Source organism: Sminthopsis crassicaudata, chromosome 3 (genome assembly GCF_048593235.1).
Source record: "Sminthopsis crassicaudata isolate SCR6 chromosome 3, ASM4859323v1, whole genome shotgun sequence".
In the NCBI taxonomy this organism is placed as follows: Eukaryota; Metazoa; Chordata; class Mammalia; order Dasyuromorphia; family Dasyuridae; genus Sminthopsis; species Sminthopsis crassicaudata.
The window spans coordinates 210953725-211242082 of record NC_133619.1 but is presented as its reverse complement, the minus strand read 5'-3'; the positions used below and the strand labels follow the sequence as shown (position 1 = coordinate 211242082).

The following is a 288358-nucleotide window of genomic DNA, read 5'->3' as shown; positions in this document are numbered from 1 at the left end:
GTTAGAAAACCTGAGTTTTTTGGGTTCTAGAGTCTCTTTTAGTTCTAAATCTATGATCCTATGAGCTTTAGTACTTTTCAGTTCTAAATTTCAGGATCTTATATGAACCCATACAACTTTCTGTCTCAGCAATCAGCTAAGAGGTGCCATAATGCTACATCCAGAATCAGTAATTGTCATAAGTTCAAATATCAGACACTTACTAGTTGTGATCCTGGACAAGTCACTTAATGCCGCAATTTCCTCATTTGTCAAATGAACTTGGAAAAGGAAATGGTGATTCAGTTCAGTATCTTTGCCAAGAAAACCCCAAATGGGGTAATGGAGAGTTGGACACAGTTTTCTCACAGTAAAAATGGAAATATTAATACCATTTCTCATCTCATGATGGGTAGAGTGGGGTGAAAGGTGGTGCCTTAATTTATAAATTTTATATTATATTTGTAAGGATGAAGTAAGAGAACAGATGTGAAAATGAGATAAAAACAAAGAACAAAACTCAGAAGCTCAAATACACAGCTTGTCACTGTTCTTCTGGCCTTTCAAATATCTTACATAACAGATGACATTATAGTCACTCTGCTTGAGGCTCTGATGTAACTATTTTTTCCCATTTGGTCTGCACCACATTGTCCATTAGTCTTTGAAGCTTCACATGTGTCTAGCAATCTGTGATGCCTGACCGCTGCCATCCAGGAGATGTCTTCCTTCCTTCTGGTGGTTGGTGACTCATTGCATATCATTGGATTTTTTTTTTTAATATAAAAAGAAAAAGGTTGAAATGTGTCAAATCTCAAACTCCACTGCAACATATCTATTTAGAGACACATGAAAGCAGACTCTTAGCAACTTGCAAAAAAGTGAAACCCAGAACCTTTAGAGATTCACAAACACTCCTGCCTTCTTCAAATAACTCACCTTTATTCTTATAGGCACTCATAAAGCACTGAATGCTACTTCATACACTGCCACCCCCACCCCAGATGCCCCTTATTAACACCTCTTCCTTTTATCTCAATAAATCTCAGATCCAATTTTTTTCTATGGGCAAATTCCTTTAGAAAATGCAGTTCCAGCTAATTAGTTTGCAATACCTAAGTCCATGACTTAATATTAAACTTCCCTGACCTGTATGTGCAAGAATGTTTGTGGCAGCCCTCTTTGTGGTGGCCAGAAACTGGAAACTACATGGATGCCCATCAATTGGAGATTGGATGAATAAAGTGTGGTATATGAATATTATGAAATATTATTGTTCTGTAAGAAATGACCAGCAGGATGATTTCAGAAAGACCTGGAGAGACTTACATGAACTGATGCTGAGTGAAATGAGCAAGACCAGGAGATCATTATATACTTCAACCAGGACTTATTAAGGACTCACTATGAAAATAGAGAATTTAGATGAAATTTTCCATCTATTTTCTCTAAGTTCTCTTAAGATTGTACAATACAATTTTAGGTGAAGATCAGTTTGTACTGGTAAACAGAATTTATTCAAAGGACATTTCTTATGCCAACAAAATCATAAACCTGGCCCCAAATCAAAACTTAACTGAACAAGAGAAGAGCAAGAATGGAAAGGTGGGACCATAGAATTAATGTAACCTTAGAGATTATCTAGCCCAACCCTTTCACTTAAGAAAACCAGGTTTCAGAGAAATTTATGTGACTTGTCACATAACATGTCTGTCATACAGGTCACACAGGTAAGAGAATATATGGAGGAAAGTGATGTGAAATAAGGTTAAATAAAGTGGGGACACATGAAGAAAATGTTGTGAGTGAGCGACAGAGACAGAGAGAAAGGAAGGAAATAGAGACGACAAAGGGAGAGAGACAGACACAGATTCAGAGAGAGAGAGAGAGAGAGAGAGAGAGAGAGAGAGAGAGAGAGAGAGAGAGAGAGAGAGAGAGGGAGGGAAGGAGGAAGAAGTAAGGGAGGGAAAGGCAAGAAGGGAGAAAGAGGAAAAAGATATGAGGGACAGAAACAGAGAGATAGGCACACATAGAATAAGACACAGAGAGAAAAAGACAGACAGAGAAACAGACAAAGACAGAGAAGAGAAAGGATTGATCCTTGGTGACAGCTGGAAGACATTATTCACCCTTTCAAGGGTGAAGCCCATTTCATGGGCTACAGACTTGGAAGGAAAGATATGCTGATCGATTGTATCTTTTCTCAGAAGTGCTGTCACTCAGGGAGTCCAAAATAAGTTTAATAAATTTCAGCTGCTATCGTATGGAATAGCAAGAGAATCAAATGGGTTGTCTCTTAGATTCCCTTTCCATGTTTGACAGTTTCCTAATAATTCAAGAATACTCCAAGATGAAAGGTATCCAGTTTGATTATTACTGGGCAATATTGCCATTCAGATAATGCTTTATGAGGATTGTCTGAGGAGAGACTATTGAATTTCTCGCTCAGTGATGGGTGGTGTGTTTAGATTCTGAACTCTCATTGAAGATACAGGGTTGGGTAACCTCTAAGGATGTGTTACCCCAGGTTACCAAACAGAACATTGAGGTAATGTCATGAAGCATTTCTTCCTGCATATGGCTTCCACTCTAGGCCACTTCTTTAGGGTGACTAGTACCTCAAGATTCAAATGCTGGCTATTAAAACTATATAAGCCCTCACTAGTATGCTTATTAAGTCAGCCAGTAGACAAAAGCCTATATAAACTATATAAGCCCTCACTCACTCACTCACTCAGCCAGTAGACAAAATGCAAAAAGCATTTACTAAAACAGAATCATAAAAACAATAGCTACACTATTCACACTGTAATCTCTAATACAATGTAATCTCTAATATTTCTCATAGGAAGATTGACCATAATCTCAGAGTATGACTGTAGTGATACAGATTTTGAGAGCACAAGGCAACTTCTTCTTCCAGTACTGTGGCACGAAGTTCTTTCCTTCTGGGGAATCTTCTCTCCAGCTCATTCTCAGTTGCTAAGGCTAGCTCCTTAGCTAGTTGTGTTTGAAGCTTTCTGAAGAACTGGTTGCCTCTGCATCTGTGTTTTTCTAGAGTGTGTATTTCTAGAGTATACCTATCTGTGCTTTTAGCTCTTTTGAATTGATTCACCAATGCATAGTTGTGTCTCTTTCTGGGTTTTTACGGCCAGGCAACATGGTTGATGTGGCATACCACATCAATCCCTTTCTCCCCCTTCTCCTCCACAAGGAACACCTTGAACCCACCTGATTCACTGGATGTCTTTCTCCCTTCCCTTCTCCTCTTCTCCTGCACTTGAGGTTAAGTGACTTGCCCAGGGCCACCCAGGAAATATTAAGTCAAATCTGAGGCCAAATTTGAACTCAGGTCCTCATGAAAAGCAACTAAAAGCAATTAGGCCACTGTCCCAGGGTTCCCAAATAAGCACTGGTAACATATATATATATATATATATATATATATATATTTTTTTTTTTTTTTTTTTTTTTTTTTTTTTTTTGGTATACTGTGGAAAACCCTTCCATTCTTCCATGTTCCCCTTTTTAGTCCAGAGACCTTGCCACAATTTTCCCTCAATGGCCTAACCAAGTGTCTCTATCTCTCTGCCCCCCATTAAAATGAATTTGACTTTCAATGGACTTGCCTTTGATAGAATTACAAAGTAAACATTCCTTTCAGAGTTAATGTTGCTGAAATAAATCACTTAAAGATAAAATTTTGAACAGGGAATTTGGACGATCCTAAAAGTTGGGATATTTTTCCTATGTATACCACACTGAGGTGGGCATGCATTAGGCCACATGAATACTGACAATTCTTCAGTCCATGCAAGGTGAGATGTACCTTTTTTGACAACCTGAGATGGAGAGAATTTCATCAAATAAAACAATGGCACTTTTTTCTGTACTGAAATGTTTAAAAATAACTTAAGGGGCTTCCTGGGAATGAGTTGTAGGTAAATACTCAGAGAACAGATGGTGAGGACTTCAAAGCAAAGAGTCACCTTCAAAGAAAGTGCAGCAGGGGGTGGAGGATGTGGGGAGGCGTGATTTTTACATGTGTATGACAATAAGGAAGCAGAAGAGACAAAAGAAATTATCCAGGTTAGCTGGCAAGATAATAGAACTGAGAGACAGCTTTTGCTGTCATCAGAAGAGGCCAAGCTTGCCTTTCTATCTAGCAAGAAATGACAGTAATCAACAGCCTGGGATGACAAAAAGACCCTTTCTTGAGACTCTTGCTCTTCTTATTTTTTTATTTTGTGGAAGGAATACTATTTATGCATTAGGAAAAAATGGCTTGGTAATGAACAACTTTTATCTGGGTTGGCTGCAGAGAAAGCACTTCAGATATTCTCAATGTCTTCCTGTGGCTGCTGTTCTTTGGAGACGTTAGATTTGCTGTCAGGTTTTGTTACACAGGGAAATGGACGGTGGCAATTGAATAAATTGCTGCTAGGAGATGAACAAAGTAACCGGGGGAAATGCATGGTTTTCCTATGTATCAATAAGTGATTCCTATACCTTTGTTCAGCTGTTTGTCTAATTTTTGTGTCCTTTACTTAAGCACAATTCCCAGATTCCTGGCTTGAATTTCTTTGTTTTCTATCCTTTTATGAAATGTTGAATGTTCTGGAGTGAATTAAAAATGAATTAAAAAGTATATATTAAGTATACATTAATAAGTATATATTAAACATCCTATGTGTCAGGTACTGTGTTGGATGATAAGGATACAAGGACAAAAAAAAAAGTCTCTGTCCTCAAGAGGATTTCAAACCCTTTTTTTGGGGGGGCAATTTGTACCTGTATAAATTTACAAAGAATAGAAAATGCATCTGAGACAGCTAGAGCAGCAGGAATCAGAAAAATATTCTGTGTACAAGTTAGCATTTGAGTTGTATCATGATGGTAATAAGGGAATATTATGATTTGGAGGTGAGGAAAAAGTCATGGGGACAGACTAGGCAAAGAGAGAAAGGAGATGGAATATAGCCTGAATGAATTACAAATTACAGAGTGCCTGAATGAATTGCAAATTGCAGGAAGGGGATTCATGAGCAACTTGCTTGTCAAGGTATACTGGAACTCAAATGATAGAGAACTGACTCTGTAATTCATCACAGAGGCACCTCTTACTTGCTTCTCTTCTTATACTTCTTATACTTAAGTGATTCTGCATATCTGATTGCTCTTTCAAGGCAAATTGTGAAATTGCCTTGAAGATGAGCCACAAACTTTTGGGATCTTCCTGTGTCAGGGATAGTGGCTTGTGTCACATTAGAATTTTTCTTCAACAGTTACAGGTAACTGACAAACCCCAGTTTCTTCATTTGCAAAATGAAATGTTATATGGCACATTCATCATAAAACAAACAAACAAACAAACAAAAAACCCCAAACCTTTTGGAAACTTTAAAGCAATGCCCAAATAATAATAATAATAATATATATATTATATGATATATATGATAATGAGAAATAATAATTATTATTATTTTTATTATTTAGGATTTTGAAATTTTTTTCTCCTGATCTAAGTCTAATATTCTGTCTTAGGCCCAAATAGAGCAAACCTGTATTCAATTTAATTCACCAAGTACTTATTAAGCATTTACCATGTATCAGACACTAAGTGCTAGAATTCAGAAGCAAAAAAGAAAATCCCTTTCAACTTAAAGAACTTACATTTGAACTCAGATCCTCCTGATTCCAGGGCTGGGGCTCAATCTATCCATCTCCCCAAAGACTGACAATTCCTGTTGTAACCTGGGCTTGTAATAGAATAAAAAAATCTTTGTTCCCCACTATAGCTTCTGGAACAGAGTAGGCACTTCATAAATGCTTATTGATCGAGTAGAATTGCTAACAACCATTAAAATGGCTTAGGTATAAACAGAAGAGAACAGGATACTAGACCTGAATAATTTGCAAGTTATCATCATCAATTTGGTCAAAAGGAATCAGGAAAAAAAATCACAATGAAAAAAAAGACCTTTTGAATCAAGAAGCACAATTACTAGCTCCTTGGAGATATCACTGCAAAATAGAACATTATGCCAGTTCAACTCTATTTGTTTCAGTGCCATTTAGTCCAAAACTGACCTTTCTTTTTTCTTAAGTAGTCCATAAGCAAGAAGTCCATTCTTAAGCCTAATAAAATTATTCTAGCCCCAAAACTCTAGTTACCCCCTATAAGGCTCAATAGGTATCCTCTGTTTCATCCCAATGGAGAATCGGTGAACTACCAAAAAAGAAATGGGCCATTCTAACTGTGCCTATGCCTCATTCACAGATATATATTTTCCTTTGCTTCATAGGAGCTCTTCAAAAGGCTCTAAAAAAAGAAAGCCTAGAAGCTTGTATCCACAGTTTGAAGCCAGCAGCTGAATGCCTGTGGAAATGCAACACTATTTCAGGATTTCATTTTAAAGACCTTTTGAAAAAGTGAATCAAACACTTAAGATTGAATTTCTTATTAGGGCTGATCTCCCTAGCTGGCACTGTAAGGGGCAGCACAAAATAAGACTGTCTGCTTCTTTCCACATCATCTCTGGGCAGGAGATTGTTTTAAATTAGAACCAGGCTTGTTCCTGAGAATTGTATTCTTTTGTACTCCAAAGTTGAAATGAGGACTTGCCTCACAGTGACTGTGTATATAGAATGTTCCAACAAGGCAAACAACAAATGAATTAATTATCTTTCCCTATAAGCTGTCTATGAAATGGAAATGTTTTGGAAACAGAGACAATTGTAGGCAATTTGGTTCAGCAGCTTAAATTTGAAACTTCTATTTGAGAGCAAGGTCAATAAGTCAATCTTACACAGATGATATTTGCCTTCTTCCCCTACTCAGCTTCAACCCTGTTCAGGTACTAAACTGATTAGCAGAATTGTGCTAGGTGCTTTGTAGGACCTAAGACTGTTTTTGACCTCTGAAAGCTACATACAAGAGGGTACATTTTTACTTTCTCAGATTCTGTACCTGCCACACCCTCAATTCTAAGGACAGGGATAGAGTTGTGATAAGAGTTAAGAAGCAACCCAATTAGCTGCTGATCAGTAGAAAAAGGGATATAATTGGTTCTTGGGGGGGGGGGGGCAAAATTTACTTGCCTTGTACCCACAAGGCAAGGCAGTAATGGGACAGTCTTGAGTTGGGTCTGTCTATATTCTATTATTCCTCTGCTGAGAAATGAGCCAGGATGGTAACTGGTCACTCCAATTAAATAGGAAGTTGTCAGGGGGAGAGCTGATAGAAGTGTGGATAACACTGATGCTTCCCCATCATGATCTTTGATCCACCTGAAAGACCATGAGTTGAATGACATTTTGGAACTGTATGGTACTCTATTCTTTTGCCCCATCCATGATTGTTGCCATGGTGGGGAAATAGCCTAACTATTCCTTTATTGGAACTTCTGGCTTTAGTGTATCTATACTGGTTGGAGTCTGGTTTAAATAAAACTCTGTACATGTAGCCAAGTTATACTAGTATATTAAGAGTTCCTTTTACCGAGTCTATTATAAAATGCCATGTTAAATATAGCGCATATATATATGTATATATATATTTAAATATATAGAATTCATGGGGTGATTTGGCTCCATCATATAAGATCATGTGACTAGGATTCAGTGAAACCCAGAAGATATTCAGGGAGGATGCAGGGTCTCCAGTAGACAGGGACTGACAAATCACAGCTCTGAGAACTGAATTCTGTTTTAGTTCTTTTATGTATGAGGAAAATAAGATCCAATATAGTTAAAGCAATTTGCCCAAAGTTATGTTCAGTGATAACCAGTGATCTTTCCTTTATATCATCCTAAATCTATACTCTTAGATTAACAGGATGACTCAGATAGTCACCCAGGAAGATGATGTGCATTTTCCTCCCTGTGGTGGGGTTCTTATCCCTTTTTGCTTTATGGCCTCTTTTGATAGTCTGCTGAAGCCTACAGATGGGAATATGGTGGCAAATGATCTCTGGGGGAAAAAAAAAGTATGCACAAAAACACTTCTGAACTTAATAATCTGCATTAACGTCTTCTCCATCAATTTCTTACATCTTACAACAAAACAATGAATCAACGCCTTTTTTGTAGCATATGGTTTTTCCCCAAGGTATAAGGGCAGGGAATTTAACAATAAAATCAGAAAGTGGATTTAAATTAGCTCTGGCACACCTAGAAAAAAGTTTTAAAAATTTATAAAATACATAGGATTACAGAGGAAATCAATACTACTGAAATGTAATTATCAACATATATAAGTTTCATGGATGCCAAGTTAAGAATTGGTTTTAGAACTTGGATGAAGCATATGATTGCTGAAGTCAGCAGAGAATCATCTGACTAGAATCAAGTTAATAACTGGCAACTGCCACTAAAGGTTGTTAAACATTTTTCATATAGATTAGGTAGGTGGACAGATAGATGATAGAAAGGCAATAGACAATATCATACAGACAATAGGTGGGTAAAGATGTCCATTACACTTACTATGTGCCAAACGCTTTGCTGTGTTGGGATATAAATACAAGTGATTAAGATAATTTCCACCAAATGGAGGAAGGCAAAAATACATAAAGGGAAGAATGATGGAGGATAACCTGAAGAAGCAGAGTGAAGGCCCACCTAGAAAGCAGGTCACATCTAAGATTGAAGTGGGAATGAGATGAGGATGACAGTGGGAGTATGGGCAACAAGCTGCGATATTTTCCATGTCATATCATAGTTCTAGAGTTAGCCATGTGCACCAACTCTGTTAGAAAGTTCTGGGTGATGGCACTATTCTTTCTCCCATGGCCGAGTACAATATACAATACACCACAAGCCCCACATCTGCATAGTTGAGTTGGGGAGATTGGGCCCAACTCTACCATGGGTACCTTGGAACTTAAGGCCCTCAGTGTCAGGAGAAAATTTCTCTTAGAAACTTACATTCTCAGTTGAAGGATGCACTTTCCTGCAAAATCAAGGAAAGATGGGTGAAATGTTAGGTGTGTCCATTTTCTGATCATGAGGAAATGAATGCCAGATCTGGAGGAAGACAAATTAAAATCCAGCTTCAGACACTTTTTAGTTATGTAACTTTAGGCAAGTTACATCACTGGTTTGCCTTGGTTTCCTCATCTGCAAAATGATAATAATGACATTTACCTCCCAGGGTTGTTGTGAAGATTAAATTAGATATTTATAAAGTGCTTAGCACAGTGTCCTGCATTGAGTAAGCATTATATAAATATTAGCTATTGTTAAGACTTAAGACTTTACCTTAAACTATTCTTGGTCTCTGCCAAGATCCAAGTCAAACCTGACTTTTTCCAAAGAAGGGAAAAGTATATATCAGAATCAGCAAAAATTCTGGAGAACCTTTCTCTATGAAGCTAATTTCAGCATTGAAACTTGAGGCTTCAGTTAAAAAATATCAAGGTTCTGAAAAAATGAAAAAGGCAATGAGAAAGATTTATTTCTGTAAATAGTATCCATGAACCACCAACTAAAAATAAGTGTATATATAACATGGATTTTTCTTCTTTTGGTGAACTAAAAATGCAATAGATAATTAGAAACTAAGGAGGCTTTAAGTAAACTATCATTAACACATTGGATAGTAGATTTTTTTCATTTATAACCACAGGGAATTATTATAGAATCTTTTAGAACATGAAAGGATCTTAGAAATCACCTGTATTACCTACTTTACAGAAGAAAAAAAGAAACCCTGCCAAAAGTTCATAGAATTGACTGATGGTAGAAATAGGCCTCAAATTCAGCTCTTCTGATTTTGTTGGTGCACTTCTGAGCACTATTTTTGGTTCTCACAAAATAAGGGCCAATAGTGCATCCCCACAAGGCTGGCAACTCTCCCTATTCCCTAGAAGCAGCAGTACTCAAACCACTCCAAGTGCTCTTCCACTCCAGAAGCAGAAAGTTTTCCTAAAACTCTTTCTTTCTCCAGATTTCAATAAAATAAGCACTTCCTGAGTGGCAACTCCCTCCACCTAGACAGATTTGACAATTGCTCTTGGAAAATTACTTAAGGGACACTGAAAGTTTAAGGGATTCAGATTATTACAGCCCTCCTTCCCTCTCTCTTCAAAACTATCTTTCACTTGCTGGATGAGACTTGGAGAATGTTAGGTTTAAAGAGGTCCTTAGAAATTGTAGTGTTGTTCCACAATCATTTTATTGCTTATTCTCTGACAGTATTTGATGGTTCCTATTTCAAATTGCCTCTGTTTCTCTAAATCATTATTTATGACAAGGTTTTTATCTAATTAACATTAGGATGAAAGCAAATCCTTGAGAAGTTTTCAAGTTTCTTGCCCAGTACTATTTATAAGGTGAGGTATTGTTTTTCCTTGGGAACACACCACTAATTTTCATGTGCATCCAATGAGTCATACTCAATTATACCCCAGGCTCCCTCAAAAGGGCAAGGAAGAAATCCACTGCTTTGCCAGAATGTTCTAACATGGTTGCAAAGAGAAGGCCAGGATATTCCACTTTTGTCTCTGAGCAGACAAGGTGGAAGAAAGTATTTTGAGAAAGATAGCTGCATATATGATTCCTAGGGTGAGTGGGTGTTTCCAAAAAGCTTTTTATCCAGTCTTTTTAAGTGAATTATGCATGTTCACCTTTTCTCCAAAGATTTGATCTTTATTTAACCTTCCTGTTTTCCCCAAGGGTAAGAAAATGAAGCATTTTTGAGAAAATGAAAGACTAACAAGATGAGAATTACACCACTCTCCCAATTACAGGAACCAAATTTCTTAATTTTTGGCAATAGACAAATTATACTGAACTCTGAAAATATGACAGTTGGATTACATGAAGGTCCCTATAATAAAATAACCAGAGGCTAAGGAAGAAGCCAAACCACACACAAAACCCAAATTTCATAACAAGATAGGCTTGCATAGATAATACTGAACCTTGAATGTTCAATTTTTTTTCCCTCACCTGGCCATAGGCCCCATAGATATAGCTTGGATATAGGTCTTTTCCATCTTTTGAATGAAGTTACAGAATCCATTTCTGTGCCTATTCTAGAGAAGCTGTTTAGGCTAGATTCTCATTTACTTTTTAAGACATTTCGAATTCCCTCTCTAAATTGGTGAGGACAGATATTCTGAGATGTACACTAGAAAAATTAACTTTAAAAATGACACTATAGAGTGACTCAGGGAACACATAGTTCTCACAATTTTTTATGGGACTCTTACACACATGGGGTTATGTATGTTACAAGGTCAGATTCCGATGTCTTTTGGGCTAATGTTTTCTGATGGATTATTATCTGAAAGCAGCACAGAGAGATCCAAAGAACCAACAAAAGAAGTGTCTTTCAAAGGTGAGGCCAAGGCATATCTGGAAGCATGTTAACTTTGTGGGAGATGTCTCATTGCATTTGGCATCCTGTATTGGGAAGTGATTCCTGCAAGTAAGTAGCAACTGCTTTGGTCAGGTAAGTCATGGTTCCATAGGCTCCACTTGGGGCACTATCATAGAAAAAATGGCAAATTCCTGTTGCTGGGTCTTGTTCCAGGGTGTCCATGACTCCCAGGGATGTCTGTGAGAGAGAGAGAAAAAAAAGGTGATGAGATGGAAAAAAGATGAATGATATAAGCAAACATTAACGTTTAATTTTCTACTTAATTCCATAGGTTTGAAAAGGCCAGAAGCTAGAAGGAAGATCACACTGCTATTTATGTTATTTTCTTTTTAAATAGGGGAAATAATTCCAATACAGATATTAGGAATACCAAAACTGCCTTGAATTCAGAAACATTCAGAAAACTTCAATAGGTTTTTACATATTTTTACAATACTTACCTTATGGATTAAAAAAATCTCCCCATAAACAAGTATATTTTTTTCTTCTTTTCCACTGTTATCTTGTCTCTTAATATTCAATATTTTATTATTTTTAAACTTGCTATGTATATTTGCTTGTACATTTAAGCAATTTATTTCATAAAATGGCAGAAATGCAATTTTCTAAGTCACACAATCAATTTTCTACCTTAGGAAAATCATCTTTATTATAATGAGCATGTTCTCCTCTTAGAAGAGGCAGGATTCTCTCTTGGGAGAGAACTAACTTTCAAATTCTACATTACATTAGTTTCCTTTAGGGCACCAATCCACAAACCTGTTCCTTTAGGAAGAATTCATTGGCCATCTGCACTATTTGGTCTATGTGGATGATGCCTCCGATGCTATTTAACTCTGTGTCTGACAGGAGAGTAAGGACAAGGATAGCTTCAACCAGCAGTTGTCTGTACTCTGGCTGAGGTACGCGGTTCAACACAGATTCCACATGGACAGCAAACTTGATCTCCTGAGGGGTCATCTGCCAGAGATGAGGGAGAGCCGAGGGACAAAAGGAGAAAACACCTTGTCAGGCTCATGTGGACAAAATATCACGTTCTAAGATGCACATTCTCAAGCTCTACTATCTAGGAAATAACATGTTGGCTTGCTGTGGTGGTTCACTGTACAGTAGCTGACCTGTTTAGAACAATTAGAAAAAGCATACTTAAATTACGTGAAATCTCATATAGAAATAAGCCATCCTGGATGGTATAAATATTCATCAGCCTGAGGACACTGGGATAAAACCACAGGATTTAAACCCCTTCCAGAACTTTTCTGATTCTATGAGTAAATGACAAAATCAGGAAAAGAATTGATTACATTTTCCCCTCAAGTATATTTGGATATATTATGATACTTAAAAACTTTTAAGATATGTTCTCCAGGCAATGGAATGACTTGTCTTTTTATAATTCTGTTAGTCTTACTTCTATTTCCCCACTTCCACAGCATGTTCTAGCTCTTAACTGGATTAAACTAGCTGAGATGGCATTAAAAAAAAGTGATTCTGACTGACGTCTGCTAAATACCAACGTGCAGATTGGAAGGAGGAACAAGGTTTCTCTTTTCTCAATTTAATGTTTTAATTTATGCAAACCAATCTAGGGAACACTAATATATATTAGAAAACAGGGAATACACATCCAGAAAGAGCAGGTCTGGTCTCAAAAATGCAAAGCCAAAATAGGTGATGGTAGTCAGTTAAGAAGGAAATATCAGGAGAGGATTTTCTTCTGGTTCTGGCTAGTGTATTGACAAGAGAAACAAGAGAAAGACTAAGGATACAATTCTGGCTTTTCTTCTACATTAGCTTTCACTTGAATATGTTTAGGGGAGCATAATCTTCTCTATATTGTTAGAGATGTTTAAGTCTTCTTGAGTTGAGGTTATGGAGGGTTGGGAGGAAAAAAAAAGAGCTGGGAATGATTAAAGAAAAGGTGAGGATGATAAATGTGAAAGAAAGACTATACAAAATTACTTGCAAGGGTGTTTGAAAAAAACAAAGCCAACTTTTAAAAAGTGAAAGGAAGTACTAATCACATAAAAAACAAACTATGATAAAATATTGCAGGAAAATTATCACTTTTGTGACTTTACCTCTCTTGTGGTTGAAGATGGGAGAACATAGCCATCGATAGATAGACCATGGCACTAGAGGAAAAAAAAAAACAAAAAACACCTAATTTTGGTATAAAGTTTACAGCATGTTAGCACACAAACACACACACATTGCACCATACTCACTTTTTTTTTTTTAATTACCTATAAAACTTGCAAGATGTGTGAAGTACAGAAGAGGATTTTTAAGGGAGGAATGTTCTCACTATCTACAGCTATCATCTTGATGGAACAGTTCTCAGTGGACCAACAGGCATCTTTCATTTCTCACAAGAACATATGTCCTCCAAGGAGCAGGTGATTGTTTTTTTTATGGAAGCTCACAATCTAACTTAACAACAGATGACTGACAGGCCTGAATGGCTCCCCTTGGTGCCATTCAAAGGGAGATTTTCATCACTCTGGTCTGTGATGTGATGGTGATGCATTTGTAATCATCTATTTTCAAGATTTTAGAAATGAGCACGAATCTCACAAAGAACTGGTAGGTGCACAGATGCTGTGTATATAAATATCAAGCCTTGAATTAACAAAAAGTTGCTTCTTAAGGATAGAAAGAATCTTTTACCAAGCCAGTGAAAATCCAGATGGAAATGTTCATTATTTAAGGAAACATAGACAGGTTGCTCTAAGGGTACAATGATCCTACTCTTTCTTAGGCTTCAATCTTAAATTCCTGAAATCAGTTATAATGGCTATCATACTTTGTTGGGAGCTGGGACTGTAGGAACACTTTGCTGATCATATGTCCACCTCTGAGTCCCCCAGAACATACACAAAAAAGTGAGGGATATCTTTCCCCATCTGGGAGTTCTCTACAGCCAGAGAATCAAAGTTCCAATCTCTATTCTCTATCTTCAAGAGCAGAGGGTTTTTTTTTTTTTTTTTAAAAGCAGGGCTACTCTCTTATATGGGTGGCAAGAGTCTAATTTTGGGAAGTGGGCAGAGATCTTGGACTTCACTATAAAAAAAATTAGCCCTCATAGGCTGTGAAAATCCTGGCATGCTATTGCTGTTTTTTTTTTTTTAACTTCTATTGTGAAATGGAAAAAAAATAGGGGAAAAATAAGTGTTATACAGTTAGTTCCTGGTAGATTTAAGAATTTTACACTACGAAAGCTAAAGAAGACACATGTCTTCCTTTTAGCAGTAAAAAACACCAAACTTTTATAGCAATCTGAAGTACAGTGAGAAGAGCTATGGAATGAGATCCTTCTATTCACTTTCTCTTATTGTTCTATAGAGAAACTATTTTAAGCCCATAGCAGAGCTAAGGGTGATCAGACAATTTGGCTGCTCAGATTTAAAGGAACATCAGAAATGGCTCACAATAAACTTCCTAACACACCATTTAGAAATGTTCTAAAAACAATTTACTAAAAAGAAAAACAAAACTTTCTTTTCTTCTCATATGCCTTCTTTATCATCTATGTCCAGAATGAATGATTAAAAATTATTTGGTAAAACTTGTACTTAAAGGTAGGATAGTATACTTATCAAGTTTATACTTGTACTAAGTTTCTGGGACAAGTTTATATTTATGAAGTGCTTAAAGTTTAACATAGTACTTTATATACATTAAGCCATTTTGGTCCCAAACCTTGTGAAAGAGGTATTCTACATATTATGACCTCATTTTAAAAATAAGACCACTGAGGCCCAAAGAGGTTGAGAGTCTGAAGATACAAACAAAAATTCCAAAGCTGAAAAAAAGAGGAAAGCTATTGAAAAAGACAAATCAGATTAAATCATATCACAATCACATATATGATAGAAGTAAAGAGCAGAAAATAGAGAATATAAAATGTCAGGAAAAGACTAAAAGCTTCTGAGACTAAAGCTCAAATCAGTCAACATTGTCAATGAATGCTAAAGGCAAAGAATGAAAAGAAAATGCTAACACAATCAGGGAACTAACAGATCAGGGAAAGGAAAAGATGACTACTCAGGCTTTTAATAATATAATAATAATACTTAAAATAATGCTTTCAGATTCACAAAGCTGAGATCACTACTGATCTCATTTGAGGGTAGATAGGATCACAATACATAATGGAAAAGGAACAAAACTATTTAACTTATTTTGCTTATGTTTACTCCACCAAAGTCAAAATAAAAATTGTTCAGAAGAAGTGAAAACACAAGAAAAGTTAAAGAGATGCTAAAAGATCTCCTGTCTTAATACATTCCAAGACATCTGGCTCAGATAAACATCAAAGGGCACCCAAAGAACTGGTTGATGTATTTGCAGAGCTTTCAGTTATCTGTCATAAAGAATGGGAAAGATAATGTAGACCTGGAGGAGGACAAATGTTAACTTGATTTTAAAAAGCAGGGCAGAGATTAATATAAATACATTTATACTTGTTTTCACCCCTAATAAAATATAAGCTCCCTTGGAATGAGCATTGTCTTATTCTTTATATATGCAGCTCCATTGTGCCTGGTTCATTGTTGATTTATGAAATGTTGATTTATGCCTATTATTCATGCTTATGGCATGTTTATCAAATTTTCAGGGGATACAGAGGTTATACTATTTTAGTTATTTCTTATTCATCTCATATGTAGCTTTTTATGCATTCTTTGTTTCCTTATTGTCTCTCCTCTTAAGCTGTAAGCTCCTTGAAAATAGGAACTATCTTTTGCTGTATTTTTTATATTTCAAGCTTAGCACAGTGACTAAGTGCTAGTTTGTTTGCTTGCTTCTGAGGCAAATAGGGTTAAAATGATTTGCCCAGGTTCAAGTATCTATTAAGGTCAAGTGTCTGAAGTCAGATTTTGAACTCAGGTCTTCTTGATGCTTTATTCACTGAGAAACCAAGATGCCCCTCGGGTGTTATTTTAATAAATGTTTACTGATTAAGCACAAATTAACTGAGTATATATGTAACGTGGCAGTTGCAGGATCGTCAAATACTCCAAGGTGGAATAGACAGAATACTCAGTCAAGGACAGGTAGAACTTGAGGGCCTTTAAGGTCCTGTGATTCTGATTTTTCCACAGTCACAGAAGCTGGTATTTCTCTCTCTCTTTCTTTCTTTTTTTTCTTTTTTTGCTGAGGCAATTGGGATTAAATGACTTGCTTAGGGTCAAACAGCCAGGAAGTGTTAATTATCTGAGACCATATTTGAACTCAGGTCCTCCTGACTTCTGGGCTGGTGCTCTAACCACTGAGCCACCTAGCTGACCCGAAAGTTGGTATTTTTAAAGCATAATTCTTTCCAAATTCCAAGGTCACCCCTCTTTGCCACACAATATCTGAGGGCATGTTCTGGGAGCTTTCAGCTCAGGACTCACCTCATTCCCTAATCCTATCAGAATACAACCTAGTCTGTCCTTCATGAAGGTCAACTTATTTTTCCTTTATGTTCTGCTCACCTTCTGAAGAATCTTCCATACTTTTTGGTAGAACCCCACTGGAACTCTGTTAATGGCACCATCCAACCTTCTCCTACGTAGCCATTGCCCTTGGCGCTCTCCCCAGCTGAGATGATGACCACCAGAGTCAGAAGATGACACTGTCCCAGTGGGTGAAGAAGGAGTACTGCATCTCTGCAGGAAAGATAAGTAGTCTTCAGACAGTCTAAGAATCATGGCACATTGCAAATTAAGTCAATTCCTGTATTAAAAATGGCAGCATTTAATAATTATTACAACACTGACTTAATTAAGTGTGCTTTCTTGACTGAGTATCTGACGAAGGTCATTGTGTTTGGATTTTCCCCCCCATCTTAAAGGCTGTTTCTATTAATGATTCAAAGTAGCAGGATGAAGATTCTTCCCAGAATTTAAAATATTATTAATATTTTACTAGCCAATTCATTTCTTTTTTTTTCCTAAATGTTCTGTCATATTTTCTTTTCTTTTTTTAAAAAAATTTTCTTTTTATATTTTAATAGTTTTTATTTACCAGATATATGCATGGGTAATTTTATAACATTGACAATTGCCAAACCTTTTATTCTAATTTTCCCCCTCCTTCCCCTCCCCCCGCAGATGGCAGGTTGACCAATACATGTTAAATATGTTAGAGTATAAATTAAACAGAATATATGTATATATGTCCAAACAGTTGTTTTGCTGTACAAAAAGAATCGGACTCTGAAATAGTATACAATTAGCCTGTGAAGGAAATCCAAAATGCAGGCGGATAAAATTAGAGGGACTGGGAATTCTATGTAGTGGTTCATAATCATCTCCTAGAGTTCTTTTGCTTAGCCAAGCCATTTCTACTCAAAAAACCTTCAGCTCTCCAACAGCACTCAAATAAATCCATTTTTTTTTTTTTTTGGCTTGTTTTCCACAATCTGTCTCCAACTTACCTTCTTAATCCTTACTATTCTCCTTTACAGAAGAATGCTTCATTTTTGTAAAACAGAGTTTTTCACATGCACTCCATATTTTACAAAAACGAAGTACTCTTTTCTCCCCATTCTTGTCTAGCCCTTTCTTATTTCCATGTCTTTGTTCAAATCAAGTTCCCATTCCTAGAATAGATTTCCTTTAATTCCTCCCTCCAGTCCTTTATTTTTAAAGCTCAATTAAGATTCCACTCTCCTGATCTCTCCCCTTCGAAAAGGACAGTGATTTCTTTTCCCTCAGTTCTAACAACCCTATTCTCGGATCTCTTTGTGTAACAAATACTTGTGCACATGCCTTTTGCATTATTAGCTCTTGGAGAAGAGGATCTTTGTATCACTAGTATTTAGAACTGCATTTTACTTATAACAGGCACTTAAGTATTTCTTCAATTGAACTTCCTGGTTGTACTTAGGTTATATTTGGAAGCTGCATTTAATTCTATTGAATTAGGTACTGTTTAATAAGCTACTCTTAAAGGTATGAATATCTGACATTTATATAACACACGACTGCATCTGAGACACATAACAGTCCTTGGAAGCAGACACTTACATTTTAGCCTCAAGAGTAGGTGAGTGGTTGGCCCAGGGTCACCATAGTTAATGATATTCACATTCAGTATCTTATCCATATCTTCCTGACTCCACGTTTAAAAGTTCAGCCATTTATTATTTTGTAACCTTTTCCTGATATGAATAATTGCTATAGTTTCCAAATGGTTCCAAACTTAGAAGGAATATATTACTTCAGATCAAGACTACTTTTAAGAGAATTATATTTTCAGACATCATGATGGTTGCAAGAATGATATCTGTAGACCATATTATTGCCTGAAAAATATTCCTTTTAGGTGATTTTAAGCCTATACAACCTTTTATTTTCAGGTTTGTAGATTAAATATATTAACCAGAAAGTTGAGAATAACACTGGATATTTATTTACAAGAAGCAAAAATACCATACTTTACCAGTTCTACAAAATCAATTACTACACTGAAAAGTCACTTATTTGCCCCCTAAGTCAGATGGTCCCATCAAGAGTTCAACAGGTAATAAAAGGGAAAATGATTCTTCTAAGAAGGAAAGATGGACACATGAAACCTACACTGCTTTTAAATCTTTCTAACCTCATAGTCATCCTAATATAGTCCTCCTCCCATTTTTTGTCCTTTGTACCAGAAGATGTTTATCCTCATATTTGTTCTTGATTCCATTTAATTTCCCCCTGTCTCTGTACCAGGAATACATGTTCCTATGATGCAGGGAGGAGGAGAACTGTTTTTGCCCTCTTTCTTTTTCCTAAAAGTAAGTTTATTTCTTTCAGAGAAAATAATTTTCCTATGATTAAAGGTTTGGTTATTGTTAAGTTCCTATCCCCATATTAACAGCACTTCTTTAAAATTAATATAGAAAAATCTCTTAGTAAGTGTTCAAGGGCATTCCATCCTATCTTCCAATAGATTAAAAACTCCTTGAGGGATGTGACTCTTTTCATTTTTGTCTTTATATTTCCAGCAACTAGCCCCACGTTTAGCACTGAGGTGGTGCTTAATTAATGCTAGTTGAATTGACTTGCCCTCGGTGGGCTATTCAATTACAGAATGAGGAAGCAAATTGGGCATTGGTTATACCTCTGAACTTGTATGGGTGGTTTGGAGAAAAAGAAAAGAATTGAATATGAAGATATCCTCCTTAGGAGAAGGCTCATAAAAGGCTCCTCTTCAGAGGATTATATATAAATCTCTGACCTCCAAACTGCAGAAGGGGACTTATATTTAAAGATTTTTACAGCTTTTCTAACTCTAGTATTTTCTTCCACTTTCAGTTCTAAAACATATTTCATTTTATAAATTTCTAACATACTTTAACTTTTTGATGCACTATCAGAAATTAAGGTAGAATTTTCTCTGCATATCTGTTTTTACTTCATGGGGTCTTATTTTTAAGTAATAAGTTTTGTTTGTTTGGTTTGTCTTATTAAGACTCTTTAAATGAGGCAACAATTAGGCATGAGTAAAAGAAATTACTGCTGTGGTCATCAATGCCTCAGCTGATGGTTCTATATCTAGTTTAAATCCAGAAAAGCAAAGCCAAAAGCACTATTTCTCTTTCCTTTTTCTAATCTCAGACCTCATGTCAAAGTGAGAAAATAAGAACAAATTTTAATCAGACTGGTGGAAATAACCTATGATTACACCATAACAAAGTACTCTAAAATTAATCCTATTCAGTTCAACCAAAACTTATTGGACAAAGGGCTAGACTCAAGAATTTAGCTGTGTGAACAGGGTAAAGTCAATTAATCTTAATGCTTAGATTACTATGACCTTACAAAACAGTTGCTAACTTGCTTTGGTGGAGGAAATTTCTAAGGCTGGGAATTTCATTTGTTAATGGAATGAAAGGTCTGGATCAAATGTGCTAATCACTAGGGATACAAAGACAAAAGAAAAATTGGCTCTGCCTTCAAGAAGATTATGCTCTATTCAGACATGGAGATAATAGGGATGTGATGGAGAGAGGAATCTGTCCAATGAGGAATAGAATTACATTTCAGGAAATGCCAGAAGTTAAATGTTTTTTCTTTTTTAAAAATTGGAAATAAGTTTCCATTCTAGAACTTTTAAAGATTTCATGTCTGCCTCCACAAAGTCACAGGCTGTATGTGGGATTCTGTCAGCTTCTACACTACTTACCTGTCACAGTACTTCTCCAAAGCCCCTAAAAGTCTTTTTCAAGTATCAGAAAGTTTAGGATAAGGTGGGAGGTGAAAGTAGGTGAAAAATTAAAAGAAGTTTCCAAGACTACAAATTAAAAAGTGACAAAGAATATAATGTAATATACTCATAATGGATGATTTACCATGGATTTGGAAGAGTGAATGCTGCTGGACATGGAATGGCCCACAGAAAATAACTATAAAACAAAAAAACAATTACCTTAATAACATACAATAACTGAATAATTGCAGAAAGGAGTTAGATGAAAATAAAAAAAAGTAACAGAAAGACATGGAATTATAGAAGCCCACCCTCATTAAAACAGAAAAAAAATTCATTTTCCCACAGACCCACCCTAACTAAAGCTGGGTTATATGATATTAAGATTCATTTTAAGGACCAGTACATTCCTACCAATCATGGAGATGACCAAGTTAACAAGCAATTTGTTTCCTGAGTGATATCCAGGCTAACATCTATAAAGTATGTTAGAATTGTGAAAGTTATGCCCAGATTATCAAAGTAACCATTACTATATTAGTCAAATTATCTCATTAAACAAATGTGTCTATATTGTTTGAGAAATCAGAAGCATTCTCTTATTTGTATTATTCTTCCTAGTTAAAAAATAATATAATAATGTGGCCTTTATAAATGGGGTAGAAATTAGGGCTGGAAGTATTATTTAAAACCATAGATTTAGCTGCTTAGTTTAAAAATCTGTTAAATGTCTCTTGTGAAATGTCTCTGTTAGAATTTTTCGACTGGTCATGAAAAGTTAATTTAACCCCACTACCAACCAAGCAAAACAAGGCATTTTTAGGGTAGAATTACACTGATTTTTAACTTTATATGAACATGAAAGGATACAGACTTGGTGCCATCAAGTGGTAAGTCAAGGAAAAGCTAAAGAAAAAACCTTTTCTAAGTTATTTCTCTTTGAGCACCATTAGTATAAACTAGAAGCTAGGGACTAACATCTATGTTCTGCTCTGGACTCACAAGAGTAAAGTTTATATAACTATAAAGACTTGATTATACCTGGAAAGAAATATAACTATTAACTAGATAGCACATTTCTGGTAGGGTATTGGGCATATAAGTCTCTTTTTTGACTCTGTGTTGGTAACTGAACTCAGCAGTATAGGAGAGAGCCAAATGTTCTCTCTCTTCTTACTATGTAAACTTGAATTTATATAGCACTTTTTCAAAGTATTTTATATTGTTTGATTCTTGTGACAAACCTCAGTTAAGACAAGGAGATTAGTCCAGTTATACAGAGGAGAAAACGAGGTTCAATGACTATAAGAGCCTGACCCCAATAATCTTCTGCCCCCTTTTCTTGTGCTCTTTCCATTGTTATAAGCTGCTGTGTTTTCAGTGTCACAAAAAAGGATGAGAGATTATACTTCACCTCCCATTTTACACAGATTTTCTAACTCTAGTATTTTCTTCTACTTAATCTTTCTCTTCTTTCCTCCCTCCTTCCTTCCTATTTCTGAAGTATAGAACATGACTTTGTTTCATATATAGTTCCAGAGGACAGAGTGAGAAATGGTGACTAACTGGACAATGTTGACCCAAAGGCAAAAACTATTTCACTTTTTTTCATATTTCCCTTCACAAAGACTTATTATATTTCCTTAATATAAGCTCCTGTGAGGGAAGAAAATTTATTTCATTTTGCTTTCTGCCTGTATCCCTTATGCTTAGCATAGGGCCCAGCAGAGTAAGCAGTGCTTAATAAATTTTTGCTACTTTCCTTCTTTCCAAGAGAAATAATATAATAGGCAGAATTGGTCCCGGTACATTTAAATTTGTTAGTATAGACAGCTTTTCTTTAAGATTTGAACCAGAAAAGAAGAAAACTATGCACCATAGGTCCTCTTTCTTTCACCTGCTCATCAGCACTAGTAATTAAGAATTAGGCAGTAAACATTAAGCAGTTTTCAAGTAAATTATTCTTACATATTCCTATAACAGTGATCTTCTCAATAAATACTCAACCAATGGATTAAGAAACACATTCTTATACACTGATAGGCAAGTATTAGACCATAGAAGCACTAAGACTGAGCTGTCAGTCTGTTTACTAATGAAAAGAAAAAAAGTCATATACTATCTTTCTTCAAATCTTTGCCAAAAATGGAAAAAAAATGTGTTCACTGGGAGAATTTCATGTTACATAGGAGTAAGATGAAGAATTAAACAGAAACACAAGCAAGAAATAAACACAGCTGTAGGTGTGTGAGTAAAAAAACCAAAATAGTCTATTTGAATCATTATACTCTTTTCTTCCCCTAATTACCTGAAGGTCACAATAGAGTTAATTACAAACCTGCTTTTTCAAGACAAATAAAATGTATTTTGTTATAAGCTCTGTTTTACCAAAGCTTTTTGCAGGGCGGTAGAGAGAAGAGGGCTTTATGCAGGGAAACCATTCCCTTCTTGCTACATCCGAAATCTACCTTAAATATCCATAAGGAAAAGGATCTGAAGCCATTAAAATTAAAGAACATTGGATTTCAATCACTTTGAGGGAAAAGAAAAAACAAAAGGACCCATTTCCCCCTTGCAGAAGATTTCCTTACCTGTTTCATCTCACTTCTTAATCTATTAATGCCACTCCTTTCTGTTTTGGTGACTCCAGTATGGCCCACCTCATGAATTGAGATAGCTGGGCTAGATGTAGAGGAGTGAATAGGCCGCACTGAAAGGGAAAAAAACTCCATCATATTAAAAGTGCTAGCAAATTAAGCATATACTTGGATTGGACAGTCTTCTTCCCTTTCTTCTGTACCAGAACCTTACTTATAGCTCTTAGGAAACAGAGCAATCCCCTTATGTCATCTACTCCTAAAGACTTTTCTATTTGTCATTGAGATTATTATAATCTGATTTTTCTAACAGAGCTAAATTGTTTGTGGATCATTTGTGAATTTACATAATCAAGTCAAAAAATAGGTTGTTTGTTGTTTTTTGGCTGATTTGTTATAATGAATTGGTTGAAATGTATTAAACAATATTAAAACATTAAACTACCTTCTTTTGAAACAAAACCACCAGTATTTCATTGTGTAATAGAAACAAGAAGCACATACTGAAGAGAAAATATTCATGACCACAGGTCAATTCTGGAATGTGTTTATAAAGTTTGGGCCTACATGTCCTGATTTTATCACTTCTAGATTCTAGTCCCAGAGTTGCCATTTGCCTACTCTATAACATAGACTTTCTGGCAAATAATTTGAGAAAATTCCAACTACTGTATTATACTTCTTTTTTGTTTGTTTCACTCAGTACTTATTATTTATTTTTTTTGGCATTTGAAATTCAGGATTCTCCTCCTGTCTGAGCCACTGGAATCCAAGGTATAAAAGGATTAAAAAAGCAAAACAAAGCTGCTCTGTGTGCCTAAGCATTATCCCCTACAACATCTGAGGGAGGGAGTAATATTTGAATACTTTTCTACATACAGTATTTTCTCTATATTGTCCTTTAATGGAGAAAACTAATTTTTAGGTGATACTGATAAGCTACACAGAGACATATTTTATATACAATAAGAATTTTAAAATTAACTGTCTATATAGCCTGCATACTATCATGTTGAGAAACACAAATATTTAATTTATAAATTTATTCTTTAAAGTACTGTCATTTTGAAATAATCAAAATTAATTTTGGGGAAAGGCTTCTAGTACTCAATTCAGGAAGAGTGAAAGAAAACAAAATATGTCTGATTATGTATTACAGTTTTTATTTGTTGGTTGGATATAAATTTTAAGAAAAAAAAAACTACCACAATGTACCTAAACTATTCTCTATTATGGCAAATCAAAACCATTAATTCTTTGACTTGATTACAATTGGAAACTCTTTAGGAAAAGAAGACATAAGTATTTGGAGTTGCCAGGTTTCCCAGGATCCATGAGCGGGATTCTGGTACTATCTTAAGCACTTGTCTAGATTAGTTTGCAATCATTCTGTTCAAGCAAGTTAATCACTACAATTTATGGGAAAAGGTTTTTGGTTTTAAAGGTTTCTTACATAATAAAGATATACAAAATCCAATATCAGAACATTTTAGAGTATTGAAAAGACATCTGTGTATATGTGATATAACATTTTATGGTTCTTTATGAATTTTGGACATTTATTCTTAAAGCATAAACATGTATGTTTCCTTAGATAACAGTAGGTTTGATATAGACATTAAATTTAAAAATTCTTGTTAGATATACAATACAGGTGCTTGTGTAACTGTGACTATCACTTAAAATACTTTGTCTGGTATAAAAAGGAATGGCTTGATGAAGGAGAATGAATCCCCAATTGTTAGGAGGAGCTTCTCATACAGTTATAAGATGGACCAGCTAACTGGTGATTTTTCTTCTAACTCCGAGTTATCACTCCCTTTCACTTTTCCTTCTCTCCCTGGGTCTTATTTGTGCAGAGAATTCTAAGAACTATATATCTAATCCTATTGTTTCTCTTGAGCCTATTCTCTATCACCAAGTGCCTACTGTACATATTTCCCACAGGTATTTAAAACCCTGGCATGTTCAAATCAGAACTGATCTTTACCTCCATTTTGTTTTTTGTTTTTTTTTTCTATGGAGAACACCATTATCTTTCCAGTCACTCATATTAGTAATTTTGAAATCTTCCTCTATTCTTCCCTTCCCCTCAATCCTCCTATCCAATTAGATTTTTATGTTTTATCTCTACATTCTCTCTATTCACAAGGTCATCATTCTAGTTTAGGTCATCATTAAGTTATGTTTATAACTGGAATAGCCTCTAATGGGCTCCCTAGACTCAAATCTCTTCCCTTTCAAATCCACCCTCCATAGTTGTTCAAGAAGTATTCTTAAAGTACAAGTCTGACCATTCACTTTCCAGTTCAAGAAGCTCTGGCAACTTTTTCTTCTCTCAAGAACAGGGGTTCTTGCCCTATTTTTTGTACATGAACACTTCTGGCAATCTAGTGAAGCCTATGGACTCTTTTTTTATGTCTTGTTTTGTCTAGATTTTTTTGGTGAGGGACTTGCCCAGGGTCACACAGCTAGTGAATGTCTGAGGCCAGGTTTGAATTCAGGTCCTCCTGACTTTAGAAGTACAATGATCAATTCAGCTGTACCATGAATTTTTTTTTTCTGAATTAGGTTTTTAAATGCATAAAGCAAAATAATGGGTTTTCAAAAGAGAGCTAATTCAATTTTCAAAAAAGTTCATAGACCTCACATTAAGAATCCCTTTACTAGGATAAAACATAAACTCTTCTAGCATTTCCAGTTCTTCACAACCATGCTCTAACCTTGTCAGCTTTATTATTATTCTTTACAATTTCCTGATAAACTGGCTTCTTCTTTTTTTTTTTTTTTTTAATGTTCTTCATGTAGAACATTCCCTTTTTCATCTCTGTGCCTTTAATTAGGCTCATGCTTGCAATGCTATCTCTCTCTCTCTCTCTCCCTCCCCACTTCTGACTTGAAGAATCTCAAGCTAAAATGTAAGCTCCTTTAGGGCAGGGAATTTTCTGCTTTTGAATATTTATTGCTAATGCTTAGCTCAGTTTTTGGCAGACAGTGCATTTTAATAAATGCTTATTCAGTGAATAAAACAATGTGAAAAGTGATTTGATCCCTCCTTGTGACTTTCAGACTTCTGTATATCTTATGTATTTCTACACCCAAATTATATTATCTATGCTATTAATGGTTAGCATTTCTTAGGATATACATTTTATTCATCTCCGAAGCTTCTTTACCACCTGGTACAGTATTTACTCAAATTGAACTGAATTAAACTGGAAATAATGTGACGGGGAATACAAATGGATATAATATTAAATGGAAGACAAAGGGGGAAAACACTCTGGACAATTTATAAGGGTATAACTGAAAAGATCACTCAAAATTAGTTAATCTTTTTAATAGAGAGTTTACTGCCACTATTCACACTATGTTTATATTACTTAGTTTAACTTGCATAAATGAGACATGATGATAGGGATTTTTTTCTTCATTGTGTATATATTATATTGTATCTATACTGTATCATAAATTGAATTTTTGTCACATAAGTATTCAAGTCATTGTTTACTTACTGCTTCTTTCAACACCAAACTCTTTTCCACTTAGTATATGGTGTAAGAGATTTTTCATATCAAAAGGACTAAGGTTCATCAAACTTTCAGAAGCTTCTTCTCCTACAAAGAAACACATCTTATATGTAAATACACTAGACTGGGTATAGATTTGACGATCCCCAAAAGAAAGCCCCTTGTGGCCAAGTTTTTTTCTGTTGAGAGTGTCTTTGTGACTGAAATCTCATTAACCATTTCTTTGGGTTAATGTGATGAAAGCTGGACTTGAAAATGATTCAGTATTTTTCTTTTTTGTTGTGTAGGGCAGAACCACTTGTTTATCAATGAAACAAAGTATCATTGAGACATGACAGAAAGGGGAGTAAGCTTGCCGCGGTGTCAAGACCCACTTCAAATACATATTGGTTAAATGATCTTGAATTTAACTTCTTTTTTTTAAGGATAGAGACCAACTGCCAATATGCACTTGTATGGGGAGTTTCTTCAGCCAGAATTCCTTATGCTAAGGAAGTTACAGCTCAAAACCCCACCCTGGCCCCCAGATAAATATATAATTACATGACTATAGTATTAAAGAAACTCTTTATTGTAAAGTGAAACACTTTACAATAACTTCCTGAGTAGGATATATGAAATTATTATATTATGATATAATTATATTATTATGTTATAATATAATTATATTATATGAATTATTATATTATGAATTGTGACTACTTATACACTTGATACAATTGCCATATCTCAGAAACCTCAGGGAGTTTCATTACAATATGATACTTTGTGGGTAGGGTAAAAGTAATACTTACTGTATGCTTTTTTTACTTAAAGATTAAACAACGCACTCAAAGCAATATGAACATGTAAAACCTAGAGACAACTTTCCTTGTTTGCTTATTCCAATGATACTACCTGAGCAATTCAAACTCCGGGCCAGCTCAGTAGCCATCACCTGAATGATAAGACCAATTCGGAGCCTGAGCATCTCCACAAAGAGACTGGGTTGGGACCTGACATACATCGCCAAGTAAACCACAATTTCCTGACATTAACAAAGAAGCACAGTTAGTAAATGTGAAATTGATGATTTCAGTAGAAATCCTACTATCCATTTAAAAGAAATACAAAATAAATATGACTCTTCTTCAGAATCTTAACCTGTGTAAGGACTGCAATGCTGATATCCTGCCCACTGGCTTCATAGATAAGTTGGGTCAATTCTTCAGGGGGAAGTGGGCTAGGGAAGAAAATCAGATGGAATGACATAATCAGTATTAACACTCATTTCTATGTGTCTTTTTAGAATTCATATTTCGATTTAGATAACAGCTGTCTTATAAGCCCCAAATCACCATTTATATACTATAGATGTAAATTTGGCAAAATACTTTCTTATTTTAACTTCAGTGTAGGTATTATTATTATTACCATTTTACCACTGAGGAGACTGAAGCTCAGGAAGGTTAAGTGAATAACTGATGGTTAATAAATGTCGAAAGCAGATTTGGAACCTTGGTCCTCCTAACTCTAAGTCAGTATTCTATCCTCTAGTTCATGCTGCTCCCTCAAAACAGGGACACTCTTTAGCCCTAGGTGATGAGCAGGGGGCCATTTTTGCTTCATCACTGTCTGGCTCCCTTAGGGTCTAGGCCCCCAGCAGATGGCAGACTTACGCAGAGATGGTCCTCTCTCGGGGCTCTGGAGGTAGACCCACTGTGAGCTGCTTCTGGTGGGACAGCAGGTCTGTACATGCCTGGGCACATATCAAAAAGAAAGGGAAGTTAAGGGCACAATGCACAAAGGGCCCTACTTCGTTACTAAATGATCATGATATAGCAAAAATGCCAAATTTTCAGGACAAAACTACTGTGACTCTTTGGAGAGTTTTACACTGCTGTTCTAGTGCCCACTTAGTTACTAACTACTAAGAAGGAGGGCAGGAGACTGGGAATATAATGTCCTGGTTTGTCAGAGATCCTAGTTCTGGGACAATTACAACGAATACCACACAGAAGGACAAAACATTTCTGTATCCTAACCAAGGTCTGAAAAATGCCATTATCTTTTCCTGGAGCCTTTGAAATTTCAATTTAGCCTATATGACCAGATATCACACTATAAATACCACCATGCTATTTCACTATTTCACTGCTTGACTAGAATTGCACGTGGTGGCATGTTGATTAATTGCATAACAAGGAGAGTGTATGGGACTTTGAGGATTTTTAAAAAAAATTAATATTAAAAAAAAGTTTCTTGTTGATCCCTTCATCTGTCTTTGCCATACCTATCCCTAACTCTGATATTACTTAAAGAACTGTCAATTTTTAAAACAATAAAACATTTAACATTTCAAAACAACAAAACATTAAGAACTATTAACAATGTTGGCTGCAACAAAATTGCTCTTTAGAATGATTCAGAGAACAGTCCAGAAACCTTGTGGTTTAAATTATGATTATAGTTGTGTCAAAATACCAGCTATTAAAGGTCTCTCATTAGTAGAATGACAGATTGAGAATTAACTATGATACATTTTAATCTCATTCTTTCTTTAGCAAATCTGGTTCCAGAGCTACTAAAAGGGAACAAAATGAATTAGTTTTGTTCCATTTTCCTAGCTCATCTTCTGATGGAAGCAAGGAAAAGAAAAAGTCCCTAATAATCTATAAATTACAATAGTCTACAAAAAACCGGCTATTTCTACCAAGTTGATAATATGAAGAATTCTCCCAAGAACAAAAATGGAAGAAACACAGAGGTGCTAAACTTTACATCCATATACCTTTGATGAAGCCATTTTTCAGTTTCAGAAAACTGAAAAAATGAAGATTCTATGGTTTCACTAATTGTGAATACTTCTTTCACAAAGGTAGAACATAACCCCTTTTTGCCCTGGTAGAGAAGTCTGTGAAAGTTATTGTGTCTGAAAAATTCATTACCTTATAGCCATCTTGGTGATGTATCTTTCTTAAATCTAGCTAAACCGATCCTCAGAAAAAAAGAGACAGATAATTCACTGCCAGGTTCATACTCAAAGCCTTTCCAGTTTAGTGGGACCTGTTGGAGATTATGTGGCACATCCTGTGGCTACCTAAGATAATCTCTAGGTTATCTTAGTTGAAATTAGGGCAGAATTTTAATGTATTTAAGAAATTCAAATGTATGTTATATGCATATGTATACTTAAATGTAACATCAAACCATATTATATACATATGTATATATATGCATATATATATATATATATATATATATATATATATATATATATATATACCTATATATATCCATATTTATGTATGTGTGTATGTGTGTGAGAAAAGGGAAAGAACAGAAAGAGAAAGAGATCAAATAAAAGAGAAAAAGAGAGAGAATGAGGATGAATCTATTTCTACTGAGTCCCGGGTAATATATATTCTCATTCCTTCTTCCTCACTTCAGGGCTTAATCTTAGTTTCAAAAACAGTGTTGCTATATGAAAGCCAGAATAATAATGACAAACAAGCATACTTCTCTCACACCTCTGCAAGGACTTCTACTTTCTTCTTCAGCAGACCTGAAATGTAACGAATCAGACCCCATTCTTTGTTCAAGCCTGCTTTTCGGTAGAGTTCACTAAGAAGGTTGTGGACTGTGACACCATGCTGACCAGAGAGATTGGTATCCCAATCAGGGCCCCTGAAAAAGAAGAGGTAGAAACACTAATATTGGGGATTTGTCCAGAAAGGAAGAAGATCAGGTTTAGAAACTACATATTTTTTTATAGCACAGGATAAGCAATCATGGACAGCTATTATTGTATGTCTTATTTAGCAAAGAGGAATCTACCAAAGAATTCTTAAAAAAAATACAAATTATTCTTCATGGCATGTTGTCTTACAGAGCCAATCTCAAGAAATTGTGAAAAACTATATTTAAAATTTTTTTACAAGTAGTGATAGTGCACCAGTGTAGGGATGGTATTGCTTTTGTATGAATGAGTGTATTTTGCACTAAGGATCTCTTGAACTGGTCTAGTGGGGATTAATACCAAGGCTAAAGAAAATCTCTTGTTCCCTTGACCCTGCAAAGTTTTCACTTGGCTAATATATTTTTTTTATTATTATTATAGCTTTTTATTTACAAGATATATGCATAGGTAATTTTTCAGCATTGACCCTTGCAAAACCTTCTGTTCCAATTTTCTCCCTCTTTCCCCCTCCCCCCTCCCCTAGATGTCAGGTAGACATATACATGTTAAATATGTTAAAGTATATGTTAAATACAATATATGTTTACATATCCATAGTCATTTTACTGCACAAAAAAAAAATCAGACTTAGACATAAGATAAAAATAACTTGAGAAAGAAATAAAAAATGCAAGCAGACAAAAACAGAGGGAGTGGAAATGCTATTTTGTGGTTCATACTCATTTCTCATATTTTTTGGTGGGTGGTCAACAATAAAAGGCTAAAAAGTTTTATTGTAAGGCAGGAAAAACACCATGCATCTTAGAAAGCCATCCAAATGATTAAAATATAAAAAATTTTGAAATATAAAAGGAAGTTTCAGCTGTTTGGATATTTTATTGATTACTTCTTTTTTATTATTAATTTTATAATTATAATTTTTTTTACATTATCCCTTGTATTCATTTTTCCAAATTTTCCCCTCCCCTAAATGACAGGCAATCCCATACATATTAAATGTGTTAACAGTATAACCTAGATACAATATATGTGTGTAAAACCAAATTTCTTGTAAGAATTGGATTCTGAAGGTATAAGTAACTTGGGTAGAAAGACAATAGTGCAAATATTTTACACTCAATTCCCAGTGTTCCTTCTCTGGGTGTAGCTGTTTCTGTCCATCATTGATCAGCTGGAACTGAATTAGTTCTTCTTTATGTTAAAGATATCCACATCAATCAGAATATATCATTGATTACTTCTAAAGGCATCTTTTAAAAGTATTCAACTTGTATACTCTCCTGTTAAAATTGACAGTGTCTTGACAGTATTTTTGGCACCATAAAGAACAGGGGTTCTCAAACTACGGCCCACAAGCCAGGTGCGGCCTACTGAGGATGTTTATGCAGCCGGCCAGGTTATGGCAAATGGGCTGAGGGGCAGAGAAAGAGTGTGAGCTTTTGTTTTTACTATAGTCCAGCCCTCCAACAGTCTGAGGGACAGTGAACTGGCCCCCTATTTAAAAGGTCTGAGGACCACTGATAAAGAATCATCATCATCATAATAAATGACATTTATACAGAATCATACATCTAGAGCTACAAAGCGATTTAGCATGTGTTTTAGTCTAATGCCCTCATTTTACAGATGATGAAACAATCCCAGTTAGATAAAGAGTAAGTTCAATGACTGGTCTAAGATAGTATAGATGGTAGACAACAGAAATGAGTGGGATATAAATCCAGGTTTTCTCCCTCTCTCCTTCCCAAGACAGCAAACAAACTGATATAGGTTAAACATGGCTAATTCTTCTAAAGATATATCCATATTTGTCATGTTGTGCAAGAAGAATCAAATCAAAAGGGGAAAAAAACCATAAGGAAAAAACACAGGCAAACATCATCAATAAAAAAAAGTAATGAAGAGAGTATTCCTTGATCCATATTCAGCCTTCATAGTTCTCTCTGGATGATAATGGTACTTTCTATCACAATTGGAATTGCCCTAAATCACCAAACTGTTGAAAAGAGAATCGAGAAAGAGCTATCAATCTGTCATCCTTTCCGTGTCCGGGCCGGGTGAGGTTTCCCGTGTTTATCACAGTTTGATCATCACATAATCTTGTTATTACCATATACAATGTTCTCTTGGTTCTGCTTACTTCACTAAGCTTTTCTGCAATCAGACTACCCTATGTTCTAAATCAAAAGAAAGGGGGAGATGTTAAGATTACCAGGTAAGAACTCAGGTTGTCTGGACAATTTCAAGGTGAGAACTCAGGTTGACTTGACAGTTCTCTGGCTCAGACCTTTGGTTGGGGCCTTTGAAGGGAGTTTATACCTTAGGAATTCTAAGAGGAGCAAGTTCATTGGTGGAAGTATTCTCACATGCCTATTCTCTGGGAGGATAAAAGAAGGGCAGCATTGGGTCTGAGAGAATCGACTCTGGGATAGAATTTTGATGCTAGGCAGGCTGAAAGGAGACCAGTCTGATTTGAGGAAGGACAAGAGCTGGAGGAGATTCAGAGCTCCCAAGAAACCTGTGCACAGAGGAAAGGATTTTACAAATCTCCTCCCAGAGAAGGATTATAATTGAGCAGACAGACCCTCACAATTCAAGAACTTTACATATTGGCGTCCACAACGTGGGGCAAGGACTTATGCTTATCCTGACAAGGACTTATTCTGAGCCTTTCAGAGGAGCTAGACCGGACTATCGCAAGTAGCGATTTCTGCTTTGGCCAGAAACTCTGAGGGTCTTTCCCCTTCAAGATTCATTCACTCACTCAATTCATTTAGATTTTTTGGGGGGACTAGGTAAAAAAGGAGGTTTTCTGTCTCAATTGCTATCTAGCATAAATCACTGAATGGGTACAACCTCAGTCAAACTGAGACCTTGAAGACCTTAGCTTAAAAGGCAGATATCTCCCATTTTATCTAGGACTCTCTCCAGTCATCTTGATTTTTATCTTGCCATTGGACCCAGATGGCTCTGGAGGGGAAAGTGAGACAGGTGATCTTGCAAGCCCTCCCTCACTTAAACTCAGTTCATTTGTGTGTCATGGCATCACCTCCCTGATGTCTTGGTCTTTTTTGAAAATGAAGGACAAACAACAAAACAATATTCTTAGCATTTTTCATGGACCTCCTTCTTGAACAAGAGTTATGTACTTGTTTTTCTCTCCATTAGATTTTAAGATCCTTGAGAGCAGGGCCTGAGTCTTATCTATTAGTTTAGTAATACTGTAGCAAAGTATAGATGTTTAAGGATATTAAATTGAAAACAAAGCAATAAAAACCCAATCCACTTATATCACTTACTTTAAAACATACAGAATGTATAATATATCTGCCTGGTCCTGCAGATTAGAGCATTCCTTTAGCTGCTCCACCAGCTTCTCACAGTCTAGATTGCCATGGGCATCTTTGGGCCAATGGATATCAGTTTCTGAAGACTATTAAACCGAAGTAAAGAAGTTTATTAATTAAAACAGAAAACATTGATGTCAAACAAAACAAAAAATCCCATTAACTTGCTAATTCTGTCCACCATTTTTTGCAGAGCTAGTTAGCATATAGAATGCTCAGAGACTTAGAATAGGGACTTATTTTTCATAGTTATTTGCAAAATTCAAACAACTTCCTAGGACTTCTAAATCAAGCAGAAAGGCTAAAGGCTATTTTAATGGAAGGATTTTCCCCACTAGGAGTACTCCCTCATTAACAAAAAAAAATCATAGATCCTTTGTGCATTGCTTATAATTTATATGCTTAAACTTCCCTTTTCAGGCACTGTTTCATATGCTATTTTATAAAACAGAATAGCTGAGATTAGAGAATGTGCTAGCTTCTATGCCTCATAACATGTGAGACTAGCCTGAAATATCCCATGTGACAAAAGTTTTTTATTTATTAGGCACTATTATGTTTGAATTATCTTAATCATGGTGTATGTTATAATAAAGACTAGGTCATGGATACAAGTTCTGGTGAGGTAAAAGATTTTCCAAGCTTCTAACAATTTAGGAGAAGCTAAACATTTTGAAGGCTAGTGAATCATTATTCACATTTCTATAGTGGGCCTGGAATCAGGAAGACCTAGATTCAAATGTGGTTTCAGACATTTATCAGTTGTGTAACCCTGAGCAATTTAACCTCTATATCCAACTTTATCTATCCCAGTTTTCTCAAATGTAAGATGAGGAAAATAATAGCACTTCCCTAACAAGGTTGCTATGAAGATCAAATGGCATTATATTTGTAAAGTGCTTAATAATTTCTGGCACACAGTAGATGCACCAAAGTGCTTGTCCTCAAACATGGGTATCGGAGTTCACCTACCTGTTCTTTAGTTCAAAAGGCAAAAGAGCTAGTGCTTTGGGAATTATTGGTGAATATCTTAATTTATTTTTTTTTTCACTGAAGTTCTCATTTATCATTTTATTACTTAAAAAAATAAGAGAGGAACACGAATACTTATTTAGGTTGTTACACAACATGAATGTCCCTAGCTAGTTTCCTATCTAATGTGGAGAAGCTTAAATTATTTTATTAAATGAGTATGCTGAAGCAAATCATATATTTCCCATACAGAGAAAAGGGGAATTGTTAAGGGAGACCAAAATCTCAAGGATCAAGAAAATGAATATTTCTTTTTGCATTAGCTTTTGTTTGACTAAAGACAGAAAATTTTTAAAAGAAAGGACAGAAATGTAAGAGATATTTGTTTATGAGTTATTCCAAACATGTTACCTTTACTAGGAAAGGCTGTGGAGAATCCACAAGGTTCAATGATTTCCGATGAGCACTTAGGCCCTTAGTTGGTAAAGACATAGAAACACCTGCAAAGTATAAGAAATAAAATAAAACTTCTTGAGGAAGGTAATAAAATAATAAAATATTTTCCCTATAATCCTATAGGAACCAGGTAATAAAAATTACTGTGTCTAGGATAAGCTGAGTCCAGAAATGTCTATGACTTCAGATCCTACCAAGTCTAGTTTCCTTTGCTCTATGGGATATTTCTTATATTTGGATTTTTAAGTTTGGTGCCATTCAAGGGGAACAAAGGAGTTTCATTTTCTATAGCAAATGAGAAAATCAGGGGAAGAGTTGTCCTATTTATGTTTCCATACTTCAGAGATTTGCAATTCCATCTACAGAGCAAGGGGACCGTGCTCCTTCCATAACTCAGGAGACCCTTTAACAAGTTACTAAAAAGACAAATACCACTTTACCACTACTTAGGTCAATCCACTGGGAATGACTCTCTCAGGAGGACCTGACTGAGTTGCTCTGATGCTCTAGACTTGGGAAACTCAAAGCCAATTTCACATTATTTTAAAACTTCAGAGCAGAACTTTTCTGGAAGACCAGCCATTATACAAAATGAAAATAGAGTGAAGATTAGCTAATGACATGAGAAGGATTACATACCTACACACACACACATACATACACACAGATGTTTTATCAACCAGGCCATAAGTAAGGCATGTACAGGATCCTGTCTCATGTGTTGATTCTCAAGGTGTGAATTTCTCTGCTATTGGTAAAAAAAAAAAAAAAAAAAGGGGTGGGGTGGGGGTGTGGGGGCTTCTGATATTAGCACTGTGGATTCTTCCATGATTAAAATCTATATTTCAGGAACATCTAACCCCTGATTTTTGATCCTGAAGCTCTAGCAATCTCAGACCTTGGGTTCAGAGACTGGCAATACTGAATCCTTCATTGGTTTATCATCTGTTTTCCTTCTGCTCTTGTATCCCAGTGCCTGTTTTTATTCTGTATTCTCTTTTTCTTTCCTCTAGAACATTTTGGGGGGCTAAAGGTTTTCTGGGGGACTCATTCATATAGAAAGAACAATATGAAGAAGAGTATGAAAGAAAAATTCTGGGCTGAGGGCAAAGGATCTCTGCATGAATTGTAAGCTAGAGAGCTCTGGGAAAGACTGACAACTGAGGGTATCATTATTTGCTAGGCAAGCTATACAACTAAATAATACTGGTTTCTTAAATGATGTACAGGTTTAAATAAAACAATATTGGCTTGATAAGGTTTTTTATGTGTATAATCATTACCCCCTTTTCTCACCCTCTCTGCCAAATATTTATCCATTATGTCTGCCAGAATACTTTTTACCATTTCTGGGAGGCATATTTGTGGTCTCTTCTTTGGGTAATTTTTGGACACAAAGAAAATGAGAAGTTCTAGGTTCTGATCTGGATTTTGGTAACTTTAATCTGGATGTGGTTAAATAATTGTTTTCTTCTGTAAAATTTTCTCTATAACTTTTATATTGAGAAGGCATTAAAAAAAATCCATCTGTGAGGGAAGGAGGGAGGGAGGGAGGAAGGAAGAGAAGGAAGATAATCTAAAAAATTCTGAGCATTCTTAAGTGGGGTAGGTTAAGAATAAGGGAAATTTGTCTTATAAGGGAAGGATACACTCCAAGAAAAAAAATTTGAAAACAAAAACTATTTTTTGATAGTACTAAAAGGAAGCACAGTGAGAAGAAACATTATGTGGTATTGTGCAGTGAGCACTAAATATGGAGCCAGTAGCAAATCTGAATTCTACATTGTTTGTGTGTCTTTGGCCAAGGCACATTTCTAGGTGTTGGGTTTCCTCAACTGTAAAAACAAAAACAACAACAAAAATGGAGGATGTGTTGGATTAGATGATCTCTCAAGTCCTTTAAGTCCAAATCTATCATTTTACAAGGAAAAAAAATGAGGACTAAAAGATAAACTTATAAAGAACTCATCAACCAACTTAAGATTTGTAAAAAGATATATACAGAAGGTGAAAGCAAAAAATGATAACTGAGGAAGGATACAGAAGAGAGAACACTGGGTATGCTGAAAAATGGAAAAGAGATGAAGCCTATGATGAGGTGATTGCTAACCAAAAGGGTCCTTTTTTAATTGGAAGAGGAAGATCAAATGAAAGTGGAGAATCATTCAACTTTTGTTTGTTCTTCTCTATTAGGAAAACTGATCCTCAGATAGGGCCATAGAGAGCAAAAAGCTAAGCTGGAAACTGAAGCCTAGGATCAACAGGGTTTTAAGACAATATCTGGAACTTTCAATAACTTGAAATTACCCAAGTCAACATGAACTATATCACAAGTTACTGAGAAGATGTGATTAGTAAATGATTTGTCCATAATTTTTGAAGAATTTTAGCACATGGAAGAAGGATTGAAGAACAAACAAGTAATGGAAGCCAATGGTGGAGGGGAAGAAGGCAATTCAACTGAATTTGCTTTTTTTTCTGGCAAACTTCTAGGCTGGATTACCAAAGGATAGGTTTTTAAAAATTATTATTATAGCTTTTTATTTACAAGATATATGCATGAGTAATTTTTCAGCACTGACAGTTGCAAAACCTTTTGTTTCAATTTTCCCCCTTCTTCCCCCCACCCCTTTCCCCAGATGGCAGGTAGACATGTTAAATATGTTAAAGTATATGTTAAATATGCATACATGTCCATATAGTTATTTTGCTGCACAAAAAGAATCAGATTTTGAAATAGTGTACAATTAACTTGTGAAGGAAATAAAAAATGCAGGCAGACAAAAATAGAGGGATCAGGGATTCTATGTGGTGGTTCACACTCATTTCCCTGAGTTCTTTCACTGGGTGTAGCTGGTTCAATTCAATACTGTTCTATTGGAGCTTATTTGTTTCATCTCATTGTTGAAGAGAGGCACATCCATCAGAATTGATCATCATATAGTATTGTTGTTGAAGTATATAATGATCTCCTAGTCCTGTTCATTTCACTCAACATCAGTTCATGTAAGTCTCTCCAAGCCTTTCTGAAATCATCCTGCTGGTCATTTCTTACACAATTTATTCAGTCATTCTCCAATTAAGGGGCATCCACTCAGTTTCCAGTTTCTGGCCACTAAAAAGAGGGCTGCCACAAATACTTTTGCACATACATGTCTCTTTCTCTTCTTTAAGATCTCTTTGGGATATAAGCTTCGTAGTAACGCTGATGGAACAAAGGATATGCACAGTTTGATAACTTTTTGAGCATAGTTCCAAATTGCTCTCCAGAATGGTTGGATGTGTTCACAATTCTACCAACAATGTCCCAATTTTCCCATATCCCCTCCAACATTCTGCATTATCTTTCCCTGTCATTCATTCTAGCCAATCTAACAGGTGTGTAGTGGTCTCTCAGAGTTGTCTTAATCTGCATTTCTCTGATTAAAAATGACTTGGAATATCTTTTCATAAGGCTAGAAATAGTTTCAATTTCTTCATCTGAAAATTGTTCATATCCTTTGACCATTTGTCAATTGGAAAATGGCTTGATTTCTTATAAATTTGAATCAAATGAGGGAGGCCTTTATCAGAACTTTTGACTGTAAAAATATTTTCCCAGTTTATTGCTTCCTTTCTAATCTTGTCTGCATTAATTTTGTTTGTACAAAAACTTTTCAATTTGATAGAATCAAAATTTTCTATTTTGTGATCAATAATGATCTCTAGTTCTTCTTTGGTCATAAATTCCTTCCTCCTCCACAGGTCTGAGAGGTAAACTATCCTATGTTCTTCTAATTTATTTATCATCTCATTCTTTATGCCTAGGTCATGAACCCATTTTGACCTTTTCTTGGTGTATGGTGTTAAGTGTGGGTCAATGCCTAGTTTCTGCCATACTAATTTCCAATTTTCCCAGCAGTTTTTGTCAAACAGTGAATTCTTATCCCAAAAGCTGGGGTCTTTGGGTTTGTCAAACATTAGACTATTAAAGTTATTGACTATTTTGTCCTTTGAACCTAAGCTATTCCACTGATCAACAAGTCTATTTCTTAGCCTATATCAAATGGTTTTGATAACCACTGCTTTATAATATAATTTTAAATGATAGTTTTTAAATATTTAGAAAGAGAAGAGATTACCACTATATTTGAGCACAAGTTAATGAAAAGTTATTCCAGAATGATTTCATTTTCCTTTCTTAATAAGATCAACATATTGACAGGTCAAATTGACATGGATATAGTTTACTTGAATTCTAGCTATTTTGACAAAAATTTCTTATGTTATTCTCATCTTTTTTTTTTTTTAATCAATGATCTAGTTTATATATCAGGGTGGGGAACCATTTTTTTTTCTTTCAAGGGCCATTTGAATATTTATAATATCATTCACAGGTCATAAAAAAACTATCATTTTAAAGAACTCAAGTAATGGGAGACTGTTGTCACCTGTCAGTTGCCTTGCAAGACCAGACTGAATCATTTTGTGGGCCTTATAAGCTCGTGGGCTGGACATTCCCCACCCCTGGCCTAGAGAGTAGGCTTCCAAAATTTGTGGAAGATACAAAGCTAAGAAGAATATTTAGTACTGGATCATTGAACTGTGATCCCTAAATATCACAAAGGCCTTCTTGTCCTAAAGAGGTAAAGAAAAATGGGCCAAATCTAGTTAAGAAAAACTTTGCACATATGCACATGTAATAATTTTTTTAAAAATAAAATTTAAAAATCAACTACAAAAAAGAGGAACTTTAGGCTGGGTTATGTCTTGGGCCAGGGGGATTTGTTGAAAGAAACACTGAGTATGTAAGTGGGCTACTTGTTTAGTGTGCAATGTAATCAGAAAAGCTAATGTGATCTTAATATGCACTGTCTTAGATTTTAAGCCACAGAACAAGGAAAAGTCGTTGGCCCATATGTACTCTATTGGATTTTAACATTTGGAGTACTGAAGTTAGTTTTGGCCCTCATGTTTTAGGAATTCTACTAACAACGTAGAATACATCCTGAGGAAGACATCAAGGATGATAAGAAGACTGGATACTATGATACCTGATGATGGGATACGATGATACCGGATGATAGGATAAAAGAATTGGAGTTTAACATATAAAAGATAATATTCGAGAAGGGACCTTAATAGTTGTCTTTAAGCATATGTATGACTAAAATGCAGAAAAGGAATGAGTATAGAACTATGAACAAGTCAAAATTGAAGAGGGGCAAATTTTGGTATGTTATGAAATGAGCTACCTCAGAAAGCAATGGGTTTCCTCCCATTCCTTTCCCTAGAAATCTCCCCACAGAGATCAGAAGAGATTACAGGTCACAATCTATTGGACTAAATTATTTCTAAGGTCTTTTCCAACTTTAGAAATTCTGGGACTTTATAATTTTCTAAATAATGTAGCTTGTATGTATATGTGCTTCTCTTCAAAAGGGGCTGATTCATTCCATTCTAGACACATCTATCTAGAGTTAATAATTAGCTCTGTTGTGAGGCTAATTACAATAGCATTTAATGCTGTTCTAAAACTGCCTATGCTTGGAGCTTCAGAAGACACAAATATTTTTAGTACTCTCCCTCTCCTGCTATATATTTGAATAGTTTTAGAACAGCATAGTTTAGAATTATTGAATAATAATTCAATACTACTTCATAGTGGTATTGGAAGTGGTATGTTGCTTCCATATTAAAGATACCTTCTTGCTTTAATAAATGGTCTTTATGGATTGCTATGGCAAAAAAAAAAAAAAAAATCATCACCTAGTGGCTAATCCTCTGATCATGAGCCTCTGAATTTTGGTAGGCTGGGCTTCAAACGTTTACTTAATAAAATAAACTATAAAGTGATTTAATTATAATTAAAAATACTTTTAAAAAATAAGGCAGTTTAGTAGAACTTTCAATTTGAAAGGGATAGTAAGAGATAGCTAAATCCAATTCCTTCATTTTATAGACAAGAAAACTATGATAAACAATAGTGAAATGGTTTGCTCTCAGCCAGATGGGAAAAAAATATAAACATAGGTCTTTTGATTCCAGTTTGATGAGCTTTCTGTTAAAAATTATTAGTTAAGAGTTCTATCTTATTATCAACTCTGATGGACGTGGCTCTGTTCAACAATGAGGTGATTCAAACCAATTCCAATAGACTGGTGATGAAGAATACCTCTGTATCCAGAGAGAAGACTATGAAAACTGAATGTGGATCAAAACAGAGTATCTTCACCTTTTTAATTGTTGTTTGCTTTTTTTTCTCATTTTTTTTCCTTTTTGATCTGATTTTTCTTGTGCAGCATGATAAATGTGGAAAGAATATAGGAGAACTGTACATATTTAACAAATATTGTATTACTTGCTATCTAGGGGAGAGGGGAGGGAGAAAAATTTGGAACACAAGGTTTTGCAAATTATCTTTGCATATATTTTTTAAAAAAGAGTTCTATAAAATCATAATAAATATGTACAATATTTATTAGCAATCTAAAGAACAAAATATCTTATGAGGGCATGATTTATTCAGGACTGAAAAAATGAATACAACATAGTATGATAAGTTAAATGGATAAGATAATGAGTAAATAGCGTACAAGGAATTTCCAAACCCTTTTTCTTGGCCATCATAGAAAGTATATCTCGTGTAGAATGAATGGCACTGAAAACATGGCAGTCTTCAACAGTCTTAGAAAGTGTAGGAAGATAACATTTAAGAGCTGTGCTTTGTAAAAGATGATTGATATACTGGTCAAACTCATCTTGGCTTTCTGTAATCAGATAATCATAAAAAAAATTCAATCAAAATAAGTTTCAGAAAACTTAGTTCCTTCATATGCCATACAACATGTAGCAAACAAAGTCAAAGTAGAAAAACTACTTAAAACAGATTAATAAGGTAGGAAATGTTGATACATATCTATTCTTTTGTCTCTATTCTAGAAAAATAATTCTATTCTAGAGGAGGAAAAAAAAAGGTTAAAATGTCACAATATTTCTAAGAACAGAATAGCTACAAATGAATTCAACAAAACAGAAGTGGTTTAAAAAATTTATCTTTACTGTCAATAAGTAAACTTAGTAACAGGAAAAACTAAGAATTAACATACAATTTTAGATGGGGACTTGGAGGGAAAAAAGAATGTACATTTTGTGTTCCATTCTACCCATTACTATTAAATATCATTCCTGAATTTTCACTCTATACAGTCACATTTAAACTGGCACCAGGACCTTTTCCATCATAATCCTACACAATCTGAGGAATACACTTGTAGAACTTTATTACCCAAATCTAATCAAAATGACAGGTTTGTAAAAAAAAAAAAAATCAAAGCTATTATTCATTTCAGCTAAAATAAGGGGTGTGGTTTATGAAGGATTCTTATATCTGGGAACTGAGTTTAAAACTGTATTTTTATAAATTGTTCTTATACATTTTAATACTTGAAATGACAAATATTCTTTGAGTTTGTGTCTTCTTGTAAATTTCACCACAAAACCACAATTTTATAACCTTCACAAAATATATAAAATTATTTCATAAAGTACCTTGATTATAGATGCCTTCTGAATATCCATCTAGATCATATTCACTATCGGGGCTATAGCTTCCATCACTTGGGTCATCAAATAACTTCTCATCACCATCTGGATCCAGAAAGGTCAAATCCGTATAGAATGATGTAGTAAGGAATTCTGAAAGATTCCCTAATTTCACTCTGTAAAAAAGAAACAATAACAAAAACAAAAGGCAGGCTCCATTTATTTTCAACATGTAAGGAGAAGATGTCCAAGAGCACTTTTACCAGCATCATCATATTATATAAGTTGCACTTTTGTTGGCCCAAATGGTAATAATAATAGTAGGTAATAATTAAGAGAAAACAAAAACCTATACAAAGCAGTAAGTCAAAGAGTTCAAAGCAGAATGGATCCTGAACCAATTTATTGAATGAACCATGACCAGAACCAAAGATTTATTATCTTCAAAGCTATCCTATTAGAAATGCAAAATTTCATTAGCCAAAAAAAAAAAAAAAATCTCTTTTGAGAAAAAAGCCTATTGGAATTAGAATCTCATTTTGTGCAGCAATAGAAAATTTCATTAAATGCTAATATCAGACTTTCCACTTGATACAGGCTTACTATCTGATGATGACAAAAATTAGATTTCTAATAAACTCATTTTGTCATATTTGGAGGCAAAGGTGAGGTAAGAATAGATATCCTTTTAAAAAAAATCTGTCTCTTTCAAAACTCTACTTCAAAAATCTACTGATTCTTATAGCTACCGCAAAATGTTTTTCTTGAGAAAATTTAAATATTCAATTGGAAAAGAGATCCATAAGTTAGATCCATAATTTCAAAGGATAGAGAGGCAAAGAAAAAAATTTCTGTCAAATTCCAGGACAGTATTCCTCCCAGATCCTGAAATATCATATAACACAATTGTAGTGTTCTTGTTTGGTTTTCTTGAGGTCTCTGGAACAGCCTTCCTTTCAGTTGAGTAATCACTACAAGTATAGCCAGGTTTTAAAGTCCAAATTCTTAATTTCCTCCTTGCCTGGGGCCCGGCTGGCTTTCTTGAGGCCCTTCAGACAGGCCTTGGTCTCAGTGAGTAGAGGAGGATAGGCCAGCCACCACGAGGCTGATGAAGATGGAATGAATCTGTGTCCCAGGGCTTGTGCTTCAGCCTCCAACCACCATAAAGGTGGATGATGAAATGAATCTGGCTTGAATTTGTCCCAGATTATATGCTCTCTTATAATTACATTATCATAGGTGTGAATCTTATAGAACTATATTAAGTAATAAGTATATGTATTGATCTAGAGAACTATTAATCACCATACCAAACTAGATAACCATTGTATTTATCAATTCCACTGAGTTAGAACCTTGTAAGAATCCTTGTTTTAAGTACAGGGTTCTGGACCATAACACACAATTATTTCAGTTTTGCCCATAAAGTAAAGAAAATCAAGAAGCTAGAGTAAATGCTCAGTTACTTGGTAGTATTAAGAAAAGAGATTAATACCTACTAAACTGTAAATATATATATATATATATTTTTTTTTTTTTCCTCCAGAAAATTAAAAGATTGAAGAAATTATAATTATTACTTGTCTCTTCCTGGGAAGAAATGTATATTTTTCTGTATATATTCTTAAATAATATTAAAGGAAAAATAGAATTCCTTATACTCAAGATTAAATAGAAAATACTATATTATCTTTTAACTGTTAATCAATATTTAAGTGAAATATACTCTCTGGAAAAGAAGGCCTAATATAGACCAATCACTAAGTAGTGTTTAATATTTAAAGAAAGTACCCAAGTTTTAAAGTTCTTCAAATCTTGTGCTAAATTGTACATTATACTTTTAAATATGAAGTTTTGCTTATTAGTAAAAGTTATCTTTTTCTATTTTAATATATGATTGTTTATATATATATATATGTGCATGTATATAAGCACATATGCAATATATTCTTATACAAATATTAATATTCACTGTTACCCACATCTAATATAACTGTTTGGGCTTCAGAATCTTATTTATTTTTTGTTGAGGCAATTAGGGTTAAATGACTTGCCCAGGGTCACACAGCTAGGACGTGTTAAGTGTCTGAGATCAGATTTGAACTCAGGTATTTCTGACTTCAGGGCTGGTGCTCTATCCACTGTGCCACCTAGCTGCCCCTGCTTCAGTCTTATTAACCAACTAACTAATTAACCAATTAACTCTCTCATTTTCTAAGTGATTATGCATACTCAATACCTCTTTAGAAGTAAGGACATAAATCTTAAATAATAAATAAATAGGTAAAGAACCTAGGAAGAAATGGATTGCTTCTCTAGTACTGACCTTGAAATTCAAGCTTATAAAATGTTACACACATTCCCTATGCCTCCAACTAAAAGGTACACAAATAAATTACAACCTCTTAGTACAGGCAGAAACCAGTTGTCTGGTAAGAAAAAAAAATCCAGGGGGCAGCTAGTGGTGCAGTGGATAGAGCACCAGCACCTAAGTTAGGAGGACCTGAGGTTCAAATCTAGCCTCAGACACTTAATACTAACTAGCTGTGTGACCCTGGACAAATCACTTAACTACAACTGCCTCAGGGGGAAAAAAATCTTTTCAGGCATTATAAGGAGAGTAGAAGACCAGAGAGTTGAGAGTTTCAGCAGTTTCTTTAATAGTGGCAGAGTTAAAAGCTGATTTGAAAAAGGGAGGATAAGCTAATATTTTTACCTCTTTCATTGAAGATGACAATAGATCTGGACTAACTTCTACCAGGGTAACCCCCAAACCCCAAAGACCTTAGATACTATGGCCACTTTTTAATTTATTTTTATCTATTTTTAAAATCTATTCCCTATGCTACATAATATGTCCATAACTTTTAGAAGCTTCATTATTAACTGTTCAGAATATATGTCCTTGAACAAATAAATAAGGAAAGATAAGAAGACAAAAAGGTAAGAAAATATTTTTTATTTTTACTTTGATTACTTACTGCTATTATTATTAATATATCATATAAACAGATGAAGGAAAGAAAAGCAGAAGAAAAAAACCAAACCCAACAGTCACTTGGTAAATCATGAGTTACCTTGCTCCTCCAAAGTATCCATCCTCCAGTTTCCTAATTGTGGAAAGCACTGCTGAATCAATGTCTGAGCCATCATTTGCTAAAGGGAAAAAAAATAGTGTTACCTTCCTGCCATAGGAACAAATTCTTGTAAGTCTTTAAAAATAACTTTTTAATTAATTTTCTGGAACACAGTCTGATTTATATACCATTACTAAAAAGTATTCTTGGGCCAAAAAACTAGATGTGGCCAATAAACAGGGCTCTTATGGTGACATTTATTTTGAAGGGGATCAAAATGAGTAGCTCGTTTTCTAATGAATCAGACAAAAGTAACATGAATTACTGAGCATTGTGTGAGTAATAGGGAAAGTGAGAGTAGGTCTTCCTGTCATTCTCCATCGGGAACAGAGATAAGCCAATTCAATCCGAAGCATCTCCACAATCATCTCATTGTCTAGAGCCAAGTAGAAGTGGTGCTGATCAGTAAACTGTGGATCAGAAAACACAATATGTACAAAGCCAAGTTTCATTTTTTTTTTTGACAAAATTAAAACATGAATCAATAATTTTTTTTTTAAATGAAGAGGGCTTCTCACAATTTTCTTCCTCTTTACTGTTTTAAGACAAATTTCACTGTCAAGAGATTACTATTTTGATGTGGGCTATAGATTTACTATCAGCATTTTAGGAAAGTGTTTGCCTCTCCAAACAAGTCTCTAAAAGGAAATCAATACCTAATTTCTATTTCTTCCAAGGCTGCAGGGTTGAGAGATTATATCAAAATGAGAAGTAGCAACAAGAGGGTGAGGAATTGGAAATTTTGTTGTTTGATTTGAAGACTTTTATCTTTTACAGAATATTAAAGCTATAGTTCTTATAATTCAAGATATATGTATGCATATGTGTGTGTGTGTGTGTGTGTGTGTGTGTGTGTGTATATATATATATATATATATATACAGAGAGAGAGAGAGAGAGAGAGAGAGAGAGAGAGAGAGAGAGAGAGAGACACAGACAGACAGACAGACAAAAAGAGGAAGGAAAGAAGAAAAGAGGAAGAGAAAGAATATGAATTAAAATAAGTACTAAGATATCTTTCTTTAGTTTTTTATATTTTAAACAAATCTACTACACTGAAAGTAGACACATTACTACACAAAAGAGAGTTTAGCAATCAAGCAAGCAAGTATTTTCTGAACAAAAGGGAATAAGATTTGCTGCTGGATTATTGTCCTCACCTGAGGGGTAAAAGTAAATATCTGATTCCTAATCACATAGAGTTTGGAGGTTCCAAGAACACCAATATGTCTATATGGTCTCCCACTTAGTTTCATGTTCTTATTCCGACCTATTCACAAAACAAAGGCAAGAACCAAGATAAGTGAAATGTGATAATGATCAATCTAAGGAACTTCTGGAGGTGAGGAGAATAGGTAACAGAGTAAAGAAACCAAAACTCTGCCTTGATTTCAGTAACTTCCAAAAATAAAACCTTATTTGGATATATATAGCACTTTCTTTTTAAATTCATATATTTGAAAAAAAAATAAAGGTTTGTATTAACTTTTACTTCTATTAAATTTTAGACTGAACACTGTGATTATAATCCAATGCTAATTTCTTTTAAAACTATATGAACAGTGGAAAAGTCCCTTTCCTTTTTTTCACTTGAGAAATAAATCTTTTCTGATAATACTGAAAAAAAATTAGAATCACTATCCACATCATATTAGGTTGACTCTAATCAAGATATTAACTTCCAAGTACTTCCAGATAATTTCCTGAGTTTGGAAATTAAGAGCGATGCTTAGCTATACTGGTAGTTTTTTAAAGCAGGAGTTCTTCAAACCAATAAAATGATAGGTCTGCCCTGCTCCATCCCTATCTCTCCAGGTAATTAGTTGTAATTTTCAATATGGATCTTATTGAATTGCTTAGAAGCTGATAGAGGCAGTGATAAATATCTATCTGGAAACTATGTGAATACTAGCCTCAGTGAAAAAATCATGGATATCTTTACAAACTTAGCAGTAAGAGTCTGTTAAGTAATGATGTCTCTGTTTCTCTGTATTTATAAACAAAGACAACCTTGGAAATGAAATAGATAAAAGTTTTTTATCAAAACAATGGGCAGCAGTCTTACAAACCTACCAAGCTTGGCATATATGTGGCTAAGAATTCGGGCTGGCTGTACTCGGATTGGATGAATGTCAGCAATGCTCTGCACACTGAATCCATGCTTGCTTAGCAACTCTTTAATTTTATTTGATTCTGCCAAAATGGTGACTAGGAGAAGAAAAAAAAAGAGGAGAGAGTATGGATTTAGATGATCAGTTTTTCATTTACGTCAGTCACTGATTTTTCCCTATTTTTTGTCAAAAATTATCATCACATTTCTTCTCCTGTATACAGTAGCATACTTGGGACTCAAATGAAGCCATTTTCATTCAATCAATATGCATTTTATTCAACACTGATCATATGAATCACTATGTAAGACAAAACAAAAAAAAAAACAAAACAAAACAAACAAAAAAAAGCATGATCTTTAACTTCAAGGAACTTACATTCTACTTAAGAAGATAAAACAAACACAGAATTATCTGCAATCCAAGTTTGCATATACATTTTGTGATTGGTCCAAAAAGCTAAAATAGTAAAGATAAGGGAGAGATTTCTACTGCCTGGGAGCATTAGGCTTTACAGAGAAGTTAGCATATGAATTGAAATCTGGAAGGTTTTTCAAGGGATAGAAATAGGAGAAAGTGGAGGGAATGATAAAGAGATAGTAAAGTGGAGTAAAAGCACAGTTAGTAAAGCACAAGGCATTTCTGGAGTATAGCAAACAATCCAATTAGGCCAGAACTAATGATATAGAGAGAGAATAATAGTGAGGGATAAAGCCAGGATGGTGGAATAAAGACAGGGAATTGCTTGAACTCTCCCAAATTCTCATCCAAACAACAATAAAATAATGAATCAAAATAAATTTTGGAGAGGCAGAACCAACAAAAGAATGGAGTGAAAAAACCTTTTAGCCTAAGAAAACTTACAAAGTTGACAAGAGAGGTCTATCTCATTTGGGTACAAGTAGGCCTTGGGAGTAACTGTAATTGAATCACTTCTAGAGCTGCCAGTTCAGATATTGTAAGGAGATCAGATAAGTAGTTGGAAGGAGATTACAGAGGATTCTTTGCTGACAGGAGGAGTAGGACCCTGTTGCATTGGTTCATACATAATTACAGATCCCAGAATCAGGAGGAAGAGAACTAGCAGGAGAGAAGGAACCCTGGACATAGGTCCAGGGTAGAAAAGAGTGCTTGTGGTTGCTCACAGACCAAAGCACAGTCCAGAATAGTAATCTCACCTTTCCTTAGATGGTACTACCTTGAAAAATTGAAAATTTATAAACTGCCAGAATTAGCTCTGAAGACAGCAGTACAAAAAACCTGAACCTGAGCAGAGTTCAACTTTAACATGAAATTGAAAGTCAAGAAATAGGCTAAAAAAATGAACAAAAAATAAAATCTGACCATAGAAAGTTACTGTAGAGACAGGAAATGAGCAAGATAAAATTCAGAAGACAATGAAGTTAAAACAACTACATGCAAAGCTTCAAAGAAAAATGTGAATTGGACCCAAGCCCAAAAAAGAATCCTAGAAAAAACCAAAAAACAGAAATCAAAATAGAGGGAAAATTTGGAAAAGAAAAGAGAGTGATGTAAGAAAATTATGAAAAATGACTCAACAGCTTGATACAGGTAGCACATAAAAGTTCTGAAGGAAATAACACCTTAAAAAAGAGAACTGACCAAATGGTAAAAGGCACAAAAATCCATTAAGGAAAAGAACTCCTTAAAAAGGAGAATTGATCAAATGTAAAAGAAGGAACAAAAATCCAATGAGGAAAATAAATTCTTAAAAATCAGAACTGGGCAAGTGGAAGCTAATAATTCCATGAAATATCAAGAAAAAAAAATCAAACAAAGCCAAAAGATTAAAAACAAAAAACTAAGAAAATGTGAGGTATCTTCCTGGAAAAACTGATCAAAAAATAGATCAAGGTGAGATAATTTAAAATTACTGGACTACCTGAAAGCCATAATTAAAAAAAAAAAAAAAAAAAAAAAAAAAAGCCTAGACATCATATTTCAAGAAACCATCAAGGAAAATTGTCCTGACATCCTAGAATCAGAGGGTAAAAGAGAAACTGAAAGAATCCCCTAATAACCTCCCCAAAAGATACCCAAATGAAAAAGTCCAGGAATATTACAGCCCCAAATTCCAGAGCTCCCAGGTCAAAGAGAAAATACGACAACTAATCAGAAAGAAATAATTCAAATACTGTAAAGCCACACTCAGAATCACACAAGATTTAGCAGCTTCCACATTAAAGGATAAGAGGACTTTGAATATGATATTTCTGAGGGCAAAAGAGCTAGAATTATAATCAAAAATCACCTACCCCGCAAAAATGAATATTCTTCAGAGGAAAAATGAATTTTTAATGAAACAGAAGTCTTTCAAGCATTTCTGAATACCAGAGCTGAATAGAAAAATTGACTTTCATATACAAAACTTAAAAGAAAATATTTAATAAGGTAAAACTGTTTACATTCCTACATGGGAATATTATATTTGTAACACCTAAAAACTATTAAGGCAGTTAGTTAGGAGGTGTATTCATAGATAAAAGGCATGGGTTTACATTGACTATGATGGAATGATAAAAAAAAAAAAAAGTTGTGAGAAAAAGGGATATACTAAGTGAAGAGGAAGAATAGATAGAATAGGCTAAATTATCTCACATAAAAGAGGCGAAGAAAAGCTTTTATAGTAGAAGGGAAGATAGGGGTGGGGTCAGAGAGTCTGACAGACAACACTTGAACCATACTCTTTGGAACTGGGTCAAAGAGGGAATAACATACAGTTATTGGGTTTTGAATTCTATTTTACCTTACTTAGAAATAGGAGGGAAAGGAGATAATAAATGGGAGGTCAAGGGAACTGATAGAGATGGGGAGGTGAACTGGAGTAGGCAAGTGGTCAGAAGCAAAATACTTTTGAGGAGAGTCAGAGTGAAAGGAAAGAAGGATAAATGGAAAAAAGCAGAATGGAAAAAAATACATAGTAATTATAATTGTGAATGTAAATGGGATGAACATTCATAAAACAGTAGAGAGCAGAGTGGATTACAAAAGTTAGACATAAAATGTGATACCATAAGCAAATTAGGGGAGTTTACTTATCAGATGATCTATGGATAAAAGAAGAATGGGGAGGATGAGATATTAAGTGTTTTAGACATGACTATAAATTGCTGGTAAACAAAAGATAGAGAGCATTACAAGATATAAAATGGTTAATTCTGATTACAGTAAATTAATATATCTTTGCACAGAGTCAATGCAGTCAAGAATAGAAGGAAAGCAAAAATCTGAAAAATTTTGCAGCAACTTTCTCTGGAAATAAAGGTCTCATTTTTCAAATATAGAGAGAATTGAATAAAATAAATGTTAAATATTTTAAAATATATGTTAAATACAATATATGTATACATATTTATACAGTAATCTTGCTGCTCAAGAAAGATCAGACCTAGAAAGAAGGTAAAAAAATCTGAGAAGAAAAACAAAAATGCAAGTAAACAATAACAGAAAGAGTGGAAATGCTATGTTGTGGTCCACACTCATTTCCCATAGTTTTCCCTCTGGTTGTAGCTGATTCTCTTCTTTACTATAACAACGTGCAATAAGAAAATTGGATTTACACAAATATATTGTATCTAGGTTATACTGTAACACATTTACTATGTATGGGATTGCCTGTCATCTAGGGGAAGGAGTAGAGGGAGGGAGGGGAAAATTTGGAAAAATGAATACAAGGGATAATGTTATAAAAAAAAATTACTCATGCATATATACTGTCAAAATTTTTTTATAATTATAAAATTAAAAAAAAAAAGAATTGATTATCATATAGTACTGTTGTTGAAGTACATAATGATCTCTTGGTTCTGCTCATTTTGCTTAGCATCAGTTTATGTAAGTCTCTCCAGGCCTCTTTGAAATCATCTTGCTGGTCATTTCTTACAGAACAACAATATTCTATAACATTCATATACCACAATTTATTTAGCCATTCTCCAATTGATGAGCAACTATTCATTTTCCAGTTTCTAGCTTCTACAAAAAGGGCTGCCACAAACATTTTTGCACATATGGGTCCCTTTCACTTCTTTAAAATCTCTTTGCGATATAAGCCCAATAGTAACACTACTGGATCAAAGGGTATGCACAGTTTGATAACTTTTTGAGCATAGTTCTAAATTGCTCTACAGAATGGTTGGATCTGTTCACAATTCCACTAACAATGTATCAGTGTCCCAGTTTTCCCACATCCTCTCCAATCTATATCATTTTAAAGAATATCCACATCAATGACATCACAGATTCACTGAAGTACTTAAATATTAATTATTTGCTACAAAGATCAAGTATATATACTATTTCATTAAATGAGAAGCAAAGAAACAGAAATTGAATTAACAGTGATTTTAGATAGCACAATTACATACCTTGTACTACAACATCAGGTTTAACTGCTGTTGAAAATCTTCTATTTAAGGGATCAATTTCCCCAGTGGCTAGAAATCCCTACAGAAAAGAAATGAAAAATATAGTTAATCTTTTTATAACTACTATAAACATGTTGTCTAACCAAAACCCAATCCTAAATCTCTGGCTTAGGAGAAAAAAAAAATGTTTGCAACGTCAAAATATGTAGTATGACATATTTAGAATACATCTTCATTGCAATAATCTACCAAAAAAAAAATGAGACCACTTTGATTATAATTTGAAATGTTGTTATTATTATTTCTATTTATGGACAAAATCATACAAGATGGGCAGAACATCTATTATCACAAAAGAAAAATCCAAGGAGCAGCGTTCCTTCCATTCCAGCCTACAGCTCTCCCCATTTCCTTGATTTTCTTGATTTCCAAAACTATGAGGGCTGGTTAATTTCCCATTTGAGTTCCAAATTACTCCAAATTCGTCAGCAGCCTTTCAGTAGGTATTTATAGAAGTATTGGCTATATGACGGTGTCAATGTTGAGACAGTCATAATTTCTTACAGAACTGTAATTAATCCATTACATTCAAATACCACAATGTGTCTGGACAAAGTTTTTACTTTTCAGTTCTTTGCCACTTCAAAAAAACCTGCTATATATTTTTTTAAATTCTGGGTCATTTTCTTTGTTTTTTTTTTTTGGATGTCTTTGTGATACAGGCTTAGTAGTATGACTTTTTGAGTATAGATTCAAATTGCTTTCCAAAATGCCGGGACCAATACACAGCTCCACCAGCTGTATATTAACATGTTGTTTTTCTCAGTCTTTCCAATGCTTTCATTTTTCTATTTTTTTTTAAGCAACTATGCCAATTTTGTGAATTTGAGAAGAAACTTCAAAAGTTTACTTTAATTTGCATTTCTCTACTTAGTGATTTTTTTCATATGGCTCCTGATAATTCAACTTTCTTGCTTAAACCCAGAAAGCCAAAATGTAGCAAGTACCAAGAAGTTAATATTTTTTGTCTAATTCATATTGATTCTCTAAAGCACTAGTTTTTTTTTTTGTTGTTGTTGTTGTTGTTTTTTTTTTTTTTTTAATGAAGCTGGTTGCATTGTCTACCTGGCATTCTCTATACTGAGTTACCCACCACCTCTCAGCTTTCTCTCTAGTTATTAGGAGCTACTGAGGTTGCTTTGCTGGTGGGCCTTTTCTGAATTCTAGTTCATATGTATACTGTGCAATGCCTTTCCTGACCTCCCCTGAGTTCCATTATAATGCCAAAGTACTTAATCTTACTTCAGTGAGTCATGGATATCTTGACTATTCTTTTTAATTTACACACAATAGTGGTAGGCAGAGAGTATGGAATTTAGGGTCAAGGAGAGTTCCATGTAATAAAACCATGGAACATGTGGTTAATATGAATTGAAGTGGTTTCATATGATGGGGAAGAAGCCTACTGACTTTTACGTCAGATTCCAAGAAAGTTTGCTGATTCAGATGTTTCAAGAGGACAGCCAGATTTGATCTTTTATGCTCAAGGAGCATTTGCTCTTGTAATAAAAGCAGTTGTTTCCCTGCATGTATAATGGGCCTTAATGTAGTTGTTTTCTCCCTGATGCTGGCAGACTATTCCCAGTAACTGCCTAAAGTTTATTTATTAATTGCAAAGGTTAATCAAACCTCCCAACTCCTAAGTCTCTTTAAATCTCTTCACAGTTTCAGCTACAGAGATCAATTTACTCATATGCTGAATCTTACATCATTCTATTATTCCATTTTTCAAAAACTCTAACATACATCAATTTGAACATAACTTCCTATCCTCTTTATGCCTCACCTCTTCTAAACTTTTCTTCACCTTCACTATTATGTGCAATACTTCTACCCTTCAGTACAATCTAAAGCTACTAGTTCATCTTTATTAATATACTTTTCTTTCTTTTAAAATTCTATCATATGATTAGTCAACTTAACTCATCATCTTTGACCCTCAAATCTTTCACCCCTTTTTTGGTCTATGGAAATTTCTTTGGCCAAACATTAGTTTCATAACACTTTCTGCCACCCTATCCTTCTGCTCCTATTTACATGCTATTGAACAAGACTGGAGGAAACCACACAGACATGCTAATTAAATTATAAATTCATGTTATCCAACTTCAGAGAGGTCCTCATTGCAATAAGGCAGTCCTTTATTCCCCCCCAATTGATTCTCTTTTTCCCCCCAGAAGCTTTGCCTCTCTGCATTACTGAGAAAATTGAAATCATTGCCATGAAATACCTCTCTTAATAAAATCTTTTGATATCATTGCCCTTTCTCTTTTTCCCCTTGTCTTTTAACAACAAAATGGCCTTTCTTAATCTTGGTCACCTGTTCTGCAAGGTACCTTCCAGTATTCTCTAGTAGATTGCAACCACAGTAATCCCTGCTATCTTTTTAATCTTCAATCACTACCTACCTAACCTTATCACTCCTTTTCATTCCATTTTGCAGTCAAAGGCATTTTCTGATTAGGTCTTAAAGAACAGGGATTGTCTTATTACTTGTCTTTGTCTCCCTATGCCAATCACAGTGCCTGAGACATAGGAAGCTTAATAAATGCTTATTGTTTGACTGACTGAAATGTTTGGCAGATTGAATGATTCTCAAATGTTGGTTTTTATAATAATAAATAATAATAGCAACTACAACGTCTTCAGTGCTTTAAAAGTTTTCAAATCTAGCTTTTTAACAACCCTATCAAATAGGGACTATTATTGTTCCTATTTTACAGATAGGGAAACTGAGGCTAAGGCAAAGTTCTTTTTTGTCCAGGATCACAAGGATAGTGTCTGAGGCAAGATCTGAATTTGAGTCTTTCTGATTCCAAGTCTTACTTTTTCTCCAAGGTACCACCTAACTTCCTAGAATGTCATGTGCATTTGCCTAAAAAATTCAATAGTCAAGGAATGTAGGCAATAAAAAAGGAGAAACCCATTAAAAATACTACCCAATTTATGTGGCATTAATTTAGCTACTGGGAATGATCAAGACATTTTATATATCTATGGCCAAAATACAATGAGGTATCATCCCTACTTCTATGCTTCAAATGGAGCTTTGGCTATGTGGTCATCCTTCCTTCTTTCAGACTAATTATATTTGTCAACTTTTGGGAGAATTACATGTAGGGCCAGAGTTTGGAAGAAGGTGCTATAACTTATAAAACAGTGGCCCTAGTGATAGAGGCCTAAATCTTCCTGCAGATTGAAACACAGAAATGAAGATAAAAGTAAGAGAACCCGGAAAAGGGATAATGGCAACCCATGAGGCCACAGAATTCCCATCAGTCTTTCACAGAGATTAGAATTCTTTACTACAGCATACATTGACCCTCTGCTTATAGGGATTTCAATTCAATGAAATATTAGTCCCTGTTTCAGCAGAATCTGAAGCAGTAGTTTCATCAACTTTTGGGGAAAAAAAAATGGAGAGGTACTGGAAAATCCAAAGAGCATAACCAAGCATGAATGTAGGTTATTCACATTCTATAAAGTTACCCTCACAGATAGGATATGTTGCATTTATTTTATTTTTGACAATTTGGCTAATATTAGTCTGCTGCATATGGAGTCATCAGACTGCATGTCAGAGATGACTTGTGAGGGCCTCTGCCAGGGAGCAAAAAGTATGGTGAACTCCATGAGATATTTAGGGCTGACTATATGGTCTGTCTCAGCAAGACAGCTGCATCCTTCTAACACCATTCTTCAGGCTGCCACCAGGAAGCCTGTAGTTTAGCCAGCAGCTGGAATCAGACAAACTTGTTACTTCCTGGCATAGGAAAGGTCAGTTGCAGTGATCAGGAAAGCCAACTGGAGGTGATACAGACATTCTTACCCTTACAGGTGAGTCATCAAAGTAACAAACAAAGAAACAAACAAAAAAACCCCTCTTACAAAGGCTAAGTAGAATCTGAGTTAGGAAGGGAACAAACGTATCAAAGAATAGAATCAAAAATCTGCTGGTCTGTGTAGCAAAGAGATCAAAAGATAAGCAGAAAAGACTGATTGCTGAAGTGGGAGAGTCAGGCTCCAAATCATTTATTTATCTCAACCTGATTCCTCTAAGCTTTAGGCACAGTGTGTGTGTGTGTGTGTGTGTGTGTGTGTGTGTGTGTGTGTGTGTGTGTGTGTGTGTGTGTGTGTGTGTGTGTGTGTGTGTGTGTATCTTAAAAGTAGCTATATTCCATTTTGTTAAAAAAGAAAAATTCTTACCTCTGCCAATAGGGAACTGAGAATATACAAAGACTGACCCCATAAATGAGGAATCTTCCCAAGTGGAACTCTATCTACGGTGTGAGGACTCTTGTATTCTTCATCTACCTGGAGAAGGAGATTCACAATAGTCATAAAAAGTCCAACTTAAACAGATGTGTAACCTGGCATAGAAAGAAGGTAATTTGGGTGCTGTTATTTCTGACTTTGCCACTAACGATTATGTGAATATATTACTTAATTTCACTTGGCCTCAGTTTTCTCATCTTAAAAAATGGAGGAACTGAATTCAATTATCTTTAAGAGATGATTCTATTCCAAGTGGGTAGTACAGACATGCATATGTACATATGCATAAACAGAAAGACAAGGAACAGAAATGTTTCTTTTCTTTTGTATCTCCTATCTCTCAGTAATAAGGAATTAGAATTAATGTATCTTAAGAGAACACATAATTCAACTCCCTCATTTTATATATATATAGAAACTGAAATATGGGGTAGAGATTGGAGGGATGAAATGACATATTCAAGGTCACAGATTTAATGAAAAATCTAGGAATGGAACTCAAGTATTCTGATTCTAAATTAAATGTTCTTTATGTCACCATGGACTTCAATTCAGTAATTAAGGACTTGCCATATGACTTCCTAATATTATACAGTAAAACATTATTTTAACACATCACATTCTAAGACAGATTTGGAATTAAACCATGATCCTTAAAATCTAAACTCTGTAGATTAAGCATGATAAGCTTATAATACTGGCATTAATCAAAGTATATCCCCAAATAGTCATTATAGTATATTCTATATACAATATATGTGTGCAAAACCGAACAGTTCTCTTGTTGCACAAGAAGAAATGGATTCAAAAGGTAAAAATAACCTGAAAAGAAAAGCAAAAATGCAAACAGTTTACACTAATTTCCCAGTGTTTCTTCTCTGGGTGTAGCTGATTCTGTCCATCATTGATCAATTCGAACTGAATTACATTTTCTCTTTGTTGAAGATATCCACTTCCATCAGAATACATCCTCATACAGTATTGTTGTTGAAGTGTATAATGATCTCCTGGTTCTGCTCATTTCACTTAGCATTAGTTCATATAAGTCTCTCCAAGCCTCTCTATATTAATCCTGGTGGTCATTTCTTACAGAACATTAATATTACACAACATTCATTTACCACAATTTACCCAACCATTCTCCAATTGATGGGCATCCATTCATTTTCCAATTTCTAGCTACTACAAAAAGGGCTGCCACAAACATTTTGGCACATACAGGTCCCTTTCCCTTCTTTAGTATTTCTTTGGGATATAAGCCCAATAGCAGCACTGCTGGATAAAAGGGTATGCACAGTTTGATAATTTTTTGGGCATAATTGCAGATTGCTCTCCAGAACAGTTGGATTCTTTCACAACTCCACCAACAATGTATCAGTTTCCCAGTTTTCCCACATCCCCTCCAACATTCATCGTTATTTTTTCCTGTCATCTTAGCCAATCTGACAGGTGTGTAGTGGTATTTCAGAGTTGTCTTAATTTGCATTTCTCTGATCAGTAGTGATTTGGAACACTTTCATATGAGTTGCAATAGTTTCAATGTCATCATCTGAAATTTGTCTGTTCATATCCTTTGACAATTTATCAATTGGAGAATGGCTTGATTCCTTATAAATTAGAGTCAGTTCTCTACATATTTTGGAAATGAGGCCTTTATCAGAACCTTTAACTGTAAAAATGTTTTCCCAGTTTGTTACTTCCCTTCTAATTTTGTTTGTATTAGTTTCGTTTGTACAAAAGCTTTTGTGATCAATAATGATCTCTAGTTCTTCTTTGGTCACAAATTCCTTCCTCTTCCACAAGTCTGAGAAGAAACTATCCTATGTTCCTCTAATTTATTTATTATTTCGTTCTTTATCTCTAAATCATTTTGATCTTATCTTATCTATGTGGTGTTAAGTGTGGGTCCATGCCTAATTTCTGCCATTCTAATTTCCAGTTTTCCCAGCAGTTTTTATCAAATAGTGAATTCTTATCCCAAAAGTTGGGATCTTTGGGTTTGTCAAACACTAGATTGCTATTTTATTCACTATCTTGTCCTGTGAACCTAACCTATTCCACTGATCAACTAGTCTATTTTTTAGCCATTATCAAATGGTTTTGGTGACTGCTGCTTTATAATATAATTTTAGATCAAGTACAGCTAGACCACCTTCATTTGATTTTTTTTTTTCATTAATTCTCTTGAAATTCTCGACCTTTTGTTCTTCCATATGAATTTTGTTGTTACTTTTTCTAGGTCATTAAAATAGTTTCTTGGGAGTCTGATTGGTATAGTAGTACATAAATAGATTAGTTTAGGGAATATTGTCATCTATATTATATTCGCTTGGCCTATCCAAGAGCACTTAATGTTTTTCCAATTATTTAAATCTGACTTTATTTTTATGGCAAGTGTTTTTAAATTTTGCTCATATATAATTCCTGACTTTCCTTTGCTAGATAGATTCCAAAATATTTTATATTATTGAGAGTTATTTTGAATTGAATTTCTCTTTGTGTCTCTTGCTATTGGATTTTGTTGGTGAGGTGTAGAAATACTGAGGATTTATGTGGTTTTATTTTATATCCTGCAACTTTGCTAAAGTTGTGAATTATTTCTAATAGCTTTTTAGTAGAATCTCTGGGGTTCTCTATGTATACCATCATATCATCTGCAAAAAGTGATAGTTTCATTTCCTCATTACCTAAATCTAATTCTTTTAATCTCTTTCTCAACTCTTATTGCTGAGGCTAGTGTTTCTAATATGATATTGAATAGTAATGGTGATAGTGGGCAACCTTATTTCACTCCTGATCTTACAGGGAAAGGTTCCAGTTTATCCCCATTACATATGATGCTTACTGATGGTTTTAAATATATACTACTGACTATTTTAAGGAATAGTCCATTTATTTCTATACTCTCACAATTATTTTTATTAGGAATGGATGTTGGATTTTGTCAAATGCTTTTTCTGCATCTATTGAGATGATCATATGGTTTTTGTTAATTTGGCTATTGATATAGTTGATTATGCTAATAGTTTTCCTAATATTGAACCAGCCCTGCATTCCTGGTATAAATCCTACTTGGTCATTATCCTGGGGATGACTTTCTATAATCTTTTTGCTAATATTTTGTTTAAGATTTTAGCATCAATATTCATTAGTGAGATTGGTCTATAATTTTCTTTCTCTGTTTTCAACCTACCTGGTTTAGGTGTCAGCATGTCTGTGTCATAAAAGGAATTTGATAGGACTCCTTTAATTCCTATTTTTTCAAATAGTTTATATAACATTGGAGTTAATTGTTCTTTAAATGTTTGGCAGAGTTTACATGTAAATCTATCTGGTCCTGGGAATTTTTTCTTAGGGAGTTGGTTAATAGCTTGTTCTATTTCTTTTTCTAAGATGGGACTGTTTAACCAATTTACTTCTTCCTCAATCTGGGCAAGCTATATTTTTAAAGGTATTCTTCCATTTCATTTAAGTTATCGAATTTATTGGCATAAAGTTGGGCAAAGTACTTCTAATTATTGCTCTAATTTCCTCTTCATTAGCGGTGAATTCATTTGGCTTTTCATTTTTAAGACAATTTGATTTTCCTCTTTCCTTTTTTAAATCAGATTTACTAAGGGTTTGTCTATTTTGTTGTTTTTTCATAAAACCAACTCTTAGTTTTATTAATTCAATAGTTTTTTTACTTTCAATTTTCTTAATCTCTCCTTTTATTTTTAGAATTTCAAGTTTATTATTTGTCTGGGGTTTTTAATTTCTTCCTTTTCTAGCATTTTTAGTTGCAAGCCCAATTCATTGCCCTTCTCTTTCTCTATTTTATGAAAGTATGCCTCTAGAGATATAAAATTTCCCCTTATTACTGCTTTGGCTGCATCCCATACATTTTGGTATAATGTCTCATTAATGTCATTTTCTTGGGTGAAGTTATTAATTATGTCTATGATTTGCTGTTTCACCCAATCATTCTTTAGTAGGAGATTATATAGTTTCCAATTATTTTTTGGTTCATTTTCCCCTGCCTTTTTACTGAATGTAATTTTTATTGCATCGTGGTCTGAAAAGGATGCATTTATGCCTTACTGCATCTGAGTTTGAGGTTTTTATGTCCTAATATATGGTCAATTTTTGTATAGTTTCCATGAACTGCTGAAAAGAAAGTATACTCCTTTCTGTCTCCATTTAGTTTTCTCCAAAGATCTATCATAGCTAACTTTTCTAGTATTCTATTTACCTCTTTGACTTCTTATTTATTTTGTGGTTTGATTTATCTAATTCTGAGAATACAAGGTTGAGATCTCCCACTACTATAATTTCGCTGTCCATTTCTTCTTGCAGCTCTCTTAATTTGTCTTTTAAGAATTTAGATGCTCCACCACTTGGTGCATATATGCTTAATATTGATATTGCTTCATTATCTATGCTACCCTTTAGCAAGATATGGTGCCCTTCCTTATCGCTCTTAATTAGATCAATTTTTGCTTTTACTTGATCTGAGATGAGGATGGCTACCCCTGCTTTTTTGGCTTCATCTGAAACATAATACATTCCGCTCCAACCTTTTACCTTTATTCTGAATGTATCACCCTGTTTCAGGTGTGTTTCCTGTAAACAACATATTGTAGGATTCTGGCTTTTAATCCAGTCTGCTAACTGCTTCATCTTTACGTGGGAGTTTACTCCATTCACATTTATGGTTAAAATTACTAATTCTGTATTACTTGCCATCTGGTTAACCTTTGCTTATGCTTTTCTTCTTTCCTTTCCCCTTAACCCCCTGCCCAGTATTAAACTTGTGAGCAACACTTGCTTTTCACAGCCCTCCCTTTTTAGTATTTTTCTTTTACCTTAGAGTTCCTCCCCCTATTTTACCCCTTTTCCTCACAATTTCTGTATTCCCTTCCGGTTTAGCTTACTCCTTCCCTTTTCACTTTTCCCCTCCCACTTTTCAATGAAGTGGAAGGAGTTTCACCATAAATTGAATATGTCTATATTTTTCTCTTTAAGCCAATTCTAATGAGAATATGATACATACTATGTTCATCCCTCTCCATTCTTTTCTCAGATATAACAGGTTACCTTTGCCTCTTCATGAGATGTAGTGCTACCACTTTACCCTTTTTCTGGTACAATATCCTTTCCACCTCTAGTTTCTAGAACAAATTATACATGTGTTCTTTACATATCTTTATGGCAGAAAAATAGTTCTCAAGATTTATTTTTACCTTTTTAGGAATCTCTCGAGTTCTTTATTTGGAGATCAAACTTTTTGTTTAGATCTGGTTTTTTCATCAATAATAGATGAAATTCACTTATTTTGTTGAATGTCCATCTTATTCCCTGGGAAAAGATGCTCATTTTTGCTGGGTAAGTTATTTTTGGCTGCATACCACGTTCCTTAGCCTTTTGGAATATCATATTCCAGGCCCTTTGATCCTTTAATGTGGACACTGCTAGATCCTGGGTAATCCTTATTGTGGCTCCTACATATTTGAATTGATTTTTTTCTACCAGCTTGCAGAATTTTTTCCTTCATCTGATGGTTCTGGAATTTGGTCACTATATTTCTTGATGTTTTGATTTTAGGGTCCCTTTCAGTAGGTGATTGATGAATTTTTGCAATGTCTATTTTACTCTCTGTTTTTCTCTTTGATAATATCCTGGAAAATAGTGTCCAGGCTCTTTTTTTCATCATATTTTTCAGGGAGTCCAATAATCCTCAAATTGTCTCTCTTGGATCTATTGTCCAGGTCTGTTGTTTTCCCAAGAAGGTATTTGACATTTTTCCCCATTGTTTCATTTTTCTGGTTTTGCTTGACTTTCTTGGTGTGTCCTCGAGTCATTCAATTATATTTGTTCGATTCTGATTTTCAATGAAGTATTTTCTCCATTCACTTTGTTTATATCTTTTTCTAATTGTCCAATTGAGTTTTTAAGTGAGTTGTTTTGTTCTATGGAATTTTTTTTCTATTTTGCCAATTTTATTATTTAGAGAGCTATTTTCTTTTTCCAACTCACTAATTCTGTTTTTTAGGGATTTGATTTCTTCATCCACTCTATCTTTAAATGAGTGGGATGATTTATCCAGACTCTCTTGCCAAGCTTCCCTTTCCTTTTTCCCATTTTTCTTCTAGATCTCTTGTGAGAGCCTTTTTAATTTCTTCTATGAGAGTCTTGTACACTGAGGACCAGATGATTTCCTCCTTTGGAGATTCACCTGGAGACAGTCTGTTTTTAGTCTCCTCAGGGTTTAAAGTCTGCTCTCTATCCATATAGAAGCTATCAATAGTTAAGTTTTTAATTTTTCGCTCATTTTGTCAAAGAAGAGTCAAAGAAAACAAACTAACAAAAAAAAAGAAATGGTCTGCTTTTTTTGGGGGGGGGGGGCTGGATGGTATTACCAAGCTTCCTCTACACACTGCAGGGGGCAGCAGCGAGGCACTAGCAGGACAGCAATGGCTATGCTGCGTCATCAATGGCTATGCTGAGTCTGCCTTCTGAGACTGAGAGCCTGATGAGTCACTGTGGGTAGGTGTGGCCAGGTCCCAAGAGACCCTAGTTTTTCGGGGTTATAGTCTTCCCGTCCTATGTTTTTAGCTTCTCTGCTTGTCTACTGGTTTGCTGCCTGAGCAAAGTAGCCAACACTGTGTTATAGCTCTCTCCATAGAAACGGCACTTCCCTCACTGAGACCAAGGCCTGTCTGAGAGGCTCTCAAGAAAGCTAGCTGAGCCCCAGGCAAGGAAACTAGATTGTGAAGGAGATAATAAAGGATTTAGACTTTTAACACCTGTCTATTCTTGTGATGATTAATCTACTGAAACAAAGGCTGGTCCAGAGACCTCCAGAAAACCAAACAGGAAGACTACATTAATCCTTCTAAAATTTAAGAGAGGACCATAATACTCCCTCATCTCTATCTGTAAGTCTTCTTTTCTGCAAATTAAACATCTTTAGTATCTTTAACTGATATGTGTCACTATTCTGGTTGCTTTCTGATATTACTATCGTTTCCTTAAACATAGTGTCCACAATCTCCTCTGTTCTGGATGCAATTCCTCTCTCAATGGAAACAAAAGACTAATGGTAGCTTTTTTGCTTGTCAGAATGCTGTATAGACTAATTGTGAGCTTCCAGGACACTAACACTAAACCAGGTTCTCCTTACCCCTTTCCTACCTTCCTTTTTCTGTTAATGGATATTTTTCAGGCTCTATCACTTGAATCCTTCTTACGTCTACCTTTTCCTGTCTTTACCCCCCTCCTAGATCTTTAACCAGTGTTTGGTTAAACCACTTGTCAAATATGTCAGGTGGTGATTCCTTTCGCTTACAGGCATTAAGAAGTCTTCCAACTCTCAGATTTTGTGATTCTGTGGTCACAGAAATATCAGCAGTGCCTACTAAAATTCTGTTTATGAGTATATAAAAGGAGACACAATCTGATCTATAGAATAACCAAATTCATTGCATATTAGCTGCAGAGGAGGCAATGACCTAGATTGAGAAGGAGTTTCCAAATCTGGGAATTTCTTAACTTGATGAAATCATTTCTAACTCCTTATTCCTATCTTAAAATCAAACTTGGTTTCTCCGGTTAGCCACAGCTTTTGAAGTATTGCAGTTTTACAAACGAAGCACTTTTTTTTCACTCTTATTTATATGGTTTACACATCATACATTTCTGCCAACAGAAATATTAATTTAATCAAATTTATGTGGGAAAATTATTTAAGGTATTTTACATGTATCTTAATTATCATGATATAAAGTATTTCTACCTTTTGAAATTAAAAAACTAAAAATTACCTTAAATGTTAATTTTTTTAGTGGGTATTCTCCTCTTTTATGCATTCTATTCACACTTTTTCCCCCATCATCAAATTTGCAAATCTTAGCCATATCCAAATTTGCGACAATGGAAAAAGTGAAATTTTCTTAAGGAATGTTCTTAGAATTGGATAATTTATTCTCACCCTACAAGTGACTTTTAATTGCTCCTTTAAATTCAAGTTTCAAAAATAGCTTAGAGAAAATGTTCAGGTCAAAGAAAAATTCTAAGTAAGTCATAGGCATATTTAGGAATAATTTTTCTATATTTTAGGTGAAAGTTACTAGGAAGCAGAAGTAAAATTTAGGTGATTATTGGAGGCTCTTCAACTTTAACCTGAATATAAAATTTTTTTCAAGAAATGCTAAACATACTATGAAAGTTCTTCCCAAGGTCCCTGTCCTTGTAAATAAAAGTTATAGAGATCTTAATGATCTGGAGAAGCCATCAAAAAGTCTTAGAAATAATTTCCTCTGTTAAAAAAAAAAGATAGCTTAAGTCAAGAAAGGAAGAAAGATATTACCAATAGATGATTCAACAATTGACAAACATCAGAGATGACAAGAAAAATCCAGATTCTGCATAAGATCAATTGTACCTTGCCAGGAGGAATGGCATAGAGTTCTGGCATTAGATGTATTCCATTCTTGCCTCTAATTAATATTCCCTCCAAGGCCTCTTGATACTCTTGGACCTAAAGTTGACATCATTCCATAGAAGAAAAAAAAAAGCATTACTATGAATATTGTGCTTTTAAAATGGAAATATAATGCAACTGAGTCACCATCACATGAATTACACACTATTAATTTTACAAAGTCCTGATTTGGAGTCAGATACCCTGGATTATGATCCTAATTTTCTTATTCTTAGTCATATCAGTGTAGGCAATTGATTACTATTTGGGTTTCCCCATCTACAAAATGTGGACAACAATACTTTGTACTATATACCATTGGATTGCTGTGAGACTCAAGAAAATATGTAAATGGATTTATAAATAATGTCAACTATTATTTATTATTATTATTATTTTAAGATCTAACAATAAGTTACAACTAAAATATGTGACCAAGAACTCTACACCAATGTTCTCATCTCAAAGGACAGGAGAGTGGGAGGCTGGGAATGTACTAAGTATATAAGGTCATAGTATTGGAGAAGAGATTAATACTCTTCCCCCCTTGGGAAAGAAAAGCAACTCATATCCAACTACTGAGATCACAGAATTCAGTGACCCAACCAATTCAATTCCCTTGCTTGAATGCCAACAATGGTTTAAGGGATATATGTTTGGAGGGTGACTGATCAATGTGGTTGGTTCATATGATGTGAGCCTATGGGCTTAGGTAAGTGCTATCACGTGGAGAGCATAGGCATGGCCATCTATACCTTGAAGGGAACCCAGACTACATTTGGTTTTTGTCAGTATAGAGCACAGATTCGAATTGGAGGAATCATCTGCCTATGTCTTGAACCCTTAAGATCACACCTAATTTTAAGAGTGCACCCCTAATTTTAAGAGTAGAAATTTAGCTTCAGGGAAGTCAATTGTGTGGCCAGGGTCACCTAAGTAGAATCAAAAGCAGGATTTGAACCTAGGTGCTCTGTTTCCAGTGCCACATTTCATCAGTTAGTCAAATACACAGTTCCTGCAAAAGCACAATACAAAAGCATAGCTATCTGCTGAATAAAGCCACAGTCTCTGAAAACCCATCTTGAAGTATTCATGTTCTTTTGGTAAGGCAAGGCAACATTTTCCATAGGGAATATTTTTTTCTAACCAAGGGTCAAATCTGGTCAGCAATATGATGATCAATTCTTTTTTGTAATTAATAATAAGTGAGACACTGCAGAATTGTCTTTAATTATTGTTATTTAATGTCTCACATAGCTACTTTTTTTCTTCCCAACTTGATAGTAAGTTCCTTTAGCTCAGGGACCATGTCTTATAATTCTCTTCTTAATGGTACCTACTATGCATTACTATATACCTTGAATAAAGCAAGAACTCAAAAATATACTTATTGATTTGATATGAAAAAATCAATACAATATCACCCAGCTTAAGTAATTACCATGCTGAGATATCAAATAAAATGTGACAAATAATTAAAAGCTGAAAAACTTAAAGAGGTAAATTTTTTTTTTTTCAGAAGCCAATGTTCTCTCAAACAAAGTTCCTTCTATGGAGAAACCAACTCTGTTTGTCAGCCAAGCTTTTCATTTCATTGTTCTTTCTGGGAGTGGGGTGGGAATAGTCAAGATTTTATTTGCTTAAAAAATTCTAACTATCAAAGGGTCACTTGTGGAAAGGTCCTGGCAACCTAATCTACTGAGATGGGGAGGAAGGGAAATACACAGAGTGTCAAGTATATTGGCGTATTATTGGTAGACTTATGAATTATCCCCAAGATTCTGGAAAGCAATTTGGATTTAAGCTCAGAGATTAAAATTTCCAGCATTTTTGACTCAAGAGGTTTCATTGTTAGGCATACATCCTCGAGAAAGATCAAGGACAAAAAGAAAGGTCCCATAAAAACCCCAAAATTTCTAGTGACATTTTTTTCTTTAGAAGCAAAAAAATTGCAAACATAGTAGATACCTATGGATTGAGGAATGGAATACAATAAGAATTGTAAATGATATAAAAGCAAAAATCATTATTAAACATCTACTTGAAAAATACAGAATGTTTTATGGCTCTATCACAATTGTTTGGTGAGCCCAAAACTGGAATTCAAAATCAAACCCCTTTAGGACCTTCAAGTTTTGGGATAAACAAAGAACTAATACAGGTCAAAATGGTCCTGAAACTTAAGAACAAGAATTAAAATTCAAAAGAGGTAAAATTGGAATGGTAACTTTCTTGGAAGTTAAAATTTTAAAATTTCAGACACTCTAGCAACAGAGGAATTATTTATCCCATCTAAGAACATACACTTCAGTAGAAACATGGAAGAGAAAGGAGGGGAGCAGAAATAGCAAAGGCATGAGAGGCAGCAACATTACCTGATGTTCTTTTATAAGCTACTAACATTTATCATGTACAGAGGAAAATTATTTTAATGGTTAACTGGTCAAGACAATTTACTTTAATAGAAAGTACAAAAATTATGTAGAAATATTTCAGAGCACTTTTTGTTATGTTACTGTGATAGATTGTGCTGATGGAAATATGTTGACATGAAAGCAAACAAACATGGAGAATGAATTTAAAAATAGCATGAGTAAAGAGAGGATTATAGCAAAGTTCTGAGTGACTTTCAACATCAAGCATCTAGATTCAATACCTAGAGGAAGGAGATAATATGGTACTGGTATGACGTAAAAACAAAACAAAACAAAACAAAAAACAACTAATCTTAGAACTGAACAGTAAATAATTAATTCATCAATGAAGGGGAATGACTATTAGTAAGGCACCATTATTCAACAAAATAGTAGCGTTAAAGGCAACATGGCCTTGCAGGTCAAAATTTCTGGTTCTGATTTTCTCCTCCCTAAGAAGTTTCTGGGAAAACTCTCTTACCTTCTTTTGTGTTTGAAGCCATTTGGCTCTTAATATGTACCTAATGTTTGATGAATAAATTATACATATAACCATGAAGCACTATATGAATGTTAGTTATTATTACCTGTACTGCATCCCCACTGAATACGCCATCTATTATGAAATATGTCCAGAACACTGGCCACTCACATTCTATATTTTCAAAGAGTTTGAGTTCAGCAGGATCATAATGCAATCGATTTGGGTCCTAGAAATTAAATATAGAGATATTTTATCGGTTACACGTGGCCATATATTTTATGACTATATTCATTTTACTAGGGGTATTCAAACAAAGACCTCCCAGCCACTTGCTGGGAATACTATTCAAGTATAGGTTGAACAGGATAGACTCTAAGATCCTTTCCAGATCTTAGGATAGAGGTGTATATGTGGTTGTTTTGTTTGTTTATTTGTCTGTTTTTTTGAGTAGGGAGTGTAGAGGAAAAAAGGAAGTAGTATAATGGAAAGAATAGTGCACTTGGGATTTGATTTTGAATTCTAGCCCTACTTCTATTATTTAGGAGTTTGGACAAGTCACATCCTCTTTAAACCCAAGTTTCTTCACCAATAAAATGAGGGGGTTGAACCTAATGATCTAGAAGGAGCTTTCTCACTCTTTTGAGAATTATACTAGAAAAGGGAAAGAGGCTCCAGAACTGTGGTTTCATGAGTATGAGAAGCTCCTAGGGTAAAACTTCTTTCCATTACTGTAGAATGACAACTTGTCTATGTTATATTCTTAACCTTAGGTCTATGGACTTGGTTTAAAAAAAAAAAAAAAAAGATTATAACCATTTCAATGTAATTGGCTTCATTTGCAAGCTTAAGCATTTTATTTTATGCTTTTAAAAATATGATTCTGAGAATACCATAGACTTCAGTCTATCAATGATCAGTCTATCAATGTAGCCCATGGCAAACATGGTTTAAGAACCTAATCTTGGAGTTTCCTGAGGCAGTGAGAAACTAAATGATTTGCCCATGGTCACAATGTGTCAAAGAGAAGGTTGGTTAGAAGACATATATGGATCACCAATAACCATATGGATTACATAGTAGTAGGACACATATACATATGTTTATATAAACATGTAAAATGACTAGCATTTTAGACAGTTATCATATTGAATTTTTAAGAAAATAGCCTGCTACCATCACATTTTACATGCTTATACAATGAAGATTCTACTCAGAAACTCGGGGTTTTTTTTTTTTTTTTTTTTAATAGTACTTAATAGAAAGTAGGTAAGAACTTAATTTGCCTTCTTTGTTATGTGTCCTTACAAATATCTAGCTGTATCTAACAGTGCTAGAATAAAAATGTTCAATTATGCTGACTGAATTGGTAAAATAGCTGAGCCTTAAATTTATGACTAAGATAATTCTATCTCTCTTCACCTCCAAGCCCAGAAAAAGAAAAGGGGAAAAATTCTTTCCTGGTGTATTGTCTATATTTCTCTACAAGAGAAACCTCATTGCAAGCTTGCTATCTACTAGTTTTCATATTCCAATAAATAACCCCACACTAGTACACTTCACAATTGACATAACTCAACAAATGTGTCTGTTTTGAGAGTTAAATAAAGTGAGCACAAAATTGTGATGAAGTGGAACTGAATCCTTAAATGTGTATTGTCAAATGCTTTTGAAATATAACCTCTCTTGGGGTTTTATAGCCGTCTCGCAGAAATCGGCAGCATCCATAACGTCCCTGGTGGAGAAAAGAAAACATATAAATAAATGATATTAAAAAAGAAAAGCCCAACTTGGAATCATTATAATGCCTGATTTTTGTTCATGAGAGATGATGCACACCTCTTACTGTGCATCTCAGGTGTGTATGCTTCAACATGTGTCTTCTGAAATTGCTAGTTTGAAATTTTGATGGGAATTATGAAGTCCTTCAAAGATGTTTTTCTTTTTCTTTTTTTGCACAGTGGACTGTTTATGGATATAGTGATTGTTAAGTTTACAATTAAAAGTGTAATTTAAAAATAATAATAAATTTTCTTTTAGTAGAGAAGTTAGTATAAATATTGTGTTACTCAATGTGTTGTTAGGGTTTAATAACTATCTTTATTATATAATGTTTTATAGATTTTAACTTACATTGTAAGTCCCTTTTCCACCAAGCCCAAGGAACCATTATTGGAGAAAATAAATTGACAATTGTTTCCTAAACATGACACTTTTTCCTCTTTTATGTGTTCAAGTAGACTTCTAACCTGTCTGGAATATAAACACCTTTCCTCATCTCTTCCTCTTAGAATTTTATCTTCACAGACCAGATCCCTTCCCTGATCATCTAATGATTAGTACTCTCTCTTGCCCCAATATCCTGATATGTCCTCTTCTCAGGAGGACATAAACTCCTTAAGGGTAGAAGTTATTATTTTTGTCTTTACATTTCCAGATTCTAGCCCGAAACCTTAGCATACAGTAGGCAACAAATGTTTGTTGAATTGAAGCTGTCTGGGGAAACTCTGTATTTCAGTAAGCAAATGAAAAACAAAGGACTTCTGAAGCACATGGAACAATAGTACCCACAAAATGCATGGAAGAAGGAAAACAGAAGGCATGTATCAAAATAAAAAGTAATTCACAGTTTGTTAGAGAAGAGAATGAGGAAATTGAATCTGGCAAGCAAGGGGGTTGGAGGGTAGAGAAAAACTTGAACAGAGAAATGAAATGATTAGTATCATGTATTTTTTTAAATTGGTTCTATGACCTCATTATTATAGGTTACTTCTGGTAAGGAAACTCCCTCTATCAAATTTGGACTGGCACCAATTCTGTATAGTATTATTATGTGTGGTCTTATTTTGAGAGTTGCCTAAGATATTGAGAAATAAAGCAACATATTATAGCCAATATGTTAGAGGAAGAATATGGACCCATGTTTTCTTGACAAAAAGGATGTTTATATACTATGCCTCGTTATATCTCAATGCTGGGCATAAATAAAATTACAATATTAAAATGAAAAATGGATAATAAGAGGGAGAGAATAGAGGTTGGAAGAACCATTGGTAAGATATTTTCAAAGCAGCTGATGGTAAAAGAAGTTGAGAAAAAAGATGAGATGGCAGATTGTAGAGGTGGAAATGATAGGCTCAATATAGTAGAGGTGAGGGACAAGAGAAAAATAAAAGGTATGACTGGGTAAACAGGAATTCTACTGTCACAAAAAGTCAGAAGGAACTGTTTTATTTTAAAAGATACATTTCATTCCAAAAAAGCTGAGTTTGAGATGGTAAATATCCAAATGGAAATATTTTAAAAGCAAATGGTGATATAGCTTTTTGCTTAATGGGAAGTTATATATACAATATATATACACAAACATATATATATGTGTGTGTGTATACACACACACACACACACATACACACAACTTATATATACATCTTATATATACAACTGAAACTTTGAATGAAATTGTCAGAAAGTGACTGTATATAGAGTGTATATACAGCTAAGGACAGATCTTTGAGGAATATACCCCTTATGGAGTCCTGAAGATAATGAGGAGATAAGCAAGGAACCTTTAAAGAGAAAATGATATGTGGCACATCTGAAGCCAAGGAACAAGAGTGCAATATTGCAAGTGGATCAAGAAGCATAAGGAATAAAAGATAATCTTTACATTTGATGACTGGGTTATGACTTTTGAGAAAGCAGTTTCAAAAGAAAGATGAGGTTGAGAAGAAAATGAAGAGAGTTAAAACTATAGTAGAGGTAGGAAAAAAGGTCAGGGAAAGGCTTTTTTAAATTTGAGGAAAATTGATAATGTTTATAGACAGATGGGAATAGAGTAAGAAAAAGAAGATATACAATAGAGAAAGGATGACTGTAAGGACAGGATTTGAAGAAAGGAGAAAATAATGGGTATAGAGGCATAGAAAGTAGAGGCATAGGTAGATGAATTAACCTTAATTATGTGGATAATTCTTCTGTGAACACTGGGATGATACAAAGTTATTTTTGAGAATGGAGATGGGGGAGGGAGGATTAAAGGAGCTTTAAGTTGGATAGCCTATTAAACATGAGGATGGGTGAACTTGAAGTTAGGGGTTTGAATAGAGAAAAAAAAAGGTTAGGAAGAATTGCTGCTGATTAAAATATCAATAGGAGCAGAGTAAAAAGTTTAACAAAAGCAAGTGACAATCCAATTAGAGATTATTTATCATAAATCTGTAGTAGATTAAAAAAAAAGTATAATTTTTGTGAGCCTACACTTGGTATTTCTAATTGGCTATAACTTTTGGTAGTATCCTCAGATCAGTATATCATGCTGTACAATAACTGCTCACTACTATACTTCATCTCAGAGGTAACTGTGTTCCAGAGGTGAGGAGACTGATCTATTTTCCACATAGCAAAAACAAATAAAAATGCACACTCAAAACTGAAAGGCAGCAGTGTAAAGAGACATAATAGTTTCAATTCACTATGGAGTAGAAAGGCATAAGTTGAACAAAATCTTACCTGGAGTTTGGCAATGATTTCATTTTTGGTCTCATTCACAATGTTCACATCTTCCACCGCAAATGCAGGATAAGAGATAATGGAAAGAAGTCCAGCATCAATCTCTTTAGATGTGGATGCCCTTGGCAGCATTGATAACAGAATTGACTATATGAAAAGTAACCCCAAAAACCAGTTTTACCCAAAGGAATACTAATTAAAAATTATGACACCCATAAACAAGTAACAAACCAAAAAAACTCATATAGTATGCTAAAGGAGAAAATAAACTAAACTGGAAGTCAAGAGACCTAGACTTGACACAGGTTTCTGTTGTATAACCTTAACAAATCATCCAACTTCTTTTAACTCAGTTTCCTCATTAGTCAAATAGAAAGATTAGACTAAATAACTCCTAAAATCATTTCAGTTATAAATATTCTGGCAGTCAATTCCTAGGTCTACTTACCAATTTGACAAAGTTAGTTCTCTCTGGGCCTCAGTTTCCACTGAGGGAGTAAGATTTCTGAAATCTGTTCTAGATCTAAATCTGTGATCTTATAACCAGACACTTCATCAAACAGTTCACCAACTTTTCCTTAATAGTTAGGATAGGTGTGGCAGGAGAGAAGTTGGGAGAAGCTAAAATAGTTTAAAGGCTCCACAGACCCTGATGAGAAGTATGGGGAAAGGACCACAGGGCTTCCTATGTATATTTGTTTGTTGTATATAACTGCCTGGGTTGCTTCTTGGTGAGCAAAATAGGCAACAGGGATCAGAAAAGAACATATCTATGGTGTTAATGTGTTAGAAACTAGAGATTCTGTGGAACATGTCCAAATGGACTACTTGAAGCTTGAAGTAGTTTCTTCTACTGAATGAATACATTCAATACTAGAAATAACAGGTCACTCACATTACTAGGAGCCTTGTAAAATAAACCTGAACCATAGAAATAGTTTGATTGTTCAGCTCAAAATCGAAAGAAAGGTTAGGGCTGCAAAATGAAGTTTGGGAAGCAGGATTATAACCAATAGAGTTTGATAATTCTAAACTACAGGCTCCAAAATATCAACTATCATGTGAAGATTGCTTGAAGGAAATGAGGGCAACCAGTCCAGAGAAGACTTAGATAGCAGGAATTCATTCCCTCCCCATGTGACCTAAGAAACTCCCCTTCTAAAAAAAAAAAGAAGGAAAGAAACTCCCCTTCTTCCCTCCAGAAACATCTTTGACATAAAACCTTTCTTGATACTCTTCTCCCTGCACTTTGCTCAACTTGAGTCTCCAAGCTCTAGGACACTCTTCCTAATTACCTTGTATTTAACTAAGATTTATTATCTTTCAATGTATTCTGTACATCCTTATATATGCAACTGTTTATTCTGTTAGAATGTATGCTCCTTGAAAATAGGTATTATCTAATTCTTCCTATTTATATGCCTAGTATCTGGCACAAAGTAGAAAACTCCTTAAGTCATCAATATACTCTTCTGTAGAATAAGGGATGCACACTAAACAAAAATAACAAACACTTACACAGAGTGTTAAGGCTTGCACAGTGCTTTGTAAGTATCTCATTTTATCTTTACACACAACCTTGGGAGGTAAGTAGTTATTATTCCCTCAAGAAACTAAGACAAAAAGAGATCAGTCAACCTACTCACAGTTACACAGATTTTTTTTGCCATAGGTAGGATCTAAGCTGAAGTTTCCTTATTCCAAGTCAATTGAGGATATGGACAGGAGGATTTGGGGAGAGGGAGCTCCTTTTAAAAACCTTAATCTGGTCCTCTCACATACTCCTTTTATTATCAGCACAAAACCCAAGAGCTGGTAAGTATGGGTACACACTTCACAAAAGTGTGTAGGTGCCATACTACAATGGTCAGAGTGCTGGACCCAGAATCAGGAAAACCTGGCTTTAAATCCTGCTGCTGATAATATTTAGATGAGCACAGACCAAGTTATTGGATACTGTTTCTTCAACTATAAAAATGGGGATGATACCTGTATTAGATCAAAGACATTATAATAGTATATAAATGTCTGTTGTTATTATTAGAAACAATACAGTCTAATATGGCTTCCCACAAATGCTTGGCTCATCTGGTTCTAACCTGTTTCATCCCTGAGTTACATATGAAATGCAGAGAAAGTCAAATATCATGGATTCTAATCCTTTTTGTTATTCATTAATGGGATAACCTTGAGCTTGCCAATTTAATTTCACAAACCTCATTTTCTCTTTCAGTGTTGAGGGGGGGTGGATCAAGAGAGGAGATAAGAGATGAGGGACCTTGGCCGAATCAGATGGCTCCTGCCTGGCCTGGACCTCTTTCTTCCCCCCAGACCCTCAAAAGGCATGATCACTATTATCCTTCTGATTAGACTCAGGGAACTCTTGATGAATGGTTGTAAGACTCGGGAGAGCAGATAATTTCCACAGAAACTATCTCTTTATCTTTAATAACCAAAAAGACAACCTGCATTTATATGTGCTCTCCTTTTTTCTTTCATTCTCCCAACATTCCCTCATCCATTCCTTTATACATGAAAAAACAAGATAATACTTATTCATCATGCCTTATACAGTTATGATAAACAGAATGAAAGAATGTGGTATTCTTTTGAAAATTGTAAAATGCTATACGGATTAAATATTATTAGGTTGTTTCTTTTACTCAATCCTAGCTCTTGGGGCTATTCAATTATTTCTTACTGGGAATCACTTGTAAGTTCTCAGTTTCATCTTAAAAACAAAAAACAAACAAACAAAAAAACCAGCTACCAAGTTAATTAAAACCAATTAATGTTCTTTCTCCCATAATTCATCCCAGCAGTTATTGAGTAAGCTCTCTTCTAGCTTGGAAAAATTTCCTCCAATGCAAATCTTTTGTTTAATTTCCTCTCTTTAGATAGAAGTCTTCTTTTGTCTTCTAAATAGCTCTTCAACCTGGATTAAATCAGAACTTTCTTTGACCCTCCTCATATGCTACTTTTCTATCCTTTATTTGTCTTACTGTAGATTAAATAGTTTTACGGCCAAATCTTCCTCTTGACTTCATATACTGATAAGATGTTAATAGGAAGAAGTATGAATACTGAAGATGTGTGATGACTATCTTGAGTATTAAAAAAAAAAAGTCACTCAGAGGCTTTGGGACTGCTTAAATCTGTATGTAAGAGGGCTAAGGGTAAATATGAATAGGTGTAGGAGACAAATAAAGCTTTATGCCTTGATAATTTGTTCTGTGTTTTTTCTCCATCCAAGATTCTATTTAGGAGAATAGAAGAGATTTAGTTTTTGGAAATGGATAAACCTAAAATCCCAGAGCATTTTCGTGGCTATTAGTAAATAATAATGAGTTGATTATTAATCTAGCTTTCAAAAATAAGCTAGGTCCATGGACTAAGAAGAGTACAAAGCATAGACAAGTTATTAAAATATTTACTATCAGGAAGGACCTTGCTCTGAAATTTAACACTTATTTTTCAGTCAGATGATCTAGGTTCATTTCCTAGCTCTACCACTTATTATTACCCAGGAACTGAGTTTCTGAAGGAATAAGACAAGAAAATCTGGAAAAGAATTTTTTGTTTTGCTCTTTCCTTTGCAAGGATTTCTTGACTTTTCTGAATGAACCTGAAAAAAAGTCAACCAACTAACCCATCAAGCTTCTATTATGTGGCAAGCAACCTGTCTTAAGTATTAGAAATAAAAGAAAAATTAAAATCTTGCCCTGCAAGAACTTAGGGACTAGGGATGGGTGGGGGAACTTAGGGACTAGGGATGGGTGGGGGGAAAGTGACAATACATACATATAAAAATATATAGAAAACACACAAAATAATGTAATTTCAGAGGAGAAGGTACTAACAGACTAGAGGATCAGGTAGAAGGCAGTACTTGAGCTGAGTCTAGAAAATAATCAGGGATTCTAACATGCAAAAGGAAGGTCTTCCAGTAAGGTCCTCTAGGCATGAGGGATATCCAGTTCAAAGGCAGGGAGATGGGAGATGGGAGATGGAATGTTGTATGTGTGAAAAATAGCAAGAAAATCTGTGTATCTGAACTATGTGAGAAGGGAAATAATGTAAAATTAATTTAAAGCCAAATTGAAAAAGTCTAAAAATTGTTAAAGGAGTTTAAAGGCTAGAGAGTTTTAAGTTAAAAACAGGGAAATCCTGGTTTACTCAAAGAAGATTTCAGCTGTGTTAGAATCTTCCGGCACTGGAGATTGTAGCCAGTATATAGCAGAAATTAAATATCAGCAGAAAAGTGTCTAGTAGCTAAAAATAAGAAACCAGAGAAGCAAGAAAAGGGGAATCAGTGTAAGAATATCATAAGAAGACAGCAGCTCTGCCATCGCGAAAATTGGTTTCTATACTCTTGCCCACTATATTCTGACTACTCTTGATTGTATTTGTGGGGGACAGGTTTGTGGAGAATTTCTTTTTCTTACTCAGACATTCTATTAAATGCTTCCACTTTGTCCTCTACTTATTAAAAAGTGAACACATTAATGGAGGCTCTGATTTTAGGGAATATGGATAGAGAATACTTTGATCCTGGTTTAGCTGTCACAGGAACATGACATTCTACTCTCAGGTACCACACAAAGAAAGAAATGCTTCATCACAATATATTCCAAATGCTATTACAATTTAGCCTTACCTGGCAATGCTCTACCTCATCAGGAAGAACGTGAATCACTGATTTCCGTCCTCCGTGGGCTCCAAATAGGTCTAATTCATCAATTGCTTCCAGTGCTGCCTATAAGCACAAGTTTAAGGAAAAATTCTCTAGGAAAAACTGAGCAATATTTCTAAATCCTACTTGATTCTACATATATGCTATCTCTATTTTTACAAAGTAGTTTATACTCTAAGAGAAATAGAAATATATTTTTAAAGAGGACTAGCTGCATGATAAATGGATTATCTAAATGTCTACATACAATGGCATTCATATACCTAGTCTCTTTCATTTCTCATACTTTGAAGAAAAACTCCTATAAGCTTTCTTGAATTTATTATTTTGGATGAAGCAAGCATTTAGGTTAATTTTTCTCAACTAATTTTTTTTAAATGAGGGTTTCCAAGTCTACATTTTATATATCTAAGAAAAAGTCCTGCCATCTAAGATAGAAAATAGAATTAAGAAAGTCAGAGGAGAAAATCAATCTTGAGATCTACAAACTAAGAGAGCATTTAATCTTTTTTCATAGCTAAGACAAAAAGAACCTGCAACGAACATCATCTCTTATTTCTTGGGAGACAGAATACAAGGCAGTGGCAAGAACTCTATCCTAAAAAGTTCTAGTCCCACTTTGACACTTATTTGGCCTATGACCTTAGGCAAGTCATATGATTTATCTAATCTTTAGAAATAGCATAAAATAGGCCAAGGGGCACTAGTCATAAAATAAGAAGACGAGTTTAAATGTGATTTTAGTATTTATCAATAATATGACATACTGGAAAGAACTCAAATCAGATGACCTGTGTTTATATTATAGCTCTACCATTTACTAGTTGATGGATCTGGACTAGATGACCTTGGAGTCTCTGACATATTAGCCTAACTGGGACAATAAACAAGGTCACTTCTCTGAGTCTTAGTCAACTGAGTCAACTGAATCAACTGTAAAACTGTAATGTAAAACTTGTACATGCTTCCTAGCAGGTTTGCTGTGGGAGCCAGTCCTTTGCAAATCTAAAAGTGCAATCATAATTTTATCTACAAGATGGGGAAAATAATGCTGCCTCACTTCAAGGATGAATAAGGGGATGCACATGAAACTTGTCTCTAAGTCAAAGGATTTAGAGCTAGAAGAGGCCATAGTGATAGTCACCTATACTCTCCAAAATATCACCTAACAGAGTAATAAAAAGAGATCCATATAGGATAACAACAGACTTATAGAAAGAAGAGAATTTAAGAAATCACTGAGTACAATGCCCTTATTTTGCAGATAAGGAAATTGAGACATAGAAAGGTTAGATGATCTATTCATGATTATATAGCTACAAAGGAAAACGAATGTAATTTGAACTCAGATGTTCCAATTCCAAAAGCAGGAGTCTTTCCATTATATTCCCCTCCTCTTTGAAAATTACTAAGAGAGATACAAATGTAAAACATTATTTTTATCAGACAGTTTCAAGAATTGATATACATGAGTAAATAAACATTGCAAAGGATAAGGGTCAATGTTGTATACTGTACTCACTTCTTACTCAAAGCAAATCCTTCATGATTCAATCCTGACTACTTGCCATGTAGATAGAGTATTTTAAAATATATTATCAGAAGGCCTATGCCTAAAGGAAACTGAGCCAAAACAAAGGGATATAAGCAAAACAAAGAATAAACAGAAACATCTCACTTTGGCCATTCCTACAGAGCTTGCATTCAGTTCAGGTATGCCCTGGTTCGTCTTATCTCCCCGTTCCCACATTCCATAATCCTATAGAGTGGGGAAAGAAAGGCAGCAATTAAAAGCACACAGGAGGAACAAGCAAATAAAAAATAAAACATAATTTGTTCACATTATTTTAACTATGGCAAAATATTAATATCTGCTTTGGTGAACTTAAAATATTCACACGTTCTTCAAATAGGACATTTCATTCAAGTTCTATATAATACTTAATAAGCAAATCTTTTCCCAAAGATAAATGAATAAAGAAATAAACCTCTCAAGTCATTGCTCTTAAAAGTGATCATGTTGTATAAAAAGAGGAAAAAAATTACATGTATATATGTGTATGAATACACTCTCTCTCTTTCACACACACACACACACACACACACACACAAAGGCAAATAAGCAGTATTTTGCTGAATGACCTCAAATCTAATTTATTTTAATTCATCATAGTCATTTAAATTATTACATCCAAATGTGTAAGAAAAAAGAAAGGAAAGGAAACTTCAATATATGAATTATAACCAAATAAAGTTAAAGCCAGCAAGATCATTTCCTGTCTATTTTTAGTTCCATTTCTTGGAGAAATATTCAGCAAATTAAAACTACAGATTAAATTCTAAAGCCAAAATCAGTATATACATGCTGCATTGCAAATGTGGATCAGCTAAGTATTTTTCAATCACAGAAGTTTACATATTTGGGGAGAGACAGCTGAGTTACAAATTTTGCTTCTTATATATACTTCATGATATATCTAATTTTTCTAATTACTTGAATTTCTTTAAAGAAACATTAGTATTTAGTATGAATATTAAGGTGTACAGAAGTGACAGCCCAGATATAATTAAAGGACCATTAGACTGAATAAAAACTAGTTTAAGTTCTGCCTCTGACATTTACTAGCTCTGTGTCACCCTGAACAATTAACTTAATTTCTCATCTTTTAGTCTACTCATCTTTAAAAAGCTAATACCCATTTCATGACTGCTCTGAAGAGAGTACTTAGTAATTGAGGGAAATGTTATATAAACCTATAAACTGTTATTATTTTTCTTTTAAACAGTGAAAATCACTAATAAAGCTATGGAATGAAGACAGTCTAATAAAAATGGGATCAGGCACCTTCAGTTTTAAAACATTAGCATCTTTTTAAAAATAAAGACAGTAAATGTCAAAAATTGGAAAAGATTACAAAGAAATTCTTTTTAAGAGACATCAAGTTTGTATTTGTAACAAAAATCTTGGTTTGGTGTGCATTTGTTTAAAAAGTTACAAATCTTGGAGTCATGTTCTATTTTAACCTGTTCTATATTTCTTATATATCTAAGCAGTCATCAAGCCTTGTTTATTCCTTCAAATCTCTTCTATTGCCCTAATTCAAGCCCTCAGTACCTGAACAGATTCCTACAAAATCTCTTTGGTCTCTTGAATCTATAATTCATCCTGAATATTCTTGCCGGAATCCCCTGCATTGTAACTTACAGTAACTCCCAAGTTCCATATAAATATTAGCTGTTGTGTATCTTATTTTCTCAAGTTCAAGTTCTTCTTTTTGATTTTCAAAGCCTTTCACAACCTGTCATGATGCTACTACTCTAACCACTAAACCTTAAATAGAATCTTCCTTCATTCATACAAAAATTATATAAACATTGCTTCAAAATATGATTACAGAAATAATGACAGATCTAAATAGTTGAAGAGATTGGTCCTATGCCAATGTGACAATACTATCTAAATTAATTTAAAGACTCAGTAATATAAAAATGAAATTACTTAAGGGTTGTTTTATATAACTAGAAAAAATAAAATTCATCTAAAGAAACAAAAGGTCAAATGTCTTAAGGAAACTGATTAAATTGTAGGAAGAAAAAGGATTTAGCAATACCCAATCTCAAAATATACTGCACAAAGCAGTAATTATCAAACCTATATAATACTGGTTAAAAAAACCAAGATAGTTGATTATTATGGGCCAGAACTTGAAACAAGGTACTAAGTGGAATTGAGGAGACAATGGTTATCTAGTTTAGCATGGTTCAGTATGATTGATTTAATCTTATAACAAATAATGGTTTCCTAGTGATATAATGATTGGTTTATACTCAGTGTAGAGCATATAAGCTAGGAGTCTCAACCAGGATTCATTTGGAGAGATTCAGAGGACAGAGAAGATAGGCGGGAGGAAGCTCAAGTTCTTGGAACCAAGGAGAAAGACAGGCCTCTAAGAAAGCTAACTGGGCCCCAGGAAAGGAGACAAGACTTTGAAAGAGATAAAAAAGGATTTGGACCCCTAGCTACTAGCTGCTCCCAGAGCCCTCAGGAAAATCAAAACAGAGAACATTACATTTTGGCATCTGAACGCCAACTGTGACCCAGAAATTAGGGTGACTACAAGAAGGAAACTTTGTAAAGGGCTAAAGTAGTATTCCAGGTAAAATGAGACAAATTTTAAATATTTTAAATGAAAGGAAATTTCTTCATCACAAGGAAAATTTGTTGAAAGCTTGGTTAAACTTATAAAAAAAACCAAGGTTTGATTGTAAATTGTTTCATTGAACTTTTAGGAACAGTACAATACACATCTCCTTGGTTCTCTAAGAAAAAAGAATTAAATCCAGATGACTGGAAATTAGTAGGAGAGCAACTGTGTGAATACTATAATGATAATGGGCCTGACTCAATTTCCGAAGAAACACTTTATACATATAATTTAATACAACTGGTTTTAGGAAATTATATAAGTTATAGAATAAGGAAAAAGAAGAAAAGTACAGGAGAGGAAGGATCCAGATAAACTAGGTGAAAAGGATGAAGAATCAAATAAGAATGGAATTAAGTACAATTATGAGAATGATGCTTCACAGCAGGAGCCATTAGGGCATTCCCCATCCCCTGACCTACCTCCTTCAATTAACCCTTTGGAGGGACAAGGAGGAGGGGAAGGGGCAGTGATACAATCAGTACCACCTATGAAGCAACTTATAACATATAATATAAGTTATAATGTCTTACAAAAGGCATTAATTAAAGCAAAAAAAAAAAGGACAGGATATAGCTAATTTAATAAATGCATATCCTGTTATTGAAGAGTTTGACTTTTCAGGTCAAGGGAAAAAATTAAAGATTTGAAAAAGGGTTGCATTTTTTATGGGGCTACATCTTATGTTAAGATGATATTAGAGAATTTGGCTTATGAAATCTTAACCCCCCTAGTGATTGAAAATCTATAGCAAAGACATGTTTAGAATTTGGACAAACTTGTTGTGGCTTTCAGAGTATAGTGAACTCTATAGGATGCAAGCCCAATGAAATAGGCAAATTGGAGTTAATATACAAATCACCCTTGACCAACTAGAAGGTAAAGGTCAGTATGCAGACAATTTAGCACAGATTATTTACCACATAGCAGCATATGATCAAATTGCTGGTGCTGCTATGAAAGCTTGGGGCATCCTCCCAGGGAAAGATCGAGAGGAAGCCTTCACAAAAATAGAGCAAGGTTCCAATGAACCCTTTGCGGATTTTGTGGGACGTCTGCAAACAGCTGTCACAAGAACCATTGGAGAAAATGCAGCTACAAGAATTATAAGATAACTGGGTAAGGAAAATGCTAATGAAGTTTGTAGAAGAATTATATGGGGACTACACAAAGATGCTCCTTTAGAGGAGATCATAAGACACTGTGCCACAGTGGGCACAAGTGCTTATTATACCCAGACTGTGATGAACATGGGAAGACAGGGTCCCTCTTGGCAAGGGACTTCTAGAGAGACTCGCCAATGCTTTTAATGTGGAAAAATTGGGCATCTGAAAGCCCAATGTAAGTACAGAGATAGAGTGAGAGGACAGAATGAGAGAATAAGACACAAAACCCTATGTCCAAAATGCAACCAAAGTTTCCACTGGGCCTCAGAATATAGATTAACCCAGGGAAATGAGAGGCAGGGCCTAGCTTCAAGAACTCAAACAAAAAACAGGTGGGGCATTATGGCAGCCGAGTTTATACCCAGAGAGTTTTTAGAAGTTCAGGACTCTGATGTTATCAATCATCCAACAAGCAATCAGATGGCAGAAAGGGATTACAACTGGGGAGAATACAGGCTTTTTAACCCAACAAAGCAGTATCCAATGCAAGCAGCTCCAATGTAATTGACAGGTGATGTGGAGAGACCCAGAAAGTGGTGAAAGGAAGGGACCAGATAGGTTCACTGCTTGGGGAAGAGGGTTTGCTTGTATCTCTACAGATGGAGAAGGAATCAGATGGATACCAACGAGCCATATTCGCCTTGCCCATCAGAGAGAGACAGAAAAAAAGAAAAAACCTCAAAACAAAGGAAAAGACCTAAGAAACATCTGACACTGGACATGGCTAATAATGAGATGGTTAGAGAACTTCAAAATCCACAGGAATCACTGGATTTCCTGAGATAAAAAATTGTTGATGAAACTGTTGCAGGACTTCAAAACTTGCAGGAATCATTGGATTTCCTGACATGTAAAGTAATGGATAATAGATTGGGTTTGGACTATTTCTAGGACTTATGGGCATGTATAATTCCTCATGTTGATTCATGTTATTTGTTACATTACTATTAGCCTGTGTTACTATGTGCTTATGTAATTTATGTAATTATGTGTAATACTTCCCATGTTGATATTATGTATACCTGTTTCAAAAACCCACTGGTTTGATTCCCTATTTTCCTGAGACCATCTTATGTTCTAAAACAAAAGAAAGCATGAGATGTTATGGGCCAGAACTTGAAATAAGGTACTAAATGGAATCGAGGAGACAATGGTTATCTCATTTAGCATGGTTCAGTATGATTGATTTAATGTTCTCTGTTTTGGTTTTCCTGGGGGCTCTGGGAGAAGCCTTTGTTTCAGTTCAGTAATCACCACACGAGTAGCTAGGGGTTAAAGTCCAAATCCTTTATTATCTCTTTCAAAGTCTTGTCTCCTTTCCTGGGGCCCAGTTAGTTTTCTTAGAGGCCTATCTCTCTCCTTGGTTCTGAGAACCTGAGCTCCCACCTGTCTTCTCTGTCCTCTGAATCTCTCCGAATAAATCCTGGCTGAGGCTCCTAGCTTATATGCTCTACACTGAGTATAAACCAATCATTATAGCACTAGGAAACCATTATTTGTTGTAAGATTAAATCAATCATACTGAACTGTGCTAAACTAGATAACTATTGTCTTCTTAATTCCACTTAGTATTTTGTTGTTGAAACAATGTTCTGGCCCATAATAGTTGATCAAGAAAGTAGATTAGGTTTATAGAACCCTTAAGCAAACAAACTGGTGCAATGCTCAATAAACCTGAGGAAGCCAACTACAGAGAAAGGACTCAAATATGATAAATGTTATTAAGAAAGCTGGAAAGTAATGTGGCCACAATTAGGTTTAGAAATGCCACAATATATCCTGAATAGATACATGATATATAGATAGGACCACAGATATAAAGATAAAAAGACAATTCTGATTAAGCAAAATCAATGCAGTCAGAATTGGAAGGTTTCCTCTGCAGAAAGTAAAGGAGTGGGAAGAAATTAAACAAATAAACAAATAGGCATACTTTCAGACAATTTGTTCATTTGTTTTTCTTGACTTTATTTATTTTGTTTACAAATAGGAATTTAATTTTTGTTGCAAGGGAGGAAAAAATTAGTGATGGATATATAAAGAAAAATAAAATTAATTAAAACATTTAAAAATATGGAGAAAACAAAAAAGGAATACAGAAGATAATACAAACAGGACAATTTTATTATCTTGTTAAATTTAATGTAATTTTTTAAATGGTGTAATACAAGTTCAAAACTTCAAGAAGAATCCTTTTGGCTTCTCTTTTTCATTGTTACATTGTGTTTGTTGGTGACTGACTACATAATAAAGCGGGAAACTATAAAATGAGATATGACTTTTGAGCTCTATGACTTTTAAAGTACTTTTCAGCTCCAAATTTTATTAGTCTTTAAACTTTTTAGACATAGCAGAAACCATTTTTCTTCTTAATTCTTCTTTAAGCATATAAAAAAATAGGATGGAAATTTTCTGCCCTGAGGCAGAACACAGTTATACAACTCATGATTTATTAAGAAATTAAATTTATTCCTGCTACTGGGTTAAATGAAAAGATCATCAGAATTTATACTTACAGCGACTTTATATGCAGCCTCAATGTAGAAAACAAGATTCTGTATGAAGGCCACCTCATCAAGGGTAAAAATAATACGTAAGCCTAGAGAAAGAAAATAAATACCAGTGGCATTATTAAAAAGAAAGATATTTGATGGGTACAATTCAACTGAGCCCACATTTACCAAATGCCTGCCATGTAGAAGATACTATTCTGTCAGGAATGCAAAAAGAAAAATGACAAAATGGTCCGCTATCTCAAGGACCCTAAAGGAGCAGGTATGATGCAAGAAAATCTGAGTAGAAATATAACATTAACAAGTGACAGAATGAGAAAAAGTTTAGTTGAAGAAGCAGCACCTAAAACTTTAAAAGATGATCAAGATTCTGAAAGAATGAAATGATAAAAGGTGCCAAGTATAGGTTACACCTAAAAGAAATGCAAGAGAGGAGACTGTTGAGTTTAGGAAATGGCTAGTAACTCAAGTTTATCTGGAAAACAGAGTAGAAAGAAGGGAAAATTGTTAACAAGAAAAAGGGCTGGGAAAGGTAGTTTCTGTTTTCTTGATAAATACAAGGAGAGATCTATAAAGGAAGGGGGAGCAAAGAGACAAAGTAGTACAGGAGGCCTGTGGAGAAAAAAAAAAGCTTTAGAATTTCTACATGAAGACAATCTGAGTAAAACAGCAGAACTACCACTTAAGCAGAACGGTCTGACTGAAATCAGATAATGTGACTTTAAAGATAAAGTTTTACAACTCCCTCAGATATGTTCATAAATTCTAGAGTAGGAACAGAGAACACAGATGGTAGTGATGATCTAGGGTTCTCCACCCTAGGTAGGTTTGAATTAAAAAAAAAAAAAAAGATTATGGGGTAAGGAATCAAGGTTAGAAGACAACATACAGTTAACTGATTACCTAATAAGATGAAGACTACAAAATAGGAATATGGGCTCAGAACAGAGGTGACAGAGTGGAGGAACAGAGAGGAATCTAATGACTGGAAATCACAGAAAGGATGAAGAATAAACTTAGGAAGAGTAGAACCATTTATGTCACTTAGATCTGGAAGGCTACTTTAGTGCCTGGCATGTAGCAGGTGGTTAACAAGTGCATTTGGGGGTGATTTTATCCTTATTTTCATTTCTCTCAAAACTATCTAAAATGCACTGGAGTTTCTTAAAACTTATCTGAATCATTTAGTTTATTATAAACATCCAATGCCTTCTGATTTAAAATCTCTTTCAGGCAATCTGGCCTAAGTAGAGCAAATCCTTCTAAAGTAGTCACTTAGCTACTCTGACCATCAGTTTTCTTATCTCTAGGGGTTTGGACTTAAGGACCATGAAGGTTACTTCTAGTTTTAAATTTATGAAGCTTTGAAATAAAACTACATCCTTTTGCAAAAAAAAAAAAAAAAAAAAAGTTCATAAAATGTTACAATGACTTCAATTGTCTATTCAAGTCTCTATTGGTGATTGGCAAGTTCAATCACAAAAGGTAGCCCTAGTTCTAGAATGAGTTTCATGGTCTATGGATATCAAACACAAGATTTGTCCAATAAGCAGCCTAAAAGATTTCAAAATTTAAAGTAGCAATGAGATTACAGGCTAAGTCAAGAAGTTTAATCAGGTAGCTTTATTAAATAATACTTTATAAAAATGGAAAAATAATCTTACCAGACTTGTTCTATTTAAAAATAAGGGATACATTCATTCAGCTTAAATTACTTTTAGAGTGTTCTAACTTTAGAAGGCTCTAATTTTTTAATACAATCATATCTTTTTATCTAGGGCAGTTTATTTACTAAACTTCTTCAAAATGTATTAAAAAAAACTATATAAACTAACATAAATTAATGTTAAATTGACATTTGTATAATGTCCAGGCTAGTTCCCTGGAGGGCCTCAGGATCAGTCAGAGTCTGGATCAATCAAAGTTCTTGGTCTTTAGGGGGAGAAGTGAAGGAGGCAGGCAAGCTGCCACTCGGCTTGCCAAAGATGTATCCTGGATTCTAGAGTCTGGAGTCTCCAGTCTCTCTCCTCCTCGTCCTACAGCCAGTGACTCCTGACTTCTCTCCCTCAGCCCTCCAATCCTTGCCTACAATTACCTCACCACCAAACATTCAACAAGCACCAATGGTGAGGAGAGCTATCACATCACCATCTCATCAAAATATATGTATATAGAGCCATTATCTTACATCCAATAGGTAATTAGCCTTAAGTGCTCTGCTATCTGATTCAAGCACATCTTTTCAGAGTTTCAGCCCTCTACACATTTGTCTGAATGCATCTGCAATGAAATTAGGAAATATACTATTCAGTGTTAAGGCCCAAAACTGATATATATATATTAAAATTCCACTAATTAAGGTATATGGCTCCTCTTTTATTGTCAAAGATAAGCATATAGAAGATATGGGTTTTTTTATTGAAACCAGTGATGCAAGTACTAAGTAATAATATATTTAATATTATCTTTTGTTTTTTTAATAAATCTTTTTATTTTTAAAACATACATGAATAATTTGACAACACTGACCCTTGCATAGCCTTGTGTTTCAGATTTTCTACTCCTTTCCCCCATCCCCTCCCATAGATGACATAACATTACCTTGTTTACCATGGCTGTGAACATGGCCAATACATTTATGCTGATACCTATTTTTAAAGCACAGCATCTTATTTCAGTTAACAAATGATCAGTCTTGTTGGAGGGAAAGAATAAATTTGGAATTGAAAACTTTTTTAAAAAGAGAATATTTGTAGAAAAGAAAAAACAAACAAAAAACAAAACAAAAAAATTACTCTTTGCAATGGAAATAAAAGATTGGTCTTAATCTCTGCAATATATCTACATGGATGAAAATATGGCTTGCTTATTAAATATTCAGATGACGGGGACTGAAAATGGATAAGGCAATATGATGGATGACAGATACAAGATTCAAAATGATTATGGAATGATTGGACTGACAGGCCAAAAGGCAGGTGAGATTTAATACAAAATAGCATAAAATCCTGAATCTAAGTAATGAAAAATCAATTACTCAAATATAAATTGTGAGGTTCTGGCTTGAATTTAGCTCATGTAAAATTAATCTAGTATCTTAAAATAGCCATAAGCTAGATCTGTCAATAGTTTGACACCAGGGTTGGAATTTTGGTCTATATAACAAGTAATGTTCAAAACAACTGAGCTTCAACTTTGATAATTTTACATTATAAAGCTATGTTAGACCAAAAAAAAAAAAATGCCCCCACCCAAATAAACCCAAATCCCAAACCAAACCATGCAATCTGAGATTGTATACAAGAACTGTTTTCAGAACAAAGGAGTGAATGTCATCTTACAGTCTATTCTGGAAAGATCACATTGCACTACTGTGCACAACTATGGGAACTGTATTTTTTTTAAAAGAGTAACATAGATAAGATGAAATACATCTGGAGACAGGCAAATGGAATACTGAGGAGATTAAGAAACATTTCACAGAATGATTAAAGGAACTGGGGATGTTTACCCTGTCTAAAACAGACAGTTTAGGAAGGTAATGTCTTCAAGTATTTGAAGGATTGGCATCAGGAAGGAAGATATTTCATTTGCTATTTTCAGGGCCAAAACTAGGTAGAAATGGCAAAGAGGCAGATTGGAGTTCTATATAAAAAAACATTTCCCAATCAACCAGGCTGTCCAAAAAGGAAATATACTATCTGAGAGCTAATCTTCTTCTCTCTTGAGATCTTAAAGGGACAAGAGATCATAGGATGATTGATTTGGAGCTGGCAGGTCTCTATCCCATCTCATCATTTTACACATAAGATGGGGCAGATAGGTTAAAAGACTTTTACTGAGATCATACTAGACCAGACTGAACTGAAAGTAAGGTCCTCTGATTCCAAATCCAGAATTCTTTCACTCTACTTCAAGTGAATTAAGGATATAAAAAGGAACCCTACTCAATTTATATCTTATATAGCTCATAATATCTTAGATTAGCTAAAGAATCTTTAGATTAGATTTTATCAGTTTGAGACTTAAGTCATATGCAGCAAGGATAGGATTCTAGGAACTATATCAAATTAAAAATAGTTGAAGGATTTGAAAAACTTCAGTCTGAAAGCGGTGACAAAGTATGGAATTGATTTATTCTGTGCTTTTCTATTAAGGGCAGAAGCTACAAAGGGACAGACTTCAGTTTAACATGAGGAATGTTTAGAAATAGAATACATTGCAAATTAGTGAATACTTAGGTCACCAGAGGGCAGATAGGTAGCAAAGTAAATAAAAAAAGAGACAATCAGGAAGACCTATCTTCCTGAATTCAAGTCTGGCCTCATATACTTATTAGCTGAGTGACTCTGAGTAAGTAACTTAACCCTGTTTGCCTCAGTTTTCTGATTTTTATAATTAGCTAGAGAAGGAAATGGCAAACCAAAAAAACCCCTCAAAAAGAGTTGCATATGACTAAAAATGACAGAACAACAACAAAGGTCATTAGAAATTTTCACAAGTTACAAGATGTCAAAGACACTGTGGAAGGGATTTTTGAATTGGATAGGGAGTTTCCTTCTGACTCGTGAAATTTTGTGATTTTACAATTTTGTTACAGGCCAGAACTCTTGTACTTAAACAAGGATTCTTACAAGGTGCTAACTCAGTGGAATTGATAAAGATAATTGTTATCTACTTTAACATGGTGATTAATAGTTCTCTAGTTCAGTACATGTACTTAGTATTCAATATAGTTCTACAAGATTCACACATATGGTAATGTAATTATAAGAGAGCATATAAGCTGGGACAAACTCAGCCAGAGTCAGAGCCAGAGAAGACAATCGGACTGGAGGAGGAAGCTCAAGCTCTTGGAGCCAAGGAGAGATAGATTCAATTAATCATCCACTTTTGTGGTGGCTGGAAGCTGAAGCACAAGCTTGGGGACTCAGAGCCAGATTCATTCACTTCATCTCACACTGATGTGGTGCCACCTTAGCTTCTCCACTGAAACCAAGACTCCAGAAGGCCTCTAAGAAAGCTAGCCCAAGGAAACTAGATTGTGAAGGAGATAATAAAGGATTTGAACTTCAACACCTGGCTACTCTTGTGGTGATTACTGAAAGACCTCAGAAAACTAAACAAGAACATTACATAGTTCAACAAGTCCCAATTCAGTTAATTTATCATTTGTGTTTCTGCTGCATGTATAATTCTATAAGCTTTACTTACCTGAAGCAGTCATCTGTGCTAGAAATAATAAAAATAAGGAAGTAGCATCAACTTGTAAATGTCCCCACTGATCATCACCAACCACAGTGCCACAGGTAGCAGTATTATATTTGGCATGCAAGCTGTCCTTGGTGCTCTGAGTATTCTTAAACTTCTCAACTTTATCCACCTAAGAAAGATAAAATGTAGCTCAAAGTTATTCACTCTCACCTCACCTACAACAAAGTATCAGAAGCAGGGATGGAAGCCTGTAGTTATTGATTCTACCCTTAGCAGTCTATCTATTAGAATGTAGTTGTATCTGACTGAATATTATATTTTCTATGAACAAAGTTTAAAGCATTTTAGCTTCTTACGCTAAATTCATAAGTGAAAATAATACAATCAACTTTTTTTTATACCTAAATATTAAGTTCTTTGAGGGCAGGAATGGTCTTATATATTGACTTCTGGGAGTTGAACTGCGGTAGAGTCCAGATTTATGATTTCACAGAACTTCTTGACATGAAAACACTTTTCATTGGTTCTGAATGGGAATTTTTCTAAGGCATGGAGAAGTTAAGGAACTTGGCCATGGTTACACATCTAGCATGTGTCAAAAGTAGAATTTGAACTCAAGTCTTCCTGATTGTAAAGTCAGTCCTCCACCCAGTATGCCAGGTTTTCTTATGCTGAATAAAATGTTTGTTGAATGAAAGAAAATTATATTTGCTGGTATACAGAAAATACATTTTAACAGATGAGCAGGAATCACTTCCCTTATGTGAATCAGCACTTACTCAGAAGTGTTGTCTATCAAATATTAAAGTTTCTTGTTTGAGACTCTACCTTAAAACATTAGTACAGGGTAAAAGATATACCAAAGGCTTGAGTTAAAACAACAACAAAAATTTGACTTCAAATTAAAAGAAATTACTTCCATATAATCATAGCACTTAGCAAGCAGCTACTGTATTTTCTTAGTTGTTTTGGAAATGATGTTTTTAAACAAAAAATAAACTATAACATGGTTTTTAAAAATCCACTTTTTTACTTTACTATAACAAATTGTTTTAAAAAAAATAAGATACTGTGAAGAGCCAAAGAAAAATTCAGTTTCAGAAAATTTCAGCTTCTACTAATAACAATATGAAATTCAAACTAAAATGACTTATAAAAACAAATATATATGAGTTTTCCAATTACCTGTCTCATCATACATTGAAGGAGACCCCTCATCAGTTTCACAACATTCTGGAAAAAAACAAACAAATCAAAAATAGGATCATATCAATCAATTACTTAAGCAATCAGCACTTATTAACTACCTACTATGTATCAGGTCATATCCTCTACTTGTTTCATTTATTTATGGTGAAATGCTATCCTTTCAAACTTTTCTTCAATCTTAATCAAGATTACCAGGCTAGTTATTCCTGTTCATTTTTCCTCTTACATTTTCAGAAGTCAATTCATCAATTCACAAATATTTATTAAATGCTCACTCTGTATCAAGTGTTAGGGATACAGTGATAAAAATAAAAGTTCTGCCCTCACCTATACAAAGTAAAATACAATAAATACAGGTAATTTTGGAGGGAGAGTATTAAGAAGAGGGTAAGAATCATAAAAGTTAATTTTCTGGTCCTGATTTTTTAGAATTGCATTATTTCATAAAAATATTTTCAGATTATTTTTATCTTAATGGAATCATAATATTTCATTACATCAGTGTACTTGAATTTATTTAACAAATTGCATTATTTGATGATTGGGCTACTTCCAGTGTTTTATAATTACAAATAATAGTATGAAAAAATTTGAATCAACATTAATCTTCCCCCCAAAGTCAGTATTTTCAAGGTACAGACAATTTTTTTATATAAATTTGCTTTATGCAAGCTCTGCTTTACATAAAAAATTCTTAAAGAAATCAACATTTCAAAAAAAAAAATCCCCCCTCTAAACAAATATGCTAATCTTAATGTATAGTACTCTGCTTTTATCTCTTGGCCTCTTGGCTCAGCACTTCAAAGTCTCTCCTCTACTCACTTAAAAAACCCTCTTTGTGAAATTAGAAGAATGGATGCAAACACCATGTAATTGGAGGCTTTGCTTAAGATCTCTGGCACTGGATGGTTGTGGCAGCCCTTTTTATGGTGGCTAGAAACTGGAAATTACTTGGATGTCCATCAATTGGAAAATGGTTGGGTAAATTGTGGTATATGAATATTATGGAATATTATTGTTCTGTAAGAAATTACCAGCAATATGAATACAGACAAGCTTAGAGAGACTTAGATGAACTTATGCTGAGTGAAATGAGCAGAACCAGGAGATCATTATACACTTCAACAACAATACTGTATGAGGATGTATTCTGATGGAAGTGGATATCTTCAACAAAGAGAAGATCTAATTCAGTTCCAATTGATCAATGATGGAGAGAATCAGCTACACCCAGAGAAGGAACACTGGGAAATGAGTGTGAACTGTTTGCATTTTTGCTTTTCTTTTCAGGTTATTTTTACCTTCTGAATCCATTTCTTCTTGTGCAACAAGAGAACTGTTTGGTTTTGCACACTATATTGTATCTAGAATATACTATAATATATTTAACATGTATAAGACTGCCTGCCATCTCTAGGGGAGAGGGTGGAGGGATGGAAAGAAAAAGTTGGAATAAAAGTGAGTGCAGGGGATAATGTAAAAAATTAGCCATACATATGTACTGTCAATAAAAAGTCATAATAAAAAAGAGAAAACAGGTAGATATTTCTTGAATTTCACATATGCTGGGTCTAAGTTATTATTAGTCTTAAAATGATTTCCTGAGTGTTTATAACTAAGCTGTTACTGTATTTTCTAAGCAAGTATAGGCACAATCTATTGTTTTGTAAATGTGAGAATTCTGGTTTTTGTTTTTGTTTTTGAACTTTCTTTTGGTTAAAAGTGAGTAAAAAGTGAAAACCTGGGGGAAAAAAAAAAAAAAAAGATCTCTGGCACCAAGAGAGGAGACCTTTGCCCCATCCACCTACCTGCCCATGTGTTTAGTCCTACTGTACCTTTCTTTCATGAGTTTGCAGTACTCAGTGTCTGTCCCTGGCCCTGTGTGCTACATATCCTCTCCTATTTGTGTCCATGTTTGGCCCAGCATGTTCTTCCTTCCAGTTCCAGCCAGGCTCTTACACAGTCGATCCTGTTCCTGCTCTTGCCTTTCTATCCCTGTCCTGACAGTTTCTCTTTGTGTGCCTGCCTTCAAAGCCCTTCCCCACATCCAGCAGCAAATTCAGGTTATGTAAAAATCACTTTACACAGAGGTCTATGGAAAATATAAAGTAAACACTGTCTATATATTAGATTATCTGGACAACTAAGTAATACAGTGAATAGAGCAATAAGCTTGGAATCATACTCATCTTGATGAGTTGAAATCCAGCCTCAGACACTCACTAGCTATGTGATCTTGGGCCAGTCACTCAACTCTGTTTGCCTCAGTTTCCTCATCTATAAAAGGAGCTGGAGAAAAAATGATAAACTTCTACAGTATCTTTTCCAAGAAAACCCCAAAATGGGGTCATAAAGAGTCAGAAAAGACTGGAACGATTAAGTAGCAATAATTAGATCATTCACTTCTTACAAATATTGTTATATATGCATGATACCAATGGGCAATTATATACAAGTGTCCAAAAAAAGAAACCAGTATACTTCTAGAGCCTACGATGTTCCTAAAATGTTTTATTAATAAGCTTGCATGTAATAGCTAGTAGTAATAGTTTGAATATGGTCCAGGCACAGATTATGTCTGTTGACCACTGACCAGACTGGTTAAATTTGAAAAAGTTCATTAAAAGAAAAATCACCTACCAGGTGATGAATGTTCTATGTCACAAAACCTCAGGAAGACAGCCTAAGGCATAGAGTTTTCTGACCTTTGTTGGTAAAAAGGCCAAATCACACTTTATAAAATTATTGAACTTCTAAATATCCATTTAGTGACCTACTCCTTTTTCTGTATGATATAAAGTTCATCTTGGGGTGAACTGAAAGTGATAAAAGAGGAATTAATGATTTTCCTCTTAACATGAATAGAAAAAAACAAAACAAAACACCGATGATCCTATTAAAACTATTTCCTATATTTAGCTGTAATTGCATTCTAAATGTTTTGTGATAAGCTTTCTATAAATGAAAAACAGACTATATGCATAGAACCTATATATCCTAATATGGTTACTAAATAGTATAGAAGTGGGGAAAAAAGGTATTGTGTTATTTGTCCTTTTTTTGATGATATTGGGAAGGTGATGTCATAATTTGCAAGTGAGTTGGATTTAAATGAGGGAGGCCTACTCAAAATCATCAGCCTCATTTTCTCCTTCAAAACCCTTTGGGCCCAGTAACAAGATATAGATCAATCAGGATGAAAGAAGATGGCCCTGCATACAGTGAGAGACCTTGGCCTTTTTAAGCTAAGATCTTTAATACGCTTCGTTGAGGCAACTCCCATTCAATGATTAAAGCTAGGTAAGAAAAGAGACAGAGAATAGAGAATTTTACCTAGTAAAAAATAAATAAATAGATAGATAGATAAATGAAAAAAATCCATCTAGGAAGGGAAGATCCTCAGGGTTTCTGGACAAAAAAGAAACAATTGCTATTTAACTCTCACCCAGAGCCAAAAGAGCCCAAACAATAATCAAATGAGTCTTGAGCTGGGACTTGGGTCAATCAATGACAGGCAAAATAATTTAGGTCTAAAAGAGAGGAAGGAAGAAGCAGTCCTTTAAATGGCTTGTGACAGCTCCCAAGAGTCTCAGGAGAGATGTGACCCCAGAGGTACTTTTCCATTAGTTAGCTAAGCAGCACAAGGCTTGAGGTCTCAGATCAGTCAGAAAGATCAGGAAAAATGGAGGATGAGGAAGATGTCAACCCCAGGTAACAGTATCAGTGTGTGTGTGTGTGTGTGTGTGTGTGTGTGTGTGTGTGTGTGTGTGTGTGTGAGAATACATGTGTATATGTCTCTGTGTGCTAGAAGTACACACATGCAAACATATATATGTTTATATTAACACTAATGTATGTACAAGTATACTTGGAGATATTAATTAGCAGGTTCAGTTCCAGACCACTGCAATAAAATAGATAGTGCACTAAAGCAAGTCACACAATTTTTTTTTTGGTTTCCCAGTGTACCTGAAAATCATATTTAGACTATAGTTTATTCAACATGTGCAACAGTATTATGTCCAAAAATAATAATTTAAGAAATACTTTACTGCTAAAAAAAATATTCCAACCATCATCTAAGCCCTCATCAATTTGTATTATCTTTTTTGCTGGTAGAGGGGCTTGCCTAAATGCTGATGGCTACGACTGAACAGAATAGTGATTGCTAAAGGTCAGGGTGGCTAAGCAATTTCTTAAAATAAGATACCAGTTACTTTGCTGCATCAATTGACTTTTCCTTTCACTTGAACACTTAGGGGCTTTTGTGGCGTTATTAAATGACCTAATTTCTTTTTTTCTTTTTTTTTTTTTTTAATTTTAGGCTGGGGTTAAGTGACTTGCCCAGGGTCACACAGCTAGGAAATGTTAAGTGTCCAGGACCCAGATTTGAACTCGAGTCCTTCTGAATTCAAGGCTGGTGCTCTATCCACTACGCCACCTAGCTGCCCCAAATGACCTAATTTCAATATCGTTGCAACTCAGGGAATAAGGAGACCTAGGGATAAGAAGACAGATGGAAATAGTTGGTCAATCGAAGCAGTTAGAAATCATATATTTAATGATTAAGTTCACCCAGTTAAATGGGCATGGTTCATGCTATCCCAAAACAATTACAAGAGTAACTTACAAGATCACTGATCACAGATAATTACAATAGATATCGTATTAATGAAAAAGTTTGAAATATTTTGGGAATTACCAAAATGTAGTGGCAGCTAGGTGGTGTAGTAGATAGAGCAACAGTTCTGAAGTCAGCAGGACCTGAGTTCAAATCTAGTCTCAGACACTTAACACTTCCTAGCTGTGTGACTCTGGCAAATCACTTTACCCCAATTGTCTCAGCAAAAAGAGAGAGAAAGAGAGAGAGAGAGAGAGAGAGAGAGAGGGAATATTACTAAAATGTGACACAACGACAACACGAGCATGTTGTTAGAAAAACGGTACTGACAGATTTTTTCAATACTGTGTAAAACTGTAAAAGCTATCTACCAAGTACAATAACACAAATATATATATCTGGATTAGACAATACAGATGGGTAATGCACAGGAAGAAAGCTGGTTGGATTACCTTCAGGAATGGCAATTTTAATGATTCCTTTAATGACTCCAAGCTTCTCATGAAAACAAAGGTCCAGATTTTTTTGATAATTCATTTTAATTATTTGGGGATTGTTATATTCTACATCTAATCCCCAAATAATTAAAATGAATTACCATGAACAATGAAGAGGTGCACAGTAGTTGTGAAAAACTGTAATATGTAACTAATGTAACAAGAACAAAAGAGGTCATAAAGGCAATTGTACATATGACAGAAAAAGGAAGTTTATTCATCACATGAGGGATGAATATAGATGGCCAGAGTGCTCTATTGGTATTTTTGTGATATGAAAAGATATCATGGAAGGCTTCAAAAACTTTAGCTGAATTCCTATTAAGTGACCTTGTGGAAGGACATGAAGAAGAATGTCACAGGATAAGTATGTAAGAATAATAAATAATAACCACCAACATTTATATAGCACTTATTTACTCTGTGTCAAGCACTATGCTAAGCACTATCCAATTATTTTCTCATTTGATCCTAACAACTCTGTGGGATAGGTGCTTTTTTTCCCTTCATTTTACAGTTAAGAAAATCGAGGCATATAGAATTTTACCTAGGGCAAGTTACCGAGTGTCACATAGTAAGTATCAGAAGCCAGGTTTGAACTCAGGTTCCAAGAGGAAGAGGTGAATGATGGGGCAAGCTATAGGAAAAGACAAAAAGGGGTAGAATCAAGGACTGAAGGAGAGGAGCTGTGTTGAAAAGGCAACTCCTTCATAGGCTACAATAAAGAAGGGATGGTTAAGTAAAGATAAGATTTCAAGAACAAGAGATTTCACAATTGGTTCATTTTCTCTGTGAGATAGGTGAGGGGGCCAGGGGATGTGGTATAATAAACAGAGGGGAAAAAATATTTGGAACTATAAATGACAGAGATCTGATCAGAGAAGAATAAAAGCAATGAGTCTTTTGAAAGTAGAAAACACTGTTATTGACCGTGATATGATTGTGTGATTTCCTTTAGTAGTGTTAAAAAGTTTGGAAAGAAAATAAAAAATGGAAAATAGGGGGCAAAGTGGCAAATAGAAAGGAAATGTAGATATAGAAAAAGATAATTACCAAAAAGAATTAGAACTTTTGAAAAGGAGAAAGAATTCTCTCACAAAGCTGTAGGTTCCCTTCTAATGGATGGAAACCTTCAAATGAAAGCTGGATATTAGGGAAGGAATTCTGTTCAGGTACAAACTGTAGCAAATGACTTTTGAGGTGAAACTTACATGAAATTACTCTCATGCTTCCATTATGCTCAGGGGTTTATTTTTACCATATATCTTTGCATAGTTGTTGTATCTTGCTGTAAGTAAATTCTGGCACTCTTTTTTTTTTTTTTTTAAATAAAGCTTTATTGGGCATAAAATAAAAAATGGGGAGTAGACAGAAGGAGAAGAAATTTGGGGGAATCACACCAAACCATTAATTATTTAAAATGATCAATATGTTGAAAATTTTTGGTATGGAAATCAATTACTACATTAATAGCCTTAGCTCAAATCTAATTACAGGTTTACAACCAATTATTACCTGTTCTAATTCATATGCTTTAGCCTTATCTTCATCCCGATCTGCATTTTTTCGATATGCCATTCCAAGACCCCACACTGCCAGGATGCTATAGATGTTGTCTCTAACCCAGGCATCTTTTTGTTCATGGCTGGCTGATAGCAGTCCTGTTACTGGACTCTAGAAAAAGAGAGAAGCAGAACAACAGTTTATTAAACTCCAATTTAATTTATTCTCAAATATGGGGCGTCAGCATGTCATAAATACAGATAAGATACAATACTTGCTTGTGAAACAAAATAAAGCCAAAACAAGATGCCATTAGAAACTACCTGGTAGCTTCTACCACATTAGATACAAGATATTAATTATAAGCTTGGGACTAATTGAGAAATTTTCCTCATATTAAGCCTAAATTAACATTTTTAGGCTAGTTCTGATCTAGGACCAAAAAAAATGTTTAATCCCTCTTTCTAATATGATATTTTTTAAATATTTGAAGACAAAATTCATGCTCTTAAATCTTCCTTTCTCCAAGCTAAACAATTCTTAAGAATCTTCAATTGATCCTTTTATATTGTCAAGAGACTCCCATATCATCTTGGTTATCATTCTCTAGATCGAGTTTCTAAAACTGTGGGATCGTGTAACTTATCATGAAAAATTTGGCATCAGTAAAACACAGTGAATGCACAGTGATCAAAAATTTATTCAAAATCAAATTCATAATGAATTAGAGGTATTTCTGGCAGCACTTGCCCATGTTAGATTGTGTGACTTCACTTCAAGCCTTGGTTCTGGACACACAACATATGTACTTTACATGGTGCATGCTATGCATGCTATCATACCATGCAATGTCAATGAACACTGCCAGACTCTTACAGAAATATGATAGTTTAATTATGGAAAATAGATTTACTTTCCTACGGTTATTCTTAACCATGTATCAAATTGCAATGTTAGAATATTTGATTTTTTAAATTGCTGTTATTTCCTTCTTTTACAGAAGCAAAAATATTTAACTGTAGCTTACAAAAATCCTTTAATAATATTTCTCCCACCATCACTTCTGTATGTATAGGTAAGTATGAATATCAATTTTTAAAATCAAGTACAAATATAATTTCATAAACTAAAGCTGGAATTTATTTGGAAAATTATTAGCAACATTTATTTATATATTAGGACAAAAGTTATTTTTGGTTATGGATAAGTAGCTAAATTTAGATAGAAGAGGTGATGACAATGTGGTAGAGTTGCTATTAGGTTGTAGTACACCTAAGTTGACAAGAAAAGCAAAATATGTCAAACCATTTTTGCAATACGGAATTAGTTGTAACAATGATTTTGGTGTGGAAAAAATTCTTTGCTTAATATGTAATGAAGTTTTGGCTACACTGAGAATGAAACCAACCAAACCAAAATAGTATCTTAATATCAAGCATGTGCTGTATTATAATAAATCAAAGAAATGTTTTGACTTTTTAAATCTTCCAATAGAGGAAAAAATGTTTTGAGAAATGTGTTACTATCAACAAAAATGTATTTACTTTCATCTTACAAAACTTGAACTGCAAAAAATAAAAAAAGCCCTATAAGATAGGAACTCTTGTGTTTCCTGTTGCTATTAAAATGTGAGAACTAGTCCATGGGAAAAAGTATGGGGATGAAATTTTATCAAATAATTTATCAAATGTATTAAATAATTTATCAAATTTCCAAAAGAATTTTTGAAATTAGTAATGATCAAGTCCAGCAGCTTATTATCAGCCAGAGAAAAGGAGGCTCTTAAGAGGGTGAAGTTTAAACAGATTATTGAAATTCAAAGATGAGGGGTAAAGTTTAAACAGATTATTGAAATTCAAAGATGAAGTAGCTATATTTTCGGCTGAGCAGAAATACGATTTGGTTAATTTTTTTTCATAATGACTTAGGGCTTTCAAAACTAGTATTTGTGAGATATTTTTTAAAAACTCAATTATTTAAACATGTCAATTGAAGGAAAAAATTGTATTACTGTTTCTACACCTTGCCCTCCACTACCACCAATTACATCCTCCTTGTTCTTCTATTTCCTTCCTTTCACCGCCCCCAATCAGGTCTCTTTTTACACTCTTGCTATCTCACAATTAACAGATCTTGCCTCTACTTGAAGATTCGAGATCCATCATTACCCTCTCTAGGGCTCAAATACCTTTTCCCTTATGCCTCTTATAAAACAAAATAAGAAGGAATTGGAATAGTCTTAGCTCTCATCACTCAATGCTTTTCTACCTTTAAATGTAAATCCTGTCAGTTATACTGTATTTTCTCAAAGCTTGCTGCTGTCCAATACCTGCCTAGCTTGCTGCTAAGTGAGAAATGACCATAACTTGTAGTTGAGTGAGGAGTAAAGTAGTTGACATGGCTCTAACATAAAAGAGGATACTACCTTGGAACTATTATTTGGGAGAGACAAACTGCCAATTGCTACATTAATGCAGAACTCTCCTTGGAAAATTTTATGACCTTATTCCATGCAGCTCTTTCCAACCTTCTCTTCTACCTTCCCTCAGTTTCCCCAACATCACTTTTGAATCTTTAGCTCACAGATGACATTTTTCATGTCTGGCCTTATGGATTTATTGCCTCTGTGGTCTTGTAGCTCTGCCTTCAGAACATTCTCCCAGTAACTGTCTAGTATCTTACTGCACTTGTCCCCCTGTGCTTATTTACTCCATCTGGAGAACATGTTCTCCCTCGAGGAAATTCTTTAGTCCCCCACAATTTAACAATTTCCAACACTTTCTCCTATTTTCTTCAATGTCTCTCCGTCTGGTATCCTGTCACCATTCAACAAACTTATTCAGAACAACAGTCTTTCTGATAGCCTGGGTCTTTTAGTTCTTTACCTCTTCAACTTCTGTGATCTATTCTATGTCAGCTCTACTTCAGCTAACTACTTTGGATCAAACTGTTCTACTTTTAAAATCATAAATTCTGAAATTACTTACATTGGGCACAATCCTTTTTATCAACAACCTTCTTCACATGCTTATTTAACCTTTTTGAGTTCTTTTGACTTTTGCTTTTCTCTTGATTCCAAGTCTTAGATCCTTCGTTATTTACTGATCATATTGCCCCTGTTTCTGGCTTCATTTCCTTCTCATCACATAGCTTTTACTCACAGTTAGATATTTAAATCATGCATGCTCTTCTACTTTTAAAGACCTTTCTTCTTCTCCATATCCTATGATCCTCAACCCAGGATAAGTGCCATTATTTACCTTTTCCAATTTTGAAGACATCAGAAAGGACAGAATGGCTGTGTATAAAAATTGATGTTCTACGTAATGAATAAGTAATCTTAACTCATTCCCAACCAGAAGATTCCCAAATCTATACTTCTAGGCCTAATGATTTCTCCACTTAGTTCCTGGCCAAGTGAGTAATGTTAACAAATATAAAACTTAAGTCATCTTCTCTCCAAAAATCTATCCTTCCTAAATTCTCAAATTCTGCTGAAGACATCATTTTCTGTTCTAGCCACTCATTCTCAAAACTTTAGTCACATAAGATTCAAAAAACAAATATTTATCAAGGACTTACTACACTAGGGTATGGGACCCTGCTGAGAGGGAGTACAGAGGTCAGCTCGACCTTTGGTGCACAGTAAGTTTTCTCTCACATTACAGAATACCCTTGTTGAGCAAGGAGCAGTGATACATGACATGGGAAAGGGATCACTTGAGTGTCACAGCATAGTTGCCTGTAAGCAGGGATGCCTTAACAAGGCCTCTCACCTATGAGTAGGTTGCTGGAATGGGTGGATTGTCTCTCCCTCCCACTGGCAGATACCATGCATATGCTAAGCCCCCAAGCTGCTTCTCTGAATGGTGATTGGGGATTGCCTACTGTTCTCATGCTGATCACACTTGTAAAATGTCTATCAACAAGACTGTTGCATAATAAACTGGAGCCCTTTTCACACTCTATGAGTCTCCTGCTTCATTCATCTCGCCTTTGGGAGCAAAGGGCTCATACTTTAAGCTCTCGATCAAGATTGTAGAGGGCTGGAACTCTGAAAAAGTGTACTTGAATCAAGGACAGCAGAGTGCTTATAGTTAAGCTATAGTTAAGTTATCTCAGCGTGAGATAATGGTTTTCTAAACATATACTTAATGTGATATGGTGATGTAATGGTTGCACATGTTCAGTTGCTGTAGTGATGTAAATCTGAAGTATTTAAGGGCTGGGAAGACTGGGAACTAACTAGTCTCTCAGCCATGACACAGAAGATCTCAGACACAGACACAGAGAAGACTTGACCAACCTTGTGGGGACTCTTCTGCATTCATCACTTCTCCGCCTAAAGACCAAGGCCCGTCCTAAGACCCTCCAGAGAGCTAGCCCGGACATTACATTTTGGCACCTAAAAGCGGGGCTCCAGAAACAGAAGGCCTTGTGCAGGGCACAAATCAGTTCAACTGACAGGATTGTAAGCTCAGTGGAGAAGTCCCTGTGACCTGGAAATAGGGTGAGTATAAAAATAGACAAGCAGGAAACTTTGATAAGAATTAAACTTTAGTTTTTCAGCTGAAATGGGGCAAATACCAAGAAAAGAGCCTCCCCCACCCAAAGAGAAGTATGTAGAATACATAGTTAGGTTAATAAAGAAATACGGTTTGTTGGTAACTTGGAAGCAGATCACTGGACTCTTTATTTAAGAGTCTAATAAATTTTATTAGAGAGCACATCTCCTTAGCTATCTAAGGAAGAAAAATTAGAACCAGATATGTGGGAAATAGTGGGAGAGCAATTAATTTTATGAAGATATGGGTCCTGATTCAATTCCTGAGGAAACATTCCTTATATACAATATAATACAATTGGCGTTAAAGAATTCTACAAGTTCTAAAATGAGGAAAAGTTTTAAGATGGACAACCAAACAAGGAAGTGTGAAGAGAAAGAGCAGGAGGAAGGGGATGGTACTGACAAAGCAGCTAAAAAGCATGGAGAATTGAACAAGAAAGGAGTTAAGTACAGCACTAATGAATTTAAGGGGTGTGGTGCTTCTTACTTTCACAGCTTAGTTATACCGGAGCATGCACCATTAAGGCATTCCCCATCTCCTGACCATCCTCCCTCAATTTCACCTTTGTGGGTAGAGGGAGGAGGAGAAGTGGGAAGGGCAGTGACACCATCAGACCACCCATGCAGCAGCTCTGCCCACAAAAAAAAAGGCACTAGTTGAAGCTAAAGAGAAAGGACAGGATACATCCAATTCGAGAACAGAAGCATACCCTGTGATTGAAGAATTTAACTCTTCAGGTCAAGAATAAAGAAATTTCTTGATTCCAAGTCCTAGATCCTTCCTTACTTACTGATCATATTGCCCCTGTTTCTGGCTTCATTTCCTTCTCCTCACAAAGCTTTTACCCACAGTTAAATACTTAAATCTTGCAATCATCCTTTTAATCTGGAAATTATCAAAGATCTGAAAAGGGCTTGCACTCTTTATGGGGTACATCATCTTATGTTAAGATTTATTAGAGAATTTGGGATTTTAAAATTTTAACCCCTAATGATTAGAAATCTATAGCAAGAACATGTTTAGAACCTGGACAAAACTTGTTGTGGCTTTCGGAGTATAATGAACTCTGTAGAATACAAGCCCAATGGGAAGCCTTCAAGAAAATAGTACAAAGTCCAAATGAACCCTTTGCTTATTTTGTGGGACGTTTGCAGACAGCTATCATACGAACTATTGGTGAAAATGCAACAACAGAAATTATGATAAGACAACTTGCTAAGGGAAATGCTAATGAGGATTGTAGAAAAAATACACTAGACTGCACAAGGATGCTCCTTTAGAGGGATCATAAGTCACTGTGCCACTGTGGGCACAAATACCTTTTATACCCAGACTACAATGCAGACTTTTAAAGATCTGAACATGGGAAGACAAAGTCTCTTTTGGCAAGGGACTTCCAGACTTCCATCAATGCTTTCAATGTGGTAAAGTAGGGCATTTGAAAGCTCAATATTGGCATAAAGATAGAGTGAAAAAACAAAACCCAATACCCCATGTCCAAGATGCAACACAGGCTTCCACTGGGCATCATAATGATTGATTCAGGGAAATGGGAAGCAGGGCTCAGCTGCAGGGCCCCAGGCAAAAAAAATACTTGGGGCATTATGGCAGCCAATGTTACACCCAGAGAGTTTTTAGAAATTCAGTACTCCAATACAATCAATCAGCCAAGAAGCAACCTGATGGGGGAAAAAGCATTACAATTGGGTAGAATGGAGTTGTATGCAGCTGGGACTACTGAGATATCCCCTCTGGAGGGGTGAAATTTGTCCCTGTCCAGCCTACAGTTCCTTTGCCTTCAGGCATAGTAGACTTCACGATTTCACCTCCTGAGAGTGCTTACAAAACAGTGTCAACCCATACACTGATTTGGGAAACTGGGAAATGTGTAGCTAATGTCCCAGTCACTAATACAGGTAGACAATGTATGACTTATCACCCAGGAGAAGTAGCAGCATCAGGTTTACTGATACATACTCCTAATAGACAATTTGGTGATATTTATCTAGATTTTGACTCCCAACAACAGAATCCAGGATTATTCTGGACTGCAGCCATTACAGCTGGCCATCCTATGCTCATTATCTATGTAAATGGCATGCTATTGAAAAGGTTGGTAGACATGGGTATAGATTGTACAATCAGTAGAGGTGTCAATTGGCCCAGCCATTGACCAAAGATTAAGACAGACACCTACCTATATGCCTGGCATAGGAGGATTAATAGCAGCTGAAATTAGTGCTACACCTTTGAGATGGATATTTGAAGGTGAAACTGGAATAAGAACTTGTGTAGTTGAAAAAATCCCCATCAATCTATGGGAAAGAGACATCTTACAATAGTTAGGATTACAAATGAGTACTTCAGCTTTTTAGGCAGGATTGTTGTTGAAGGCCTGCTTGCACTTTTACCTGTTCCTATTCAATGAAAAACTGTTATCCACCAGTGTGCATAAAACAATGGCCCTTAACAAGTAATAAGATTCAGGCCTTATTAGATATAGTACAAGAGCAACTTGATCAAGAACACTGGCCAAAGATTAAGGCAGACACCTACATGTCTGGTGTAGGAGGATCAATAGCAGCTCAAGTTAGTGAGATGGACTTTTGAAGGCAAAACAGCAAAACAGGAGTTTTTACTCCTTTTATAGATGAAAAAATCCCCATTAATCTGTGGGGAAGAGACATTTCACATCAATTAGCATTACAAATGAGTACTTTGGTTTTTAGGCAGGGCTGCTGTTGGAAGGCCTGCCAACACTTTCACCTATCTATCACTGTTCCTATCCAATGGAAAACTGATACACCAGTGTGGATAGAACAATGGCCCTTAGCCAAAGATAAAAATTCAGGCCTTATTAGATATTGAACAGGAATAACTTGACCAAGAAACCCTGTATTTTTTGTAAGAAAGAAATCTAGAAAAAGGAGGATGTTGACTGAATTGAGGTATAATGGTATACTTACAGAACCCTAGAGATCGAACTAAAAAGCTGTTAGAAATAATTCACAACTTTAGTAAAGTTGCAGGATACAAAAGAAATCCATATAAATCATCAGGTTTTTTTATACATCACTAACAAAATCCAATAGCAAGAGATACAAAGAGAAATTTCATTTAAAATAACCGTCACTCTATTTTTGTCCACCTGCATTTTTGATTTCCTTCACAGGCTAATTGCACATTATTTCTAAGTTCGATTTTTCTTGTGCAGCAAAATAACTATGAATATGTATACATATAGTGTATTTAACATATATTTTAACATATGTAACATGTATTGGTCTACCTGCCATCTGGGGGAAGGGTAGGGGAAAGGAGGGGAAAAATTGGAACAAAAGGTTTTGCAATTGTCAGTGCTGAAAAATTACCCATGCATATATCTGGCAAATAAAAATTATTAATAAAAAATATATTAAAAAAAAAAAACAAAAAACATGTGGTACTGGCTAAGAAATACACTAGTTGATCAGTGGAATAGGTTTTGTCACAGGACAAAATAATTAATAACTACAGCAATCTAGTGTTTGACAAACCCAAAGTCCCCAGCTTCGGAGATAAGAATTTTCTATTTGATGAAAATTGGAAACTATTATGGCAGAAACAAGGCATTGACCCACACTTAACACCGGATACCAAGATAAGGTCAAAATGGGTTCATGATCTAGACATAAAGAATGATATTATAAACAAATTAGAAGAGCATAGGACAGTTTACCTCTCAGACCTGTGGAGGAGGAATTTGTGACCAAAGAAAAAGTAGAAATCATTACTGATCACAAAATAGATAATTTTTATTATATTAATTAAACATTTTTTGTACAAACAAAACTAATACAGACAAGATTAGAAGGGAAGCAATAAACTGGGAAAACATTTTTACATTCAAAGGTTCTGATAAAGGCCTCATTTCCAAAATATATAGAGAATTGACTCAAATTTATAAGAAATCAAGCCATTCTCCAGTTGATAAGTGGTCAAAGGATATGAACAGACCATTTTCAGATGATGAAATAGAAACTATTTCTAGTCATATGAAAAGGTGCTCCAAATCACTATTTATCAGAGGAATCCAAATTAAGATAACTCTGAGATACCACTACACATCTGTCAGATTAGCTAAGATGACAGGAAAAGATAATGACAAATATTGAAAGGGATGTGGGAAAACTGAGACATCAATAAATTGTTGGTAGAACTGTGTGAGGAAAAAAAGATAGAAGATAAGCAATCTCAAAACCTTCCCAGAGGACAAGGGGATTTGAATGAGGAATTAGGGTGTGTTGACTCTGATTGTCCTGAAGAGACTTCAACCCCGCCTAGAGAGCAGATTATTGATCAGCCCACATCAACTCCACCTTCAGGGACAGAGGGAGGAGGAGTAGTGGGAGGAGCAGTGACATCATCAGCACCTCCCCCCCCAGCAATCACCAACCCCTATAACTAGATTACAAAAAGGGATTTTTGAAGTGATTAAAGATGGAAAAGAAATAGATAATGATTTCAAACTTCAAATTTTTCCCGTGATTCAACAGCATAATTCTGCAGGTTAAGAAAGTAGAAGATATGCTCCTTTTAATATGGATGTCCTTAAAGATCTGAAAAAAGCTTGCATTCTCTTTGGAGCTACATCAGATTATGTTAAGATGTTACTACCAATTTGGCTTATGAAACCTTAGCCTCTAGTGACTGGAAAGTCATTGCAAAGGTGTGCTTAGAACCTGGACAAAACTTCTTGTGGTTTTCTGAATATAGTGAGCTCTGAAGGATTCAAGACAAACAAAATAGTCAAAGTGGAGTTAATACTTCAATCACCTGTGACCTACTAACAGGTGTAGGTTCTTATACAGACACTTCAGTACAGATTAATTACTCCTTAACAGCATTTGAGCAAATTGCTACTGCTGCTATCAAAGCATGGGCTTCTCTCCCCAATAAAAACGACAAGGGTGAGAACCTGACAAAAATTGCACAAGGACCAAATGTACCCTTTGCTGATCTTGTGGCACGTTTGCAGACAGGTGTCACACGGACTAATGGTGAAAATGAAGTAACAGACACTTTGGTAAGGCAACTTGCTAGAGAAAATGCCAATGAGGTTTGTAGAAGGATTATACTAGGACTACATAGGGATGCTCCTTTAGAGGAGATCATAAGACGCTGTGCCACAGTGGGCACAAATACCTTTTATAGCCAGGCTATGCTGCAGACTTCCCAAGATCCCAACATAGGAAGACAGGGTTCCTTTTGGCAAGGGACTTCCAGAGAGACTCCTCAATGCTTTCAATGCGGTAAAGAAGGCCATCTGAAAGCTCAATGTTGGCATTGAGACAGAGTGAGAAAACAGGCTGGGAGAACAAGACTCAAAATCCCATGTCCAAAATGCAACAGAGGACTTCATTGGGCATCAGAGTATAGACTGATTCAGGGAAACGGGATGAGGGGCCCAGCTCCAAGGCCCCAGGCAAAAAACACTTGGGGCATGATGGCAGCCAATGCCACACCCTGAGAGTGCCTCCAAGTCCAATACCCAGACATGACCAATCAGCCAGGAAGCCATCTGAAGGGAGAAAGGGATTACACAGTCAGTCAGCCAGGAAGCAACATGATGGGAGAAAAGGACTACAATTAGGGAGGATAGAGTTGTATGCAGCTGGGACAACTGAGATATCCCCTAGAGAGGTGAAATCTGTTCCTCTCCAGCCTATGGATCCCTTGCCTCCAGGGACAGTAGGCTTGACCATTTCACCTCCTGAGAGTACTTACAAAACAGTTTTCATTCATACACTGATGTGGGAAACTGGGGAATGTGTAGATAATATCCCAGTCACTAACACAGGGAGACAATGTGTGACTTATCAACCAGGGGAAGTAGTAGCATTGGGTTTATTGATACAGACTCCTAAAAAACAACCTGGTGACAGTCACCCACATTCTGACTCCAAGCAGAAAAACCCAGGAACATACTGGACAGCAGCTGTGACAGTTGACCGACCTATGCTCACCAGATATATAAATGGCATACCATTAGAAGGACTGGTGGACACAGGTGCAGATCGCACAGTCATTAGAGGTGCCAACTGGCCCAGTCACTGGCCAAAGACTAAGGCAGACACCTACATGTCTGGGGTAGGAGGATCAATAGCAGCTGAAGTTAGTGCTACCCCTTTAAGATGGATATCTGAAGGTGAAACAGGAGTTTTACTCCTTTTATAGTTGAAAAAATCCCCATCAATCTGTGGGAAGAGACATTTTACAATTAGGGTTAAAAATGAGTACTTCAGTTTTTTAGGCAGGGCTGCTGTTGAAGGCCTGCCAACACTTTCCCCTGTTCCTATCCAATGGAAAACTGATACACCAGTGTGGATAGAAGTGGCCCTTAGGTAGGGATAAAATTCAGGCTTTATTAGATATAGTACAGGAGCAACTTGACCAAGGACACTTCCAACCTTCTCTAAGTCCTTGAAATTCCCCATATTTGTTGTAAAAAAAGAAATCTGGAAAATGGAGGATGTTGATTGATTTAAGAAAGATAAATGAACAGATGGAAACTATGGGAACTCTTCAACCTGGACTTCCATTTCCTACTCAATTGCCTAGAGAATGGCCTCTTTGGGTTATAGAAAATAAGGATTGTTTTGATTCTATCCTTCTAGATAAGGAGGATATGAAGATTTGTGTTTTCAGTGCCGAGAGTTAACTTAGCTGAGCTTTATATGAATGGACAGTTTTGCCACGGGGAATAAAAAACAGCCCTACTATGTGTCAAATGTATGTTGCTGCTGCTCTTACTCCAGTAAGAAAAGCATTTCCAAAAGTAATGTTATTACATTACATGGATGATATAATGGGATGTGCACCTGAGGAACAAATGTTAGAAGCATGTCTACAAAAAACCATGGAAACACTAAGGAAGTACAAATTGCACATAGCTCCAGAAAAAATTCAAAGACATGCTCCTTTTCAATATTTAGGATATGAAGTATATCCTACGGTGCTTACAGTACAAAAACTCTCCTTAAGAACAGAGAAGCTAAACACCTTAAATGACTTCCAGAAATTGATAGGAGATATCCAATGGATGTATCCCGTGCTAGGCTTGACTACCTGTCAATTGCAACCATTATATGGCATTTTAAGGGGAGACAGTGCTTTAAATTCACCACACCAGCTTACAAAAAAGCTCAAGAGGCTTTGAGACAAGTTGAACTGGCTTTATCCAATGTGGTTGAAAGAGTCACTCAAAAACCCTTGGAAATATCAGTTTTTGCTACACAAGAGGCACCCACAGCAATACTTCATCAAGGAGACAGTGTGATAGAGTGGGTGAACCTCCCAGCACAACCAGAACAAAGCCTTACTCCTTACCCAGTGTTTGTGGCTAGAATTTTATTAAAGGCCATTAAACGAGCAGTACAATTATCTGGGATAAGACCTGACAAGATATACACCTTTTATACTAATGCACAAGTGAATGTGTGCTGTGAAACCATCCCAGAGTGGCAAATTTTATTAGCCATGGCTCCAAATTTTACACACGGGTCTCCATTAAAGATAACCAGACTGTTACATAATTGGCGATGGATTCTTGAAGAAAAGATTTCTAAAGTTCCTCTCAAAGGACCAACTATCTTTACAGATACATCCGAACATAATATTTGCACTGTATAGTATCATGATTTAACTATAAAGAGATTAGTCAGAACTCCTTTTCAGTCCACTCAGCAGAATGAATTGTATGCAATCATTCTAGCTCTTGCTTATTATCCGGGAGACATAATATAATATTTGATTCGGCCTATTCAGTAGGTGTGGTACAAAGAATTGCCACAACTCAAATAAAATTTGTAGCCTCCAATACATATCAGCTCTTTAAGGAACTTCAAGAGCGAGTGAGAAAGCATCCAAGTAAGATTTATATTTTGCATGTCCACTTCCATAGTGGACTTCCAGGTCCTATTTTTGATGGTAATTCAAAGGCAGATAGCCTTTTAACCATGTTGGCCAATACTCCTTTATTTCAAGAAGCACAACAATCTCATTCTAAACATCATCAGGTTGTTCAAGCTTTACGTTTACAATCTGGAATAACAAGAGAAGCATACTAAAAGCCTGTACAGCTTGCCTTCCTTTCCATGCTCCTATACTCCCTCCAGGGAAGAACCCTCGTGGTTTGAGACCTAATGAAATTTGGCAAATGGATATGACCCATTATAAATATTTTGGTCGTCTATCTTTTATCCACATTGTGGTAGACACCTTTTCAGGATTCACATTTGCAATACCAGCAGCAAAAGAGACAGCCCAAGTTGTCACTGAATTCCTTATACAAGCATTTGCAATCATGGGTGTGCCACAAGCAATAAAAACAGACAATGGCCCTGCATATACGTCTAAACATTTTACACACTTTTGTGCACAGTATAAGATTTTACATACCACGGGCATACCCTTTAATCCTCAAGGGCAGGCAATAGTAGAGAGAAGAAACAGAGATATTAAGACACTCCTCCAAAAACAAAAGAAAGGGGGAGCCACAGGTAAACCTAGAGAACTTCTAAATTTAGTTCTCTATACCATTAATTTTTAAATTTTTGACAAAGATGCACTGGCTCCAGCAGACAGGTTTTATAACCCACCAGAAGGGCAGTGTCCAGTATAAGCAGCTCCACTGTCTTTAGATAATCGCCAGGTCATGAGGAGAGACCCAGAAAGTGGTGAATGGAAGGGACGAGATAGGTTAACTGCCTCGGGGAGAGGGTTTGCTTGTATCTCCACGGATGGAGAAGGAATCAGATGGGTGCCAATGAGCCGTATTCGCCCTGTCCATCGGAGAGAGATGGAGCAGACCCTTGAAACGAAGGAGAAGACCCAAGAAACATCAGGTGGTTCTCTTGCTGTCTGTGTCCACCACTGAAAGAACCTGGCAGTTATGGCGTTTTGACTCATGGACATCAAAAATTGTTGGACTTGAAAATCTTCAGGAATCATTGGATTCTCTGAGACATGATAAGACTGTTGCAGGACTTCAAAACCTATAAGGATCATTGGATTCCCTAACATATAAAAAGACTGATGTGGGACTTCAAAAACTTTTGGGGATCATTGGATTTCCTAACACGTGAAGCAATAGACAATAGATTGGTTTTGGATTATCTCTTGGTTGCTGAAGAAGGCGTATGTGTGACTGATGTTTACATACCTTCCTTCTAGGAGTTCTGGAAATCTCTTACAATATCATGTTGATTTATATTGTTTGTTATATCACTACTTGCATGTACAATTCCTGTTTGTTACACCACATTGAGTCTGCATTGACTGTGGGGAGAGTCACCACTAATAGCCTCTGCGTTATTGCTATGTGCTTGTGTAGTAACTCCCATGCTGATGGGTTTGTGCATACTTGTCTCTAATAAGACCCTTCAACCCAGAAACCTGCTAGCAAATCCCCACTTCTCTTTGGTGCTTTTCATCTCCCTTCCTGAGATGTCAGGGAGGGCGTGATTATCTCCTTTTTAGTGCTTTCATCTCCCTCCTGAGAAGTCAGGGGGGGCGTGATCACCTCCTTTTTGGGGTTCTCATCTCCCTGAAAAGTCAGGGATGGCGAGACCACCTGTGTTCTAAAACAAAAGAAAGCGGGAGATGTAAAGGGCTAGAACTGAGCAATGCACTTGGATAATGAAGCACGTGAGACTAATTGCCAATTGGAAGGTTCCCTATAAACTTGTTTGAAGGTTGACCCTCCCCAGCTGTTCTGTGCTGACTTGAGTGGTGGGACAAAGAGGGGGAAGTGACGTGTGTGGGAGGAGTAGAGGAGGAAGAGGAAATTGAGATGCTCACTCTCAGTCTCTCCTGGCGTTTGAGGGAGGAAGGTGTGTGAGAGATTGCTAGGCCTAAGCCCCTGACCTTGACCGTAAAAGATCAAGAATAAAGACGTTTAGTGATCCTGACTCCAGCTGATTTCTGGGAAGACAGAGTTCCAGCATATATACATACATACATATATATATATATATATATATATATATATATATACATATATATATAGAGAGAGATATATATGTCCTTTCTTAACTACAGTCTATATGGGGTTGAGGGGGGATGAAAGGGGGAAAAAGAATAAAGTAAATAAGGTGTGCAGCAGAGAATCAAAGAAAAATTTATAAGGAAGTAAATAAAAAATGGTCATCTATGAATATAATTTTTTCTATTTATATATAAATAATAACAATCTTGCCCATAATCAACAATTGGGCTGATTTCTTCCCAATTGGAGACCAAAAATTAGTATTTCTGAAGAAGCAACTAAAAGAACCAATGAGTAATGAACAATGCATTTAAGAGAAGAGGAAGTTAGGGAATGAAAAGAGCATAAAGAACAGAAAGTGAACTTATATCTAGACAGAATCTTCTGGTTCATGTTTTTGGAGCCTGGAGCTAATTTTAGCATAACCCCACTCCCTAGCATCCCAAGCTGCTCAAGAATGAAAACTGAAGCTTAGAAAGTTTTAAAAAACAAAACACTCTGCAATGGCAAGATCCTGACACAACAGCAGAATGATGGTTAAATAAATTTCTTTTTTTCAAGCCAGTCCTCTAAACATCCACTTACATATCAACTCCCACAATCACCTTTATGATCATAAAAAGCACGGGGTCCTAGACCCATCTACTTTCCCCCTGGAAGATAAACATTTCAACGGAAAGAATATGCAGGTACTGACATACTCAGTTGTTTTCAAGGTCTCTCTTGGAAATGTTAAGATCCTTGTGGGTGGCAAATCTTTTGCTCTCTGATTGTACCCTTAGTGCTTAGCATCAATGTTTGGTGAAAGACTAGTGGGGTGGCTCCTATAATCACAAACCTATCAATCAATAAGTATTGATCAGGCTCTGATCACTGATTCAATAGGTAGTCAACAAGCATCCTTGACTGTGTCAGGGGCTGTGCTAGGTAGGGGAGTGCAAGTATAAAGAATGAAACAATACTTGCTCCCAAGGAGCTGATGTTCTAATGGGGAACTAAAGTGTGTGTGTGTGTAGTCCTGTATATACAGTATAAATGTAAAGTTAACATGTGTACGTGTAATATGCACACAAAGGATGAAAGATGTTTGGAGTGAAGAGGGGAGCAGAGAGAAGGACGGACAGAGACAAAGGGGGAAAGGCAGAAAGTGAGAGGGAATTGCATTAGGAAAGGGGAGAGTATTTTGGAAAGAGGGAAAAGGAGGGAAAAGAGAAGGCGGGATAGGGAGAGAGGGAGGGAATCAGAAGGGGAGGGGCAGGGGAGAGGGGGAGGGAGAGTTAGTTGTTATTTCCCAAAGTTCTGGGGGGAGGGGAGACAACAGCGGCCCTAGAAGGTCGCGGAGGTGCTGCGCCACGGGGACTGGAGCAGGCCAGAGCAGGCGCTCGGGGGCCTATCCCGGTCCCGGCCCAGGCCCGTGCGATACTAGGCTCCCCCCATCTCCTTCCCCATCTCTGAGGTGCGGCCATCTGCGCCCAAGCCTAGGTAGCCGGGCCGGGAAGTTGCCGGCAGCGTTGCAGGGCATGAGGGTGGGGGTGAAGCACGGCTCTGCACCCACCTGGTAACACAGAATGGTCTGCTGGACCAGCCGGGCGTACCCGTCCAAACGGACTCCCGAATTACTCCGGCTCCTCATCTCTAGAATTGTCCCCTCACCCCCAGCCCTCCGGCTAGGAGTACACTGAAGCACACGCGCGCACGCGCGAGAGGAGGAAGGGAGGAAGGGCTCGCGCTGTCGCGCGTGCTCCAGAAGCCAGTGCTATGCACGGGTCCTCGCGGGAGCCCTCTCCCTCTCCTCCCTCCTTCCTTCCCCCTCCCCTCCTTCCATCCTCTCCTCCTCTCCCTCCTCCCCTCCCTCTTCCCCTCCCCTTATATCCTATACTCGTGGATCCGCTTAGGGCTGTCTAGGTGTTACCTCTTATTTGGTTCCAAAACAATGAGTTCCCGCAGCTATGCGCCATGGGTAATTTTTTTTTTTTTTTAAATCCCTTATAGCTAGGCAGATGCTGGTAGTGGATAATAATAACTTGCGCGCTTATGTTCTACAAAACTCTTTCCTTGTGCGAGCTCTTTCACACTTCAGCACAACTCTGTAAGGTAAACTTGTCATCAACCCCATTTTACAGCTGGGGAAACAGACCGAGAGAATCAGACCTTCATTTTATGTCTGAACAGAGATTTGAATTGGGAGCTATAAGTGACTCCAAAATCTGGAGCTCTACCTCCTGCGCCACCCACTATAAAGGAAGGGTCTGTTTGTTTTTTGTTTTTGTTTCTGCTTTCGTTTGTTTTGTAATGTCCAACAGTTTGGGGCGCGGCCTATGTGGAAACTGGTTTTGTTTCAGTATTATGTAAAGGTTTTTTTTTCCTTCGTAGGAAAGAAAATAAATGATGGTTAATTAAACATAAATTGTTTATTTTTTTAAATGAGGAAAAATTGTGAATACAAAAACTTGACACGGGAGGCTCAATTCACGGGGTTCAGAGTGGATAAATTGCAGAACATTGAGATCGGTCGCAAGACCACAGTGGCGGTCTCCCTGCTCTCAGTGTTCTCAGTGCTGCGAACCGCGCCCATCCACCTAAACAGGAAGGAAAGAAGCCTCTTTATCCTAGTTCGGAACTGATTGTTAACAAGTCTGTTTCCCAAGTAGCCCCAAAACTTTTCAGCCTCTCCCAAGAGAACTCTTGTCCCCTCCTCCCTCTCCCACCGCCCCGCCCCAGGCCAGAAAGGGGAAGAAGCCACAGAGGCTTGGCTGGGCAGGGAAACCAAAAATACAAAAAGTTCAAAATAAAATACCAGGCCTCTCACCAAAATCTGCCCTCCCAAAGGGTGTAGCTAACGGCTAGAGAAAACCTATGACAACTTCGGAGTCGGGGTAAATGAGAAGAAAAAGCCCTAGGCATTGGCTGCCAGGGTAGCCAAGGCGCCATGTATAGTACCGGTGGTATCTATTCACTGCATTCCCCTCCTCCGCCCTCATGTTGTAAGCTTTGCAACAGAGCAGATCTCCTTTTAAGAGTGGGAAGGAGCAGAGAGTAACCACCCTCCCGGGCCTTCCGCCTGCTCTTGTAACCTGTTAGGGAAAGGAGAGGGTTCCATATCATAGGAGAATTGGGGTATTAGAAACGAGGGAGATACTATCTTTTACAGTAGGTTAGTAGTACCGCAAGCCCATAAAACCTAGCAAATGAGGAAGGTAAGGGCGGGGACCACTCTGCTCAAAATTAGGGTTTCTCCTCTTGCAGAACCACAAAATAAGGCACTAATAGATAACTTGATTCTTGAAATTCTAATTTCTATTAATGATATGATCATTATCCTAGCCACTCAAAGTCTGAACATGGAAATCACCTTTGAATCTCTTTTTTTCCTGAGGCTGGGTTAAGTGACTTGCCCAGGGTCACACAGCTAGGAAGTGTTAAGTGTATGAGACCACATTTGAACTCGGGTCCTCCTGAATTCAGGGCTGGTGCTCTATCCACTGCGCCACCTAGCTGCTTCAAACTACAACAATTATATAAACAAGTGCAGGAAAAAAGCTGTAAAAAAAAAAAAAAAGCCGTAACATTCATTTATGCTACAATCTATTAAACAGAAACATGGAGCATCTTCGACTTCAAGGGATTCATGAACTTAGATGAGAAAAGAAGTACTCATTTATTTTCAATATAATTGGTTTTCTATGCTATCTTACTATTTTATTTGATGCATTTAAAACCATTCTGAGAGACCATAAACTTCATCAGACTGCCAAAGGGATCCATGACACCAAAAAGAACTCTCTTCTTCCTGCCCCATAGAAGGAAATTTATTATTTTTTTAAATAATAATAAATGTAAAAGGTGAGCTAGAGAACAAAAACCTTGTTTTTGCCTGGTACATAATAAGCACTCAATGTATGATTATTAACTAGAACTGAAAATTATTCAATGAAATAACCCTCAAAACTTTCTCAATAAACACTGGAATGTCCGGTGGTCTGAAGAATCCAGAAGACACCTCTTACTCATGTGCCATTAGTTTTGTTTGACTAGGTACAAAATTGTCTTTATTTTTTTGATTGGGGGTGGGGAGAACAAAGGAACTGCTACAATATTGCCCCCCCCAAAAAAAAATGGAAGAAAAGAGGGTTATTGGAACAAGTAGTGCTCTATAGGAAAACTTGAATTGGAATCCTGCCTCAGACACTTAGTTGTATCACTTTGGGTAAGTATTCAACTACTTTTTGCCTCATTTTCCTGATTTGCAAAAGCTGGAGTTGGATCCTTAAGGCTCTCCCTGCTCTAAATCTGTGATGCTCAAGTTCAAAAGGAAACAAAGGAGAGTTTTGAAAATAATATGTTGAATCTTCTTTAAAAAAAAAACAAACTACCTATATATAATAAAGATTCATTATTTCACATATTTATATATTTGTGTATTGGATTTTGTATATCAAAATGTTATCCTTTTTAATGTTTGCTAACTTATGTATTTTTTAAAAAACTAAATAAAAATAAATACATGAATAAGCTAAGATACCCTCATTCTCTGCATATAGTTTAAAAATGCCAGTTGTAGCAATAAGACAATGAAAAGAAGTTAAAAGCATAAATGTTTAAAAAAAAAAAAAAAAGAGAGATAAACTCACCTGCCTAGGATGTTATGTTTTATTAAGAAAACCTTTCAGAGTCAACAAAGAAAATTATTGAGAAAGTAATTTTGATGGGAGTTGAGGTCCCTTTAAGATTCCTTTCTGATTCTCCAACCCCCATGGCTGAACTTTGATTCACAAATCCTGGTCAAAAAGCACCCTTTTGAATATCTGGGCCCAGCCCCCACCAGATCTGAGCTGGCTTGGGTTTTCTCAGCCCCCACATCTGCTCAGGTTTCCCCAACCCCCTACAAACAGTTTCTTCCTTATCTGAAAAGCCCGCCAGGAACTTGGGGCACTACCCACAAGCCCCTTTTAGATATAAAAGAGCCAAGCTGGAGCTCTCTCTTTGTGGGAGCCCTTCCCCCCAAAACATGGTATCCTTCCGGTCATATAAAGGTTCCTGCCCGCCCAGTCTTTCTAACTGAACTTTACTTCCAAATTCCTACAATAAACCTTTTTTTTTTTTTTTTTTTAATCAATCTAGGTTTTCGGGTCTGTAAATTAATTTACAGGGGATACTGTGCCATAATGGGACTATCTTTGTGCCGACTAAAACGGGATTCCCCCTTTCCTATCTCTCATCAATTTCAGTAAGGTAGAACTTACAAATACATGCATAAAAATTAATAGCATTTTTAAAAAAAATAACCAAACAAAATCCAGAAGGAAACAGTGGAAAGGGAAGTCCTAATAAAAATGACTACAAAGTGAAAGTTAATTGATAAAATCTTTGCAACAAATTTCTCTGATGGAGATCTGATTTCCAAAATAAATAAGGACATAGGGAATGCCCCTCTTAATTATTTCCTATTTACCCTGTGTATTGCTTATTTATACATGTTTGTTTGCTTCTCTACTCTATGAGACTATTATCTTCGATTGAGAGATGCTTGAGGGAGTCTTTTGCCTTTTTTTGCCTCAAGTATCTTGCCAAGAAAACTCAAAATGAAGAGTTAGACACAATTGAACAACAAGAAGAATTAGAGGTGCATTTTCAGATATGGGGATTTATTTTGTTTAACTATGTACAATGGTTACAAGAGTTTTATTTTTCTATTTTCAATTTGTGAATTGTGATTTTGAGAGGCAAAATAGTATTGACAATACAGTTGCTAATAAGAAAGAAAGGAGGTTATTGAAACTTTTTTTAAAAAAATGCATGGGAAAAAAAATACAGAATAAAGGCCAAAAGGAAACAAGACAAAACAGAAGAGCTTTGAAAGTTATATATTGAATTTTTTATATATTTAAAAGGAAAGCAAGAGGTTGATGATTTTATGTAAAGATCTTCTTTTTCTGAAAATACTCATTGTATTTAGTGTTTGTTTAATTTAAAACAAAATAAATAGATAAGAAAATGGGGGAAAATAAATGATAAAAGGAACATTCAGAAAGACCTGACAAGTATGAACTGATAGAAAATAAAATTAACAGATGTAAGAAGTGATTTATTCAATGACCACAACTTTATAAAGAAAATAATTGTGAAGGCAGTAAGTGATTACTATTGAGAAGAATGATGAAGTTACACTTTTGGGAGAGAAGCTATGGACTAAAAGGAAGAATATAACTATTTTCAGAAACAACCAGGGACATGCTAAAGTCAGCTAGAATCAGCTCACATGAAAGTTATTAAATTTTCAGTATAAACATTTATATTTTAGAAATCAGCAAATATTAAATATCGGGGCCTCAGGGAAAATAGTTAATAGTGAAAATTGAGCGTAAAAGTCTGTTACTCCTATATTTAATTTTCAGATCAATTGTTAAACATTTACAAGCATAATTCTGGATATATCCAGTATGTGAATTTGTTTTTTGACATTATATTTATTTGTTACAAAGTTGGACTTTTGATGGGAAGAAAATGATGGCATTGATATTTAAAAAAAAAAAGGGGGGGGGAAATATCAATAAATCATTAACCTGTATACAGAAAAGAAGAATTGCAGACAAGCAAAGCAGTGTTGAAACAATAATTGTTAAATTTAAAATACATAAAATTATCTGTAGATAATGGAAATTCAATTTCATATTTTCTGATCTTTGTACATGTAAATATTCATTTGTTGATTATTTTCTTTTTAAAAAATTTTTAATTTTATAATTATAACTTTTTTGTTGACTATTTTCAAGTTCATAGTAATAAAAAGGAAAAAAAAATTCTTAACAAAACTTTTGACTTTGGTTTAAAAAAAGCCAACAAAGAGTCAATTTGCTGAGGTATTCTCAAGATAAACTCAGCTGCCTAGAATATTATGGTTTATTCAGAAAACCTTCCAGAACCAACAAAGAAAATTATTGATACAATAATTTCAGTAAAGTAGAACTTACATAAATGCATAAAAATTAATAGCATTTCTTTATAACCATTACTAAATTCAGACAGAAATAGTGGAAAGGGAAGACATAATCAAAATGACTACAAAATGAAAGTTAACTGATAAAATCTTTGTGATGAGATAGATTCAGGGAACCAAATGAGGAGATTAAGGTTCCTGGTGGTCAGGGAGTTAAAAAATGAGGTTAGTGGCAGGTTCAGGGTACAGGGAACCAAATGAAGAGTTTTGGCTCCCCTAAATCCCTTTGGGATTGAGCACATGGATAGGAAGTTTTGGGAACTCCCTTTCTGGCGGTGCAAAGATCCTTCATAAAGGAATTTATGAACCCAAAAAGCTAGACTGATAAAAAGAAGTTTATTATGGGCATTGGGAAATCAGCCTTTGCTATGCATGAATAAAAAGGCTTGAATTCCTTAGTGGCAAAGTCCTGATGGAGAGATATAAAGTAAAGTTCCAACAGGAGAGTAAAGTAGTGGAAGAGTCCTGGCAGAAAAGTAAAGTTTCTAGTAGAGAAATCCAGACAGAGAGGTATAAAGTTTCATTAGGGAAATAGATGAGGATAAAGAGAGGATAATGCTGGAAGAGAATATCATTCTAGTGGGTAGAGGCGTGTTATGCCAGGAAGAGAGAGAGTTTAAGATTGGCTTTTTTATAATAGAAGCTTTTGGCTACAAGCTGAGGGCAGCTCTTGATAGGACTGGGTACATCTTGAGCTGAATTTGAATAAAATTGAATAAGTCTTCTTTAATTCAATAGGAAGCTTAAACAATAGTGAGTGTTATCAATGTGGTACTTGTGTCTCAGGATCCTTTACAGAGGCCAGGATTCAAGAAGAATCTGTCCTTCAAGGAGTTTTAGGGAGTTTTAGAGAATTTCAGGGCTCCCTTCATTTGCAACAAATTTCCCTGATAGAGATCTGATTTCCAAAATGTATGAGCATATAGGGAATCCCTCTCTTAATTATAAATAAGTTGCACACGGTTGTTCAAGACCCAAAATCTTATAGACTTGGGTGGATCTCCCCTAGAAATCAAAGAGGCTGGGGAAGACCTCTTTCCAAGGATGGCAAAATCATGGGACTAAATTGTTTATTGATATCAGAGAGGTCAGTTTTAGAGTCCCAGTATCCTTGAAGTAAAGACTTCTAGCAAACAACAATCAGGGTAGGCAGCTACCTGAAAGTAACAAGTAAATGAATTGCCAGCCTAGAGAATGAGAAGGCAAAGAGGTAAATGGTGGCACAAATGAACCAGGACTAAGAAAACATGATTTAATTGGCAATATGGCAGTAGGTGAAAATGAAGTATTTCTTCCTTTTTTTTTTTTTTCCTCCCTAGAAAGCAGTGCTGGAGAAATTTCCCAACACAATTTAAATCTCAATTGCTTTCTTTAGAAATCTCCATTGCATACTTTCATGTATGGAAGGGAAGAAAAGAGGTGACTGGATGGAAGCAAAATCATAATCTTTAAAATTTTAATTGAATGTTTTTCTGCATTTTTATGTTAGTTTTGCTAATATATCACATGGCCATTAACAGTGATTTTGTCCATTTCAATTCAAAATTGAGAGAGGGGAAGAGATTTTTCCTGTTTATTCTAGGATCAAAGCTGAGCTAATTAGAGAGTTTCTGCAATTTGAGGATTTTACTCAAAGTATTTAAGAGCATAACTACTCAACTACTTTTTTTTCCCCCTGAGGCTGGGGTTAAGTGACTTGCCCAGGGTCACACAGCTAGGAAGTGTTAAGTGTCTGAGACCAGATTTGAACTCGGGTCCTCCTGAATTCAAGGCTGGTGCTCTATCCACTGAGCCACCTAGCTGTCCCACTCAACTCTTTTTGAAGGAAAGAATAAGGAGAGTTAATGAAGAAGAATAGAGGATGTAATGGTCATCTCTGATATGTCTTAAAGGCTTATATATCATATCACACACACACACACACACACATCAGAGGGCTATACAATTATACAATACTCTAAGAATATAAAGAAGGATTTTTATGAATGGAGGAATATTCAATGCTGTTGAGTAGAAAGACCAAAATAATAAAAATGATAGTGCATATATGTAGTGCTATGCCAAGAAAAATAACAAACATTGTTTATAGAACTAAACAAAATTAATAGGAGAATTCATTTTAGGGAATGAAAGTAATTCATTTTAGGGTCTTAAGGTTAAAAAAAAGATGAAAAACCAAAAGAAATGTAACTTCTAGAACTTTTAATCATCAAATCTAGTTTCAGCTAAAATAAATAAAAGTAGATCCAACTAAATTGTGTATAAAACTGTGGAACCTGAGGGTTAGTGATAGTAGAATGAATTTTTTAATAAAATAAAGAAATTTCTAGCATTCTTTTTGCTATGAATTTGTCCAACCATTCTTGAATTTGTAATAATAGAAGGAAAATCATTAAATTTTATGTATCTCTATTTGAATATACCCCCAACGTCTAGTATATACAAAAATATTTATAATAGCACTTTTTGGTTAGTGAAAAACTTGAGGAAAGAGTGTTTATCAACTAGGATATAGCTGAACAAATTATTGTATCTGAATGTAAAATGATTGTATTATACTCTAAAAATGATGATATATTAATGATATATTAACTGATGCAAAGTCAAATAAGTAAAACCAAAAAAAATTTCTAAATGGCCACAATAATCTAATAGTTAAGCATTGAATATGATCAGAACTCTGATAATATAAGAATATTCTTATATTATATGAAAGCACATTGTCATAGATGTTGTCAGCTATGACCCAACGTATTGGCTTGTTTTGCTTCAATTTTTTTTTTTTTGTTATAAGGGAGTATTCTTTTGAAATTGGGTCACTAGGAAATGACCCAATAGTAATATTAAAAGTAAATAATACTACCAACAAAACATTTTAAAAAGTATATTACATATGTATTATATAGATGATAACATGTAGGTGGTAGGATAGATTATTGAAGTATTTGATAGCTATGAAAGGCACTTCGAGTGAACATTGAACAGGGCCAAGTGTTAATTAGGAAGAGGAGATTGGACTACCTTTAGGAAATTGTGTGATGGTTTCCATGTTCTTAAAATGTTTATTACTTCAAAAGTTACCCTTTTTAACACCATTATTCTCCCAGTGATACTATAGATCTATACCTGCATAAACTTATTTCAAAAGAATTAAAATTATCGATGAACCAAAAGGTAATAAACTGAACTATGTTCTACAGAAAGCCTTTTCTCATTCTCATATTTGCTAGTGTTTTCCCTTCTGAGGTTATCTTCTGTCTGGTTTCTATGTAGTGATTAAGTACCAATTTATGTTTATGTTGTCTCCCATATTAGAAATATAATTTCCTATAGAATAGAAACTTTTTGATGTTTTCTTTATATCCCTTAATACTTAGTACTGTGCTTGGTACATAATAAAGGCTCATAAATGCTTGTTGACTGATTGATTAATATAAGCATACTGTGACATGTTACCAGGGATTACTTGCACCAAAGGAATGGCATGACAGAGGCCTTCAAGAATGTATATAACTGGTTAGGAGATAGAATAGCTATGTACAAAATGAAAAACATAGCTGATGTTAGCACCTGGGTTTTATGATTTATGGAAGGAAATGTGGGTTGTGATTTGTACCAGTACATAATGTACATATTAATAAGATTAAAATTTCATTTAAGATATAGGTTGTGAGCATATCATATCTCTTTGACTCAACTATAAGATCCATGGAGACCTATATTAATCTTTATGTCTTCCACATTGCCTAGTACAGTGCTTTTTATGTAGCAAGTATGCAATAAATATTTAGATGAATAAATCTTGTTCTACAGCCTCCAGATTTGGCATATTATACATGATTTCACTGAGGTTAGAATATTTCTGAATAGCTCCATTATGTTGCACTCACTGTGAATTCCTAATGCAGTGGATCTGCCTTATTTGGCATATATCCTTTTTGTTGCCCTATTGTCACTTCTCAAGTCCATATTATTAACTCTTAGTATTCCCATTGTAGATTTGGAATTTTTTTAGTTCATGGTCTTCTTTTTGGTTGATTCTATTTTCTCATCCCTTTCCTAGAATATATAAATATTCTACAATTGCTGGCCCTTCATGTTCCACTTTCTATGTTCAGGATTATTATTATAATGGTTTCATATTTCAATAAGCCCAAATTCTAAAATAGCATAAAGAATGAGAAAAGAAATTGTCCCTTCTGACCTTAATTAAGGTCCCTTAAGACATATTTATAAGTTTATTTCAATAGACATTCCAGATATGAAAGAGTGATGCAAAAATATGTCTCCTTTCTAGTTTTGCATGGTCTGGCAAGCATGACAGAATACTTAGCTCTAATACTTACAAGTTTAAAAGCTAGGACCAGTCAATCACTAGAGCACAGTGTTTTTTGTACATAGTAGGTGGTCCATAAATATTTATTGAATGCATGACTAAGGAGAGGGGTTTGTTGAGTTAATCAAATATTTTTGACCCAATTAAAATAAATGACAATTTGTTTTATCTTAGTACCTTGTTAAGACAATAGGAGAATGCACCAATTGAATCAATTCATCATTATAAGACTAAGTAAGGAAACAAATATATTCAGTTTAGATGTCCTTAAAAGTCATTGGATACATTATAGTGACATTGCAAATATTTGGATTTGCTAAGGAAATTTGGTCATACCTTCTGAGTTATTCATAAAATTGATGACTAGTTAAAAATCCAAGCATCCAATATCTTAGAGTGAAAGCCGTCCAAACAAATCCCTGAGATGGAATAGCATAGGGGAGAATAGAAGAAACCTAGCCCCAGGTTTAGGGTCAATCTTATTCTTCCCTCTTAATTTGGCCAAAAGAAATCCTCAGTAATTCTGGAGGACTAAAGGCTTTGGGCTTCTTTATTAACATCCTATCAGTGGCTCTGGGACAGCAACAACTGAATAACAGTGACAGTGTTGGGAACTGAGTTCAGACTAGCTGAGTTGAAAAAAGTTAGATTTAAGTCTCTGATTCCCAAGAAGCCCAGCAGAAAAGCTACAATATACATATAAGGAACATTTTGAGAACTGGACAAAGGAGTTTTAGGAGCTTTGAGTTAACCCCTTTAAGCTTAATCTCACATTTCTCTGGACTTTTTATTTACGGGTGGAAGAATATATCCCAGATAATAGAGGGAATGTTTTACACTAAATGTTTGTATTCTTATTGTACAATCTTAATACCCCCTTCTAAAAGCTGGTTAGGTCTGGTTGACTTAATTGTTATCAACTGATAATAATGAGGAAAGTATACTGGTAGGGGCTCATAAATTATAGCATTAAAAAACTATCCTCACCCCCTCAGAGCTATTCTTCCAATCTCAAGGGGAAATGTAGTTGTGTTTAACTCTCATTAACTATTTGATCTTCACAACAATCTATTTATTAACTGTTCTGTTATGTACATTCATTATGCTATTCCATCTAAATGGCATATACAAAGATGAAAGTATATGAAAAGGTCTTATAGGTATTCTTTTGTCCCTGATTTACAGATTAAGCAAATGAATTTAGTGTATTGGAGAGAAATGATACTAGAACAGGAGCACAAAGCCTGTTCTTAGATTTTATCTCAGCTATGTTATAGTTGTTTTACTTTAAAGAAATTAGCCTTTATGAGCCTTGCCTTATTTTTCTTATCTAATTTGTAAAGTAATTTGCAAGGATGAAGTTAGATATGCAAGAGCACCTTTAAATGCAACATATCAACTAATTCTTAGCAATAAAGGCAAGTGAAATCTTTATTTACTAAGCAATTTGGGTTCTGTTTTCTCAAGGCTTTTCCAAAAGAACACAAAAGTTCTAAGTCAAGAATTAAATCCCACATTGTAAATAATTTTACTAGAGAATAACTATTCTGATCAGTTCCATAGTCTTTGAATCTTATCAAGATGTTCCTAGAACTCTTTATTAGCATTCAAGTGGGGATATAATACTGCATTCATCTTTTAGGTGCCAGATTTAAAAAAAAGAAATAAAAACATGTTTGTATAGGGGTTTTTATATATATATATATATATATATATATATATATATATATATTTAAAAGAGAAGGTCTCCCTATCTCAGCCAGGCTGGAAATACAGTGGCTACTCATGAACTTAATGCTTCTTTTTCAGAATCTTTGACCTGCTCTATTTAAGTTTCTACTCTATAGGCAGTAATACATCTCCCCACCCTGACCCACATTTATGGTAATTTACTGTATTAATGTTGAACTTGGTTTGGACACCCAATCCACTTAGACCATTATCACTCAGAACTCATAAATTGAAGAGATCTAGCAGCCTAAGGCTCTCCCAATAGCAGGGATTATAGGTATGTGTTGCCCTTTAAATATTTTTCAAAGTGCTTTTGTCATAGCAGTATCATGAGATTGAGGCTCTTAGTAGATAAGAAATTTACCATGATCACAAAACCAATAAGTGCTGAGGGTACTCTTTTTGAACCCAGATGTCCTGATTCCAACTATAGCATTTTACACTATATTGTCACTCAACAAGATTAAGATTTCTTGATCTGAAAAGCAGTGATTCCTTAGTTAATTTTATTAATAAAATTAAGATTCTTCTTATAAAAAAAATTCACCAGTGAAAAAATTAATACTTTTTATTTTTCTCAATCACATGTAAAAGCAATTTTAACATTTTTTTTTTCAAATTTTAAGTTCCAGATTCTTTCCTTTCTGCTTCCTCCACCTTGAGAAGGCAGGTGATTTGACATAGGTTATACATGTGTAGTCATGTAAGATATATTTCCACGTAAGTCATAGAATAAAAGCAAATAGCAGAAACCCCAAGAAAAATAAAGAAAAAGCATGCTTCTGACTCCAGATCTTTTTTTGTAGATGGATAGTATTTTTCACCATAAGGCTTTCAAAATTGTTTTGGTGCAAATAGTTAAAATATTCATCAGATGATGATGTATAATAAAAGCAGCTTCTTCTTTCTCTTCCTCTCTGTCTCTGTTTCCTTATCTCCCTATGATTTTTATTTTTTTGCTTCTTTTTGGAAAAGTTGATTTAATGACATTTAAAATTTTCTTTATTTGGACTTGGAACTAAAAGAATACTTCTCCAACTTCTAGAAACTTTCCTATATTCTTTCTGAATACTATAAAACTCAGAAACTTATGATTTACATGAACTGATGTTGAGTAAAGCATGTAGAACCAGGAAAACATTGTACACAGCAACAGAAAGATTGTGTGAGGATCAACTATGATAAATTTGGCTCTTCTCAGTAATTCAGTGATCCAAGGAAATTCCAATAATTTTGTATAGAAAATGCCATTTGCATCCAGAGAGAGAACTATGGAAATTGATTGTAGATCAAAGGATACTATTTTCATTTTTTTCCCTTGTTTTTTTTTCTCATGTTTTTTTCCCTTTTGTTCTGATTTTTCTCTCCGAACATGACTTATATGGAAATATATAAACAAAAAAATGAATGTACATGTATAAGCTAAAAAAAATTAAAAATAAAAATAAGAAGATATTTAAAAAAACTCATTTGCTTTTTTTTTTAATTTTTTTTTTGCTTTCCCAAGAATTTTGGTCTTTGAAAAAAATGGTCTAATATCACCTGAGAAAAGGTTTATTTATTGCTTTGATCTATCTTCCCTTTGAGTTATTTTCAGAGAAACTTGCAATCTCTATACTTGCTCCAATATCCTGTCTGCATTTGTGTGTCCTTTTTTCTATCTGCTAATTTTCTACTTGTATATGTGTTTTCTCTACTTTTGTGCATATGAGTTATTTTTAGAAGTTGTTTAAAATAAATTTCAAGCACAAAACATCCACCTGTTCTAGTTCATATCCATTTTTATGTATAACAATTTGATAAAACACTTTTTTAAACTGATAAAAATGTGCATTTTTTGAAGAGAGATTTCTCCCATACAATCAAAGCATTTATTTTGTCTGGGCCTATGGTTTCCTTGGTGTAGGGAACTCCTGGCTAGGAAATTCCCTTTTCTAATGTAGATTAGTAGCTGTTTTGAAATTTAAGAGTTTGATCCCTGGGACACTGAAAGGTTTGTTTACTCTCTAAGATCTTACAACCTCTATTGTCAAAAAGTTATTCCTGACTCCTAAGTTCAAATCTGAACTTAGATATTTACTTAGCAGTTTGAACCTGTGATGGGGTTTTAAGATTCCTTTCTGATTGCCCAACCCCCATGGCTGACCTTGATTCACAAATCCTGGTCAAAAAGCACCCTTTTGAATATCTGGGCCCAGCCCCACTATCAGCTCAGCTTCCCCCAGCCCCCACAGGATCTGAGCTATCTGAAAAGCCTTCCAAGAACTTGGAACCTCCCCCAATCTCCTTCTAGGTATAAAAGAGCCAAGCCGGAGCTCTCTCTTTGCAGGAACCCTTCCCCCCAACACATGGCATCCTTCCAGCCATGTAAGGGTTCCTGCCCGCCCAGCGGCCACCTCTGGCCCTGGCATCTTTCTAACTGAACTTTACTTCCAAATTCCTACAATAAACCTTTTGTTTATCAATCTAGGTTTTTGGGCTTGTAAATTCATTTACAGGGGACACTGAGCCTCATGGGATCTTTGCACCGACAAACGGGGTCCCCCCTTTCCTTTCTCTCATCACCTGGATAAGTCATTCTTTGCCCCAGTTCCTCATCTGTAAAATGAACTGGAGAAGGAAATGGCAAACCATGCCAGTATCTTTGACAAAAAAAACTAATAAGGTCACAAAGAATCCGATATGACTGAAAAATGACTCAACAATAGAACTCCTAAATTCAGTCAGATCTCTGTTCAAGATGCTGATCTGATAGCCTCTTGTGATATGTACATATATAAGTGAACTATATATATAATATACATATTTATGTATGTATATGCATGTATATTTATGTGAATCCATATAGACAGATAGATATCTATGTGTAAATACTATTTTGTTTTTTCTAATTGCATGTAAAAATTTTCAACCTTGTGTTTTTTTGAGATTTTGAGTTTCAAATTTTTTCTGCCTCCTTCCCTCCCATCCCCTATCTCCAAGATAGTAAATAATCTGATGTAGGTTATACATATTCAATCATGTAAACACATTTTCACATTAGTCATGTTGTAAAAGAAAAGGAGCAGGAAAAAAGAGGAAAAGCCAGCAACAAAACAAAACAAAAAAAAAAGTAAAACTAGTTTGCTTTGATCTGCATTCATATACCATACATCTTTCTCTGGATGTGGATAGCATTTTCCAACATTAGTCTTTTTGGAATTGTCATAGATCATTATATTGTTGCTAAGAGATAAGTCAATCATAGTTGATTATCACACCATGTTGCTTTTAATATATATAACATTCTTCTACTTAATAGTATAGTTTTGCTTTCTACTTCTCACTGTAACTTACTTAACTTCTCTAAGAATTTGGGTATTATACAACTAGGTGCATATATGTTTAATATTGATATTCCTTCATTTTCTCTGATACCTTTTAGCAAGATGTTGTTTCCTTCCTAGTTTTTAAAATTAGATCTATTTTTCCTTTTTCTTTGTTTGTGATCAAGATTACTACCCCTGCTTTTTTGTTTGTTTGCTCAACTTAGATTAAAACATAATATATTCTATTTCAACCTTTTACCTTTACTCTTTCTCTCTTTGTGATTTTCTGTTTCACATGTTTCTTGTAAACAACATATTGTAGTGATGAGGAAACCCCAAAACTCTTAAAACCTCCTTGGACTCTGCCTGGGGGAGGGGGGACTCTACCTTAAACACAGTTTTCATCTTTGTTATCTGGCTCAGTCCAGAAACCCATTGAATTCTATTCAAATTCTAACCCTGGCTGAAACTCAAGCAGGAAGCCACCCACGAGCCCCTTCAGCTTGTCCAAAGCCCCCTATTATAAAAGAGCCAAACTGGAGTCCTCTCTTGGCAGAGGTCCCAAACACGGCAGCCTTATGCCTGCCATGTGAAAGGATTTCTGCCCATTGGAACCACCCTGGCTCTGGTGTCCTTCTCTCTTTATCTAACACTTTTTAACCTTACTTCCAAACCCCATAATAAACCTCTGTTATCAATCTAGGTTTTCAGGTCTGTAAATTCCTTTACAGAGGACTCTTGCACTGCTACTAGACCTCATTTAACTCTGTATCCTTGCACCGAATCCAAAAGGGTTGCAGGGAAGCTCCATTCCTGTACCCTGAACCTGCCACTAGACTTCAATTAAACCTAAATTTCATTTAGATACTCCTTATCTAGTTCTCATCATTTGGTTCCCTGATGAAAATCCTCAAAAACCAGACATAATTTGGCTACCAAACAGAACCTTAACCTTTTCAGGGCATGCAGAATCAATCTGGATTTTGAGCTGTTCGTGCAGTATTCTTCCGGGAAGAATATCTGTGGTCCTTCTTTCATCTCACCCTATCTATAAAGATAGTGGGCACTCAGACCAAGTCTGGGCTGTAAGCAGTATTCTCCCGTGGAGACTATTTGCATTTCAGGCAAAAAGTACTCTTTTTGTCATACTCTATTTTTAGGGATAGCAGGACAGAACTCTGAACAAGGTAAAAGACTTTTTTTCTTTAAAATTAAAACCTTTTTCTTGTCCATGACCTAGACACACCTCTGGCTCTAAAAATCCTTCCTCAAGCAGAGGCTTGCCTTGAGGAAAATCCCTCTATCCAAATGCTTCCAGAGACAAAGGACCTTTTTTTTTGCATCTCAAAGCATTTGTAATCCTTTTTTCTCTCACCAGAAAACTCCTCTCCTGTAGGAACCCTAAGACATGAGAAAGTGTCTCTTTAAAACTGCCCCCCAGATCAAAGAGACATGTGGCTGTTTTGGGGACCCCACCCTTCTCGGGGTCCCAGGCCAGCACTCTCTTTGATCTGTTCTGGGGAGATAACCAGAGAAACTTAAGAGGAGCCGAGTTTAATATGTCTCTACCCGGCTGCTACTCCCTGGACAAGGGTAAGTGATCTCTCCTTCAGGTCTTGCTCTCCCAGCAAGATTTGGGGGGCTTGGACGAGCTACCCCACCCTCAAGTTCCTGCGTGAGCCCTTGCCATTCGGGACACACTGGTTAAGATAACATCTCTTTCTCCCCCATCCTCTCTCCTCTCAGACCCATGTGGCTTGGCAACCTGCCATTTAAATGCTCTTATCTTGTCCCCTTCTTGGGGTACTGTACAGTGGGGAGATTGGGGACTCAATTTTAATCTTCTCAGATCTCCAGAAAAGTTTCCCATCAACCTTTTAAAACAGTATTTTTCCTGCAATCTGGACAAGGGGGCACCTCCCCTCCCACATCTTTTATCTGGCTCTTAAACGAGCTGCAACTTCCAGCACTCTCAGAGGGCTTGTCTTATACATTTAAAAGCTTGTCCCATACATTTTAAAAGGACTCGGTTTCCCTGATTTGGTCATCCTACATTAGAACAGTGCCTCTTGTCATAGCCTTTTACATGCTGCCTATGAAGACAGGGAATTTCAAACTGCTCGACTGCCCATCAGGGCACTTACTCAAACTTTTCTTTAACTGCTCCTGGAGAGATAAAAAGCTTAGATATCTCCTGAAACCCCTGTCTATGTCTCTCTTGCTTTCTCATTTTCCTATCTAATCTTACAGATGGGAACTTTTTCACTCCTAATTTTCTCAGTCCTAATTTTCTCAGGTTTTTAGCACATTCTCTATTTTTCTGGATTGGCATTCAATGTCCCCTGCCAACAATTAAAGCTTTCTTTTCTAAGCTCCAACCCTGGACAGGTTGCAGCTTCAAGAAAGACCTTTAGAAGGATGGCTGGGGAATAAAATTCTGAATCAGGACAGATTACATTGTTAAGAGTGTAAAACTTTCTTTTTTTCTTCTCAATTACTGATTTGCAGCAGGAAATGAGTTAGAATGAAAGATTGAACTTGTATGAAAACTCCTTAAGCATTTTTTTTTTTTTTGGACTGACATGGTGGGGGTAAGAAAGTGGTTGAATCACTGCATCTAAATAATTTTTTTTGCAGGCTAGATTTGGTTACCTTTGAATGAAAGACCTTAAGAAATTGTTGGGGTGAATTTCTGTTAACTTTACTTGAAAGGGGTCATGTATCTCCAATTAAGGTCTGACTTTTCTAAAAGCTTCAACACCCTCACACCTAACCCACTAAAGGTTGGGTGGGGTTTATCTTTAACTCAGCCACTGCATTCTGCTAGCACCTAGTTAGCCTGGGGTGAAGGTTAGCTGCCTTCCCTCCCCCTGCCCCTTGGGAAATGGAGTGGGGAGAAAGGGGCCACGTGGAATTCCCCCACACCCACCTTCAGCAGAGGCTTGGCTTTGGCAAAAGACTTCAAGAGATAGGTCTGCCTTTAAGTTAATTGATCTATTTTTAAGACTTGTTAAAACTGGGATTTGTTAAAACTGTTTAACTATTGGTATATGTTTGAGGAATTTTAGGAAATTTACTAGTCTGTTATGTATGTGAATTTTGATTCACTCTTGGGATTTATATGATAATTTCTTTTCTGTAAAAAAAATGGAGGAAGGAAACTGATTGAAACTGGTCAGGAAAATGGGAAACTGATGTATTTTTCTTAGGCACTTCTGCCCTTCCTCCTATTCCATTAGTTCAGATTGAATTGGAAATTATTTTATTCTTTGCTTAAAATTTACAGGACTATGATTTGCTGGGTTATGTTTTAACTTTGAAATCCCTTATTCAGTTTTTGGGATTATTCTTTAGAAACAACCAGAAATCAGACACCTGTCCTAGGACTGGCAGTCTCTCTGATCTGTTTCTTCACTCCTGTTACTCCAGTTCCTTAATTACTATTTCAGCATTTTGATATCAGGACTCTAATAGTTTGGGATTGCTTGTCTTGGTCTAACTGCATAATTTGCTCAGAAATCTATCTCCTACTATCAGCTCCTGTTCCAGAGGGAGGGGACAGATGGAGCTACTCCAGGCCCTATTTTTTCCTCTTTTGGAGCACCTGACAGACATGGGGTGCCCTTCTTAGGACAGCAGGATTTCCTTGAGCACTGCTATTTAGCAGAGGCTGAGTTTAATACAAAAATGACCACACACTTCAGACTATCCCCAACTGCAGAGGACCTGAACAGGGAGGCCTGTGTGTCTCCCTAAATGAGGAATGATGTTTGATGCTAATAATTCTGGGGTTATCAGGGAGAAATTGGTCCTTGCCACAAGTCCTTTCATTTTTCTAGTTTTAGTCTGGGTTTATTTGGCTGATTGTCCTGACTCAGTTTCCCTGCTTTTCAGCTCTGCAAAACCTCCCTGGCCTCCTTATCAGAATACTTGATAAGCGTAAAAGATCTTATATTTTAGAATATCAGAATGCCTCTCCCATGTCTGAGGCGCCTCCCCTGATTATGTCATCTCTCTCTGGAGGTTCACTCCAGCTCTCAGTAGTCTGACTGCTCCTGCCTCAGTCTATTTCAGTCTATCTGAGGTTTTGTTTTTATTAAAAAAAAAAAAAAAAAAAAAAAAAAAAAAACCACCCTTTCTATATCGAGGTAAAGAGCTCAATTTCCCGGGACCTGATTTGACGGAGATTGGCGGTCAAAGCTTGAGCTGGGTAATTTTTTTCCATTGAGACGTCATGGGAACAAAAAAAAACTCCTGTGAACTTGACAAAAATTAAAGTTTTTGTCGTATCTCTCTCTTGGGGACACCCAAAGAGAACAAAAAGCTATAGAATTGAGGTGCTTGGGGCCTGTTACTGTCTCTTAATGCAGAGACACACTTGGCTTGAAAAAATGCCTCTACCTCACAATTTGAATACTGAATAAATTAGCTGAAAGGTATCCCATCTTCCTCCACCCACCTTGAAAGGAGCTTTCTTTGCATTTTAACACTTTTGCCCTCAGAAAAAAGGCAACTAGTGAAACACACCCAACACACTTGTCTTTTTCAAAGCAAAGAGAGGACTCAATGTTTCTTCCATTCAGCTGTGCTTTTCTTTTTAATACAAATCTCTCCCAGACTTAGGCCTGTAGGAAACTGTCTGAGGAGACCCCAGTCTCTGTCCTGAATTCGAGCAGGAGGAACTGCCTTCTTACCACCACAACGAACACCACAGGGGTTAACCTGGCCCCCCTGGCATTTTGCTCCTTGGTAGGGATTTGGGGTCCGGCCCTGCTTCCCTTTTATCCCAGGACAGGGGTTGGTAAGCTGGTTGGGCATCGCTGATACTGTGCACTCACTCTGACCTCTTCCACCCCTCCCCATAAAGAGTGGGGAAACTAGGAGGGAAGGTTCAGGATCTTTGCTTATTTTTCTGGTAAGGTTGAAGAACCAACCCCCTATTATTTTAAAGAAAAACAGTACAGTTAAAAGATTTCCAAGAGCTTAAATTGCATTCTTATCTAGATCTGCAGCCCTGACAAGCAGGGATATGCCCATCCCCAGACCCTTCCTCACAAAAAGAGCAGTGGCTTATTAAATCCACTAGATATCAAGGCCTGCTGCCTCCCCTGACTTCTGAGTCTACATCCTTTAATCCTGACCTCAGGAGAAATTAGCTTCCCTGGACTATGGACTATAATCTTTTGCTCTCAGCATTTTCTCCTACTTCCCTTTAATACTTAGATGGGCCATCAGCATTCTACAAGCAGCCCACAGAGGGGACCTGATGTATTTCCCCATTCCCGTATGTCACCATCTCCACCCAAGATGATACCCCCCTTTTAATCTGCTCCCAAGATTTATTTTCTCTAGGCTTCAAACTTTGGATTCTCAGCTGCTCTTCAGCCTGGACAACATGGGACAACTGACTGGGGACGACTGACAAATAGCTTTCAGATGCCCTGCTGCCATTCCCCACACCTCACACCTCACCTCCCAGCATGAAACCCCAAATCTCTACAGCTGAAAGCCCCTTTTCCCACATGGACCTGGAGGTGACTGCTTGAGGGGGGAATAAAGAGGTGACCCCGCTACTCTGAAGATCCTTGGAGAAAATCTTCAATCCTGCCTCAATAAGGGACACTGCCCCAAGTCTTCTTTTCCTTTAAATGAATTTAAGTTTTAACTGCTTAAGGGGGGAATAATGAGGAAACCCCAAAACTTTTAAAACCTCCTTGGACTCTGCCTGGGTGTGGGGGGGGAAATTCCACTTTAAACACAAACAGTTTTCATCTTTGTTATCTGTCTCAGTCCAGAAACCCATTGAATTCTATTCAAATTCTAACCCTGGCTGAAACTCAAGCAGGAAACCACCCACAAGCCCCTTCAGCTTGTCCAAAGCCCCCTATTATAAAAGAGCCAAACTGGAGTCCTCTCTTGGCAGAGGTCCCAAACACGGCAGCCTTATGCCTGCCATGTGAAAGGATTTCTGCCCACTGGAGTCCTGGCTCTGGTGTCCTCTCTTTATCTAACACTTTTTAACCTTACTTCCAAACCCCATAATAAACCTCTGTTATCAATCTAGGTTTTCAGGTCTGTAAATTCCTTTACAGAGGACTTTTGCACTGCTACTAGACCTCATTTAACTCTGTATCCTTGCGCCGAATCCAAAGGGGTTTCAGGGAAGCTCCATTTAACTTCCTGTACCCTGAACCTGCCACTAGACCTCAATTAAACCTGAATTTCATTTAGGTAACCCTTATCTAGTTCTCATCAATAGGATTCTGGTTTTTAACCCATTTTAATATTCCCTTTCATTTTATGGGAGAGTTTATCCCATTCATATTAACAATTATAATTACTAACTAATGGAGGATTCCCTCCATTCTATTTCATCCTATTTTATACTTTTCTCTTTCTTTTCACCCATTCCTTGCTCACAAATATTTTGTTTCTGACCACAACTTTCTTATCTGCTCTCCTTTTAATTTATCTCCCTCCCCTTTCTTTTCCATTTCCCATTCCACTTCCCTATGGGGTAAGATAGTTTTCCGTACGCAATTGACTGTGCATGTTATTTCTTCTTTGAGCCAAATATAATGAGAATGAAGGTCAAATAGTATTCATTTCCTCTATTTTCTCCCTCTACTATAATAGGTCTTTCATGCCTCTTCGTTTGTTATAATTTACCCATTCTCCCTCCCTCTTTCCTCTTCTCCTAGGATAAAATTTTTTCACCTCTTAATTTTTTAAATCATCACATCAAAATAAAAGGACTTTTGAAATCACAAAAGAGAGGGTGAGGGAAAAATTCAGGGAAAAATGAGTGATGAAAGAAAATCAAGAAAATTATAAAAAAATATATCAATTAGAAAAAGAAATCCAAAAACTTAACAAAATACATACTTTAATATTAGAATAGGGCAAGAGGAAGCTAATACCTCTATAAGACATGAAGAAATAATAAAACAAAATTAAAAGAGTGGAAAATAGAAGAGAATATGAAATATCTCGTTACAAAAACCACCAACTTGGAAAACAGATCAAGGAAAGACAATATATAAAAATTCTTAGACTACCCAAACGTTATGATCAAAAAAGAATATAGACATTATAGTTCAAATTTCTTTTAAAGGAAAATTGCCCTTAAGTTCTAGAATGAAAGGGTTAAAAAGAAATGGGAAAAAAAAAACCCACGGATTCATCTCAAAGAGATTTCAAAATGAACGCTCATCCGAACATTATGACTAATTTTCAAAGCTCCCAGGTCAAGGAGAAAATACTATAAGCAACTAGAAAAAAAATACAAAAAAACAGCCACAATTTAAATATTGTGTCAGGATAATGCAAAATTTAGCAGCTTCTACATTAAAAGACTGAAGGGCAAAAGAGCTGAATGGCAAAAATTCAGCTGCCACTGAATAATTCACCAAGCAAAGCTGAGTGTAATCTATAAGAAAAAATGGATACTTAATTAAAAGACTTTCAGGTATTTTTGAGGAAAAGACTGGAACTGAACAGAAAATGTCTTACAAGAATCAGGAGAAATATAACAAGATAAACATGAAACATCAATTAAAAGGAATTTAATAAGTAAAACTTTTGGTAATTTAATTGGGAAATTATTGAATAAGTAGGTTAATTTAGATAAAATTGTAATTTGTATTATATTAATGTGAACAATTAACATTTCTCCAATTATTTAAATTTTTCTTTATTTGTATAAAAACTTTTATAATTATATTTATGTAGTTCCTAGGTTTGTCTTAGCAGGTATACTCCCAGCTATTTGATATTCTATAGTTACCTTAAATAGAATATTTCTTATGAAATTTTCTTGTAGGGTTTTGTTGGTGCTATGTAGAAATGCTTATATGAGTTTATTTTATATTTTGCTACTTTGCTAAATTTTTTTAATTGTTTCAACTAGTTTATTATTTAATTTCTAGAATTTTTCAAGTTTATCATCATATCTTCTGCAAAAAGTTTTATTACTTTATTGTCCATTCTGATTCATTCAATTTCTTTTTTTCTTATCTATTGCTAGAATTTTAATATAATATCAAATAATATTGGTGATAATGGGCATTCTTTTTTTACTACTGATCTTATTGGAAAGGGCTTCTAGCTTATCTCCATTACAAATAATGTTTGCTGCTGGTTTTAAGTGGATGCTTCTTATTTTAAGGGAAAATCCATTTATAACCATGATTTCAAGTGAGAAATACATATAAGAATACATGCTGTATTTTATTCAAAGCTTTTTAAAAAAATCTATTGATATCATCACATGATTTTTGTTTACTTTTGTTATGAATATACTCAATTGTTCTAATAGTTTTCCTTTTTTTAAACTGTCCATGCATTGCTAGCATAAATCCCATTTGGTTACAATATTAATTTTTGTGATGTATTTGTTGTAGAGTTCTAGCAAATATTTTATTTAGAATTTTTGCATCCTTCTTTGTTAGTGAAATTGGTCTATACTTTTCTTTCTCTGTTTTTACTTCTCCTGGTTTAGATATCGATACCATATTTGTTTCATAAAAGGAGTTTGATAGGACTTATTTACCTATTACTCCAAGTAATTTATTTAACATTGGAATTAGTTGATCTTTAAATGTTTGGTAGAATTCACTTGTAAATCCATCTGGCCCTGATTTTTTTCTCCTAGGAAGTTCATTTATGGTTTATTTAATTTCTTTTTCTAAAACAGGTTCATTTAAGTATTCTATTTCCTCTTCTGTTAATGCAAGCAGTTTACATTTTTGTATTCTTCCATTTTACTCAGATTATTAAATTTATTGGCATATAATTGGGTCAAACATTTTTCATTTTTAATACTAGTGATAGGTTTTACCAGACTGACTGACAAAAGATCCATGACACACACACATAAAAGTTAAGAACTCCTGTGACCTAATATGATCCATAATTCTCTGGAAATGTAATTAATTAATGTTTTCTATATTTAGGACTTTACAGCTAATTTTTTTGTGCTTACATAGTGGTTTCATTTTAAACAAATGAACTGCAAATATTATATTTGTATGAATGTTATTAAAACAATGAAATGAACTTGAAATTTATTTTTCCAGTTTCAACATTTTAAAATATAAATACAAAAGAATTAAATAAATCATATAAAGAAACAGTGCAAAGGCAATTAGCCAAAGTAGAGCATTCACAGAAATATATCAGACATCATTATTGTTTATCCTGTGGCCCCACATTCACTTTTACAAGTATTGTGAATCTATACAATAGATCCGATAGGATTAAGAGGGTAGGGCTGACTAAAGAACATACTCAGGAAAATAACCAAGATACTATAAGTGGGAAGCAAAGGCAAACCCATCTAATATGTAAAAATCAGGATTTGATATTTATGGGAATAATAATATTATGGGATATTCTCCCATTCTCAAATCATGTTTACCTTTGTCACTGTACAACTGTCTTTGAGACATGACATGCCCTCTAATATTTATATATATTACATATGTATTTATCAGTTCTAGCTCAGAATAAAACAGAGCTCAATAGTCTTAAAAGTCAACCATGTACCTTGCAGTTACTTTGCTTCTAGGGAATAGTAACTTGGAATTTTTTCCTTATATACATTTCCATGAAAAAGTAATATTACTCTGTTCCTTTCTTTTGAAAGGCTCTTACAGGGTGGACAAGAGGCAGTGAAATGAGGCTGCTCAATGGTTTAGAATTGTTCTGCTAAATGATCTGCATTGGACTTCTTTTCCTTCCTCTGACCAAACTTTCAAATTGGATAAAAGAGACAAGAATCAGGTCTCAGATTCAGAACCAAGAACTAGTTCAAGGTCTTTTTATACTTTTCATTTTAGCCAGCATCTTTACCTGTTGGCTGGCCTATGTAAACGGCTGTATTTGATACTGTATGATCTCTTGGCTAATGAAGAGCAGAAATTGGAGTCCACTTCATCAGCTAGCATTTCCTGCATTACACTTTGAAACAAAATAACACAGTCATTGTTCTATACAAAAGGGAAAAAATACATTATAGGAAATAAATATGTGGTTTTAAAGTAGGAAGAACATGTTAATGGTCTGTGGTATTTAACTTATATACAATAGGAAGTACTAAACTCACAAAAATTGTGATTAATTATTGTTATATGTTATGATAACAAAAGAAATAAACTATCTAACTTACAATCAGTTATGGGTTTTCTACTTAGAATATTTATTTAGTATTATTGAATTTAAAAAAAAAATGTTTTAATCCCTGCCCCCTTCCCCTTCCCCCCCCTCTCCCAAACAAACAAAACAACCCTCTCTTTGAAAAGGAAGAATGATGACCCAAACTGAAAACATATATGAGCTCCAATGTAACTTCTGATGGATCTTCTCTAATAGAATTTTAAAGCTTTTTTTTTTTTTTTTTTTTTTTTTTTTTTTTTTTTTTTTACAATCCCCAGACATTGCAAGTCCCTGGATCTATTCTCCCCAAGGATATGAAGCACTAAATAAGTCAGTTTTAAGACCTTCTCACACTGTGTAAAAGTTAAGACTTTTATATCTTGTACTACCCAGTGTCACGCTGGGATTTTTTTTTTTTTTAAATCACATTTGCTCAACAAAATGTAGGCTATCCCTCTTTGAAGTCCTTCTGAGAGATATTCTGTTCTTGTTGGTACAAGGATCTTCCTTCTCATTAAACCCATGTTGTTTTCCTGAGAAGTCATGCAGGCAAACATTGCCATTCTGGACACTGAAGGAGACACCATTCCTTTCTGTAGAGGCATTTCCTAGAGGAAGAATAACAGCTTCATTTCGTGAATTAGCAAGAGGAAGCATTTATTAAGAGATGGGAACATCCTACTCCTTCCTATTATATGTAGTTCAAAAAGAAGCTTCCTCCTTATAGGGCATAGTTATACTTTATTTTGAGATCAAAGAATTTTTAAGAATTGTTTTAGAACTGGAAGGATGGATTAGACATGGATTAGATTGGAAAGTCCAATTCATTTAGTCTTATCCTCTATTAATTCAACCTACTCAGAACTATTGGTCAACAATCTTAGGGATTACTCTGTTTTTTTTGTTTGTTTGTTGTTTTTTTTTTGAGACTGGATTTCCCTGTCTCTTCTTGACTGGAAGTATAGTCATCACTCATGGGCATTATCCAAATACTGATCAGCATGGAAATTCTTGTTCTTTGCTGACATGAACTGGTTTATCCATCCTTAGATAGTCTTTTACTTCCAAGGTGTCACCATATTGTTAATGGACTTGTGTGTATATCTGATTAGCTTTAGCTTTGTTGTAGCTCAGAACTCCTGAATTCAAGCAGGCCATCAGCTTCAGCATCTTAGTAGAAGGGACTACAAGTTGAATGCCACTGTGTCCAGCATTAATATATTTCTTAATATGCCCTGTTGCTTTTCTTGATTTATTGTACACCTATTATTCCCTTTTTAGCTGATCTCAATTTTTTAAAAATTCTGTTCAGTACTTGGAATCTAATTAATCTTGTCACTACTATTTATAGGAAATGATGGGAGTTTTCACTCAAAGATAATATAAAGCTATAAAATAACTGGCACTAATTCCATCTCTCAAAGAAATTGAACCTTTTAAATTTTTTTCAGAATCTGTACGTGATGGCAATACCAAGAGAATATGTTGACTTTGGGAGACCTGAAGGTTTTTAGGCAGACATATTAGTCACTCACAAACTATATTCAATATCATGAAAGATGAACATGGGAAGAAAAGTCATTCTAATAATTACTAGCCAAGGATAATTGTAATTATTTAAAAAATAATAACAAAAATATTAGGAAACAAAATACATAAAGGTATAAAAGGTATATAAAAGCATATATAAATAAAGAACAGCTCAATTATGTAAAAGAAAAACAGGTGGATACTTCTGATACAACTGTCAGAATTCCTAGGCTTATGAAACATTACAACTAAAATGTATCCACCTGTTGATAATATATAGAAGGCCATGTTTTATATTTTAGTATTGTGCAACTGAACATTGATTAAAAGAATCAATATCAGAAGGAAAGTTTAGTAAATAGGATAGGTAATAGAATAGCAAGTTTTAAGCATGGAGGAAGTGTCTAGTTATGATGTCACAGGAATTTGGTTATTTGAGCTTTTCAGTATGGCTCTTAAGGAGCACAGTCAATGGAATTTAAAGATAGCACTCTGTTCAGACTTTTCAACATCCAGACTTAAAGCTCTATTCAGTAACAATTCAAAAGAGAAGTGAATATTCTTTTGAAAATTAGTTCCACTGTGTACTACCATGAATCAAATTGAATAACTATTTCTTTTTTGTGATTCACAACCATTTTAATGAACAAATTATATGTAATTATGCTCTGGACTTAGAAATATCACAAGAGGATAGATCTGCTTGTAAAAATACATTTAAAATAGCTCAAGAAATACTTTGTGGAGATATACATACCATTCCCATTTGCGTGTACTGAGCAATCATTATTCACTAGCAGGGTGGTAGAATTAGTGGAGTTACTGTTTGATTGTAAGGAATTTGAAGAACTGGACACTCCTTGGTTTACAATCTGCTTCTTTAAACCATTAGTAGCAGTTCTACTCCAGTCTATAGCAGAATAAGCATTACAGAAAATAGTGCAGTTTGTTGAAGCAAAAATGCAAGGGACAGGTATATGGGAGATAATGAAATCTAGAAATTACTATCACACTCCAAAAGCTTAGAAAGGAATTACATGTTTTAAGATTTTACTGTTAAATGAGTTAACCAAAAGTTTCTGATTCTATCTTTAGCCTTGACTGATGAACCTAGTCATGATGTCTTTGACCTTTGTGATCAGTTTGGCTACCATGATGATGGATATAAGAAATCATAGCTGAAATGACCATGTGCTGATTAGCTATGACTACTTTGATACTGAGCTTGATTGGATTCTTTGTGCTTTCCTGGCCACAGATTCTTGGATCTCAGTGGAAATCACAAACCACAGTATTTATGGAAAATGCCTCAAAATAAGATTTTTCTAATCATTTCCTAATTCTCAATTTTATCATTAAAAACAAACTAAGCCAGGTGTTGGATATACTAAGTCAAAGGATTATAGGATTGTAGAATTGGAAGGGACTTTAGAGATGATTTAACCCCTTATTTTACAGATTATTATTAATTTATACTTTCATTGCACATTAAAGTTTATGAAGCACTTTTCTCACAATAATTTATTACTTGTGTATTATTATCTCCATTTTACTAAGATAGAGAGGCCTCAGAAGTTGACCCAACTCACAATGAAAGTATGAGGGGGAACTGGGGTTGGAACTCAGTCTTCTAATTCTTAGTTGTTATATGTCCAAAAAAAAAAAAAGATAAATAAAAATATTCAAAATGTGCTAAAAATTGTATACAGAGATTAGTTTGCTATCTGCAAATTGATTAATGGAACCTGCCCAATCTAGAATATAAAAAGGGAGTATACATTAAGAATAATTAAGTTAATTTTTAAGAATTTTTTTTAACTTTAAGAAGTCTTAGAAAATAAGTTAAAATAGTCTTCTATGAAGAATCTCATTAATTTAATAAGATACAAAATAATAATTGATTTTGAATTCTATTTCACAGGCTCAAAAACTTTCAAAGTTCATTGGCCATCAGTTCTAACCCATACCTGTACTCTATAATATTCTCAACTAATGGTCATCTGGAATTTGCTTAAAGACATTAAAAACGAGGGAAAACTCTTTTGAGTCAAACCATTTCACTTTTGGACAGCTTTAACTGTTAAAAAGTGTCTCCTAAATTTGCCTCTTTGCAAGTTCTACTTTTTGTTCCCAGTTCTGCACTTTCACCAGATAGGATGATTCTAGCCCATCCCTTTCCCATACATCAACCCTTTAAATTATTGAAGACAGTTATTTCTCTTAAGTCTTTTCTAGGCAAAATGATTTCAGTTCAAACTGATCTTCATATTGTTGTGTTACCATGAGGCCCTCCACCCTATACTAGTTCCTCTTTAATTTATTAATGTTTGTTTTAAAATGTATTCAAAAATGAACATGATACTTTAGCCATGGTCTGTAGCACAGTAGAATTATCTTCTTATTATTGGACCTGTTACCTTTCTTTTTTCTTTTCTTTCTTTCTTATTTATTTATTTATTTAGCTTGTTCAGGCAATTGGGGCTAAATGACTTGCCTAGGATCACACAGCCAGGAACTGTTAAATGTCTGAAGTCACATTTGAACTCAAGTCTTCCAGACTTCAGGGCTCCTTTCTTAATAGAGACTAATTGTATTTGCTTTTTTTTTTTTTTTTTTGCTTTTGCATTTGCTTTTATGGCTGCTTTATCATTTTTGACTCACTTTGAGTCTGGGTCCACTAAAATCCTCAAATCTGAAGTTGAGTTTTTGAACCCATGTCTAAGGATCTAAATTTATTTCATTTTTTTGCTTGTGAAATGAGAGGTCTGGATTGTATGACCTTCAAGGTCCTTTTCAGCTCTAAATATGTGATTATGCTAAAAGATCTCTATTAGATTCCATATTTTTAATTTTATCTGGTATTTTTGCCGGGCAAGATCTATTTTGAAGTGCTTCATTAACTACTGTCACCTCCAATCTAATTAGCATACCACTTATGTCTTTATTTAGTTCATTAATAAAAATGTTAAATAGCACAAATTTCTGGAGCATTCCACCAAATATTTCCAAGTTGACATTGGACTTTTAATGAACATAATAGACTTCTAGACTGACCACAGAACTATAAATAAAGATATCTGAAATTTTATTTTTTAAAAAATATGAACACTAAAATATTTTGGAGTAAAGACTTTTTTTTTTTTTTTAATTTGAGCAGGTTTCATTTATCATTTTGTAAATACACTAGCCTTTTTGGAAATGTTGTTTTCTATATTCAAGCTTTAATATATATATATAAAATCTCTATATAGTCCACTTTTAGATATTCAATAAACTTAAATGAATAATGTAGTATTAATAAGAATATATTGTGCATTTTTACCAGAATTTTCAGCCAGCCTGTATCTGCCACAACAAAGGTATCGTCTCCACTGTTTCCGGACATTTTCTTTTGCTACGCAGTAAAAGATGAATATGAAGAATCCTAAAAGAAAATAAAATAAAAAAACAAAACGAAAAACATACACAAAAAAGAAAAAGTAATTTAATGGTTTTACAATTTTTGTAGGGTTAGATATTGATGAAAAGTAACAATATCTTTATAGTTAATTCCTAGATAATGATAAATTCTATTTAATATTATTGATATCTGAATATTATCTGAATATTTTCTATTAGAATTCTATTTAAAAGACGTAACATATTACTTAATAGATGGATTCTGGAAAAATAATATTAAAAATTAAATATTTTCAAGTTACTATGAAAACTTTCTAGTTAAGGAATTTCATGATGAATCTCTTTCTAAAATGAGTATTACTTTTTTTTTTTCAAGTGAATACTCTCCCAGTGCCAATACTTCACCCCACTTCTCCTGTCAATTTACTTGTTTTCTAAATCTTGATTTTAAGACAGCATTTTTATTCCTACTGATATTTATATTTGTTCTTATTTGTCAAGAAGATGGCCATCTTGAATGTTGCAGAGATCACAGCATCAAATAAAGGTGGGAAAACTCTTAGAGGATATCTAATTGAAACCCTTTATATTATGGATGAGAAAAGTTTGAGCCAGAGAGATTTGATGACTTGCCCAAGATTATAATGTAATGAGGGGCAAATCTTGAATTCAGTTCTTCTGATTCACCCTTAGTACTCTTTCCATGCATTACAATGTCTTTCTTCATTTCAATCAATATGAACATTGTACTTCATTTTTCCTAATTTTGCTTTATTCTGTATTTTTTGAGCCCCAGTCCTACATTTATAACTATATTTTGGATATTTCCCATTTATAGCCATCTCAAACTCAACAGGATTAAAATAGAACTTTATCCTTTTCTATAAACTCACTCTTTGTCTGAGCTTGTGCAATTTGTTGAGGGCACCATCATCCTTCCAATTACCCAGGTTCACAACCTGGAATATTCCTCAACCTACACATTCAATCAGTTCTCATATCTGTCCCCATTTTTTCAGTTCACATAGCTTCCACACTAATTCAGGCTGTCATCACTTTTTCCTGGACTATTATTGTAATTAGCCTCTTAATACCATACCTTGCTTCCTTTCTCTAACCTATCCATTATATTACCAATGTATCATTCTAATATGTCATTCTCCTGCTTAATAAACTTTAGTAGCTGCCTATTTCCTCTAGGAAGCTGTTCTATTTGACATTTTAAAACTATTTACAACTTTGCTTCAAATATGTGTTCCAGTTTATCATGCATTAATTCTTCATATACTCTTCACTTCAGCCAATCTGGCACAATATGCATCTGTCTTCCATCTCTGTACCTTGCCCATAATGTCCATAATGCACTAACTACACACCTTCCTCATCTCCACTTCTTAGAATCCCAAGTTTCCTTAAAAGATCCTTTCAGGGACCACCTTCTACCCAAGGATTTTCCTGATTCTTCCTAGCTTCCATGCCTCTCCCTGAAGACTACCATGTCTTAACCAAGTAAAATATTAACAGAATATTTTATTTTTGTTTTTGTATTTCCAGAATTAGCACAGTGCCTGTTATGCAGCAGGTACTTAATAAATGCTTATTGATTGATCATTTACTTCTATTAGGTTACAATGCAAGAACTTGTCATTCAAACTAGAAGCTAATCTATCATAATAAAAATAGTAGATGTTTGGATATAATTTGTGGATGATGGTGATTTATGGAAATAATTTGCCAGATATTCCATTTACCTCATTCTAAATATCATAAGCTAAAACAGAGACTTCATGTAACTCACAGACATACTTGATACTTTCCAAGCTGAACGAAATAAGGAGAAAGAGCTATAACGAACAATCTCAGGTTGGATTTCTTGGAAACAGTAAAATGATTTGTTGTTTTGAAATAAGTGGAGCCACAAAATGACAATTTTTGAGCCAAAAGTAATAAAAGAATGAGATGTGGAAAGTAGGTGGGAACAAAGACAAAGTTTAAAAAGTGATGCTTAAAAGAAAAGCTACAAGCAAAGTGAATACAGAGACACAGTGTTACTTTTGATACATTTCTAAAATGCTAGCCTCCATGCCAAAGTATGGCATACTCAGTATAAAACTAATGAGGTCACTAATGATGAATAGATTTTTAAACAAGTGACCTTTACAACTCTGAAATTTTCTTTCTTAAAAAAAGCAATTATTATTCTTTTGGCATACTTGGTTATGGCTATGCCTAATTTTGAAATGCAGAGCTAGCTTTTAAAGGACAATCCATATCTTTCCATTTCATTATCTCATTATTCCACTGGTTTGCTTTTCTGGGATTAAACATAAGGGAACCATGCTCCTTATGTTGTGCCATAATTCCCTTTTATTGTCCTGACTCAGTTTCCCTGAATTGTTCTTCCTCAGTTTCTTGAATTGTTCTGCCTTAATCCCCCTGGTTGCAATCCCCCTCCTGATCATTAAGACTGATATAACTTAGGGCTAATTATTCTAAGGTTATAAATTATAAATGTGTAAACTCAAGATAAGAGGGAATTCAGAATTTTTGGTTCCTAACTCCTCTTAAGTCATCAAGAATTTATGGTCCTTAGCCCCCACCCTGTCAGAACTGTACAGTCCCTTCCAATCTCAGTCCTGGGACTCTTCCCCTGCTTCAGTCTACCCTGGTTGCTCACTTGGAGCCAAGTACCAAGTACGTCATGGGAAACACACATTAGCTGTTGGATGCTTTGAGACATCAGCACTGGGGGCAACATGCTCCCAGCCCAATTTCTTTCTCTAAAATAAAATATTAAAAACTCTCTAATCTCTATTTTACCTCAGTTTCTCCAGCATTACACTTAGACACATTTGCTTATTTTAAAAATATTTCCCAATCAGTGGCCACAACCTCAAATTTTACTTTAATTTCTTTTCCTATTCACACACACATGCAATGTAGAATTCATAGAGAGGATAAATAGGACTAAATATAAAAATAACTTCTAGGTTATCAAGCAATATGATTAGATAGTACATATGACACAAAACTACAGAAACAGCGTGGCTCTGAAATTATTTTAGGTTTTTATTTTACTCTTTTGCTATCCTTCATGCATTTCAAAAGATGGGCAAAGTAGTAGTCTTAGTAGGAATGCCATTTCTCATTATCTCTCGGTAGGCACTATTAAAACTTCTAGATTGGCTTCCCTTGGACTTTTTAACCTTTGGTAGTCCAAGTGTCACAGGAACTGCTTAATACAGTACCTTATACAAACTAGGTACTCACCAGGTGTTTGTGCTTGAATACAACCTGTGTCTATGTTTCAATGCTGACATAAATTGGTTCTGTGCAGCTGTGAAATAGCATTACATAGTTATATTCTGAATCTCCCATAACCTGTTGTAGACTTTTTTCATTTGATCTTAAAATGCTTTTGAAATTAGAGAGGCAATACCAAATTGTTAGCTTCATTTTAACAAATGAGGAAATCAGAGATGAGCTTGAAGGGTATTATGTAAAAGCTAAAACAGTGAGTCAGCAGTATTGTCAAGCATATATTTCTGCTTTGCTCTTCAGGGTGAAATCCTACAGAGTTATATCATCCAAAAATAATTTCATAATCTAGAAATCAAGTTTCCTCTAATAAAGAGGTTCACAAAGCACTCTTCTCAAAGACAAAATTTTCTTAACTAAAATGTTTTTATCTACTGAATAACACTTTACATAGCACTTCTTATTTTAAAATTTAAAATTGTTTCTCTATATTAGCTTATATAGTCAACTCTAAAATTAGAAAAAAACCTTACCTTGCAGAGTATTAAAGATGGCAAAAAGGTACATGAATAAGAGATTAACTGGTCCCCAGGCGAAAAAGGCAAATCCCCAAGTAATCCCCAGTAGAAAAGTCAGGCCAGCAACACTTCGAAGATCCTGAATGCTTGTTTTCCTTTGGGCACCAAGTTGTTTCTTTTTCTTAATACGACAAAGTTGAACCAGTACTACAATAAACATGCTGACATTCAACAGGAAGATCACGCAGAAGTATCCTACCACAGTAATGTAAAATACAACACTATTGTTGATCCAACAACTAAAATGGAAAAAGAAAAAAAAAAATAAAACAAAGAACAAACCTTGGCATCATATGTTATAAAATAGCATAATTATGCCATAAAATTTATATATGAAATCATGAAAGAAGAAAAGCAATACAAATCATTACTCACTATTCCTTCCTTTGAAATCTCAAGCAGAATTTGCATCTTCATAGAAAATTAAAGGAAATTATGAAGATGGTTGGTTGGAGTTATTTGAAGTGACTTGCAACCTTCAAAATTTACCTCATACAAATATTGTAATGAATACTATATTTTACCTGCTATCATCAACTTAATGTAATTTTTCTTTTTAAAGGCTTATATGAAGATCTTCAAAATTCTTCCTTTCATTTTCCTATACTTCAGTAGCCAAGTGGAATTTCCAACTAGCTTGCCGTATTATAGTTCTGGCCACAAGAGCCATTATAAATTTAACCAGTTTTTTTAGGGAGTCTGTGTTAACATAAAATTCCATCATGCATTTTTTTTCTGAGAAGTCAGTTTCCTAACAAACAACAGCAATCTTTCTGGAAGATCTGTGCTTACAATTCATCAGGCGAGCCATTGGGGAATTTTCCATAGGAACCAAGTCCATAGTTATCAGGTGATACAGCCAGTATGATGGCTATAATTACAGCTGGGACACCTGGAAGATTGAGGAAAAATGTTACACAGGGTTCTAACATGCCAAAATAAAGAGAAAAATCAGGTATCATTACACAACATTTATTTCTGAGGACTAATAGCAAGAGGGATCAAGGTTCATGCAAATTGATTAACTCCAAAAAGTAAATATACAACAGAGAATGTTGACCACCACAAAGAAGTGTTGATCACAACTGAAAAGAAAATTTATAATGATCCAACCAAGGCTTCCTAATGAACTAGGTTAGACTGGTTGATTGTAAAGCCTGACCTGACTAGCAATAAGTCATTTATATTTTGTATGACAAATATATCTCTTTGTTTGAGTGAGACAGATTTTAGAAAAAAAGAATATGGTGATATATTTTTCCCTTGACTGAGATATTTGACTTTACATGCTTTTGTAAAGAAGATTAGTACTAAATATGAGGATAACAATGACTTCTTCAGGCCTCCTAAAGATGAATTTTGAAAAGAAAGGAAAAAAAAAGATTATCTTTCACATTAAAAACTATAACACAACTAATTGGAATGACCAAAATAGTGAAGGGTCTTGAAATAATGCCATGGAAAAAATAAGAATATAAACAATAATGGATATTTTAAGTCAGAGAAAAGACTTGATAGGAAGAGGACATCTTAACTACAGTTAAGTTAAGTTAAGAAGAGAGATCTGAATTCTAGTTCTGGCTTTGATTATTTCAGTTTTAATTAGTGAACTATGAGGCACTGGACAAATCATTTAAACCCCTCTGAATCTCATGTTACTTGTAATTTATTTGCAAAATGGGGGTGATAATTCTTGCCCTTTCTAACTCATAGGAATCTTGTGAAGGACAAAACTCAGATCATGTTAATCATAATTCCCATAATACAGTGCTTTAGGGTTTCCAAAAGCACCTCCCTGACAGCAATTCTGGAAAACAAGTGACATAAGTATATTATTGTCTTTATGTTGTTGTTCAGTTATTGTGAAGTTTGATTCTTCATGACCCTATGGCCCTTCTTTCTTCTACTATCTCTTGAAGTCTATCCAAGTTCATCGTGTTCATTGTTTCCATGACACTAATCTATCCATCTTATCCTTTGCCATCCTTTTTTTTTTTTTTTTTTTTTGCAGCATCAGGGCCTTTTCCAATGTTTCCTATCTTCTCATTATGTGGCCAAAATATTTAAGTTTCAGCTTCAGTATTTGACCATTCAATGAGTAGTCTGAATGAATTTAAGTATTGACTGTTTAAGTATTGAACCTTGCTGTTCAAAGGACGCTCAAAAATCTTTTCCAGCACCACAATTGGAAAGTATTGATTTTATGGAGCTTAATCTCACAGCTATATATTGCAGCTGGAAAAACTATGGCTTTGATTATATGGACTATATGGACAATATGGAATATTGATGATATGTTGGCAAGGTGATGTCGCTGCTTTTTAGTATGCCATCCAGATTCGCTATTGCTTTCCTTCCAAAGAGCAAGCATCTTTCAATTTCATAGCTGCAGTCACTGTCTGCAGTGATCTTTGAGCCCAATACTATAAAATCTGACACTGTTCCCATATCTTCTTCATTTTGTGTTTTCAGGAAGTGAGCAATCTTACGATTTGGGCCGCTTGTGTGCATGGTTATGAGTACAGTTCCCAGTGTATCCACACCTCCTGTTGCATTTTTTGCTTGCTATCATATGACTTTGAGGTAGATAAAAATGGTAAAATTGTATTGGTGATGTCTTTTGATTCACATATAAATTGGATTTAAGGGAGGCAGAGCTGTATGAAGTCATTGGCTTTACTCTCTCTTCCAGTCAGCTGTGTCCAATGGAAAGACAAAAGTCAAGATGATTGGTGATGGCTTGGAATGATCCTGACATCTTCAATGGATAACCATATTCTAAGTTTTTGCATTTGCAACCTGGCCAGTGGAATAAATTATTTCATCCACCCATTCTGCAGGAGGAAATTTTCATATGTTTGGAGTAGACACTACTAATTCATCAAAAGGTCTGAGACTCCTTGGTTACTTTCAACCTGGTTTAGCCCATTTAGCTGAAACTGTTTACTGAGACATGGCCGCTTTAGCAGGCTAAAGATTCTTGGAACCACAGGTGAGGGTTGGATGAATCAGGAGGACACCAAGGTGGAAAATGCCCTAAAAAGAGCTTGGCAACCTTCACATCTGAGGTGCTAGTCTTCCTTGAACTCACCTTATAATCCAGTGAATAGTAACAGTAATAATAGCTAGCAGTTATGATTTGAAAAGTGCTTTACACATTATATGGACATAAATATATGCATATATGTTTTAACTTATGAATTTATGTATGATTTGGGACTGAGAGAACCCAATTCAAAGTAAAGGCTGCCAGATCTTACAGGATTTGCATTTGAGCCTGGTTTCAGAAGCACCATTCTTCAAATAACAAACATATGGTTATGTTTACAGCCAATCCTGAAATAATATGCAGCTGATCTTGAAAGAGGTAGAAAGTGGCTGCTTTTTGGAAGATTAAGCCTATACTAAGAATTAAGGGGTTTGGTATAAATGAGCAAAGCACACAGCCATTTTTTACTTTCGCATTATTGATCAAATATAATGATTATCAACTGATTAGTGCTTTTTAAGATTTGCAAAGCACTTTATAAATATTATTTTCCTATTCTCTCCTGAAAATTGAGAGGCAGGTGCTAGTATCTTCAATTTACAGATAAGGAAACTGAGATAGTTCAGTGACTTGCCCAGGTTCATACAACTAGTAAATGTCTAAGGAAGGATTTGAACTTTGGTCTTCCCAACTTCAGATATCTACTATACCATCCCTGGGGGATCTTGCAATGAACATCATACGTACCCCAACCTACAATGCAGAACTTGAGGATATACTTCTGGATATAGGTATTAAACACTTTGACAAGAGCCAGGTACATATGGAAAGCTTCTAGGCCCATCCAAGTGAATGAAACCAACAAGAAATAATGAAGAAATATTGCCACAGAGATACAGAGGCCTCGGATGTTATACAATGCAATCCATGAGTCTAAGAGAAATACCAGATTCAGGAAGAGTAAGGCAGCACACAGCTGAATGAGAATTTTGGAAGGGTAGTCCCTCCGGATTTTCCTGAAACAGAAATAGGAGAAAAATGTCATGATATCTGCCTGCAAATCCTGATGTGAACATTCAAATCATGCATCAGGTTCTCTTCGAAAGCTCAGTATTACTCTGCTCCAATGCAGGGAAGGAATCATCTCAATAGTTCCAAATCAAAAGAATGTTGGTAGCTAAGAGACAATGAGAAGGCTTCTTCTGGAAGTAGGAATTCAGTCTTTGGCATGTGTTAGTCTATCAGTTAAATTAGTCAGTGAAAGCAGAGGAAGGAATAGTCTTATTATTCTTCAGTCACTAGTACTCTGAGGTTCTTAATCTTTTTGTGTGTGTTATGGACCTCTTTCACACTCTGGGAAAGCCTAATAGAATAATGCTTGTAGAGGTATTAACATATAGAAGAATCCAAAGGAAAAAGAACAGACATTAAAATACTTTAAAAAATATGCATAGACTTCAGATCAAGAACCTTAGGTCCAGACCAATCTCCTGCTCTCACTTCACAAAGGAGGAAACCATTCCAGAGAGAAGAAGTATCTTGCCCAGAGTCTTGCCATAGTAAAGTAACCAGGCCAGGATTCAAACTCAGATCTTCTGACTCCTAAATTTAATGTTTTCTCTACCATATTAGACATATTTAATCATAACAATATGTTATATGTATATATATGTATATAAAATACAATATATGTAATACACACATATGTATATAATTATGATGAGGTCCTGGGTCACTAGGTGAGGTCGGCAGAGAAAACCTAAGATGTTGATAAGATTACTTCTTGAGGCAAGCAGGGAAGGGCACCGATGGGGATCAGTTCAGATGTATAGGACCTCCCCTTATGGAGGTCTTGGATAACTCCACCATACTATACCAATCAGAAAGCCAAGTTATTATGTCAACCTCCCTTACATTTCCCCATAAATCTGAGCATGGCCTACACTCTCCTTGTGGTGTCTCTCCTCTCACCCCTTCCACCTCTCCTCATCCCATGCCTTATGTCTTTTTCTTCTTAGTATAATTATTTTGGGGTACTAAACTCCAAACCTTTGGATATAGCCTGCTAAATTCATTATATCATTGACTTTGATATATTTCCACCTCATGGCCAAATTTCTTTTCTCCTGGGTAATTGTGAGTTCCACTGAGAAACTTGCCTTTTTCCATTGTTAATTGTTAAAACTCTTTTCCTTACTAACTATATGCTCTCCCAAGTCTATTCATATTTACAATTTCTGCTGTCCATAGTATATCTTTTTTTTTTTTTTTTTTTTTTTTTGTATGGAATCTCTTGTAAATAAGCCTACCTTTTGCCACAGAGAAAGAACACATTGTGAATCATAACCCAACATTTGGTGTTGAATCTCAGTTTCAAAATTTGGTGTAAATTGCTCACATCAATCTGATCAATTATATAGAAACTATGTATGTATATGTATGTATGTGTATATATACACACATATAAATATATATTCATACACACATATAGAATATTTTCTATGTAACATACATTCTACACATATTTGTAATATCTAATTACATATTGTTATGGGACAGAACTCTGAACTTGAAACAAGGATTCTTACAAGGTGCTAATTCAGTGGAATTGATGAGACAATGGTTATCTAGTTTAGCATGGTGCTTAATAATTCTCTAAATTCATTATGATTGGTTTAATCTTAACACAAATAATGGTTTCCTAGTGATATAATGATGGGTTTATACTCAGTGTAGAGCATATAAGCTGGGAGCTCAAGCTCTCGAGGTAGGAGGAGAGAGAGATTCAATTTCATCTTGCATCAGGCTCTTGGTGGCTGGCCTGGCCTTCTACATTTTCTCCACTGAAACCAAGTCCCATCTGAAAGCCAGGAGAAAGTTAGCTGAGCACCAGGAGAAGGAGACAATAAAGGATTTGGATTTTAACACCTGGCTATTCTTGTGGTGATTACTCTATTGAAAGGAAAGCTGTTCCAGAGGCCTCCAGGAAAGCCAAACCAAGAACATTACAATATATAACACATGACTTTATATATTATATTTACTTATATAATATATACTTATACATTATATATCCATATATAATTTATAAAGCATGTAATTAGGTACTGCATAGACTGCCTCTTTATGATATTTTCTTGTGTGTGTGTGTGTATGTGTGTCACATGTTTCCCATGTTTCATTCAACAGACTTCCATCATCATAGAATCATAGGATTTAAAACTCTTTTATTCAAACTCTATTAAATAATTCCTGATTTTACAGATGATGAAACTGACATCCAGAAAAAGGTTGTGATTTGCCCAAAGTCATGTAAGTGATTGATCTGAGACATGACAATTGAACATATGTGTTCTGATCATAAATCCAGTGCTTTTCCAACTTTGCTGTATGATACTTGCTACAGAATGATAGAATCTCATAATAGTCACTTAACAATTAGAGCTATCAAAAACTAGTATCATGAGATGATGGGTTACCCCAAAACTGGAAGTTGGAGGAATGTACAGAAGATTTTATTGATCAAATTATTGGACTAGTTAGTTTCTGAGGTTCCTTCCTAGTCTGAGATTCTGCTCAATATAGAAATATTAAAAAATAATTTTAGAATATAATTAAATAAAAACAAAAAATGAACACAACTTAAAGCTGTAGGTATAGTAAAACAATTTCCTTTAAATCATAGCAATATAATCTAATTTATTACCTAAAAAAAATTTGGGCTTGAAAAAATAGCTCTGATTAAATCATTCCAGGTAATGAAAAGCTTTTTGGCAAATTAGTCTGAAAATTTTTCAAGGATCTACTGGCAGGTCTATATTCCTATTCTGAGATCCAGATTTTCCAATCTAAGAATAGAAATGGAAATTAGTTTTTATTAATTTCCTAGTAAGTTTCCAGAATCCAAATGCCAGGATTTATATTTAGTTAATATTACAACTAAAGGAAGTTTGGCATGATGACTAGAGAACTGGCCTTGAAGCCAGGAAAACCTAGGTCAAAGTCCTGCTCCTCTCACACATGGACTGTTTGACTGGGGGCTTAACCTCTCCATGTTCAGGGAAGTTTTCTAAGTAAAAGAGAAAAAGTCAGTTTGCACTGGTAGAAAGGGTTATCTCACTTAGAATTTACCTAATGAATTTAATTAGTGATCTACTTTCTAATATTCCAGCATTGCCTACTTTGCTCTTTTCTAACAGATCTCTAAGCAGGGAGACTTCTATAAAGTTTTCCAAGTAGAATTATGATTAAGATAAAGATGGTAAAGGTCAGCTACATGTCACAGTGGATAATTGCCCAGCCTCAAATCAGGAAGTCTTATCTTCCTGAGTTCAAATATGGCTTCAGACATTTACTATGTCACATAATGTTATTTGCCTCAGTTTCCTCATCTGCAAAACGAGAAGGGAAGGGCAAACCATTTCAGTATCTTTGCCAAGAAAATTCCAAATGGGGGTCAAGAAGAGTTGTATATGACTAAAAAATGAGTGAAATAGCAAAGAAAAGTAATGTAACATTTTCCTAAAATCTGCTAAAGATTCTATCTGTTTTATGAAATTTGCTATTCCTGCTGCCCTGGCATATATATCTCTAATGAATTTCATCTGAATCTTCTTACCATGTTATCCTGTCAAGAAAATTTTGCATCCTGATTCTATTATCCAATAAGAATTATCCCTTTTAGCTTTGTGTTATGTACAAATTGGCTAAGTCATCTTTCTATGCCTTTATCTAAAGCATTCTTATGAAAACTCTCCATTTAGGTCAGCATTGCTCTATTAATAAATATTCTTTGGAATGGGTTATTCAAACACTTCTGAATTCATTTGTCTTGTACTATCATACAACTCACATCTTTCCATTTTTTCCCCATGTGATCCAAATTTTTAACTTAATTCAATTTGTATTTTTAACAACTCTCCACAATATTGCTACTCAGATTTTAAGTCTGAAGGAGGAGAAAGTAAGGAAAACCTCCTATTCATTGGTCAGAGTCATTCATTGAACAAACTCATAGGAAGACATAGATAAGGGTCACAGTGGATGAATAGGTGTGGGAAGATTGAAATGTGCATCAATGGAAAAAAAATTCAAATTGATGAACTGACAGATTCATCGGAGCATTTAAGTATTCAGTAAACTGTTTTTGCATTGTGCCTAGTATGGCATTATACCAGAATTGTAATTAACACATTTTAGGAATGTTATTAATATCCTGATCAAACAACAATGACCAAACTTTTACTTTAAAAGTTTTTGGAGAATACTCACTCAAAAGCTATGTAGGTTACTAGAGTAACTGAAAGAAAAATTGCAGACAAACCACAGCCAATATAGGTGATGAATGTAAGAATCAGCATCTGGACAGGTGGTAAGGGTGTTCTGGACAAGTCCTAAAAAAGTGGAGATTATCTTTATTATATGATCTTTAAAAATGACACATATATTATTTTCAAGTTTTGAAGGGCTACAGATCTCATATAATTTTGATCTTCAGAATAACTCTGTAAGGTAGTTGGTAATATTATTCTTATTACTGCTGATGAAACTGAGGCTGAGAAAAGGAGTGATTTACCTAAAGTCACATAGCTATTAAATGTCTGAATCAGATCTTCTTGATTCTAAGTCCAGCACTCTATTCATTATACCACCTAGTTGCCTATACCAGATGTTCATAATGAAATGAAAGATGATTCTATATTTCATAATGATTATTATATCTAAATTTATTAATATTTTAATGCTGTTCTTATCTATTTTCAGAAACTCATTTGTGAGTACAGTGGATAGAAATAGAGCCAAGAAGATATGAATTAAAAATTGAACTTCAGACAATTACTGTGTGAGCTTAAGCAAATAACTTAACTTCTGTAAAACAAGGAATATGAGTGCAACCTATTTCACAAGGTTATTGTGAGGATCAAATAAAATAATATTTGTAGAAGTTCTTTGCAAACCTTAAAACACAAGGTAAATACTAGTCGTTCTATATGTATATTTAACCTCTTCAAACATATATAGGCAAAAACTTGCAATAATAAAAATATATTTGTATTCCATGCTCTTCCATTAGCTCAGAAGAATTACCCATTTGAACATATTCACCTGTGTTAGTTCATTAAGACATTTATTTGATAGATGTCATAACATGGTGTCAATACATTTAATAGTGGCTAGCCTTTAAATCTGAGATCCCTTTAAATTGGCACATTACCAGCAGAACTCCAAAGCTTGTAAGGTGGTTGCAAGAGCAAACTGTTTCATTCATTCTCTTGTCTTTCACTATGCAACCCTCAGATGACCAGCCTCCTCTGCCACCTGTTAGCATGGGGAAGAATAGTACTATCAATGAGACTAATGGATGTATATAGGCTAAGGGGAAGGGATAACAGAAAAACCTACCATTTTTGCTCAGGTCCCAAAATGCACATTTTACAGTTAAGTTGTCCTATAAAGGAGAAATAAGATGTTTTTATAAACATTATATAAGAAAAATTGGGAAGCAAGTGATTTATGGAAAAAACATGAGATTATATTTTTTTCATTCTTTTTATGCTTGATCTTTATTACAAAAGTTATAATCTAAGGTTTGTTCATAGAGGTAAACTCTCTTGTTCTCCTGTTCACCCAAATTAGTAGTGATTTCACATTTATCTAGTCTCCTAGTATTTTGTACAATATTGCTGTAAGGCACTTGTTGTATTTAAATTTGTGAATTTGTGTACATTGTATATTAACTCATCTAGACAGTAAATGCCTTAAGGGGAAAGACTTATATCCTTTAAAAAGCCCAAATTTTGAGTTTAATGTTGGGGAGAGAGAAAGGGAGAGAGAGAGAGAGAGAGAGAGAGAGAGAGAGAGAGAGAGAGAGAGAGAGAGAGAGAGAGAGAGACATCGAGAGATGAAAAGAACAAAAAGGAGGAGGAGGAGGAGGAGGAGGAGGGGAGGAGGAAAGAAAATAGGAAGGGAGAGGGGAGGAGGGAGATGATAGATACAACATTATTTAATCACTTACTATGAGCAGACATAGTGCTGAGATCCTTTAGGAAGTTTATATTTAAATAGGGGAGAAGACAACACACAACAGGAAAGACAACTAACAGCTGGCATTATAAGCATGGGTTTGAAAATGTAGTCCACGAAGTTATGGGGAGCCCTGATTCTAGGAAAGATAAGGCAAAAAACTCATCTCCTATAGTGGTCCCAGGAACAAAGTCCAGAAACTTGATAAATATTTCTTGAATGAATTAATGAATGAAAAAATAATGAAGGAGAGAATATTTTTCACACTGTCCCAACTAGCACTCTGGATGATTTCAAGTTTTATCCCTAGAGCTGGTTCATCTTCCCAAGTTAAGTCTACTAAAAAGAATGGTCAGCATAAAACCCTCATGAGTGGCTTACCTGGTTAGGCCTTGTGTTCTGTAGCATGACAGTCACATTTGCTGTCAAATCCTTGATTGTTAAATTAGTGACGCTTGAAGATATAACATAGCTTATCAGAGAACTATTCTTCAGTGAGGAATCCTAAAACACCAAAAAAAAAAAAAAAAAAATCATAAAGTGATCAAAAGGAAAAAAAAATCTTTACATTTACAGAATATTAGAACTGCAAGAGTCCTCAGATATCATTGGGCAGATAGCAGCAACACACTAGAATGAATCTAAAACAAATTAAAATGTAATTGAGAAATACTTAACAAAAGAAATAAAAATGCAATAGATCAAAGATAATGTTAATATGTGATTTTCTAAGTCAATAAGTGACCTGCAGTGATACTTACCTAGAATTTAGGGTTCCCTGTTTCTATCTGAGTTTGACACTACTGGTTTAGTTCATTTTTTAGGGTAGGAAACCAATGCTCCAAGACAAGGCAAAGTTGGAAGCAAATCCCAGGTTTTCTAATTTACAGTAAAGCTCCTTTAATTACAAGAAATTATCCCCCCTATATTAGAAACTGCAATAAGCAATTTCCTCCCCCCAAAAATTTCATTTACTGAGAAACTTTAAAAGGAAATCAATTAAGAAATGTACATAAATTATGTGCATAGTATCTTTTTTAAATGGACTAATTTATTCACAATGAGTTTACGGATATTTAAAAGAAACAGAGAAAACTAATAGAAATCTTACCAGAAATAAGGTAGGTGTCTCAAAAAAATTGAACTGGATTCTTGATGCCATCTCTGTCTCTTTAGATGATAAATTATCCAACAACTGGGTGGGGAGGGTAATAATACCAATACTATTTTCAGGAGCTTGAGTGTCCAAAGTAACCTGAAAATAAAATCAGAGACATATGATCATTTTCGGGGCATAATTTAAGAAGGTTAAAGGTCTGATTTAGGGATCCTGGGTGCAGAACTCAGTACAAATTCAAAAGGATGAATTAAAAACTTGATTAGACGATAGGATTGAAGTTAAAATTACTGATTGGTATTATTTAGGCAGTTTGTCTTCTGCTTATTAAACTAATGTCAGAATCCAAGACCTCTCTTTCCATTCCTCTCTTTTTTTTTACTATTAAAGAGTCATTTTGTTTTTCAGGAAGCAAGATGTGCCCTGAGGTTGACATAACAATTCTTTGTACTCATCCTGTTTCAACTAAATCATAAAACTGACAGTATCTAAGTTCCAATAAGCATCAGAAAGTTCAGACAGGAAGTCCTGTCATGAAGGGAATTTTTGTCACTAGAAAACCTTGCCTTACTGTTGCTGTTAAGTGCCTTACTACTGTTGCAACACTACTCTATTTGATTCTTTATCTAACCAGAAATATATCAATCAAAGTTTAGTCCCATTGTTTGGGAGCTCCCACCAAAGGAGGCTCTTACACATGTGTCTAATTTCTCTCCCTCAATGTAGTTTAAAAAAAAAGCTTTTTGCTTTTAATCTGAGTGAGCTCTTTGATAATATTTGGAGTTAATACTGGTTGCCAAATCTTTTTGACTTTTATTGTTGGAGTTGACACTATATTGAGAACTGATATAAAGAATGAGGCAAATTTTTATTAGTTTTTGGCTACTTTTAGATAAAAAATTACCTTTCCATTTTCCCACAGTTGTCTATGCCTTAGCTAAATTGAAAAGTAGTGCATGATGTATTGGAAAGAGCACAATCTTTGGAACAGAAGAACCTTAATTTAAATTCTCTTCTGGTTCTTATTGTGGGAGTTGGACATGACTGACTGAACTATACACTAGCCATTGAAAAGGAAAGACAGACAGAAAGAAAAAAGATAGAAGTAAAGAATCAAATAAATAAACAAAAAAGAAAGAAAAGAGGAAAGAAAGAAGGAAAGAAAAAGAAAGAAACAAACAAACAAACATTCTCTAACCTCAAGGAGGTCATTCTTTTGCTTTGGATACTCAATTAAGTCCTATAAAAAAATTGGAGTGTAGGGAGAATACAACAATAGATGGTATGTTAGATTTAACTTCAGGAATAATTGATTTCAAATCTGACCTCTAAATGTCCTATCTATGTGAGTTTGGGTAAGTAACTGAATGATTGGATGAAGGAATCAATGAAAAAAATATTCATCCATTGTGCTAAGTGCTAGGAATATCAAATATATTTATTTAAAGACTCTTTCCCTCAAGAAATATGAGTGTTTTATTTGGAAAGGTGAAAGACTGGGAGTGGGGGGGTTACCTGACAGGTATTTAGATATCTTGATTGGATGATTGGTTAAGATATGAAGCAGAAAGATTTGTCTGGTGTCTGGTGGGCCACCTAAATAGCTTAATTACCATACATCCCAGAAGTAATTAATGAGGTAGGTCTCTAGAACTTCCCAAGGTAAATAGGTTTACTTTACTGGGGACTTCACTATGCCTAAGTTAATGCCAAGGATTTCTCAACTAAATGACCTGGTTGGTTGTGATCTGTGATACTAGAGGGAATTCCCACATTAGAAGTTCCCCAAAGTTATGTGAGAAATACTTAAAAGTTTGGTTTCCACAGAGTATTGCAAGCTTTGAGGTAGTGTAGGATAAGAGGTACCACTGATCAAGAGGTTTTCAGAATATGAGAGGTTAAAGAAGGTTAAGATTCCATAGAACAATTAATTTTCAATCTTTCAGAAGCCTTGAGTAAACAAGGAATTGGGGCGCTGGAAAGGTTCAAGTGGATTCAAACTTGAAAGAGTCTTGTGGTTTTGAGAAAACCACAAACTTAAGTTAATAGCCCATCTAGCCCAAACTAGTTGGGGTCAATGGCCTGACTTGGACAAATCACTACTGTACCTGCTTAATAATAGGTTAATTGAATCTTAAACAACATACTCAGTAGGAGGAGTTTTGTGCCATTTTTGAACATGAGATGTATGATGAGGAAGAGAGAAATATGTAGTGACTATATCAGAAAGATTATAACCTGGAAGGAACATAGAAATCAATATTCTGAAAGGAGTCACTGCACCAAACTAACAAGTATAAAGCTTTTCCCACTTCTTGCTCCATGCCTCCCTCTTACCAAAGAGGAGTGGAGCCCACTTCTGGCCAGAAATTTTAAGACATTCCTTAAGGTTCTTTAATAAATTTTTCTCAATATCTGATTTTCAATGTCAAGAGTGTATTTCTAACAATTAGAAAACTCCTAATATTTTCAACTATCTGCATATGGGATACGAAGCAAAACAATCACAAAAGAAAAGAAAAATATTTTCACATTTACTGGGAACCCAAGATAGCTGTGGGAAGCTGGTAAATAAAGTGTAGACAAATAATTTTTGTGGACAGTAATAGTGGAGTCTTTTTTTCTCTCTGTTCTCTCCCTCCTTCCTTTCCCCCTTCCTCTTTCTCTCTTTCTTTTTCTTTCTTAGTTTTCTTTTTTAGTAAGAGTTTCAAATGGTGATGAATCTAAGGGGTGAAATGTTGAGTAACAGTTTCTGCAAATAAGGTCCATTAGATCAATAAACAAACTTTGTATGTGCTCTAGGTGGGAATGGCTGTCTCTTTCACTTTCTAAACTTAATGTACCTTCTCCCCACATACCATAATCACATAAGCATATAATAGCTCAAATTACATTGAAAAAAATCATTCTGAAAAAAATGAGATAAGCTAAAAAGTTTCCACATTAAATAAAAATCAAGGTAGTGTTTACCTGAAGATCTGAAGGGTTTTGGGCAGCAAAAGTGGTTTTGGTGAAAGTGCTGGCATTGGCTTTGACCACAGCCAAAGCCAGAGAAGATGAGGTAAAACTTATGGTCTTGTTTGAAAAATTCAGTTTCAAGCCGATATCATGCACTACTTTTAGCAACCTATAATAGAAGAGAAGACAGTTCAAAATCCAAATTCTCTTTGTTTCTATCTAATAATTAATCTCAGCAAAATTCACTTTGTAGGATAAGAGTGTTTCAAATCTAGAAAGTGCCTCAAAGGTCACATAGATTAGTCCTTTACTAAAGTATGAATTACCCCTAACAAACAAGGCTAGATTTCTAGTCAGATGTCCTATACCTATGTTAAGTCTTAGCCCTGCTATCTGCAAGACTTTGAAAAGTCCCTTAATTTATCTGGACCTCAATTTCTGCATTTGTAAAACCAGGAGTTTGGATTGGATGATTTATAGGATCTTTTCCAGATCTAATTTTTTGATCTACAATCTTTCATTCAGAGACTTTTCAAATATTTGAAGATGTTGATCATATCTCTTTCCTACCCTACCACACTCCAACATAAACATATTGGAACAAGTCTTTTCTTGCCAAGAGTTAATACAGGGGAAAATTGGAACCACAGTCATTTTGCAACATTTTGATGGACTAATAGTGTAGAAAATTTTCTGACCACTTGATGGCCTCATACAGGAAAGTAAGGAAAATTAAAATTAAACAAGCTATGTAAAGAGGAAAGTTTTATCCACTGTTGTAATCACTATTTGTTGTCCTTGGATAAGAGATATAAATCTTGAGTCTTATCTAAATGGTTGCCTCAACCCTTCAGTTTTGTCCAAAAGGATTTCTTTCATAATTGTAAAAGTATTTGGTCATCTCCCTTGTTTTCTATACTTATATAATAAACATCTCAGTTCAATAACAATCCCTGTTATCTGCATAGCAAATATTTCCCTAGAACTCCTGCTTTTCTTCTTTGGATGATTCCTCTCTTTTCTATCTATCTCCTATGAAAGATCTTATTTATCTATCCTAAGTTGTCACAGATTGTTTGTCACAGAATATTGTTGATGGCCAAGTAGACCTAAAAAACTATAAAAATCAAATAGGTATCCTAGAAAGTTAAAGCTACTATTTGACTTCTTCCTTACCATGCTAATACATTTCTTTATTTTCATTTTGGCTTTTTATCTCTGACCCAAATTTGCTAGTTCCTCATTGATGGCTATGCCTTTTTCCAAGAGGTCTCAGTCCTCTTGTTAAAATATTTCTTTGCTTCTAAATATCCGCAGTTCTTATAACTACTTCTCAAGCTATCTTTAGATTCCTTTAAGATCCTTTAAATAGACTTTAGTATTTTAGAATTAGAAGGGATGAAATTTAATTGCTTTAGGCAGAGGAAGGGACCAGTTTTCTAATGACCTTTCAGAGACAAAAACTCAGTGCCATCCTCCAGATTGAGTCAGGGGATAGATCATTTCTCATGCTCTGGAGACTATGCTTCTATAGGTGTCCAGTGTTATAGATTTGGTATTGAAATACAAGATCATTCTGAGTTTTTTATCTCCTGAAGAAGTAACCTCTGATTCTGTTAATTTGGAAGCAAATACATACCTTTGAGACAAAGGGGTGAGCAAGGCTGATGGGGCATGGAGGAGTCTGCTCACTTCATGGATCATTTCCTCTGCAAGGCTAGGCTCCAAACTATCTGAGGACAGAGACTTCTCCATTTGAGATACTTTGTTCTCAATTTCAGATGCACTTATGCTGCTGGTGGTAAAATTTTCTATAGCAAAGAAAAATCTTTACTTAATGCAATAATCATGTAGGGTAGTAGTGAAAATTTATTATAAAAATTTGGCCAGGCACAGGTGGGATGGATGTGACCCAAGGGAAAAGTGAGGTTTTGGAAAGAATCAGAGAAATAGTTCCCCTATACCTTAAGTGATTCCTGAACCTCCCGTTCTTCCTGGTCTTTGTTCCTAAGAAATCAACCACTAGAAAAGAGGGTAGTGGTTTGCTTCCTCACTCACTATCCAGAGGCTAGATAGACCCTTCCCAGCTTTCTCCAAGCCTTTCATTGACACTTTTACCCACTATTTACTATTCCTGTATGTTTAAAAAATGAGTCTTTGTATACTCTATGTGAATTGGAGGAAAGTAGATTATAGTCTGTATTCAATAGAACAATATTCTCTCCACCAAGAGCTAGGGAATTGACTCAACTATGGTTTAGGATATGGTGAAGAGACAGAAAAAGGAAATGGTCCAACTATAGTGAGAGAGAAGTTTTTTGGAATATAAATCTCTTGGGAAAATGAATAAATATTGGAAAGATTCTATAAGTGAATATATTGTATGCAAGTCAGTGATTCTCAAAGTTTTCTTTGCCTATAATACATAGTATTTTTTGTCAGGAGGAATGTTGAACAGTTAAGCTGACAGCAAATGAAAGTTCTTGAAAGTTGTGCCTCTAGAGTATTATCAAGGTCTTGAGATTTCTCTATCTTTCTCTCTCTTCTCTTAGTTCTCCACTCTCTCCTTTCACTACATTTTAAAAATATGTATTAAAAAAAAATTAAAAAAAAAATATGTATTGCAGGAAATAGCATATATAGCAGTTACTGTGATCTTCCCAATGTGAAGCCAGGAAGAACAAGCAGCAAAATTGGCTTGGGGGTGGGGTGGGGTGAATGAATCTAGGGTTTGGGATTGTGGAAATCTTAGGGGAAGGGAAGTAAGATGACATTTGTAAATAGATAAAGATTTGCAATTGTTAACATTCAAAAGGACATTTTTATTTTCTTTGGGTTCTGGTTGTTCATGACATTGACAGCAAGCTTAAAAGGAGCTGAGTTTTTGGTGAAGAAAAAAAGCTAAATGTACTTATTTACACTGATTGAATCATGACAGAGATAAAAGATCTCATTTGTTAAAAGAGAAAGAGGTAGATTAGAAGGAGTTGTAAGTTATAAATTGAAGCACAATATATGATGCAGGATTTTAACAAATACCACAGAGAAACCCTATAGTCTTTTCTATCTTTGTCATGACTCAATTGGTATAAGTACATTTGGATCAGAATGATTGGATAATTGACTCTTAATTTCCATGCTTCAGCTCTCTGTGCTGACAGAGGACTTGGCTTTGTTTTCCATCCACCAAATGGAACAAATTCCCCAAGGAAAGTCCAACTGTCACTCACTAAATTTAAAATCTGGAAAATATTCACAATGGTTTTGGTTTACTTCCCTGTTCTGTTGCCTACTTTTTCTCCTTTCTGCAAATTAATAAATATCTGAGGAGACAAAGTTTTAAATTTGTTTTTCATTCTAGTAACTTTCATAGATTTAGAGTATTCACAAATAAAATGAATCCTTTTAAATAAGAGTTCTCTTGTCAATTGATGTGTCTCTTCATCTCTATTCTCTATTATCTTATCAAATTCAGGCAATTTAAAATTGTGGTGGGACAAACATTTGGTGTGGCATTAAGATATAATAGTTTTTATTTCTAAAGTACTTCGAGATTTGCAAAGATATGCAAAGATAAATACTTGCAAGGTTTGCAAGGTTTATGTATATATTTCATTATTTTCACAACAATCTTGTGAAGTAGGCACTGTTATTATCTCTAAGGAGATTAAGTTATACAGCAAGCATTTGAAGCATGAATTAGACTCAAATTTTGCTAAGTCCAGTTCCAATATTCTATAAGTTGTGGCATTTAAAAAGGTTTGAGAAATATAGTTTGGGGGTTAATTTAATTATTTTATTAATAATTCCAGCATGAATAAAATGAGGTGGGGTCTCAGTGTATATGCCTTTGAAAGAGCAAGTATTCATGAGGGTGGCAACCAACTCTGGTTAACAATTAATGAGAAAATTAATATTACAGTGAAAGGCCAGGCTATGTTACAATGAGGGTGTTGGGGTACATGACTTGGATCACCCAAATCTTGGTCAAAGAGACTTATCAACTTCCATATCACCTGTCTGATAAAAAAAAGGAAGAATCAAAGCTTTTGGAGACCTGTTGGAGTAAACACAGCATTCTTATGCATCCATTAGCTCAAACTTACAATTTTTTTTTTTTTTTTTTTTTTTTTTTTTTGCTGTCTTTGATTTGTTATTTTGGCTGGGTTAGTGCTTTAGAAAGATTTCCTACACTGGTTGGTTTCTAGATGAGAAAGTAGAAAAGGCAAAAAGTCTTGATCCCAACACAATAATTAGTTATCAAATACAAGAGAAATAATCACGATTGTGGAATCTAGTTTCCTCAAGAAAGAAGCCAATAAGCTTGCAAAAGTTGCTATCCTAAGCAGGCTTTTTTAAATCCCCAGCATTTTTTGTTATTATCTTATCTTGGTTTTTCATACTTACCAATAATTTCATGAGACAGGCTAGTTGAGGGGTCAGTAACAGAAGCAGAAATGGTGGTAGATGAGACTGAAGAGTGAATAGAAGAAATCATAGTGGAAGGTGTTTCTAGGGTGGTTGATGTGGAAGAATCTAGTTGAGGCAACCCCATAATAGTTTGATTGGAGGATTGAGTGGGAGAAATATGAATATCCCAGGTTGCAGACTGAATGAGAGGTGTACTAAGTCCATTCCCAGATGATATATTCGGAGGAATAAAAGTTGAACTGATTTTAGAGGAAAAAGTGGCAAGAGGAGAAGCTGGAATAGATTTGCCAAGGGAAGGAAAAACTGGACTGGAGAGATTACTGGAATCATCCTGACAGTGTACTGGTTTTTGTAGATCGCTACAAAAAAAAAAAAGTAAGAAAACAGCATGAGCTGTGGTTAAAGGTTTTAGAGAACCATATCTAGCATACCAAATGGGGGTCTCTTAAAATTTACTTCGGTTGGAAGGGCTAATGTCAGAATTCTGCTACTTCCAGCCTCTAGCCCAATATTCAAAGGAATGAAACAAAGCTAGAAGCATGAGATAGAGGATGGATTACTGTACTTAGTGTAAGAAAGTCTCCAAAGTTTAAATTTTGCTTAAGTATTTGATCTGAATAACCCTGAACAAATCTCTTAATCTCTTAGTCTCAGTTTCCTCATCTGTAAAATAATATTAGCACCTACTTCTTAGGGGTGTAGTGAGGATGGAATAAGGTAATAATTATAAAGCACTTTACAAATGTTAATGTGCAATACAAATTCTTAGCTATTATTATGTCTCAAATATCAGGTGAAAGTAACAACAAAGCCTCCTTATGTTTTGCTTCTCCCCCACCCCAATTCCTTATTCTTGGCATATTCTTAATTACCCGAACAGCAACCACATATTTTCTCTTTCTAGAATAGCTAGAATAGCTACACATTATATTTATTGGTTGTGAAACTGACACTGTTGACCAGGTTGCTTAAAGAATGGTGCTTGTGAAACCTTCAAGCTCTGATGGCTTTCACTTTGAGCTATAACATCCCAATATCCCGAATTGTGTAAATTAATGATATGTACATGAATATATACATGTTTTTATGCATATAGAAAGTGCTTTGCAAACTTTATATTAATGTTAGCTATTGTTATTATTATTGCTTTTCCCAATTTATGATCCAAAATATCTGATGTAAATATAATGCCTTTACTAGTAAAGCACTTCTTGCCTACATGACTCTAGGTAAGTCATTTAAACTCTCAGTCTTGGTTTCTTCATCTTTAAGATGAGATAATATTAGTACCTACCTAACAGATTTGTTGTGAGGATCAAACAAGAACACATATATAAGTGTGTGTATATGCATACACATCTATGTACATACATGTTTATATACATACATGTATGTATATAAACATATACATGTTATCTCTTAATATTAATCTTAATCACCCCTCACTTAGATTGCTGCAACAGTACTTAACATAGTATCGGACACCCAGTAGATGCTTAATAAATGTATATTAAATTGAATGGAAAAGATTCCTAAATGAGCCTTTCCTCCACACTGAAAAGTGCTTCTCCATGCTTCCAAAGTGATTTCCCTTAAATGTGTCACTCCCCTGCTCCACAAATTCTAGTAGTTACTTCTAGGATAAACTATAAATTATACTTGGATTTTAAAATCTCTCACAATTCATCTTTCCAAGCACACTGTACATCATTCCTTCTCCCACACTCAAACACACTGCTGTTTTTGTCTTATCCCTGATCTTTCACCACTTCTCACGTTTGTCCAATAGAATTGCACTTTTCCTGCAAGATGTAGTTCAGACACCTTGATCTATATGAAACTGATAGCTCCAACTGTGAAGGTCCTACCCCTCAAACTACCTTGCATTGAAGTATTCTCTTTATATATTTTCTGTATATAGTTATAGGTAGTTGTTTCCCTCATTAGAATGAAAATTCTTGGAGAGTAAGGATTGTTTCATTCTTTGAATTAATATTTTCAGCTCCTGTCACAGTGCCTGGTATATAATAGGTGATTAATTAATGCTGATGATTGATTAATATGGCCATTTAGCTTTGGTGCCTGATGCCATTAAAATTGACTGAAAGCTAGATCCAGGGCGTTGTATGGCATATTCTTTTTCTTGAAGGCTATTGAAATACCATAGCATATGTCTGGCCATCCTACAGTGAGAAAACTGTTGAATAGTGAGTTGAGTAATGACAGACTTCTCAAGGTCTGTCAAATGAGCTTCTAGCTAACAGTAGAAATTAATCCTTAAGATCTCCAAGGCTACCTGTGCACCCATGGATAATGGCAGCATTAGGAGTAGATGGATTTAGGGAATTATGAGGATTCTCCTTGCTTCCAAATTGTTTTGTACCCCTGACTACAGAATTTCTTACACTGACTTGATGGAGTGTGGCCCCTTATGAACTGAGGTAGACTTAGGGGCCCTAGCTCAGACATAGAGCCAAAACCCTCTGACCATTCCTGATAATTTTTGAGGCTGCTGTAATCTCTAGTACAACTACTTTATCTTTAGAGTGATTATAATGCTTTTAAACACTTTTATCTTAATTAATCTTATTAATCAAAAGGCAACATTACACAGAGTCCAATCTCAGAGTCTGAAAGATATGGATTCAAGTCTTGTCTCTGATATTAGCTCCCAAAGATCTAGGCAGCTCTATAACACCCTAAGTTTCCAAAGAATTATCAGTATTGAAAGAAGGAGAATATTAACCAGAAGTTCCCCTACTCTGTAAAATCCAAAGCATATGACAAAATTTCATTTGATCACAATTATATGATATTCATCATTATTCCCTTTTGACATATGAAGAAATGGAACTTCTAGGCACTCTGCCTCCCCCACTACCATATAGGTACTGCTAAAACCTAAATTGGCTTGCAAATTTCTGAACCCTAGTTCAGTATTTTTCCCTCTATATAATATCATTGCTAGCTTCCCAAAGCACTTCTGGAATAAGATCTACCTGGCATCACAGCGAATGCTTCTCAGAATGGCTATAATTCCTCTAATCAATCCTAGAGAAGTATAGAGAAGTGGAGTCCTCCAGTACATTATTGACAAAGCTCAAATGTCATTTGCACTTCAGCAATTGCTAGTAGCTGAAGGTAGATGAGGACCTTTGGGGACCCAAGGCTTTCACATACTGTTGAAATTTGTCACACATGAAGTAAATTGGTCTTTTCATTCCCTCATCATGCTACATTCCAACTGTAAATACGATGACTTTTGGATTATGTGTCCTATGTATTGTCTGTACAGATAATTGACAATCTTAGTACTCATGCAACATTAACAATCAACTAGGTAATATCATCTTAGCTTAAAATCACTTCAATGTGTAATTCCAGAAACTTAGAGAATAAGAGAATAACAAAATCAGGTGTCCTTTTTTCATTATGGAAAGTGATAGAGCTCCTGTTTACATACCATTGTAATTCTTTTAATTCTTTGGGAGTCGAAGGACAAGAAGACTTGAAGGAGCAATAGCACTGTTCTAAATTTTTCAAGAAAGAAAAAAAAATTAATTATCTTCCTAATTCAATACATTTGATTACACAAAATATCAATCAGAATTATAAATATAGAGATGTAGGGGACCCTAGAGGCCATTGAAACCAACTCTTCAGTTTACAGATAAGGAAACTGAAGTACAGAGAGGCAGAATATGACTTGCCTAGGGTCATCCTGCTAGCAAGCATCTCAGGCAGGGTTTAAATCCATGTTTTCCTGAAACTATATCTTGTGACCCATCCATTATGCCATGTCACTTCTCCATTAGGTCTCATGAGTATATCTGCATTGTAGTAGTATAAAATAGATTATTTTGATAGAGTGTAGGCTTGGTTTTTGTATTCCTAGAGCCTAGCACAGTACCCAGCATATTGTGGTGCTTAATGAATGCTTAATGATTGATTAATCATATAAGATGACTTCTAGTAGCCTGTTTTTTTCTCTTGGAATTATTTGGATTTTAAAAATAATAATAAATTTGCTATCTAGCAATGTTATATGGACATATGAAAAATTCTTTTACACAGAGGGATAAAATTTATTCTACCTACCATTTGAAATATACATTATGTTTTCACAGTTAAAATAAGTATATAGGAAGTGAAACTGGACCCACGATTTTGGTATAGGGAGTTCCTAGGTGAAGAAATTCTTTCTAACAATGCAGGTCAGTACCTGTTCTGTAATTCATTGTCTTAAAAAGCTGTCTGATGTAGTGGGATGCTAAGAGACTTCCCAAAGGTTATACAGTTAATATATGTTAGTGGTCAGTCTTCAAAGATTCCTGGCTTGGAGGCCAACTTTCTAATAAAAATGCTATGATGCTTCCCATAACACAGGTTTTCTTAGAGGAATAAATAATCTGAAAATGAATAGCACAATAAGATAAAGATAACATACCTATTGGACGCACCTCTATTTTCTTTAAGGCAAACAGCAAGGGGCAGATGTTCACTGTCATATTCACTTTTATTATGAATGTACAATTTGATATGCTGCAGTGTGGAAAGAAATTTGAGAGAATTGCATAACTAATTGCATAACTATGTTTGAAATATAACTATATATGTACATATTTTATATATGTATAGATCTATTTAAATGTTTTTAAGCATAGTTTATTACTTTTTTCAGTTCCAAATTCTCTTTCTTCCCTATCCAATGAGAAATTAAGAAAAACAAAACTTATTACAGTAATATGTAGTTATATAAAACAAAATTCTACATTAGACATATTAAACATATTTTTGATCTTTTCTCTAACTCCCCTCCCCAATCTAATGGTTGTGAGAAGAACCTTTCACAATATTTTTCTGTCTCCTTTTTCACATACTTACATGGATGTATACATGTATATAGTTAACAAAGTACATTTCTCTTGTGGTAATGAAAAAATATTGCTTGACATAGATTTTAGTAGATTTTCTGTAGTGATTGAAAACAATGAATGGATCCTTCAGATGCCTCTGGTGTTCTACTCTGAAATATCTCTGTTGGTCACTGAAGGGACTTTGATTTTTTTTTCTTTTTTTGTTTGTTTTATTTTAACTAAGATGAAAAGGCTTGATGATGATGATGATGATGATGATGATGATGATGATGATGATAATACTACTGCTGCTATTTATTACTACTACTATCAGAATGAATAAATCAATTCCCCCCCAAAAAAAACCCTTCTTGTTACATAGTGCTTTAAGTTTTAAGAGCATATACACATATTATCTCATTGATATTCACTATAGCTCTATGAGATAAGAATGCAAAATGCAATCTTTCCATTTAAGATGAGGTAAGATTCAGTAGTTAATGCAAAGCCACAAAACTAGTAAATAATAGACTGAACTTCTGTTGAGTTCTCGCCTCCCCCTACTACATTTCACTACCTCCTGCCCCTTCTCTCTCTGTCTCTCTCTCTTTCCCTTTTCCCCCATCCCTATGTGTATATTTGTCTGTCTATCTATCTCTGCTTTCTGCATGTGTATATGTATGGAAATAGAGAGAGAGGGAGAGAAAAGAGAAAGAGATATATACTTAGAATCAGAGACAGATAGACAAAGAAGAGAAAGAGGGACAGAAAAAAGAATAGAGAGAGATAGAGGGAGACAGGAGAGCCAGGCAGAAAGGAGAGAAATCAAAGCAGTAAGAGAGACAGAGAAAGAACCAGAGAGCCAGACTCAGAGAGAAACAGTCACAAACAGAAAAGAGAGAGAAGAGAAAGAAATATAGAGACAGAGACAGAAGGAAAGAGAGACAGAAATAGAAAAAGACAGAGAAAAAGAGGCAGAGAGAGAAAGCGACAGACAGAGACACAGAGAGAAATAGGAAAGAAGTACAGAGATTGAGACAGAGGCAGAAACACAGATGGAAAGAGAATGGAGACAGAGAATGGAGAGATAGAAAAGAGAGACTGAGATAAACAGAAGAGACAGAATGAAAGAGGCAGAGCCAGCCATATAGAAGACAGACAGGGAGACATGGAGGTAAAGATAAAGATAGAGATAGACATAGATTGAAGGAGAGAGGGAAAATAAATCTCCAATAATATTCCATTAATGTGGTGAGTTTCCAGGAAAGAACTCTGTATCTGCAACTGTTTTTCTGCATTTCAGAGTTTTACAGTTTCCCATGTCAGAGTGATTGCAGCTTGTTAACTCATTCAGCTAATTTGTGTAACAGGCTGGACTTGAATCCAGGTCTTTGTTTACTTGGAATCTGGTTCTCTATCTTTCACCTGCCTTTCATATATTTTATATAGTATTATAGTATATCATATAATATGATATTATATATCATAATTATGTTATTAAACATGGTGCTGAGGTGTCAACATGCTATTCCATTTCATGTAGAGCATTGTGCATGTCTACTTACAGGCATGATATAATACTGTAGGTTTATAATATAATACAGTTTCTTTTGCTAGTGAAATATAATACTGTTTCTTTTGCTAGCACAAACATTCCAGACACATTGAGACTGCTATCCTTAAACATTGCTCTGACCATTAGCTGGATACATATTTTCTTTTTTTCTTCTTTATCTCTTTTATTCCTCCCTGTCCGGGTACTTTTAAAACTATTCCTCGCCCCCCCCCCCCCCCTTTCCTCTTTACCATCTCTTTTGTTTAAGCCTTGGTTGCCAGTGGTACCCAGACACTTATTTTTGCTACTATTGTTTACACTCAAGGCTAAAGTGGGACTAGATCTAGATGGAAATCAAAATACCTGAACTCAGATCTCTTAGCTCATCGAGAATACCTACAAGATCTTAGGTGGTCTGTTAATTTCTGTGCTTCATTTTGTAAAAAGGACATTACATAATCTATCTCTCTTTACTTCTGAGATTAGATAAGTGGAGTGAGTTAATAATTGTGAAAAAACTGTGTACATTTAGAAGAATAACAATACATTAATCTAAAGTATTATCTCTACATACTGCCTTGAAATACTAGATGTCTCTAAATTAGAGATGAGGCAAATAAGCGCAGCCAGGAATGGTAATATTTCTCATAAGTTAAAGAATATAACTTAAGAATTAAAAAAAATGACTGACCTTTGGTTCTGTACTCCACATACTATAAAATAAGACTGAAAAAAAAAATGAAATCTGTCAAGTACCTGAACTCAGGGATTCACACAGAATCAGAGAATCTAAGAAATGCAAAAGATTTGAAAGGTCATCTACTCTAGCTATCTAAAGCAACCCTAACATATAGTCATCTAAACTTCACATAAGGGTGGGCAAACATTTTCTGCCAAGGACTATTTGAATATTTATAGCATCATTCACAGGCCATACAAAATTATTAATTCATATAACTCAAGCAGTAGAGGTTGTTGTATTTAGCTTTTAGCTCATCATTGCTTGTGGTTGATTATGCAAATGATTTCACAGCCTTCTACAGCCCACCATCCAAACATTCCCAAACCCTGCTTTACATGAATGCCTCCATAATACAGAATTTGATGATAATAACAATAATTCATATTTATATATATGCATGTATCTGTATATGCAGTAAGTTACCTATATTTGTAGGTAACATTATTATTTATGAGTAAGTTACCTATAAATATAATAAAGATACACACACACTTATCTACTGCATAAATCAGTCTATTCTGCTGATGAACAACTTAAATGATGAGAGCTCTTTCTCATGTTGAACTCAAATCTGTCTCCTTAGAAGTTCCACCTAATGATCCTAGTCCTGTTATTTGGAGCAACACATATCATATCTTCTTTCTACATAATAATTCTTTGAAAATTTGAAGTGATATCTATCTTCCCAGAAATATGGTACAACAATATCCCTTAACTATTCTCTCCACCCCACCCCAAGTACCCATACTAATGAATGAACAAAGGAATAATCATGATTACCTCACTTAGGCTTTTCAGTGTTTTGTCCAGTTCTAAAAAACTGTAAAATAATGGGATTTGAAATTAAATCAGTTTAAGAAAGTTATTAAATACTTTTTCATTGATAATCAAAAATAGGCTTAAGTTTTTTGTGTATGACAACATTTATAATGTCAATATTAAGGGAATGTTTGGGAAGGGTATAATAAGAGATATCTTTGAAAAATGAATCTCTCACACAATGAAAAACCATATACATTGGGAATTCAAGTACCTTTACCTATTCTGTACTTGTAATGAATGACTAGATTTTACAGATGGGCCTGTATTTCAGTTCATCTGTAGAATTGTATTATTTATCACAAGTATGTAATCAAAGAGTCAGTTTTAGAATCACAAAGGGAAAGGGCAATACCGAGCAAAATTTCAAGGAGGAAATTTGTCCTTGGTGTCCTCCCACTTCCCATTCTATAATCCTATTCCACTTGTTAATATTTTTTCCCTTATCCTACTGGCATCATGTAACCCTAAAATCCTGCCAGGTCAGCTTTCTTTCCTTTTTCTTTCAGCCCCAATCCATAGATTACATACATTCCCAATGTTTGTCTCCAGGAGAGTTCCCAAGAACATCCTTCTTAATTCTTCCCATAAAATTTTTTAATTCCCTCACTGTAGCTGGCAGCTTGGAATAGAAAAACAATCCTATAAAATCAATTTATAATAGAGTATGCATAATTGACAAGTTAAACAGATGGGGCTAAGAAAAAGAGAAAATTCAGGGATGGTTATTCATCAAGATAATCAAAGTTAACACTATCCTAGTAGAGCTAGTGAGTTACAGAAACACTAAATTATGTACTATTTCCACAAGTCTGTGAGTAAAATGGGAGTAAAACCATTCATCATCAACTCCAATAAAAACATTTTTTTCCTTTAAAAAATTTTTTTTTTTTTGGGGGGGAGGCAAATTGGGATTAAGTGACTTGCTCAGAGTCACACAGCTAAGTGAGTATCTGAAGCTGAATTTGAAATAATATCCTCCTGACTCCAGGATTGGTGCTCTATCTACTACAGCATCTAGTTGCCCCCTCCCCATTTTTTTCTTTTTTGGCCTATTTTCCCTTCAGTGATATTTTACATCAATTCAAAAAAACATAAAAGAGCCTACTACTATGTGCCAAGTATTGTGCATACAAAAAGAGGTAAATGACAGTCCCTTCCCTCAAATATTTTACAATCAAATGGTTGACAATATGCAAAACAATCTAAAAATAGAATAAAAAGGAAATAATTAAAAAGAAAAAAATAAAAGAATTAAGAGAAGTTAGGAAAGAGTTCTTGTAGAAAATAAAAATTATTAGCTACACACAGAGATTTCTATCTGGAAAAATGGATATATCACAAAGAAAATTAAAATTCAGAAATGAATTTTCTGAATAAGACTGAGATCTAAATGGTTGAAATCTATTAGTTTTATGGGCTCCAAATCCATCTTTGCAATATTCAATCTGTTCTAAATGAAATCATAGTATATTTTACTGGGAGGATTGAAGATAATCTTTTGATCTCTTTGAATATAGATCAAAATTTCATGGAGATTTGGAATGTGAAATTATTGGAAGGTTGGGAGATTTCCTTTAAGCTTGGAGTTCACAGTATCCAGGGTTGACTATTCAATTTAGCTACAGTGTTGCTTTTATATTTAAAATGAAAAAAAAAAAAAAAAGTATAGGCTCTCCCTTTTGGCTGATTAAGAAAAAAGACGATATCCCCCTGGTAAGCCAACCAAATGAAGGACATTTTAGAAGCATTTGTAAAGTATTTGACACTGCTTTTTATGTATGCTTCTTTGAATTTTTCTTTGTGTTTTTTTCAAACTAAATGGCTAGGAAAGGTATGTACTAATCAATCAATCAGTAAATATTTTTTTAAGCATCAATTATGTGCCAAGCACCATGCAGAGCTCCAGTGATACAAATTCAAAATTGATCTCTTGGAAAGCAATTTATTATGGAGCAACACTTTTAACAACATCATCTTTTAGGATTTTTAATAGTTCAACTGGAATTTGATCATCTCTACTTGTCTTACTGTTATTAATGCTTTTTAAGGCCCATTTGACTTCATTCTCCAGGATGTCTGGCTGTAGATCAATTGCCACATCATTGTGGTTATCAGGAATGCTAAGATCTTTCTTGTATAGTTCTTCTGTATACTCTTTCCATCACATGTTAATATCTTATACTTTTATTAAGTTCCTCCCATTTTTGTCTTTTATCATGACTATTTTTGCATGAAACATTCCCTTGATATTTCAAATTTTCTTGAAGAGATTTCTTGTCTTTCTTATTCTATTGTTTTCTTTTATTTCTTTGCATTGCTCATTTAAGGAAACCTTATCTCTATTCTCTTCTGGAAGTCTGCACTCAATTGAATGCAGTATTTTTTCCCCTGAGGCAATTGGGGTTAAGTGACTTGCCCAGGGTCACACAGTTAGGAAATGTTAAGTGTCTGAGGTCACATTTGAACTTTTTCTTCTTTCTCTTTCCCTATCCTTCTTCCCTTAGCTATTTGTAAAATCTCATTGGATAGCCATTTTGCTTTTTTTGCCCTTGTTTTTCTTTGGAATATTTTTGTTGTTCTTGTTGCTGCCTTCAGTACAATATTCTTTATTCTTTAGGCATTCTGACAACCAGATCTAATCCCCTATGTCTATTCACATCCCATTCATATGGAATATTATTTAGATCATACCTGTAAGGTCTGATGGTTTTCTCTACTTTTTTTCGATTTAAATCTGAATTTTGCAATAAGAAACTCATTATCTGAACAACAGTCAGTTCTAGGTCTTATTTTAACCGTCAGTATAGAGAGCTTCCCTACCTTTGGTTGAAAATTATATAATCAATATGATTTTGATAATAACCATCTGGTGATGTCCACGTGTAGAGTTGTTTTTGGGTGGTGGCAGAAGAATGTTTGCCATGATCAGCAAATTATCTTGACAAAAAGTTACCTTGCTTTACTTCATTTTATACTTCAGAGTTGGTCTAATTATCTTTTGACTTCTTACTTTAGCATTCCAATCCCCCATAATGAATATGACTTTTCTTTTTGATGTAATTTCTAGAAGATGTAGGTTTTCATAAACCTGAGCAACTTTGGACAATTTGGCATCACTGGTTTGAGCATAGGCTTATACTACTGCGATGTTGAATGATTAGCCTTGGATTTGAACAGAATAAATTCTATAGAGTCCTAACAGTAATTCTTCTCATTAAGCTTAATAAATCTTGCTGAATCTCAAATGCCAATGGTATCATTCAACTTACCATCAATAAGAATAAGATGGTTCCATATAATTTGGTGCTCAGTTACTAAAGCAGATTGACAATATCTCTTTTTCTTTATGGCCAATCCCAAAAAAGAATTTGGTATTACTTCAACAGAATTAATCAAACAACAAATTACTTACTTTGATTTGTTTTGTGCTGGGTCTTCAATTAAAGTGTCATTGACTGCATCCTGGTTCTATCAGAAGCATTAAAAGTCCAAGAAGATTAGTACCTTACATTCTCAAACTTTAACAAGAAGCTATATTATCACTGTGCAGCTGTGGAAGCTACCTTCCACAAAAGAATGGAAATTTTGATGCCTATCTGAGAACGGAATGTTGTTATTCAATTTATCATCTGTTGTGACTGTAACTGGATTTCTTAGATCTAGACAAGATTTGGTTAAAAAGAGTAGGTCTGAGTTAACTATTATGACATACCCCCTTCTGAACAGATCCCAGGGAAGCCAGGTTCATGATTCCTTCTTCCTTTAAGGTATTTTGACCACTTTATTGTAATGGGTATTAGATAATCCCCAAATTCCCTCTATGGTAAAACAATGCCCAAATCCTGGAAGAGGAATCTAAGAATCAAACCAAGATTTGATGAACCAGAGGACAGCCTGGGATAATCTTAGAGTTTGCAGTAGTTGGCAAAACGATCACTACTTTGTGCCAGTCACTATTATCTCATGGGAGTTGGCTAGATTGGGAGCAATTTTAGAGAAGTAAAAGGTCAAATAATGTTAGATTTAATTTAATTCTATTCCTTTTTGTAACATACTCAGTGTTTTATAGTAGGAACAGAATAGGATTGTATTAAGATTTTCCCCCTATAAATACACCCCAGGGAAAATTAATAAATAATTATTAAGAAAATGCTTTGATTGTTAGGAACTCACATTCAATTGTGGAACCAGCAGTTTTGCAGAGGTCATTGTTTAAACTTTAAAAAAAAATTTATACATTAAATTTGTAAGTATATGAGGTAACATAGAGCAAGTCCTATGCCACCTGTTCTCTTTCACACACTGGTGAGATAAGAAGCCACCTCTGACTCCTTTTGCCTATGTCACCCAGGTCAAATCACCAACCTCCCAGTGTGCCAGGCACCATTTGAAATCTTAAAACAATCAAGAGTTTTTCGATGATAGGGGGACTTTCTTAACTAGGAGTTCCTTATTCTGATAAAAAAATAAACCAACCAACCAAACAAAAAAACCCCCTATCATTATTGTGTTTCCTTTCTCCCCCTTAAGTTATTTATATAAACAAAAATTAATTTAATCAATCATAACTAAAGTTTTTTTTCTCCCATAAGATTTCAAAAGGAATAAAGCCTACCACACTCACATCCTGGGTGATATTGCTTTCTTCATGCTCTTCAGATATCACTTCACCCCTATAGAACACTAAAAAATTAAAACATCTTGAAATCTGTGTTTTCAATGTTTGAAGACTGAGACTGTATCTAAATTTTTTTGAATATAAAAACACTCACATTTTATGTTTTGGTCTTTGTCATAGTCTTTTTTTAAAAAAAGGAATTCCTACTTAGTGTGTCAATAAAAGTTTATTAATAAATGTTTGCCAGGCACTCTGCTAAATGCTGGGGATATAAAGGAGGACAAACAAACAAACAAAAAACCCAGTTCCAGCTTTCAAAAAATTCATAATTTAATGGAAAAATGCTATTTAGCATATTATTCTATCAACAGGATATTTAATCAATTAAATAATTAACAAGTGTTTATTAAGGATTTAGTATTTGCCAAATACTGTGTGAGGTACAAATGTAAGAAAATCCCTATTCTTATGGAACCTAGATTCTATTGGTCCATTTCCAATTCATGTTTCTATATTATTGTTTTGGAAGAGTAATAATCTCTTATTACATGCAGAATATGTAGTCATTGTCAAAGAATACCATGTTGCTTCTCTTTTCCTAAATTGTGACATAGAAGAGGGCCACAGTACTTCTTGAGAATCTATATTTGCATGCTATGAGTTCAGCCATTGTCCTCCCTTGCTTCCCACTTTCCTCCATTCAGGTGCCAAATAATTTCCAGTTTCCTCTCTGTTCAATTCACTTTCATTCCATTCCATTCAGTCAACTCTAAGAGACCATCTTCTACATTCCCACAGTGGCTTTGGAAATGCTACCAATGCCCATAACTTAACCCCCAACATGTGAGTAAATTCCATTCGTCTCACATTGCATTTTCCCCCATTAGTGTCTTCAAAGTGATTAATTTGCTTGTTTAAACAGACAGTAGGAGCTTAGCAAGCATGCATTTACTAGAGAAAATTATTATGGTTGGCTGCTTTAAAACAACTGTGCACAATTTTTCTTAAATCCTTATTGAAGAGATTAGACTTTAAACAGGGCTACTTAACTGGGGTCCAGGAATTTTATGGGGGAAAATATCTTTCTTTTAATTAGCTTCTAAGTGAAATTCAGTATTTCCTTCAATTATGAATAAAAAACTCTACACCAATAATTTTGAAAAGGTGTACAATAGCTTCCTTGGATTGTCTAAAGGGTCCTAGACACAAAAATGGGTAAGAATTAAGGGGATTGAAACTGTGACCTCTTTAATCTGTAAAATAATCAGTTTGAAACTGTCTCCCCTTTGATCTGTAAAAGAAGGGAGATGAGGGATTTCCCAGTCTGGGAGAGGGGCATATTTTCCAGAAGGGCCTTTTTCTAAGATAAGTGACATCATTCAATTGGAAATCTCTGACAAATCGCACCGCCCCTCCCATTGATCTTTTGGGTAGCCAGATCCCCATTCAGGAAACTCCAAATTCTGGAAAAAATCTTCAAAGTAATTTCATTCAATTGGGAGATCTTGGTCTGATAATCAGTTCAAACTGCCCCTTCGCCCATAGGTTTCTGTTAACACATTATTTGCAAATTTCCTCATTAAGAAATTTGTCCTGAGAACTTCTTAGTGAAAAATAAAACTTCCTTTTTTGCCATTAAGATTTTAGGTTCATGAACTCTTTCAAGTTGAACCAGATGAGAGGGGATTCTCACATCAATTCTCATACCTCAATTCTCTACCACTAGAACAGCATCAAGAATTCTTGGCTTACAATTAACATGATACTTCATGCAAAGCCCAGACTGAGGCTTATGGAGGACTGAGGCCTTTATTCATTTCATTAGGGTAGATAATTTCATTGGCATGCCAGGAACTGTGACTTTCTCACATTTGTAGCTCATATGGTATTTGCCAAATATTATCCCTTAATAAATACTTGACTAATTGGTTGGACATGTGCTAGTGCACAGCTAAGTGGCACCATAATACACAGAATGCTGGGTTTGGAGTTCAAAGTTGTCCTCAGACTCTTACTAGGTGTGATACTAAACCCTGTTTACCTCAGTTTTGTCATCTGTAAAATGAGCTGGAGAAGAAAATGGCAAAGAACTCCAGGTATTTCTGCCAAGAAAATTCCATGGACAAAGTCCATGGGGTCATGTAGGTTGAATCCAATTAAATGACTAAACAAACATGTGGAAGGCACTGTGCTAAGGGCTAGAAATACAAAGAAAAGTAAAAGTTCCTGCTGTCAAGGAGCTCAATGTTTAATGGGGAAAACAACATGCAAACAACTAGACATAGATAAGCTAAACACAGGATAAACACACAGATAGAAATAAGAGATTTCTGGAAAGGTTTTCCACAGAAAGTGGTACTCCATGGAATACACACACTCTTTTTTTTTCTCCTTAATATATTTTTCCAACTCTTTAATATTAGGTATTGTTCATACCTCTATACTTCTCTGTAAAAGCAAATAACTATAATCCCTTCTTGTTGTGTCCTGCTTTCTAGAGCCCCTAAGTTGGGGTAATAAAAAGTACCATTGCTTTCTAGAATCCCCATGCCAGGGTGATTAAAATAAACCTTCTTAATGGAGAAGTGATGAGGTGGGACTCCTGGAGTCCTAGAAAGCAGGACATAACATTTGGTGCCCAAACATGAGGCTCTAGGTGAGGTCCTATACACATCAGCGCAACTGACAGGATTAGCCGAGTTCACTGGAGAAGTCTCCGTGACTCAATATAGAGTAAGTATAAAAACAGGCAAGCAGAAAAAATTGGTAAGGGCTAATCTAGTTACTTTGGTTTTTAAATTGAAATGAGACAAATACTAAGAAATGGACCTCCCTCCCCAGGGAAGTATGAAGCATGCTTAGTTAGGTTAACAGAGAAGCAAGGTTTGTTGGGTAACTTAGAAGCCGATCACTGAGTTATCAGATGTTCTGGAGTGCATGTCTCTATGGCTCTGTGTAAGAAGTAAAGTTTGGAGGCAGAGATGTGGAAGTTAGTGGGAGAACAATTGGCTGAATACAATGGATTAAGGAATCCCACAATTTGTAAAAAGAGGAAAGATTTTAACTTGGGCAGCCAGACAAGGAAGTATGAGGAGAAAAACAAGCAGAGAGTTGGTGCCCATGGCCCCAGAGAATAGAGCACATGAGGCAGAGCTAAGGAAGTTTTTTTTTTTTTTTTTTTTTTTAAGCATTTTATTGATTTATAATGCTTGTTACTGCTCTAGGAAATTTTCAGAGCCCAGCCAGTTGGGCAAGAAAATAGTTAAGTATCTTAAGTACCATTGCCAGTTGGGCTGAAAAGGAATTAAGTACCTTAAGTATCTTGCTGATGAGCTTGCTTTTCACCTTGAAAGCTCATTTTCAATTCTGCCTACATATGAACATGCACCCTTAGAGTATTTCCTATCTCCTGACCCTCCTCCCTCAACTCCCTCTTCACAGGGGGGGAAGGGAGGGTAGAGGAGGAGGAGTGGGAAGGACAATGACATGTGTACTGCCCATGAAATAGTTTTGCCCACACTCTATGTCCTCATTACAAGAGGCTGGGCTTGGCTCTAGGACCCCAGGCAAAAACACTTGGGGCTTGATGGCAACTGCTATTACACCCAGAGAGTCTTTAAGCAAGCTGGTGGGGGAAGGGGATTGGAATTAGGGAGAATAGAGCTGTATGTTTCTGGGACCTCTGGAGAGCTGAAACCTGTGCCAATCCAGCCTTGCCTCCATACACAGTCAACTTCACCATTTGACCTCATGAGAATGCTTACAAAACAGTGTCTATCCATAAACTGATTTGAGAATCTGGAGAATATGTGGCTAATATCCCAGTCACTGGCCAAAGATTACAGCAAACACCCATATATCTGGCATAGGAGGATCAATAGCAGCTAAATTTAGTGCTATGCCTTTGAGATGGAAATTTAAAGACATCAAGATGCTCCTCCAAAAATAAAAGAGAGGGGGAGCCACAGGTGACTCTAGAGAACTTCTAGATTTAACTTTATATATTAAAAGTTTTTTTGATTTTTGATGAGAGATGCACTTATTCCAGCAGACAGGTTTCATAACCTGCCAGAAGGGCAGGGTCCAGTGTGAGTAGCTCCAATATATTTAGATAATTTCTAGGTGATGTGGAAAGATGCAGAAAGTGGTGAATGGAAGGGACCAGATAAGTTAACTGCTTGGGGAAGAGGGTTTGCTTGTATTTCAACAGATGGAGAAGGAACCCGATGGGTGCTAACATGCCATATCTGCCTTGTCCATCCAAGAGAGATGGAAAAAGAGAAGACCCTCAAAACAAAGGAGAAGATCCAAGAAACTTGGGATGGTTACATTGCTGACTGTGCCCACCACTGAAAGAGCCTGGCAGTTAACCCTCTGTGTATGGCAATTGACTCATTAACATCAAAAATAATTCTCAATGAGACTAATGCAGGATTTCAAAACCTGTAGGAATCATTGGATTCCTTGAGACATGATAAGACTGATGAAGGACTTCAAAATCTGCAGGAATCATTGGATTTCCTGAGACATGATGTAATGGACAATAGATTGGTTTTGGACTATCTCTTGGCTGTTAAAGGAAGTATATATGTGGTTGTGAATTGATAGTTATTTTTTACACCTTCCTTCTGGGACTCATGAAAATCTTTTATAGTATTTTGTTTATTCATATTGTTTATTATATTACTACTTGCCTGTATGATATTACAACTTGCCTTTGTGAATCCTCCCATGCTGATGGATTTAATCACTGGAATATACCTGTTTCAATTAAAACAAAAGAAACTGCAAGATGTAGAGGGTCACAGACAGTGGGTGAGTTATACGACCCTTCAGCCCAGAGGGAACTTGCTAACAATGTCTGGTTTGGCTCCCCATCTCCCCTAAAGGTTCTCAGCCTTCCTGAGAAGTCGGGGGTAGTGACAACTTGTGTTGTGATTGAAGCAGAGTGATACCAGGGGGCAAAGAGTGGTACCAAGTGGCAAACTACATACAATAGCAAGTTGTTTATGTGGTCTCATGTGTGCAGTATATACTTAGGGTATGCCCAGTAATTTGTTATATTTGGGTATGAGGGTATAAAAGGGGAACAGACCATGTAATAAACGGATTCCATTTTTCCACCATCCTCAGGAGACCTACCTCATCACTTCTCCACTAAGATGGTATATTTTAATTGCCCTGGCATGGGGGCTCTAGAAAGCAATGGTAAGTTTTGTCACCCCAACTTGGGGGCTCTAGAAAGCAGGACTCAATATTTTAATCACCCTGGTGTGGGGGCTCTAGAAAGCAGGATACAACACCTTCTCTCCCCACCCTTCAACTTATTTCAGTGCCTCTGCTTGTCATATAAATGTATGTAGTAGCTACACAATATTTTCCAAGTACTGAAATTCATTCAAATAATAGTTCATTTAGAATAAAAGAGGCAAATAGTAGAAAGAAGCCATGACATAATTATTGGGAGCAAGATTCAGCTGTGATACTTACTACTAACCCAGTGATCTTATGAACAAGTCTTTTAAACTCTCTGGGATTTAGTTTCCTCACCATAAAAGCGGAATAATAATTACTTTTAGCTATTTTAAGAGTGTATTGTGAGACAAGTACTCTTAGGCATTATGCAAATTAATCATATAAATAATGCTACAAAGTTAGTTGGAACAACTTAAGCCTTTTCTATTCCCCACTATAAATTGGCCACTTGTCTTAATTTCAGGGGAAAAACAAAAACTAAAACAAAAACAAACAATTTTTATTAAGAGAACAGAGAAAGATTAGGATTTCTGAGGTTTTATCCTTGGTGCCTCTTCTTATGCCCTGTGGCAATTTCTACTTTCAATCAGTCAACGATTATTTATTAAAAACCTACTTTGTAACAGGCATTCTGCTTAGTGCTTGGTGTAGTTTACAATTCCTCTTGACCTCAGGAACCAATACTGTCCCTGTATGCCTGTATGGAGTTTTCTTGGCAAAGATATTAGAGGGGTTTGCTATTTCCTTCTATGTGATTAAAGCAGAGGTTACATGATTTGCCCAGGTCATATAGCTACTAAGTGTATGAGACTGTATTTGAACTCAGATTTTTCTGATTCCTGCTCCAATGTTTTATCCCTTGTAACATGTAGATGGCATATAGCAACATTTAAGACATTTAATAAACATTTATCAAAGGGTGGCTAGATGGTACAGTAGTAGGGTACCAGTTCTGGAATCAGGAGGAACTGAATTCAAATCCAGCTCCAAACACTTGACAACTCACTAGTAATGTGATCCTGAGCAAATCATTTAATCCCAATTGACTTGCCAAAAAAAAAAAAAAGTTTAATAACTGACTACTAACAAACAGCAAGTTTAGACATGGTGTCAAGAAAACCTGAGTTCAAATCTTACCTTATCTTGACCAAAGGCAAATAATTTAGAATATGTTTGACTGAATATAAATTTTGTGAGGGCAAGGACTATTTTATTTTTGCTTTTGTATTCTCAGCACCCAGAACATTGCCTGGGACATAGCTTTGCTTTTAATAAATGTTTGTTAATTGACGACTTCTCAGTGGCCCAGGCAACTTCTTAGGATAATGAATTATAGACCAACTGCCAATTTGTATCAGTGCAAGTAATTTCCACACCAATAAAATCATAGATCTGTTTTGGACCCAAAAAAAAAAAGGCAGAAAAGTTACTTTATTTTGTTTTGGAAGAAAAAACTGCCAATATTTTCTTGCCAGGCTCTACCAGGAACATGGTGCCCAGAACACAGCTTAAACTAGTAAATTTTTCATTTGTTTACTGTAATATTTGTATCTGAAAATAAATTGTTTACATGAAACTGCCTTCTTCCTTAACCAAAGCTGATCTCAAATTACTTAAAAGCTTCTTGCCTCAGCTTTTCAAATAAATTGTTAAAAAGTTAAATATGACCACAGTTAAGATAATGGACCCCCAAAATACTTCCAGACTGCTCCCATTTCTATTACTGAATTCCTAACTCCTTAATATTATAAAATACTTCTATATCTACCTTTCTCTTTCCCTTTCCTGGGATCTCTACCTCCCATTTATTGTTGGGGGCTTCTTTTTGTGCCTGCCTTCATAGGTTTTAATGAAGAAATACAGCCCTGGTGCCAAGATGCTGTGAGGGAGGTGGTTGTTTCCCAGAAGAAAAAGAAAATATTTAGGTTTCAAGAATAGCATGCTCTCATGAAATTTCTACCTCAATTTTAAAAATAGTGGATAATTTTAGCTGGGGAAGGGAAAATACATCACTGGCATTAGTGATCATATGAGTCTGGTGAGTTCAGACTTCAAACTTGTAGCATGATGAATTGATTTATGCTTAGCAGAAGATAATAGCAGAAGATAAGCAGAAGATATTACCACATAATATATTATTTATGCCTTTATTTTGCACAATGGCTTGAAAGGAACTTTCTATAGGAGGCAGAATTGGCAGAAAATGTGCTTATGAGATAATGGAAGAAATTGGTGATACGTTTAAGTAACAGTTGGATATCATAACATATTCAGAGAGGGAAAGGATCTTTGAAGTCATCTACTCTGGTTGTTCTCAAAGGGGTGTAGTCTAAAAACTCCTAGAGGGTCCTAGCGATCTCTTTAGGAGGCCTAGGAAATTGAAACTCTTTTTATAATATTATGAAGCCATTTTAATTTCTATTAAGGTAAATATTGATAGATACAATCCTATAAACAAAGCTCTTTGGAAGAGACCTTGATAATTTTTAAGGGTACCAGTCTGACATCCTCATTTTAAATAGTCAACAGAGGCCAAGAAAGGATAAACCATTGGCCTAATGTCATGTAGGCCTTAAGTGGCTGATACAAGTTTTGAGCCTGAATTGTTGGAACTCAGATCCAGCTCTTTTTTCAGTGTATAAAATCAGGTTTCCGAACACATTTAAATATGTAGTAAATATATTTTACTTTATTAATAAAATAGGCATATATTAAATATTCACTAATAAACCTAAAATTTACTTAATGTTTTTATTAAATTAGCATAACTCATGAGTCTGTGTAAGTTCTTGAATTAAAAACCCCAAAGAATTAGCAATAGAAAAAAATAAAGGAAATCTATCTGAATTAAATCATTATTCACAATAAAGAGAAATTTCTTACAGAGAAAAGCTAGACAAGGTAATATACTCACCTGATTCACTGCAGACAGATGACAAATTGCAGATGTTATTCTGAGATTTTATTCCTGCAAAGAAACAGTAGGGCTTCTGATTCATGGAATCAAAAGTTATGGCATGTATAGCTAATCCTGTCTTTGCAAATTCAGTTATCTGCTGGTTTCATACTGAAGCAGAGGCAAAGTGGGTTTGAGAAGCTCCACAAAAGGCAAGTCGTTTAATGCCCAGGTTTGTAACCAGAGAAATTTGTCTCTTTAGTACTTCTCAATTTTCATCTTAAGCTTTCATTAAACTTAAGGCTTTAACAAACAAGTGATAATAACAAAAACCAAGAAAAAAAACACAAAAAAACCCTTAAAGTCTCTTCTCTGTTAAATATTCTTGTTTTGTGGGTAGAGCACCAGCCCTGAAGTCAGGAGGACCTGAGTTCAAATTTGATCTCAGACACTTAACACTTCATAGCTGTGTGATCCTGGGCAAGTCACTTAACACAATTACCTCAGCAATAAGTAAATAAATAAATATTCTTGTTTATATATATATAATTCCATGAATCTATAATGATAAATATTACTGAACATAAAATGTATAAATTATAATAGTGTATAAATAAACAACAAATTATGTACATATAGATTAGACATACAGTAGTATAATTTTTCTGGATTGGTTGCATCTATATATAAATATAGGTATCAAAAAATTCTTAAAAACTATGACAATTTTAGCTTAAAATTGAAATTAGAATTTTGGGATACCATATACAAATCTCTCTCTCTTTCTGCATGTATATATATATATATGTATATATATGTATATATATATATATATATATATATACATATATATATATATATCTAGATAGACATATCTATCTATCTAACTATCTATTTATCTATCTATATGTAAAATCTATCTATCTATCTGTCTATCTATCTATCCACTTATACCTAACACTGTGCTAGGTGCTCTGAAGTAAATCCCTTGTTTAATTTAAAACAAAATTCAAAATAGAATTCTCCAAAAAAATTCTTCTTAAATACCATCTGCCTCCAGATGAAGAACTGATAGTCTTTCATTTTTTTGTTCAAGTTTTCTTTACAAAATGATTAATATGAAGGTAAATTTTACATGATTGCATGTATTTATAGGAAATGATGTGGGGACAGAGGGGATGATAGAATTTGGAGCTCAAAAATAAAAAAAAATCTGATTGTTAAAATTTGTTTTTATATGTAATTGGGGGAAATATATATCTTTAGAAATAGTCATTCTAAATTAAGAATATCTTCATTGTCTAAATCACCAGTATGATAGCCCTGGGAAAACACAAATACTTATGATATTTATCTTTCCCCAAGTATATTCAGAGTATATTTTTCAGTAGTTTTCTCTCATTACTAGATTGCAAGTTTCTTGCAGGAAATTAATGTAGTTGATCTTTACCATTATCTACAAGAATCCAGTAGGTATATCTGTTCACTGACCACAGATTTCATAATAAAAATATTGTAATAAATATAAAAAAATTTAAGCATTGATTATGTTTCATTTTACTTTTTAAAAGAACAAAGTCTTTACATTGTTATTAAATCATACCTGATTTACTGAAGGTTTTTAATACAGTGATTTTAGCTTTTTCTGCAAAGAAGCAATTTTTAAAATTAGAGAACTGCTGACTTTTTAAAAATCTGTTATGAGCATCCTTTTTTAGTGCACTTTTAAAAAAGCCCCACAAACATTATTGACAATTTAAACCGTGGCAGCAGCACAAAAGGAATGAGTTAATTTGGGGACCCCATATATGTTATATCATTTTCAAATGGGTTGCTGAAAGGATTTTTGGTGTTGCATTTCTGCATATAGCAACCTTGAACTTATCTAATTAAATTTCAATGTTTTCATTTCTTAAAGTTTCATGAGATTAAAAAAATATTTCTGCTTTTTACCTGGCTCATTATAGTTATTTAGCCTTATTTTTATAAGTTTTGGAAATGAAGTAATGAATTACCTATAGACCTGCAGGTGGTGAAGGGAAGACCAACAGATGAGGTACTGGGTAGAGAATGAAACTTTAAAGTAACAGCCTTGGTTAATGGGGAGTCATGTAAGTGTCATTAACATACCAGAGCATTTTGCAATCAATTTTTTTTTGAGGAAAACTATCCTGTTAAATTCCCTTATGAGGTAGGTCAGCATAATCTCCATTTTATGAGTTGTAGAGGAGCTAGAAACAGCCAACAAAGAATCCCAAAATAAAGCAACAAGAGAACCATACTTGTTTAAGTCTCAGAAGGAAGCAGAATCTTTCTCCCACTCCATCCTACCTCCTACTTGACTCCTAAAGAAAACTCAGAATAGTTTTGGCTGCTCTTTTGTATTACCAGTACCTTTCACTCAGGTTTAGCATTTGGCTTAAGAGGATAGAATAAAGTAAATAGTTATCTACAAGAAAATGGATTATAATTCTGGTGGCTACTGGAATATCAGCTATAGTATGGCTGAGGAAAATTTCTCATTAGTTGTTACTTGGTGGTAAAGGCTCCATAGACTTGTAATATCAGTCCTTCAGAGGCAGCAAAGTGCCTGAGAATAGCTAATCGTATTTGCATTCCATTCTTCCTTCTCATTTCTAAAAAGAGACCCACCTGTTATCAAACATAATCTGTCTAGTTCTCTAGGGACAGATAGAATTCTTGGTTGAAGATACAGAAAAAGTAATAAGTGTGATCCAGATGCATTCAGTGTAGGGGTATCTAAATGGAACGTCCTGCTAATGTGTAGAGGGCATGAATTTTCTGAAGTCTAGAAAGATCATTTGACTCATTCAAGTGGCTCAAGGGCTGATCCTGGAAAAAATTTTAAGAATAGCAAGGATAGGATTAAGTAGCTATACTCTCCCTGCCCTGCTCCAATTTTAGCAATTTCATTCTTTCATATTATCTTGTTTCATTTTATTTTTTAAAAATTTATTTATCTGAGGCTGGGGTTAAGTGACTTGCCCAGGGTCACACAGCTAGGAAGTGTTAAGTGTCTGAGACCAGATTTGAACTCAGGTCCTCCTGAATTCAAGGCTGGTGCTCTATCCACTGCGCCACCTGGCTGCCCCTCTTTTATGTTATCTATAATGTTTTCTCTAGATTTTGATCTTGTGGGCTTGAATTTAGTAGAGTGGTACATAGCAATTGTAGTTGCCTAAGTTAAATAATTTTGTTTGTGGTAATACTCAACACATTCTTCTGTGCCTAGTTCTATTAAAGCTAAATCAGCTACATGAGGTTGATATGATATTAAAAATCACAATAATAGCATTATTTTAATAAGAAGGAGCAGGAGGGGATAATTAAAGGCAGAGAGGAGACAGGGTGTTTAGAAAAAAATTTAAAATTAAATACAGCATATTGACTAAGGAAAGAAACATGCTATTAAAATTTTTTAAAAAATTGACATTACCTGCTCTGCTTAGAGTAGATAATATACTTGAAGTACCATCTAAAATAAAATGATATAAATTTACATAAATATATAATGTAAAAATTTTTAAAATCCATTAATTCTTAAGCACTTTGATTCTAGACCAGTTGCTACAGTAGTGTCCTATGAAATGACTAATTGTGTGTTCCTGATTGAGACCCTTAATCCTTCTGTACTACTGCCTATTCACTTGTAAAATGAGATGATTGAAACAGGTGGGGAGATTATTGGCCGCTGGTGAGATAATGCAGCTGTTGGGGTTTATCCTCTCTGTGTTTTCACTTTGGTAACTGGGAATGTGCATTCCAACTATCCACCTAATTATGGTTATTTTTGTTTGTCTTGATTATGGTGAAAGTTCCTTGAATAGATCATTATATTTCGACCTGTACTTTGGAAGATCATGTCACCTCTGAATTGTAGGAGACAGACCTCATCAATTTCAATGGACTATAGTCCATTATATATGTCACTTGGCGACTGAATGTCTGCAATGAGCCTTTCCAAACTGTTAACTGAGAAAGTCCATATCTAGGACTCTACTTGAAATGCCTAGAGCATAGTTAGCATTTAATGAATGTTGTTTGTTGTAGGTAGGAAGGGCATTGGCGCCTGGGCAACTGTTGGGGTTTGTCTCTTTATGCTTTCACTTTGATGACTGGGAATGTTCAAGACTCTCTAAATTGATTTAAGGTCATAGTCTGTTTGCTCCTGAATCTATACACAGATTATATGAATTGGAGGAATAAGCTCCAGCTTCAGCTTAGAGCTAGCTGTCTGTTTAATAATAATAGTTTGCATTGATATATTGCTTACTATGTGTCAAGCACTATTATTTTACAAATATTTTCTCAATCAATTCTCACAATAATCCTAGGAGGGGTGTGTTATTATTACTTCCATTTTACAGTTGAGAAAAATGAGAAAGACAGAGCCTAGCCAAGAATTACAGAGTCAGGAAATATCTGAGCTCAAATCTGAATTGAGGCTTTCCTGATTCCAGACCTGGTATTCTATATATAGTGTCATGAATATCATGGGTATGTCTGAGACAGTAATGTCCCATTCCTGGATAGAGGATGCCTAGAGGATGTAAAGTGGTGTACACCCTGTGGATGCTCGGTAGTGCAGATAATTTAGAGCTTGAAGGCATCTTAGTGTAAGGAAGGGAAATTTTGTGATATGGTCACAAAAAAGAATAGAATAGATATCAAAGCTAATGAGGTATTAAATATGTTTAAAAAGGTATTGATAATAGGATGGGGAAGGAATTTGGTTCTCCTCTTGTTCTTCCTCTAGTTCAGTCCCTTTCATTTTTTATAGATGAGGGAACTGAGGCCAGGAGAAAGTAACTAAGTGCCCACAAGGTTCTTATAGTAGAAATTGCTGAGTGACTATTTCTAATTTTAGAATCTTTCTCTTTTCCTGTGGTCATTGCTGTGATTTATCCTTGCTGTTGCTATTTTATCTTTTAGTCCTTTGTAAAATGTGGAGGCTATTTTAGGCAGAAGGCCACGGTGGATTTAAAAACAAAACAAAACAAAACAAAACAAAACAAAACAAAACAAAACAAGATCTCTGTTAAATAGCAGTACCCTCCTACGTGTCCCCTGTGTCTCTATATAAGGACTGTAAAACTCATCAACTAATACATTCATTGTTTTGTAGAGTATTGTAGATATCTGCTTTAGCAAATGGAGGATCTCTCTATACAGGGAAAGCTCTCCATCTATGGCATGAACTGAGTACTTGTTAAATTCCTCCATTGCAGTTAATTTAGACAAAATGCATTCTCTCCTCTAATTTCCTACCTATTTTTCAGCCTATCTGCTCATTTACTTTAATAGTGAGTCATATTCCTTTCTAAATTCTTTCTAATATTTTTTAGTTGTTTTAAGTTCCCCAACTTGTGCATGTCTGAAAAAGAGAAAGATATGAGGAAATCTCTTACATTTACTGATTTCCCTCTTAATTTTGTTTGCTATACCAATGAAATCATAGGTCTGGATTTTTTTGTTAAAGCTTTTAGTGGACTTGATATTTGATGTTATAAAGATGCATTACAAAAATGCTCTGTCAGAAAGTGTGGTTTTAAATATTATATTAAGATGATATTTAGGAAAAAATTTATTCAGGTTTTGCCTAACTCAGGCATCAACCCACATCTTACTCTATTGGAAATTTCTTAATAGAGCTCTGGGATGTGCAATGTGGTAATGACATTTTTCTCCTAAAAATGAAAGTCACCAGAGAGTTTATCATTCTGGCTGCAGTTTGTGAAAGAGGAATGCATGTATGAGGATGTGTCTCTAAAGAAAAGATAATGGAGACCAAGAATTTATTTTATGTGTAGTGGCTGAGCCATGAAAGGCCTAATAACTGTACAATAATCACATATTTAAAATTAAAATATTCTGGGCTGCTGTTTCTTGTTGAGGACAAACATAAGTTAGTTCTGATGTCATAAACTGGAGTTGCTTATAAAGGATAGAAAATAAAATTGTTTAACTTATTATACCACCAACTACAGAGGAAATTGTAATTATGTGATGTAATTACATAATTAATGTCTTTAATTAAATTAAATTAATTACATAATTAAAATGTAATTATACACAGGAATTATGATTTTTATTTCTTAAAAACATTATTATCTTTTGTTTTCCTGTCGTCTTGAAATTTATTCCTCCTCTCTTCCCTCCTAGGGAAGCCAATTTTTAAAATAAAGAATAAAGAGAGAAAAAGGGAGATAGAAAGAGGGAAATGAAAGAGAGGAAAGAAGATATAGGGAGGGAAATGAGTAAGAGAGAGTGAAAGAGAAAAAAAGAGAGAGAGACAGAGACAAACACATAGAGACACAGAGCATAGAGACAGAAAAAGCAAGAAAGGGAGACAGAGGAAGAAAAAGAGATAGACAGACAGAGATAGAAGCAGAGAGTAGGGGGAGAGAGGGAGAGAGAGATAAAGGGAGAGAGAGAGAGGGAAGAGAAAAGGAGAAAGAGAGAGGGGGGAGAGAGAGAGAGAGAGAGAGAGAGAGAGAGAGAGAGAGAGAGAGAGAGAGAGAGAGAGAGAGAGAGAGAGAAAGAGAAAGAGAGGAGACATGCATTTTTCTCATCTACTCTTAAGAGTCAAAGTTGATCATTATATTTTATGGAAAGTGAACACATCCATTTAAAGGAGCAGCACATGGTGTGTCAACTTGCCTACCCCCCTTGAGAGCTAACCAGTTCCATGCTTTTTTTCTCTGACAAGACAAAGGAGCCAATTTCCATTTCATACTTTTAAAATATATACTAAAAATCTTCCACATAAAAGACAAATTTGCAGAGTTGATTTTGAACTCTTTGTGCCTACAAATCCAGATTAAGTTAAAAGTCACTGGATGTGATTTGACCCATTTCAAAATATTTTTCTCCTACCTAAAACCTGTTGGCATTTTCTTGGCAAGTAAGCTAAAAGGTGTGATCAAAATGGCTGGATATTGTGAATATTTTACAGAAAGAAAAGTTTGGGTTTGGGGATGACTTTACATAATAACCCCAAATAGCCTTCTCACTCCATGAAACTAGGAAAACTCAAGAAAGTTTAAAAAAACCCTAACAGTCTTAAAATTTTGCCCTTTACCTGATTCTCCTTGACTCAGATAATAACTCTATTCCATGATTTCCACCAGATTTTACTGCTTTGGAAAGGGTGCCTTATTTTCTCCAGTGCTCTAGTGAAGTGTGCCCAATTCTATCTGGTGCCTAAAGGATGTTTCTAACATGCTTCCTGACTGACTTTCTTATTACATATAAGTATGTGCCTCAGTGGGCAGCTAGGTGGCATAGAGATTAAAGTGCTGGTCTAGAAATCAGGAAGACTCCTTTCCTGAGTTCAAATCTAGCCACAGACACTAGCTGGGCAAGCCATTTAGCCCTGTTTGTCTCAGTTTCTCCATCTGTAAAATAAGTTGGAGAAAGAAATGGCAAACCATTCTAGTGCTTTTGCCAAGAAAACCCCAGATGAGACACAGAGAGTCAAACATGACTGAGCAACATGTTGCCTCAATAAACCTATCTTGCTTTACTATTTTGTGTTCTATGTTTCCTTGTATTGTATAGAGTCCCAAACTTCCTATAGTCTCTATCGACATTATAATAATCAAATATTTATATAGCATCCTGATGTTTGAGGTATATCTCCAAGATCAACATTTTATTATGTTTAACATATTTTAATTGAAATTAAAATGATGTTTATTAATTTTCTACAATGTCCAAGGCATTGCTAGGTGACCAGAAAAACAAAGATGAAAAATAACACAGTTCTTGCCCTCATAAAGTTTATAATCTAGTGGATAGAAAGGGGCATGAATGTGAGTTACTATAATAGGATTTAAGATATGATTCCATGTAAAGGACATGCCAAATAGAATAATCCCAGCCATTCAAGAAAAGAGGGATCATGTCTAGTTGGGGTGATTGTGGAAAAGTCTAATGGAGAAGCTAGTACCTGAGTTTAGTCATAAAGGAAGAGAAGTTTTTTAACCAGCAGAAATATCAGGGAATTAGAGTCAAGTCTATTCCATGCATGGGGACAAATGTAATACCTTGGATCCTACTGTACCACACTCTCTCCTAGTGCTGTGACAGGACCTAGGAAGATTATTGTGGCAACTGTGTTGAGGACAAATTAGAGGACAATGACTAGGGGCAAAGGGAGTGATAATGGGGGCTTGAATTAGGATAGTGGCAGTAGGGGCAGAAAAATGGGGGTCAAAGAGACAGGAGAAAAAACAGGACAGAAACTAAAAGAGGAGAGGATATCAATGGAGAAGGCAGGGACAAAAACTGGCCTCAAATAGTACAGAACAATGAATAAGGATTAAAACTGAGAGATTAATTAGGGGTTACTGGTCACCTTGAGGTACTAAAATAGTATGGTGGATGATGGAAACTAGATTACAAATTTAAGAAATGAGGGGGTGAAAACACATAGAATTTTGATTTTTGGCAGTGAATCAGAATCAAAACTTTAGAACTAGACAGAGAGACAGAAACAGAGATAGAAAGGGGAAGAGAGAGAGAGAGAGAAAAAGAAAGAGAGAGAGAGAGAGAGAGAGAGAGAGAGAGAGAGAGAGAGAGAGAGAGAGAGAGAGAGAGAGACAGAGAGAGAGAGAGACAGAGAGAGACAGAGAGACAGAGACAGAGACAGAGACAGAGACAGAGACAGAGACAGAGACACACATTGAAAGAAACACTCAAAGACAAACAGAGGAACAGAGAGAAAAAGAGACCGAGAGATACAGAGACAGAGATACAGACAAAGGCAGACAGAGAGACAGGGAGAGAGAGCTAGATACAGAGTAAGACAGAGAGACACAGAGGCAGAAACAGAGAGAGACAGGAATAGAAAAAGACAGTCAGAAACAGACATATAGAGAAACAAATTGGACAGAAATGAGAAAAGAGTGAAGAAGAGAAGAAAAGGAATGAACAGAAAGGAAGAGGCGAGAAGAGAAGGAAGGGGAGAGGAGAGAAGAAATAAGAAAGAAGAGAAGGTAGCACAGCAGAGCTTAGAAGAGGAGAGGAGAGGAGAAAAAAGGAGAAGTGAGGAAAGGAGAGAAGAGGAGAGGAAGTGAGAAGAGGGGAAAAGAAAGAAAAGGTAAAGAAATGAGAGAAGAGAAAGGAGAAGGGGAAGGAAGGTAGAGGAGAGACAAGTGAAGTGAACCAGTTGTGTTTCCGTTGCCTGGCAATGCCTAAGTCCAGCATCAATAAACTGAAGATCCAAGGAAAGCAAGACCTTAGGACTGCTGCTTAGACCCAAATCCAGGCCAGGACCTTGCGTAGTTCAGATTAGGAAGACAGAAATCAGACTTTGTCATGGATTAGAACACTTGAAAGCTTTCAGGTCCCCAGCTTGAAAAGTCTTTGAGACTCAGGAATAATAAACAGTTAATACCCCCCCAAAATAGCAGCAATAAGACTGTGAAAAGCCTGGACCTAAAAATGTCTAAAACTAGATAATAATCTGGAAGAATGAACAAACAGCAACAAAAAAGAATCCCACTGTAGAAAACTATTAGGTTGACAGGAAAGTTCAAGGCATAAATCCAGAAAAGAATGACTCCAAAACATCTATAAGCAAAGCCTCAAAATAAAACTCATAAGGTCGACTAGAATTTCTGGAAGATATAAAACAGGAGTTTAAAAATATTCTTTTACAAATGAAAGGAGAACAGCAGAGGAAAAAAAAGTAAAAACATAAAACTATGGAAGAAAGATATGGAAAGAGAATTAAGAGTTTGGCATAAATAGTACAAAACCTTATTCAAATAACAACCTGTCTGAAAACTGGAATTGCCCTAATAGAAGATAATAGAAGAACATTTAAAACAAACTCCCCAAAACTGAAAAAAAAAGTTGAAGAAAATGTAATGTGTCTCATTGCAAAAACAATAGAAAATAGGTCTAAGGAAAGACAATTTAAGAATCACCTGAAAGCTATCATCAAACAACAGAAAAAGAACCTAGACTTTATATTGCAAGTAATCTTAAGACAGCCTACATATCTTAGATCTAGAGGGCAAAGTAGAAATTGAAACAATTCATGGATTACCTGATAAAAGAAATCTCAGAATGAAAATAACCAGGAATATTAAACAAAGAACAGAAAAACTTTTCTCTATTTGCAAGTTAAAGTCTGGTTGCAAGTAGCCAGACAAAAAGAAGTCAGGTACTGAGTAGCCACAGTTGGGTTAGCACATAATTTAGTAATCACCATATTTTAGAAAGCACAAATATAGCCATACAACCAAAAAGTAACTTACCCAGCAAAACTGAACATAATATTATAGGGGAAAATGCATTTTTAATGAAATAGAGGATTTTAAAGCCTTCCTGATAAAAAAACCTAAAGTGAAACATGAAGGTTAAGAGAAATACAAGATAATCATGGATAAACAATAAAAAGGAAATAAACAAAGATAAAGTATACCTATTCCAAAATGAGAGAATAATATATTAAATTTAATTTAATGATATATTAAAACTCTTTTAGGGGTCAAAGAGGGAGTAATTAAACAGAGAATCTGGAAATGGGTCTGTGTGTATTAATGATTTTAAAAGAAAATTAGAAAGGGAAGGGGAGAGAGCAATACACTGAGGGGAGGAAAGGAAAAGGTATGAACAGTTCCCTTATGTTTGGAGTGTGCAATCTATACAGAGAAAGGAGTAGAAGGAGCAAGTAAAACTTGAATATTATTCTTATATGAAATGTTCAGATAAAGGAAAATTTATATGCAGACTTGCATATAGAAATACATTTTATTCAACAGGGAAAGAGGAAAAGGAAGAGAATGAGAAAAGAGGAAGGGGAAGTTAAGGGAAGGATTTATCCTATGCAAACCAAACACTAAGCATGTATATATAAGGATGTATAGAAATATCAGAAACTGAGGCTGTGTACATCAGTTAGGAATGACTGAACAAAAGTGTAATGGAAAGCTATTGCACTGCAAGAAATGATTAAGGGGATTGTTTCAGAAAAAAAGGGAATTCTTGTTTAAATTGATGCAAAGTGAAGTAAGCAGAACTAGACAAATATTTTACACAGTGATTACAATAAGAAACAACTTAGAAACACTTAGAAACTGTGGTCAATGATTAACTATGATTCCAAAAGTGCTCATGATAAAACATGCTATCTGCCATCTATTACAGAAGTAATTTAGAGTATAGAGTGAGAGATTTTGGAGAAATATGTCCAATGTAGGAATTTGTTTTGCTTGATCATACCTGTTTGTAATGGGTTTTATTTTTCTTTCTAAACTGGTTTGGAGAGATGAAAGGCAGAAATGGTAGTTTATTGTTAATTGGAAAAATAATTTAAAAATTTAAACATTGATATTGAGGTTTTAGAATAAGAAACTTTATTCTGAGCTACAAAATACTTACCAAGGCTTGTTGTTTCAACTTCGGTCATCTCTGCAAAAAGAAAGATATGTTATTACTTCATCTAACATTTTAAAAAACAGAAAATGCAAATTTAAAGAAAACCAAATAAATTCATACCTGGAATACCATTGGGGGATGTAATTAAAGTCATAATGGAAGCATCAGCTACAAGATAAAGAAAAAACCAAGAAACCTAAGTAGGCTTTCAAAGTAATCATGAATTTAAATTTAGGTAGGTTAGAGTTTAGAGACATACTTAAAAAAATTAAATTAATTTTTTGACTCAATCTGGTCTTAATCACAGGAGAATTACTCTGTTTTGGGATACCTCCAAGATACAGCTAGAAGGCTTCCTCCTTCTTTTTCCAATTTATTTATATGCCTCCAAAATATTTCTTTGGTCCCATTTGAATTAACTTCTTTCATGGAGTATTGCTTTAAGCCTATTCAGTTGCTTTGGAAGCTCATATTAACATTTTTAAAATTTCATAAATAGAAAAATGAACAATAAGAACTTCAGAGAAAATTTTTTAAAGAGGAGATGAAATATAACACACAACTAAGACCAATGAGGAGTAAGAGATACCATATCATATCATTCAGAATTGCCTAGGGAAACACCCACTGTGTTTCCGGATCTAGGGCTTAGGTAGCACAGTGCCTAGTACTGAGTACTAGTTAGTACTTAATACTAGTACTTTAAGTAGTACTAGTTAATACATGTTTATTTAAAAATGTGTTTTGATTGATTACTTGATATGAGAAACACATTGGTTCATGGTATTAGAGATACAAAATTGGGAAAAGAAAAGAAAATCTAACTTTTTTTTTTTTTTTTTGAGTCAGCAAGATGGTGGCAAGAAGAGCTAAATTAAAATCTGGCCTCAGATACTAGCTATATGACCATGGGTAAGCCATTTTATCCCTGTCTCCCTCTGTTTCTTTATCTGTAAAATAAGGATACTAGCATGTATTTTCTAGGGTTGTTATGATGAAAAAATGAGATCATATTTGTAAAGTAATTTGTCAACCTTAAAGTTCTATATAGATGATAGCTATTATTATTGTGTTAATTTTGTTTAAATTTTTATTGTTGTTAGGTTACTGATCTTCATACTTCAAAAACAAAAGAAGGTTGTAAGCAATAAGATTATGTGATGATCAACTGTGATGGACTTGGCTCTTTTCAACAATGAGATGATTCAGGCCAATTCCAATGGAACACTTGTGATGGAGAGAATTATCTGCATCCAGAGAGAGAACTATGGATACTGAATGAGGATCATAAAATAGTATTTTCAACTTTGTTGTTTGCTTGTTTGTTTTTTTTTCTCTCATTTTTTTTTCTTTTTGATCTGATTTTTCCTGTATAACATGATAAATGTGGAAATATGTTTAGAAGAATTGCACATGTTTAACCTGTATTGGATTATTTGCAATCTGGGAAGATGGAGAGAAAGGGAGAAAAATATGCAACACAAGATTTTGCAAGGGTGAATATGGAAATTATATTTGCATGTATTTTGAATAATTAAAAGCTATTCTAAAAAAGAAAATTATTGGTGTAGTTTAACTTTTATAATACTCATCACTCAGTCCATAAGCATTTATTAAAGGCCTATTATGTGTCAAGCACTGGACTAGTTGCTGAGTATATAAGGCCAATACATGAAGTATACTCCACAGAACCTCCAAGTCTCACTAGCTGGATCAAGGAGCTAATTTGGGCAGGGTAGAAAATTGAATTTTACTTTTTTTTAAAAAAACAATTAAAGGCTCATTAGTAACAACAATAACAACAAAAAGAATTCTAGTGCCTTAGACATAAATTCCAGATATAATCTTTATGTTTTTTGACACCAGTTTTTCTATATTTGCCTGTTTATGTTACATAATTGCCTGAATAATAATTATTATAAAGAGTGTTTAACCAGTTCATTTTAGGATTAAACTTCTCTTCAACTCATTGCTGTCCCATTTTTTTCTTGGTAAGTTATTAACAAATGTGATCTCTATTAAGATTATCAAAGCTATTTATGAATCTCTACTGAAACATTTACAATTATGAGTTTATTTAACATTTTTTAGGTTTACAAAATTACAAAAACTGAGTGGGTGAACTTCTGTTTAAGTATGATGAAATAAATGAAATATTTTACAACTAAAACAAGCTTATATTTGCAGCAGGATAGATATTTATCAGCCAATAAAGACATATTCTGGGGTGTGTCAACGCACTTGGCTGGCTTTCTGTTTGAGAATGCCTACATATACATGTATTGACTGAAACACACACACACACACACACACACACACACACACACACACACATACACCTTCTGTTATGCATTACTGTTTTCATATTTTGTCATTTTTATTAGAAAAAACAAAACAAAACAAAAAATGACTAGGGTTGTTCATGAAAAATAAGACAGGATAATAAATAGTCTCTGTGTTAAGACTGAAGGAATGGAGTCTCTTCTTTGAAGAGACCCAGATATTACTCTAGGACACTAGCTTCACTCAAGGAAAGGCAACTTAAGGCTGGTCTACCATGATCGTAGCAAGCCTTTTGCATGGCCCCAATTTTTTCTAACCTGCGAGGCCAGTATCAATCAACATTTCTTTCAATGACAAGTCTTGGTTACTATCAAACACAAAGATATTCTGGATTATTTGATAGAGGCTCCCAAGCTATGGTTAAAAAAAAAAGTGAGACTTGGAGCCAAGAGCACCTCAGTGATTATGGTCATATCACTTTTTGAATTTCAGTTTCGTCTTCTGCACAAAAAGGGAATAATAATAGTGTTTCCCTCAAAGGGTTATTATGAGGGTCAAATGAAATAAAAATGTCATTTCCCCACAAATCCTAAAATCATACACGTGTCTATCTCTATATGTATGTATGAGCATATGCATTTATAAAATATACACACATATATAAATATATCCAATACATATATACATGCATATACATTTGTACCTGCTCTGCAACTGCAATATTTGACTTATAGTGATCAAAAATAAATGCAGATGAGGTGCCATGTTAATTTTATTCTTAAACTACAAATTTTGGAACTATGAACCATTGTTTCTTTCTTCTCAGACAATCTGGGTCAGACCTTTTTGGGCATATGATTTAACCTCATTTCCATCAACTTCTTTATTTTTAGTAGATGCACAAAATAATTTAAAAGCATTGCATACTTTTATTATCATTATAACAAAAGCATAGTAATTTATATAGTGATAATTCAGTCATGAGAGGCAGTATAGTATATTTAAACCACGTCAACAATATATGTATATACACATATCACAACTGGATCTGCTCTACAACTGTTAGTCTTAGGATACTTACTGAAGGAATGAAAAGTGAAGTGTCCATAATACACATCCAGCAGGTGTTATAAAGAGTATCCCAAAAATTTAGTTTTAAGCTTTTAAGAAGCTATTCAATGAAATATTTAAACTATTAAAACTTTTGAGATACCTTGCATATAAATGTAAATCACTACTACTATTTGTTCTAAGAAATGAAAATAAAATAATTGATATGGATACTCTTCTTTTAAAAAAAGGTGAAAACTATGGAAATGCAATCTATTATTGTTCTTAGATCTTCCAAGATCCTTAAATGTATTATCCTTAAATTTGAAAATTAGAATTATGTCTCTCAGTTTAAATATGTATAATAAAGAACAATAATTATGGGCTTCTATTTGGAAGCCTAATATGTTATACAAGAAAATACAGTTTAACACAATTAAGCTATAAGATTCATGGCTGACTGTAAAGAATACTTGCCTATCCCCAATTCATTATGTGACCATGATTAAATTATTCACATCAACCAATTTGCACTACCAATCTTATTGGATTGCTGTGAGAAAAAGGTTTGTGATTTCTCTTTCCTCTCAGTACCAATTTACATCTGTACCTGATTTGTAATTTGTAGTCTTAGGGAGTTGTCCAGGGCATTGAGAAGGCAATTGAGAAGGTACAGGATTTGCCCAGGGTCAGACAGTCAGTAAGAATGGGAGACCTAACTTCAACTTTGGTATCCCTGATTTCAAAGTCAACTATCATGCCATCTGCCTCTCAAAAACATCAGTTTATTGTCCTTAGAATTAGAATATTAAACCGTCTTGTTTGTAGGGGTAGGGAGGCAATCATGTTAGTAAGTGTCTGAAACTGGATTTGAACTCAGATTCTTCTGATTCTAGGACAGTGTTCTATCCATTGCATCCTTCAACTTCTTCTAGACCATCTCTTCTTAAGAGCCTTTCTAGTTCAAAGTGCCTCTGAATCATACTTTCCTCATATTCCTCCCAACAACTACCAATTTAAATAGGTCCCAATGGATTTCTTGAGTAACTTTAACTTTTTCAAATTAGCTCATGTATGCTCTTGAGTTCTCTTGGAGAATAGAACATAGAACTTGGAGGTTTTTCTTTCTATAAATATTTTTTTTTTCCTGTGGGATTTTAAAGTGTTAGGGTTGTCTCTCATTAGGTATACTTCTGACATTGGTTCTGGCATTTGACCCTGCCATTCTTTGGGAGAGTTTTGAATAAGAACACTGAGATTATGAGAAATCTGAGTTATTTTCATAGTTGAAAACCATGAATTTATTTTATAGAATTCTACATGTTGATATCTCAGGAATGTTTTTTTGTGTGACTGATTCTTAGAGTTGTGGATTGTTTATTTTGTTAATGACAGAATTTGAGATTAGAGAGTTCAATCAGTTTTTTCTTTTTCTTTTGAGATGGGATATCCATGTCTTGCCCAGGCTAGAAATATATTCATGGTGATCCATGGTGATCCACTGGTGCCTGGAATGGGGATTTTGATGTGCTCTGATTCTAACATGCCTTCATTTGCCCTTCCTTGGGCAGCCTGGTAGCCCTCCCTTCCCTGGGGCACAGCATGTTAGTATTATGTTAATTATGAATAATTGGCTTCAATTAAAATTCAAATAAAAACTTCAGCTTCTCCTGCAGCAGCTATAACATGCATGTTCTACCATTCCTGGTAGGTAGTTTGGTTAAACCTTTCTAAGATATCAGTTATGCTATATTTGATCCTAGACATCAGAGATACCTTCATTAGAGGATATGTGATATATCTATGATAATTATGTAAAGTGCTGCACGACAGTCTTACCAGCTATGGTTGGTCCAGTTGATGGAGTAGAATTAACAGTACTTGCTGTAGAAAGAGGGAAAATTTTGAAATTTATTTGATCTATTTAAAAAAGAAATATATAAATTAATGTTAATAGCAATTGAAAGTAAAATGGTAGTTTCAAATAACTACCAGCAGAGGGCAATTACTGTCTGTTAAATTAAAATAATCTCTGTCTCCCTGTCTTGGTCTCTGACTTTCTAAACAGAAATGTAATCTAAAAAAAAAATTTTTTTTTTGTTAGAACAATCAAACCTTCAAAAAAATCACCTAAATCTTTAGATAAAATTCCAATTTGTTTTGTTCCTAATATATATAGTAAGTACTTCATAAGTATAAATTCTTGATAAGTATAAATTCTTCTTTGAATTCAGACTTATCAGATATTTGACCTATTATAGCCCTCAAAAATAAATGCCTATGGTATATCATGTTAATTTTATTCTTAAACCACAAATTTTGTTATTGTGTATTCACTATTTCTTCTCAGATAATCTGGGTTAGATCTTTTGAGATATATGACTTTACCCCCATTTCTATCAATTTCTATATTTTTAGTAGATGCACAAACAATTTTAAGGCACTAAGTACTTTTATTATCATTATAGCAAAGGCATAGTAATTTATACAGTGATAATTCAGGCATGAGAGACAGTGTAGTATAGTCAAATCAAGTCAACAAGCATTTTATTAAGCGCCTACTAAGCACCAGAAAAATGGGAGATTCCATTTTAAAATCTCATTTTAAAAATCTTGAGTACTTATCTGGCAGACAGCTGGATTGCATGGCACCTGCTCACTAGCCTCATCTTCTCTTTTGAAATGAGGATCAATCAAAATATTTAGGGGGCATTAATCTTACCTCCTTATGGTATATAATCCAACAAAACTCTGCCTTTATAAGGCTGTCTGTAAAACAGGGTCCAGCTCAAATCCAACTCTTTTTCTGCCTTTGCCATATTTAATAAAATACCTTTAACTTGCTGAATTTGTCTCTTTAATCAGAGTGAAGATCCAAACAAAGATTTCTTTCAACAGATGAAGATATATATATATATATATATACATATATATATATGTATATATATATATATATGTATGTATGTAAATGTAGATTATAGCAATGTGTATAAATACTCAAACATATTTGTTTATATGAATGATATATCTATATATAAATACACACATGCATATGTATATAATATTACATTAGCATATATCATAATAAATATAGACTTTTATTACTTTTAGGGTCTCACTCACTATATATATATATATATATATTTTATATATATATGTGTGTGTGTGTATATCTATCTATCTATCTATATATATATCTATAACCTACATATACATATAAATATATATGTAGATATATAAGAAAATGGCAAACCACTTCAGTCTTACTGACTCCAGGCTAGTCATTCTATCCATTATGTCACCTAGCTGCCCCATTATTATAGATAGCTTGGTTAATAAGCTACACAGGCTTGACATATGTGCCCAGAAAAAGAGGTGACTAGTTATTAGCAGCAATTTGTATAGCAGTTTAAAGATTTGCAAAGAGCAAACTCTGTAAGGTAGATAGTGCAAGAGTAATTATCTCATTTTACCCATGAGAAAACAGATTATGGCAAATGGAATACCAAAGGGTCAAAAACAGTCTCCTACATCTGAGTCCATTTCTCTTACTTTTTAATTTCAAAAATACTGCAGATGTTTTTAAACAGCTGAGTGTGTGAAATTGGTTACATGCAATATCTGAATGCTGAATTGAACAGCTTTTACCCTGATGTTTGACATGTTATGAACAAAGATATAAAATGTGGAATGGCCTCAACAGTACAGATCTTGTGAAACACACGTGCTTCCCTAAATCAAAACTAAAGGTAGCAACTGTCTAGCACATAGCTATATAAATGGGGGACATGACTCATAAGCTTTTTGCCTGTTAAACTTATAACTGTCAGGAAAAATAAAGAGAGGGATGTTAGGGGTAAATTTAAATATACGACTATTTCCCATGTGCAAATATTTTTGACCCAATTCAAAATTGTTGTAATCTGGTGTAGTGTTTCTCTGGATTTCATTATTGCTCCATAGAGAAATGATTAAAAACAAGCCACCACACCTAAATATTATGATAAGTACATCCCAAACAAAGTAGGACTTTTTGTGTAAATGTAATTGTATTGACTCTCCTGGAGTGACAACAAAATAGAATAATATTTGCAAAGTGTTTTGCTACATAGCCAAGAAAGTAAATAAAAATATTTCTAATTTGGCAAGGCCTTCTGGTACTGGTTCTGTTATAATCATCTGTTATTATTTTTGTTATTATCATCCTGCTGGTGCTAAATAAATATGATTACATAACAGCTTAGTAGTTAACAAACGATTAATAGTGATGCAATTGAAGAAAACTTCAGTTATTAGCTCGGGGAGCTTCCAACAAAACTCCCCAAAGTAAGTGCATAGGACAACAGCATAGGCAACAGGCAAGACTCAAAGTTCTGGCCCCAGAAAGGATATGAAGTAAATATGAAATTAACCTTTAGTACTCCCTGTCTTTTCACTTCTTTATTAATAAATCTGCCTCCCTATACCAGAGGTGTCAAACACAGACATATGTGGTATGTGGCCTACAACACTCCTGAGAATAGCAGAAGCAAGATAAAATGTAATTGGTGAATATTTAACAATAAAAATTAAAATATAAAAGAAAAGATAATATTTTAAAAGCTAAATCAAAGTACAGCCAATAGGGATCCTTATGTATAAATTAGTGGTCTCAGTTCTATCTCAATGTCACATCACTGACCTAGAGAAACAACCAAGAATCACATATTTCTCTCTTTTTGCCTCAGGAGTACCTTTATCAATAAGAGGGCCAGGTAACATGCATGTTTTAACAAGGATCAAAGTGACTTTGGATAAATGCTTTTTACCAATGTGTAATGTCCAGACTAGCTCCCTGGAATATAATGTCTGCACTAGCTCCTTAGAGGGCCTCAGAATCAGTCAGAGTCAGGATTAAGCATTCTTGGTTTTTAAGGGGAGAAGTGAAGGAGGCAGGCAGGCTGCCAGATGGCTTGCCAAAGCCTTGATTCTGGAGTCTGGAGTCTCCAGCTTCTCTCCTCCTCATCCTGCACCAAGTGACTCTGATTTCTCTCCTCCCACCTCCAATCCTTGCCTACAATTATCTTACTGCCAAATATTCAGCAAGCACCAATCTCACTTAACTACATATATATAGAGCCATTATCTCACATTGAATAGGTAATTAACCTTAAGTGTTCTGTGTCTGATTCAAGCATACTTTTTCAGAGTTTCAGCCCTCTACACCAATGTAAGGATAAATCCATTTATGCCAATACTTTCAAGTATTTTAATAGAAAGGACTGTTGAAAGGTAGCTAGGTAGTGTAGTAGCAGCCTTGCAGGAGGACCTGAGTTAGCATTCAGTCTCAGACACTTTGACACTTACTGTGTGTTGCCCTGGGGAACTAACTTAATCACAATTGCCTTGCAAAAAAAAAATAAAAATTGAACTTTGCCAAAAGCTTTTCCCACATCTATCTATTTTTTTTTTATCATTGATGATGTATTAGTTATGCTAATAGTTTTTCTCATACCCAAATTAGCTATAAATATGAAGAAAGGTAGAATATATAGAATAATTTTACACATACACACCTATTTGTGTCTGGGGCAGAGGAAGGGAGAAAGAAGGAAAAAAAATAAATTTGCATAGTAACTTGGTTGTATATATGAAAAATATAGGAAGTTTGCTTAGTTTGCAGTTTCATGCATGATCATCTTTTTTATTTTATTATGTTATGGACATGCTTCATGGTGGAATTTCAGGTGTCAAGGAGGGTGGTGGAGAAAGATTTAGTGAGGTATGTTGCTACCATTCCCCTAAATCACAACATCTAAGGTAATACATTTTGGGGTCCACAGTTATGATAAAGCAATCAAGCAAAACAAAGCATGGTTAATACATTGTTCCTCCAAAAGAATACTTCTTCAGGTAGAGACAGTGCATGAGAAAACAAAAACATTATTTAACCAATACCCGATATGGATATCAGCACCTTTTGTAGTTTTTCCTATTGTCATAAGAATTTTAAAATTCTTTTCCTATTTGGCTCCAGCACAGCCGTTTTCTGTCTCTAGAAAATCATGTAGCCAGCTGATGTTTGGCTTTTAGCAAGGAATTTAGTGGAGACTTCTGAGAATTAAGAAGAGAATTAACTGGTTAGAGGTTGAAACAAAGAAAGAAAGAAAACAACAAAACTAAAACCTACCAATCAAACCACCAACCAACCTCTGGCTCCCTTTTAAGATAATCATTTGTTAGATTAACTCCTGTATTAATTTACCAGATAATTTTTTTCCTCCTTCTGCTATCCTTGACATGTATACCACCTGGTATTTTCCTCTTTCATCTTGGATCAAAGATAAAATCTTTTCAACTTGGCTATTTTCCATAGCTGAATATCTTTTTCCTTGTCTTTCCCTCCTGGTTTCCTTCAAGTTTTATCTAAAATTCCACCTTCTGCAAGAGGGCCTTCCTGATCCACTGTGCCTTCCCTTTGAGATAACTTGTAATTCATTTTGTATTTTATTTTATTTTATTTTTGGCTGTTTTCATATTGTTTCCTTTATTAAATTGTGTATTCCAGAAGGGCAAGGATTGTTTATGGAGCAGTAGATGTAGCACTGGGCTGAGTCATAAAGACTTGAGTTCATCTCTAGCTTTAGGTATTTATTGGCTATGCAGCTCTATGAAAGTCACTTAACACTGCCTCAGTTTTCTCATCTATAAAATGAGATTGAGAAGGAAATGGCAAATCACTCTAGTATCTTTGCAAAGAACACTACATGAAAATTTAGCAGTATCCCCAATAATTAGTTCTGTGCTTGATAACATAATAAGTTAAGTACTTAAATGATTGTGGATTGACTGGAGTGTTCCAAGTCTTCACTGACCACAATTTGGACCCTAAAACATAGATTAGAGACATTTGGGAGGCTGGAATCTTCAGTTTGTTTCCCAATTCTAGAGGACTATAGTTGTTCCCTACCTCTCTCAACATGTACTCTGTATTGTTATAGCAACGTCCTTCTTGTTATAGTAGCTCTACAGAAATTAGGCAATGGATGCAGTTTGTGAATACTTTCAATAGGTTCTTTACAAATCTACCTGCAAAGGGCCTTAGATTCTGTTAACTGAAAATGTCTTGAAGCTATTTTGAATATTTTCCTCAATTTTCTTGACTGAAGTGAATAAGAGAGTAATGGAGTAGGGGTGTGAAAGACTGGTGGAAGGATATACCTAGGTTTTGAGAATTTGTACTTTAGAAAGGAATGTTTCCCCTCTCTACTATTTTCCCCCTTGCTTTCTATCTTCTTCCCCTCTTCCTCACAAATAAGGCAGAGGAGAGAAGGCAGAGAGATATGCCCAGCCTTACTGTGGCTAGGGATTTTGTACTGCCAATCTTATCAAGGGGGAGCTTGTTGAATGGGGAAGTTCTTGCCAGCATTCTCAAAGAGAAGTTGTCCATAAATGGAAATTAAGAGTTTTTATACTAATGTAAAAGACTCGACACTCAAAACTATTGAGAAAGAATTGGAAATGCAAGCTCAATTTGTTGAAATGTACTATTAGTGGAGAGTTGTCTATTCTGAGAAATATTTGTAAAGACCTTTGCTCTATCAACATTAGAGAATCCTGAAAACATTAGAGAATTTCCTGAAAGAGTTAGAGTTCAAAAAGACCTTAGGGTTCACTTAGACCAATACACTTATTTTTCAGATAATGACTATTACAATAGCGTTCTAATTGGTCCCCCAAACTCATCTCTCTCTACACTTCCATCCATCTTCCACAAAGTTGCCAAAGTTATTTTCCTGAAGTATATGTACCTGTTGGGTTTAAATAGGCTTTTAAGAGCTGATTATTAAAATTTTTAGTATATGTTTACATCTTGGAAAACACTAGAGATTCAGATTTAATTTGTTGTTTATTATCTTATTCTTAATAAAAAGATGAAGTCAGTCAAGTGGCAGTGAATAATAAAGTCAAGATTCCTTCCATTTTTTAAAACAAATTTTTGACTGTAGTATGAGATGCAATATTTAAATTAAATTAAAAGTTTTTTCTTCCTAAAGGACAATAATTATGCATAATTCAGGCACAGTTTCTTAGTTAAACAAATAAGTTTTAAAATTGAATTGTAAATATAAAGTATACCAGGCACAATTACATTTTGAATTTGTCCTACTACAAAATAGAACCTACTAATTCTGTCACTGAAAATAGAATTACGAGAGTCTTGGGAGAATTGAAGGATTTAATATTTTATTAGTCCTTGCTCCAGAGCACTTAGGTTTGTCTCTGTAGCTGAAAGAATGAAATTAATTTGTTATCTTGGCTCTATGGTCATAATGTTTTATTTATTTCTTCCCATTTAGGGAATTATCTGGCCACTTTAAAATGAAACTTATTCTGTTTTGCATTTGTTCATTCAACACACTTCTATTTAGCATCTGTAGGGTGCCAAGTTGTTTTTATGTTCACTTTTCATACTTGAAGACGACCGATAATATTATGATATTGGGGTCGAGGTACAGTGTGTTTGACTGTGGCTAATCAGTCTAAGATGAACTTGGAAGACTATCACAGTTTGGGCACAACCTAGACTATTGTCCCTTTAAGTATTTGTGATGGAAAAATCTCTAGATTTGTGCAATGTGTTGTGGGGGGACAGAGGAAAAGATAAGATAAGACATGAGCCTCACTTTCCTGAACCAATATAAGAAGGGAAATGGATATATACTTAAGAATTAAAATGGAAGGTATTGTGAAGAAGTACATGAAAGTGCTAAGGTTGATCAGAAGATAGAAAATTAATTTCTAGCTAATATATTTACTATGTTTTTCTGCAATGCATAATCTTCTCCATGTATGCATTCCCTTTATTCTATGCAAATCTCAACCTCTCAATTTTCAAAGTGTATATTAATGTTGTAAACAAAATTGTAGAGGAAATCTTTTAATCAATTAATTCAGCAACCAATTTGCTAAGATAAAAATTCATTACCACCCAAAATAGGTGGCACAGTGGATAGTGTTCTAAGCCTGGAATTAGGAAAACCTGAATTCAAATCTAATTTTAAATACTTATTAGTTGGGCAAATCACTCCTTGTTTGCCTGAACTTCTTCAGCTAAAAGAATGGGGATAAATAATAACAGTACCCACCTCTTAGGGTTGTTGTGAAGCTCAACTAAGCACAGGATGGAGCACAGAATAAGCACTATGTAAGAGTTAATTATTATTATTCCACTTTTTGTCAGTTTTGATTATTAGAAAAATGTTTGTTTCAGCAGAGTAAAAAATTTCCTTCCTTTTAGCTTTCATCTATTGTTTAGAATTTTCATTCTCAAGCCAAAGGGACTGGATTAGAGCTATGATTTCATTGGTATATTTCACCGTAAAGAAAATCCCACTATCAGTGAACACCTTAGAGTCACAGTGTCTTAGCTGTCTAGAGCACTAAAAGATTGATAATTTGACTAAGACAGTATAGTCAGAGATTGGACAGGGACTCGTTTTCCTGGCTTCAAGTATGGCTAACTATCTTGTCAGATCTATCAGAAGTTTAATCTCCTTTTCATACATTATTGTTGTTCTTGCATTGTTTTAATCTTGTCTGACTCTTTGTGACCCTATTTGGGGGTTTTCTTGACAAAGATACTGGAGTGGCTTGCCATTTCCTTTTCCGCCTTATTTTACAAATAAAAAACAGGCAAATATGGGAAAACAGCTAGCAACAGGATTAAGAGACTTGCCCAGGTTAGTAAGTGTCTGAGGCCACATTTGAATTCCAGAAGATGATCTTCCTGATTCTATGCTCAATACTCTATTCACTATAATACCTAGTTGTCCTAGCTCTTTAACAGTCCTCATGTCTGTCCTAAACCTTCACTTTTCCAGACTAAACATCTGCAGTTTCTTCAATGAGTCCTCTTAGGTCATATTGTCCAGCTCTCTAACCCTATCTGTCTTTCTCTGGGTTTGCTCCATTTTGTCAGTGTTATTTCTAAAGTCTGGTGATCATACTGAATATGATACTTCAGCTGAGGCCTAATGGGACAGAGTAAAATAGGTTTTTCACTCTTCTGTTCTGTAGACAACATGTCTATTAATGTAACCTAATAATGACTTATGCTAAAATAACATCCTATGGAGTAAATTATTAGGCAGAGAAAAACACATAAAAAACCCTTTCTGACTCTAAAATGACCTGATTATTTTAGTTTTGCACATCATTCTGCTTCCTTTTATTTCTTCATTTTAAAAGTGTAGATGATTGACTTTATCAGTATACCAAAGTATATTTAACATAGCATTTCTGAGGGATAGTCAATTAATCATTAATAAAAATAAATCAGCAGAATAACTTTGCATTCCTCAGGTCTCTCTCTCTCTCTCTCTTTTTTTCCCTCAGGTCTCTCTTAATCTTTATCCAGTCCTTTGTGTGGTTATATATAAACCCAACCCAGAATGTATGAGTCACTTTGAAACTTTAGTCAAAGGCCTGAATAGAACCATTTAAAAGTACTTCCGGGAATAGGCCTTTGACCTCCAAAGCTTGTGCCAAAAACAAAGGAATAATAATTGGTTGTATTTGTTGTAATTCATAGGTCTTAGAAAAAAAATAATCAAAGTTTCATAGGGATAATTAGAATCTAAACTAACCAGCCCTGGGGCAGTAATTTTTACCAAGGGGATGAATAAATGGCAAGATTTATGTGCCATTAAAAAATGGAGAATTAAAAAATTCTAACATTTTTCTTTGTCTCTCACTCCTTTTCCCAAGAGAAAATAATAATGGCTATGAGCAGGATTCTGAAGTCAAGGGCAATACATGAGGAAAGGAAGAAAGAATGAAAAAAAAAGAAAAAAAAGAGGAGGGAAGATGAAGAAAAATAGGAAGAAATGAAGAAAGGAAGATAGGGGAAAAAGGAAGGAAGGAGGAAAAGAAGGATGGAAAGAAAGAAGGGAAGGAAAAAAGAATGAAACAAGGAACGAGGGGAGGAAAGATAAGGAAGGAAAGAAAGAAAGAAGGGAAAGAAGAAAAAAGAAAGGAGAGAAGGAGGAAGGGAGAAATGAAGGCAGAAAAAAAGGAAAGAAGGGAGGAAGGAAGGGAGAGAGGGAGGAAGGGAGGAAGGAAGAAAGGAAGGAAAGAAGAAAGGAAAGAAGAAGGAAGGAAGAAAGGGAAGGAGGGAGGGAGAAAGGAAAGAAAGGAGGGAAGAAGAAAGGAAAGAAGGTAGGAAGGAAAGAAAAAAAGAAGGGAGGGAAGGAGAAAAAAATGTTTTGGTTTTGATGGGATTTTAAAGAAGCCTCTGATCATTAGCAACATGATGTTCAAGACCTCCATAGATATCTTGATTCTGATTAGAGAAATACTGATTTTGTTTATTCTCTCTAACTTTATTGAATGGGACAGATTGGATGAAGTATTTCTCAGTATTGAGTCATGTGATTCTTGTTCCTAGAGCTGGGACCCTAGGAGGGGTCATATGATCTCTGCAGGGATGAAGTTTGAACCCTGCGATATAGGAAATTAGTGAAGTTGCAGGAAGTGGTGAACTGTGAGAAGCAGCCAACATTGGTGACCATTGGTCAAGGATGGTTACGTCCTTTTAGTCTATCCAATGAGAAGGCTCCAGTCTTTTGCTTTTAATCCTGAACAAGCCGGAAGCTGACCAGGTTCCAGGAGCATATGGCAGGATTTGGGATGACTCTCAGATGTGTCTGGGCCTTTCCCTGTAGGGATTAAATAAATACTTTTTCTTCATACCTGAAGATATTGATTAGTTAATTTGGGAAAGGGGGTCTTGCACACTATTGCTCATCCCAGTCTGTACCTGCAGGAACCAGCATATTTTGGCATATAAATACCTCATTCCTTTTTTGTGGCTATTATTTAATTAACTGAATCACCCGGATATTACAAAATGATTTCATAGGTTCTCCTTATTTATGGGAGCAGATTGTACAAATTATCATTTTTACCCCACCTAAGTACCAAATACCTTTACTAAACCAATTTTTTTTTCTTTAAACTTCCAATAAGGCTGAGGGAAAACAATTCTTTTCCTGCCAAATCTTTACATCCCAGCATTTAAGAAAGAAGCACTGTGCATAGAAGGAAAATATTTTAAAGCTGGATTACAATGTGCAGAGGTCTTCTCAGACTCATACCACATCTGCCCATGATTTTCCTGGACACACTGTGCCTTAAGGGCTAGTTCTAGAGATAGGAAGGCTTGGCTTTAAATCCAGTTTCTGTTTTTTTTTTATTTTTTCCTGAGACTGGGGTTAAGTGACTTGCCCAGGATCACACAGCTAGGAAGTGTTAAGTGTCTGAGACCAGATTTGAACTCGGGTCCTCCTGAATTCAGGGCTGGTGCTCTATCCACTGTGCCACCTAGCTGTCCTCTTAAATCCAGTTTCTGATACACTAGGCAGCTAGGTGGCACCACAATGCACACAGAGTGCTGGGGTTGGAATCAGGAAAACTCATCTTCCTGAGTTCAAATCAAGCCTCAATCATTTACTGTGACTCTGGGCAAGTCACTTAACGCTGTCTGCCTCAATTTCCTCATCTGTAAAATGAGCTGGAAAGGAAATGGCAAACCATTCCAGTATCTTTGCCAAAAAAATCCCCTAATAGGGTGATGTATGTTGAGACCTTGGGCTGTGTGAACGTAGGCAAATCACTAAACTCATAATGATGAAAATTATTCCTTGAGTACCTATCTCACAGGACTGTGGTACTGAAATAATGCATGTAAATGGAAATATTTATAAGTACATAAATCATGTCTTTCCTCTCATGCCCCACAATATAAATTCTTTGAGGACAGGACAGTATTTCATTTTTGTCTTTAAATCTCTAGGGTCTAGAGCATTTTTTTTTTTTTTAGACAGGACATATGATTTCATGGTTTTGGGGACTTTCTTTTTTATTGATCTTTTATTTTTCTGGTCATACATGTATATTAACTTTTAAAATACACATTTCTTTATGAATCATGTTGGGAGAGAAAAATCAAAACAAAAAGGAAAACCCAGAAGAGGAAAAAAAAACAGAAAAAAGAAGTGAACATAGCATATGTTGATTTACATTCAATCTCCATAGTTCTCTTTCTGGATGCAGATGATGTTTTCTATCCAAAGTCTAATGGTATTGCCTTGGATAACTGAATCACACATTCTTGCTTTTACTGTGTACAGTGTATTCTTGGTTCTGCTTGTTTCATTCAGCATCAGTTGGAGTCAGGTCTTTTTAAAATCAGTTTGTTCATCATTTTTTATAGAACAATAATATTCCAATACCTCCATGTGCCATAACTTATTCAGTCATTCCCCAATTGACGGGCATGCACTCATTTTCTAGTTTTTTGATGCCACAAAAAGAGCTATTACAAACTTTTTTTTTTGCACATGTGGGTCCTTTTTTTCCTTTATGATATCCTTGAGATACAGACCCAATTGTGGCACTGCTGGGTTAAAGAGTATGCACAGTTTTATAGCCTTTGGGCATAGTTCCAGATTGCTCTCCAGAATGGCTGCATCATTTCACAACTCCACCAACAATGCATTAATGACCCAGTTTTCCTACATCCCCTTTAACATTTATCATTATCTTTTCCTGTCATCTTAGCCAATCTGAGAGATGTGAGGTAGCATCTCAGAGTTGTTTTAATTTGAATTTTTCTAATCAATAGATTTAGAACATTTTTTCATATAATTATAGATGGCTTTAATTTCATCATCTGAAAATTATCTGTTCATGTATCTTCTGACCATTTATCAATTGGGGAATGATTTGTATTTTTATAAATTTGACAGAGTTCTTTATATATTTTAGAAATGATATCTTTATCAGAAACACCGGCTGAAAAGATATTTTCCCAGCTTTGTTCTTCTGTTTTAATCTTGTTTCTGTGTGTGTGTGTGTGTGTGTGTGTGCAAAATCTTTTTAATTTAATGTAATCAAAGTTGTCCATTTTGTCTTTCATAATGTTCTCTTCGCTTTTCCAAAGATCTGATAAGTAAATTATGCCTTGCTCTCCTAATTTGCTTATGGTATTTATGCCTAAATCATGTATCCATTTTGACCTTATTTTGGTATGGGATGTGGATGTAGGTGTATACTGAGTTATTTTCTAGTTTTCCCAACAATTTTTGTGAAATAGTGAGTTCTTATTCTAGAATCTGGATTTTAGGGGTTTATCAAATGCTAGATTAATATAGTCATTGATAAATATATTATGTGTATCTAACCTATTGCACTGATCCACCATTCTATTTCTTAGCCAGTTCCAAAAGATTTTGATGACTGATGCTTTAAAATAGAGTTTTAGGTCTGGTCCTGCTAGGCCATCGTCCTTTGTATTTTTTTTTCATTAGTTCCCTTGATATTCTTGACCTTTTGTTCTTTCAGATGAGTTTTGTTTTTATTTTTTCTAGCTCTATAAAATAGTTTTTTTAAGACAGTTTGATTAGTATGATACTGAATAAGTAGACTAGTTTAGATAGAATTGATATTTTCCAATTGTTTAGATATGACTTTATTTGTGTGAGAAGTACTTTGCAATTGTGCTCATATAATTCTTGGGTTTGTCTTAGTAGGTAGACACCAAATATTTTATTTTGTCTATAATTATTTTAAATGGAATTTCTCTTTATATCTCTTGCTGCTAGATTTTGTGAGTAATATCCAGAAATGTGGATGATTTGTGTGTGTTTATTTTATATCTTGCAACTTTGTTAAAGCTGTTAATTGTTTCAAGTTGGTTTTTGGATGATTTTCTAGAATTCTCTAAGTGCATCATATCATCTGCAAAGAGTATTATCCTACTGATAAGTTGTTGTAATCTCTTTGCTAATATTCTATTAAAAATTTTGCATTAATATTCATTAGGGAGATTGGCTATAAATTTCTTTCTCTATTTTTGCTCTTCTTGGTTTAGGTATCAATACTATATTTGCATCACAGAAGACTTTCAAAGAGGAAATTCTTTCTACCAATATATATATATATATTGGCATTTGTTCTTAATTTTTTAGTCTTAGAAAGATGCCTGGGAGCACTGAGAAATTATGTGATTTGCCTAGGGTCATACAACCACTTGAAGTCAGAAGTAGACCTTTAACTGGGGTCTTTCTGACATTGAGACTAGATTTCTAATTACTTCTAGTTGCCTCTTCTCTGGCATTTAGTAGAAGCTTAATAAATGCTTATGCTTTGCTTGATAAAATTAATATTAGTTATTAGACTGACAGGTACTGGCTAATAAACACAGCATTAGAAAGAATTATTTATGTCAATTTTCAAAATAAGAGTGTTGTTGCTTTATCTGCAATTTTGAACATAAGTGGCTATTATGACTTTATTTATTCTATGTGTCTCACAAAAGACAATGTTTATCCATCTTCCAATAATCCAATAGGAATCATTAACAGAATAAAGTTTCATGGCTAATCAGTGAGTCATATAGCAAACATAAATTAGGTCAAACTAAATGAATCAGAATCATATGATGAATGGCCTTTCAAAGCAGCCTAAGAACCAGAGCAGGTACAAGTTTTCACTTGAATTCAATGAATTTATTATAATTTATTTGAAGTTAAATGGTGGTAGCACAGAAAAGGATCTGGTAGTTTAGTCCTTTTCTGTTACGTGTCTCTTTCATTGGCAAAGATAATGGAGTAATTTGTCATTTTTTTCTCCACTCATTTTACAGATGAGCAACTGAGGCAAACAGGGTTAAGTGGCTTGCTTCAGATCACACAACTTATTTTGTGTCTAAAGCCAAATTTAAACTCAAGAAGATGACTCTTGCTGAGTGTAGGCCTTCAGTGGTATTCCAACACTGAACTACTACCTAATCAGGAGGAATCTTAGGGATCTTTTATTCTAGTCTCAATTTTACTGACTTTTTCCCCCTTTTAAAAAATCTTTAAAAATATATTTTGTGTTATGTGGAATGACTACCTGTAAAGGGAAAGGGAAATAGATTCTGTGGGAAAATTTGATGATGCAAAGAAAGAGATACCAATTAAAACTTATTTAAAAACCCCAAAACAAATAGCACATGGAATGTACATCAAGAAAAGACATGGGAATAAAAAATACTGGGTACGACTCTAAACTTTAGACTCAAGAAGTGTCTTGAGAAATGGTTTTCAACTATTTCCAAACAGATTTCTTTGACTGATTTAATGTTTACATAGTGATTTTATAGTTTATAAAGGACATTCCTCAGAACCCTATGAGGTAATGCAAGAATTATTATTGCAACTTTGCAGTTAAAGAAGCTTTGGTCCAGAGAGCTCCAGTTACTTATTCATGGCAACATAGTTAATTAGCATCAGACCCAGGATCTGAATTCATATAGTTCCTTTTCATGGTGCCATGTTATGAGAAGATAAATAAGATGGGATGATAAACTTGAGTTGAACTTTGAAGAAAACTGGGGATTCTAAGAGCTAGAGGAGAAGTAGGAATATGTGCCATGTATTAGAGATAGTTCAAAGGTACAGAATGGGAGATAGCATGGCATATGGAGAGTTTGGCTAATTTGGATGAAAAAGGGGTAGGATGAGTTTGGCCAGACTTCAGAAATATGTGACAGGTAGTAATATGCAGTTAGCATAGAAAGGTAAATTGGACTCAGGTTGGGTAAGCTTTAATTGCTAAAAAACAAACAAACAAAAAACAAAAACAAAAAAGAATTATTTCTTATTTCTTATAGTAGATTTCACACTATCCTCTGACCAAACCAGTCTACTAATTGTTCCTGATTTTGTTTTGCTGGTTTTCAGAAGTCTGCTTCTCTCCTTTGTTTTACCTGTTGGAATGCCCAGCTCTGACACCATCTTTTTCATTAAAGATGAGGTCTTCTCTGATCCTCCTAGGTGAAATTGATTTCCTCTGTCTCAGTTCACTCAGAACATTTTTTTGTACCCCATCTCATCCTATCCTTTTTTATACTTAATTATTCATATATACTTTCTTTTTTAATAGTCTGCAAATCTAGTGTTACACATTTTTTTGGAAGTATGGGCTACTCCAATGTCTTAAGGGTTCACAGTTCTGAACTATGGCTGAGCTGGTTTAAAGATCAAGAGGCAGAGACTCTAGAGAAAAGTAAGGTTTTATTTCTGAAATTACTGATAGCAGAAAAAGATCTTTTTATTGGCTTAGAAAGATAATAAATCTGGAGAGTACAAGATATGGGATCACTGAAGCAACTCAAAGCCATAATTATTTCCAAATGGAAAACTCCAGCTAAGACAATTATATCCATCTTCTGTCATGATGTCATGTTGTATAGGAAGAATCATTCCTATAACAATTATTCCTATTAGAAAATTCTCCTTCAAATGCAAAAAAGGCATAAACATAGCCCAAGAGTGGTAGTAGAATATTATGGCACCACAAAGCAAATCATCAATATTTCACTAAATATCAAAAAAAAAAAAGTTGTCAAGATTGTTAGTACCATCTTCTTTTACTGCAAAGAGGTATTAAATAATCTTTTGAAGAAATGAAAGAAGAAAGCTTTAATTAACACTTATTAAGTGCTGGATGGGCAGCTGGGTAGTGTAGGAGATAGAGTAATGGGCCTGGAGTCCAGAAGACATCATCAGGAGTTCAAATTTAAATTTGGTCTCAAACCCTTTTTAGCTGTGACCTCTAATCCTGTTTGCCCTAATTCCTCATTTAGTTCCTAATGAACTAGAGAAGAAAATTGCAAACCACTCCAGTATCTCTGCCATGAAAACACCAATGCTCTCACAAAGAATCAGACAGAACTGAAATGACTAAACTGCAATGTGCCAAGCACTGTGCTAAGCTCTTTATAAATATTATCTAATTTAATCCTTACAACAACCCTAGTAAAATGTTTATTCCCTTTTGCAATCAAGAAAATTGAGGCAGACAGAGATTAAGTGATTTATCCAGGTCAAACTGAGTCAAAACTCAAAGGAAATCTTGTTTTGGTGTCCTTTCTAAGAGAAAGTATTTAGTAGTTGGACTTAGATCTTTCTAACATAAGACACAATTATTAAAATTTGGGATGAACTATTAGCAATTCTCTATAGCTTTCTTAGATACACTCATATTACCAACAAGCCCTTGATATGTGGCCTGTATCTGAGGCCATATTTGAACTCAGGTCTCTAGGCTCATGCTGAACTACTCTACTGTGACACCTAAGGGGTTTATTGGTAAAACTACCGTGGTTCTATCTTATAGAAATATAATCTTTTACTTAGACCTGGAAGAGAACGTAAAAATCATTAAGTTTAGCCTTTTTATTTTACAGATGAAGAAATGGAGGCCCAGAAGAAGTGAAATAACTTTCCAAGGCTGAAATAATTTTCCAAGGTTGTTTGTTACTTACAAATAGTAATAATATTACTATTTGTAATTATTACTATTAAAAATAGAATTTGAACCCTTGTTCTCAATTTAAAACCCTTTGTACCAGGTTGCCTTTTTCAAACAGCAAAGGGTAATTTCTAAATGATGAGATTGATGGCATTTATCATGTTGGAGTTCATATTGTCAAAACTCAAAGGAAATCTTGTTTTGGTGTCCTTTCTAAGAGAAAGTATTTAGTACTTGGACTTAGATCTTTCTAAAAGAAGACACAATTATTAAAATTTGGGATGAATTATTAACAGTTCTCTTTAACTTTTCTAGATACATTCATATTACCAAAAAGCCCTTGATTACGGGACTTACTGCAGATACAATTCAGAAAGTAATCATTTATTGTTCTGTGTAATTTTTCAATTGTTTCATGTATATGAATCTTCCCTCTCTGGCTATGTAATAAAGTCTTTAAAGGATGGGTTTACTTATTACTTTTCTTCATGGACTCCCAACAGTTAAATGTAGTGCTGATCACATACAAAGTGAATAAAATGATGGAAGCAAGCTACCCAGAAGCCATAAAAGTGTCACTCAGTAGGTCCTATTGTCCATGTTTTATACTGAAATTTTGTTTTCCAAAATTGGATAGTTTTTCATTTATTTAGTTTGAGAGATTAGAGAGTTTTCTAATCTATACAATGAGGTTTTTCATTGATGGCCAAGGAAAGTGTATTTTAAATACAATCTAAATATTTAATACATAAATATATTATACATAATATCAGTAATATAGAGTTACATAATCCTTCATGGTTTTTAAAGCTCTTTTGCCCAAAATTTTGGTTTCTTTAATTTCCTTCTTCAACTTATTCTTTTAAAGAAATTTTTATTTTGATTTCTGGATTCTCTTTCTCCTTCTCCTTTCCCCTCCACTGAGAAGGCAAGAAATATGATTCTCATTATATATGTGTGTTTGTGTGTATGTGTATGTATAGTCAAGCAAAACATATTTTCACATTAGCCATATTGGACTTAATCTTCAAAATTATTTGAAATTTGTTCTCCAAAAATGAATTCTATTCATTTTACTGATTATTTTATTTTTTCTTGAACTTTCTATTTTGGTATACAAAATATATTTGGTATACATACAAAAAAAAGGAAAAGAAAAAAAAAGGTTGACTTACCTTTTTGAGATGTAACTAGAACCATGTGAAACCAGATCACAACCACAGATATTTGAAACTTCAGGAAAAGACCTTCAGTTGTGCCAAGACTATAATACTGTCCTCCAGAGGAAATCATTCTAGAACATGAGGGAAAGACAATCTATAACCCAATTCAATTTAACTAAGTAAACAATATTTTTAAAAAGTCTCTATTATGTGCCAGGAAATAGGTATATGAAATGAAAAATTAAAAAAAAAAACACCCCAAAACTAGTACCTACATTCAAGGAGTGATATTTCACTGAGGGTAAAGAGGTGAGATGTACCATTTAACATACATGCAAAGAAATTCCAAGAGAAGAAAGCAGTAGCAATTGAGGAATTTTAGGAAAGAAAATCCTAAAATTATGTATTTTAGCCTAGAGGCAATAGGCAGCCACTGAATATTTATTTGAGTACTGGAGTGTCATGGTTAGATGTGTCTTTTAAGAATATTGTTTTACCTTTTACCCTCAATACCAAATATTAAACTCAGCCTCAAAAATAACACTGGACTGATAAAAACCACAAGGATTAGAAGTACAATTTATCAGCCAAGGAGAATCTGGAATTTCATCAGAAAAGGTTGGTCTAGAAGGGAGGGTTAGACTAAAGGCTAGCACATTGTGCCAAACAGGCTGGGGAGGCCTCTGGGGTTAGAAAAGCTACTGAGACAAAGGAATCTGGCATAGGCTGATAGCTCTACTCTGCTTGTAAAACAGCAGATCAGAAGAGAAATCAAAGCCACTTAAAAAAAACAAAAAACCGCCAGAACCTATAATTACCCCAAATCGGAAGTGACCCAACACCGTGCAGCTGCCTTCTGCTGTCTGGGGCTTTTCCTTGGGGCAGTTAAGAACCTGCACAGTGGGGAACACAGCCCAGGGCTGCCTCTAATTCACATAGTGTGGGGCTCAGCTGGAGGCAGTGGAACTTCCACAGCAACAAAACTCGGAAATTCCCATAGCAGAGACTGTGCTTCCCCGGCAGAAACTTCCAGTTTGTGCGTTGGGGATTTTTGCTGGTCAGCTGCTAATATCCATGGCCCCACGGGAGGTTTTGGCCTGGGGTTGTGACGCTTTCACTGTTCAGCCTCTAGCCTCAGGGCAGTTGCTATGCCACACAATGGGGGTTCTTCACTGAGCACTCCCCACAGTGCAGAAGAGCTAACCACCTCCGAGTCATTTCCGGTGTGTGTGTGTGGGACTCTCTCCAAGAGATCCCTCTTAGCCCATTCACAAGACTGCTGCAATCCATCATATCTCTGTTCTGCAAGGAAATTTCCTACCCAAAGGGCAGACCTCATAGGTTTTTAATAATGAGTAAGAAATTGAAGAGAACGATTGACACCTTCTATACAGAGAAAGAACGGGTATCCAATCCTGAGGAGGCTAACAGCAGACGGTCTCCAGATAATACCTAAAGGGGAAAGATACCTGCCCCCCATTACATAACTCTCTACTAGAGGAGACTATTAAAGAGTTAAGAGAGTTAGAAGAAAAATGGAGAAAGGAAAGAGAAGCTATGCTAGAGAGTAACAACATCCTGAAATTTGAATTGGAAAAGATAAAGAATTCACAGGAAGTGTGAACTGGAAAAGGTTAAAAAATCACAGGAAAGTAGGATTTCTGAATTGGAAAAGATAAAAAATTCCCAAGAAAGTAGGATTTGTGAATTGGAAAAAGAAAATAACTCACTAAAAAAAAAAAAAAAAAAATTAGTGAAATGGAAAAAAATTCCACAGAGCAAAATAATTCATTTAACAACTCAATTGGACATATACAAAAAGAACTAAAAAATGTGAATGAAGGAAATATCTCATTAAAAATCAGGACTGAACAAATAGAAATGAATGATTCATTGAGACACTAAGAATCAGTCAAGCAAAACAAAAAAAAAAAAAGAAAAGCTGGAGAATAACATCAAATATTTACTGGGAAAATCAACAGAACTGGAAAATAGATCTAGGAGAGATAATCTGAGGATCATTGGACTTCCCGAAAATTATGATGAAAAAAAGAGCCTAGATTCTATTTTACAGGAAACCATCAAAGAGAACTGTCCAGAGATAATAGAAACAGAAGGGAAAATAGGCATTGAAAGAATTCATCGAACACCTTCTGAAAAAGACCCTAAAAAAAGAACTCCACAGAACATTGTGGCTAAGCTACAGAACTACCAAACTAAGGAAAAAATATTGCAAGCAGCTAAGAAAAAACAATTCAAATATCAAGGTGTCAAAATAAGGGTCACTCAAGATCTGGCTGCCTCCACATTAAAGGATCAAAGGGCCTGGAACCTGATATTCCGAAAGGCAAAAGAACAAGGATTGCAACCAATAATAAACTACCCAGCTAAGATTATTAATCAACTCCCCAAGAAAAAATCCCCAGGACCAGATGGATTTACATGTGAATTCTACCAAACATTTAAAGAACAATTAGCCCCAATGTTATATAAACTATGTGAAAAAAATAGGGGATGAAGGAGTCCCACCAAACTCCTTTTATTTTAGGTATCAGTACACAGACATGGTACTGATACCTAAACCAGGTAGGTTGAAAACTGAGAAAGAAAACTGTAGACCAATCTCCTTAATGAATATTGATGCTAAAATCTTAAATAAGATATTAGCAAAAAGACTTCAGAAAATCATCCCCAGGATAATACACTATGATCAAATAGGATTTATATCAGGAATGCAGGGCTGATTCAATATTAGGAAAACTATTAGTATAATTGACCATATTAATAACCAAATTAACAAAAAGCATATGATCATCTCAATAGATGCAGAAAAATCATTTGATAAAATCCAACATCCATTCCTATTAAAAACACTTGAGAGTATAGGAATAAATGGACTATTTCTTAAAATAGTCAGGACCATATATTTAAAATTGTCAGTAAGCATCATATGTAATGGGGATAAACTGGAACCTTTCCTAGTAAGATCAGGAGTGAAACAAGGTTGCCCACTATCACCATTACTATTCAATATTGTATTAGAAATGCTAGCCTCGGCAATGAGTCGAGAAAGAGATTAAAAGAATAAGAATAGGTCATGAGGAAATCAAACTATCACTCTTTGCAGATGATATGATGTTATAATTAGATAATCCCAGAGATTATAATAAAAAGTTATTAGAAATAATTCACAACTTTAGTAAAGTTGCTGGATACAAAATAAATCCACATAAATCCTCAGCATTTTTATATATCACCAACAAAATAAAACAGCAAGAGATACAAAGAGAAATTCCATTCAAAACAACTGTTGAGAGTATAAAATATTTGGGAATCCATCTACCAAAGAAAAGTCAGGAATCATATGAGCAAAATTACACAACACTTGTCACAAAAATAAAGTCAGATTTAAATAATTGGAAAGACAATAAGTGCTCTTGGATAGGCTGAGCAAATATAATCAAGATGACAATACTCCCTAAACTAATCTATTTATTTAGTGCTATACCAATCAGATTCCCAAGAAACTATTTTAATGACCTAGAAAAAATAACAATAAAATTTATATGAAAGAACAAAAGGTCGAGAATTTCAAGGGAATTAATGAAAAAAAAAAGTCAGATGAAGGTGGCCTAGCTGTACCTGATCTAAAGCTATATTATAAAGCAGCAGTCACCAAAACCATTTGGTATTGGCTAAGAAATAGACTAGTTGATCAGTGGAACAGGTTAGGTACACAGGACAAAATAGGGTACAACTATAACAATCTAGTGTTTGACAAAACCAAAGATTACAACTTTTGGGATAAGAATTCATTATTTGACAAAAACTGCTGGGAAAACTGGAAATTAGTATGGCAGAAATTAGATATGGACCCACACTTAACACCATATATCAAGATAAGATCAAGATGGGTCCATGATTTAGGCATAAAGAATAATATCATAAATAGATTAGAGGAACATAGGATAGTTTACCTCTCAGACTTGTGGAGGAGGAAGGAATTTATGACCAAAGGAGAACTAGAGATTACAAAAGATTGATTACAAAATAGAAGATTTTGATTACATCAAATTAAAAAGCTTTTGTACAAACCAAACTAATGCAAACAAGATTAGAAGGGAAGTAACAAATTGGGAAAATATTTTTACAGTTAAAGGTTCTGGTAAAGGCCTCATTTCCAAAATATATAGAGAACTGACTCTATAAGAAATCAAACCATTCTCCAATTGATAAATTGTCAAATGATATGAACAGACAATTTTCAAATGATGAAATTGATACTATATCCACTCATATGAAAGAGTGTTCCAAATCACTACTGATCAGAGAAATGCAAATTAAGACAACTCTGAGATACCACTACACACCTGTCAGATTGGCTAAGATGACAGGAAAAAATAATGATGAATGTTGGAGGGAATGTGGGAAAACTGGGACACTGATGCATTGTTGGTGGAGTTGTGAAAGAATCCAGCCATTCTGGAGAGCAATTTGGAACTATGCCCAAAAAGTTATCAAACTGTGCATACCCTTTGATCCAGCAGTGCTACTACTGGGCTTATATCCCAAAGAAATACTAAAGAAATGAAAGGGACCTGTATGTGCCAGAATGTTTGTGGCAGCTCTTTTTGTAGTGGCTAGAAACTGGAAAATGAATGGATGCCCATCAATTGTTGGGTAAATTATGTTTTATGAACGTTATGGAATATTATTGCTCTGTAAGAATTAACCAGCAGGATGAATACAGAGAAGCTTGGAGAGACTTACATGAAGTGATGCTAAATGAAATGAGCAGAGCCAGGAGATCATTATACACTTCAACAACGATATTGTATGAAGATATATTCTAATTGAAATGTATATCTTTAACATAAAGAAGATCCAATTCAGTTCCAGTTGATCAATGATGGACAGAAACAGCTACACCCAGAGAAGGAATACTGGGAAATGAGTGTAAAATGTTTGTACTATTGTCTTTCTACCCAGGTTACTTATATCTTCAGACCAATTCTTACTGTGCAACAAGAAATTTGGTTTTACACACATATATTGTATCCAGGATTGTAACACATTTAATATGTATGGGATTGCCTGTCATCTAGGGGAAGAAGTAGAGGGAGGGAGGGGGAAATTTGGAAAAGTGAATATAAGGGATAATGTTGTAAAAAAAATTACCCATGCATATGTACTGTCAAAAAATTATAATTATAAAATTAATAAAAAAAGAGAAAATAGATATAAAGGACATTGAAGTCCTGATGTTCCAGGAAAAAAAAAGAATATTGTTTTGGTAATATTGCTACAGTTTTGTACTAAATGAAGCACAAGATAAATAAGACAAAGTCTTTGGTCTAATAGGAGACATTAAGGGAAATTCTTTCCTAAAGTTTGGCATGATCTTGGGCTAGGGGAAGAATTGTAGAATCAATCAGTCAGTCACCAAACATTTAGTACTTACTATGTACCAGGCAGTATAATAAATACTAGGGTTACATAAAGAAAGGTAAGAATAGTTCCTGAATTCTTTTTTGTTAGGAGACACAATCTGTAAGTAATATGATATATACACAATAGATATCCCAGTAGGAGAAGATAATCTCAGAGGAGAAGGGATTAGGAGCTGATAGTATGAGGGAAGATATTCTATAGAAGGTGGGATTTGAGATGAATTTTGAAGAAAGACAAGAAACAAGAGGTAGAGGTGAGGAGGGAGAGCCTTTTAGGGTTTTCTTGGTTTGCCATTTCCTTCTCCAGCTCATTTTATAGATAAGGAACTGAGGTAAATAGGGTTAAGTGACTTGCTGAGGGTCATACAGCTGGGAAGAATCTGAGGTTGGATATGAACTCATGAAGATGAGGCTTCCTAACTCTAGGCCTGGTGTTCTATAAACTATACAATGTAGTTGCCAGTGGTTAATAAAAAATGCTAATTAGGAATCAGGACATTTGGGCTTTAGATCAGCTCTAATACCAACTTTCTGTGAAATCTTTGAAAAATGGCAGCTATGTGGTACAGTCTTTCTTCCTTTCTTTCCTTCCCTCCCTTCCATCTTCCTTCCTTCCTTTCTTTCCTCCTTATTTCCATTCTTCTAAACTTCCTTCCTTCCTCCCACTATCCTTCCTTCCCTCCTTCCTTCCCTCTCTTTCTTCCTTCCTTCCCTCCCTCCCTTTTCTCCCTCACTTTTTCCTGTGATGCTACTGGAGCTGCCCTGTGCTGTCATACCATAAACAAAGTGACAAAAGCAAATGTACAGGGTATGATTGACCACAGCTGGTCACAAAAATTTATATTAGATTAGCCAGATGTAGTCTATAATAAAATGAAAGGACATACTTAGAAACTATTGCCAATTGCAATTAGCTGAATTAAGGCAGAGAAGGGAATGAGGACTACAAATTGCTCCATATCTATATCTTTTTTTTTTCTTCACCATATTTATTAGTGTTGCAAATACCCACAATTTAAAAAAATTACAATTTTATACTTCACTGCTTCTGTATATTTTATATGTTCTGTAGTTGCTTTTGAATTTATCTTTCTATTTCCTTCTGAGAGTTTTTATTGCTAATATGCAGAAAGACTGATACTTTTTACAGATTTATTTTATATCCTGCTACTTAACCTTGATTATTTTTTATTTCCATTACTTTTAGTTAAATTTTAATGTTCTCTCAAAAAGCTATCATATTTGATATGAAAATAGTAATTTTATTGTCTCTTTGCCTATACCTACTTTTTCAATTTATTTTTTGTCTTATTATTTTAGCAGCATTTTAAATATTTTAAATAACAGTTTTGGTAACAGATATTCTTGCATTGCTCCTGATCATTTAACATTTTTCTCTAGTAGATAATTGTAGATATTGGTTTTAAATATACCACTTACCATTTTTAGGAAGACAATTCATTCTTCTACTTTTTCAGGTTTATTTTTTAATATAAAACGATGATAAATTTTGTCAAAAGTTTTTCTGTTTCTATTGGTACAATAATGATATTTGCTGATTTATTATGATTGTTCAAATTTATTATTTTTGTAGTTTTTCTGATATTCAACATCCCTACTCCAAGTCATAGTGTATAACATTTTAATATATTGTTATAGATTCTTTACTAACATTTCATTCAATATTTTAGAGGAATACTGGTCGATAGTGTTTTTTTTTTCTGCTTTCTCTTTCCTTGGTTTAGGTATTGGGAACATACTTATCTCAAGGAAGAAGTTTGGTCAGATCCCTTCTTTCCTTACTTCTAAAATAAATTTATATAATATTGGAATTTATTGTTCTTTGGATATTTGATAGAATTTTCTTGTAAAAACATTTGCTCCTGATATTTTTCTTTGATCATTCCCTTATGACTGGTTCAATTTATTTTTGTGAAAAACTCTCTATTTCCTTTTCTGTTATTCTAAATATTTAAAATATTTATAAATATTAATATATTTATCACTTGCACATATGTAACCTATATCACATTGCTCACCAATTGCAGGGAGAGGTTGATTTGGAGCTTAAAATAAAAACCAAATGTTAAAAATTGTTTTTACGTGCAACTAAGGAAAATACAATATTATTTAAAAAGAAATTTACTAATCTACGTGGGGTAAAAGTGATTCATAAAATATAACAAAATAATTTTTTTTTAAAAAAAGAAAGCACCTTTGGGACAACTTCATTATCTGAGAATATGACAAAAATGATATATACTTCTTCCTGTTCCCATATAGTTTTAATTTCTCCCACTTTTTTGCTTGTTGCTGTCAATTAATTGAACCTATGATTCCATCACTATAAGGGAGCCCCCTATCAATGCAATACTTGCTATTATTATTGTTGTTGTCATACTGAAGAGTTAGAAAAGGATGATATAATTTCATAGTTGCTACCAAATAAGAGACTAGAAAAAGAGATGAGTAATGATGATGACAATTAGTTGGAGAAAAATTGAAATACTTATTTATTGACTTGATACTAAAAGTATAGACATCAGCTATCATCCCAGGGAACATAATCAGGAATGTGATAGCAAACATCCCCAAATCTGTCAAATCTGATGACTATGATCCATTCTTTTTTTTATTATTATAGTTTTTTATTTACAAAACATATGCATGGGTAGTTTTTCAACATTGACTCTTGCAAAATCTTCTGTTCCAACTTTTTCCCTCCTTTCCCCCACCTCCTTCCCTAGATGGCAGGTAGTCCAATACATGTTAAATATATTAAATACAATGTATATATAAATATTTATACAGTTATCTTGCTGCCCAAGAAAGAATGGATCTAAAAAAAGGTTAAAAAACCTGAGAAGGAAAAAAAAATTCAAGCAAACAATAATAGAAAAAGTGGAAATGCTATGTTGTGGTCCACACTCATTTCCCATAGTTCTCTCTCTGGGTGTAGCTGATTCTCTTCTTAACTGAACAATTGGAACTGGTTTGGATCACCTCATTGTTGAAGAGAATGACGTATGGTCCATTTCTGATGATACATGTGGATACAAATGATACTGCCAAAAAGAATCTAAAAGGCATTGCTAAGGATCAAGAAGGCTTATTCAAGAAATTGAACACTTGAAGGGAACAGGTGGTAATTTAATCACTACAGTCAATCCAAGGCCAGGGCTTCAGAAGGGTGTGGCTTATTTGGAAAATGAACAGTTCATTAAGAAGATATTCTTTGAGAACATGGTCTAGATTTTTGGATCCCAGTTAAAAATAAAGAAATTATGGCCATTTTAAAAAGGAAGTAGAATATAGATCTAGTGAAAACATATTTTTCTTGAGTTTTACAGCTAATTAAGGGGACTTTACACTAAGAATATATGTTTGTTGAATTTAAAATGAAAAAGGAAGAGGGGGAATATTGTTTATGTATCTGCTAAACTAGAGGCCACAGACAATGGCTATGGTTATATTCTCAAATTGTCCTTCAGAATGGATGGAACAATCCTTTTTTTTTTTTTTTTTTTTTTTTTACCAAAGAGTAGCTCCCTAAGAAAAAAATTTTTAGGGTCACATAGATTCACAAGTGAATTTTACTAAACATCAGCGAATTCCAATACTATATAAATGATTTGTAAAAATAAGCAAAGAAGAGGCAGATGGATGTGTAGTGGAAAGAGCACCAGCCATGGAGTTAGGAAGATGTGAGTTCAAATATGGCCTCAGACACTTAATACTAACTAACTGTGTGACCCTGGGCAAGTCACTTACCCCCAATTACCTCAGCAAAAAAAAAATAAGCAAAGAAGGTGCCCTATGAAATTTTTCATATAACACAAATATGGTACTGATACCTAATCTGGGATGAGCCAAAACAGAGAAAGAAAATATAGATTAATTTCTCTTATGAAGTTTAATGCAAAAATTTAAATAGAACAATAGCAAGGAGATTACAACAATATGTCATCAGAATCATACACTATCACCAGGTGGGATTTATACTGGGAATTCAGGGCTGTTTAAATATTAAGAAATCTTTCAGAATAATTGACCATATTAATAACAAAACAACATAAATCATATAGTTATCCAAATAGATACAGAAAAAGCTTTTGACAAAATACAATATCCATTCCTATTAAAACCCTAGAGAACTGTTAGGATTTTTACAAGGTGCTAATTTGGCATGGTTCAGTATGATTGATCTGATCCTACAAGGAGATGTTATGGGACAAGAACTTGAGACAAGGTAATGTACTTAGTTCACATCTTTAAAGGAGCTCATACCTTTAAAGGAGTTCAGTCATTGGTTCACACATTAGACTTCACACCTTTAGAGAGCATATATAAGGAGGAAAGGAAAAGCCTGCTCATGGACTTCCAGGAGATTCACAACTAGTATTGACTTCTGGGAGATTCACAAGCCCACTCACAAGCCCACTTTCTGGGAGGAGAAGTCAAGAGTCATTCCAACTTCCACCTTTGTGCTTACTAGAGACAGTGCGAAGAGGAGAGGGTGAAAGCTGGCAGAGACAAAGGACTTATCAGCAAGAGCTCTTGGGAACCAAGGAGAGAGGAAGGCCTCCGGAAAACTAGCCAAGCCCCAAATGAAGGGGATAAGATTTTGGAAGAGACAATAAAGGATTTGGATTTTAACTCCTTGCTGCATTTGAGGTGAATATTGAAACTGAAATGAAACTAAGGCTGCCTCCAGAAGATCCCCAAGAAATCTGCTCTCAGAGAACAATTATAATTTAAAGAAGAGAATTGCAGAGAACATAGGAATAAATAATAATAATGATGATAAATAAAATGACAAAATAATATTTATCTTAAACTATCAGTAAGCATAATTTATAATGGGGATAAGCTAGAAGCCTTTCCAATAAGATCAGGGTAAAACAAGCCCCTTCAATATTGCACTAGAAATGTTAGCAGTAGGAGTAGGAAAAAAAGAAACTGAAGGAATTAGATTGGGAAATGAGAAAGCAAAATCATGATGCTGTTAAAAGCATGATATGCTGTTATACGTAGAGAAATCTAGAAAATCAACTAAAAACTACTTCAACTTTAGCAAAGTTCCAGAATATAAAATAAACCCAGAAAAATCATCAACATTTCTATATATTACCAACCAAGCCCAATAGCAAGAGATAGAAATTCCATTTAAAACAACTGGAGACAATATAAAATACTTATGAATCTACTGCCAAGAAAACCCAGGAACTATATGAACACAATTATAAAACATTTTTCATACAAATGAAGGCATATATAAACATTTAAGAAAATATCAGTTACTCATTGGTAGACTGAGCCAATATAATAAAAATTCCAATTCTACCTAAAGTAATTTACTTATTCAATGACATACTAATTAAACTACCAAGTAGTTGTTTTACAGAGCTAGCAAGTTAAGAGAGTATGGAATTGTTTACCTGTCAGATATATGGAGAAAGGAAGAATTTTTGATCAAACAAGAAATAGAGAGCATTACAAGATGTAAATGGGTAATTTTGATTATATTAATTTTAAAAATTTCTGCACAAACAAAATCAATGCAACCAAGATCTTTTCAGCAGAAAGCTGGGAAATTTTTCTGTAGCAAGTATCTCTGATAAAAGCCCCATTTCTTAAAAAATATAAAGAACTGAGTTAAATTTATAAGAGTGAAAGTCATTATTCAAGTAATGAATGGTCAAGGGATATGAACAGGCAGTTTTCAATGAAATCTAAGCTTTTTATAGTCACATAAAATACTTGAGGTCACTATTATTAGAGAATTGAAAATTAAAACAACTCTGAGGTAACCGTTACTTCACATATTAAGTTGGCTGATATGACAGAAAAGAAAAATGATGTGGGGAGATGGAGTGGAGAAGATGTGAGAAAATTGGGACACTAATGTATTGCTGGAGGAATTGTGAACCGATCCATTCATTCTGGAGAATAATTTGTAAGTAGACTAAAAGATTGTAAAACTTTTTATGAGCCTTTGATCCAGCAATAATATAACTTAGGTCTATATCTTAAAGAGATATTTTTTGAAAAGGGAAAAATGACCTATTTTTATAAAATATTTAGAGAAGTTCTTTTTTTGTGGTGGCAAAGAATTGGAAATTGTGGGGAGGTCTATTAATTGGGGAATGATTAACCAAGTTGTGGAATTTAATGTATGGAATACTATCAGAAATTAAGAATAGGATGATTTTAGGAAAACTTGGAAAAACTTAAATAAACATGCAAAATGAAGTAAATTGGGTAATGACTAATTTTTATGAATCTGACTCAGTTCCCTATATATTTCAGAAATGAGACCTTTGTCAGAGATAATGTAAAAATGTTGATATTACAGTGTTGTTTGTGATATATATGCCTCTCTCTGTATAGATATATGTATATACATATATATGTGTGTGTATAGATATATAAGCAAAATGGAGTGAGTTTCTCTAAATATTTCTTTTACAGTAAATCTCTTTATGTCCCAACTACTATCATCTTTTGAGTTGGAAAAGTGCATATCCAAGGTCATAGATAAGCATATATGACTTCTATGTCTTTAACCCAAAGCTCCCATTTGTAGTATAGGGGAAATAAGATTGTGTAATTGTATAGATTCCTCCTCTCCCTTCCTCAGAATGCAGCTCTGCTCTATTGACGAATGGACTACTTTTTGAATAGCAGGTGCAAAAAGAAATTGAGCTAATCTATTGACATTTCTTTAAATCACAGTATGAAAAAAACTTCTTTGATAAAAATACAGTCCCTCTGAGCTAGCCAATCATCTTGGAGTGAGTCCTATTATATATAAAACAAAAAGAAGTTCTGTTTTCTCAGAAAGTCACTAGTTGGCACCTATATGCTGTGTGGAAAGGAGCCCACAAACAAAATATATCTTTGAACAAAGTCTCACAGTTTGATTAGAGAGCTGTTTTTACAAGTTGATTAGGGAACTATTTCTGTATTAGCATGATTGAAAAAAAAAGCCTAACTCACCTGACAGAGTTCAGAAGAAAAGATATGGCAACCTCCATCTTGAAGAAATCTGAAAATAAAAGGAACAAAGAAAAGGAGAAAAAGAATGAGTTGTATACTGTAGAAACTAGAATATTTCAATGAATTAGACTATCATTTATAAAGTGCCTATTAAGCATTCTAGAGCGTTGCCAAGGAGATGAAAAATAATTATTTTTCTTTCAGGGATTTGGCAACCACATGAAATAAGAGCAGAAGCAAAACTATATTTTAATAAAATATATGCATGGCATGCATGTTTACATTATTCATAGGGTATAAGAAAACTGAATCTAAGCCATTTTTCCCAGGTCACATTGTTGATAAACATATGAGTCAAGATTTGAATTTCTAATTCTATGTCCACTACACCTAAAATGATTACACTATGCATAATTTGACCTAGCAATAAGACCAATCCAATGAGATTAAAGAAAGAGGAAAAGTACTTGCATGTACAAAAAATATTTATAGCAATTCTTTTTGTGATAGCAAACCAACACTGGAAACTGAGAATGTGCCCCTCAATGGGACGATGACTGCAGAAATCATAGTATACAAAGGTGATGAAATATTTTTGTGCTGTAAAAAATGATGAAGGTAATGGTTGTGGAAAAAATTTGGTTAGAGTTGTGTGAACTGGTGTAAAATGTAGTGAATAGAACCAGGAGAGAAACTTATTTGGGAACAACTATAGTGTAAAAACAAGCAATTTTGAAAGACTTAAGGAACTCTGATTAGAACAATGACCAGCTGGTCCCAGAGGACTCACAATAAAACATGTCACTCTCATTTAGCTAGAATAGTGATGGACTCAGAGCATAGACCGAGGCAAAAATATATTATTTATATGTTTATATTTAATTTATATATGTATGTATATGTGTGTGTACATATGTGTACACATATACATACATATATATGTATATATATTTGGACATAGCCAATGTAGAAATTTATTTTGCTTGTTTATATATTCATAGAGACTTTATTTTTAATGCTTTCTCTATGGTGGTGAATAAGAGAAGGGAAGAGGAAGAATATTAAAATACAAAAATAATAGAATTTAAAACATACATAACATTATACTATCCATTACACTTCCCCATCTCTGCATTTGCTACTTATGTGAACTTGGGCAAATCACATTTCCTTCTTAGTTGAATATGTTATAACTACAATGTAAAAATAAATATAACACACAGAAGAAGCAAGTTTATAGTTCCCACTGTACTCTTCCCTGGTCAGGCTAATCTTTATGTTATAATAAGGATAGAAACAAACTAGGGTGCCTCCAGATGACAGTGACAAGTATGGTCTGGTGGTCTATAAATAACACATTTTGTGAAAATTGGTTGAAACTAAGAATATTTAGCCAAGAAAGAACCGACTTAAGGAAGAGAATCTGCCTGTTTGTTTAATCATTATTATGAGTACTGTCATGTGGGAGAAGAGTTAAATTTATACTATGAAGTTTCAAGGACAGCTAAGTAGCACAAGAGATAGCTGGATTTAGAGTCAGGAATAATTGAGTTCAAATGCAGCCACAGACAGTTACTAGTTGTGTGATCCTAGGTGAAGTCATTTAACCCTGTTTATCTCATTTTTTTTTATCTGTAAAATGAGCTGGAAAAGGAAATGGTAAAGCACTCTAGTATCTTTGCCTCCCAAATCGTTAAAATCCAGATGGGGTCAAGAAGAGCTAGACGTGGCTGAAATGACCAAACAACAATATGAAGTTTTAAAGAAGATATTTGGCCTCAGTTTCCTCATCTGTCAAATAAAAGGTTGGTGTAGGTAGAAAGAAAGCACAGTAAATAAAGCATGGGACTTGAAGTCAGGAAGACATGAGTTAAAAATCTGGACTTAGACACTTATTAGTTATGTGATCCTGAGTAAAATATTTAACCTTTGCCTTAGTTTCCTAATCTGTAAAATAGGGATAACAATAATATCTCCCTCTCAGGGTTGCTATAAAGATAGAATGAGACAATATCTGTAAAATACTTATTACCTGTTTCAAAGGATCCTTCCAACTTTAATTCCTAAAATTGATGTCCAATGAATGGAAGTTATCAGGAGGCAGGTTTTAGCTCAATATAAGGAATACTTTTCTACTGATTATAACTAGAGCTCTCCATCATTGAAAATGTTTAAGTAGAAACTACATAACTATTTGTCAGGATATTCTAGAACAGGTATTCAACTAACTAAATGGCTTGTAAAGTCCCAACACACCCTACTTATGAGAATCATAAAATTTTAGAAATAAAGTCCTAAAATCTAGTTTTCCCCTTTCCTTTGCTAATAAGAAAACTAAGTGAGGTTAAAATAAATTTGTTCTCCCAAATTTTACAGAGTTTATAATAGTCAAGAAAAGAAGCCACAATATCTGCTTTTAAATTTATTGAGTTTTTCAATATAATTTGGATATATTGACATATTAAAAGGGACTTTAAACAAATAACTCCCCACCCCAAACAAACACAAGAAGACTTTTTTGCCTTTTTATGCTTAAAAATTGTTAGTTGCATGCTCCAACAAATCCTAAGGTATCTGAGAGTTGGGTACAAATTAATTACATATTATGTTTTAAAGGAATCTGATAATTACTTGGGATTAATAAATGCTTTCCCACCTATTAACGTGAGGTGCAATGCAGAGAAAATCAAGGGCTCAGCGAACTAGTTGGATGAGGAATTGAAAGAAGGAATAATGGGAAATGGGGAGTTTTGACTTATATTGTTATATTTTACAAGCTGAAGAAAAGGCATAAACCCCAGTAAAGCAAACTGAAGCACAAAGCACTGGAAAATAAATCATTAAACACATGTTTCAAAGAAGACAAAATTACAGGCCAACTATATTGTTCTATTCTGGAATGAAATAATAATAATCACATGACCTAATGTTCATAATGCAATGAATGAGAATTAACAATTGGATACCATTATGATGATAGTCACAGAGAGGGTCAAATTAATGGTAAGCTGAAGTTGTAGCTTAGTTTCATTTAATATTCAGGAAAATGAGCATTTCCTACTTATTACATTATAAGAACATTTGGAAGGAGAATAGATAAATTGTAGCATACATATTCTCAAGTAAAGTTGGTGATGATCCTAATAAATCAGACTGAATGGTTCAGAATTGCTTTGAACACAGAAATGAGGGTCCATTAGTTTTCTGTGATATCTTTCTGGTGAGAGAAATGGGGAGGAGGAAAATCAAAGATCCACAAACTGCAAACATATCTAGATCCATCCAAGTGAAAGGGCTCACAGGTCAAGGCACCCATAAAGAAAGAAAAACAAAACAAAACAAACTTTGAAACTTATTCCAGGCTGAACCTAACTCAGGACAATCCAGTGATTCAGTTTCAGGATTAGATTATGAGACATAGCGGACCATAAAATGCAATAAAACAATTTCATTGGAAATGAGATTCCAATAGATACAATTTCTGATTAAATTTTTAAAAAAACCTATTTATCTTTGTTTCAGAATTAACTAAGACAACTGGCAAACATAGATAGAAAGGCAGAACAAGGGGAATTGTTTTTCCTGAAGTACCAATTTTCCTTACACTGAACCTTTTAAGTCTCCAGAGGCAAAAAAATAAAATCAATAATTCAAGTTCTATTCTGCATGGAACAATCAAATTCCAAGGATAACCTCCTTGTTCATAAAACATAAAATAGGAAAGCTCCTACCATTAAAACATAAAACAGATTCTTCTTAGAGAAAGTGAGGTTAGACTCTCTGAAGAGAAACTAGCTTCTCTCTTCTACAGAAGAGAGCCATCCAATACTGGTCAGAAAGAGGAAAGATAGGACACAGTGGATGTCAGTTCCTTGCTAGGGCATTAGTGAAGTAATTATATATTGATCTGATGTAAAAGGCAATGAGTATATTGTCTTTCCTTATAATATATCTGGGATGAAATGAAGAATTAGCTAAGATATATTGAATCTGATGACTGGATCATTTCTAGTAATTTATACAGGCAAAAAAAATCTTTCAGAAAGGATCTAGAAAACTCAAGATGGTGTTAAGAAGTCTTAGGCAAAGTCTTAGACCTTAGAAACTGATAAGAGGGAGAAAGATTGTGATTTTTGGATCAGGAAAAGGATGGACTAGGATATAGGAAAAATGGATATTTGGTCATGGATGAAGAATAACTAACAAAGATGTTAAAATATCTAAAAATTTTCATGCTGAAAATCTGATGATAAAAACTTCAAATTTAAAACAGAGGGAAGAAAGAAAACATACATATATGTGTGTCTTAAGATACAGTATATTGTAAGGGTAACTAACATAATACATATAAGGAGGTAAACCAGCCTGATAGTTATACCTGATACTTGGTGAGATGTTATTCATGACTAAAACATGGAGATGGAAATGTATAGATTATTTAAAAGGAAAATATTAGATAAAAGGAGCGTTGGAATAATTAAGAAGATATATTTGTAAGGATCAAAGCAGTGAAAAAATCAGTGCAAAGACTACCAAGTCCCAAAAATGTGGATAGTAGGTTTAGGAAACAATAAAACAAATGACAGGGGAATTATAGTAATAGGGGACTTAACAGATATATTATATTTCTGTTAGATATATGAGGCTACTACATGGTGCAATGGATAGAATGCTGTACCTAATATCAGGAAGATCTGAGTTCAATATTGACTTTAGATAAAAGGTATATAAATCTGGGCAAGTCATTTAACTTCTGTTTGCCTCAGTTTCCTCAACTTTAAAATGGCAATGTAACCGTATCTATCTTGCAGGGTTGCTGTGAGGATCAAATGACATAATATTTGTAAATTATTTATCACAATGCCTGGCATATATTAAGTACTTATATAAATACTTATTCCCCTCCCATTCTTCTGTCTTCCAGAACTGTTGAAAGGTTCAAATAAGGTAATATTTGTAAAATGCTTAGCATAGTGCCTGCTCATAGGAGGCACTTAAAATATGTGACCCCTTACTTTTATAATTAAATTCTAAATCCTTTTTTTTTTTTTTTTAGTATTTTTAGGAGGAAGAGTATTTTTTTAGGTGGAGAGTATTTAGATCACTATTATTAGGAGAAACAGAAGCCATAGGTAGGAGTAAACGAGATCAGTGACTAATTTGGATTGTTTAAATATCTGCCATGGAGAAATTTCATATTAGTAATAGGTGACAATATATAGATTTTTTACATCTAAGAGAGCTATTTCAGCTAAAAAGAAAGGAACAAATGATAAATTCTTCACTTAGTTTAATGTTAATTCATTTAAAAAAAAACCTAGATGAAAAAGAAGTGTGCCATCACAATGTAATTCTTACCAAAGCAGAGAAGTGAACTGATTGTTTTGAAGTAGTAACAGAAATGATGGGAGCTTTGGAAGAAAGTTGTCATTTTATCTTAAGAGCTTTTAATAAATAACAGGGGAAGCTAGCTAACTGACTTGTGGCCTAGATGTTGGAAGAGTAGATCTTAATGAGCTCTTATGAACTCCAAGAAATTGTTAGCTCCAAAGGGATAGAATGAAATTCAGTTTGCATATGAAATATATGAATCTTGTTGAAAAAGAACATGGAAGGCTCTCTAAAGAGACCCATTCAAATGCTCAATGATCTCCTTTTCTCATTAAAAATTTTAAAAGCCTATATAGAAGATGGAATATGAATTCTGGAAAAATGGAATAAATTGCCTTTTAAAGTGATATGTTTCTCTAAATTTGAAAGTATATAGAGGTTGGAAATCTATTCATGAAGACACTTTTAGAGGAGATTCATATATCAAGTAGAGAGCTAGGTAAAATGACATCTAAAATAATGGTGGAATATATTTACTCATTTTTGGCTGAAGAGTTATGGTAGAGAACATGTTAGTATTGGTAGAGAGAAGCATGAGTTTTCAGACCTAACAATATGTTGTTTTGTTTTTCTTAACCTTACTTCCTTGTTATGAGGAAGGGTTCCATAGTAGGGGACATATGGAAATTTATACATACACACACACACACACTCTCTCTCTCTCTCTCTCTCTCTCTCTCTCTCTCTCTCTCTCTCTCTCTCTCTCTCTCTTTCTTAAAAGCATCAATAAAACATTTGTTTTCATAAATAATCTCCAAAATTCTTTCCACCTCTGAGATGTTTTGAATTTATGCAATTGCAGAGTTGCTCTGAGGATCAAATGACCTAATATTTGTAAATTATTCATCACGATTAGGCAAATATGAGGACATTAAAGTGAGAAGGGTATGCCTTTTGGACGTAGATGAGGCATATTGAGGACAATTGTATACCTTTGACAATGCAAATAAGGAACCTTAAGAGAGGAATATTATGATGCTAACTCTGTCTTGCTTTACTATTGGGCTACTTGGATTCACAGGGTGCCAGACCATGAGACTGAGTATTTAAATATTCAGGTCACTACTGTCTCCTTTCCCACATCTCAAAGAATGCATACAAAATGCACATTATTGGCCATGGTTCAGAGATAAATTTTCCTCTGATCACCCATGGACAACCTGAAGGAACAGAGTGATATTCCAAAGTTTATAATCATCATTCTGTTCTTTAATGTTACTTAAGCAGTGACCTGGATAAAGGAATAGAAAACTAACTGCTATGCTTACTGATAACACCAATCCTCTGAAAGACCATATTAATGTTCAAAGAGACCTTGGGTAATTGGTAAAATTGATAAATGTAAAAAAAAGAGATACTAAACCCTATTTTATAGATCAAAACATATTATAAATTAACAAATAAATGTAGAATAATCAAAAGCATTGAAACAATCACGAAATACTAAACAATGAATGGGTTAAAGAACAATTAATGGAAACAATGAAAAACTATTGTGAAAGATAGTGATAATAATGAGACAAACAAGTTCTCAGAGGAAAAAATTATACTCTTAAGAACATACATGAGGCAACTATGTAGCATGGTGGATAGAGTCCTAGGCTTAGAGTCAGGAAGACTCACCTTCCCAAGTTCAAATATGGTCTCAGATACTGGGCTGTGTATGCAAGTCACTTAACCTTATTTGCCTCAGTTTCTTCATCTGTGAAATGAGTTGGAGAGGGAAATACAAATCATTCTAGTATTTTTGCCAAGAAAATCTCAGATAGCATCATGGAAAGTTGGACATGACTGAAAAATGACTTAACAACAACAAAGACCATGCATTAGCAAAATAGGAAAAAAAGATAAATGAAATGAATATGGATTTTTTAAAAGTCACAAAGAAAATAAATAAACCCAATTTGAAAATTGGAGAATAGATAGGCAATGGAACTAACAAACTAAAGTTGACTCTTTGAAAAGACTAGCAAAACTGTTAAAAATGAGAGCCAGACTGATAAAAAAAAAAAGGAGGAACAAAAGGAAATTCTCCAAATGAAATATGAAGAAGGAAGAAATCATAGTAGGGAATGAAAAGTACTATTAAGACATACCCTTTGTAGTTATTTGCCAACAAAATTGAGAACTTGAAAGAAACAGGATTATCTCCAAAAATTTTGAAATATTCAAATAAAGAGCTTATGTTAAATGACAAAGCAAAGAAAGAAAATAACAAAAATGATAATTATATTAATATTAATTTACAGATTTAGTGCTACACCAATGAAACTACCAAGTGAATATTTAAAAAAAGGCAAAATTATAATAAAATTCTTTGAAGGAACAAAAAAAGGAAAAATATAATGGGAATTTATGAAAAATGTAGGAATTAGAGAACAGCAGTTCTAGACTTTAAACTACAAATTAGTAATCATCAAAACTATTTGGTACTGGTTTAAAAACCCCCAGAAAAATAGAACAATGAAACAAATCAGACCAACATAAATCATAAATTCTTGTCCTCAATAACCCAATGGTTAATCAGCTTCTAAATATAAATGTTATTGTTCTGTCATTTTTTCAGCCATGTCTAATTTTGTGAGCCTATCAAAGATACTAGAGTTAATTTGTTATTTCCTTCTCCTGCTTTTTTTTTTTTTTTTAACATATTAGGAATCTGGAACAAACAGGCTAAGAGACTTACCCAAAGATACACAAATAGTAAGCCTATGAGGCCAGATTTGAACTCAGGAAGGTGAATTTTCAAGCCAAGCACTGTATCTACTATACCACCTAGCTGCCCCAGCTATTAAATAGGAAACCACAACCTATTTCTCAAAGTTTTTGGAAAAACTGGAAAGCAATCTGGCTTATACCAACATCTTATATCATACATTGCAATAAGTTCAAGTAGACACATGTCTTAAACATTAAAGATCATATAAAACTATTATTCTAATTTCATTGTACAAAACTATATCTCTTACATTCTGTGATCCAGCCAAACTGTCCTCTCTGTTCTTCAGCAATTATCCTTTATCACACATTTCTGTGTCATAGTACTGCCCAAATTCCATGCCTAGAAAAAACTTTTTCCTCTCTTCTGCTTTATTGAATATCTCTGTTCAAGTTTCAGCTCAAACATCACTTTCTACATGAAGTCATTCCTGATAATTCCAATAGCTAGTTCCTTTCCCCCACTAAATGATCTTATATGTAACCATTTCATATTTATTTATACTTATTCTGCTTACATTTTAAATGTGATGTTATCTTCTCCATTATAATGTTAGCTCCTTGGGAAATATTCTTGCTATTTGTATTTTCAGTGTCTAGGACATAGTAGGTACTTAAAAAGTGTTTGCTGGATACCACAAAAATATTAGAAATGAAACACATAATATACCCTTCAGAGCTATGGCTAGATGGTAGATTTTTAGTGAAACATGGGATAAAGATATACAATGTATACAAAAATATAATGTACAAACATAACATCCAAAAAATAAAATAAAATGAACAAAGTTAATATAAGTAGGTTAATAAAACTTGCTTGGGTGAGTAGGGAGGAATCTTTGCTTCAAATATTTTTGATAAAGGTCTGATATACAAGATTTTTGTTGAAGTTGTGTCATTTTCAGTCGTGTCTGACTCTTCATGACCCCATTTGGGGTTTCCTTGGCAAAGATACTTGGATTGGTTTGCCATTTCCTTCTCCACTTTAATTTTATTTTTTATTAATCTAATTTTACAGATGAGGAATTTGAAGCAAATAAGGTTAAGTGACTTAAATAGGGTTTTATAGCTAATGTCTGAGATAAAATTTGAACTCAGGTCTTTCTTTCTAGCCACATTCTACTTATTGTAGCACCCAATGTATGTTCCCAATGCAAGATAGAAAAAAATAATAGAAAAATTTATGACCAAAAGTCATTCACAAATAGATAAGCAAAGGATATAAACAGTCTTCAAAAGAAGAACTGCAAACTATTATCAGCTATATGAAAGAATGCTCAAAATCTCTAATAAGAAAAATGCAAATCAAAATAACTCTAAAGTTTCACTTTATACCCAGTAAATTTGCAAAGATGATAAATGTCAATGTTGTAAAAGCTGTGGAAAGATGGCCATTGTAATAAATTGCTGGTGATGTATTTTTTGACTGTAGAAATTCTCAAAAAATATTTTCTGTGATAGGAATACCCAAACCGATAGAACTACAGATTTTTTTCAGGCATTGAAGTGCTGAAGAATAGGTCAGATTGGGGGGAAAAGGCCCTGAGAGAACTTGGGGAAACTGGTCACCAATTAACACTTCTAAACACTTGTACAATTTTTTTTTGTCTCTTGTTTCTTGCTTCTCTTCCCATCTCTCTAAATTTCTTTCCATATCTTTGTAATTTTGAGTCACCTAAAGTCAAAATTGTATAACCGAACTTACATAATCTCTCTAACCTTATTATTATAACTTCTTATTATGATTTCAAGCTAGAAGTGAGGAGACAATTCTATACTTGCTGTGGATATGACTTCAACCAATTTATTTTGTTATTCATTTATTTCATCTATTAAATAGGGTAATGGGACATTTAAATAGCTCAGAAATGAGGAAATCCTAAATTTAAATCTGGCATCAGACACCTTATAGTTGTGACTTTGAGCAAGCCCCTTTACTTTTGTATAATTCAGTTTCCTCATTCAGTTTAGTCCTTTTTAGTTGTGATTTTCTTACAAAGATACAGAAATGATTTGCCATTTTCTTCTCCAGCTCATTTTACAGATGAGGAAACTGAGGCAAACAGTGTTAAATGACTTGCCCAGGATAATGTGAATGCCTCATAAATGTCTGAAGTCACATTTGAACTCAGAAAGATGGATTTTCTTGATTCCAAACCCAACACTCTATCCACTGCTTCACCTAGCTACTTTATTATTAATACTATTATTATGTAATTCCTTGCTGCCTAAAGTTAAGGAAATGGATGAACTTTGAAGGAAAGTCTTTTCTGATTCTGAGATTATGGTTCTTTGATTCTTCCCTTTCCTTTCTAGTTTCCTTCATTCTCTCTGTTCCCTTACCACTATCCATTTGTTAACTATCTTTTAGGTTTTTCCAAGTTGTCTCTATATTTGTTGGTCTGTTCTGCTGAGAGATTCAGGAAGGGAGCCAAGGTTCAAATGATTCAAGAACCTAATCCAAATGACTCATAGACAGCTAATCAGAATGTTTCAGTTTAGAAAACTCCCCCTCAGTTGGGAAGAATGAACGTTCTAAACCAAGGCTCTCATGAAACTTCATAGACTAGAAGTAGCACTTCTATTCAGCAATAAAGAGAAGACATAAAACCGGTCCAGTTAATAATTCCTTCAACAAAGACTTATGCTGTGTCGTATTTATAGAACCTGTATATTTTTAATTTATACTACAAATTGAAGAATTGTCTAGACTTGGGAAATTACAGGAAATGTAGTTATTAAAAGTTAGCTGGGAGGGAAAAGTATAGTCTGACAGTGAAAAAAATATTACCAGGAAAAATTGAGATAAATGTCTCAATTTCAAATGAGTCTCTAAACTTCTATTTTCTAATTAACTGCATGACCAACATTTTCTAATGAAATGCAACTTCCATTCCTATCTGAAGAGTAATGACAATTTGACCCTTTCATCCAGTTAATTAAATTTGTCTTCATTTCACATTTGTAATAATGAGAGGAAATGTTACTGGAAAAAATGAATATAAGACAGTTAAATGGTGCAAATGGATAGAACAAGGGACTTGGCAGCAAGAATATCTGAATTCAAATTTAGCCTCAGATACTTGTCCAGATACTTGGATACATTTAAATTTATTCTGCATCCGTTCCCTCATTTACAAGATGGGAATAATAGTAGTCCCTATTTCCTACTGTTGTGAAGATAAAATAATATTTACAATACTCTTTGCAAACCTTAAAGAGCTACATTAATGGTAGTTATTATTTACCCAAGATTATACAAGCAGACCTAAGATTTGCTCTGAATACACAATCCAGTGTACTTTCCATTCCAACATAATGTCTAAATATGATATTACTAAGATAACAGACATGCTGAATTGCCCAAGTAATAATAACTCTCATTTATGTTCCACTGTACTGTTTACAAAATGCTTTATTGAATTGTCCTCCTATATTTGAGGGGCCATACAGTGTGAAGAGGTGCACCACTTAAGCAGTGAATTGAGTGCCAGATCTGGAGTCAGGAAGATTCATCTTCCTGAATCTGGCCTCAGACAATTACTTCCTGTGTGACTCTGCCTATGCAAATCACATAATCCTGTTTACCTTAGTTTCCTCATTTGTAAAATAATTTGTAAAAGAAAATAGCAAATCACTCTAGTATCTTTTCCAAGAAAATCCCAAATGGGGTCACAAAAAGTTGAACATGATTGAAAAAAGACTAATAGTAATTAAAGGTATAGGAGATAGGAAATTCCTATCCTATCCAGGGTTATTATCATAATTTATCATGGTTGTTATCATGTGTCTCTTCGGTTCAGATGAAAAGAAAACATCTACGGGCACAAAAAAAAAAAAATTCATGAGGATCCATAGATTGCTTAACATTATCCATATTTCCTAAACAACATAAAGGAAACCTGTTAAGACAGACTTATTCACATAGAAAGCTAAACTAAGCCTAAAAGACACCAGCAATATGTCTAGTCTTTTGCTATTGATGAATCATTCATGGCAGTTTTTAATTTATTAAGTGCTTTCTTTGAAAACACCCAATGGTGTGAGCAGTGAAATTATCACTGCCCTACATTTTACAAGTTAAGAAATAGAACCTTCTCCTGATAAAGATATATGAATGCTATTGTTCTGTTAGAAATGACCAGCAGGATGATTTCAGAGAGGCCTGGAGAGACTTACATAAACTGATACTAAGTGAGCAGAACCAGAAGGATCATTATACATGGCAATAGCAATATTATACAATGATCAACTCTGATGGATGTGGCACTTCTCAACAATGAGATAATTCAGACCAGTTCCAATGACCTTGTGATGAAGAGAGCCATTTACATCCAGAGAGAGGACTGTGGGAACTGAGTGTGGATCACAACATAGCATTCATACTCTTTTTGTTGTTGTTTGCTTGCATTTTATTTTCTTTCTCATTTTTATTCTTTTTGATTTGATTTTTCTTGTGCAGCAAAATAATTGTATAAATATGTATGTACATATTGGATGACATATTTTTACCATGTTTAACATTATTTGGTATCTAGGGGAGGGGGCAGAGAGAAGGGGAGGGAATTGGAACACAGGGTTTTGCAAGGGTTAATGTTGAAAAATTATCAATACATATCTTTTGAAAATTAAAAAGCTTTAATAAAAAATTTAAAAAATGGAACCTTTGACAGGGATTTGCTTAGGTTCACACAGCTAAGAAACCTTGCACTGGACCTTGAACTTAAATGCAGATCTGACTCCAAGTTCTTAAAATCATAGATTTAGAAGTTCAAATAACCTCAGAGATCATTTTGTCCTATACCATTTTGCAGATGAGAAAGCAGAGACCCAGAGATATAAAATCAGTTAGTTAATAACATTTATTAAACACCTACTAGAGGCACTTATTGGAGAGGAAATCAATCAAGGAGGACTTCCTGGAAGTGATGAATTTTAAGCTATTGAATTTGATGATATTTATAATAGTTGATTTAATGCTGTAATTTTGTAACATAAAATTTTATAATAGTTGATATAATGCTGTAAAATTTTCTCAAAGTACCTTATATAGATTGTCTCAATCGATCACCATGTATATGGATTTTCAAGGTCAGCACGGAGGAGCACCTATTTTAGATTGTAAAAATGAACTAGAGAAAGTAAAATAAAATCCCACTTTCTATGAGAGACCCTAACTCTTTTTAATTCCAGTGCTTTTCCTCATATTACTTGTTTTGTACATATTTGTTTGAAAGCTCTTTCCCTTATTAAAATGTTAGTTCCTACTGGGAAATGAGTGTAAACTATGAGCATTGTTTTTTTGTTTGTTTGTTTGTTTGTTTTGTTTTGTTTTGTTTCTCTTCCCAGATTATTTTTACCTTGTGAATACAATCCTTCCTTTGCAACAACAACAACAACAAAATTCGGTTCTCCACATATATATTGTACCTAGGATATACTATAAGATATTTAATATGTATGGGAATGCCTGCCATCTAGGGGAGGGGGTGGAGGCAAAGGGGGGGAAAAACTCGGAACAGAAGGGAGTACAAGGGATAATGTTGTAAAAAAAAATTACCTATGCATATATACTGTCAAAGAAAATGTTATAATTATAAAAATTAATAAAAAAAAAATAAAAAAAAATGTTAGTTCCTTAAGGACAGGGTCTGTTTTTTCTCTCTATTGGTGTCTTTAGTCCTTAGCACAGTACCTGACATTTAATAAATGTTTATTGAAATGAATGAATATGAAATTAATAAGTCATTTGGAAGGAATGCTTCAGTTGTAACAAGGAAGATAAGTTGGGGAGTTTGAATTTGACATAGTAGACAGACTATTGGTTGTTCTTTCCTTTTCCTTCATAAATGTCTCCTATTCAATGTTAAGGCACTTTAAGCCTCTGTTAATACTTGTCATGAGCTTTCCTATCTGGAATGGTTGAATTTTAATCTTCCTAGTAGTTTTGGACTGTATCATTCTTCATGCTTGTCTTTATAAAATTGGGAACTAAAAGTGACCCAATATATACTATCCCATTAAAATTGAATGCAAATATCCCTGGGAGAGGAAATAGATTATCTACCTTGCCTTTTATATCTTAGTGTGAATTGCTTTTTTTTTTTTTAATTTATTTAGAATTTTTTTTCATAGTATATATTCATGAGTAATTTTTTTTATAATATTATCCCTTGTATTCATTTTTCCAAATTATCCACCCCCTCCATTCCCTCCCCCCGATGACAGGCAATGTGAATTGCTTTTTAAATGTCCTTTTTACTTGAAGAGCAGCCAGGAGTAATTTCTCAAATGGAAAAATGTCACACCCAAGGAAATGCATGTCTGTATAGTGCTACAAAGAGGAGATCCTAGGTAATATGAGGAGAATGCTAGACTTTAAGACAGAGCTCAAGGTATATCTTGAGAAGTGAGAGAAGTAAAGGAAATGTGATATATCCAAAGAGAGAATAGATTCTAAGGATTAATTGGACTCATTTAAAAAAATGTTTCTGGGAAAAGTCATGACAGCTATACCCTATTTAAGAAGAATTGGAAGTAAAGGAAATTTTTGTTTAAAGCAAAACTTTCACCTTCTTTGGTTTTCATAGTGTGCAGGAAATGAGAAACTGATCACAAGATACAAGTATAGGACACAGATTTAGTAAGATTAGGGAGCTAAGGGGTTTCTCAGAACTAGGAAAATCATGAAATCCAAATAAATTTAATTTAACATGTATTTATTAAATGCTTTACTATGTTCTAGGTTCTGAGACTACAAAAGCAAAAATAGAAACAGGACTACTTCTCAGGGACCATAATTCTATTGGTGGGAAATAGCATGTATTTAGATAAATAAATATAAAATATATACAAGGTAAAATCAAACTCACTTCAGAATAAGGTAACAGTTAATAATTTTTATAACTTGATCTAAGCCTTGAAGGAAGCAAGGGATTCCAAAATGTAGAGTTAAAGAAGGAGAGTCTTAATACTCCCTAAACTAATCTATTTATTTGGTGCCATACCAATCAGACTCCCAAGAAACTATTTTAATGACCTAGAAAAAATAACAACAAAATTCATATGGAAGAACGAAAGGTCGAGAATTTCAAGGGAATTAAAGGAAAAAAAATCAAATGAAGGTGGCCTAGTTGTACTTGATCTAAAACTATATTATAAAGCAGCAGTCACCAAAACCATTTGGTATTGGCTAAGAAATAGATTAGTTAATCAATGGTATAGGTTAGGATTACAAGACAGAATAGTCAATAACTATAGCAATTTAGTGTTTGACAAACCCAGAGATCCTAACTTTTGGGATAAGAATTCACTATTTGACAAAAACTGCTGGGAAAACTGGAAATTAGTATAGCAGAAATTAGGCATGGACCCACACTTAACACCATATACCAAGATAAGATCAAAATGGGTCTATGATTTAGGCATAAAGAACGAGATCATAAATAAATTAGAAGAACATAGGATAGTTTACCTCTCAGACTTGTGGAAGAGGAAGGAATTTGTGACCAAAGAAGAACTAGAGATCCCAAAATAGAAATTTTTGATTATATCAAATTAAAAAGCTTTTGTACAAACAAAACTAATGCAAACAAAATTAGAAGGGAAGCAACAAACTGGGAAAACATTTTTACAGTTAAAGGTTCTGATAAAGGCCTCATTTCCAAAATATATAGAGAATTGATTCTAATTTATAAGAAATCAAGCCATTCTCCAATTGTCAAAGGATATGAACAAACAATTTTCAGATGATGAAATTGAAACTATTTACACTCATATGAAAGAGTGTTCCAAATCACTATTAATCAGAGAAATGCAAATTAAGACAAATCTGAGATACCACTACACATCTGTTAGATTGGTTAAGATGACAGGAAAAAATAATGCTGAATGTTGGAGGGCATATGGGAAAACTGGCACATTGATGCATCGCTGGTGGAGTTGTGAAAGAATCCAACCTTTCTGGAGAGCAATCTGTAATTATCAAACTGTGCATACCCTTTGATCCAGCAGTGCTACTATTGGGCTTATATCCCAAAGAAATACTAAAGAAGGGAAAGGGACCTGTATGTGCCAAAATGTTTGTGGCAGCCCTTTTTGTAGTGGCTAGAAACTGGAAAATGAATCATTGCCTATCAATTGGAGAATGGTTGGGTAAATTGTGGTATATGAATGTTAAGGAATATTATTGTTCTGTAAGAAATGACCAGCAGAATGAATACAGAGAGGCTTGGAGAGACTTACATGAACTGATGCTAAGTGAAATAAAGCAGAACCAGGAGATCATTATACACTTCTACAACGATACTGTATGAAGATGTATTCTGATGGAAGTGGATATCTTCGACAAAGAGAAGATCTAATTCAGTTCCAATTGATCAATGATGGACAGAATAAGCCACACTGGGAAATGAGTGTAAATTGTTTGCACTTTTTTTTCTCTTCCCAGGCTATTTTTAACTTCTAAATCCAATTCTCCCTGTGCAACAAGAGAACTGTTTGATTCTGCGCATATATATTATATCTAGGATATGCTATAACATAATTAACATAACTCCCTATAAACCACATGACACTGAAACAAGAAATGAAACAGGTAGGGAGTGATTATGAGTGCAAAGCATCATGGCTATAGGGGTTAGGTGTTCCTGGATGTTTTTACTTGCATATATTAATTTCTTCCCTTTGTGACATGTGTTCTTTAAATCTTGTATTTAGGGTTGTGTTGGCCAGTTTCCCAAAGTTTGGGGAATAGAAAACAACACATTTATGTGAGAAATGAAATTGTGTCACAAGGTGTTTAACAGCTTCTAAATCAGAGATAGTAGTATATTCCAAAATTATTAAAATATAATTGGGAAATATTTATAAAAAATAAAAATATAATAAAATATAGATAATATTAATATGTGATTTTCTAAGTCACTATTTGCCAGCAGGTATCTTCATGTATGATTTAATGAGAGGCTTCCGTTTGTATTTGAGTTCAACACCATTATTCTAAGTCACTTGTCCTGACTCACACATAATACTGAGACTATACTCTAAGAGGAAAAGAGGAAAGATACTCTGCTTTCTTTATAAGTTCTTCAGCATCAAAAGAGTGTTTGACATTGGTTATTATACCTCTAAATATAAGGTTAATATCAGTTTTAGACATTTCAGTAGAGTTTGGCAATTGGTAACATCATTTGGGGTTTACTTGACAAAGATACTAGAGTGGTTTGCCATTTTCTCTTCCAAGTCATTTTACAGATGAGAAAACTGAGGCAAATAGGATAAACTGACTTACCAAGGGCCACACAGTTAGTAAGTATCTAAGGACAGATTTGAACTCATATTTTCACAATTTTGAGCTCTGAGTTCTAGGTTTCACTGTGCCACCTAGCTGCCCTGTAAGAGGAAGAAAAGGAATGAAGTAGAAGTCTCAGGTGCCCTAAGTGTGAATTTCAACCTATTGTATCTCTGTACATTTAAGCCTCTACCATTCCCTTTTCTGCACCCCATCCCTACTTTGCTACCTCAGTGGAAGATTGGACTTCAGCTGACTTATTTATATTTTTCCAGTAGGTCTAAATTTCAGAGGTGCAGGTCATCTCCCTGTGGTCAGCAAAAAAGATCTAAGCTGTTTAAGTGGAAGGGAAACTGTTCCTTTTACTGAAGCTGTGTTCCTTTTATATTATCACTCTGAAACTGTGTTCCCTTTATTGAAACTGTATTTCCTTTTGATCTGTTATCACTTTTGGAGTTTCAGCCCCTCCTGGGGAAGGCATATGCCCCCAGATAAGTTATCTTTCTGGGATGCCAAAGATTTTGATTAAATTAGGAATACTGGTCAAAAACCACCCCTTTGAAGTGTTGTTAATTCCAATAAGGAGATCTGGGCTGGATACTGATAAGTATCTAGGCTCAGAACCTTGGATTCCTGAAGTCTCAAGACTCCTTAAAAAGGGCAGTTTCTGGACTCCTTGCAGAGGCCCAAGAAATTTGCTAGGACCCTGCTTGCTGAGAAGGCATTCTCTTCTCAGTGAAAGACTTCATTTCCCTAATAGGACTCTGCCACTATAGAAGGCAGTCTCTTAGCAAATTGGTTTCTAGCCAACAATAAACTTTATTTTGTCAATAATAATTTGGGATAAGTGAATTCTTTCACTTTGAACCTGTGGCCAACAAGAGGGGGATTTTAATAACTCTCTTATTGCCACTAATCTCATCACTACCAGGAATCGAGGGTATACAAATCTCATCACTGTGACATAGGATATCAGAATAATTCTGAACTCATTATCAGAAATCTTGGGAAAGTGCACATGGGTGCATTTGTACAGTCCTTTCCTGCTGGAGAGATAGCCTCTTCATGCTTTTCTTGTCATTCTGCTCCAGCTTGAGGGATCAAATGTAGAAATTAGTTTCTTTCTCATTTTAGAACTTTTCCTAATTGGCACCAATAGGAGAGTTTCTAAGTTATTTTTAAAGTCTGGATCAGTGGAGATAATGGCAGAAGACATAATATGGAACACTCCAATGGTGGAAAGTCTTGTATCACTGTAAAATTTGGCTGCTGTCCCAGTCACTGACTTCATACCAGAAGCAGTACTATTCTTCTAAAACAACCCTGTGCTCAGTCTTTCAGTATGTTTTTTTCCAGAAGGCCTGGCAGGCAGAATACTTGACAGATAAACTAGTTTTTACTGACATACTGAATGGAGTCCTCTGAAGGTTGCTGAATTTGACACACAAATATTTCATAAAATTCTGCCATCCAGAAGTGTCTGGATACCAGGTCCAGGTGGTCTGGACATCACCTTTTTCTCCTAAAAAATGTAGTGATGTAGAATATAACTAAGTGACTTTCTGCTGTTCTTATTTCTCTTTCTTCACTCTCCCATACCCTCATTCCAACAAAAGGATTTTTTAGTTACCAGTCTAATACTTCCTGTTCCAACTAGTATAAAAATATTATTTTTCCTTGAAGTGAAAAATTCCAAGTCTTTTCCTGAATATATTTCCACATATGTGTAAACTCTTTGAGAGTATGAGCTATTCCTTTCTTTGCATTTGTATCACTAGCATTTAGCATTTTGCTTGCTACATAGCAGGTATTTAATAAGATGTTTGTTGACTGATTAAAAGATGGAAGCAGAAGAGAATGCTAACCAAGGAAGTGAAAGTCAGTGCTGGAATCCAGGGGACCCAAGGCAACAGATAGCTGGACCAACAACACCACCCAAATATATAGAAGAAGAAAAACCATGGATCTGGTGCAATACTTCAATTCAGGATCCAAGAATTAGAAAGATCAGTAAATAAAAATAAATGTGAACCAAAATTAAAAAAAAAAAAAAAAACTATTGCGTATCTATAGATTCCTCAAAAGAAAGAACAAGTGATTTTGTAACAATGCAAATAGACTTCAAAGAAAAAAATGACTTTTTTTTCCACAAAAACTACATGAAGGCATAGAAGAAATTTGAAAAAAAAAAAAGAAATAGAAGTTATGTAGGAAAGAGTTAGAAGGAAAATAAGTAGCCTAGGAGTAAAAACAATATACTTTACACAAGAAATAGACTACCTGTAAATTAGATCAGACAAAAATCAGTGACTTCTTGAGGCATAAAAATATTAGGAAAAAAAAAATCAAAGATTAAAAAAAAAATGTAAAATTCCTGACATTAAAAACAAGTGACCTGAAAAATAGGTCAAGGAGACATTGTACTCCTTGAAAACCATAATTATAATTTTTAAAAGCCTAGACAAGATGTAACAAGAAATTATAAATAAAAATTTCTCAGATCTATTTGAACTAGAAGGCAAACTAAAGATAGAATCTGCTAAGCACCACTCAAAAGGAACTCCAAAAGAAAAAGTCCTAGAAAAGTCATAGTTAAAATTTAGAATTTACAAATCAAAGAAAAAAAAATATAAATGGCTATCAAAAAGAAGCTAAAATGCCAAGGAATGACAGACAGGGTCATGTAAGATCTAGTAAAATGAATCTATACATACACTGGTCATGTCCAAAATTTTACCCCGTGGCAGAAAATAAAATAAATAGAGCTGGGAGTACAAATTATAGAAAGATAACAAAAATGTAAAGAAAAATGACTTTTAAAGTTTTTAGAACTCTGATCAATGCCATGGCCAATCATGTTTCTAAATGATATATAATAAAGTATATTACCTAATTCTTGACAGAAAGATGACGAATGCAACATGCTGAGATGTAAATTTTTGGATATGGTCAGTGTTGCCTTAGGATCCTCAATTGCAAAATGAGGATAAAACAGCAGTCATCTTACAGGGTTATTGTGAAGATCAAATGAGATAATATTTATAAAGTATCTGGGAGCAGTTTAATAAATTCTTGTTTTCTTCTTTCTGTATCTGCTCAGAGAAGATTTGGTAGTAATCGATGGCATGAACTAGGTGGAGAGAGCATAGTTAGGAGATGGCATATTGGATTATTTGACATCAGGAAGATCTGAATTCAATTCCTATCCCTGAGACTTAGTAACAATAATCAAGGACAGGTAGGTTACTGTCAGATAGGCAAACTACCTGAATCTCAGTTTCCTTATATGCAAAATAAAGATAATAGTAGTTGTGGTGTCATTGTGAGACTCAAGGTAACCAGCAAAACTTTACAATGCTATAAAAATATCAGTTGTTATTACAAAGGTAAGACGTCAAAAGGTACCCATCAGGGAGAAGGCACTCTGCTTTCAAAGATGTATGATAGAAGTGTTTTTGGCCTCCTTGCTTCAGAGTATACCTGAAGATTTGCATATATTCTCTTACTTTCATTAAGTTCTTTTTCATTGTCTGTCAGGGAGAGCAATTCAGTCAATCAATAAAGACTTATTAAGCACCCACTATGTGCTAGGTACTGTGCTAAGTAATGAGGTTACAAAAAGAGGCAAAAAATAGTCTCTGACCTTAAGGAGCTATATGTGAGAAAACATGCAAATGTATTCAAAGCAAGATATATACAGGATAAACAGGAAATAATAAAACAAGATAAGCCATTAAAATTAAGAGGTTGAAGAAGGTTTCTAATAAAAGAAGGAATTTTAGTTAAAACATAGAAGTCAGTAGGCAGAGTAAAAGACAGAAAGTAGATCAGGCATGGGAGATAGTCAGAGAAAATGCTTATAGCCTAGAGGTGGATTGTCCTGTTTGTGGAACAGTGAGGAGGTCAGTATCACTTGACTGAAAAAAATGCAAGTCATGGAATAAAGTATACGAAGACTAATAATAATAAGACTAATAATAAAGTATAGAAAGACCTAGTTATGAAGGGCTTTGAATGCCCAAAAGAGCATTTTGCATTTGATCCTGGAGTTAAAGGGAAATCACTTGAATTTATTGTGTAGGAAGGTGACACTTTGCTTTAGTGGCTGAATGAAGGATGGATTGGAGTGGGGATAACATAGGCAGGCTCACTAGCGAGCTATTGAATAGTGTATTCCATTGTAGGAGAGTGGTCAGAAGAAATGTCAAAACAGAGAAGGGACTAGGTAAAACTGACAGACATTGATAACAGATTGGATATGGAGAGGTGAGAAGAAATGAGGATGACTAGACTTGGAGATTGGTGTTACCAACTATATACTAACAGGGAAGGTACAGAATAGGTATGTATGTGTGTGTAGAGATATATCCAGTTTTGGACATTTTGGATATTCAGTTCAACGCTTCTGAGTTTTTATTTTGATCTATGAGATAAACTGTGGAGAAGACAAAGAAAAAGGTGAATAGGAATTTATTTCCTCTTAGAACTGTCATAATTGTTATTTTTTCAAGAACTATAAAGAAAATTCTATGAGGAATGAATCTGGAGAGAGATGATTAAAATTAAGGACTTTGAGAAAAGCTAAAAATACTCTTTTCCTTTGAGAGACTTACATTATAAAGAGACCATCTTTATAAACCTGTTGTAACCTTTATCTTGTGAAGAATAGCTTTCTTGTGACTGGTCTTTGCTATCTTGAGTAAATTAAATAATGTAGGACTGTATTTTCAGGAGCAAATAAGTTTATTAAATAAATAGTATCTAACAAATATTTACAATTCAAATTAATAGCATATTTAATAAATATTTCTGAACAAGCATTTAATATCAATAATATTTAAATTAATAGTAATAGTAGCTTAATAGAGTTTAATAGACTGAGATTAGGGCTCTGAGGTCACTTGATAAACTTAGAAATGATGAAATTTTATTAATTAATGAAGCTATATATAAGCATATTCCTAGATTATTCTAGACCTCAAGATGATAAAATTAAATCAAGCAAAAGACTGAAGGGTGATTTACAAAGTGAAGTTGGTAATCTGCATAATCCTGTTACATGTAAGGAATCATCCTACTAATCCCACAAGCATTATTTCAAAATAATTGATTTCAATAAATATGAATAAAAACAATGACTTTTTAAACATCAGTCATAACATTCAATCAGTCATAATCATTAGTGTATGTCATAATGTCTATATTATCAACAAATGGCAATTAAAAGAAATGAAAATTCATTTAAGAAATCAACTCTCCAAAATGTATAAATATATATACATATACAGTATTTAAGACATGCTTTAACATGTTTAACATGTATGACTGCCTGCCATCTGGGGGGGGTGGAGGGAAGGAAGGGAAAAGTTGGAATAGAAGTGATTGCAAGGGTCAATTTGAAAAATTACCCATGCATATGTTCTGTCAATAAAAAGCTATAATAATAAAAAGAGAAATCAACTCTTCTTCAGAGTATATATATATATATATATATATATATATATATATATATATATATATATATGGAAATACCCTTATATATATATATATATATCTCCCATAAAGCAGAATTAACAACATGTTAATGAACTAGGGAAATGAAAGGAGAAAAGAAAAAATGCACAAATTTCATAGAGAAAATTAAAATGAATAAACAAAATAGACAAAAAAAACCCAAACTGGTTAAATTGTAAATAAACACAGGCCTGCACATTCTTATTCTTGCAGTTTTGTCCTCTTATTCTTTGGTGTCTAGCTCTCATACAGCCTGCTACCCATGACCCAAATGGTCAACAATAATTTAATAGACAAAACACTCCCAGGCTCCAAATAATATGTTGCCTCCTTTTGTTTCACTGGGTGTGGAATATGGAAAAATCATGCTCAGGTCTGTCAGGCTACCTACCAGATAGAGTCTGAAATCACGTCTGGCTTTTATGGAGCCAAATCATAGCCACCAGTCCTTTTCATTTTCTCACAGAACCTCAAAATGACCACAGCCCACTTTTAAATGGGAAAGACTGTTTCTGTCATGGCAGAGGGGCTTAATGTAGGGTCTCTTAATATTACCCCAGGCTAGTTACTTTAAGTATCAACAAAATTGCTATGAGGTCTGCCTGTATGATTTCTGAGATCTCTATCTCAAAATTTCTCCTACCTGTTTGTTGAGAACTGAAATTCCCTTAATAGGTACAAAGTGATTCATTCTAAAGTTCATTCAATGACTAAAACTACAAAGAGAAATTCAAATGTTAGAGTCTAATGGGACCTTAGACCTTAATTGGTTTGGTTCCTTTATTTTGGATATAAGGAATTTGAAAGTCAGAGGGTTGAGAGGACTTGCCAAATGTGTCTGGTAACCTCAATCAGATTTGAGCTGAGACAAAGTTCCAGGTTTTTTCAAAGTCCAGTGGATTTTTGATCATATTATCCCCTGGAGGAGCCGACACTTTGGCTTAAATTTTAATTTTGACTCAACAAACATTTATGGATAATTTGCTGTGTATATTTACTATGTATCAGAGCTGTTTCCACAAGCAGATTTTGATCACTGGGAGTATGAGAAATGATATATCCCTAAGAAAAGAGGTCATATAAATAGAAGGCAATTGGAAAAGGAGGATGAAACAAAATTTGTAGAGAAACTTTGTCCGTAGCTTTTAAAGATCTTTTTTGAAATATTCTGTCATTAAAATGAGTATATCATCATTCATTGAGGGTGAATCCAGAAGGTATAGTCTCATTCTACTTACTATTCATTATAGGATCATGTATGTGACAGTGTCTTGGAAACTGACATGGAAATTGGACTTGGAAACATCTAACCAATAAAATTGGTTAGATGGTTCACTAATTTTGAAAACAAAATTTGAGCTAAATGATTTTTCCTACTACATATAATTTATTCCTTTTAATATACATTGAATTTAAAATAGTGAAACCAACATTTCCATGCTTTCCTATATCTCCTCCTGAACTGCTTTCTGGACTTCTCTCACTTTATAAAAATGTTCCATTCCCATATTTTACCTTCATCTCTTTCTTTTCTCCCCTTCTTAGCAACATTATCAGGAATCCTCTTTTATTCCCACAAACTTTTTGTAACAAAAGTGTGGTCAAGGGAAAAAAAAAAGTATTACAATAGGCATATGTAGAAGTATGCATTGTACTGAAGAAATCTGTCATCTCTTCACCAAGAGATGGCAACCTTATCATCAGTTTTTGGTGTTATGATTGGTCATTATATTTCTTCTTACTTCTTAAGTATTTCAAAGTAGTTTTTCTTTGCAATGTTGTGAGCATTATATAAACAATTCTTCTGGTTCTGTTTATTTCACTATGCTTTAGTTCATTCATATTTTCCTAGGTATCTCTAATTTGCTGTGTACACTTACTATGTATCAGAACTGTTTCTAAGAGCAAAATTAATCCATTTATTATATATATTATTATGATTGGGTTGAATCATATTTCTACCAACAGTGTTCTAGTGTGTCTGTTCTCCCACAGCCTTCCAGCAATTGTTATTTTTTTCTCTTTTGGTCTTTTGCAAATCTAATAGAATATGAAGTAGAATCTTAAGAGTTGCGTTAATTTGTATTTTAAACTTTTTCATATATTACTATGATTGACAGCTTGGATATCTTTCTTTAAGAATTTCCTGATTGGGGGCAGCAAGGTGGCACAGTGGGTAGAGCACCAGCCTGAAGTCAGGAGACTTCAAATATGACCTCAGACACTTAATACTTACTAGCTGTGTGACACTGGGCAGTCACTAAATCCCAATTGCCTCAGGGGAAAAAAGAATTTCCTGATTAAACTCTTTGACAATATATCTGTTGGAGAATGGTGTTTTTCTTACAAATTTGTATCAATTACCTATATATTTTGACTATTATTATTACAGAAATCTGCTGCAAAGAGTTTTAACAATTAAATTTTTAAAAAATATATTTTAATTGCATTTATTTTGTTTGTACCAAAACTTCTCAGTCCTATATAATAAAACTGTTCAGATTGTCTCCCATGAATCTTCTGTATCCCTGTTTGATCAAGAACTCTTTCCCAATGATAACTGTGAATCATGATTCTCTTATTTATAATTGACCTTGTAAATCTAGGTCATGAATTCTTTTGGAGTTTATTGTAGTATGAAATGTGAAATATTGATCTCAACCTAATTTCTCCTGTACTGCTTTTTTGTTTTTCCAGTAGTTTTGGTTGAAAAAAAAGAGTCCTTGACTCAATAACTTATCATTGGGATTATTAAACATTATGTTTCTAAATTTCATTGCTTCTGAATCCTATGATTATGATATTGTCAATTCATCAATTTTTTCTATTTTTCCAATTTTTGAAAACTTTTATTTAAAATTTTGAATTTCAAATCCTATTCCTCTCTTCCTCTCTTTGCTCCCCCTTTCCTGAGGCAGTAAGCAATCAAATATAGGTTACACATGTGCAATTATGTAAAACATTTATATATAAGTCATTTTATATAAGAAGACTTGAATAAAAGAAAAAATGCAAGAAAGTGAAAAAATAGTTTACTTTAGTCTGTATTCAATCAATGTTGGCTCTATATCTAGAAACAGATAGTATGCTTCATTTTTAGTCCTTTTGGACTGTCATGAATTGCTGAGAAACCATTCACAGTTCTTCACTGTACAATATTGCTGTAGCTATATACAACATTCTTCTGGTTCTGTTCATTTCACCGTGTCAGTTTATATAACTCTTTCCAAGTTTTCTAGAAATCATATTGCTTGTCATTTCTTATAACATAATAATATTCCACATATACCTAAGTTTGTTTAGCCAGCCATTTCCCAATTGATGGGCTCCCCTTTGATTTCCAATTCTTAGCCACCACAAAAAGAGTTGTTACAAATATTTTTGTACAAGTAGGTCTTTTTTCCTTTGTTGGGACTTCTTTAGGATATAGACCTAGCAGTAGTATTATTGGATCAAAAGAGATGCATAGTATTGTAGCTCTTTGGGCATAGTTCCAAATTGATTTGCAGAATGGTTGGAGCACTTTACTACACCACCAGCAATGCATTAGTATATCCCAGTTTTCTTAGATCCTCTCTAGCATCCAATATTTTCTTTTTTGATCATATTAGTCAATCTGATAAGTGTGAGGTGATACTTCAGAGTGGTTTTAATTTGTATTTCTATATGTATTTTGATGACAGTGATTTAGAGCATTTTTATATGAATATGGGTAACTTTGACTTCTTTATTTGAAAACTGCTTGTTCATGTCCTCTGACCACTTATCAATTGGAGAATGACTTGTATTTTTATAAATTTGATTGGTTTCATTTGTGCAAAAATATTAAAATTTTATATAATTAAAATTATCCATTTTACATTTTGCAATGCTAACTATATCTTCTTTGGTCCTAAATTCTTCTCTTATCCATAAATCTGACAGATAAATTATTCCATGCTCTCTTAATTTGCTTATGGAATAATTTTTTATGTGAATTTTCTATTTTTTAACCAGTATTAAATTGCTTTGAGATTTGGTCCTGCTAGTTTCTTTCTTTTCTCATTTCTTTTCATTATTCTCCTTGATGTTCTTGATCTAAGGTCCTTCAACTGAATTGTCTTATAATTTTATCTAGTTTTATACAATCATTCTTTGAAAGTTTGATTAGATTGAATCTGTAAATTAAGAAATAATGTCATTTTCATTATATTGACAAAGTTCAATTATAAGCAATTAATTCACTTACAATTACTTAAGTATTCCTTTATTTCTGTACAATTTTATAGCTGTATTCATATGATACCTTTGTATATCTTAGTAAGTGGACTCTCAGATATTTTAGACATTCTGTAGTAGTTTTGAATGGAATTTAAAAAAATCTAAAATTGATTTTGTTGGTAATATACAGAAAAGCTGATGTTTTTTTAAGGGTGTATTTTAATTATTTCTATTAATTTTAGTTGAATCTCTAGGGTTCTCTAAGTAAACAATGTCATCTCCAAAAAAAATGAAGCTTTTATTTATTTGCCTATGATTACAGCCTAGATTTCTTTTCCTTGTCTTATTATTATATTTCACACTTCTAAAATGATATCAAATAAATTGATAATAGTGACACTAATGGTGGCAACAAATGTCTTTTCTTTGCTGCTGATCTTATTGGAAATTCCTGTGGCATTTCTCCATTACAGATAGTGTTAATTTTTGATTTGTTTACTATCATTATTGTTATAATATGTTATTTATCATATTTAAGATATATTAATTTGTTTCTGATTACTAGGGTTTTTTTGCATCTATTGATTTATTTGATCATGTAATATTTATGTAATATTAATTGATCAACTTTCCAAAGTTCAAATTTGTTTGCTATGTTTGTGACTATTCACAATAATAGTAATAATAGTCTCCCTCTTAAGCCTTGTTCACTTTTCCCTTTCCTTACTTTTATATTTGTTTAATTTAATCCATTTTAAATGTGTGTCTCTCTGTGTGTCTGTCTCTGTCTGTCTGTCTGTCTCTCTCCCCCCTCTTTCTCTTTTTTCATCTTGCTCAGAAAAGGATGAGTTCCTGAGATTCCTTTTCTGTTCATAATTTTCTCTGTGTTTTACGTAGTTTTAGAAAATATATAAATATAAATATAAAATATTAATTAATATGAATGAAATCTTTCCACTTTCCTCATTTCTTTTTTAGTATTCTTTTTTTCATCCCTCTTTTTCTTAAAACCAACAAAATGTAATAAAGGCACACTCAAATTCTTTTTTTATCTTATTTAACTTCTGTGATCTTAGAAGATAACAGGATTATAATGGAATATTTATCTATCTCCTATGTTAGTACTTCTTCATTTAAATCCCTTTCAATTGCTCAAATGTGTTATATTAGCTTTTCTAGTTTCTCTTGACTTTTTTTTTTTTTTTTCATTTTTCAAAGTTTCTTCTCAGGTCTAATCTTTTCCTTAGAAATAATTGAAAGTTCTCTATGCTATTAAAGATACATTTTTCCTCTTCTAAGATTATATTCATTTATGCACGTTTTCATCTTTTGCTTTTTGGAATATCACATTCTAAGATTTTCTCTTCTTTAATGACTACTTTGCTTCCTACTCTTGCATGATCATGATTGTAATTTCTTGGTATTTGAAGTCTTTTTTTGTGTGTATGTAACATTGTTTCTTTGACTTGAAAACTCTTGAGTTTTTGTTATGGCCTTCCTTGGTATTTTCAGTTTGTAGAAATATGAAGATTTTACAAAAAATAAAGTGAATATGATGATCAATTCTGATGGACGTGGCCATCTTCAACAATGAGATGAAGCAAGTCAATTCCAATAGAGCAGTAATGAACTGAACCAGTTACATCTAGTGAAAGAACTGTAGGAGATGACTATGAACCACTACATAGAATTCCCAATACCTTTATTTTTGTCCACCTGCATTTTGGATTTCCTTCACAGGCTAATTGGACACTATTTCAAAGTCCAATTCTTTTTTGTGCAGCAAAACAACTATTTGGACATGTATACATATATTGTATTTAATTTATACTTTAACATATTTAACATGTTTTGTTATTTTTTTTTTAATATGTCAATCTGGCACTTTTATTTCATTTAGAGTTTAATTTCAGTTAGTGTTTACTTTTGATGGGAGGAGCTAGGCTGCTTTTCCTTAACATCCTGTGTTTGGCTAGTATTTTTTGTTTAGAGAAAGGGAAATGGATTCCAAGGGCTTGGAACTTGCCTAAGGTCATAGAAGAACCCATAAGACAGAGAAGGATGTTATGACATGTCATTTCACCATTCTAAATGGCATTTTAACATTTGTCTTAATGTTAAAAATTTAACAATTTGTCTTAAACACTACAACACCACATTAGATGGAAGATGGAACTTACATTTGGAGTTAGAAGGCCTCAGTTTCAATGGAGGTCTGCTATTTACTATCTTTGTAATCTTGGATAAGTCACTCTCATCTCTGGACTTCATCACTCATTTTTCAAAACATGGAAATGTACTGGACAATCTTAAAGTCCTTTACTGTTCCATCACCCTGTGATTTTAATACCACTAAAAATCCATATTTTTTTCTAACATTAATGCTGCAATTCTCTTCTCTGACTTCCCTCCTGTATAGTATAGAGGTAAGCAGAAACAGTGTAAGACATAATGATAAGGGGAGCCTCCAAACTCTTTCTCTTTCTCTGACTGTGGGAATGAGCCATGAGATAGAGCACTTGAGAAGCTCCTTCAAGGGGACTTTCTCCTTGAATCCTGTCATTGTAAAGACTCTGCCCAAGGACAAACCTCTTCATTATGTTATCTAGGTGGGGCTAGCTGAGTCCAGAGTTAGAGATTCTAACCCCATTGAATTGGAGAAACACCCATTTCATTCTAAGACTTTTGATTCAATTCCAGCTCAAACTCCATCCACCATCTCCCATAGGGAGGGGGAGCAGGTCTCAGCTTAAAGCCAAAGGCTTCTATTATAAAAATGGCAATTTTAAACCCAATCCTTGCAGAGAATCTAATATGCCATGCCAAGGAAACTCTTTCTTCCTGGCATGGTAACTCTGCCAGCTGGAATATTCTCTTTCAGCTTTACCCTCTCTTTATCCTCACCTATTTCCCTAGTGAGACTTTATATCTCTCTGTCTGGATTTCTCTACTAGAAACTTTACTTCTCTGCCAGGACTCTTCCATTACTTTACTCTCCTGCTGGGAGACTTGCCACTAAGGAATTCAGCCTTTCTATTCACACATAGCACAGCCTGACTTCCCAATACCTACAATAAATTTCTTTTTTATCAGTCTAGCTTTTCAGGTTCATAAATTCCTTTATGAAGGACCTCTGTGCCACCAGAAGGGGGTTCCTAAAACTCCCTACCTTGTGCCAATCCTAAAGGGGTTTGGGGGAGCCAAACTTCTTCATTTGGTTCCCTGAACCCAGAACTTGCCACTAATCTCATCATCTAACTCCCTGATCACCAGGAACCCTAATCTCATCATTTGGTTCCCTAACCGGGAACCCCCAAAACTCATCGTTAACAGTTTTCTACTTTTTCCCAGGCCAGTTTTAGATGAGACACAAACAAAGAATTTTTTTTTTCTAAGGAAGCGATATGGAAAGAATGCTAGATAATCAGTTTGAAGCTTTTGGTTCAAATGTGATCTTTGCTTCCTGACCATGAGAAAGTCACTTCTCTGTAAAATGAGGGAGTTGAGTTCCTTTCAGCAGTAACCTTGATTCCATAAAGGCTTAAGTGATATATAAAGAGAGAAAGATTTGATAACAGGGACACTTTAATTAGAAAAATAGATTATAAAATGTCCTCTTGCATCTTATTTTTTCTTTTGAGCCTTACAAGACACTTTTTTTTTTTCAATTCAGGAAACAAACTCAATAAATACTCAAGGTAAAAACAAAACAAAATAAAACAATAATGAAAAATCTATATTTGGCTCAGGAAAAACTGTCCTGTGTCTGCCACCTCATTGATTTTATGAGGCTTTCACAGCACTCAAAAAGTACTTCTGGTAAATCACAAAACCAATGGCCAAGAAAATAATATGACATCACAGGCTGAACAAGATTGTCTGTTCCCAACTTCCAGAAGAAACCAGTCTGGGCTTCCCGGAACTAGGTTTTGAGCCATACAGAAGTTAATTCTGTCCCAGAAGTCAAGACTATTTTAAGGGCTAACCATGCACACAGTCCTTCACAAAATAACACAATTCTCTTTTTCAGAAGCAACAATATCAAATAAAATTAGATGAATTTTGATTGCTTGTTTTTCATATTGAAGAAAAGTTTTAAAAGTTTGGCATAACACTGGGAAGTATCCATTTTATGAACTGCTGATATCTGAAAATCCTGGAGCTTTTGAAAACTAATCTTCAAAACCCATGTGGGTGAAAACCAGGGACTTGCACCACACTATTTTGGCCCAGAAATGAGAATTATTTTACAGTATATCTTTGTTCCAGATCGCAGTTCCTCCTGCTCGAATTCAGGACAGAGATTGGGTTCTTCTAAGGCTTAAGTTTAGTCAAGAGATTTACATTAAAAGGGCACCTCTGCTTCTGTGTGTCTGGAGGCAGAAGTTGGCCCGAGAAGAGAAGAACTGAGAATCTCAGGTTAGCAAGATAAAGGGAAACCAACAGGTATTAGAAATCAGTTTTGGTCTTACAGATCTCTATTAGTTGTCCAATAACAGACAGATGACCAGGCTAAATACTTATTTGCCCAAGCATTTAGCATACAATGATTACATATAATCAGGCTGGAAACAGCAAGGTATGACATAATTGAATTGCATTAACAATTTCTATTGACTATTGCTCTGATCTTAGAAATCTGTTACAGAAGGAAAAAATGCAAGAACATAAATTCTAAACAAATATTTATCATAACCTTATATTGATAGCAGTAAGGAATTTGTCCCAATAAGTTCATATCCAAGTAGATGTTTCATAAGTGAACATGTTTGCTTTTAAAATACTCAATGCAAATACAATCATATACAGAATGTCTAATTCCACATAAGAGAATTCAAGAAGTTAGCAGTTAAACTCTTAGAAATAAATCCTACCGAAGTATGGATGACATTCACAGAAACCCAGGCTAAGTTTGAATTTTATTGCTCTTTCCCAACCTTGTTTGCTTCAAAGGGTGTGCTTTGGTGGGTGTGGGAGCCCTGTCAAGGGCTGTTTGCTTCAAAGGGTGTGCTTTGTTTGCTTTGGTGGGTGTGGGAGCCCTGTCAAGGGCTGTTTGCTTCAAAGAGTGTGCTTTGTTTGCTTTGGTGGGTGTGGGAGCCCTGTCAAGGTGGGTGGGGATAGATTAGTTAATCTGTTCAGTGGAGTTTATTGAGAGGCAATAACCAGACCCCAAATCTACAGCTTTCATTCCCTTTAGGTGTCCCTGAGAGAGAGAGAGAAAGAGAGAAAGAGAGAGAGAGAGAGAGAGAGAGAGAGAGAGAGAGAGAGAGAGAGAGAGAGAGAGAGAAAGAGAGAGAGAGAGAGAGAGAGATGACAAAAACTTTTAATTTTTGTCTCTATTCCGCGGAGATATTTATAATTCAAATATCCAACTGAGCATTTGAGCTCCAGACAGCATCAATCAAGTCCCAGGAAATTGAGCTGTAGTCTACCTCAACAATAGAGGGTGGGTGTTTGTTACCTCATGAACAGTAAATCAGGAAGACTGAAATAGAGGCAAGAGCAATCAGACTATAGGTCTCTAGAGAGATGAAATAATCAGTGGAGACAGCATCTTGATAAAAGATTCTGATAGCTTGGGATGGGAGAGACATTCTGCTATTCTGAAACATACGATCTTATCAAATATTCTGATAGAGAGGCAGGCGGAGGTTTTGCAGAACTAAGAGGCAGAGAAACTGAGTCAGGATAATTTGAGAAACTGAGTTAGGACAATAATAAACAAACCAAATTAAAACTAGAAAATGCAAGCACTTGTAGCAAGGACCAGTTTCTCCCTGATAACCCCAGAATTATTAGCATCGAACAGCACTCCTCATGTAGGGAGACAACAAGCCTCCCTGTTCGAATTCTGCAGGTGGGGGGCATCTCAGCCAGAGATGGACAGTCTTTAGGTCTGTGGTCAATTGTGCATTTAACTCAGCCTCTGCTAGGTAGCAGTGTTCAAGGCAGTCCTGCTGTCCTAAGAGGGCACTCCAAGTCTGCCAGGTGCTCCCAGAGAGCGAAAAAATTGGATGAGGGCTCCATTCTCTCTCTCTGGGACAGGACAGATTTCTGAGCAAATTATACAATTAGACCAAGACAGGCCACCCCAAACCATTAGAGTCCTGATATCAAAATGCTGAAATAATAATTAAGGAACTGGGGTAGCAGGAGAGGAGAAACAGATCAGAGAGACTGCCAGTCCTTGGACAGGTGTCTGATTTTTTGGTGTTTCTAAAGAATAATCCCAAAGACTGCATAAGGGATTTCAAAGTTAAAACATAACCCAACAAATCATAGTCTAGTAAATTTTAAGCAAAGAGTAAAATAGTTTCCAATTCAGCCTGAACTTAATGAAATAATACATCAGTTTTTCCCAATTTCCTGACCAGCTGAAATCTCGGTTTTCCTTCCTCCCCCTGTTTATATAAATTATCAGATCATGCATCATGCAGATCTAAAAGGCAGCTTGAGGGAGAATCTATTCATATTCTATATCCCTGGGCTTCCTGGACTGAAATGCCAGAGAAATTGAGGCAAGAAAGAGATCAGCTTAAAGAAACTGAAGCAGTAAAAGAGAACTGTCAGAACAGAGAAAGATTCTAGAGAGGTGCCAAATTAAAAGAAGTTAAGGAGTGTTTTTTAAATAGTTTCATTTCAATCTCTCTTTTAATTCACACCTGCCTGCCTGCAGTCAGGAGATGAGGGAAAAAAAGAGAAAAAAATAAAAGATAAAAGAGATTCTTCTCACTCTCTTAACAATTAATTTGCCTTGATTCGGGATTTTATTCCCCAGCCATCATTCTAAAGATTTCTTTTTCCAATCTGGCCAGCACTGGGCTTAGAAACAATTAGACAATTGTTGGCAGGGAGCATAGAATGCCAATCAAGAAAAATAGGAGTGTGCGCTAAGAGCTAAAAGTCCTGGGCTGAGAGAAAAGTCAGGCGTTCTCACCTGCAAGGTTGCTGAGACAGAGAAAGTATTGAGCAGTTTAAATTCTCTATCTAGGCTTTATCTGTCTGAGAGCAGGTAATTATGCCCTGAGGCTTCATGGAAAAGCCGAGTAGTGAAAGCCTGCTACAGTGAAAAGCTATGACTAGAGGCTCTGTTCTAATGCAGGATGACTAAATCTGGAAACCGAGTTCCGTTTTTAAAATGTATGGGACAAGCTAGTTCTCTGAGAGGGCTGAAAGCCTTGGCTCCTTTAAGAGCCAGGTAAAAGCTATGTGGAGGGGCGGCAAAGTACCTTTTTAAAAGTTTATGGAAACTTTTCTAGAGATCTTGAAAAGATTCCCCAATCTCCCTACTGTACCCCAAGAAGGGGACAGGATGGGAGCATTTAAATGGCAGGTTTCCAAGCAACATAGGAGAGGTTGGAAAAGAGAGAGGATGGAAGGGAGAGATGTTATCTTACCCAGTGCTCACACAATTGGGTAAAGACACATCTCCAAGTTCACCTGGATCCAGACTTTTTCTTTCCTTGTGGCTACAGCCTGACCACTACGGTGGAGTGCGAGAGGGGTTCAAACACAGATTTCTCCCCCAGAAGAGATTCAGGGGACTGCTGGCCTGGCACCCGAGAAGGATGGGATCCTCAGAATGGCCACCTCGTGGGGAGAGGAGTGAAGAAGAGACACTTTCTCCCCTGAGTCTCTGAGTTCTGGCCTGAGGGCAGGCTGTTTGGCAAGATAAAGGGATTAGAAATGCCTTGGAAAAGAAGATAGGAACATAGATATTCTTCCTGGAAACTGCTCAAACTGCTAAGGACGAAAAGATTGGTTCTGAGAGACTTGAAAAGGTTAAGGTTAGTTTTTGGGGTAACAATTTTTGGGGTCCCTGTACACGGCTACCAAATGATGAGAGAAAGAAAAGTGGGAACCCCGTTGGTCGGTGCAAAGATAGTAAGATAATCCCATGAGGCGCAGTGTCCCCTGTAAATGAATTTACAGGCCCGAAAATCTAGATTGATAAATAAAAGTTTTGTTGTAGAAATTTGGAAGTAAAGTTCAGTTAGAAATATGCCAGGGTCGAAGGTGGCCACTGGGCGGGCAGGAACCCTTACATGGCCGGAAGGATACCATGTTTTTGGGGGGAAGGGCTCCTGTAAAGAGAGAGCTCCAGCTTGGCTCTTTTATACCTAAAAGGAGCTTGTAGGCGGTGCCAAGTTCTGGTGGGTTTTCAGATAAGTAAGAAATTGTGTGTGTGGGGGGGGAGGGAATCTGAGCAGATAGTGGGGGCTGGGCCTGGATATTCAAAAGGGTGTTTTTTAACCAGGATTTGTGAATCAAGGTCAGCCATGGGGGTTGGGAAATCAGAAAGGAATCTTAAAGAGACCTCAACGCCCATAAATACCAAGTTCCAGGTGTCACTAAGAGCTACTCTTATGCTGGTGACCCTTTCAGAATGTCTTGCTAAAAATCTAAGGGGACTTGACAGGTATCTCTTTTTTCCCCCTGGATTTAACACTTATCCTAAGGAATCTAAAAACAGAAAAAATAGCATCTTATAAGGAAAGCAAGATATTAACTACTTTTAATTACATCCTAGATTTCTCCCTTCATCATCTATCATCTTAGGTGCAATTTATTTCAGAGTAATAATAGTAATATTTTTATTTATATAATCCCTTTCATAAGGAGTTCAAAGCACTTTATATCGTCTATCAAAACTTTTTATTAAAAGCTTTAAGTGAGGAAAAATAAAATGGTAAATATCCATATTTCCATTTTTCTGATGAAAAAATTGCCTTGTGATAGTTATCAGTCATAACCAAATGAAATATGTGATAAGAAATGTCTTTTTTAGAAAACACATGTTCATATGCATGATACCTTGTACTCATTTCCTTTTTTGATCTGAGGGGAGAAGCAATCTACATTTGATTTTCACAATTACTCAGGCCCCTTTGTGAATGGTAACGCCTTCAAGATATTCAGGGATGTAACCTTTACTTGGAGGGCTCACTTTGGGCCCATGAAAGGGACTAAAGACTTTGGATGAGCATTCATTTGCAGAATAATTGTGTTGAGCTCCATCTCAGGATTTGGATTCAAAGATGTTTCAATCAATCACTGGGGCTCTTCTTTTAAGGGTTAAAAGTCTTTATACATTAAAACAATGGAACGTTCTAGGTACCAAGGTTTTCTTCTTATCCTGTGTAGGAAGAATGAATAAGTTTGATAGATTCCATTTAGATTGTCTGCCTTGATTATATGCCTTTCACTAAGTATCTGATTTGTGAGGAGACTTTAATTTGATGTATTCAATAGACCCAGACTTTCTAAGGTTTAAAGCCTACTTGGGTTTCCTTTCCACCTATTTTCTGTTCTGAAACACACCTATTTGTTAAAAGAAATACTGACAAAGTATGAGGCTTTTCATCTGAGATCAGAACTATTAATTAAAAGAAATCTTTACTATTATTGTTACTTTATTGATGTAGTAATACAGGTGCAGGTTTAGTAAAAAGAACTTACTCACTTTTCTAAAAAAAAAAAAAAAAAAGGTAAAAGTTTATTTTGAATCACTGAGAGATCTCTGTCTCTCAGTGGACAAAAACTCTTAGATGAGATTTAGAGTTCTGCAAGTAGATTAAGCCAGAGTACTTAGTTTTATGATCAGAGTTTAGGTCTTGGGGGCTTTTGAAACAATAGAGAAGTTTTGGGCTTGAATAGGCTTCAGTAGAAAGTTTGATTGCTGGTAGTTCAAATCTATAGAAAGCTTAAGTGGTGGTACTTAACATTACTTCAGTTCTTTTGAAAGGTAAGTAGTAGTACTTAGCTTTAGTTCAGCTCTATAGAAAACTTGGTTAGTGTCAGCTGAACTCTATAGAAAGATTAATTAGTGGTACTTAACAGAGGTGGGGTTGGTTTCTAGGGTGAGATAGGATTAAGGAATCTAGTTTCAAGGTGACTGACTTCTAGAAGAGAGATTCCGGTATCAATACAATTCTCCCCAGATCAGAAAACTTTTCTTGCTGCCACTTTTTGGTTCATTTTATGGTGTTACATAAATTCAGAAAACTAATTTTCTTTAGGAGAATGGAGCCGAGTCCAAATTGGGAATCTGTTCTTATTTTATATTTTAGTTTTAAGCTTCATTTATTAATGGGGACTGATATTTAAGAAATACAAAATTTGCAAAGTATTTTTTATATATTTATCTCATTGGGGCTTGTTCAAGGAATTCAAATATCAGTGGCAATATGTTTGGGTGGGATCTGTGCTTCTAATAATTTAGATAACTTACTGTATAGAAAAATCATCCTACCATCACAAATTCCCAAATTTTCCAACTTTTAGTCAATGAGAAATTCATGGAGAGTTGTATAAAATACATTGACATTAAAAGACTTGTCTAAGAATACATGGATAGTAAGTGTCAGAGGCCGGATTTAAATCCAAGTTTTCCTGAACTGAAACCCAGTACCATCCCTGCCATATTCCAAATCACCTCTTTGGAGAGGTGGAATATAATTTTATAGTGGATTTGATCATTCCCCTTCCCATATTTTACAATTGGGGAGACTGAGGCAAAGAGACATTATCACTCCCCTACTTCATTGAATCTAGTGGCTCCCTGTAACTTTTAGGATAAAATAAAACTCCCCAGTTTAGCTTGTAAAGACCTTCACTTCATCTACCTGCAACTATCTTTATCTTTTTAGTCTCACTGTCCATAACTCCCTTTTCTGCATTCTGTGATAAATTGGACTTCTCTTAATTACTTATAAACACACCACTCCACCTTCCATCTCTTTGCTTTTGTACTACTTGTCTCAGGAATCACACAGCTAGTTTATCTGAAGCCACAAATGAACTCAGACTTCCTGACTTCCCAGACTCAGACTTCCAGTGCTCTATATGCACTCTGCCTTTGCCTGTTACATTATACCATTGTTAAGAGAATGAATGAAATGATAAACATATTAGTATTTCAGAAATAGGTGTATAAAAAGTCAAAGCTTTGTATTATCCTAATTTTTTTTAATAAAAACTATGTAGAGGAGAGTCATTGAAATTTATTTCATTTCAAGAAAATTTTAGTAATCCCATTTCCTGCAAATAATATGGGGGAGACAAATACAAATAAAAGCATCTATAGAATAAATACAGATAGGATAAATTGAAAGAAATACAAAGAAATAAAATGCAAGGAAGTCAAAGAGTGAGGCCACTAGCCATTGAGCTCAGAAAGGCTCCATGTAGAAGGTGATGGTTGAGCTGAGTCTCAAAGGAAGAGAAGGATTGTGTGAAGTAGAAGTGAAAATGGAGCATATTCCATGCATAGGAGACTAGTGCAAAAGCAGAGATGGGAGGCAGAGTAGTGTATGTAAGTAATCAAGAGAAGTCCAATTTATCACACGATGCAGAAAAGGGAGTTATGGACAGTGAGACTAGAAAGATAGTTGCAGATCAGTGAAGGTCTTTACAAGCTAGAGATGGGTGGTTTTATTTTGTCCTAAAAGTTATAGAGAGCCACTAGATTCAATGAATAATATGTTAATATTTATAGTTAAGGAAAATACTTTGGCATCAGTATGAAGGATAGGCTGAATTAGGGAAAAACCAGAGTCAGGGAGACTAATTAATGTTACCATTTATTACCAAAATAAGAGGTGATCAGGACCTGTGGTAAGGAATGGAGAAGCAGTGAGAATAGAAAGAAGGGGGCAGATGCTAGAGGTGCTATAGAGGTAATAAGTGTAAAATTAAGAAATTTATTGGATATTTGATTGAGAGAGGGAAAAGTTGATGGCAATACCATGGTTATGAATCTGGGAAATTGAAGAATGGTCAACTTGTCAGTCAATAAGTACTTACTAGGCTTCAAATATGTGCCAGATACTGTGCTAGGAATAGAAAGAAAAAACAAAAAACAAAAAAAAAAAAAAACATAAAAAAATAAAACATTTCCTCTCAAAAAACTTACAGTCAAATAGGGAAGACAATATGAAGATAATATTCTGCCAAGACAATATTCACAGAATAAATTGGAGAAAGTCTCAAAGGATAGACAATATGAAAAAGTACTGGGGAAAGTTGCTTACCAAGGTTTGCATTATAGCTGGGACTTTAAGGAGGGCAAGGAAGAGGTAGACAGAAATGAGGAATAGCCAGGGAAAATGCCTAAAGGTAGTATAGAGTTTCATTTTTGAAGAACAGAAAAGAAACCAGTGTTATTGGAAGGAAGAAAAGTGGAAAAGTAGAAAGAAGTCAAGTTATAAAGGACTTTTAAGGATTTTAAAATTTAATTTTAGAGGGAATAGAGAACCACTGCAGTTTACTGTATAAGGGCTGATATGGTCAGACCTGTGTACAAGTCATATATAATAAAGCTCTGACACTGAGGGAAAACAAGAAAAAAAGTCCTCTTGCATGAGGCTGAGGCTGAGACTTGAAGGAAGCTGGGAAAATCAGAAGATAAATACAATTATAGTTAAAAAAAAGTGATGTAACATTCTTTTCTCTTGTCAGGAAGAAGCTATTGTCAAATAACTTCCAGACTATCTGGAAAGGACTGTTTAATCAACGTTTTATTATCCATCCCTGAAGCTCAGTATCTTTAAACAACCTTTTGAGCTATTGATTAGTATATCTTTATGCAGATACATTCCATCTGGTCCCCCCTCTCTCTTGATTTCCTTCTCTGGTCACCCTGAAAAATCTCCAAGGGTTTATTTCCTTTATAAAATCTCTGCTCATGATGAAGATCTAAGTTCTCTTCCAGACTGAGTCCTCTGTAAGTACTCTCTCTCTCCCTCACATTGTCTTCCATTTAACAGGGCTATTCTCTATACTCTAGCTGACTCTGATCAGTCTAATCTGTCAATGGTTTACTCTCACCTCTAAGGAGTATTTCCTTTCTCCTGGTTATTTGTAAGTTCCTCTTGGGAACCTGTCTTTTTCCTTGCTATCTACTTTATTTCCTATTTATTTGCACTCTTGGTGTCTATTTTCCCTTTTAATTTTGTCTATAATCTGTTCCCCCAACTAAATCTACATCTTGCCAAAGAGAATGACCATTGTGAATTTGTCACATGTTCCTTTTTAAGCAGGTATTGCTACCCCAACCACATCAAAACAAATAAGAGACTGGGAAATAATAGACTAAAACAGCAAAAAGAGAGAAGGAATGAAATCTGTTTAGTTCAGCTAGACTTACATTATACAGCAGAAGTTCCAAGGATAGGGATTCTCCCGTTGCTGGGTTGCACATTCCCCTCCTTCATTCACCCTTTCCTCTAAACTGTGTTCTTTCCCTTCTTTCAGCCATGGGGAGGGGGGGGAGGGGGAGGAAGTGAAGCTAAACAGCCAGACACTCAGGGGTCTGTAATCCAGGAGACTGAGGCAACCATGTGTGCAACAATGTGGGCAGGAACCTAGCTTATGGAGTTGGTTACCAGCTTTGACAGATTCTCCTGTTGCATTGTCTTTTCTTGGTGAATGGATATTTCAGACTAGTCTTCTCCATCCGTCTTTCTCCTTCCCATTGACTTTTGTTTTCTTTCCCTTACCCCCTCAAATCCCACCCTTTTCCATTTGTCACTACCCTCCTCTATTATTGATTTTGATAAATGCTTCTAAAAAGACTCTTTCTCCCTCGGGTTCAAGATTACCACTCTTTGAGGTAGGAAAGAAGGAAAGTGAGGGGTCCCTCCCTATATGGGACCCATGAGGTGCTGTTAAGGGCTGTTAGATGCTCTTTGGGACAAGGGCCCATAACATAGGTTTTTTTAAATTCTTTCTCAGGTAGAGGCCTTTGTTTTCCCACTTTTCTCTCTTCAGGAAAAACCTGGAGCTGTATAGGGGAATAGCTTAATTTCTCAAAAGAAAAAACAATACGAATTTTCACCATTCTCATTAGAGTTCCAAAAGCAAACTTTTTTTTTTTTTTAATCCCTGGAAATTGGAATCGTTTGTGAATTTAGAGGTTCTTCCCCTCCAGTGGAAAACTACAAATTGAAAAGAAAAAGTCCAAGAAATGGAATAGCTTTTTAATTATTTCTATCTTTCTTGTTTTAATGTTTTTGTATTACTCCCTATTAAGTCTAAACAGACTTGTCTTATATTTTCATATATTTTCCTCCTAAAGCTTTTCATTTAAGCTATTTGGATCATTGTGTATTATGTTCTCTATGATATATAGAATGGAACTTTAAAATTTTCTGTCAGGTAATATTTTCTCACAGCTTTATTATTATTAGCCAAATATATCCATAGATATTATGCTTTTATATTAGCACTCATGTAATTTTTAAATAATTCATAATTGTATTTAATTACACAAAAGTTTAATTGTTTGATATGTATAGAGCTGGGTTAAGTTTAGGCAAACTAAAAGTTTTCTTAAGATCTTGTCCCTCTCACAATAGAGTTTACAATATGTGGTAATAAACTGACATAACCATAATACTCAGTTGTGTTTTTAAGAATCATAGAATTTTTTAATTTCAGAATTGGAAGGTACTTCAATGTTCTCCCAACACTTCAAATAGGAATAACCAACTCCACCACTTCCCCAGCAAATAGCCTTTTACCTTCCATGGGAGCACTTTTAGGAATATATTACAATGTATTTCTTTTTTGGATTGTTCTCACTTGGAGGAAGTTCTTCCTTAATCCCAAAATTTGGTTCTTTATAACTTTTACTCCTTGTTTATGTATTCTGGAGCCATGGAATCAGTTTCAATTCTATTAGACTTTCATATGTTTCAAAAATATTTTAGATGAATTTTCTTACCTAGATATGCAAAAATACTTTAAAAATTACTGAAATTGTTGAATGGAAATTAAATTACTACAGAAAATGTTTAGTTGAATATTTCCATTCTTACATTTGCCTTCATAAAGATGAAGCACACTTTTCAGGAATCCTCAAGTAGTCACACTTTTCAGTAACTGTCATCTCAGACATATTTGTTTTTTCCTTTTTTTATTGGCTTATTCTTTTCTTCCCTTAGTAACATTACAATCTATATTTCAAAAACATTCTTGTATTTAGGCACACTTCACAACTTAACGATGTCTAGTTGATAGTGAACCAACTAATTTTAACTTCTGTCAGATGTTAAAATGACTGGTTAACTCTTGTTGGTGAGTATAACAATGTAAAAAAAAAAATTGTCTTTATAGAGAAGTTTTATTCCTGCTTAATAATGTGATTCTAAGGTATTTAAGAATTTCCATTAAGTGGATAATACATTCTTAGTATTTTATTAGCTTATGTCAGTATTCAAGCTGTTAATATTAAGTAACTACTATATGAAAGGCACTGCACTAAGCACACCGAAGGATACAAAACTGAAATAAAACTGTCTCTGCCTTCATAGAATTTGCTTTATATCATGGGAGATATCCAAATACATACCAAGTAATTGGGAAGGGACAGAACAAGAGGAAGGCCCTATCAGTTGGGAAAAAAAAATTCTGAAGGATGAGCTCTTAAAAAAAAAAAGACTATGAGAGGCAGAGGGGAAAAAAAAGGCAATTTCAGGCACAAAAGATAACTAGTTCAAAGATGGGAAGAGATGTATAATGTATATGAAAGCAAATACATGCACATACATTCATTTATATATACTGTAAGAACTAACTAAACTTGAAAGTATTTGAAGGCAAAAGGCTGGATACTTTGATTAGAGGCAAATTGTAATGGGCTTTGAATGATAACTTTATTCTCAAAGGTAATAGGAACATTTCAAGTATATTATGTGGGTGATTTTGGCAGCTATGTGCAAGGTTGATTAGAAAGGAAGAGACAAGTTGTAGATTTCTATTGCTTTGAACATAAAATTTTATGAAAAATAATTTTTTAAAAGTCTAATATCGGGGGCAGCTAGGTGGCACAGTGGATAGAGCACTAGCCCTAAATTCAGGAGGACCCGAGTTCAAATTTGGTCTCAGACACTTAACACCTTCCTAGCTGTGTGACCCTGGGCAAGTCACTTAACCCCAGCCTCAAGGGGGGGGGAAGTCTAATATCAACTTAAAATAGGGGATTCAAAAATTATGAATAAGATCTCAAAAAGTGAATTTAAGCAGGTATCTAGTATTCTTCTCTGCCTACTCAAATGGTTTAATTTGCTGATTCTTATTATCTTCCAGAAGAAGAGCTGAAGTGCAGAGAAGAAAATAGAACAATAGAGATCAAAATATATTTAAAATGATATATTAAAACTTACTTAATTTTGTTCTTGAGGATTATATTTGGACAATATATGGTCTTGGTGATACTTTTTAGGAAGACTTTCTATCTAGAGAGGTCGTGTGGTCTTAGTGCATTGAAGTCCATTTTCATAATTAGGAGATCCAGGTTCTGGATCTAACTTGTAATAACATAAGATTATGGGAGTCTTTTAGTGGTCAGTGCTCCAACAAATTCTCTAAGACTGTAAGTTATAAACTTAAATTCCCAATCAGTGTTGGATAGAGTAAATTTCTATATAGACAGTTCTATAATCCAATGTAATGATTGGTTAATGAAAAAATAAGTAACATCCAGAAGACATGAGGGTACCCCTAAATCATATCAGAGTATCAGCTGAGAAAGCTAGGGACATCAATTTCTTTTGAAAACTTTGAAAAATTAGACATATACTAGCAATTATTATTGTTACAATTTTTTAATGCTACAATTTTTTTAGAAGTTGATTTTAGGGTACAAGAGTAAATTAAATCTTTTTTTTTCCCAACTTGTCAACCACAATACTTTCATATTGCTTTTTCCAAAATTATTACCATTTGCTATAAAGCAGAATCTGCTACGAAATGTATCTCTTAGACCTAATCTAACAATATGGTTAATGAGATACCAAAAGGATCTCTTTATAAAACAATATCATCAATAAAATGATGCTGCAGACACATTGTTTGACAATTATCTTATAATGAGACTGCAAGAGTAGTATTATGACTTAACAAATATGAGTTACTTTAAATCTTTCCCCTTTCCATTCTAGCCTCACTTATCTGCAAATTTGTCTGCCAAATATAGTATATATAGTATATATCTGACATAGCTCTTCCCTATTCAATAGATTCCAGTGCCTTCTCATCACTTTCAGTATCAAATCAAATAAAAACATCTTTCTGACATTCAAAACCTTTCATAACCTGTCCCCTGGCTACTTTTATAGTCTTTTTATACCGTTATACTTTATATATATATTATTATATATATATAATATATATATATATATATATATATAAATAATTTCCTTATATTATTTAAATTTATTCCTTATAATATTACTTCTTCCTGTCTTATATCTCCTCCACATATTCTACACTTCAATGACACTGGTTTTCTTTTGTTCCATGCACAAAACAGCCTCTCTCCAAACTCTGAACATTTCCATTGGCTGTTCTCCATGTCTGGAATACTCTCTCTTCCTCACATCTGTTTCCTGCCTCTCTTGACTATCTTTCAATCCCCAGCTAAAAGCTCCTCATCTATGAGAGCCTTTGCCCTCTTAATGCTATTTCCTGACTGCCTTAACTACTTAATGCTACTGTCTTAATGCTACATAACCCCTCTTAATGCTGCTGCCTTTCCTCTACTGATACCTCCCAATTTATTCTATTTATAGCTTTTTTATATATAATTGTTTTCATGTAGTTTTCATCATTTTCCCCTGTCTCCCAATTGTGAGCTCCTTTAGAGTGGGAACTACCTTTTTCTTTTTTCTTTCTTTCTTTTTTCTTTTCTTTTTTGCCTTTCTTTGTATCCTCAGCACTTAGAACAGTGTCTGATGTATAATTAATAAATGTTTGACTTATTGGCATCATCAAAAAAGTGTAATTTACTCTGAGACCTCCAAATGGAATAGTTACACTCTAGATAAAATAGACACTGAGATGGTCTTAAGTAGGAAAGTAGAAAATGAAATATTTAAAAACATATTTATGAGACTCCTCAAATACCTTTTTTATAGAAGGCTGACTCCTAGTATTCTATCTATTTCTCATCACTTTCAAAATATTCATTTTAATGTAAAGACTTGTGTCCTCTGCTTGAATCCAATTTTAAAGAGGAACTGGTATGTCTTGGAAAACAGCATGGAAAAATATATATACTTGCAAATTTCATTTGCACAGTGAAAGAATCAGTGAAAATATTCAATGTACTTATTCACTGTAATATTAGAAGTCATCAGAATACATGAGCATTGCACATGGAAATCTTTTTTAACATGCAGTTGACTAAATTTAAAATTTCAAAAGGCTTATAACAATGCTAGGGGAAAAAAAGAGTAGTAAAGACAGACCCTCTTTGCCAATTTATCCTGTGAAATCCATTTTCCCAGACTCACCTCCTGATGACACCAAAATAACCAGAGATCCCAATTATTAAAATTCAAATGATTGGTTATTTTTTCTAAAATTTCTTTAAAAATTGTTTTATGGAAAAAAAACCACACATTCTAAAATATTTATTTTGTTGATTGTGAAATTATTTTAGAGTTAAAATGCTCTGGGTGATCTCATTGTTCTATTGTCTATTTCTGATTAATGTCACTTGCAATAATGTGATGGTGAAAGTCAAAAGGAACCTGATCAGCTTTGGCATCACCCACAGGGCATGTAAGACAATATTCCTCAAGCACTGTGGGATTTCTCTCTTTTTTTAAAGACTTTACTTTCTGTGCATAAAAAGCATAGTAAAATCACATAAAATATGAGCTGAATGTTTCAGCAGTTCAATTTGTAATTCACTCAATAAATAATAAGACCTGAAATTTATATGTCATTTTATAGTGTCCATTAATATCATCATTTGATTATCATCACCATCCTGTCAGGTAAGTAGGGCAGGTATTCTTAATACCATTTTAGAATCAAAGAAACAGAGGTGCAGAGATTAAGTGGTTTTCATTCCTCTCCAGGTTACACTTTTTATTCTGTCTTTTTCTCTACCATGCCTCAGAAGCTTCCTCACTCTGGAAGTTCACTCTTCCTGGACTTCTTACCCTGGACACACAATCTTCCCCCATATCCTCTTCCACTATCCTCATTTCTCCCAGAACTTCCATTTTAAGGAAAGAGGCCGGCCCATTCATGTCTTCATTCCTCTCTGGGCTATATTCTTAATTCTGAGGACTCTTTCTACCATAAATTTTTCTGTATGCCTTCTCTTTCTTTTTCTCTTTTATTTTCATCTTCCTTTTATCTTTCCCCATTAAAATGTAAGCTCTTTTAAGTTGGGGAGGGAAGGAGAAGATTGTCTTTATTTTTGTCAAGCACATAATTAAAATGTTTAATAAATGCTAGTTGATTTCACTTGACTTGCCCAAAGTCATAAACCCAGGGTTTGGACCATCCCAGATTCTACTATACAAGCTAGCTCCAGAAAGCCCATAACAGTAGTTACAAAACTTTCAGTAAAATCTTGAAGATTTTAAGGTGATGATCTTTCCATAACAAAATGTCAGGAAATCCTACTTTACCTATTTAGAAATGATTTCCATATTAATTTTAACTCTTTACTTCTGAAATAATTACATTGCAAATAAAACACATTATTGAGTCTCCCTACAAAAGTGATAGTACATTAAAACAAAAAATAATCATTTAAAAACTCATATTTACAAAGAGAACTTAATAGAAACAAATATGCTATCTATTCTCAATTCATGTCTTTACTTCAGTAAACAAACGTAATGTCCTCCTTTATTGCCTATGATTATTACCAAGCAATGTAGTAGCCATTAAGAAAAATTAGATCATTTATCATGAGTAAAGGAAGTCAATTGCTAGAATTGATTTAATTTATTTTTAGCTTTTAAAAACCTCGTTGCCACGACTCTCATCCACATTCCATTACAAATCGAAGGTTTTTCTCACTAACATTTTCGATGTAGTTTGTTCCAAAAAACTCAACAGTTATTCTTTTCTCAGATGCAAGAAATTCAAGTTAGATGCACAATCAGTTAACTCCCCAGACCTCAAATTCTTGACCTTTTCCATTCTGCCTATACAGATTTGTGCTCTTCAAGCTGTCATATATCATTGTGGAGAATAGATGCTTCCACCTGCTATTCCCATTCTGCTAGGAGCCTTTTGTCCATCATTTTAAAAGGAAAACACAACGGGAGCAGAAACAGAATTTTAATGCCATTCACATTACCGCTACGGTAAGTTATGTGCTTGAGACAAGAGTCCCCATAAACTGAGCTCAAGCTTACATCTAGAGGTTGCATCCTAATCTTGCTATTTGCAAGAGTACACAAAATGTGAATCAAAAGTTCCTGCAAACAATTCCTTTTTTTCCAAAGTAGTTTTTTTTTTTTTAAAGTACATATGTTTTAACCTAAAGTTTCCAAAAATCCTCTTTCTATCTTTTAGCTAAAGCTAACACAATTTAAGGCTGTTTCTTCCAGAAATCACAAGGAAATCTCAGCCAGGAAAACCCCTGGACTCTAACTTTCCACGATTCATCAGGGTGTGTGCCCCGGGGCTCCGCTAGAGTGTTTTCAGAAGTCCAAGAGCACCTCCGTGATTCTCCTCTCACTGATCATGGCTCTCATTATCTGGAAGGGGAGGAGACCAGGAACACGAAGGAGTCACCAGAACTATCCTCAGCCCAGAGAGCACTTCAAATGCCTCTCCCAAGAAAACAAGGCGGTCGTTTCACTTGGCTCCATCTCCCCGCACCGGTTCCTATTGCCCAGACTCTGTGTATAGTTATCATCTATCCACCCACCCACCCACCTCATCTATGTATCTATGTATCTATGTATCTATGTCCACCCACGCACCTCATCTATGTATCTATGTATCTATGTATCTATGTATCTATCTATCTATCTATCTATCTATCTATCTATCTATCTATCTATGTGTCTAGTCTATCCGTCCATCCATCCACCCATACACCCATTCATTCATCCATATTTACCTAATTACTTTTCTCCGTTTACTTATCGATATCTATCATCTTTCATCTGTCATTCTGCCTTCTGTCTTTTTTCTATCTCTCCACATCACAATTTATTTCTACCCAAAATAGTCTCTATTCTTTCTTTTCCACTTCATGTTAACACACCCATCCCACCAGTCTCACTTTTGTACCCATGTCTTTGTCTTTACCTGTACTTCTTTGCTGCCAGCCTCCCAAGGCGGATCGGGAAACTGGCCTGCCCGCCTGCCCGCTTCTGCTCCTTCGCTTCCTCCTTTTGCCTCTTCTCGCAGCCTCCCCGCTGGACCTCCGATTCCCTTAAACCAGCTGTAGAGAGCGGCGTGGCTTGTCCCGCCAGCAGTAGCTGCGGGCGGTGGTAATAGAGGCTGCACTGAGCAGGGAGTGGGGTAAGAGGGGTGGCTATAGAGGTGGAACGCAGGCAAAGGCGAAAGGGAGGGGAGGAGGAGAAACGGAGGGATGTGAGTAAGGAAGGCAGACCCGGGCGGAAGCTGAGATTCAAGAGGCAAACAGTATTACTACTGCATCAGCTGCGGCTGTTGGGACTGCTGTGGAACATCTGGGGTGCTCCCTTTGCAGCATTATTTTTCGATGGCCTGACTTCACAATCCCCCAGAGGCTCACTTGCTCCTTCTGGTTGTCCTCGGGACCCAGACTGATTCACTTTATCCACTAAAGCCTTCCTCGCACCCAAATACCTGCTCCAACAGTTCAAGAACTCAATAGAAGAGGATTCTTTTTTTCTAGGGATCTGAGCTCTCCTAAAGAGTACAAGAGTCTATTTTGCAGATCCTCGGACTCCGGTTCTGCCCGGAGACTTAACTCAAGACACGAAACCTGTGTTGTAGTAAATTAAAACAATAATTTGTAGAGCCCATTTTACTCATCGATTTCGTGTACACAGACTTGTTATATAACCCCATTTGCCTCTCGAATAAACCAATGAGGCGGATAAGGTATGGTTTTACGGCATATCCATTTTATTGCCACTGGACCCCGATGACTTTGGAGGGGAAAGTGAAGCAGGTGATCTTGCACAGCTCTTCCTTATTCAAATCCAATTAACTTGCATGTCATGGCATCATCTCCGTGATGTCATGGTCTTCTTCGAGAACGGACAAACAACAACGTGTGAGGAAACTGAGGAGGCAGATATGCCCAAAGTCGCAGCAGAATTCCCAGATCTCTTCAAACAGCTGCTTTTCTCTTTGATTTCTTAACTACTCTTTTTTTTTTCCAGAAAATTTTTATGTAAATAATTTTTATTAAAGCTTTTTATTTTCAAAACATATGCATGGATAATTTTTCAATATTAACGCTTGCAAAACCTTGTGTTCCAGTTTCCTCTCCCCCCTTCTCTACTCCTGCCCTAGATGGCAAGTAATGCAATACATATGAAACATGGTAAGATATATATTCTCAACTATTCTTAAAATGACAGTATTGGAGAGGAAAGAGGGAGAAAGAGAGAGGAAGTAGGAATTAGAGTAGAAGAAAGGGAACCATGAAAACAAAGGAAAAACAGTACCAGAATCTTTGAAATCCTTTTGCTAAGTTATCCAACTTCTTACATTCCCTCTTCCCCCTTCTCAATTTCCCTCCACTCCAACTTCCTGCTTTCATGAAAAAAAAAAAATCTAAATTGAGCATTCTCTTTGCCTTCTCCAATTCCCTTTTCACACTTTCAAATCCCCTTCCTTCCTAACTCATGGATACTTGTGAATATAGTTAGTAGATGGTCTCTATTCACTACAGGCAAAAATCTTAGAGGCATAGCACAGCATCATTGCATTGTACTCCATGAACTTTACAAACTTTTCTCTAACTTGTCCAACTTAAATGAGGTTAAAAACCAATGGTCAAAGGTAAGACATTAAAAAATTGTTCAGGTTAGCAATTATTGATTTATTTAGGAATTATTGATTCTAAGTTGTTTGAGCTATGGGGAAAAGCATGGAGATTTTCCATTGTTCTTGAAAATAAATTAAAAATTAGTATCAATAGTTCATGGTATTTGACTTTTTTTGCCTCTCTGTCTCTCTTTTTGCTGCTCTCTCTCTCTCTGTCTCTTTCTGTTGCTGTCTCTCTCTGTTTCTCTGATTGTCTCTGTTTCTCTCCATCTCTTTCTCTTATTTCTCTTTTAGAGACACCTTCCCTCTCTGTCTCTATTTCTCCTCTCTCCACATACATACACATACACGAATATTCATCTAGATGGTGTAGTGGATAGAGCACCAATCCTGAAGACAAGATAATCTCAAATAAAATCCAGCCTCCATTACTTAATAGCTTTGTGAGCTTGGGCAAGTCATTTAGCCCTGTTTGCCTCAGTTTCTTCATCTGTAAAATGAGTTAAGAAGGAATTGGCAAACTTCTTCAGTATCTTTGCCAAGAAAACCTTAAATGGTATCAAGACTAAATGGTATCATGACTAAACAATAACAACACATATAGACATATGCAATACACACGCAATTATATATATGCATGCACACACATGTATATATATATATATAATATCCCTTTAGATAGATAGGTAGATAGATAGATAGATAGATAGATAGATAGATTGAATCTCACAAAAGATAAGTGCAATTATTGTAAAGGCCAGGAAACTGAGCATGAAAGGTTATTTAACCTGTTTAGTATTGCACAGATGCTAAGTTCAACATTCCATCTACTATACAATGCTGCTTTACTTCATTGATTCTGTTCTATTAAGAAACCTCCAAAAGAGGTCACAGTTGAGGAGGACACACCTGAAAAATGACTCAATTACAACAATTTTCAACAATTAAAGCCTAACCACTGGTTTTAAGACCACTGAAAAGGTAGTAACCTGGAGCTAAAATTGCTCTTTTCTAACTCAGTACCTGCTTTGCCAGGAGTAAGGCTTAGATTAAATTATGGAATAGCCCCCTTCAGAATTCAAATGGACAATACACACACAGACACACATACATTATGTACATAATACATACATAAATAATGCATATATTTAGTGACATCAAGCAAACACAAATACCCATTGAAATCTGAAAGATATATATTGACATATATATTATATTATATTATATATATATTATATATATTATTATATATATTATATTATTTTATTACATATATATATATGTATGAATATCCCAGATAAATCTAATCTGAATAGAACATGTGCTGGTAATTCAACTTTGCAATTAATCCACAGGTCCAGAGTGATCAGTTACCACAAACTGATTTTACCTGAGATTTTTAGGAAACTGTTATCCATCATTAGGAAATTTTTCTGACCTACGGCCATCCTGCCCTATCCCTTTACTATCTTTTCCCAAAACGGACTTGGACAGAGGTTCTTAACTTATTTTGTGTACTTTTTGGCATCCTGGTGATCCCCTTCACTGGTGATCCTATGAACCCCTTCATAGAATAATTTTTCTACATGCATAAAATAAAATTTATGGGATTATAAAAGAAATCAATCATATATGTAATTTTCCCCATTCAAGTTAATGAACCTCCTGGAATGCTTAGACTTCGCTGGGAAAACAGCTGATTTATTAGTAGTATAAAATCAGATTGATTCAATAGACTTGTTTCTAGGTTGTATATATGCATGGGCCATATGTAGTCTCTCTCTGCAATTAGGGTTAAATAGATGCATGAAGTTCATCAATTTTGCATTTGTCTCAGATAGGCTTCAGCTTGTTACTTATTCACTTTTTCTCTTTCTTTTTTATTATACTTATTGGCATCATGGCTTATAGGTTAGAGAACCAGAGTCCATACGATCTAGCACTACACTCTACCTCTGAGATATTAACAATGGAGTGACCCTGGACTTAGTCAGTTGATGCTTCCAGGCAATTCTCCAAAATGCCCAAGTTATTGGTAGAGCAATTTCCTCCCAGGAAGTTCTCTATACTGATGACATCATAGGTATAATCTGTATTCTCCTCCCTCTCCAATATTTTCAACAAATTGACTCTAGAAAATAAGTATTTCCAAGTATATCCATCCACATCCAGAAAAGTATCCCTTGTAGTAAAGGATTAAAAAAGAAACTAGATTAAAAAAAAAGTTCAGCTTGTCCAACTCACTCATCCATCATCACTGATTCTCTTTCTCCTGAACACATTCACTGAATCCTCCCTTTACACTCATTATTCTCCCCATTCCTTCCAGTTTCCCATTGTCAGCTCTCTGTATAGGGGAGTGACTGATTCAATCTTCTCATTGGGGCATATGCTCACATGCTCTTAAGCACTTTGAACCAGGACTAGTTTCTATGTTCCTTTCTTCACCACATTTTGACATGCTTCTTCTAACCTCCAAAGAGACTAACATTTGCTTCAAAGGAACTCCCTAATGCTTGAAAGTAGGTCTAGAGAACAATTAATGGCTGAAATAACATAATAAAATAATAAATTATGAACCTAGAGTCAGAAGACCTGAATTCAAATGCAATTCCAGACACTCACTAGCTATGGGATTTTGGGCAAGTCAGGTAACTGCTGTTTGCCTCAATTTCCTCTACTGTAAAATGTGGATAATAATAGCATCTATTCCCAAAGTTGTTGTAAGGATTAAATGAAATAATTTTTTTGCAAAGCACTTAGCATAATCCCTGGTACATAATAGAAATGCTAGCTCTTATTTTAATATTGTATAATTATTATTAATTAAGCATCCATCTGTGAGGTCCTCATTGGCTGTTCAGTTCTAAAATGGTAAAACCCTTTCTTATTCCCTAGTGTCTGAGAAAGCAACAAAAGCTTACTACCTTGAGCCAGGGTCTAAACAATAACAACAAAAACAATAATTAATGTTTATATATAACACTTGGAAATTTGCAAAGTGCTTTACTGATGTTATCCCCTTTGGTCCATAAAAAAACAACAATGTCCTTATCTCCATATGTTTCTGTTTCTTACAGATGTCCTTAATGTGGACAGTTATAAAAATGGGAATGAAAAGATAGATTAATTATAGCAGGCTCAGAAAAATCTTTAAAACAAAGTAAAGTAAAACAAATAGAAAGAATCCACTCAGTAAATCAGTTTTGCACCATGAATTCTAAAAATACACTGCATTCTTACTTGCTAGAAAGAGAAGAGAATGGCAGCATCTTACTAGGTGAGAGAAATTAAGAAGAAAACATGCAGAAATATGTCATAGAGCATACTGGACTAAGAGCCAAGGAGCTTTACTTTTCATTTTGTCTCTTTTACTAACTAACTGTGTGACCTCAAGCAAAAATGTTATCTTTCTGATTTTTTTTCTCTTATGTTTAAAATGAAGGGATTTACCTAAATAGGGCAGCTAGGTGGCAAACTGAATAGTAAACCTGGATTGGAGTCAATAAGACTCATCTTCAGGAGATCAAATCTGGCCTCAGATACTTTCCAATTGTGTGACCCTGGGTAGGACACTTAACCTTATTTGCCTCAGTTTCCTCATCTATAACATGGGCTGGAGAGGGAAATTACAAGCTGTCAAGAAAATCCCAAATTTACAGAATCAGCTACACCCAGAGAAGGAACACTGGGAATTGAGTGTAAGCTGTTTGCACTCTTGTCTTTCTACTTTTATTTTCTGGATCCAATTCTTACAGTTCAACAAGAAATTCGGTTTTACATACATATATTGTATCTAGAATATACTGTAATACATTTAACATGTATGGGATTGCCTGTCATCTAGGGGAGGAGGTAGAGGGAGGGAGGGGAAAATTTGGAAAAGAAGTGAGTACAAGGGATAATGTTGTAAAAAAATTATCCATGCATATGTAGTGTCAAAAAATTATTATAAAATTAATAAAAAAATTAAAAAAAAGAAAATCTCAAATTGGATTGTGGAAAATGAAACAACTCAACAACAAATGATCTTTAGGGTCTCTTGCAACTTTACAATTTTGATGGGGTTAGGTCAGAAATTTAGCAGTGTTTCTGAAAATAAAGCAAGTCAGTCATAGTGAATAGAAGGCAGGCCTTGATTGTCAAGAAGATTTGGGTTCAAGTCTTTATTCCGACCTTTAATAGCTACTTGATCCTTGGAGAAATCATTTGACCACTAAATGCCCTGGGCAAATCTTTAAGACTCAGTTATAGAAGAGTTGCCAATTCGCATCAGTGGAGAGAGTTCCCCACATCAAAGCAATCACAAATTAAACCAAAAAAGGCCTCCAAATGAAGTAAAGATGTGGTAAAAATCAAGCCATGTGGCTCTGGGCTATTTTATTTTATATATAACAATTTTGAAGACTTTGCAAATTTCAATAGTATAAGAACTATTGAATAACAGATGCAAAAATAAATCACTGTTTATAGAAAAAAGGTCTATTGCTTATAAAAATACTGAATGAACACAACTGAACATGTTATCA

The 288358-nt window shown here is 34.7% G+C and overlaps 2 protein-coding genes across 7 annotated transcripts; both read right to left on the bottom strand.

Annotated features, from left to right (window-relative positions):
* Window positions 1–11164: 11164 nt before the first annotated feature.
* Window positions 11165–114458, bottom strand: PHKA2 (phosphorylase kinase regulatory subunit alpha 2). 3 transcript variants are annotated; one of them, XM_074299867.1, is made up of 32 exons: window positions 114267–114458; window positions 98129–98287; window positions 91472–91519; window positions 90287–90455; window positions 85076–85158; window positions 78867–78947; window positions 77153–77251; window positions 72496–72642; window positions 69665–69718; window positions 68090–68212; window positions 65050–65145; window positions 56559–56666; window positions 52293–52371; window positions 47867–48001; window positions 46954–47063; window positions 46059–46203; window positions 45734–45812; window positions 42663–42832; window positions 41708–41881; window positions 35088–35176; window positions 33657–33790; window positions 30188–30344; window positions 28337–28416; window positions 27822–27900; window positions 27576–27705; window positions 26664–26765; window positions 23143–23261; window positions 20694–20747; window positions 16849–17022; window positions 13447–13500; window positions 12125–12325; window positions 11165–11542 (listed from the first exon to the last, which is right to left on the bottom strand). In XM_074299867.1, exons 1-32 carry the CDS (start codon window positions 114342–114344, stop codon window positions 11372–11374), a joined length of 3681 nt encoding a protein of 1226 aa, XP_074155968.1. In that variant the 5' UTR covers window positions 114345–114458; the 3' UTR covers window positions 11165–11371. The 3 variants fall into 3 exon arrangements, with proteins under 3 accessions (XP_074155968.1, XP_074155969.1, XP_074155970.1); XM_074299868.1 differs by lacking the exon at window positions 20694–20747 and having other exon boundaries at window positions 114267–114457; XM_074299869.1 differs by lacking the exons at window positions 69665–69718; window positions 72496–72642 and having other exon boundaries at window positions 114267–114457.
* A 24903-nt stretch (window positions 114459–139361) lies between these two features.
* ADGRG2 (adhesion G protein-coupled receptor G2) lies at window positions 139362–282499 on the bottom strand. 4 transcript variants are annotated; one of them, XM_074299863.1, is made up of 29 exons: window positions 282153–282493; window positions 233966–234014; window positions 221529–221647; window positions 203851–203895; window positions 198799–198846; window positions 198682–198711; window positions 190724–190762; window positions 188870–188911; window positions 187285–187338; window positions 179112–179179; window positions 177909–177964; window positions 174455–174494; window positions 173624–173658; window positions 170969–171063; window positions 169985–170051; window positions 166498–166880; window positions 163730–163901; window positions 162103–162259; window positions 159127–159270; window positions 158397–158519; window positions 157395–157440; window positions 157207–157310; window positions 156264–156385; window positions 151740–152008; window positions 148796–148895; window positions 147959–148242; window positions 144091–144192; window positions 141526–141678; window positions 139362–139846 (listed from the first exon to the last, which is right to left on the bottom strand). In XM_074299863.1, the coding sequence occupies exons 2-29, from the start codon at window positions 234001–234003 to the stop codon at window positions 139662–139664; spliced, it is 3120 nt and encodes a 1039-aa protein (XP_074155964.1). In that variant the 5' UTR covers window positions 234004–234014; window positions 282153–282493; the 3' UTR covers window positions 139362–139661. The 4 variants fall into 4 exon arrangements, with proteins under 4 accessions (XP_074155964.1, XP_074155965.1, XP_074155966.1 ...); XM_074299864.1 differs by lacking the exon at window positions 141526–141678 and having other exon boundaries at window positions 282153–282495; XM_074299865.1 differs by lacking the exons at window positions 141526–141678; window positions 188870–188911; window positions 190724–190762; window positions 203851–203895 and having other exon boundaries at window positions 163730–163823; window positions 179121–179179; window positions 282153–282499.
* Between the last annotated feature and the right edge of the window lie 5859 nt (window positions 282500–288358).

Excerpts from the sequence above, each read along its gene's own strand:
- ADGRG2 (XM_074299863.1), bottom strand. The coding sequence starts at position 234,003 with ATGGAGGTTGCCATATCTTTTCTTCTGAACTCTGTCAG. Across the intron at positions 159,271-162,102 it reads AAAACCCTTCAGATCTTCAG|GTTACTTTGGACACTCAAGC; the intron begins GTAAACACTACC and ends TTTTATTTTCAG. Across the intron at positions 157,311-157,394 it reads TTGGGACCTGAGCAAAAATG|GTGGCAGAGGAGGCTGGTCA; the intron begins GTAGGTTTTTCT and ends CCATGCTAACAG.
- PHKA2 (XM_074299867.1), bottom strand. The coding sequence starts at position 114,344 with ATGAGGAGCCGGAGTAATTCGGGAGTCCGTTTGGACGGGTACGCCCGG. Across the intron at positions 13,501-16,848 it reads TATGGAAGATTCTTCAGAAG|TGCCATGGTCTATCTATCGA; the intron begins GTGAGCAGAACA and ends TTTTTCCTCTAG. Across the intron at positions 11,543-12,124 it reads AATTCTTCCTAAAGGAACAG|ACATCCCTGGGAGTCATGGA; the intron begins GTTTGTGGATTG and ends TCTCTCTCACAG.